Here is a 241,380-nt window from a genome sequence, read left to right as displayed (position 1 = left end):
TATCATTGGCTATATTTGAAGTCAGCTGATCTTATCAGCTTTTATCCTACATGTGATTTTTTTATTTTATTTACTGGACGGCGACAAAAAATAAGTGGAGAGTAAAAAATTATGTTCATTAGAGGAGAGGGTTTGACTATATAATGTCGCTAGTCGACAAAATCAACAAATTAATTGATTAGATTATATTAAATATTAAACAAAATGAAGAAAAATTGCTCATTTTCTCTTAGAAGACAGCAAACATGAGTTTCACTTAAAACGCTGACTATTGCATTAGAGAATCGCCATCGTCTCATACATGTCTTGATATTCAAACAACTTACAACTTTCGCAATATTCCTCTAAAGGCAATCTGTGCCCTTCGTCAATGAAACTTTCAATCATTCTCTTTCAAATTAAGAATAAAAATCAGGGATAACCATGCAAAGTGTGAGAAAAAATTACCTAACGTTTACCGATATTTGAAATTCAAAACGGCAGCGAAAATCGATAGTCAGACGGTCGTCAAGACACCATCTACATAACGATACCCAACTATACAACCATGTCCAAAGGTGCCGCATATATACGTTTTGTTATTATCAATCCACCTATCCGCCGTGAATTTACCGTTATAAAAACGCCACTCTGTACCGAGAATTTGGCAAACGATTCTACTGTGTGATTTGCCTTGCCTGATATCGTTTGTAATAACTATTATATGACACCAGGACATTGATGGCGCAAATAGTGCAATCTAATTGACCGAAACGTGAAAATAACCGTGCTATATTCGCAATATAGCACGGTTGGAACAGTCAAAGCTCTCAGCTAGAGAAAAATTCCCTTTTGACATTTCACGCCAGAATTTCAATTTGATATTATGATATAATAGCAATAAACCACCTCAGTAACTGGTATACCACTCGATTTTGACCAGTTTACATATATAGCGATATATAAGCACTCGCTATCGCTCGTGTGCACGTATGTCGTTAACTGGTCAAAATCTCGTGGTATACCGCTTGGTGTAGTTTATATATATATATATATATATATATATATATATATATATATATATATATATATATATATATATATATATATATATATATATATTATATATATATATGCAATCGTTCCGTAACGAGAAATATCGTAACAATACAGAGCTATCAAAGTTAGTTTGCGTGGTCAATTATTGACAAGGCATCGAGTTACTCTAACACAAGTCATCGTTGATGACACAGTCCCGCTTGTCTGCTTGGTTATGATCTTTGGTGTCTTGGTTGCTGTGGAATGACCTTGATGCAAATTGCATGAGGCCTATGATTTGCAAACTCCGAATCCGAATCCGGCGGTACAATAATTAAGCTAAAACAATAACAAAGTGGTGGCGCTATCACGCGACGAAAGTCGACAATGTCCTTCGACATTAAAAACTCGCGACAGAAAATCTGTGTGAGCAAGAACTGAATTCATTCTTATTCTGTTTTGCTCTCTATGTATAAAAATGGTATTTTCTGTTCTGGTCTGTCTCTGTGACAAGTTTTTTTTCCAAATTTGAACAAAATCAGTTCACAGATGTTTGATTTATGGTTCAAAGACATAAAAAATTTGCAAAAAAAATGACCGCCTTGCGGCCATATTCAAACTTTTCGCAAAATAACTTTACATGCATATGTAGGTCATAGTGCTTTGCCTTTGTGCCAAGTTTGAACATAATCAGTTCATGCCGGGGTGTTTGAGTTAGGTTCAATGACATAAAAAATCGAAAAAAATGTGGCTGCCTCGCAGCCATATTCGATCGTTTCGCGAAATAACTTGACGTGCATATCAAGGTCATAGTGCTTTGCCTCGCGGCCATATTCGATCGTATCACTAAATAAATTGACATGCACATGTAGATCATAGTGCTTTCCTTTTGTCTCAAGTTTGAACAAAATCAATTCACAGATGTTTGAGTTAATATTCAAAGACATGAAAAATCGCAAAAATATGGCCACCTTGCAGCCATATTGAATCGTATCGCAAAATAAATCGATGTGCATCTGTAGGTCATAGTGCTATGCCTTTGTGCCAAGTTTGAACAAAATTGGTTCCGCAGTGTCTGAGAAAATGTTGATGATGGACGGACGGACGGGACCCAATTTATATAAGTCCCCGCCGGACTTCGTCCGCGGGACTAATAAGCAAGCTATGTAGTCTTTGTGAATCATAAATCTACACATATATCAACGCTGACCAATCTACGCTCCCAGCTGGTTTCAAAATTCCGCAACAAAAACAAATGTTATTTATCATATTTTAACACCACCTGGAAAAAGAATAGTTCGTCCCGACAATATAAATCAGAGAACAAGCTTAGAGCTAAGAATCTTTTCACGTCTGTCTGAAGAATGCAGGATGCATGAAACTTAAGAAACATACATTATTGCTTTGTACTTGAAGTAATTTGTGTGTGTATGTTTGCGTGTGTGTGTATATATATATATATATATATATATATATATATATATATATATATATATATATATATATATATATATATATATATATATATATATATATATATATGCTGACGCAGGAAAGTTGCCTGTCTACCGCCAGTGAAATCATTTACGAATAGCTTCGTCGGATGGCCCATCAAAGCTTGGACGAGGTGAAACAACTGTCGCTTGCAATAAATCGACAAATTTGCAAGTGTTCGCAAAGTAGCCAATCACACAAGTGCAGAGCCCTCGACGGCTTACACAGTTTTTGTCATATTTTGTTTCTTCCTGTAATATCGGTACTCGATATTTCTACACTCGTACAAATGCTATTTCAGTTCTTTGTTAAGGGGTTATTTGACTTTGAAATGAAGTCAATTTCTGATTAGCAAGATATCGATAAAGTTTAAAATGTGTAAAATCAGAAGTATTTGGGCTGCTGTAAACTCATTTGTCTGTTTGCGATGGCTTTCATGCTTATATTGATTTTACCCGAATGAACACGTTTCATCTTTTGCATAGTGTAGTATGCTTCCGATCTTACACTTGTTATATTGTTGTACATTATGAATACATACTATATAAATATACTCTTCATAACCATGGTAACAGGAAACTGAAAGTCAACATTATTCTATTTGTGAAAACTCTACGGCATTCGTCCATGCTGCCATTGCATCTTTTGCCAGTCAATGAACCATCACAGATTTCTACGCGTGGAATCTTTTTACCCAATATAAGAGCCATTTGCCAACCGAAACATTACCGTCAGTCGGAAATCATGGCATCGTATCTCTGGTATAAGGTGTTAATTATCGGCACAATTTTCAGTACATTTGGTAAGTTCTTTTATAGCTTTACTGATCAAAAAAAGAAACTTCGATATATTGTCGAACTTCTATTTCCTGATAGTGAAAATATTGTTTATGCTAATCCAGTGAGATTTCTTCTTCAAAAAAGATCAGATGCTTTTCGTTAATCTACCATATCTGGGATGATAAGAAAAAAAAAAACTATTCCACTATACCAAAAATAATTTGTTCACGTTCTGATTCATAAACGAACTTTCAGGTGTGTTTCTTGGCTACTGCATCGTAAAGAGTCTGTTGTTTAAATTTCCGACATTCAACTGCAAAATTGCCGTCACATAAGTAAAGTGTAGACGTTTTCTTAAAATTGAATTTGTGATATTGTTGTAAGGCCTATCGTCAGTGGTGTCAAAACCACCAGTGGGATCATGTACAAAATGATTCGGATGAGAAGCCAGCAAATTTAAAGGGACGAAAGTGTTAAGTTTTGATGATTTTTCCGTCACTTTGTGTTCTAAAAGACATGTACATCTTCGTCGCTTACGTGTACTTCTCAATGTGTAATCTTTGCAAACATCACACATCGTGTACAATGTTTAAACATTATCGCTGAAAAAGGAATTTCAGTCCGCACTCGACAAAAGTGACAGACATTACACCACAGACAAATAGAAAGACAGACTAGCAACGGGTGTTGTTTAAGATGTGAAGCGCTTAAGTAAGCCCTCCATTTTCGCCTCGCCTCAGGTTGCTCTCGCCTCTCTTTTCCGAAGAGTGCCGACCATGCATCCTTCGGTAATTTTCGGATTTTCGCCAATTTTTAAGCGAAAGTATGTTCGGCAAAGTTTGTGTTGTTGTTGTCGTGTGGTGCCGAGCGGAATTGGTGTGCGGCCGAAAACGGGAAAGTTTTGAGCTTCGGGAAAGTGAGTTTTACCATTTTAAAAATTCCTCTCACATTTTATGAATATATAATAAGTGTGTTTGAACCAAATTTGAAAGTCTTTTATCGATACTGTCTGGTTTTACTCAATGGTTTACGGTCAGTCATACCGTCTTTTAAAAGTTGGTCATGGAAGGACGTGTTTATGAAACTTCTGGCGTGTTATGTTTTGATTTGCGTGAAGCAGTGTTTCTGCCCTGAGAGCTCAAAAAGTAAGGGACGATTCAGAATTTACTTCCAGGGGGGGTGGAGGATTTTCAGGGGGGCCACCCATTTTTCCCAAGAAAATTTAGGGGGGCCAGACAAAAATACCACAATCTTTTAGGGGGGGCCAAGGAAAAAAAACATCAATTCAATATTTGCCCGGAATTTCTGATCTCTACAAAGAGAACCATAGACGCTACCTGGGTGACAGATAAACTCAACATGTTTAGTTAAACTCCTTTAGCTGCCAAATTCGGTAATATTCACAGTGGTTTGTTTTATGCATCTACTACAGTATCTTGTTCTCCTCCCTGAAGCGTCATGAAATGTCCAGTATTTGGCATGTCAATACAAACCATACAGTGAACAGTCAGGGTTGTTTTTGTTGAAAAAAGATCTCAGATCAAGTCCAGACTAGAATTCATTTATCAACAATAACAATGGTCATTTATGTTCACACTGGTATGTTGCTAAATACAGCATTGGGTGTTCTATGTAGTGATAGAATAACAAACAAATGCTGATACACAGAGATGAACATTGAACAAATGCTAAAAATTACAGCAAATGTCTTTTTAAGGTTGGGTTTACCTTGTAGCTTGTAAAGCAGTTGAAAGTTGCATGATAAAGAAGTGTTAATTTATGCAAATGTATGCAAATCACCCCGATTTCTTGGCTTCTTTTGCCTCCCAATTTCAAAATTTCCACTCCGGCTGGGTCAAATTTTCTGAAATTTCAAATTATGTTTTTAAATGCTATATAACACAACAACTATCAATTGGTTTGTTTGGCAATAAAGCTCTTACATTTTAATAAGAGGCATTTTGAATACTGTCTAGTTTTCGACTTAAATTAATTTTTATCATTAATACAAAAATTGAGGTTTTTTACCCCAAATATACACCCACTTCATCCTTTGAGTAAACTACTGCTACTGCTACTCTTCTTTTCTGCTCCTTTTTTCTCTTTTCATTCTCATCAATTTTACCCTTTCTAAATTTTTAATGTTCTACATAACTTTTTACAGTGCTTACATCTACTATAAACTTTTTGAAAATAAATTTATGGCTGTCTCATCTTCAAGGTGCTTTCAGCGAATAGTTTTTTAATGTTGAAAATAAAAATATTATGTATTACTGTCAAAAATATACGGTTGAAAAATTTACAAAAGGGTTGATTTTCCAATAATCCTGTATGTGCATCCAGAAGATCATGTGGCACTGCACCAATGCTATGGTGTCGGATTGTTGAAATATTGTGTACACAAGAAATTTGCTGTAGTCCAAGAAGTGATCTCAGTGTGTATGAGGCTAGGAGAAATGTGGATAGGCTTACACATTGTGTATTGATGCTAATACTTGTGTCCCATTCATTCTGATATGTATAATCAAAGATTTCACAGTGGCGGCTGGCAGAAAAGGCAAAAAAACAAATTAACATGTATTGTTTCGTGTCATCTGAAAACATGCGCATCATGACTATTTTAAAATTAAAGTTTGTTAAAAAATTTGAAATATGAATGCTCTGTCAATTTCGAAAAATACTGCTGACAAAATGTGAATTTTGACTTACACAGGGTTATCTGCATTTTATATGAACATTGGATTGTGAATGGAATGAGCAGAAAACATGTGAATTCATGTTTTGGATAAGGTGTTTTGTTCAAGAAATGTTCTAAAATATTCCTCAGCATTGTTGCTTCAGTGGCAGCTACTTGGTTTTATGACAACCAAATTAGAAAAAAAGAGAAAATTAAAAACAAGTTGGCTTTCACCAATTTAATTCCTAATGTTTAAAACTTTCACCGCGAGTCTGCAAATATTCAGCATCATCAAATAAAAATGTATGCTGAACGTGTGCATGTACATCTCACTTTCCAGAAATATCTGGATATCTGCAAATGATGTACCATAAAACTTCAAGATATATATCACTTTGCCAATTATCTGCTCCTCTGATTTTCTGTTCACCATTTCTAACTGACATCTTTGCTTGTCTTTGTGTGCATCATATGTATCAGTGAGACATAACGAAAAAAGTATTCATATTTAGTAATTAACTTTTCTTCAGAAATTTACAACCAGATATGTTTATTGCTACCCTTTCCAAAAGTGTGCCACTTGCAGTCCCTGCAAATCATTCTTTTTATAGTCATATAACCCTGAAATGATTTGTTATATTATCGATTAAATGTCCACTACAGTTCCTGCAACTTGTTAGACTGGATATGTCTATAGGCCTAATGTATAAGCATGCATGTATATATTAGGGGGGGGGGGCATGGAAAAAAAACAGGAAAGATGAGGGGGGGGCCATAGATTTTTTCTATAATTTACTAGGGGGGGCCATGGAAAAAAATCACCGAGAAAATAGAAAATCCTCCACCCTCCCCTGGAAGTAAATTCTGAATCGTCCCTAAGTATGGTTGCTACGCGACTGGCAGCACGATGCTATTTCGATATCTCGTCGTACTTTTCGCATATCTCGTGCAATTATCAACCACGAACAAAGTCTCCAAAAATCTAACACCTGTGAAGCTCATTTTAATATGAAATGGCCACAGTCTACCGAGACGACCATGGAACAAAAGGCATGCCGCGTTGCTAGTCTGTCTTTCTATTTGTCTGTGATTACACACAGATATACGGACTGTATTGACAAGTAGGGTACTATGTATTTCGATATGATTATGCGAGTATACCAAGGAAACTTATTTTACGAACAGAACAAAGTAAGTTACGGCTACTAGGCTTTAACCGATCTATCCAGATATACGGAAGAGAGAAAGAAGACGGAGAACGATTCACAAAATAAAATTGTTCGACGATGAAATGATAGTATTAGAACGTAAGAAAGCATTATGACAATGATGAGCTTTTAGAAATCAATTTCGATAGAAAACATTTACTTTGGATCTGGAAATTGACTACATCTCATATCTGTTGGAAACATACACAAATGGAGGTTAATCGAATTACAATACAGTATTAACCGTGTAAAATATGCGACATGTATCTCTGTGGGGACGGGGTGTTGCCTTAGAAACGATTCTACATACGTAACATCAACAGAAAATATAGAGTATTTGCATTGGCATTCCTACTTAACTCAGGTACATTGTGAATGGAGCATTTGCTGTGCAAGGAAAACGGAGAATCAGAATTCGTCAACGTGGCTGGCATAATATCGACACCGTACGCATCTCATTTGTACCTTAGTTCATAGACAGTAGTTACTTTTCATGCTTAGTCATATACGTATCATGGCAGTTATGAATTTTGTTGAGAATGTGGTCAACAGTTGTGAACAATCGGCGTGTACATGGTTATACACAAATAACAATAAATGATGTGAAACTAGGGCGTAGAAGAAAAATAGAAATACACTGTATATCGCTGGTACATTTTAAAGGATTGTTGAACGTAAATGAGTATGGTGTCATTTGTGCGTGTCATAACTGTCCGAAATTTTTTATTATCGGTATTTTACTGTCCTCAACGGATTTGAAATTTCTGATAAATTTTGCCAAGTTGTGTTGTTGCAGCTTTACGAGTAACATGAAATATTCCCTGTGAAATATACACTTTTCCCGACGTCACCAAAATGCAGATATGCAAATTTACTTTCCCGGTTGAAAGCGCACTTGTAGCATTCCTTAGTGAGCGCTGGCTCATCGGACAGACCATGCAGCATTTACATTAAAATTGATTGCTTTACATGAAGGAATTGTACCGCAAAAAATTGCAGGCTACCAAAGTTTATGTAAAAAGAATAAAAAATATAAACTTAGATATGACTTTTGACTTTTGACGAAGCGCGTATTTGCGGTATTCTCCAGTCGCAGCGGTGTTATTGAGTACATCATCATATTGATAACAAAAGCAACAACAAAGACTGCACTAGCTTAATTTGTGTCGTCACTTCAAAGGGTCAATTTTTCGTCTTTGGCGAGGGTCTCTAGATGACATCCATGGTTTTGATGACCATGGCAACCAAGAAGTTATGATGATAAAGTAATAGCTATTTACAATGACGATGATGATGGTGGTGGTGATTATGATAATCGATACTGATGATTAAAAATTATGTAACAGTCGTTAATTACTTTCAATTTATCATCATCATAGTAAACCTAAAGTAATTTCTACCCTAGCTCCTCGTCCGTCCAGCTGTGCATGCCTCTACAATGACTGGTTAGACTACGGTACAGATGGTTGCTGGAAGTTATTTGATCAACCAATGGGTTTCAACGAGTCACAGCTTGTCTGTAGAACACATGCTGCTTATCTGGCTTCGAATTTCAAAAATTACCAATCATCGGTCACTTTAATCTCCGACATCATGGCATACTATGGTAAGTCGAACTGGTCTATCTAAATGCTAAGTCAATTTTAAGGGCCACAGATAAAAATATGTGTATTTCCCAATGCATTCGTTATACAACATTATTTCTTTTATCATCCATGGATTACTGAATCTCACACTTGGTAAACATTTTCTGCATAGCAACACATGTGAAACGGGAGATCTATCAAATACTGCCTTTCGTTACAGTCGTTTGGCATGCTCTTTGTAGTTGAAAGGTCACACAGATAAGGTTGTTCATCCTTTATTTTATTTCTTTACTCCGAGCTGCAGAGTACCGTTCGGGAACCACCTAAACCCAGTTTAACTTACTGTCCCTTTGTACTGTGTAGCCAACAAGTGATCATATTATGGAGTCATAGGTCTTATTCGACGTCTTACGGGGTCGTGATGTTTTTTCTTCATTTAGCTCAAACCTTAGATGAGATTTGTATTAGTTGCTCGAGCCCAAATTGACTTACTAAATTGATTTGGTATACTTCAAAGTGATGTATTTGATTTCATTTTTAAACAACGCAAAACCTATCGATCGTGACACTTTCACTGACTGAGTTATCGTGGATGTATTTCTCAATACCTCTGAAATTGAGAGCGGGATTAAATGTTAGTAATACTATTGCGTTCATCATATATTTTCCTTTGACCGGCAATCCAAATGTAAATGGATTTAGGCCACAAAAATAGTATGTTTCCAATTCATGCTTTTCAAATTATATCATAGGTAGGTTGGGATTCTTTTCTTTTCTTAATTATTTTCTTTATTGTTGTTCGAAAGTCCTCTTGTGATAAACTGAGTATCGCTGTGCAACAATAAATAACGTTACAGATCCACGAAGTTTTGACGGATTTGTATTTCGCCTTATTTTCGAATGTTTTTTTTGTATATTTTTCCTTTCACGTTTACGAACGGATTTAAAAAGTTCAGGGTCGGCGGGTAAAATTTAAAGTTAGTCGGGTAACCGGAACCACTCGGCTTTTTTGCCTTGGCTTTGCATTTCTCACTTTTACTCTCTGGCAATATTGACTTGACAACAATATTCATTGTTAACTTGTGTTATGTAGAATGGTCTGGCAACGCATGGATTGGGATAAGACGACCATGGCCATATACAGCGGAAGTTGATTTCATGTATGTGGACACATCTCCGTTGCCCTTTACAGCTTGGCAAGATTCAAATGACGCGTCAGACACGAGCCTTGGCAACTGCGTCCTTGTGAATTTCACGGGTCATTGGCAACCTGCTCCCTGTGGACAAGCTAATAAGTTTCTGTGTAAATCCCCTGCAGGTAATCTTAAATCTATACGATTCGGAAAGTAACATGTCACATGTCATATTAAATCTGGGCATGTAATATTCAATCTTTTCAATTTGGAAGGCAATAAATACATAATTGTAGTATTGCTGCTAAATACACGCTCTGTATGTCTCTGCTGTACGTATGCATTCCTCTTTTTACCACACTCGTCCTCCCCCTCTCACTCTCTCTCTCTCTCTCTCTCTCTCTCTCTCTCTCACACACACACACACACACATATTCGATTGTCAGTAATACGATGACGATGCTGTTGATCACGACAGGCTTGACCTGCCCTCAGCCGGATACGCCAGAGAACGGGATTATAATTAGACGTGAACCCCCGCCAGATGAAATGGTGGAATATGCATGTAAAGTTGGCTTTCGGTTGGAAGGAGAAAGCGTTATCACCTGTTCTGCATCCGGATGGTCAGCTCAGATACCTTCGTGTATAGGTAAAGCTCCATTATTTAAATTGCCTCATGAAGACAAGTTTGGGGCCAATCATTTTAACATTTGCCGGGAATTTTTAAAAAACATTGCAGCTGGCAATGCGTAACAAGATTACCACTGCTGTACAATAGGGCGTAACAAGATTACCACTGCTGTACAATAGGGAAAAGGTATACTTCCGCTATACTTGCTATACAAGCTATACTTGGCTGCCAGATATATCATGAAGCTCAAATCTTCTATTGAACTGCCGTCTACTGTTGTGAGCAGGTAGCCTTAACAAATACTGCATTTCTCAATCCCTGACTCTTAGCCTAGTTCGTACACTGCACGTCCTTTGTTTCTATGGAACCATTTGACAACCTAACTGCTTTGCTGAGTTCATACACTGCACGTCCTTTGTTTCTATGGAACCATTTGACAACCTAATTGCTTTGTTTCTATGGAACCATTTGACAACCTAATTGCTTTGCTGAGGGGGAAATGATGATCAACCCTGTCTTCAGGAATTGTTTTATTTAACCAACATAACGCTGAAAGATAACTATAAGCATAACAAGCCGGAAACTAATCTCTGCATTTATTCACAATGAGTTACATATGCAATATCTGTAGCTCTAAACTGATGGGCCGTCAATATTTCCTTTGTCTGTCAAATAAGTATACGAAAGAGCGTTAAGGATTCATAAAATAAATCTATAAATATAAAAGTAGCACATGTTTGTATCATTTTCTGGATTGGCTCACATCGCAAAACTTTAACATGTGATAGCTTGACCCTTTGTAATAAACTAACGGAACTGCCTCTGAAAGTAATTTGACTTACAGTTGTGCACGGACGAATAGTTTGCGATTGGATATTTTGCAACTCATGAACACGAATTAACATAATTTACTTGAAACAATTATATTGACCACTGGGATTTCAGAATTAATAACTAAAAGTTGCAACTTGTGAGTACAAGCTACATGGGTAAGTGCATTGTTACGGATAAATAATACGTACCTCTCTCGTACAATATTGTGTTAGATTGGATTATTTACATGTATTTTAGCTTGAAGAATTTTTCTTATAGCCTTAATCAGACAAAAATTTTGCTTCAATGTCGCATTTGAATAAAATGCCGTCATAATTAAAGGCAATGGCTTTTGGACCTAAATAATCGAGCTCCCGACTACATCAAATGCTTTTTCTCTTTTATGAAAAGTTTTTCACGACAGATAATACCGACTTAATTTAATTTAAAAATCACGTAGACTCAATAGTTTTATTAAATTCATTCGTTAGCTTTGAACTAGATTTCAGCTGCTTTTCTATTTTGTATCGAAGAAGCATTTTCACAAAATCGATTTTGTAGGCATTTATCAACCGATTACCAAATATGCATGAATTGACAACTTTCTTAAAAGATTTACCTAAATTCTGCTTTTGCAGTAAGTGTTTTACACAATTTCATTTTTTTCCGAAACCACAAAATGTCGGCTTCTTTCAGAGACAGTAACGAAGTTATTCTCGCAAAACGTGTTCCTCAGCTGTTTCTTGACGGTCGGTTTGGGTAGAAATTTTTAAATTTTTCTGTTCGATTGGCATTTTGAATAGGCAGGCGGGAAGAAGGATCCCACTAGTTTTTTGGCGACGAAGTTACGTAACTGAGGAAGCTTATAGAGTTTGGAGAGGCAAAATTGACGTCATTTCCGTCAATAACTTCCGTAAAACTATTTTGTCACACCACGTGATCAGTGTTATCTAACGACTATAGCATACCATTCACGCTGCACACTCACAATCAGCGAAAATACCAGATCGTGTTGAATTGACATTATAATTGAACTTGTGAGCGTACGTGTGAGTGTATTGGCTTACATGAAAATGCGATAGACAATGATGTATTTACGTTAGAACGTCCATGCTCGATCAAATTGTTTTTGTTCTGTCAGTGTAAATTACGAGATTGGTGGATGTTGACGGACATCTTGCGTGCGTTTGGTTCTGAGAAAGTGACATGCATGTCGTTTCGATCTCCTTTTTACAGTGCAGGGGAGAATGAATTACGTTCCTCATGGGTTTCAAACGTGTCAAAAAAATACGAAGTTTTGAGTGGATTTACGATTTCGTTTGTAAAATTACGAGCGAAAATTTCAGCTTCCCATTTCATCGGCGCGACCACAGTTGCGAGTGGAGTGATACGTACCGGCCGCCGCGTACTATGCATTATTATATGCATAGTACGCGGCGGCCGGTACGTATCACTCCACTCGCAACTGTGGGCGCGACCGTGCAAGAAACCTCAGTCTCCTACTACCTCCATGATCACATGTTGTACCACACGAACTTGCTGCGAAAACGAGCCCTGCCACTCCTTGACGTGTTCTGCTTGGAGTGGGGACCAAGCTACCCGAGTGGCAGAGGCTACGGATTCGCAGCAACACACGAACATGAAAGGCCGGCCTCTGAAACACTCAGTGTGTAAGCGTGTGGAAATTTGCGTAGTGTTTTTTCTCATTTAATTTGGCAAATTATCAGCAAAAACCTCAATAATTCAAGGTAACCCTTTCTTCTCAATCGCTTCCTGGAGTTTCAAAGTCATACCAACGAAAATGAGTGAAAAATTTTTATGCAAAAATCATGCAACGGCGAGAGCATTAAGGTAGCGACTCAGGTTCATTGTCACTTATTTTCAATCCTTATTTTCACACAGAAGACGTGTCACACACCCGACATGTGGTACTTTTCTTATCTGCTCGGTCACCGAAGAGTTCAGAAAATTTGTTAGTTTTCAAAAACAGTGCGCATACGGCTGTTTTACTCAAAAACACGTGTTTTTTAGTTTTTTACTCAAAAAAGTGTAAGTACAAATCTCCAATCGCCCTTGGTGATCTGTTTGCGGCAATCGACGGCTGGGTATACTGGGCAAAAAATCGTGTCCGGATTTTTGAAATTCGCTTTTTGTTTTCGCACAATGCGCCTTCAAAGTGTCAACTTGACGTTTTTTGCATAAATTATCGGCCTTTGTTCACGTTTGTCAGGATATCTTCACTTCCAGGCCCTTTATCGGAAATCTGAGACACGTTCTTTCAGATATATTTATTCACTGTCCACAGGTGAAAAATCAGGCTAATCTGTCCAGGCGCCGCCGACTTATACTTATTTGAATAATGTACGCACTGCCAAAAACGGAACTGAGAAATCAACGATTTGTGAAAACGACCTATGCGTCACACATTGTGGCCAAGAAGTCCGAGTCGCGCACCATTTTCTGCGAATTTTCTTACACCAGGACTAAGTTGAAATATTTAGAGTCAGTTTTGGGAATTTTGAATATGTTTAGGATTGCAGATCGAGTGAAAACTGGCAAATGCTTAGTGCCAGCAGTGGGTGGTATTTACACAACAAACACAGAGGGGTACTTAGCGATTTAATCCATTTTTGGAACGTTTAACTAGCATATTAACTGTATACTGTTGTCTCAACGGTTACAATCTGGTTACCAGAGTTCACAGTCAGACGAAGACGTCGAAACTTGTGTAAAAAAGTCTATCTGATCGAGACCTGTGTGCTGTCGTCGCGCGATCGCGTCGGGCATTCACTTGTTCTTGACTCAAGTTGTCTACTTCCTGTCTTGCGATCGGCAATTTATGCATGTTCTTTGTGAAAAATGATTGTCAAGTTCATGTTAGCGTCGACACTGTGCGAACGGGACGTCACTTGGTAGTTTTCCTACCTCAAGATGAGACGAACACATGTAACTCTTGACAACATAAAATGTTTGTTGTATTTTCTTAGCTTTTGCACCGCACTGCAAACTTGTTGCCCTTGAGAGATTGACTCGTGTAATTTTTTAAAACTTTATTTATATGTGTTCTTGTACCGATTTTATCAAACTAATAATAATCACGCCGTAGCGTAGAACAGTGCAGGCTGTCATCGACAGCGTGTTCCGAGAGACAGAGTATCGGACTAGTCTACAGTGGAGTCACTCGACTTGCGCAATACCAGCGCACACATAATTATTTCGGAGATTTTTACTTTTAGTCAAACTTTTGATGACTGACCTCATATAGCAAAATTGCTAGTTTCAGCACTTCTAGAAGTTGAGCCGGGTTTGTTTTACCTTCAGTGTTGAGGTCCAGCTAGCAGCTGTGGAGTCTGCGGGTAATTGATAAGTTTAGACAACACGCACACAAGAATCATGTGAACCCTCGCAATTTACGTTGGACGTAATTTAATTTTTGGGTTATATTTAAAGAAAGAAAAGGCATGATTTGCATTTCGTTTCGAAAAATTAGCAGATCGGTGAACTTGCTCTTGTGAATCTGCATTATGTGTGTATGAACTCCTGCACTCGCTTTGGAAACTCCTTGACATAAATGTCGCGTGATGTCGGGTACGGCGTTGCTCAAGGTTTCTCAGCAGACACGAAAAGACGATAGAAATTGCACGATAGAAAGATGAAACTTTGAGTTTAAAAATATAAAAGAACACGATACAAACACCAAGCATGTACAGCGAGAATGATAAAATTATCGCAACTAACAGAAGTTTCATCTCGCTCAGGCTAATTTTTGGACTCGGGTATGTAATCAGCATAGCCTAATATGTTCGAAAAGCAGCGTGTCAAATACTTTCATAGTTGTTGAACTGAGCACGTCTCCGTTATCGTCTGCGTCCTCGGCCAAATCTGACTCTTCACTGCATTCTTGATCGTTATTGCAGGGAGTATGAGCCAAAGTCGGACTGTTTTACATTTAAATCGACCTTTGCGCACGTTGCCGTCTTTTTCAGGTCCGCTTTTGTGGACCTCGCTTGCTTTTTCGACGGTACGGAGCGCGAGCGCCGGCTTTGGTCTGCTCGACGTGTTTGCCGTACCGATACATGCGGAGTTCAAAACGCTGAGCATAACGTTGAAGCTAGCGCATGCGCACTATACCGCCAAGCCTATACATAATCTCTGCGTGTTTATCAAAGATATCGTGGTCGGTAATCCGCGACCGTTAAGACAAAAGGGAAATAATGGCACGCGGTGTAGCTGATAGTTTGCCATTTTAGTAATATTTCAGGAATTTCCCAGTATGATGTGACCAACACCTTTCCCCAAAAGAAAGACCACGTGTCAGTGGTTCGAAATTTGAAATAAAAAAAAAAATTGCTAAAATTGACCTTTGAACCTGAGTCGCATCGTTAAGCGTAAGCGTATAGAGACTGAGAGTATTCATACAAAAATAGCCCATGATATGAGCTTGGTTTTCCTGTTTTTCGTTTGAATTTTGGCCAAATAGTCGCTTTTTAGCGGGTTTTGAAATTTTTAGAGCATCTAAAAATATTAAAATGACTTTTCATCAACAAACGAAATAAAATAGTAAGAAATTCAATTATTTATCTGCAAAATAAAAATATTTTTGGCATGCTGAATCATGCAGCTAAAAAGTGAACAATCAATGTTTTGGACGAGTACATACGTGTGAGTGATTTTTCGCGGGGATTCCCCGACCGTTCATTGCTGTGACGCTCGAATACGCAGTCAGTTTCTGCACAGTCCCTCTATAGAGGGACTGTGGTTTCTGTGAAACGGGATGAAATTTTCTTTCAGGCGAGGCGCGCGTTTCAAGTTACTCTTGAGAAAAGTTACTTATTTATCAGTTGTTGTTTTACTGTTTCATGAGACATGTTTCTGATTCAATCACTTGTTGACATGAAAAACAACGATATTTAGTACTCTTTTTCAACAGACTTTTAGTAGTAGCCGCAGTACAGCAGTCAAAATACTATCGTTTTCAAACTACATTTTGAGTAAACATTGTAAATGAACATTCTGAACCATCGTGTAATGTTATGCTTGGAATTTTGTTGCTTTTGAGGTTTATTCGTGGTTTTTTGTTTCTTTCCATCATCAAACATTTACAAGTAAGCTTGTAAAACTAGCCTTAAATCACTTAAATTAGAATTATGTGTTACTTTCTGGTTTTGTAATATGTAAAGAAATAAATAATTTGATTTATTTTGATCCTTTCCACTTATTGGTATTTTTTTCCTGGTTTAAAGTTACTAATATCTACAATCTTAGAAAAAATGAAACGATCTACAATCTTACTAGTAGTAGTAGTAGTAGTAGTAGTAGAAAAAATGAAACGATTGATTTAATAAAAGAAACTTATTGTGACACAGTTCAGTCATTGTCATAACTCTGGTTCAAAATTCAGTGTGCTATATATCTTGGCAGTGCTGAACTCCTCTGTCATAGTATCTGCAATTGAAGAATTACTTCACATAGAATAATTTGTAAATGTAAATCAGTGCTGTTGAAGATTATTTAATTGTCAGGGTGTTGCCAAATCTTGTGTGTATATAAGTATGTCCGGTTCTGAGATGAGCTGTATTGGCATACAAAAGGAATTTGTTAATAACTGACAATTTAATTAATACAATCAATTTTGAAATTTACTCCAAACTTTTGAGACTGAATTTGTAACTTTACTACTTTGCCAAATCTTGTGTGTATATAAGTATGTCCGGTTCTGAGATAAGCTGTATTGGCATACAAAAGGAATTTGTTGATAACTGACAATTTAATTAATACGATCAATTTTGAAATTTACTCAAAATTTCTGAGACTGAATTTGTAACTTTACTAAGAATTTTCGGAAGCTAGAGGGGAAACAGACATGCCAGTGTGATGGGCGGACCAGAAAGTCCATGGAAATCAAGCAGGTTGTTCTTACATGAACATTGTTGTTTGGTGTGTTGATTTGTAACACACTATGCTAACATGTTTCAACACCCAAGGAAACATTTGCAACTTTATAGTCAATGCGACATATTAATAAAATTATTTTAATTTTGTATTGGAATATCACAAAACAATGTTGTGATCATCGCATTCCAGCTAGCTGTTATGAGTAAGCATGTGTACTTGGCTGAACCGATCAAGTTTCTGCAAAAACTCATTTCACCATCAATGACAAGCTAAAGTGACGTCTTTAATAAATGTGTCCATTCAATATCCAAAGAAAATCAAGGCTATCAATGACACGAAGAAAGTTTGTTTAGAATTATATTTTCGTTTTAAACTACAGTTCTTTGATGCAGTGTGGTCGTCTGGCAATCCATCATCACGGCAGATGTAGTGCATGCAATACACAGTACACACTGTCCAATCATGCGTGCTTGTTTTCCTGTTATAATTCAATTGGGTCAGAATTTTGTAGCAAGGAACATACAAAATCTTGCAGAGAAATCAATTTGGATGATCTATGTTGATCTATGCAAATTCCAAGTTTGGTGGACATGTGAAAATTATGTTTTTTGCCTTCATGTACAAGATGGCATGTTTACCAAGCTGGACGCTCACTGCTAAAAAAACAATAGGTTTTATTACAGTTTCACATTTTAACCTTTTCTTTGCATCTTTCTCAGCAACATTCCCCAAACCTCTCTCCTTGCATCCCTACCGCTAAATGTACTGAGGAGAACAGTGTCATATCATTGACGCTATTTTTTATTCCTTGTTTATCGATGGGAATTCCTGAATTATGAAGTGTCGAGGGACATAATCAAATAAAGGCAATAAAGCAATAGGGACAATGGTGGTTTGTTGTCTGCTGTCATGCCTCATTGTACAGTTGCGTCTCATATTCGGTGGGATTTGTGCCGGAATTTCTTGCGTTAAGGTGAATTTTGTCTACTTTTTAAACAAAATAACATTTTCATTGCTATCATGATATTTAAAATTTCTCCTGTACATTATCAGAAAATCCGAATTTACTTTCTGACCGATGTGACCTGAGTGAGACCTATACAGGTAGAGCAATGTATACTCCAGTTATGTTCATACCTGGTACGTATTCCCCTATCTGTGGGCTACCGCTGTGGAAATTGCAAGAAGAAGGTTTCATGTTTGCACGCTTAAGTGACAGCTGGCTGACCAATGGACTGTCAGAGGTTGGTGCAAAACTATCTATCAATTCTGTCATTGAATAATTCTAATTGGTGTCATCTTTGCTGAGTCCGTCAATAGGTGGTTTAATGCTGTGATCTGGGTTATTGTATTTCTGTGTCTCATCTGTGCCATGATATTGAGTCAATTGATTTCAGTGATATGATTTACTGATCCCAGTTTTCATTATTGGTTAACACGATTGGAATTAATTTGGGATAATCAGATCTTCATATTTTCCAAATTTCTCAAAAGTGTTAGGTGCCCTATAGCTGAATGTTGCAATATTACAAATTACTTATGAAAACAAGGGTATAACTTAAAAAGAAAAGATGGTGAGCTTACATTCGCAGATTAAACCGACATGACTTTACCATCTAATGATATCAAATTAATTCCGATCCTATTGATTTTTGATAAGCAGCGAAGTAGTTTCCTTTGGGAAACAGTGTAGCTATGTAAATAAGCCCAAGTCTTTAGGATGACGGTGCAATTTCATCTTGTTGTAATATAAAGTATTGGCCTGGCAAACGCGATGCATTGTAAAGGCTGTATTGACAAGTTGAACAGTTGACTTTTAGACATGATTTCTTGAGAGTAGAACATGAAACTGTATGTACTTACAAACAGAACAAAATTAAATAAATGGGAAATGAAAACAAAAGCTCCAGGTAATCGAGACTTTAAAAGCACAGTAGCCATGATCTTGAAAATTTTTCCCGATTTTTGTTTCAAGTGAAATACCTTGGTATGTTGTTGACATTAGTGCTAATGAGTATTCCAGTTGCGTTATCGGTACCATAACGCAAATAAGATGAAATTCTGTGACTCACGAACACAGTGACGGCATACGGAAGTACTTCCTAAGGAACGTATTAAAATTACCGGAAAAGTAAACCTCGGGCGTTTTGGAAGGATCATTGTTACAAATTTATTATTCTCTTGTCAGATCAGTAGACTTTGGTGGTAAATTGTCACTTACATTATTAACACTATTATCATGCCAACCGTCACTACCACCAGATGTTTAGGCAATAAACCACACACACCAACGGTATACCACGAAATTTTGACGAGTTCACGACATATGTGTACGAGCGATAACGATTGCATATTTGGGATGAACTGGTCAAAATCGAGTGGTATTCCCGTTATGTTGTTTATTGCCGTTACATCATAATATTAAATTGAAATTTTGGCGTGAAATGTCAAAAAGGGAATTTTTCTCCATCTGAGAGCTCGTGCCTGTTCCAACAGTGCTATATTGCAAATATAGCACGGTTATTTTCATGTCTCGACCAATCAGATCGCGTATCTGCGCCATAAATATAACAGTATGATATAATATTCGACATTGATTCCGCCATATTGCTTTCTGTTGACAGATGTGTGGTATTTGTATGGAGGTCACAGGACCTACTCAGATACCGAATCTTGTGAAAGTGGTCAGTGACTGCCTATCCTGTGGTGATGATGAAATTGGATTGGATTTGACACCCTTTGAGAAACTTAGGGGTCAGAGTTTACTTCTTCCTGTAGCACTTATTTCGAAATATGATGCAACTTGGAAGTTGATAGACTGTCCTGTCCTTGGAAATACAATAAGATTACGGGTATGCATATTTACATACACAACTGTTTATAAATGCCGCTTGGATTTTTACTTGACTGAAAGTAGCCTGGTTTACCAAAGCGAATGAACATCTTCAAAATTTACTCAGAAACGCATTTGTGTTTTTATCTAATAGTCAAGAGTCCTTGCTGCGTTAAAACTTCTAAAATGTTACATGTTACATGCATATAGTAATTCTTAATCATGATACCAAGTTCCCCATGTGTCTGAATACATATGAATTTCTCAGTCGAGTTCGTAGTTCCAGATTTATCCCATGCTATTTGGAAAATTGTTCTCGTTTGAAGAGCGTTGCAGCTGCGATTTCGGGAGATAGTTTCTAGTTATTCTTTACTATAGTATTTTTGAATGCACTGTGCAGAATATGTTGGCTCCCAAAGAAAATCAAAGGCGTTCACAAATAACGGGGGGGGGGGGGGGGGTGGCTGGAGGAATCGGGATTGAAATCTTACTTTTTCAGATCCCCCATTCAAAACCCAAAAAATATGTTCAAGTCCCCGGTCTATATGATCACAATTTTTCAAGTTCCTCTCCCCAATTATTAGCCGCACATCTATTAGGGATGCACGCAAAGAAAAAATAAACATGTATTTGGCAGTTCTGCTCGCAGAAGTTGCACACTACCTGTGATTAGCAGTTTGTAGAGCCATATTCCCAAGGCAAGTTTTTAAATTGATTCATCGTAAACGCATCAGTGGACTTTTTTAATTTACCAGTAAAAGGCGACATGAGTTAATGCAACTCATGTCAAATCCCTACAAAAATATTTTTTTTCAAAAGTACAAACTTACATGAAATAGATGCCACTTATAAAAGTTTTACAAATTTGACAGTGGCGGAAGGTTAAAATATTCCATCAAGTAAACGTTTTCATCTCTGAAATTTTTGTGTACATATGCCAAATTAGTCACTCATTTTTTCATTCAAATGAGTTTTCAAATGATTCTGTTCAAAGTTTTACTTTGGTGTTATTGCATGATGAGAAGGTGAAAATTTACAAAATAAAGCACGGTGACCTCATCTTTTCTTTTTTAATATTTGATTATTCTCATCTGCAAGAATTCAAAAATCCCTGATAACTGTCAATTCTTCTGGTCTTTCATGTCTTGCTCTCTAGTCAGATCTTGCGCACAAGTATGTTTCACTGTCATGAGCGTCATACAACCCAAACTCTTCTTCAACTACTTAAGAGTCAGAGTTATCTCTGTCACTGCCGGTATGTAGTGACAGTGACACTGCCCGTAGACAGTAGCAGGGAAGTGGCAGTTTTAACTTCGTATTTTGACAATATTTTTGGTCAGTTTATACAACTGCGTTCCTGTTCTACTTCCTACAGCATGTTGAACTGCCTTTTATGCGTACCGTACATCTGTATCATTGACAAATGACTTTCAGTCTTGACCCTAATTCAATTATCACCCGATGTTTATATATACAGGCTTTGCCGACAAACTGAATATTTTGTTTCAGCTTGCTGTAAGGGAGACAGCAAGAAACTGTATTTGATATATAGAAATGTTGAAAACGTACCAATAGTGATAGCTTCTGTTCCGATTCTAGTCCTACTTGTTCGTTTTTTTTACGAAAATCATACATTTTTAGATTTCTTCGACAAAAAAGTTATGAAATGCGACAAAATGGTTCTAGATTTTGTTTAATTATTACTAACATTATAAAAATTAGATGACATTAAAATGTTATTCATTTATCATTGACTTACCAACAGAACTTTGGAATCAGAATATGTAAACAAGTAAAAGGGAACCAAACAATTTTAGCCCCCCCCCCCCCATATGCAGAGCAAAAGTTTCAAGTCCCCCGCTACAACCCTGAAAATGTTCGAATCCCCCATAATTCCTGCAGCCCCCCTTTCTTTGTGAACGCAGCCTAAGTTCGTGTTGCTCTCTATGGTTTACGTATACTCTTTTAATTCCAGCCGCTTAGGGAGTGTTCAGAATTTACTTCCAGGGGCCGGAGGATTTTCAGGGGGGCACCCATTTTCCCCAAGAAAAATAAGGTGGGCAGACAAAAAAAGCACAATCTTTTTGGGGCGGCTAAGAAAAAAAAACCACATCAAATATTTGCTTAGACGTCCTGATCTATGAAATTATGCTTGACTGTCAAAAATGTCTGGTGAAAAATTTACAAATTTACCAGCTCCTCCGTGGAAAAGGGTTGATTTTCCAATAATTCTGTATGTGCATCCAGAAGATCAAGTGCATCAATACTATGGTGCCAGATTGTTCAAATATTGACCTTAGCATCCTGTGTAAACAAGAAATTTTCTGTAGTTCAAGAAGTGATCTCAGTGTGTATGAATCAAGGAGATTGCGGGTAGACAATTGTGTAATGATACTAATAATTTAGTATCCCATTCGTTCTGATTTGTGTGATCAAGGAATTCTCAGTGACGGCTGGCAGAAAAGGCCTAAAAAAATTAACGTTTTTTGTTTCCTGTTAACTGAAAACATGTGCATCATGTCTTTTTAAAAGTTTGTAAAAATGTGAAATATGCATGCTCTGTCAATTTTGAAAAAAATGTACTGTTGACTAGATGTGAACTTTGGCGTATCCAGGGTTACCTGCATTTACGAACATTGAATCGTGAATGGAACTAGCAGAAATATAACGTATACATTATGTGAATTAATGTTATGGATAAGGTGTTCTGTTCAACTAATGTTCTGAAATATTTCTAAGGATGGTTGCTTTCAGTGGCAGCCACTTCGTTTTATGGCAACCAAATTTGAAAAAAAAAGAGAAAAAAAACATTAGTTGGCTTTCCCCAATTTTCACCGTGAGTCTGCAAGTTATTCAGCATCATCAGATGACAATGTATGCTGGACTCGTGCATGTAACATCTCACTTTCCATAAATATCTAGAGAGTCCTACCTGCAAATTGTGTACCATGTAACTTAAGATAGAGTTAAGATAGATATCACTTTGCCAATTATGTGCTCCGACAATTTCTAACTGAATTCTGTGTCTGTCTTTGTGTGTATCGTATGTATCAGTGAGGAAAATTACGCTGTAGTCATGTTTATTTACACCAATTGCAAGGTTAAGTATTAGTGAGAATTTGCATGGTACCCCAGAATGAAAGTATAAAATGACTGGTTTTGTCTTGCAATGAGATAAATTATTCTAGGTTTGATGCAAGTAGCGATTTTTCTTGGCATAAGGTAGAAGACTATACAGGGGCTGAACAAAATTAGCCATTGCATAGAATTAGACAATGTAGAAAGGTCAGAAAACATACTAGGAATATTGTCATTTAAATGAAACTTGTCAGACTTTATATGTCACGGTGTGTAAGCATGCATGTATATATAATTTATAATTTACCAGGGGGGCATGGAAAAAATCACTAGGAAAATAGAAAATCCCTAGGACCCCACCTGGAAGTAAATTCTGAACACTCCCTTATGATAGACATATTCTGGTAAAACATCTTCAAAGAGTTAAATATGTAGTGAGAATGAGATATATGTTTCATAATTTTCTAAGTTTACAGACCGGTTCGACTTTGGCCTGTATGTTTATAATAATCGCTACCCAGTGACAAGCGTTGAGGTAATAAACGGAACTAATTCAGAGACACTGCAGTTGACAAGGATGCCAGGAGGTCATTTCAGCTCAGAGTATCCGATTACACCCTCTATAGACGCTCTCCTACCATTTACAATCGTCATTACACCGTCTGAAGGACCTGACTTCGCCGTGGACATTTCATTTCCTCAAAACAACGTAGTACCCAACGAAGTCGTTTATACAGATGTCCAGTTCCCGGAGTGTGTCGATGGTAAGTTGTTGATGGAGTTACACACACACCTTCGGGCTGTACCTCCAGATTGATACCGTAACTTTACAATTGTGTCTTTACAGAGAGCACATGACAACACCAACGTAACTGCTACAACATACACATTTATATTCTGAGACTCTTACTTTCCAACTTGTATAGAAGTTTGTTCTTTCAATGATGCTGGTTCTTTCCAAATGAATAGCAATTTAAAGCTTTATAAGTTGTATCTTTTGGCTATTTTTTCAAAACTTTTATTTTGTGGTTTCCCTACACTTTCTGCATTAAACCATTAAACTGTAATTTAATGCGAAGTATTTAGCATACCAAGACAACTTATATGAGTATAATCTAAATTGTTATTGTTGAAAATTGTATTCAAGTCCGGACTAGAATTCATTTGTAAACAATAAACAATGATCACTACACACATACAAGCTGTGTTGACAAAAACAATACTCGAAATTTCAGCATGGCAAACGGATTAGGGCCACACACAGTAGTTGATATACAGAAGCAGAATACTGAAAAACTTGCCACAAGTTACAGCTTATGTCCCTAATTAGTTTGTTTCACTTGTGTCATTTTCCGACACAGGTACACAGCAGTATATCTTCGACTCGGATAGTTTCTCAAGTTACAAAATGTCTGTTTTTGGCTACTCTGATTTGCTTTTTTCTGGCTTTAGACATTTCAAATCTGATGACATATTCAAATTGCCGTCTTCCTTCACAGAGATGTCAACAACAAGCCAACTTGTAACCGTTCCAATGCAGGCAGACACAACTTCTGGACCACGATCTCAGAATTTCAGTCCAGAATTGACAGATTCTACACTAAGTGTTTCTGCGGGGCAAACAATGGAGGAGCAGGCTGTATTTTTTAACTCTACCGTAGGTTTGGAAGAGTCAACACCACCCATGGCGACGCAAAGAAGCACTACAGAATCAGAAACAGAAGTTGCATACTCAACAGGTAACCTGGAAAAGAAACTGTAACTATAATGCTAAATATCATCTGAATATCGAAACTTCTACCACTATCATGGTAACAATCAGTAGCTGAGATGATAGTGCTTTTGGAAACTCATATGAGTAGAAAAAAGGGAAATCACACCAATGACGGTGACGAGGACAGCAATGTAACCGTAATGTTGGTTATTTCTTGAGTGGTGAGATGTTTCTATTTGCAGAGTATTTAGTCAAATCGATGGTGGGAACCGCTGACTGTAGAATATTCAGTGAAATCGATTTTAGAAACCGCTGACTGTAGAACACCATAGTAATATGTTTGACAAAGCAGACTGCGTGACATTCGTCTATTTGATACGGCGCGCAACTAAACTACTTAACAATGGATACAACCATTATACAGTTGCGGTCATTTTGTCGACAGGTATTAAACATAAAGACTCTTCCCGACGTGAAGTGACAGAAGAAGAATCTTTGACTATCTTCATCGGTGCAATCATTGCTTTTGGAGTTGTTCTAACTGTTATCGACCTATCAAGCCAAGGGTAAGTTAACTTTATGTATTGCTAATGATATGGGAACTGAGGAATGACTTGTTATTTTCCAAGATGAAGTAAGTTTTGCGGTCATATGAGGTGCTGTTGTGACATTTGTGGACAAACCCTCTGAGTAATAGTCTTGGAGTTATTTACGTATTATTCACTTTAATCGTAGTTATTGTTGTTGTTGTTGTTGTTGTTGTTGTTGTGTTTGCTCTCAGTGCTTTGGTGTCTATGGCCTTTCCAGTCAGAGACAAATTGGTTTGATTTTTGTCAATTAATATGTTATCGGTCAACGTAAGGGAAATCAAGCCAAGTCTCTGTGCACAGAGTCGAGAAAACGGGATTTTGTCGAGGGCCTATGGTTGCACAGTCATCTCACAAAGAGAGGATGACTCAAGTTAACTAAAATTATATGAAATGTATTTTTCAAACACTTTCTGCTCATGGTCAAAGATGAAGAATAAAAGTCCAGACTTCTGAGGTAATACAAAATAAAATTGAAGACCGGAACAGAGACCTCTTTAGCAATAGCCTGTACTCGTCACGATGTGACGGCGACTATGCAGTTGTATGAGTTATTGATTATTACATACAAGGACATTCAACAGCGTGCACCCTATTGCTTACAGAATTATGTCGGTCGAAACATATATGTTCGTCCTTTGGTGATGAAAGCTCATAGTGACGAATCATTGTAATATTTGGCTGAATTCTGACACATAAGTATGGCTTCTTTCCCGTAGGAAACTGCGATGTGATCGACGAACAAGGTCGTCACATGAAACAGTGGCATAGATATCGTATACATGGTCGTTTGCGAAAGAGTGCTCGAGAAAGAAGATATCGCATTGTACAGTTTACACAGTCTACTGGTTACATTGCTTGTCAGAGGTTTCATCGATGTGTTTTGAAATAATGTTGCTGACTTGATGGATATCACGATCAATTACCGCACAACGTTTCATTCTTCCGTCAGCTTGCGATGTCGTTTTGTGAGAATTAGAACTTTGTTTTCTTAGAAATGTGTGGCTTTGTGCTGCTTTGTCTCATGCACAATCCACTGACGAAATAGTAATTAATAATTTCGATGGCAAGACAATGCGGCGTATTTCTTCTCCGTGTCGATTGCTGGAGAATGTGTAATGGGAATATTTAGGGCAGTCGGAATAAATGATGATTTGATCTGCCAATACTTAGTCTTGACAAACAATGTGAATGTATAGAAAGCAAAAAATAAAGCATATGGCCTTGCCAGACGGATATTTGTTAACCTAATGTTACATTTATTGCCCTATTTTTCAAGCAATGGGCATGCATATATTTGCAATATCAATGCAAAGTATGGCCGTAGTCTGAAGAAATTGCGAGGGGGGGGGGGGGTTGGTGTTAGAGCCTAGCTTAAGTAGTTTTACATATTGGCAGTGCGGACAATTCAAGGGGGCAGGGCTCTCCTACCCACCCAACCCCCTCGCACAGCCTGCAAAGCACGTGTTTATTGTATTTATTGTATAATGTATAATTATATAATGCAGTGTTTTTACAAATGTACAAAAGAAATTTGAATATAAGCTTACATATTAAAAGTAAACAAACATACTCCTTCAAATATTTTCAAGTAAAATATGTATTTGGGGTAAAAAGCGAAAGTAAGGAGTTTCAGTGAAAGGCACCCGTTTATTGTCATGGTCTTCAGCTAAGTACACCAGTTCTTTTCTAACGAGTTACTATGGTAGCTGAAATTGTTTTTTCATGTATACCTTTTTTGCACCGATTTTTGGAAAATCTTAACGCAAGAGTTGAGAGGATACCAACAATCACATCCACTGATCTATGGACTGAAAATTACGAACATTTCCTAAAAACTAGTCTGTAAGAGATATTCTAACGATATAATATTACCTGATAACCAGTTTTACGATTCAAAAGAAAGTTGAGAAAGGATGGAGTTGTTGTTTCTTAAAGATCCATTAGCTGTAACTGTGGTCATTTTTTTATTTTGTTTGTTCTGTGTATCATCTGCAGTTTCTGGTTTGAATCCCTGAACCATTTAGAAATTCCTAATATTTAGCTCATAAATATACCCTATATGAGTATAATCTGCATTGTTATTGCTTAAATTTTGTATTCAGGTCCGGACTAGAATACATTTATCAACAATAACAATGGTCATTTCACATATACAGGCTGTGTTGGCAAGCAAGACACCAGGAATTGGTCATGAAGATCGGATTATATTAAAATTCTGTAGTTGATACATTGAAACAGAGTATTGAAAAATTAGTCAACAGTTACAGCTAATGTTCCTTTAAGTTATGTGCGAATTTTATCATTTATCCGTCACCGGGTAGCATCATTTTCAGTGTCAGCTAGAAAGGTCACCTGAGGCTGAGGCTGAGGATGAGGATGATGCCAACTTTACGCTCGTACCTCAATGACGAAACTTCTAGTTATGCAACATGTTAACAGCAAATCGAAATTAGAAATTAGAAATTTGCTCTACTTGATTTCTACTGACCCATTTTCAATATCACTTCGTAGCCATCGTTGGGATGGGGTTGTTTGTGCACCAATGCTGCACAGGTGGGATACTAGTATAGGCACACTGTTCAAGGTTTTCGGTACCCATGGTGACATGAATTTTAATATTGCTTCTATTTCTAAGTGCCGCCAACTGGTAAATTTCATGAATTTCGCAAAATCATCACAAAACATGTTTTGAAGGCTGATATACCGATTTTTCGTATTTTTGACCTTGACCAAAAATTTGGAGGGGAAAGTAGAGCTGTTCGTAACTGCCCTCCCACTGGCATACACAGAAAATATGCCCTCCCACTGAATTTTGATGCCCGCTGCCCTCCAGTATCTATAGTCTGCCCGCTCCCCACTCCCCACAACTTTTCACGCTCCCCTCTGCCTCTCCCCACTACTGAAATTTCCCATTGCCAACTAGATACCTACTAGGTAACCCTGATCAACGCAAACCTTCGGAGCAGCTGGCAGTATAGCTTGGAACATTGCTCCCTCTTAGTAAGGCGCTAAATCTCCCTCAATTCTATCAACCACGCCGCTTTCCCCTCCCTCTACGTATCTTCCGGTGCCCACTGTCAAAAATTTTTCTCCCCGCCCACTGAAAATAGTGAAATTTCTTCCCCGCCCACAGTAAATATAGATTTTTTCTCCCGCCCGCTGATTAGTTTTGAAATTTGCCCGCCCGCTGAAAACTTCGCACGAACACCTTTTTGCACGAACAGCTAAGTTGGCGGCACCTGTATTTCTAAGATTACACATCTTGCTAGCTTCCCCTGAAAATGGACCCGATTTATATCCGAGGTATGTTTTAATATTAACTAACGTTCGAGTTTCCTTTACTATATAGATCAACCGACATAATTGCTGATGGCAATTCTGTTTAATTTCTAGGAATTAAGGTGCTTGATATATAGTCACCTAGAAACTGACTGCAGCATCGCATACCATAGATTCCAGGCCTAATAGAGTCAGTTTGCTGAATAAAAATTCGTGCAACGAGTTTCGATGTAGTTCATGAAATCAAGGTGGAACATTAATTTCAATACATTTGATGAATACTGTTTGTTTCGAAATGACCTCGCTTCAGTTTCCCAGACAGTCTCCTTTAAGAAGGATACTATATGTACAACACAAAAATCATCATGAAAACTTAACACAAAGCCTCTACAAGGTTGATCTAAAGAGTTTCTTCCAAGGAAAGTCCAAAAATTAAAATGACTTCAGGTACGGGTGCCTGCAGGTAGCGTTACATTTTTGTTTCTGTAGACATACCTGGTTTGCGATGTTCTGGTCTTCACCCAGAACCACGTAATACATGGAGTAAGTATCTTATACATGTATCATACTGCTACGGCACTGTGTTAATCTCTGGTCTGTCTGGCCTGTAGTGCGCCGTATGTAATTTCATCACACTCTAGAGGGAATTATTAGAACCACTGACGTCAAGGATCCTTTGCAAGTTTTAGATTTTTCAGAAATGTTATTAGCAAAAGTAAGACCAAAGTGAAAAAGTATGCGTGTCTCACAGCATAGTTTTGAACAAGATAGAGTGGGTCGGTTGTCGAAAAATATTAATAATTTTGAAAAGACATGACATTTAAAAATTAATAATGGATTAAAGTACATGAAGTATAATTGGCTATTCAAAATTAAAGGGCCAATAGCTGTCATGCTTACATTCATTTATAGTTTTGCTTGTAGTTGTACAGAGTAGTTGTAGACTTGACAACATATCACTTTATATACATATAAATGCACAGGTATAGCTTGTTGGGCAAACATCGTCAACAGTTCATCCCATAGACTTAAGTGTATAGTGAATCAAACTTATTGGGTAGAATTCCAATAAATGTGGTTCACATATATTTCGTATTGAGAAAAATGTTAATAGTTTGCCCCTCAGGTCCTGATGAATTGTTAATTGAAATTTTCGGAGAAATTCAATAAATCAAATTTCTTTTAGACACATGTACTTCCAACCAACCTCTCTTAGTAAAGTTCATTTATATCAATTGTCAAACATATATAAACTCATTGATATAGCTAGTTTTGTAGGGGAAATTTATTAATTGTTATTGCTAATAGTTTGCCCAATAGACTTCTGTAAACAGGGATTTGATATTTTTGGTGAAATTCCAAAATGCCTATTCCCATCAAAAACATTAATATTCAGAATTAGAGAAACTAATTTCATAAATGTGCGTATAGCCTTTATGAGCTTCCACTTTGCATGTATGTGCATGTTAAGACACACACAACAAATACACTCACATATAGCTAGATAGATAGATGGATGGATGGATGGATGGATGGATGGATGGATGGATGGCCGACTGGCTAGCTTGCAGGCTGGCTGGCTGGCTAGCTGGCTGGCTGGCAGGCTGGATGAATGGATGGATGGATGGATGGCTTTCTGGGTGGCTGGCTGGCTGGCTGGCTGGACGGACGGACGGACGGACGGACGGATAGATAGATAGATAGATAGATAGATAGATAGATAGATAGATAGATAGATAGATAGATAGATAGATAGATAGATGAGGATCTTCTAAGCTTCTTCGTGCATAAGACTTATATGTTATATGTTACTCCGAATACAGCAAAACCTTTTGAAATATTTAATCTGGGACCGTCATCATTATTGGTCTGCAAAAAATTGGGACCTTCATCGCCCTTCAAAATACGGTGACCCTTCCCGTGTGGAAGAGCATACTTTCGTTACTCTTCAAATATGCTTGGGCGAAAAATGGCAATCCACCCATAGAAAATACTGGCCCTCTCCCCCTGTAATTTCTTCCCGGTCCTTAACAGGTCGCGAACCTTTTATTAGTTAAGTCAGGTACGGGTTATCCGGCGGAGGGTATGAAAAGGTTTTCATTGGCCGTAACGACAAATTCTACGGGTAGCACAGGCCTCTTTTTTCAGCTCGGCATAGGAATTCGCTCGAAAATGGCTACATACATGAAGATTGAACCCGACGCGAAATTTCCCTGGAAACTGACTTATTTTTGGAGCCAGGCCTCGTCATGCCATGCATAATGGATGAGAAACAGTTAAGAACTATCTTGAGAGATTTCGAAGTTAGAGATAATGATGTGTTTTTAGTGACGTATCCAAAAGCCGGTAAGTTGTTAGAAATTTGAAAAGCAGGATCTTTATGGCAGGTTTAGGTATCTATGACACGAACGAGCTAGTTCTACAAAAGTGACATTGATCCCCTGTTTTATATCGATACACCGACCTGCGATATTCTTAAATTCGGAGGGTAGAGCTCAACGTAACGACCACGATTTCACCTCCCTTCAACATAGCAATCCAATGCATTAAATGCATTCGACCTCCGTGTCACAGTACAGCATACAGTCTTTTTTTTTACTGAAAAGCAAAACTCTCGAAAATCTGCCAGCCCACAAGAAGTGAAAAGTTCTTTGCTATAATCGACTGAATCAGTAAAATTACTACCACTAAGTTCAAACCGCTTGTATTGTTTCCGCCCCTCAGAACCGTTCTTAAACTACATCTTCACCCTGGGCACGCTGCTTATCTGAATAGTCTTTGCTTTCGGTATGAAAGGGTTAGGGTTCACACGGAGACAAATAATCATCCCACTCCAGATTCAAATTCTTCCCCCAGTTAGGTAGGCTTCAGTAATTACAGGCAGTGGACTGGGGGAATTTCGCGCACACCTGTATCGTAAAATGTGACCCTCCCCTATCCTTCTGTCTAAAATGTAACAGCCCCTTGTCTGACATTTTAAAACTTGACCCTCCCCCCAAAAAAAACCCACTGCAGTATTCTCCCCAGGAATAACTGAAACAGTATCAGCTAATTTACATAACAATGGTTCAATTGTTATGTTACAGACAAATTACAGAGGAGAGGGCTGGTGTTTTTGGAGGGACAGTCGCAATTTAACACGCGAGAATTTTTGAAGAGATATGGTATTTCATACATTTGAGGGAGGGTCACCATGTGCAAATATAAGAAGGCAAGATGTGGCTGATTTAGTGCTTCATCCAAAAATATCAAGTCATAATACATGGAGTCTATCAGGCAAATTATTGACAATTTTCCACCACAAAACATGCTATATCTGTATTTTATATATGTTTGATAATGTATTTAAATGTACTTTGCTTGAATTGGGAAGTAAAATGTGCATTTGTGTACATGAAATTGATTTCTAAATTTCGTCTAAAAAGTTGGTTCACTATCCATGGTGTCCATGATGAAACTATGAATAGTTTTTTCAAATATAAAAATAGGTAAATCTTTGCATTTGTGTACTCTTGATTATTGATATTATTGTTCTTCATTAGACTAGAGTGGTTACAAGTCTATGGTTGTGTAAGAAATTTCATTTTGAAATTTCACTGAAATGTTGATTCGCTATGCATGGCGGTCTATGATGAAACTATGAATAATTGTTTTCCAATACAAAACTAGGTAAATCTGTGCATGTATGTGTGCTTGATTATTTATATTAATGTTTTTGATTAAACTATAGAGTGGTTATAAGTCCATGGTTGTGCAAGAAATTTGATTTTGGAATTTCACTGAAAAGTTAATTAACTGTACATGGTAGTCTATGAGAGAACTATGCACAATTTTTTCCAACATAATACTGACAATATCTTTGCATTTATGTACATTTGATTATTGATATACATTATTCCACCTTATGCATGTGTTTTTGTCTCTTGTCTTTTATCAGTTTTAACTTTTCAAGGTGTTTAATGTAGGATACCACTGCATCTTCTTTGCTTGTGAAACTTGTGGATAATGTGTACGTATTTTGTTGGTGATTTCCCATTCAGGAAATATCACACGGACAATCAAAGTTTTGGCCATAAAATAAGCTTCTGTCAAAAGTGACCCCCCCCCCCAAAAAAAAAAAATAGGTTTATAAAAAGTGACCCTCCCCTTTAAACTGTTTTCTAAAAGGTGACCCTCCCCCAATTCCCTCGGCCCACCCCCTGTAATTTCTGAAGGCTCCCTTAATGAAAACCAAACCAATATTACATCCATTTCGATATTCAATTCGAGCTAGTGAGGTAGACATTAAACAAAGTTATTGACGCGCGAACACTGACTGACCCATGAGCGTATTTGTATATAGGTTTCGTAATTCTTGATTTTGCATAGCATGACCCACCAATGTCTTTCGCATCGGCTAGCCCAAGACTTAGGTCATCCAAAGTCAATGGTCGCGAATGAATATAATTTCTCAAGTTACATCGTATATATAGGGAGAAATTGTTGTTTTGGTGTATTGTGAGGGCGCTGTGATGGTATATCACGTGTGTTGGATTGATAGGAAAAGTGTGGTTATGTTCAGTCTACGCTCTGCCAGGGTCAGACACGCACCTGAAGTTTTTTACACTTTATATTTATTTAATGTATCATTCTGCCATGTAGATATTTTTGAGCCACTTTGTATACTGTTAGTAAGTTTACTGCAACATAATTTTAGTATAACAGACTTTTGTGGAAGCAGGTAATCTAACGCTTTTCCAGAGCACTTTTTCCTTTCTATGAGTGAAAGGTTTTTAACCTCTGGTTTTTAGTGCGAGGTTCCTGCATGAGAGGTTCAAGTACTCAAATTTTCCTAAACTAGTTTCTATTGTACTGTAAGTCTATGACTGTGAATAAAGTTGACCTGGCTGGCAGCGTAGCCACACACTGTAATAATGTTGTGTGTGTGTTGGTATAGAAAGCCCGGAGATGAAACAAAACCACTAATTTGCGTTTGTATTTTACTCATACGACATTGATCATTACATCAATTTGGGCTGAGTTGTGATGATTCTTGCTCGGACTAGTTTCGATGTCAAACTGATGTTGGGCCTCGTCGGGTTTTGCCGGGTAGATTTTGGCCAAAGCTTATTTGCTTGACTTGGAGATAAATTAAGTGTCGTATCACTGAAAGTCGTGACTCTCATATGGCTTCACCACAGGGTACTGTAGGTATTACTCGTCTAGAAGTTATGAATGTCAGGTGTGTGCCTATTAGTTTACCCTCGCTATCTCAGTATAGTATTTCAAAGTAAACAGTTTATATCTCTTAATTATGCTCCCTAATTCCCCTCAATAATTTTTCTGCCAATCATAAACGTGGTGGTTTATCGCCCTGACCAATAACTCGTCAGCAGCTCATAAGGTAAAGACGAATTATACCTTATGACTCTGCTAACAAGTTATTTAGTCAGGGTGATAAGCCCCCGCGTTAGTGATCGGCAGAACAAATTAATGAGGGGGATTAGGGAGTGCAAAATTAACAGATATGGACTGTTTTCTTTGAAATCTATACTGACATAGCGAGGGTAAAGAAATAGGCACGCACCCGACACACGTAAGGGGTGTATAATGAAAAAAATTCAATACTTGACATCATATTCTTAACTTCTAGACGAATAATGCCAGCAGTACCTTGTGGCTACACATGCGACCGCACATTGTCAGCAGTTGGGTGGTGTACGACCTGGCTGTTGAAAACGAGAACCAGAAAATAAGGCTGTGAATAGGGTAAAGTTACTATTGTAAGGCTGCATTCACAAACACCTCTGGAGGGGGTGGGGAGATCTCGGGGGTTGCAAACTTTTACATGCCAGGGGATCTGAAAAAAATGATATTGCAAAGAGGGGACTTGAAAATTTATTGAATATCAAATTCCTTTCCAAATACCTTCTAGCACTTTCATTTCCTGCCATTTCCATTTTCGGGACGCCCTTTTGGCGCAAGTTTGGGGGTATAATTTATTGATGATCCAAGCAGCCTGTTTTATGTTGTCATGATTTCTACTTACCCAACCCTTCTGTTGTGCACTGTAATTTTTTCAAAAACTGTCCTCTATAATGACTAAAGGTTTCAATAACAATTTGCGAGATAATTTATTTGATATCATTCTCCCATTGACAATACATTTGGTATAGGTCAGTGTCAAACATTCATGTCGCCGTATGTACATTTTTATTTTTTGAGGACTTTGACTGAATACAAACTATTTAGAATAGTGCATAGTGTCATCAATAACAACTGGAAACTTCATAAGTCAGACAACATTTTATAACAGTTTGGGAGATGATAACCTATGTGTCCAAATACTCGTGAGATTGACTCCAGCTAAATAATGAATGACCACCATGACTCCAGCTGGAATAATGAATGACCACCATCCCTCCATACCTACAGAACCATGACCTATACAGAACACCCTTACAGAACCATTACCCTTCAAAAGTGTTTGCAAGGAAAAGAGTGACCCTTCCTAATTTTCATGTGCAAAAAAACACTGACCCCTCCCCCTGTGTGTTGTTGTCCGTATCAATAATAATATCTTAATTGACTTATAATTCAACATTTGGCCTTTGAACTTTCATAGAATACTTTTAACCTCTACAAATAACCACTTGGTGAAATTTCAATATCAGCAAGTTTTGCATTGCAAAAAATAACCTTAGTTTCCTCATAGACTACAATGTATAGTGAATCAACATTTTCTATGAAATTCCAAAATCAAATTTCTTGTACACATATGCACTTGTAACAACTCTCTTCTAATCGAGTACAATTATGTCAATTTTTCAGGGTCCAAACATGCACAGATATTGCTAGTTAATATTGCGAAAAAATTGTTCACATTTTTGTCATAGACTCCCATGTAAAGTGGATGAACATCTTCGATGGAATACCAAAATCAAATTTCTTGTGCACGCATGCACTTGTAAACACTCCATGCTAATCAAGTACATTTACATATCAATTATCAAACGCCTATAGATGAACAGACATTGCTAGTTTTACGTTGGAAAATAAATGTTCATACTTTTCTCATGGACTTCTATGTGCAGTGAATCAACATTATCAATGAAATCCAAAAATCAACTTTTTTGTACAAACGTACTTTTTACCTGCCACTTCAAGCAAAGTACATTTACATGAACTATCAAACACATAGAAATGTAGAGATATAGCTTGTTTTTATGGGAAAATGTTAATAATTTGCCCAATAGACTCCCATGTATTATGATTTGATATCTTTGGACGAAGCTCTATATCGGCCACATTTTGCCTTCCGTTGAGGGGGACTTCAAAATTAAAGCATGTCGGAAAGTGGGGACTTGAACCCATTGTGAGTTTGTTAGGGGGTTATTTGAAAAAATGTGAAATTGTTTTTGGAATTTCCTGCCCTTCAAGAGGTGTTTGTGAATGCAGTCTAACTAGGTATTGCTGCGCTTCACCCCCCCCCCCCCCCACCATCACATACACTCCTCTGGTTTGATAATGACAGGGGCACTCAACCGGCCTAGTTTAAGAAATTGTAACCTATAGCATTTCAAGGAATTTTGGACAAAATAAAATGTTGGAGGGGAAGGTAAAAGTTGTTCGCAACTGCCCCCTCGCATCGCAGTTTGCAGATCTTCCACTCCAACCCTCTCCCCACCACGAAACTCGTCAGTGCCCTCCCTGTAGTGAAAGTTCCCATCTGCTCTCTCAGCAACACATTATTGTATGATTTTTTTCCTTCCACTAAACTGTGTTTAAAATAAAATAAGACAAAAAAATATTCCCTGCCACTGTCATACAAGGGATGCAATCTTGCCCCACCCATTAATAGAATAAAATAAGTGCCCCCCCCCCCGCCATCGACCCACTTGCGAACACAGGTTACTTACACAGTCCATTGACTACATGCCTCTGTACCGATTCCTTTAACTTTTCCTTGCAAGCGCCCTCAACGGAACTGTGGAATAGCATAGAAGCATGCATCGTTTGCTAGAGGTATCTCGACCTTAACTTCAATCATATTTAAACCCCAAAAAATTCAGTGAGCTATTCTGCGGTTGTTCACCAGTGTCGTGATTTTCAGATGTCGAGACTGTACTTGTCAGCAGTAAAGGCTTTTTAGCATTAGTTTCGCATTTATCAGTACGAAAACAATCGTTCATGAAGACGAAAAGTTCCTTTCATTCAAAAAACCTTGAATTGTACAGCAGAACGGCCTTTTGTTACAAGGAGTCGAATGTAAAACAACAAATTTACACATTTTCGCTTATCTTAGAGAAAAAACAGATGTCATGTATGTATGAAGAGTTAGATTATATATATATATATATATATATATATATATATATATATATATATATATATATATATATATATATATATATAAATATAATTGCCATTTTGCAGGTGACAATTTGCCCGACCCCAGGAGGGCAAACTGTCTCCTGCTGCGAGGGCGCATAAACCCATGTATTCAGGCAACTATATTTTTATTCCATGCCTCTTCACAGTTAATGCTATATGACATTTAGTTACGTCCAGGGCATTTTCAAACAATTTTACCATTATCGACCAGCATCAAACAGATTTTAACGAAAGTCAAATAGAGGTGCGCGCATGAATATTTTACATCCACAGCAGAAATCTATATACAACACCTGAAATAGTGAATCACCAGATATACGACAGTCCCTCAGTCTTTACAGTCTTGAGAAGTACATCAAGATTCATCTGTTTCTCCAGAGCACACTATAAATCTGCTGTGACTCTGAAAAGCGCCATTGAACATTACTATGCATTGGAGTTTGGCACTATATAAATCCTTTTAATTGACAGATTGATTGATCGATCGATCTTTACACTTTCGGGTCATAGCCTACCCTGATTTCTGGAGGGCAGGAAATTTTATAAACTTACAATAAGAGCACTTAATTATTTGCAGCAACTATTTTATTTTCCATTTCAATTGCAATATTTATATGTAGTTTTTTTAATTCTTCTTATTTTTTTTTCAATCGAGAATTGCAGATGCATCTTCCCCAACACTGGCCTTTATCGCAATACTCGCGAATAAAATTCACTCATGGCAACCTGTCGGCAGGATCATTGAATGCTCGAAATGTTAACATCCCAGACCGAGAACCCTCAAGTGACCTGAGTCCTCTGTAAGTGTGATTTCTGTATTTTCAGGAACAAACTGGGTATGTGAAATTCTAGATGCTATACTCAACATCGACAACCTAGAAGTACTCAAGACAAGATCACTGCCAGAGAAAATTCCATTACTGGAGGTAGGGCCATCCAGCCATCCAGACCTCGCCGATGTGGGAGTCAAAGACGTGCCGTCAATACTTAAAACCGTCCTGTTAAAGGCAGTTTCTCCCCGCCGAGTTCCGACGCACTTGCTCCCGCAGTACAGTCCAAAGCAGTTGTTTACGAAGAAACCTAAAGTAAGTTTATATGACCTGTCTGTTGGAGTACGTACGTAATTAAACGAAAACCCTCGCCACATGCAGGCGGGCAGACTTGATATTTCGTACAATGTATGGCAAAAGTATACATAGAACAAATTGCTGTTGCAATTATGTATTTCACCTGGCATAGCAGTTTTCTCTCATATTTCAGTCTGTTTGGGCCACCGAAATGGAGAAAACCGAAATAAGAATTTGGTTAGCGTTGTTGAACGACAATTAGGACCCCGAGACAGCGCATTGTATACATATAGACAGAAGGAATAGGGCGCACGCATACTCACTCATTCATGATAGCGTAAGTGAAGAAGACGACTACAGGTAACAACTCATGATCAGCGTGCGTGATTTCTCATCAAATAAGAAAGACGTATCCCTTCTGTGCGTTCATTGCAGGAAGCTGGAGTAAAAGTAAATGATATATTCTTTCGCAATGGTATGAATGTAAACTAACATTTCATTATTTTCTTTAGCTTGTTTAGAATTCTGCTTTTATTCGTGATTTCGTTTATTTCCAGACTGTCTTCATAGACAAAAACCCCAAGGATTTGGCATTTCTCTTTTCGGTTGGCACTATTCATCTCGTTTCCTCCTGCAGTTGATTGGGACCAGTTTTTTGATGCATATCTTAAAGGAATGAGTAAGTTTAAGTCTCAAGCCTTTAGAAATTTATTTACGAAAGACAATGTTGCCCCTACTTTTATTTAAATCCTGGCCACAACAAGCTATCAAACTGCAACGCTATTATATCCTATGTCGATCTTCCTGTCAATTGCAAGCGTAATATCGAGGAACGAACGCATCTTGTAATGTCTATTTCTTTTTCATTTAAGAACAATGTACATAATAATCATTGTCTACTATAACCGTGTGTTCAACCCACTCTATGAAATACCTTCGCATTCTCGCGAGCCAGAGCATAATTTCCGTTCCGCGGACCTACGCAAAACTCAAGGCCTACCTCAGGCCTACCTTTTTGTGGGTAGCGCCAAGCTGTTGCCGCAAAGGGGTGCGTGGTTTACGACGATGCACCTTCGTCGAATACGAAAAGTAAATTTTACAAATTTGATCTTTCAGCGATCTATGGACCCTACTCAGAATTCCTCAAAGCCTGGTACCAATACATAGACGAGCCTTGGTTCTTTTTCACGCGATACGAAGATTTGAAAAAGGTGCGTAGAGTGTAAAAGTCTTTAAAGTTGTTCATGTTTTACTGATAAACCCGATGTATTGACAAGCTTTTGCAATGTATTATCCATGTCTATAAGTTAACCGTCAGAAGACCCGACTTAGTGTTATTACGTTTATTCATGTTTCCGAGTAGGACAGTCTCACCCATTTACTGTAACATATAAACAAAACTTGGAAACGTGAAAAATGAGAGATTTACTGTTGTCATGGACTCGCTATGAGGACATATGATTTGGGAAAAGAAAAAAACGAAAAACAAGTAGAACGGTAACATGCTACTGTCAATGCAGTACCCTTGTCCCTTTCAGTCACCAAGAATACAAGAGTCATAAATTACTGTACACAACAAAAACATCACGGCTTGTTTCCGGAAAAAATTAAGGTAGAACGCACCTCGGGGACGGACATTCGGACTCTCAAACTTTTACAATTCTCTTCTGATATACCACTTGTGGGGGTTCATTTTAAAGCTCTTGGTGAAAGAAAACTTTTCACTGGATTAGTTTTTCGAATTTCGAAAATTTTTATTTTTCTCCATAGAGTTAACACAGGGATGGCGGCCATTTTGAATTTCGAATATCGGTAAATCTTGGGTAATTTGTTTCTCTAGTACCAAAATTTGCACGGTGACCCCCTATTTTTATTCTTGATTTTGAAAGAGAATGATTGAAAGATTCCTTGAGGAAAGTTTGAGCAAAAGTTTAAGTCTTTCAGTTTCGAGGTGCATATTACCTTAAGGTAATAGTTAAGTCGCCCATGCGTAACAAGTAGCTAATAATGATGATGATGATGATGATGATGATGATGATGATGATGATGATGATGATGATACGAGTGAGCATGCGTGACTACAATAATAGACTAGTTATGTAAATTTCAAATGGTTTAATATTGGGTGAGTCAATGGTATCAAAGTTGTAGCATAACAAAACAAACTTCACCGTGCAACTGCATGTCTGAGGTTAGAGGAAGTGAAGGAGGAAACGAGTTTATCGTGTAAATTACGCAACATCGTTGGACAGAATAGTTTAGTTGTTAGAAAGTCATTTATCGTTCCAACACTGTCTGTACAACGAATAATGAGGTAAGACCCATCGTATTTTGTGCACTCAATTTTGACATGTGATGTAATTTCAGTAAGTGGTATATGCAAGTCAGCCTACTACAAACAGTATGAGACACGCATCAATCTTCAGTCCTGCCCTGTTCAGTAGCCATGGTCCAATCACAATACATCGTTGAATATGAAAATCAGTTTTACTCAATATGCTATACGCCGATCAAATTTCAGCATATGTGAACCCGACTATGAACAATGTGCAACGAAGTCCAATTTATGTATGGCCTACTTGCAGACATTTTAGAGTCTTCACATTGGTCTTTTGTTCGTTTCTTTCCAGAATCCAAAGGAATCAATTAGGAAGATTGCCAAATTCCTGGGGGAAAATCTGACAGATGCACAGCTAGATGAAGTTGTTCGAGTCACCAGCTTTGATTATATGAAGCAAGTAAGCGAGACCATCAAGGGTCGCGAATTATTGTTGCGTCCAACAGGAGTTATACAGCGGAAAGGTTACTAAACTGACCCTTCCATAATTTACTCATCGATCGAAGAGAAATTTTTCTAATGCAAAGTCCTATATGATCAGAATAACTATGCAAATTTGATATCTCATATATACCATGTAATTCATGCATCGTAAATTTGCCATCACCAACATGAACGATCCTAAGTACCATTTTCACCTCTCTACAAAATGTTACTGCAATATGAACACCCACCCATGTATTTTGGGTTTGGTTCATTTAGTTTTTGCTGGGTCATTTAACGTTAAAGTTTGATTAAAATAGAAAAAATAATGAAAAATGTTTTACGGTATATTTGCTTGACTTATCGGTAGATGTACAAGTGCTGCAATATATTTTTATTCTTTTCCACTAGCATAGTCGAATTTTGACTGTGATGACTCGGCAAAAAAAATAAATGACCGAAATCCAAAATACATGTTAATGGTCGTTTTGTCGGACATATGCGCTTGAAGCATCGGCACACATCGTTTTCCATGTTCTCACGACAGGCACTCTTTGTAGATTGGAAAAACCGCTTCAGCGTGGCTCAAAACGAGGCCTTCGAGAAATACTACTACCAGCGTATGAAGGAACTTGGTATCGAGCATATGTCTTACAAATTTTAAATGTCTACCAAGCAGTGAAGAATGACGGAGGCGTTCTTTTTTTCGCTTCGTATAGGATGGACAACAACCTTTACTACCCTAGTTTGTGATGTACCAAACATTTTTGAATGAAACAAACTTATATATCCCTAGTAAAAGTCTGAACAAGATATTCAATGGGGGAAAATATAGTGTCAATTTTATTGTCCTTCGGTAACGTGGAATGTCTGTAATAATATGAACTAACTAACTCATTGTATGGAATGTTCCTTTTTTATCCAAATGTCGTTTACTATAAGTGAACTGTAAGCATTACCATAATTATCATTTCATTTTTTACGTGGAATAAATATTTTTCCAAATACATTCTAACTAAAGAAAGATGAGACTTTTATTACCTTTGAAAGTACTATGGAAGACTAGAATAGATAAACTCCAATATTATTTTCTGGAAATATGTCATGTGACAAATGAACTATATATATATTTATTCCCAGAATCAAAAGCAAAACAAATACAAACAAACACTTTGTGACAAAACATTGAGAAAAGGGGAAAAGGAGAAAGGAAAATAGTTGTCTAGCAACTAAGTACGATCGTCACTTCAGCGTAAGCGCTACTCCTGGTATATGAGCAGTGCATTTAATTAAATTACTCAATCAAGTAAAAGGAACGATGAAATGTAAATTTAACACTGAATATCACAGTTTTTTCAGTCAGTCCTTTCCTATGTACCATACCATGGCGTAAAGGTCCATAATGACCTCCAGCCCAAATGAAGATGCTAGTGACACCTAAAGCTGCGTGATTGTTTGTACAGGGGAGAGAAACTCTATCTTGTCAACTCTGTACGACTGCAAACGATTTTGTCCAAATTAGAACAAGCCTATTTCAGAGACAATCCTCAGTATTGTACAAGGTCGAGGCAGAAAGCGGATGAACTAATTATGTCTCCATAATTGGTGTAGGTCAAAGCGTTGTATTTAGGGTAATGTAACGATTTCAAGTACAAAATAGAGGTACTTGTACTTCAAACTTTCCTTAAAGCTGTAAACCAAGGATTTGAGGAAATAAAAAATCAAAGTGAGCTAGTATACGAGTTGTCTTTTCTGAATTTATGTCCTTCATACCGTTTTTTACGATTGTCACCTTATCATGTCATGGCTAGACCATAGACAGTTTCTCTACTGTCTATGGCTAGACCTTCGTCATTTAACAAATTAATTCTCTTTCTCTCAAGTTGTATTTATTTCTATGGTTTGTCTATGGAGCCTGGTAGAAAGAGGATTAAGCTACCTTCTCGATGCTCTCTCGAGGAATTATCGCGTCTGGTTTCCAGTGGAAACATCGTATAATTTATGAATGACGCCTGCCTGGCGCCTGTCTACATAAATATTTCTATAGTTATATACGCGGCGAAATAAAGTAAAGCCTGGAAATTAGGATTTTGCCAATGATTTGTACAAGTTATGGGCATGGTTATTATAAGCGTCATTTGTGCTGCATCAGAAACAAGACGAACCTCTAAAACTTAAAAGTATGTTATACAATTGCTGAATAGGTCTGCCTGTATATAAGACAGCTTACGAACGTGGAACTCTGTCAAAACACTGAAACGGAGTTGAGAAAATGAAGTATCCTTAGTTTCTCAAGGGCTTAACACAAAAAAAAACGATACAATATATTATAGCCACTCAAAGGAATTTTTTAAACGGACAAAATTGCTCTTTTTTACCTATTTTTGATATAAAGAAAACATGGAATATTTGCATTAAGTCAGTCACTGTATAAAATGACGACCTTTTCGCAGAATGCAGACCGATGATTTCGTTTGTGAACTAAAGACAAAATTTATTTTCCAATTCCGACTTAATTTCCTAGACAGGTCGGGTAATCCGAACCACACGATTTTTTACATTTGCCTTGGCATGCATAACTGATACTGTTCTGAGTATGACATTGAGACGGCAAGACAAAATTAAGATCTTGTATATTGTCACATTCCAATAACTTTATGCGGTGGGTGAATTTTACAATTACATAATACTAGGGCTGTAGGGCTGTAGCTCCTGAGCTCATGAATAATGAGGTAGGGATTCCAGCACTTGTCAGTGAAATAGGATTTCACTGACAAGTGCTGACACACATTTTATTGTTAAAATAACGGTAATGTTACAGTACTCTAGTTCAGTGAGTTCGTCACATCTATATAGCTCATACATCCATAATTTGCAATGACGATAAACAGAATCTATAGGCATGTTTTTACTTAACATTGCGCAAGTACAGCAACCCTTGATATAAGTCAAGACGATTTCTCTGAACAATGTTGCCTTTTGTATTCTGTTGACAACTTTATCACAACAATTCTTGATCAAATGATGGAAAAATATGAGCTAAAAATTGAAGCTGAGCCTTAATGGTGCAAAGTTAAGTATTACTGTGACAGCGATAGCATCAACAGTATTGATCACAAAAATGATATAGTATGTAGGCTTGGTGCATGTATGCTAGCTGATTGCAGGCACCATTGCCAAACTAGTACTTGTACAAGCTGTTGCTCTGGCAATGGGCTCATGTTTTCACATGTTTTCTTTTCTTTCACGTGATACAATACGACCAGATTGTACGACAGAAAAATCATTTATGTTTTCCTCCTCGCTACAATAACATTTTATCCTCAAATTAAGGATGTGTCTTTTTGCAAGTTTGTTCATACTGCAAACCTTCATATTTACTACAATTGTCGAGGTAAAGAAATATTCACTGTTTAGCTGGTAGAATTTAGCTTGGCGACTTTTACGAAACACGACCTCTGCTAAGTTGTAACTTAAGCGATCTGATTGCCTCTCTCCCTCGGAATGGATTGTTTTCCCTTTCATCACAACTCTTCGTTACTTTTTTACGTTATTTACATTTACTCCAAAGTTGATTAGCATTGAATTCTAAATCTAGGAATACAAAGAAATTCTGACTCCTAACGATTTGATGATTCTGCAAATTTCTACTGGTTACTTTAATTACTGAAGGAGGTTAGAATGGATATGGACTGTTTTATGTTCAATATAGGGGAATAGTGACCCGAAGGTCGAAGCCTCGGCCCATGCCAAACGAGCGAGCTCGTCTGACACGCGTGACCTCTGTTGAACTTCCTCAACGATAATGCGAGGTTTGCTGTGAACTAAGTTGACCCCGACAGGTGGAGGAAATAAAAATAGAACGAACAAATGATGTGAACTAAACATGGCGACAGTAGATATTAACAGCACTTCAAAGTTCTGCAACAAATTTCACTCGAGTGTCCTTCTGTCAAGGCTTCAAGATCAAAGGAAAACAGGGAAGTTCTGTGACGTGACACTTAAAATGCACGATAAGCTGTTGTTGGCACATCGCTCCGTTTTGTGCGCTTGCAGCCCGTATTTCGACGCAGCCTTCAGTAGCGGTATGACAGAGTCACGGGACGGTGTCATTGACCTGGAGTGCGTTGACACTAACGCAATGGAGCGACTTCTGAACTACATGTACACAGGCACCATTTCAATATCAGAGGACGAGCTTGAAAGTACATTGCAAGCTGTCGATTATCTTGGTATCGGAGAATTGCGGGATTTCTGTGCGACATTCGCTGAGAGTATAGACATCAATGTAAACAACTGTTTCATCTTAAAACAGATATCGTGTAGATATAATTTAATGAAACTCTTGCGGAAAATCACATTGTATATACAACAACACTTCCATGATGTATTGGAAAGCGGGGAATATTTAACTTTGACCTGCCAAAGCTTGATCGAATTTCTTGAAGATGACAACAACTTGGTGGAAACGATTCACAATGGTGAAATTGTCACAGGGGAGGAATCGCTTCTTGAAGCTATTGTCAAGTGGGTGAGATTTGCTGATGGGCGACAAGAGCATTTTCTGACGTTACTTTCCAAGTGTGTACGTTTCTACGCAATCAGAAAGAATGACCTTGGAGAGTTCATCCAAAAGTGTTCTCATCTCCGAGAAGACATGGCTATGCACAAAGGTTTAAATTTTCTGTCCGAACAACTTGCCTACGGAGCTAATAGCCAAGCTATAGCTGCCAAGAATACTCGAAGGCGTGGGAATTTTGCCCGTGTCATCGCTGTTTGCAGCAGTACAAACACCTTGCGTGAGTCTAACCTCTTCTATGCAAACTTGCTAGAGGAAAGAAGGTGGGTGGCCTTGGCCAACCTACCGGCTCTGACATTCGAAGCAGCAGCAACCATGTATTGTGGGAGCTTATACGTATGTGGAGGCCTTGCTAAGACTGGGAAGAGAAGTATTGTGCGCAATACTATGTACTGGTATGATCCGATGCTGAACGCATGGAAGGAACTCTCCCCAATGTTAAAAGCGGTTCAAAGACATAGCGTTACAGCTTGCAATAATTGCATCTATGTCATTGGTGGACTTGAAACACACGTGGTCTCGACTGTCATGCAGTGTTATAATGTTGATGCAGACCAGTGGACTACTAGAACTTCACTACCGGCAGCGCGGTGTGATGCCCTTGCATTCTCCAGCGAACCGTTTGTCTATGTAATTGGAGGATGGGAGTCCTCACATTTTACAGATTCCCAGTGCAGTGCACCACCTTGCCGATATAATACTATAACCGATACTTGGGAGACGCTGCCGTCTGTACCTATCTTCCGTGTGATCACGGGTCGTAGTTGGGTTTTAGAGATAAAGAAAAACAATTCTTACCTGCTTACTGATTTCAAAGGTAAGGGCATTCGGTTTAGCTCAGCTACTGGTGAATGGACTGAGATGTCCGATACATGTTTTAAACTCAAGCTAGGAGCATCAGTGAAGATGTGCTGTGTTGTGGATGACCCACCTCCATCACGTGTGCTGGCGTTGTCTTCATGCCGTTCGTTTTATGTATGGGACGGTGAAACGGGTCAGCTTCTTGAAAGGCGACCACCATCTCCTCAAAAAGAAAGTGACGTGGCCATTACACTCCCATGTCAGTTTGGATGCGCCATAGATATACCTGTTCAGTTTCTCACATAATAGCAGCTGATGGACAAAGCTAGTGATGATTTATTAATTCTCTAGCCAGGTTGTCGGTCAAATACTTTGAACTTATGATCCTGTTTTGTCATCCTTGCTTTTATTTTTGGAGGGAAATAAGTTTATGTAAACAATCACATAAGGAAAGAGATGATTTGGTGATTTTAATGTTAGCTTTCTTGATTAAGCTTTTCCTCCAGCCGCATTGACAATGTATGTACATTAAAGGGATATAGTCGTCGGAACTCCACCTGTGCGAGTTTCTTGTTTACAAACAATGTATTTTGTGCACGATATCAAGATGCACCTCATCATCATAGCAGCAACATTTAAATTATACGATGATAGATTATGACAGACATGTTTTAACTGTCATCAATCACCATTGTGCCTTGGCTACATTGTTGCCATGGGTCGTATGGGTCCCAATACGACCTTTGAGCGCAGTTTCGACGACTATATCCCTTTAACGTACATTACTTATTGGAAGACACAAGTATACCTGTAACAAACAGTAGCTGTAACCATAGACACCCCCTCTACTGTCTATGCTATAACTTTTGATTTTTCACTAGTTTTGCTTTTGTTTGTCAATTGTAAGTTCTTATCCTACTCGTCAAATCATTATTTAGCTTGCTAATAATGTCTATACATGTAGACTACACTGTTCTTGTTTACATTTGAATTGTAGTCGGGACCAGAATTCAATTATCAATGATAACAATGCCGTTAATACATGTACAGGTTGAGCTGACAAGCTGTATGCTTTGTATCTCAGCATACTGTAGGGAGTAGGACAAGAAAGTTTGGTTGCCATTGCAAGCACTAATAGTGAAAAAGTCATCAAAAATTACAGTTACTTGCCCTTTAATTCTTTCTGATTATTTCAATAAAATCAATAGCAGCAGTTATCTTTCTCAGGTCCTTTTCAGTGGGCCTACAGGGTATTCCTACATTCCAGATATTGTGATATAAATCATGGAGGACAACAATTTACAAATAACACCAGAAATCCTGTAGAATAAGAGTACTAGATCCTGTGATGTGATGGACAAAAAATCTCCAAAGAGCACACTTATCACCAATTCAGCTTCTTTTCACTAGGTTAGACAGACACCTCAGTTATGTGACAGGATTCATGTAATGACGATACAGCAGACCACCCTACAATCTCAGTTATGTGACAGGATTCATGTAATGACGATACAGCAGACAACCATACAATCTCACCAGTTTACTAGAAGAATTGGAATCTGTATCTGAAATGATCACCATTCTTGTCTTATTCAGAAGCAATCTCGATTTTGTGGCATTGACATGCCACTGCAATATTTACTGAGGTCACTCATAAGCCATCAGAATAATTAATTCAACTTCATGTGATTTGCCCACATACAGGATGACAATAAGCTTTAGACAACATGCAGATTTGCACTGCCAAATGTTAATACCACAAATAATTATGTGAAATGCCAAATAAAAAAAGTTAAATATTGAATACACATCATAGTCATTGGATGTCTGTCTATTATATAATATACAATCAAAGTATGACTTACATGGCCCTCTTTGTCATATAACTGTGATGATGAAAAAACAGGGCCAAAGTCCCTGAAGCTACTATAGACATGGATACAAAATTAAGTATTTCCTTACTGTATGAAATTATCTCACTAAGGTCATCCTACGGACAAGTAAACTAAATATTAAAGCTGTCTGACCAGCGGTTTTGAAAGAACAAGCAACTCAACAGTTGACAGAGCTCTGTTGAGTTATGTAGAGAATAACCTTTTGTGACACATGTATTGATGAAGAAGGTGGATATCTTTGATTAACATTGTGAGTTCTGTTTAATAAGTTGAGACTACATACTCAGAGAAAGCACACTGAAGAGACAAAGGTTTGAAACTTAAGAAGTTCAAGGTCATCAAAAGCATTATAAGGAATCATGTTACACTTTCATTGCACTGTTTACACAGATTGCATAATTGCTATAAACAGCACATGAGGAATCTTTATACAGCCCAGCTTTAGGGGAGAACCATTTGATTTTTTTTTTGGGGGGGGGGGTATGGAGGAAATGGGTATGGGAGCAAATTTTTTTTTCCTGTCACAGTGACAGCAATTTTTTTTTTCTACTGTCAGAGCTGCATCAATTTTTTTTTTCAAATGGAGTAGCAATGCAAATTTTTTTTCTTTGTCATCAAGTTTGTGATGCGCTGTATAAGGAGCCGTCATTATTTACGGCCTGAAACTCAGAAATTTTAAGTGACCCCCCCCCCCCCCCCCCGTCAACCATGATGAATTTGAGCAACTCCCCTCTCTAACTCTGAAATTTTGACTGATCCCCCCACTTAGAAAAGTTAAATACAAATACATGTATTTGTAACATTTACAAAATACAGCAACAGTAAAGACCTTTGAAATCCTGATGTACTGTGCTAGACTATCATCAGTTATCTCATGATGGTTCAAAAAAGGTGAACCATCAAAATGAAATTGTAAGTCACAATAAAATATAGATATAAAAGCTCACGCAGTATCTAACCATATAGTATATTGTTTAATTTGGATGGGTATTATGACAAGGTTTTCACTAGGATATCTGACCGGGCAGAATTTGAAAGTACAGGGGAAGAACACGCGAGAGGCTTAGGGGGAAAGTGTCACAGGGGCTTTCCCCTATCTTGCATGGAATTTTTAAGATATTGATGTGTGCAACGGTGCAGTCTGGTGCAATCTGAGAGGTGTTTTTTAATTTTTTTACTAAGTGAAACTGTTAGAACACCCCAAGGGGGAGAGCACGAGAGGGGGTTTCCCCCTCTCGTATTGGAAATTTTGGGAAATTGATGTGTTTAATGGTGCAATCTGAGAGGAGTTTCAGGTTATTTTGCACTCGGTAAAACTGTTTGAAAATGACATTGAACACTGCAATATTTTTTTACATTTTATGCATGATCAGTGTTTGTGTCACAATATTCAACAACCAAAAAAATGACAATACAATTTGTGAAAAACAGTTGTTTGCCAGAGACTGGAGATAAATAAATATACAGGAACGGAAAATCTGTGACCTTCTTGTGTCATTTCTCCAGCTGCCAGCTTCTAATGAAAAGCATGAATATGGTATGTTTAACTGTCAAAATGGTCATTGAACTGAGGTAAATGAAAACATGTTTCTGTGATAATAAAGGATGAATTCACAACAGTTCAGTTTTGTCCTAGATCCTGTGAAAATTTTGAGAAATTGATGTGCGCCACGGTGCAGTGTAGTGCAATCCAATAGGTACTTTAAATTTGTCTTTTACCAGTAAAACTGTTAGAAGACCCAAGGGGGGAGAGCACGAGAGGGGGTGCCCCCCTCTCGCATTTAAAATTTTGAGAAATGGATGTGTGCAATGGCGCAATCTGAGATGTGTTTCAATTTACTTCGCAAAAAAAAATTGAGTAACCCCACCCCCCCTCCCTTCTTCCTCTCCACATTTTGAGTAACGCCCCCCTGAAGTTTTCAATTTTTTTAGTGACCCCCTCCCTTGTATTTCATTATATTTGTTGTTCCTCAATTTTCATTGTCAACTTGTACATCTTCCTAATTATTCTCTGAATATATATATATATATATATATATTGAGAGAATAATATATTGATTTTAACACTAGTTTATGACTCCTGTCATGTGTTTTAAAATTTTCACAATTTACAGAAGTCAAAAAGTCCCCTTTAGATAGTGCCTATGCCATTGAGATATTGCAACAGAAATCCTGAAATATGATTTCTTGGGTCAGTAAAGGGAAGGAAAACATTGAGTTCACTGAGGTGTAAAGTAGACCTATGTAGTGCATGCTTATATCATAAGTGCTGGGAAAAAAACATAAGAATTGCTTGTGTTAAAAACATTTGCGCCGCCTATGGCGGCGCGCCGGCAAAGAATTACATGAGAATAGGGTTTCCAAATTTTGCTAATTTCTGGTGCATTGTGACAACTTTTTTTTTCACTTCTGTCTGTTATGACAATTTTTTTCTCAGGCCATGACAGGATCAATTTTTTTTTTCTACTATCTCACCTGGCGACAAATTTTTTTTTTCTCAAAATCCTCCATACCCCCCCCCCAGAAATCAAATGGTGTACCCCTTACCATAAAAAACCCTATCACTTTGACCACTCTTTTAATTGACCACTCTATTTTTTTCCTCAAAAAGTAATTTATTTTATCCTTACCAAGTCAACCATAAATGGAAATTAGAACTTTCTCTATCTCTATCTCTATCTCTATTGACTATTTTGAGCAATTCCTTTTAGATAACATACAGGGCACAATAAATGACGGTTCAGAATATGTCAAAGTTGGGATTCAGGAAAGTTGCCTTTACATGTTTTAATCCTCCAAGATGGTAAGCATTTCACTATGAACTGTCAAAAAAAGTTGAATTTCTGATAATTCTACACTAAAATTATTTGGCTTTGATGATTTCCTAATTAATTCAATTATTTAAAATCATATTAATTATTTTTTTCTGGGTGAATTGATAGGGTTTATACAGTACAAGAATTACATACAATGTAAGTCAAATTTTGACCAAAAATGAAAAAAAAATTCCTTAAAAATACAGATTTGCATATTTCATCACAATTTAAACAAGTCTAAGTTGGTTACCCCTAGGGACCTGTATACCAAATAACAAAGCTGTCTGACCAGCGGTTATGAAGAAGAAGATTTTTACCAAAAACGCCTTTTTTGGCATTAATTTGCCTATTTCAACAATATCAAAAAATTAAAAAAAATAGTTTCTCAAAATTGTATTTTTCATCTACACAACAAATATCAAATCAGTAAGTACTGCGGTTCTCAAGATATTTGAGTGGACGGACGCCTCACAAACGGACATACATACATACATACATACATACATACATACATACATACAAACTGACGCCGGACGGATACCCATCCCAATAGCTTCTATAGACTATAGTCTATAGTAGCTAAAAACAATACCATGTCACTGAAAATTTTTTTCTGGAACTTAACCAGCCTATGGCACCTCAACCATGCAGCCTCAAAAAGGTAACAGGAAATAACTGAAATACGTATATCTTGACTACTTTCAGAAAATATGAGACAGTATTGTACAAAATACATCATCATTTGCACAACACACAAAGCAGACATGTGGGCATAAAAACAGTCATCAATAATACTGAGGTCACTAATGATAAAGTGGTTTTACATTTTATTGACACTTCTTCATTAACACACTATCTTTGTTACATTGATCATGTCTTGATTTGAAAAAAAAAAACATACTACATCACCTCAGTGGATGCAAAATCTAAGTTTTGAATAAGCAGCAGGCTCAAAATACTTTTTTTCAACCACCTGTCCACTGGACAAGTCAAAATAAAAGTACCTGTCCCAGTGAGAAAAGTACCTGTCCAAAATGGCATAATTTATTCTAAGAAACTATACTAGTTTCAATTCAATTCAACAAACTTATGCCTGTATCATAATGCAAACTAGCGTAACAGCGCCATCAGTGTCGAGATAGCTCTGAGAATCTCCCAATCTAAGAGATTTGAGACGTGACCTTTAATAAATCAATATGGCTGCCTCCTGTAAATAGTGATTAGATATTATCGAACTTTCTTTTACTTTTTTTCTGACAGGTAAATATCCAAATAATGATTTTCAAAATTGTAAAAGGTATATAAAAGGTATATAAATTTAAACTTATGAATATTTGCTGTAGTCAATAGGTTGAAATACTGGTTGCAGGCTGAAAAAACCTCCCTGTCCACTTGGACAAGTACTTTTCAAAACTACTTGTCCCAGGCCAAATTTCACTTGTCCGGGACAGGCAGACAGGTATTATTTCAAGCCCTGATAAGAACAACACCATTTAATTTAATTGCAAAAGTTTGATTTTTTTCCCTGATGAAATTCCTACATATACAAATATCACACCTCAATATGTGCTTCTATTCCCATTACAAAAAGTAGGAACAATTGCCCAATATGATAGTTAAAACTGCACATATTTCCCCTGGAAAAATCTTCGTTCTGGAAATTGCTACAAAAGTACATGTGCGCAATGATACTGATAAATGACTTTTTTAAAATGTGAATTTCACTGTTAAAAAAGATAAAAAAATTGTCCTGAAAAAGACCAAAAACGATACTATGACTATGAGACAGTCTACCTATTTTCAAAGTTACAAGATAGTATTTTAAAATGAAGTACTACTTAAAAGGATAATGTTGGTGTCTGCCGAGACAAATCATGTATGAAAGTGGTTTACCTGAATTAAACTGGGCCCAATTTGCATCGTGAAAACAACTGAGTTTTCTTAGGGGGCCTTCCATAGCTTAGTAAAATAATTACACCCTGTAGAATCATGATGTTTAATTGTTACGGGTTTCTTCAATCTTGCCTTTAATGTTTACCCTCCTTGAAACTAAAATCAGACTCCCAGTTAAAAAAAAACATAGGGCCAAAGTCCCTGAAGCTACTATAGACATGGATACAAATTAAGTATTTCCTGACTGTATGAAATTATCTCACTAAGGTCATCCTAGGGACCTGTAAACCAAATATTAAAGCTGTCTGACCAGCGGTTTTGAAAAACCAAGCGACTCAACAGTTGACAGAGCTCTGCTGTGTTATGTAGAGAATAACCTTTTGTGACACATGTATTGATGAAGAGGTGGATATCTTTGATAGCTCATTTCAGGATGGCCTGACCAAAAATGGAAAAAATTCCGTAAAAATACAGATTTGCATATTTCATCAGACTATATTAGTCAATAATAGCAAATAAACGAGTATTAATTACATTCTAATAAAGTAAACAAGACTTGCTTAAATCAAGATTTACATCATAAAAAACAGCATATCTGTCAGGTTATAAAGAATCTTGAGCAGGGTATCTTTTAATATCAGTATTTTTATCCTATTAACCAAGCACATTTTAACTTTCAAATTAACATTGTAAGTAAGTTCTGTTGAATAAGTTGAGACTGTACGTAGTCAGAGAAAGCACACTGAAGAGACAAATGTTTGAAACTTAAGAAGTTCAAGGTCATCAAAAGCATTATAAGGAATCATGTTACACTTTCATTGCACTGTTTACACAGATTGCATAATTGCTATAAATAGCACATGAGAAATCTTACAGCCCAGCTTTACCATAAAAACCCTATCACTTTGACCACTCTTTTAATTGACCACTCTATTTTTCCTCAAAAAGTAATCTTATTTTATCCTTACCAAGTCAACCATAAATGGAAATTAGAACTTTCTCTATCTCTATTTATTTGACCACCCTATCATGACAAACTATTATGAGCAATTTCTTTTAGATAACATAAATGGTGGTTCAGAATAATCAAAGTTGGGATTCAGGAAAGTTGCCTTTACATGTTTTAATCCTCCAAGATGGTAAGCATTTCACTATGAACTGTCAAAAAAGTTGAACTTTCTGATAATTCCACACTAAAATTATTTTGGCTTTGATGATTTCTTAATTAATTCAATTATTTAAAATCATATTAATTATTTTTTTCAGGGTGAATTGATAGGGTTTATACAGTCAAGAATTACATACAATGTAAGTCAATTTTGACCAAAAATGACAAAAAAATTCCTTAAAAATACACCTTTGCATATTTCATCACAATTTGAACAAATCTAAGTTCGGTTATCCCTAGGGACCTGTATACCAAATAACAAAGCTGTCTGACCAGCGGTTATGAAGAAGAAGATTTTTTACCAAAAACGCCTTTTTGGCATTAATTTGCCTATTTTCAACAATATCAAAAAATTAAAAAAACTTGTTTCTCAAAATCATATTTTTCATCTACACAACAAATATCAAATCAGTAAGTACTGCGGTTCTCAAGATATTTGAGTGGTCGGACGCCTCACAAACGGACATACATACATACATACATACATACATACATACAGACTGACGACGGACGCCGGACGGATACCCATCCCAATAGCTTCTATAGACTATAGTCTATAGTAGCTAAAAAAAAACAATTACTTCTTTAGCCACAGTTTTAACAAGTTTACATGTTAAAGTAATTAAAAAATTTTGCATGTTTAAAAATCAAAAATCCTTACTTTTATAGCATTTGTGTAAATAGCACCATGAATCCTCACCACTTCACTATGTGGTTGAAATCAAGGAACTAAAAGAATTTTTACTAAAACTTTGCATTCTGAAAATGATGAAATAGTAGATGATTTGATGATGCATTAGACAAGATTGATGTGATTCAGTGTGTGGTAATGGTATCTAGCGATGTGAAGAAGCACATCCCATCTCAACCAAATATCCATGGCAACAAGAGATTGCTCGCAAACTACAGCACTTTTAAAATTCACTGCTCAGAAAGGTGATAAATCTTGCATTTCTTTGGCATTTTAAGAAAAAAAACTAAATGGATCTCATGTTTGATGCAGGTTTAACATACAACAGAACTTCTTATTTTAACGAAGTAACCATGGCAACAAAGGGGTTAATCTGCCAATCATAGAGGTGAAGATATACAGGCCTGGACAACCCTACCAATGCACAAACCTCCCTGCTCATAGGCCTTGATTAAGCGGAATGAATTGGAGGCAGCGTGAATGTCACCAAATATCTCATAGATGTCCTCATACAAGATAATCAGCAACTCTTCCAAAATATCAATGGTGAAATCCAGGCAATCTGATTTGGTACATTTGATGAGATCACCAATGAATTTCTCTATGGCTTTTGCAATGTCAGTTTCCAGGCATGTCTCCAAGGTTTTCTGTACATCCATTAAAGCCTGGCCTAGCAGCTGTAATCCATGGTACACCTACATGAGAAATGAGAAATAATGCATGGAATTCAAGTCAGAGGGAATTGTTAGGAAGAACATGCCATCCTTTCAATCTTAGATACAAATTTACCACCTAAGCTGTTCATTAGAATGTAAAAGTCACCTCCTAGAAACCAGTCTTTCAAAACTGCAGCATGTCAGAAATAAACTATGAAAATTGACATCCCAGTTGAGAATATCGTTGTGTAAAGATTGATGATATGCAGGAAAGATGTACGAATTAAAGTCAAGTATTTCAAACATATGTACACAAGTCATGGATATTGGAATTACATTTTTTGAATTTTAATTTCTAGTACAGCAAAGAATTTGAAGTTGGTTACAAATAAACTCTTTGCAAGATCCTGTGATACAAATTTGTAGCCAAGATGAGAATTAAATTTTTGTTTGCTGTCAGCTGATGCCCAATTGAATAGCAAGTTATCAGCAAAGTCCTTTGAGTGTATTGTAACATGTGCAAATGTGGAAGTATTAATAAAATTATCTGATATGCAACTTTAAAATCTGATTTGTTCAAATATAAATTCGATACAATACATCCATGATCCACCACAGTGAATGTCATACACATGTATGCCTATTATGTAAAATAGCCAAAAACTATAAAAGAGAGAGGGTTGATAATTTTGATCAACTTGTCTCTCTGTTGGAATTGCACCAATCATGGAGTAAATTAGTGGAATTGCACCCATCATGGAGTAAATTAGTGGAATTGCACCCATCATGGAGTAAATTAGTGGAATTGCACCCATCATGGAGTAAATTAGTGGAATTGCACCAATCATGGAGTAAATTAGTAGAATATACATATACATCACAATGATGTGACTTGCAACATACAGTAGTTTCTCTACTGTCTATGTGCTTGTAACTGGTGTGGTTTTCAAAAAACTTGGCCTCATGAGGGCACACATGACATGGCAATGACAAGAATACCTTTCAGCACAGCAAGAAATTACAAGTTGCAGTGCAAATCCATCTGCATGACAATCAGCAATTATGTCAAATCCTTATCAACTAGTGTCACAAACAAATGACTTGTAGATGTAGTGATGAAATTTGCTAAATTACTTGAAATATGTCTTTTTAGCTAGCATCCCCTTGGTCAGGAATTTTGCTAATTCAAGATGTTGCTAATTTAAACTCTCCCTATATTTACAATGGTTGACATTATCACAATGTTTTGCAGTCAATTTTGCCAGTCTAATTATGATGGTGTCAAATAGTATGCCCCAAGGTAGCATTGTGTCTCTTTTTTCACTGAATATGTTGATGACTGAAATTAGGCTTTGTCTGAAGCTGCCATTTGGATTGGTTGTAAAATAACATCATGAACATGGTATACTATGTTGAATGTCTTACATGTATTGTTTAAGCAATAAAGCACACCCAGCAAAGGTATATCACGAGATTTTGACCAGTTCACGACAAATATGCACAAGCTATAGCGAGTGCATATATGAAATGAACTGGTCAAAATCAAGTGGTATATCATCTGTTGGGTAATTTATTGCTATTTTATCATAACAGTATATTGAAGGAGCTAATATTCGTTCGTAATTTAGGGCGTACTCTTCGGTCGACTGCTGAGGGTGCAGCGATCAGTTTACACCAGCTGATCGCTGACACCGTCTTTTACGGAGATCGGTCATTTTCTGTATGTGCTCCACGGCTGTGGAACAGGCTGCCACCGAAACTCCGATGTGTTGATAATTTTAATGTTTTTAAGTCTCATTTAAAAACTTACCTTTTTAAAGAGAGTTACTTGTGTGATTTTTAACCATTTTCATTGCTCTATTTTTATAACTGAAATGTAATGCGCCTTGAGATGTCTTTTACATGGAAGGCGTTTTTAAAGAAATAAATATTATTATTATTATTAAATTCGGGCATGGAATGTCAAAAAAGGATTTTTGCTCTTGCTGAGAGCTCGCGTGTGTGCCAGCCGTGGTATATTGCTAATATACCACGGTTCTTTTCACGTCTCAGATCAGATCACTGTATTTGCGCCATCAATATACTGGTATGATATAATACAGATATCCTTAGCTGTGCCTCCCACTATGAGTTTTAAAAAACTAATAAAAAGTACCAACATTGTGCTGATAAGCATACATGTATTGTGTTTAATGTTATGAAAAGAAAATGCCCATGTGTTTTATATGTTTTGAAACTAATGTAGGATAATTTTAACACTTATTTTGGTTACCAGCTGTTTTGCAATTCATTTTGCCATACAACTGCTGTACAGTTCTTAACTTAGTTATAATATAACTCTTTCATCCCACTTTAAGTGGGAAACTTGTACTGAAGTCAAACTATGCCAACAGTATTTTGGTAGAAAAGAGGGGTTAAAAACAATCTGTTGAGACCGTGTTGATGAAATTCGGGAATTTGTCTCTAAGCTCTTACCTCTCTATTTTCAAAAGCATCAAATGAATGATGGAAAGCCTGTACAGTTTCATTTCCATCTTGCACACATTTGACCAGGTTAGTGTTCTTGGTACCAAGTCCCACTGCTAGACCTTTGTAAAGCTGTACCCACTCTGCTTCCTTAGATCCATTGGAGTATTCCACAACTATGTGAATGGATGCAAGTTAATATTGGGAATGAAACACAAATCTATGATTGTGATGACAGAAGCTGCAGCGGGGAAACCATTTTGAAAATCATGGTCAATGCAGATACTTTACCTACAGATTGGAATGGTCAATGCAGATACTTTACCTACAGATTGGAATGACAGTCTCAAAGTGAAAGCTTATTTAACTTCATAGGCAAAATTGTAAGACATTTGAAGGTAAGAAAACACAAACTTCAAGAAATATTTCTGAAAGTGGCTGTACTTCAGACAAGTTAAGCATGACCTTGACATAACAATTACCAAGTTCGTAGAGATTAAGGAATCTACTTTCAAGGCAAAAGGCAATAGATATTATCGTTACTACTTTCTTTCATTTTATAATTGGCTGCTACTCTATCAATTTATAACAAACTCTATCTTACTCCTTTTGACAAATTCTAGATCCATCTGCCAGGTAGATCATTTTCCAAACTAATCCCATAATCCTGTACATCAGTCTATTTTCACTAAATGGAGCCAGTTAAACCATTCTATTACAGGTGTAACTACACTGTATGGCATCAGACTCCATAGGTTTTGACCACAACAATAAGATGACCATCGACTTACCTGCCTCCATAACACTGACATATTGTCTGTTCACCAAATATCTGACATCATATTTTCCATCCGGCAAGAAAGACTGCATGGTTGCCTTTCCGACAGGAATGGGATCTTTCTTGGGATTCAGAGTGCCTTGTACATACCTGTGGATGTGGTATCATGTAGAACATTATCATGGTAAAGTACACCATGTCAATCCTTTCATCATGGGACTATGGTTCTCTCCCCCAGTTTTTCATTAAGGGGTCGGATCCAATTCATGTGATAAGAGGATGGAATGGCATGGGTTCAAAGGTTACTTGATCACTGCTGGCTTTGTAAGTACATTCTCTGAATGAATTAACTGCAGCAAAGACTTCTTGAAGGAATATAGATAATCAAATTGATGAAACAATTTTTGTGAAATTTTTAAATAAGCAATAACCCCTGCCGCAGAAGGGTATACACGATATTTTGGTACAATGCGCGACATACAGCACGAGCCGATCGTCGAGTGCTATATGGAGCGAATTGTACCAAAATCGAGTGTATATGCGACTGCGAAGGGGGTTATTGCTATTATATTTTATCAACTTGCGTGTCTTTGTTGTCTTACTTTGGTATTTTCATCACTCTAAGCCCCAAATGCAGAAAACGGACGTCTGAGAGATCAAACATCGGAAATTCTGCGCCCGAGACTGAGCATTTTTATAAGTGGGATTACGTATAGGCACACAGTATCCTACGACAAATACGCATTACGTTCATATCAACATTGCATTTTATTCGCATGCAACGCGAACACTATACTTGACAAAAAATACCTGCTGCAGTCACACAGAAAATGGGTCAAAAGTTCAAATCAAAAGAAAAAAATAACAATTTTTTTTTCGTAAATTTACATAAGAACAATAGTCCTTTGGCATACTAAAAATAGATTTGTCTCATTCTGTACCGCATATGCGTATACGGTGTACATCGACCGTCGCGACATTCAGAGGTGGCACAGTGAAGATACAGGATCTATTTTTGATGGATAATTTGGACGTTAATTGTACCAGAAAACAAGCAGTTTTGAAATAATCCACACTTGCGATGACTGCAACTGTGATGAACAGTTATGCAGTGTGTGTTGCCCAATGCAGGGAGATCTGGACGCTGACACTGCTCGTTGCATTTGATCTCAAATTTCGTCGCAGTTGCCAGGAGTCATCCCATTGTTATTTGGACTTCTTGGTGTACATCGTCAGGACACCCCGGTCTGTTACAGCCCAAACTTTGGTAAAGAATATCTGACATACCGTTAATGTGAGGAAGTGTCAATTTATTTGTGTATGAATAAATACTATCTTCATTTTAAAGGGCGGTAGGATATATCGCGTCTCGACTCCCGCAATATCAAGCAAAGTGCATGGTGTGCTGTTGCCTTAATATCTGTGTGCATCAGAGATGTCTTTCATTATCGATCCCAATTTATTTACACCAACAGGTGAGTTACAGACCAACACTTTATCTGTGTATCAAAATTCGGTCTTCGGTCTTTGAAACAAAGTGGACCGTTTCGTTTTTTTATCTCAAGGGTCTATGGTTTAGATAGGTACATTCAAATGCACCAACCAGGCAATTTTTGAAAATGCTGGTTTAGGGGCCAGTTTTGCCACCGCCATCAGTGCTAAAACAGTATTTTAGCATCAGTGGAATGAGCTCTCGTCCAATCAGAATGGCACATGGTGGCATGATATAATATGATGCAATTTTTACATTATCATTTGTCATAAATGTGAATTGCGCATCATCTAGTTTAATCAAACTTTGTGGTTTGCTTAATGTTTGTCCTTGAGGATTTTCATAGAGGGTATGTGGAAGCAATTTTACCATTTCACCCCAGTTTGTAAAAGTCCAACTCAGCAAAATTTGAATAAAATGTCACAGGATGATTACTAAAGCTTGATGGTCAACAATTTGAAATTCATGTTATAATCTACAAGTATTTGTCAGAATTCTGAAGAGCAGTCAGCTACAGCAGCTGGTGGACAAAATCTAGAAATGTATAGAACAGACAAACTGACCTGTAATCAACATATCTATTGTTGTTAGCAGAGTGTGGATAGATTCCAATCCAGTCTTTGTTTGTAGCTTCATCTCTTGGAACAGACCATGACACTGTCAGGTTGGAGCCAAACTTGACTGAAGAACTTGATAATCTCAGAGATCTTGGCTGCTCAACAACAGCAACCTGAAAAGGAGACAAATCTGAATCACAAAGGAGTTGAAAGTCTACAAAGCTATCATTTTTATTTTTTAGACATTTGATATTCCCTCAAAGATAATTCTTTGAACAATATCTCAAAGGCGGCTTACACAATATTTATGTAATTTAAAAGCTGTGCATGAAATAATTCAGTGTAGATGTTAAATATACAAAATAGATCAAAGTTTTGAAGGTAAAGTGGAAACTTTTTCCTTTAATTCATGACGAGATCATGAGGAAGAATTGAAAACATTACAGGTTCTCACATTATAAGCCGAGTCTAGAACATAAACTTTCCACCATTGGTCTTCATCATTGACAACACACGGCAGTGTTGCTATGGCTCCAGTTGATGGCTTTCCAACTTTCTGCCAATTGTTCCATTTGCTGCCCTTTTCAAGTTGCCATGTGTGCCATAAACTGTGAAATTGTTAGAACTGAATTAAAGATTATGAAATTTACCAGAAGAGAATATTTCACAGCAAGTGAAAATCACCATGTGAAGTAAGTTCCCTTAACAAAACATAGTAGCGGTAACTTTATTCCACAGAGTAACAAGTATTTGTAAGTAAACGCTAGTAATCTACACACACAGAAATGAACATGGAAATCACTGAACAGATATAAATCTACAAGAATACAAGAGACAGATAGCATCAGCTTATATTTTATTTTAATTATTCAATGTCTTTGACTGCAGATCAGCATCATTCATATAGGAGGCGGCCAAACATAAGTTTATGCCATCATGTACATCTGATTTGAGTCAGATTGTCTGATTTGAGTCAGATTGTCTGATTTGAGTCAGATTGTCTGATTTGAGTCAGATTGTCTGATTTGAGTCAGATTGTCTGATTTGAGTTGTTGTTGTTGTTGTTGTTGTTTCTTTATTCCTCCTCAACACATGAGAAGAGTTACATCAACACATTAAATTACAGAGGTAGTAAGGGAAAAAAGTTACTCAAAAAAAACCCACTAAATTATATAAGTAAGCTTCTTACAGAAGGCAATACACGATACTAAGTTCAGTTCTCAAGGCACATTTGCACAAAGTCCAGCACAATTTCTTGAAGAGTTGCTTGTTCACCAGACTCCTGGTAGTGAATCATGTAAATACTATCTCCTAAAATATTTCCAATGAAGTCCAGGTCATTTAAGTTGAAAAGTGTTGCAGAAACAGTAATGCTCATTTTGTCGAAAAGACAGTTCCAAAAAGAGTCTCTTGCTATTGTTGTATGACAACAGGAAGTTAACAGATGAGTCAAAACATCATCAACTGTATTTTGACACTTAAAACAGACTTCATTTCTAGGAAAAGTGAGAAGTTTCATAATACTGTAAACAATTTCTCGGCGTTCAGGAAAATTGCGTAAATATGTGTACAAGTGAAATGGAGCTAACTTAGTGTGCAATCGAGAGTAAACCAGCATATCATCTCTACTTTCCAATCTTTGTCTCCAGCAATTATTTTCATTCTCATGGATGGCATCATTCACAATTGTCTTCCAGATAGGTTTTGTCGGGAAATAGCCAGTAGCGCAAAATTCATCAAGAAAGCATGTCAGATTGTATTTTGAAATGATCTTAACAGTATCAGCAATAAATCCTAAAGATTTCTCTGTAGAAGACAGTTTGAATTCAAAAAGACGATGTAAAAAAATACATTTTCTTGTTGAAAAAAAATTACAGTTGCAAAGATTTCCAAAAATAACAGTTTACATTTGTCAATATAGGCTTCAATTGAAATAAGACCTAAAGCACTTAAAGCGAAGTCAGTGGCAGTTCTGATGGGGAAACCCTGTATGATTTTAGCAGCATAACGCTGACTTTTCTCAAGCATAACTAGTTCATTTTTTGTGAGAGACCAAAGCTCACATCCATGAAAAGCAGCTGGAAGGCACACACGTTTCCAGACTTCACAGCTAAGAATTGGATTTAGACCATGCGGTCCAATACCCACACTGCGAAGCGAATTTATCAATCTCCTGGCTTTTTGCAGGCAGATAATGTGCGATCTATCGAAGACAGTGTATTGGTAATTTGCATGCCAACAATGGTGATAGAGTCAACTTCTGTGACAGGAGAATTGTGTAACAACAGATTGCGTTGGTGGTGGCGTTCTCGCTTTGTTTCCCCGAAAAGAGTCACATTGTCTGATTTGAGTCAGATTGTCTGATTTGAGTCAGATAATCTGATTTGAGTTAGATTGTCTGATTTGAGTCAGATTATCTGATTTGAGTCAGATTGTCTGATTTGAGTCAGATTGTCTGATTTGAGTCACATTGTCTGATTCGAGTCAGATTGTCTGATTTGAGTCACATTGTCTGATTCGAGTCACATTGTCTGATTCGAGTCACATTGTCTGATTTGAGTCAGATTGTCTGATTTGAGTCAGATTGTCTGATTTGAGTCAGATTGTCTGATTTGAGTCAGATTGTCTGATTTGAGTCAGATTGTCTGATTTGAGTCAGATTATCTGATTTGAGTCAGATTGTCTGATTTGAGTCAGATTGTCTGATTTGAGTCACATTGTCTGATTCGAGTCAGATTGTCTGATTTGAGTCACATTGTCTGATTCGAGTCAGATTGTCTGATTTGAGTCAGATTGTCTGATTTGAGTCAGATTATCTGATTTGAGTCAGATTGTCTGATTTGAGTCAGATTGGAGAAAAGAGAAATGCAGGACATTCAAATAATGATGTATGATTCAGTAACTGGGAGATACAAGAATTAGCTTTGTACATGACCTCTGTATGACCTAACATCTTGGCATTTTGATTTGGATATGTCTATTGGCATTGATATAAAATCTTGCAAGACTCAACTGAATCAGAAAAAAATCGTTTTATGTGTTTCTAAGCCACAGATGTCAGTCAGTAATGTGGAATACTAAAGAACTACACGCCAACAACATATAAAGAATGTGGTGAAATAAGGGTTCATGACCCTAGCCTACTGGCCTTACCTTCCATTGATGTCAATCGTAAACAGCTCAATGCCGTGATGTATGTTGTTCCCAGCAGTCAATGCGTTTACCTCGTTCCCAACTGGTGGAGAATTACCCAACTTTGACCATACACCCCAGGTGCAATAACCCCAAGGGTTGTCCACTTTGTCGCATGTAGTTTGGTAAATGTGATGGACATGTCCGTCTGTTCCGAGGATAAACACTTCTAGAGCATCATTGAAAAAGGAATGGCCCATGGAATGAGCTGCCGGCAGACTTGTCTTCACTGCAGACGGATCAAACATACCTGTAATGGAATGAAGTGGAAAGAAAGTGAAAAAGAAAGCAAAGCAAAGAAAGCAAAAGTGATTTAATCTGACCCACTAATAAAAAGAGACAGAAATTTGATGTGGTCAACTTGAAGATCCATTTCGAGCCCAGAATTGTGAATTTTCTGCATTATTTTCATGATTTTATTTTCAAACCAAAGTTGCTTTCTGCAAATATGCTAACTAAGGGTGTGTATAGAAGTATCAATGCTCACTGATTTGGACCATGGCTATGCGTTTTCACGGTGTTAAATAATAAACAGGTGCGACACTCATAAAATGGTCCCTCCATTGAAAATTGCAAAAACTGCTGCAGTATTTCCTGCAAAAATACATCGTGATCATAAAAGAAACAAGCGTTTATTTGAATGCACAACATACAATAGCCAACATTTTGTTGTTGTAATCTTTATTTTCTCTGTCACATAATTAGTTTTTGAAATGGCGGGAAATCTACAATGATGTTAAAAAGTTTGAATTTAAATGTCACTTTTGGCACTTATAACGGTGATTTTTTCAGTCTTTAATGGACTTACATGTATTCACAGAAAATTCTTGGAAAACTGACCATATTTTGAGATCAGTTTATCACATATTTGCAGCTATTGGGGCTTAAGGCAAAATATGTCACGTTTTGGACTCCTAAGATCCAACTACTGACATGAAAACAACAAAACAGGAATGTTTGAATCAACGTTAATTCTGATCTACGGCAAGATGATGATGTTCAGTTTACTTTTCAAAATTGTACAGAGCATACATGTGATTCTTAGGAGCAATGACCCATTCTACTATGAGTGTAGTGCTCTGGTACTTATGGGGCTTTTTATGCAAAGGTGAAAAAAGATGACACAACTGGTTTTGTTTGCTATATGCAAGGTTGAGGAACAAACCCTGTTTTCTTTGGCCTGATCATTGATGAAACTAAATTTCATGGGTAAAATCTTGTGTGTGCTTTCTTAAAGGCAGGATATTGGTAGCGATTGCTTGGTATATGCTGTTTTCGTTAGTTGGAATACCTTTATAACAACATGTATTCAAGGACCAAATCTTGAAAGTTAGTGCATATGTTTTAATAATCCAATTTTCAGCAGCAAGACTACACAGGCGGTATGATATTTTGGCTTAATATCTTTGATACAAAGAACATGGCTCTAAAGTGGGTTTGTATCTGTTGATAAATAGAAATATTGATGCTTGTTTCTGACAAAAAAAGATTTGTTAGCAGTATCGGTCTACATTGTTGCAAATTCTCTAATTCACTAGAAACACTTACAACCATCCAGAACATATGATATTTGGTATATCTCTTGCACTGTACATTGCTAATCAAGAATAATAGAATTTTAAAATTGTGATTTACTAGAATTAGTCCTTGAATGCTTTCAATGACATGGCCATGACTTGGGGCTTTGCACATGGCCATGACTTAGGGCTTTGCACATGGCCATGACTTAGGGCTTTGCACATGTTGCTTCTGATCATGTGCACATGTTGTGTTTTCACACTTCAGTTTGTCCCTTGCAGTGCCATTCAACTTGACACTGAACCTTGACAGCCATTGCCATAAAGATGGCCACTTAATACCTTAAGCCTCCTGAAATTTATGTGAAGGTCTCATATAAATAAAATATTCATCATTGTCAATGACTTGCCATGAAAGTGTTGTCATTAATGCGATAATATTGTGTGCATAGAACAGTAAACAGCAAAAACCTGATAGATTTCTGAAACTTCTCTCAACAGCTGTTTATCAGAGCAGACACCTAATATCACTGGTTTTGGCATGTACAAAATTTCATCTGATTTCTGATTTAATTTACAGCTACTTCTACAGCGATATAGAATAACTTGAGATCTGAATTTCATTCAAGTCCTGTCATTTAGTATTTAAATATTTATTTGAAGATATGCAGAAAAAAGGAATGAGAATTATAGATAATCTAATAAAATTAAGTTAAGAAAGTTTTCTGTTTTGTTGATTTTCTCTCTTCGCTAGTCACCAGTAATAAGTAAACATGGATAAATTCTGAACCCTATGGTATGTGATGGACAATAGCCAAATGGCTATTACAAACTTACAAGTAGTTTTGTCTAAGTAGTTTTGTTTCTGCTATAAAGGCTTAATTATTACAGTATTGTCGAGATAACAATTGTAGTACGACTGCATTTCATGGACATATTGTATATTAAAAATACTTAGATCTCTTGAGAATTGAACTGCTCGACAGTTGTGTATTTCTGCTGTAGCAGTTCTATACACATCACACACTCTGCTTCTCAGTTTCATACAAACCCCATGATGCAGGGGCATCCATCACTTTATGGCAGACACACACGAGCACTGGTACCGGTATATTGTGAAATTCACACAGTAACACCAAATCCTGCGAAATTCAGGTAACAGTGTCACTGCTACAGCCTACAGGGCTGTGAGAAAGTCAGATGACCGGTAGTTGCCATGTGAAAACCAAGTAACATTGTTCTGACAGGTGACCCTACATGACCCTAAAAGGAAGGGCCTAGGGGGAAAGGGAAGGCAAAAGGTGAAGGGTAAGGGGACATAAAGGAGCCGGCATTATTTACTGCTGGGGGGATCAGAGGAATGTGAGGGGGGGTTCACTCAAAAAATTGAAAACTTCAACGGGGTTGCTCAAAATGTGGAAAGGAAGAAGGGGGTACTCAAGTTTTGGGAGAAATAAATTGAAACACCTCTCAAACTGCACCATTGCACACATCAATTTCTCAAAATTTTCAATGCAAAAGGGGGAACACCCCCTCTCATGCTCTCCCCCTTGGGGTGTTCTAACAGTTTTACTGGTAAAAGAACAAATTGAAAACACCTCTCAGATTGCACCAGACAGTACCATTGCAAACATCAAATTTTCAAATTTTTCACAGGATCTCAGACAGAGCTGAACTGCCATTATTATCACAGAAACACATAACCATTTTGATATTTAAACACACCATATTTAGGCTTTTCATATAGAAGCTGGCAGCGTGGGAATATGACACAAGAAGGTCACAGATTTTCCATTCCTGCATATTCTTTGGTCTTCAATCTCTGGCAAACTGAGAATTGTTTTTTACAAAATGTATTGTTTTGTTGTTGAATATTGTGACTCAAACAGTGATCATACACAAAATGTGACAAGAATATCAGTGTTAAATGTTATTTTCAAACAATTTTACTGAGTGCAAAACTAAACTGACACATCTCTCAGATTGCACCACTAGTTACACACATCAATTTCTCAAAATTTTCGATACCAGAGGGGGAGCCCCCTCGCATGCGCTCCTTCCTTGGAATGTTTTAACAGTTTTACTTCATAAAAAAAACAAATTAAAAACACCTCTCAGATTGCACCAGACTGCATCATTGCACACATCCATCAAAATTTTCCAAGTAAGACAGGGGATATCCTCTCTGACAATTTTACCCTCAGCCTCTTAGTGTTCTCCCAATGTACTTTCTAATTTTGCCCAGTCAGATATCTAAGTGTAAACCCTGTCATGATACCAATCCAAAATAAACAATACTATATGGTTGGACAGTGTGAACTTTTACATCTGTATTTTGTTGTCTCTTTGAATTTCATTTTGTTGGTTTCAACTTTTTCAACCATTATGAGATAACTGATGATAATCTAGCAGGGTACATGAGGATTTGAAAGGTCTGCAGTATAATTGCTGTATTTTTGTAAATTTTACTTTTCTAACCTTGGGGAGGGAGAGGGTCAGTCAAAATTTCTGAGTTAGAGAGGGGGTTACTCAAATTCATCGTGGTTGGAGGGGGTTACTCGAAATTTCAGAGTTTCCAATGAAATTCCTCCAACCCTACTCCCCCGGCTGTAAATGATGACGGCTCCCTATTGAAGGACAAGGTCATAATGATATTTAAAATATGATTACATATCACAGTTTTCTAAACAAAGTACATAGAAGATTTAAACTCTAACCAAACCTAGCAATTTTTTTATTTCTGTCTCTACCACATAATGTAAAAGACCAAAGGAAAGCTGTTATCTTTTACTGATGCTGTGAATGATGAAGCAGGACATGATATTGACAGATGGGCAATTTCATACAAATAAAGACAAATGAAGTAGGGTTGTCCAACTCCAGGAAATTGTAATTTTTGAGTTGTAGTGGCACCTCTGTGTAAAATGCAGTTAGCAGGTATCAGACCAAAGAGGCTGATAACTTTCACTGATGCCCTGAAGGGGGACACTTTTGCACTTTAACTCACAGCATTTCTGAACCTGAACCAATTTTGTCATATTTTAGGAAAATTTTTTTTGAGTCAGATCTATACAGGTATATACTAGATGTAAGACTTTCTTGTGTCAAGGAGAATCTTCTTGAGAAAGATACAATTTTCCATATCATACTATCAGTATCACAATGTACAAACAAAATATGAATAGAATGTTATATTCAACTATCCAAGTGCACAGAACATTGTTGACAGATACACTGATCTCATTCAGCTATGCTCAGCTTAATTGGAATTGTATTTGCTATAAACCCATTTACTACAAGCTTGGTACAGCCTCTACTATTTTCAAAAACAGTTTGGGATTTCTACTACTTAGGGATTGACCATTCCATATGAGGGACAATTTTTTCTAGCTGCTACTTTAGAGCAATTTTTTGTCTGGTAGAAAGAGGCAAAGCACTTTTTTTTCTTCAGCAAAAACAAAATCAGTTCAAACACTCATACAAACATGGTTGAATTTCAATATTTTTCACCCCAGACTATCACACCTCATCTGACTTGGATGCCATTTTACACTGTTACTTATATTGTTTGAATGCTATAATGAACCACTTTAAGTTGTTTCCTTAAATTTAGTCTGTTTTGATATTTATAAGCCCACAGATTTGGGGTAAGTCTACCATCAAGGATGAAAGATGTACTTGCTCACAAACGCCTCATAGATGGCAACTGCAGAGCCCTCTCTCTTATTGAAGTGACTGGCAGGCAACTCACATACACTTACACCATAAAGGTGTGTAAGCTCACAGCAGTCATACTCTACTACCAGGACATTTTGATCATCAAACATTTTGTGGAAGTTTGAACAGCAAAGTGAAAGTGAGTAGACTGAAAAATTAACATTGTTGCTGCAAATTAAGTCGCTGCAAGAAATGTTTTGCTGCAAACATTTGGAAAGTTGGTCAGTCTAGCATAGGGTGTGTCTGTTTGAAGATTGTCAAGTTCATGAGTAACAGATAATATTTATTTATACAACTGAAAAGTTAAACATGATTAGAAATTTAAATAAATTATCAGTAAGTAAATTTTCCTTTGTTGAGGTCGAGGACGAGGTCAGTTCATAACTTCAAGTTACAATCTGCTGTCATGCTTTTTTATTTGAATTGGTTCCCAGTAGAAGAAAAGCTGAATATAAATCACAACTCGCACTTCTACTACGCAATTCTATTATGGTTCTTTCCTTCACGTAACGCCATTGTCTCAGCTTTGAAGGACAGCCATTGTTTGTCGACCACGTCCCAACAACATGTTTTGACGTCCTGATTTTTCTAGGGTTCAATAAACTTTCTAAAGTTCAACAAACTTTGTTCATCAACCATATGAACACAGTTCAGTCAATCTCAGGTGTGAAGTGAAGGTTTTTGTTTGCTTCACCAAAATTTAGATAACGTTTTTACTTGACCTTCAACGTTTATGACTTGGATGATTGGAAATGAAGTGTAGTTCTCTGCTATTGTAACTACTTTAAAGGTACAAAAAGACGTGAAAGTATTCATGTTATCCACCTGACAGACACCTTGATGATGTCAACTTTTGATCCCCCTGGACCCCCCAGCCCGTCATAGTTCATAAACACTTGTGCCAAATAAAAATACCTCCCGCTACGCACTGTCCATCCCATGTGGTATAGTTGAGATTTTGGCATTATATCTTACCGTGTTTTCTCCAGCCAGCCCAGCGATGGTCATCCTTCTGCCATGTGCGGTACGGTTTACCATCCTCCATCACGGCAAACGCCTCGAAGTAACCGGAGAAACGGTTGAAAACAACTGAGGCATCACTGGCAAGATTGGCATTGCCTCCGATCTCAGCCCAGTCGGTGAACTCACCCGATGTGCGGTTTCCTCGACTCCAGAAGAGATTACTTGAGTTCTGACTTACTGAGCGTGCAAAAACGACTATTTGATCTCTGAAGTGACCAACAGTGACCGTGTCCTTGCTCCTGATGGACACTCCACTTTCAAAAGGTAACGCGGAACGCTTGCTGAGCTGTCTCCATTCTTTAAACGTTGGTTTGGCAACGGTACTCACCAGACGCTGTTCGATGTACCAAATTTGACCGTCGGAAGCCTGTACAAAAACTTGAATTTGATTTTTGTGGCCATGAGTTGTGGCTGGATTAGAAATCAGGCGAAGTCCAGGGGGTGAGGCCAAACTTATCCACTTAGACCACGTCCCATCCTGCAATCTGTACTGCAATTTCAGAGTGTCCGCTCCTAGAAATACTAGGGTTGGATAAGAAGACTCTTGGATACGATTATCGATCACGGCTAGGCGACTTTCGGATAGGTTAACAACCCCTTGATCTGAAGAAGTTAAAGAAAAGAGTACTGCAAAAAGTAATGCGATCATGATTACTTTCCAACACGTGTTTGGCTACAGTGTCACCTCTTCAAATCCTTCTTGTCTACCGCCGCGCTGGTCGGACCCGTCCCTTTATCTGGTCACTCCTGCCAACGGCCATGAACCCAAAGCGACCATGCACGCTCTATTGCAAGCCTTAGATTCTGATTCAGCTACATTCACGCTGATTCACGCTCGAATCTAAATAGCGCTTCCGCGCTCTTTGTTTTCTCCGAGAATGGTTAGTTCTCCTGCTCTTCAATATGCCGCAAAACATGTGATTTTCAACGATAGGAATAATTGGCTAGGTAGATATAATGCACATTCATGATTGAACTTCGAAAACACAAGCAGGCAGGAATCAACGTACAGTGATGCCAATAAGAGTGGGTGACATCGAAGTAATCCACATATGATCATTGGTCAACGGTCCTTCGTCAACCTTGTCTCTCGGCGCCATCACAGGCGTAAAGTTTTCATACTGTTGTTCTTTTACCCTGCATTCCAAAAAGACGAGTAAAGCCGCATGGAACACAATTAATATGAAAAGACAGTCCAATTTAAATGTTTCGATATTTGAAACATTAACGTATTATCGATCGATTATATTGTCATCATATACAAGTCATCTGGTTTCTTATCCCATTGTAAGATAAATTTCAGTTAGCATGAACAGCTAGCTTGACCTGTAGGATAGTTTTCTGAAGTGCGAAGTACTTGGATTACGTTGTACTGATGCACTACAATGTCAGTATATGCCCGTGTACAAAATTACTTTACAACTGCTGATTTAACTTAATTAAAATTTGCTACACAGCTTACTTTAGGAGTTGCAATAACTCAGTTTTGATTTGTATGGCTCACGTCATGTTGAAGTTATCCCGGTCTTTTTTCTCTCACAATAATTGCATAAGGAAGGTTGGTTTGCCACATACTTTATAGCTTCATCAGGTGTGAATGTCTTTGTGGTTGGTTTCTAAGAACGACATATGTGCTGTGTGCAACGATAGTAAGTATGAACATGGTCAACTTGAGTTTAGCACGCCTAGGCCCTAAATGCAAACAAGATTCAGCAATATGTACATGTGTTGAATTCAGTCTGTTGAATTATTCTGTAATATTGCGACTACAATATCGCTTGCATCGAAACAGAACTAGATCATCAACCCCACTGTAGTAAGACATGTCGCCGTACACAACGGAAACTTGTCTGCCATTATTTATGGAGAACGTCCCATTGCCATGGTAATCGATCTTTTGTCCATACTGTGTGTTTTCGATTGGTCGAGCTGAACCACGCGACCGACCACAAATACACAGTAACGGTTTGTTTACATGCCTGCGAATATGAATAATAACATTAACAACTCAAATTATCGTACCTCTGCATGGCAGGGCTGTGTGTTACCGGCGTTATACGGCCTCCCACCACAGAGAGGCCGTATAACGCCGGTAACACACAACCCTGCCATGCAGAGCTAAAATTATCGTAACTTTACAGCTGAAACGTAAATCATAATCAATTACAAAATGGAATGGAGCACTTGTAGGCCGAGTTGAGATACATTTTTCTGAAAACATCTCCGGATTTGCCAAAATTTTAAAACCGCGTGACAGTGCGTCGCGTATTGCTCAGTGTCTGGAGCCCAGTTGTCGTTCGCTTGGGAAATTTTCGCAAATTTTGACGGTTTTCTTGGGTTCGTTGATAATATAATGGTAATAACAGACTCTGCCCTTACCATTAACGTTTATTTATGGGCGCGGGTTCGAGGAAAGCCAAAATTAACGGGCTCGGCAAGCCTCGCCCGTTAATTTTGGCTTTCCTCTCGCCCCTGCCCATAAATAAACGTTAATGGTCAGCGCGTCACCCGTTATGTCTATATTATTGCTTTTCTACGTGTAAACAAATTGAATATGCTGACACTGCGCTATCCGTGGGTAGTCCCCTACCCTGTCTAAACAGGACGAACTGAAGACATTTATTGTGTTGAAATATGTCAAGTGTGAAGTAGGATGGAACGAAGAATGGACTTTATTTACGAAGATATATGAAGCCAACAAACAGTAATTACCACAAGACATTTAGGCCTACTCTGCGCATAACTCACAAAGTGAAATTTCAAAACACTTTCAGACATTGTTGTTGACCATACACCAACACATTTGAAACGACACCATCAAATTTGTCAAATTGTATTGTACTGAACTCTATGACAAAGATGAATATCTGAAACACAGTCCCACCACCCACTGGGTGGACGGACTGTGTCTGAAACGTGAAATTTAACAACACAATTCTACTTCACGCGTTCCTCGCACATCGACACGTTTAGACAATTGGTGGCCAAGCGACAATCTGTTCTTCGTTCATTGATGTTCAGTTGTTCCAGCAATGTTCAATAGTACATGTACAACATTTAGTCAACTATTTGCTTTTCAAATCTCTGCACTTCCGCGAACAGGGAAACCCTGTTCCTGGCATTTTAATAACTTGCGATGAAACAGTATTATAAAAAGCAAGGTATACAAATTAATCGAAAATGATGGGCACTTAGAAAACGAGCATTACATTTCAGAAATATACGCAACTACAAGTACAAAGACCACATCGATGCCATTTTTACAAAAGTGGTAAGTTAAAGGGGTTGGACGTCAACAATATAGAGTGTCAAGAGGGAGACAGAGATTAAAATCGGAAAGACATATTCATTTCAAAATGAACTACTAAAATTAAAAGCTAAGTTCTAAGTTAACTGGAAGTTACAAAAAACATTCTAAAGCGTATACACAACTGAGCAAGGCATAGCACCCGCTGTCAAGTTATATTTTTTCGATGATACAAGTTAGAGCGTACAGAAACAAGAAGTCGTACGTTTGTGAAGACCTCTAAGTGGTCCCTGACTTCAAAGTGGTCCCCGTAGTTGTAATTGAACTGAAATTTTACGCAGTCCAGGGATTTTCCATTCCTATATTTGCATAAAGTTGTTAAACTTTGTAACATTGCCAATACTAATCTGTTATTTTGGTCCTTTTTGATATATGCGCTCACTTTTATTACTTTTTCAAAATTCCGATGCATTTTACATGCCAAACCAGCACAAACTGCGTGTCCAATTTTTTCACCTGGTTAGGGTGTCTCATATTAGCATCATGGGAGATTCGATTGCGCTGCACACGACACGAGACCAGCGACCGCGACCCACCCGATCACTGTACGGATATGCGGTCCATATGGCCTAGCAGTTTACTGAGTGAGTACCAGCTCAAACAGTCATTAATTTCAATCTTGTTGCTCGGCGTTATATTTCATACTCGCATACAGGCGTTCTGTTTACTGGGTAGCTCTGCATGGCAGGGCTGTGTATTACCGGCGTTATACGGCCTCCCACCACATGTGTTGGGAGGTCGTATAACGCCGCGCCGCTAACACACAGCCCTGCCATGGCCATGCAGCAGAGCTATTTACTGGGTAGTTTGTTTTTATGCTACGTTCCGACCATGGTTCCGACGTTCTGTTCCGTAGACTTTTACGGAACAGAACATCGGAACGTAACATAAACTACACTTATACAAACTATCCAGTAAACAGAACGCCTGTGTGCGAGTGCTGATTGTCTTCGTCCAAAATCAAATTACACTGTGAACTTACAGTACAGTCACAGAAACATCCCACAATGAATGATGGCCCTGCGTACGATGCTGTGTGTTTCCGGCGTTATATAACGCAGAGCTAAACTGCTGTACCTCTCTCGGGGGGAGGGGGGAGTACTTGTTCAGAGAAGTGGTAGGGGTGTGCGGCCGCAGGTATAAACCCAGGGCCCATTTTAGACCTAAAATCTCGTTGTTTAGGACCCCATTTTAGACCTTTTTGACCTTGACCCAGGTCAACAGTCATAGCGTCAACATTTTTAAAACGGAAAAAGCAAGTATTTGCCCCGGCAAAGCCTACCACTGTAAGCTTATACTGCGTTTAGAGCTATTTTGTTGCTGGCCAAGCCATGATTCCGAAAAATCATGAGGAAATACTAACAAATTTTGTGAAAGAAAATGCCTTTCACTCTCACCAAATTTTGGTCCAGCTTCTGCAAATTATCAGTCATCTGCAGTTACAGTCTGAGTGGTGTTTTTTTTTTAAATTACAATTCACAACAAACCTCGCTGTTTGTCTGTAAAGCAATACTACTTCATATGGCCATGGTCGACCTGAATAATACTAGGAGCAGTAGAGCCACTTTGTTTGGGTGTGGGCAAAAATCTGCCATATGTAGAGTTCTGACAAATCAGTGACAATTTATGTTTTAAAACAAAGTCCATATTTACTTTCAGCCAGGGGGTCTCTGTAATGGTTCCCCTGCCACAGAAAAGATATCCATGCTTATTGAGTGCAGCTCAGAACCCTGCTAGCGAGATAGGAACAGACTGTTGAAATTTGTTCGTGTGGCACTCAAACTTCAACCCATTTTAGACCATGGTTTACAGTGGAATTGACCCCCCCCCCCCCATTTTGGACCAAATTGCTGAAATACCCACCCCATTGGGCGGCGCATATACATATTGGCAAGTAATAGAAGTGACCCCCCCCCCCCCTGACTGCTCTTTGCCAACTTAGATTTTTTTACCTGTCCGTGGTATTTTGGGAAAGGGTTTTAAACAGAGTTTGTCAGGAATTTATGATGATACTTGAAAGAATAGAAATATACTCCAACACCCGACCCTGGCCCACTAAGCCCCAAGGCTGTATCATGCACGCACAGGAAAGCAAATTTAGCACTTTGAGGCAGCCTTATTGTCTAGTTTCTATGTGTTGAGTTCGTACTCTACATGCCTTGACATTGTTTCATTGTAACTTAGGTCATTTCACATCATTGGTACAATGTACATTTCAGTGACTTTGAATGACAAAGTTCTTTTACGTCAAGGACTGTGTCATCAGTCTTAACTGATGTCTAGCTGTAAATTCAAGCTGTCAATCTAAACTGAATACAATATGATTGTGCTCATGGAATTTGTGTCCATACACTTTTGTAATATATTGTTGTTTCAGTCGGATTTGAACTCACAACGTATAGCACCAGTCACCTAGCGCAGAAGCCATAGATAAAACAGCTGAGCCAAATCCCCAATCTCAGCCTCATGTGTGTTCAGCACACAATTTGAGTCTTTACGGTTACACCTATAGTGTACTCATTTATGTATTTTGTTATGTCTCCATTTCAATACTTACCGTAGTCATAATTTTACATATGTGCTTATAATGAACAGACCTGCTTTGAGTCAGTTTTTAGCTCATATTTGGTGTGTATATAAATACCAAAAAGAGATTATATTTAATTTGCATACATTTTATCTTCTGATAATGATGACTGGATTGATTTGCTTACTGGTAATAAATTTTTCAATTTTAATCTCTCCAGATAACAGAGTTCTTGGAAATGATGTGGAAAGATCAGAGTTATCACTGCTTGCTGATTTGGACCATGCCTACACGTTTTAACAGGCTGAATAATAAACTGGTGACGTACTCAAAAATTGGCGACCAACAGAAAAGTAAAAAAAAACAGTATTTCCCCGCACATACACACCATGATCATACCAGAAACAAGCATGATGCCATTTACTTAATGCACAACACACGAATGCCAACTATTTGTTGTAATTTTTATTTTCCTGTCATATGATTATAAGTCCCCAAGGACACCGTCCGGGGGGACTTATAGGTTTGGTCATGTCCGTGCGTCCGTCCGTCCGTGCGTGTGTCCGTCCGTCCATTCACACAGATATCTCACGAGACGCCTGGAGCAATTTTGTTCAAACTTGGTACAAGGATAGTACCCTACCTCACGTCAATTTGTTTCACAATGTGATCAAATTTGGCCGTGTTAGAGGACTTTTAGTTTACACCTCCATAGACTCCCACGTATAAGGCAGCTCTCCATAGACTCCCATGTATAAGGCCAAGAAAAATAAAAATTTAGTTTCTCATCGTATTCATATTGCAAAAAGGATGCAGTGACACAGTTTTTAGTCCCCACAGATAAAGTCCAGGGGGCTTATAGATTGGGACATATCCGTCCGTGAGTCCATCCGTTAACCCATCCAATCACGCAGATATCTCAGACACTTTGACAAAATGTCACCTGACCTTGGTGACCTTTGACGTCAAATATACATATTTGTCCATAACTCAGTAACCACAAGTGCTAAACCTTTCATATATGGTATGATAGGACACCTTATGACGCCACATATTGTACCCCATTAATTATGTGCATATCTAATTTTGAGCGAGCCAATAGATTTTTAGTCCCCATGGATGAAGTCCAGTGGGCTTAGAGATTGGGTCATGTCCGTCTGTTCGTCCATCCGTGAGTCCATCCCTTCACACAGATATCTCGGATATTTTGACAAAATGTCATGTGACCTCGATGACCTTTGACCTCAATACATATTTGTCCATAACTCAGTAACCACAAGTGCTACACCCTTCATATATGGTATGATGGGACACCTTATGTCGCTACATATTGTACCTCATTAATTATGCGCATATCTAATTTTGAGCGAGCCAATAGAGCTAGAGGTCTGATTTTTGGTATATAGGGATAACTTAGCAATACAATTTTTTTGACAAAATGTCACATGACCTCGGTGACCTTTGACCTCAAATATACATATTTGTCCATAACTCAGTAACCACAAGTGCTACACCCTTCATATTTGGTATGATTGGACACCTTATGACACCACATACTGTACCTCATTAATTATGCACATATCTCATTCTGAGCAAGCTAATAGAGATGGATGTCTGATTTTTGGTATATCGGGATAACTATAGGAGAGAAATTTTTGACCAAATGTCATGTGACCTCGATGACCTTTTACCTAAAATATATGTTTATGTCAATAAATAAGTAACCACAAGTGCTATGTCCTTTGTATTTAGTAGGATGGGAGACTTATGACAACACACGCTTTACGTCATTAATTATGCACACATCTAATTCTGGGCAAGCGAATGGAGCTAGGGGTCTGATTTTTTGGCATATAGGGATTAATTAGCAATGTAATTTTTTTTTCAAAATGTCATGTGACCTCGATGACCTTTGACCTTGATTATACATATATATGCATATCTCAGTAACCACAAGTTCTATACCCTCCAATTTTGATAGGATATTAGACCTTAAGATGTCACATCTTGTACCTCATTTATTATGCGCATATGTATTTCTTGGCTGGCCAATACTGCTAGAGGTCTGATCTTTTTCCCGATTTAGAACTATAACTTAGACATGCCTCATGTGTTTCAAATTGGGAACAACGACATAGACCTATGTGCCCATAGATCTCAACATATACGCTTCAGTGATACTTCTTAATGACCACATTTCCCTGCCCAATCAAGACTAATACTCCTATTACAAGTGGGGACTATGTCATTGTCAATGACTTGTTGAGTTAATGGTTGTATCACAGTATTCGATATTTCTAATTCTGTATTTTTTCCATTTTATATTCTGAATAAATACATTAAACATATTTCACTGTCTCCAGTACATTACATTTAAGTATTTTCACTTCATGCACTTTATCCCTTTCACACATGTTCAAATATCTGACCAGAGAACAAACACTAAATAGTCCAGGATGGGAGCTACAGTGTCATTGACGCTATTTTTTTGTTGACATCGCTTCTGTATGTAGGATCTGCTTGTCCCGTTGCTATAGAAGATGATATTCCCAAAGACGACCTCCAGTACCTAAGTTGCAGACCTTATTTGCTTTTGTCATTCTTGTTTTTCTGGTTTAAATATTTCTTGAATTTACCAATTCAAACCGAATGTGAGCACACTGTCCTTGACGGTATTTTTTGATATTGTTGAAAATATGCAAATTAGCGCCAAAAAGGCGTTTTTGGTAAAAACTCTTCTTCATAATCGCTGGTCAGACAGCTTTGTTATTTTGTATATAGGTCCCTTGGGATAACCCAACTTAGATTTGTTCAAATTGTAATGAAATGTGCAAATCTGTACTTTTAAGGAATTTTTTTGTCATTTTTGGTCAAAACTTTATTTCATCAAAACCGCCCATCTGACAGCTTTGATATTTGGTATTGGTATACAGGTTCCTACAGATGAACTAAATATGATTTCTTGAATATATGATGAAATCTGCAATTTTGTATTTTTGGGGCAATTTTTCCAATTTTTGGTCAAAAAATGTTTTTCTCTCAAATTTCTTGTTAGATTGCTTTGAAACTTAATACTCTTGACTCTAGAGTTGTTTTCTATATGATTTCTTAAATTGTGGTGAAATTTTCATCTTTGTGTTTTTGGGTTTTTTTTGCATTTTGTGGCAATATTTTGGTCAAAAAATAATTTTCTTTGAAGTAAATGTTTTGATTGGTTTGAAATTTGTTTTTAATGTATCTAGAGGCAACCTCGGTTGAGTGTCTTCAAATTTTTGGTGAATATTTTCATATAGGCATTTTTGTGCAACTTTTCCCATATTTGGTCAAAAATCATTTTCTCTGAAATCCCTCTTCCAATGGCTATGAAAGTTTGTATGCATGTTGCCAAGGGTAAACATAGTTAAGTATACACACTGTGGCCTGCCTCATCAAATCAAATGAGAGCCAAGTGTCATTGATGCTATGTTTTCCATTATTGATCGAAAAATCTCTTTCTCTAAACACTACTCATCTCATACCACTGGCTGATTTGTTCTCAGGGATAATCTTACTGTGATGTTCAAATAATAATAATATTTTCAATTTTGTATTAGTGGTAATGCAGTGTTTTTGACATTTTTTGAAATGTGCTATCAAAGTATCTATCTTCATAAACATATGTGTCACAAAAAGCTATTCTCTACATAGCACAACAGGACTGTATTGGCCTTTAGGTAATTTTGCTTTTATTTTTGAAATTGATGCCCTATATCTCATTTTTCCGGTTATTGAAAGTAGTTATTTTACTTTATAGAGAAAAACTGCTCTTGTGCTTTACTGTTAAAATTTATGTACAGTTAAATAAAGATTTTTTTGGCTAAATAATGCTCAACGTCCATTTGTATGTGTGTATGAGATTGAGTTTATAAGACAGAGTTACTTGTAGGATTATTCTACATTTCTACTGATTTATCACACATTTGGTATTGTATTGAAAAAATACATATGACACCAAAATGTCCGTAAAGGTGTCCACGGAAATTCCACTTGATTATATGCTCCATCTGCTATGTTCAGCTTCTTTTAAGGAAAAATAAAAAGAATTGTTGACTTGAAAAATGTAACATGCCAGCTGTGAAGTATCAGGTATAATAGGCCTATAGTACACTTCCTTGGATTTTTGTCAACTTTTAGTATTGCTTAAAGAAAATCAGTTTGACTCCAAAAGTGTCCTTTTGACTTCAAAGTGGTCCCCGAAAGCTTTTGATGATTTTACGGTCTCTCTGCTGTATTCAACATCGTTATGTTAAAGAAAGAATGTGTTGACTTGAAAAATGTAACATGCGACCTGTGAAGTATCAGGTATTAATAAAACTATAGTACACTTCTTTTTTTTGTCCAACTTTTAATATTGCATAAGCAAAATCAGTTTGGCTCCAAAAGTGTCCTTTTGACTTCAAAGTGGTCCCCGGGAAAATCGAATGATTGTACACTCTGTCTGCTTTATTCAACTTCTTTTGCGTAATTGAAGCAATGTTCTAACTTGAAAAATGGAACATGCGACCTGTGAAGTATCAGGTATTAGTAGGACTATAGCACACTTCCTTGGATATTTGTCAACTTTTAGTATTGCATAAAAAAAATCAGTTTGACTCCAAAAGTGTCCTTTTGACTTCAAAGTGGTCCCCGGGAAAATCGAATGATTGTACACTCTGTCTGCTTTATTCAACTTCTTTTGCGTAATTGAAGCAATGTTCTAACTTAACGATGCGACTCAGGTTCAAAGGTCAATTTTAGCAATTTTTTTTTTATTTCAAATTTCGAACCACTGACACGTGGTCTTTCTTTTGGGGAAAGGTGTTGGGTCACATCGTACCGGGAAATTCCTGAAATATTACTAAAATGGCAAACTATCAGCTACACCGCGTGCCATTATTTCCCTTTTGTCTTAACGGTCGCGGATTACCGACAACGATATCTTTGATAAACACGCGGAGATTATGTACAGGCTTTGCGGTATAGTGCGCATGCGCTAGCTTCAACGTTAGGCTCAGCGTTTTGAACTCCGCATGTATCGGTACGGCAAACACGTCGAGCAGACCAAAGCCGGCGCTCGCGCTCCGTACCGTCGAAAAAGCAAGCGAGGTCCACAAAAGCGGACCTGAAAAAGATGGCAACGTGCGCAAAGGTCGATTTAAATGTAAAACAGTCCGACTTTGGCTCATACTCCCTGCAATAACGATCAAGAATGCAGTGAAGAGTCAGATTTGGCCGAGGACGCAGACGATAACGGAGACATGCTCAGTTCAACAACTATGAAAGTATTTGACACGCTGCTTTTCGAACATATTAGGCTATGCTGATTACATACCCGAGTCCAAAAATTAGCCTGAGCGAGATGAAACTTCTGTTAGTTGCGATAATTTTATTACTCTTGCTGTACATGCTTGGTGTTAGTATCGTGTTCTTTTATATTTTTAAACTCGAGTTTTCTATCGTGCAGTCTTTTCGTGTCTGCTGATAAACCTTGAACAACACCGTACCCGACAACAAGTGACATTTATGTCAAGGAGTTTCCCAAGCCAGTGCAGGAGTTCATACACACATAATGTAGATTCACAAGAGCAAGTTCACCGATCTGCTAATTTTTCGAAACGAAATGCAAATATTTTTTATTTCATGCCTTTTCTTTCTTTAAATATAACCCAAAAATTAAATTTCGTCAAACGTGAATTGCGAGGGTTCACAAATGATTCTTTCGTGCGTGTTGTCTAAACTTATCAATTACCCGCAGACTCCACAGCTGCTAGCTGGGACCTCAACACTGAACGTAAAACAAACCCGGCTCAACTTCTAGAAGTGCTGAAACTAGCAATTTTTGCTATATGAGGTCAGTCATCGAGAGTTTGACTAAAAGTAAAAATCTCCGAAATAATTATGTGTGCGCTGGTATTGACTCCACTGTAGACTAGTCGATACTCTGTCTCTCGGAACACGCTGTCGATGACAGCCTGCGCTGTTCTACGCTACGGCGTGATTATTATTAGTTTGATATTAAAAATCGGTACAAGAACACATATAAAGTTTGAAAAAATAACACGAGTCAATCTCTCCCGTCGTAACGAAGGGCGAAAAGTTTGCAGTGCGGTGCAAAAGCTAAGAAAATACGACAGACATTTTATGTTGTCAAGAGTTACGTGTGTTCGTCTCATCATGGTCTCATCTTGAGGTAGGAAAACTAGTAAGTGACGTCCCGTTCGCACAGTGTCGGCGCTACCATGAACTTGACAATCACTTTTCACACAGAACATGCATAAATTGCCGATCGCGAGACAGGAAGTAGACAACTTGAGTCAAGAACAAGTGAATGTCCGACGCGATCGCGCGACGACAGCACATAAGTCTCGATCGGATAGACTTTTTTACGCAAGTTTCGACGTCTTCGTCTTGACTGTGAACTCTGGTAACTAGATTGTAACCGTTGAGACAACAGTATACAGTTAATCTACTAGTTAAACGTTCCAAAAATGGATTAAATCGCTAAGTACCCCTCTGTGTTTGTTGTGTAAATACCACCACTGCTGGCACTAAGCATTTGCCAGTTCAGTGTATAATTTCTTTCTATTTTCACACGATCTGCAATCGTAAACATATTCAAATTTCCCAAAACTGACTCTAAATATTTCAACTTAGTCCTGGTGTAAGAAAATTCGCAGAAAATAGTGCGCGAGTCGGACTTTTTGGTCACAATGTGTGACGCATAGGAAATTTACACAAATCGTCGATTTTCTCAGTTCCGTTTTTTGCAGTGCGTACATTATTCAAATAAGTATAAGTCGGCGGCGCCTGGACAGACTAGCCTGATTTTTCACCTGTGGACAGTGAATGAATATATCTGAAAGACCGTGTCTCAGATTCCGATAAAGGGCCTGGAAGTGAAGATATCCTGACAAACGTGAACAAAGGCCGATAATTTATGCAAAAAACGTCAAGTTGACACTTTGAAGGTGCATTGTGCGAAAACAAAAGCGAATTTCAAAAATCCAGGACACAGTTTTTTGCCCAGTATACCCAGCCGTCGATTGCCGTAAACAGATCACCAAGGCCGATTGGAGATTTGTACTTACACTTTTTTGAGTAAAAAAACTAAAAAACACGTGTTTTTGAGTAAAACAGCCGTATGCGCACTGTTTTTAAAAAACTAACAAATTTTCTGAACTCTTCGGTGACCGAGCAGATAAAAAAAGTACCACATGTCGGGTGTGTGACCACGTCTTCTTTGTGAAAATGAGGATTGAAAATAAGTGACAATGAACCCGAGTCGCTACCTTAAAAAACGGAACATGCGACCTGTGAAGTATCAGGTATTAGTAGGACTACAGCACACTTCCTTGGATATTTGTCAACTTTTAGTATTGCATAAAGAAAATCAGTTTGACTCCAAAAGTGTCCTTTTGACTTCAAAGTGGTCCCCGGGAAAATCGAATGATTGTACACTCTGTCTGCTTTATTCAACTTCTTTTGCGTAATTGAAGCAATGTTCTAACTTGAAAAACGGAACATGCGACCTATGAAGTATCAGTTATTAATAGGACTATAGTACACTTCCTTGGATTTTTGTCAACTTTTAGTATTGAATAAAGAAAATCAATTTGACTCCAAAAGTGTCCTTTTGACTTCAAAGTGGTCCCCGGGAAAATAGAATGATTGTACACTCTGTCTGCTTTATTCAACTTCTTTTGCGTAATTGAAGCAATGTTCTAACTTGAAAATTGTAACATGTGACCTATGAAGTATCAGTTATTAATAGGACTATAGTACACTTCCTTGGATTTTGTCAACTTTTAGTATTGCTTAAAGAAAATCAGTTTGACTCCAAAAGTGTCCTTTTGACTTTAAAGTGGTCCCCGAAAGCTTTTGATGATTTTACGGTCTCTCTGCTGTATTCAACATCGTTTATGTTAAAGAAAGAATGTGTTGACTTGAAAAATGTAACATGCGACCTGTGAAGTATCAGGTATTAATAAAACTATAGTAAGCCTTACACTTCTTTGATTTTGTCCAACTTTTGGTATTGAATAAAGAAAATCAGTTTGACCCCAAAAGTGTCTTTTTGACCTCAAGGTGGTCCCCAAGACTTGTGATGATTTTACGCTCTCTGTCCTGTATTCAATCGTTTATGTTAAAGAAATAATGTTTTGATTTTACAATTGAATATGCGACCTGTTAAGTATCAGGTATAAATAAGACAAGAGTACACTTCCTGTTTTTTCAAGCTTTTAGTAAAGAATAAAGAAATCAGTTTGACTTCAAAAGCGTCCTCTTGACTTCAAAGGTGTCCCATGAAAATTCGGATAATTTTACGCTCCGCCTGCTGTATTCAACTTCTTTTAGGTAATGTATTACTTCAATCGCGTCACTTTCTATGGTAGGTATTGGATATCTTTGTAAAAAAAAAATTAAGAAAAATATCCCCCTAAAATATTGGCCTCGAGCCCTATTCTGGTGTATTTTTCATCTGTGCATTCGTAGCATAATGCTGAGGCCTATAGATTGCATTCGTGTCAAGGATATCGCTTCAGAACCGCTGTTAATCTGTCCATAGACCTTTTCTGTAGTTTACTACGACACCAATCGTTTTTTTATTTACCTCGCAAAATAATGAAATAGCTTAGTCTTTGAATAAATGAACATGTACCTACTTTATCTCTGACTATCTATGACTCATCTCCTACTTCCGTTAATTATGTTGAATGTGGCAACATCTATAATTTCAGCTTTTTTTTGAGCCGTCGACTGTTTCTGCTCGGTTCTGAACTTTTGACAGACCCAAAGTATTCAATTACGCGAGAGGGCAAACGTTGCAGAATTCGTGGACGTCGGCTCACGGAAAACGGTTGAAAATACATGTTTATATTATTGAGGTAGCTAGCAGAAGTAGACAATGGGTCGTGAACTGACCAGTGTTATAGTACCGGTCGAAGTAAACTACCAAAAATGTCTATGGACTGGCTTGTGGCGATGAATTTTTGACCCGCAAATGCGATTGATACGCCACAGCAATGCTGCAAATTGTATTTCATATCCGTTTATGTATTTACGAACAGCGATTAGAATGACTTCCAAATATCGATATGACTTCAAATGAGTCATTTTATAGATAAGTCATGATTGATGTAGATACTAGCCCTCCCCATTGTTAATTCTGTGCTCAGCCCTTATTTTGTACATTTTTCCCAACTCTAAGTATTAAATACTAAAATAGCAGCTGATATTACATCGGAAACGTCCGTGTGACAACAAAAGCGCCATTATGCGGTAGGTGTCGTCAGACTTGAGTTTAACCCCCTATCTTACCGGACATTTAGGATGGGGACCACTTTGAAGTCGGGGACCACTTTGAGGTCTTCACATACGTTCAAAGTAAAAGTCGATGTCCCACTGGTTAGCAATGGACGTCAACAATTCAGCGAGCAAATCCAATTTCACGAGACTCACGTTGCCACGCCGCATTTATGGCGTAACACCGTTTCAGAAAATACTACCATTAATAGTACATAATCCTGGAAAGTTCTCAACTAGCATGTAAGCATGTAATAACACAACAGATCTGGAAAGTTTTCAACTAGTATGTAATAACACAACAGATCTGGAAAGTTTTCAACTAGTATGTAATAACACAACAGATCTGGAAAGTTTTCAACTAGTATGTAATAACACAACAGATCTGGAAAGTTCTCAGTTACCATGTGAACTGCAGTTCTAAAAATAAACTACTAGTGATAAACACAACATTCTATTTGAACGGTCATCGATGGACGGTGACTTCATCATCACAGGAGCCAAGCATTTTCTGCAAAAACTGCATCCAAATACTTCCCCTAGAAGCAGGCTAATGTATGCATGTTAGTTGCATCAATATATACAATTATAAAGGATCGATCGAATCGTGAGAGGGACAAAATCTGTGGTATGTCATAAAATATTTTCTGAAAATATCCCTTGTTGAACACTTGCCTAGTGCACCGTGTATATTGCTGCATAATTTGCTCATCACAGTTCGCCTTCAGTATGAACATGTTACAGTTACAAGTTTTGATAATTTTTTAAAAGTACAGATAAATGTGAATAAAGGTCCGACCTATACTGTGATAGGCCTACACAAATAATCTCTAGCAAATCATTTCAGACGTTAGAATCACAATGTCAAGATTCAACAGATTTGTCTTGACAAGGAAAGTCATGTAACTGTAAGACGAAGCAAAGAAAATCTTTCCGGTCACATTCATGTGAATATTTCATAACGTGAACTGTTGTCTGCATAATATGAAGTTATTCACGTCATGTATCAGGACACAAATTCCTGTATTCTGTGAATAACCATATTGCTATACACCTTTTTCAGTCCACCATTAGACGAAAAAGTGGAAATTAAAGCGTTTTATGATATCCGTCGCACACTGCGACGTCGTGCGATCACGAACAGACTGGAAGCGCGTTTAGCGCATCCGCAAGGCGCACAGAACGAAACTTTAATGCGCACAGCGTAGTTAACATGGTAAAAATTGCAGTTACGCAGCATAAGTTCACTCAAATTTACAGGTTTTGGACAGACCATTATTCACTTTGTTAAGCACTGAATGTTTAGATGTAGATTTTTTGTAAAAAATGTAAAATCTTATCTTGTTTTTCCCCGTGTCTGACGTATTGACGTAAAGGTTTTGTGGTCAGAAGTCAAATTGCATCCAATGCACACCATGAATTATATTGTACAACCGTAACGCTTCAAAGTTACTCGACTCTACGTCCTCTGATACCGAAACTTTTTGTACGACCAAACTCCATAGATTACAGACACAGGTGTATATGCATACTGTCATGTTCACATGATTGTTTTGCACGCATATATGATGTGTGTGAGAATAATCTATTTTAGAAGCTAGATCTACTTCATAATATAACTAGTCCACAAATTGCCATAGCAATACGTATACTTACGATGGTTAAAACCACACTTGTACTACAAGTTGATAAATCTCTTTCGATAAACTACAAATGCAAGAAGACATCAAATAAATCTTCTGCGTGTTAAGATTAAACTTTTCTCATGTAAAGCAGAATTTGTCTCGGAGACAGACTTCAGTGGCAATAAGTCATCTCAACTTCTGATATTTTGCTTACGAAACTTGGTGTAGATAAACGCACTGTAAATCGAAAACAAAACATCGGTATAAAGCGATTTTGTTTATTTGAAACAACTTAGTTTTGAAATGTTGAGAAAGGCGTGATATCATAGTATTGATTTATTTACTTTGTCCAATATTTGACAGTTGTACATTTACAGACGAAACAGATACTCCCTTCCGTTTTGGTAGCCTTCTTGTATACTTGATATGCTGATAAGGCAAGCATTTCTTCACCTTAGCATCATTCTTTGGTTTAATTCGTTTATTTTTTACTTGTTCGGTCTTCATATCACACTTTGCACCTGTATTCGCTGTGTTGTCGTTGTCCGTACAACCTGCAGTTTCCGTATAACATTGTGGTGTCGTTGTGGTGTCACCTGAATGGAACCCGAATAAGAATGAGGGAAAAATAAACTCGACATTGTATAGATAAGGACAAATAAACAAACATGTCATTCAAAATCATGTATCCGACAAATCTCGAAGAAATTCCATATACATTCACACTCACACTGTCTGATGTCAACACAAAGAGACATAGGAATAGAAGAGAACAAATATCATATCATATAGAAGTATGAGTAAATATAAGGGCACATTATATATCTAAAGGGACCAAGTCGGCCATATTTTCATGAATTTTGTTTTGATATGAAATACTACTTTTATTGTTTGACATGTTGAAAATACTGAATGAATGGGTGACCATGCATATATTCGACCCCAATTTTAGACAAATTAAATGAAACCATCGCGAGAATGAATTAATGGTCATGACCATTAATTCATTCTCGCGTTGGTTTTATGTATCATGTCGAAAACCGGGGTCGAATATATGCATGGTCACCTATTCATTATCTTTAAACATGTCAAACAATGTAAGTAGTATTTCATATCAAAACAAAATTCATGAAAAATGGCCGACTTTGTCCCTTTATATATATATATATATATATATATATATATATATATATATATATATATATATATATATACGCCTAAGTCCTGTGTTCTACTTGTTATCATTTTTTACCGTATATATATATATATATATATATATATATATATATATATATATATATATATATATATATATATATATATATATATATCTGCGGTATATGCCGATTAGACAAAGATTGTAATTCCCATCAAATTGTATACCTGTTCTGCAGGCATAACTTCTAGAATGGTTTCTATGTTCCTGTGATTTATTATCGGTTATTGTACAGTTATCGAGACATTTGAATACTGACCTAATAATGATTCTAGACTATCAGCCAGATTTCTCAGTTTCTCTTCCTTCAGTGCGTCGATCAACGCTTGAACAGTAGCTGCCTTTCCTATCTGTCTTCTCCACATCACAAACATTTTGTATATCTGTGCCCTTAAGTCCGACGGATGTGCGACCAATATTGCTCCCAAGTCGGCATCAGTTAGCCCTAAACGCCTTGCAAGTGGTTGCCAGTCGTCTTTCAGGAGCATTGGTACAAGACTATTAATTGCAATATCCAAATCTAGATAAAAGGTATGAGAAAATGATGTATTCACAGTCAGCCTACTTGTGAGCGGTGCGTACATACTGAGAAAGAGCGTAACGTGGAAGAACGGTTGTAGAAGATTATATGGACATGCGCTTTCACCACGTTTACATGTGTGGTAAACATGATGGATTTACATATGTCTGCATAATGAAAGTGACTGTTTGCCATGTAGCCAAGCATAATTTTACCATGTGGTTTTGTGAACAAATATGAGGGCTACCATGATTTCAAAATATCTGTTGTTTTTTACTGGTTTTTCTCAACGATTTCCCGTGATCCTGTTTGTATGTGTCAACTTTACCTGGCGCACCTATATATATTTGTCTTTCAACATGTCAACACATAGTTTCTCCGTCAGCCTGCACATTGTTATCCAGTCAGGCTGTTACAACAATACCATACGATACGATTATTTTATTGTCATTATGTACTTCGAACATTCGGAATTTGTCTTGCTATCGTCACACAAAACAACACAGCATCAAATAATAACTCAAAAACACTTTAAAAACCGACAATAAAACCAAAAGAGTGAAAATTAAGAATATTAAATCGTATGGATACAGGTGGTCCAAAATAAGTGCAAATTAAAATTATGATCTGATGGTATTTGTACAGCACGAGGATAAAAACTATTGCTAAAACGTGCGGTATTTACTTTAAAAGATAGCGCCGTCCAGAGGGGAGTAGGGGGCCTAATTGAAATCAGATGGCTAAGTGCTGCCTTCGATAATGTGTGGGGCCCTGTTAGCCACACGCTGGCGATAGATATTATGAAGTAAGGGTATATCTGTGCCAATTTCATTTAATTGTGCTTTCTCATGCTTAGGTAATGAGCCAAACCAAAAAATGGTTAGAAGAGTTGAGGGACTTTCAATCACAGCTCTGTAAAATTGAATCATAAAATTCTTACTGGTGCCAAACTTCTTTAACCACCTTAGAAAATAAAGGTGTTGTCAACTAAAAGTCAAATGATACAAAATTAGCTACAGCAAAAGGCGCTCGCAAACTACATACAATATTTTAACTTGCGTGCTCAGTATTAATTACAAAATGACATCACTTACTTCCTTCTTCTCTTTTTGCAGTGTTCCTGTATGATACCGTTCTAACATTTGCGGTGTATTCTGATCTTGCTCGGTCCTCTGACAATGTGTGTCTACCGAACTCCATTTTCTATAATGAAAATTAGAGACAAATGTCATTCAGATGGAACGTACGACGTACGTATGTATGTATGTATGTATGTATGTATGTATGTATGTATGTATGTATGTATGTATGTATGTATGTATGTATGTATGTATGTATCTATGTATGTATCTATGTATGTATCTATGTATGTATCTATGTATGTCCGTCTGTCTGTCTGTCTGTCTGTCTGTCTGTCTGTCTGTCTGTCTGTCTGTCTGTATGTATGTATGTATGTATGTATGTATGTATGTATGTATGTATGTATGTATGTATGTATGTATGTATGTATGTATGTATGTATGTATGTATGTATGTATGTATGTATGTATGTATGTATGTATGTATGTATGTACGTTGTATGTATGTATGTATGTATGTATGTATGTATGTATGTATGTATGTATGTATGTATGTATGTATGTATGTATGTATGTATGTATGTATGTATGTATGTATGTATGTACGCTTCTATTCATCAGTGATCTATCTATACTTCTTGTTATCCATCAAAAGTCAGCCATATATCCATCTGCCAGTCAAAGCATCTTGTCTGAATACTTGTCCAACAATATCTAAATTGAATAACCAAATTAATATTGACATCTCCACATTTAGTTTGTTCACACACCTTTAGAATTTTAAATCCTAGAGTGCAGCATTTTCTTTCCATACCATTTTGATCGATGAGCATGAAGTCAACTCGACCCACAGAACTCCTGGTTGTTGTCTGATCCAAGTCACCTGTGCAGTCACCGTCAAAGTCAAGGAATAACTGTATGTTGTTCTCAAGTCGAGAGTTGAACTGGAGAGAATGCTCGCAAGACGTTTGTATTCCATCGCCACTTATTCTGAGAAAGATCTCTTCACCTTCGTTGAGATCAATGTCTTTGGAGTAAGCCAACCCTGCCTTGGGAGAAAATCCATCATTCTTTCTTGTTTGTATCACGTCAGATTCTTCGCCTTTAGGCAAACAGTCCACGTATAAGATGCTAAGATTTTCCTCGTATTGTAGAAGGATAAATTTCGCCAATTTAGAACCTTTTCTAGTCATTCTCGTTGCTTCGTTCGATATCCGCTCTACATCCATCCATTGCTCCGCGATTATGACGGCGTAACGGCAACTTTGCCTGCGAAAAATAAGAGTAAATACAAAGTTTGAAAACAGATTTTTAAATATTGCCCAAGATAATACGATTCAGCTCAAAACTTTACTTTCATCCCGAATTTTAATGCTGTATTTTAGTAAACATGAGACAATAAAATTTCATAAATTTCAAGTTTATAAATAGATTTTAGCCAAATATTTTAAGTTTTCTTTACAAATTATATTGTGTTGGTGTAAGTGTGAATTTCTGTAGGATTACTTTATGTTTTAGGTATAAGGCCAGGTCAAAGTATTCGTATAAAACACTGCTTTCTGTTTGGCTTTAAGATTTTTCGCTATAAATTTCTGCGTTAGTAGTGGGAACAACTATCAACACGTCACATTTGATCACAAAATATGCAAACTGTATATTTAGCCTTGGAATTTAGCTGTATATTTGACCATGAAATCTGCAAACGATTTGCGGTGGGAAAGTAAGTCCTTACGTACATGATTACTGAGGTAGAGACGGTGTACATGATTTTGTGTGAGACCACAGACCCCAGAGAAAACGACGTTTTTCTCTTTGGTCTATGGTCAAACGCTGGATATTTAGTATGGACCTTGATAGTGATGCGACGATTTCCTGGAAATGTTGGATTAAATCTCTCTCTCTCTCTCTCTCTCTCTCTCTCTCTCTCTCTCTCTCTCTCTCTCTCTCTCAACTGACATTGGAAACACTTTCTCAAGATACGATCGTTTCAGCAAACATTACTCGGATAATCCATGTTGCTTGAAACTGATGCATCCATCGGTGGTTGACTCTACACGGGCTTGCTTGGTAATATCGACCCATATGTCATCGTCCGCGTCTCGTAATACTTTCAGTCGACTAAGTTGTATTTGCAGCTCAACCATCACTGCTTCTTGACTAAGATTTTTCCCTTCAGGCAAAGACATAGTCAATTCCACCATATTGTCGAGCTTTTTCGTTGTCTTAACCTCTAGAATGGTACTCATAGAAATCGTATCTGTGTCTCGGAGGCAGCCTGTAACCTCACATGCCCTTAAGAGAACGTCATCATCTATGGTGTGTAGCTGAAAAATTGACATAACGCAATTATTATAACACCGTTATTAAAATGTTGCGTTTCACTAATCGTTTGACGAGTTGCACTAAGGGTGTATGAATTGTGTTTATTGACAAATTTGGAACAAGACATTACGACCGAGAGTTGGTGCATGTGTTGACATTGATTTATGAAATTTCGTTCACATTTACTGGCAGGTGTGCTTGTCGTTATTGTTATATCTAGGTTGGTAGTTTTATGAAGAAAAAACAAGTTCTACAACAATCGAGAGAATGGTAATTTGATAATTGGAACAAGAGTTACCTGCAGTGTGAGGGTGTTTGTTTTATCAGAGGGGCGAGCCGAAGCAAAATTTATGCTTATATGGTTGTCACAGCACGCAATCTTGAGAGTGTCCGTATCGGCTAGGTGAACGGAGAATGATTGCCGTACGGGTCTGCATAGAGGTGCAAAATGACTGAAGTGTTGAACTTCCGCTTTTATGGTGTTTCCCTCCTGAATAATAGAAAAGGGAATAAATACACGACAATCTGAGAATTTCGTCTGGCTTAGTGCTATTTTAATGTTAGAGAACTGATTCATCTCAATCACATTATGTGCAATAATGCACGCGCACGAAATGATGACATTTGTAAGAGAGAGTCGGTCTCCTTAATGTGACAGGATTTCGGCAACAAAATCAGTTAGAAATGCTTCTGCTCTAAAGCTGAACAACGGAAGCATATCTGCTGTGTAAAAACCGGCCACAAATAACATGAAACTCAGCTATGGATTTATAACAAAAGGTTACTGAAGACTAATAGTGTTTATATGTTATACTACGCCTGTACAATAAACGACACACGTATAGGCCAACGTAATGCCACCAAGACATATATTACATTAATATTCCGGAAAGAATGTATTTAATAGTTCTTATTTGTTATTTAATACAGTAATTGGAAGTTTGGAGGACTTTTTCTCAAAAGGAAACTGACAAATCAGAGATTGCAATACGACTGTACGTCTTGTTAAAAGAGATTGTCTCTAGCCATACCTTCCATGTTTTCAGATTCTCCCACTTAACTCTGTCCTGCGTTGTCCTTATGACAACTTCACGTGTAGTGTAATCTATCAGGTCTAAGTCCTCATCGCTTTCGATGCTCAAGATAATTGGTTTCTGGAACGTGAAGCCTTTTGGCCCGAAGTCCAAGACATCTCCGATGAGATACTCGTAATCTTCCAGTCTGTAAGTTGGTGCGTCGACGATTTCCGCTGTGATGTTAGCTTGTCGTGTTACAGCACCATATGGGATATTCAGAGACACTTCTGGGGACAAGTCTACGACCTGGTGTGAACAAGATTAAGGAAACTGGAGATTTGTGTCCGGGCATCACGCGCATCACTTCAAAGCATTCATGCCGTGTCGTTTTGTAAGTTCTTTATTGTGTGGTCAACAAAATCAATACCATAACATTCCAAATAAAAAACTAACATCTAAATCTTAATAATTCACGATATCATACTGTCAAAACCGAAAGACTCTAGAGGGCTGCCTTGCCTTCATATCTCTACAATGTTGTATTGGAATTAAGACAAAGTATTCTGCCGTCATTGAAAATACGACTTTTTCAAAGATGGTCGCATATCAACGCCTTCAGAAAAAAGAACATCAAAAACGGTTGCAGAAAACTGCATCATCATCACTTTCGCCAAATTTCAAGGTCAAGATTGTGACCTCTTAGATCTTGGCCTGATCAGATCCTTATATACTGATGATGTCAGGCAAAAACTTCACAAGGCAGTCAACCTAACAATATTACTTTTGTTAGCAATATGCAACACTAACCTAATCGACCTGAAAGGGTCCTACCTTTAACCAGCAATGTTTTAATTTATGGTTTACTGAGCAGTCTGATATTGATTTGCGAACAATATTTTGACTTGTTGCTATAGTAACGTGTAAGTGCTGACTTTATTGCTTATAATAAGAGTGAACAGGGGGCATTTGCACATTCTTCGCAGATTTGATATCATTGCTGATAAAAATGACGACGAACAGGAAATATACAGCCAACATTTTCACGTGATTGTTTCTTGTGTTAGTGATAGTAAAGCATTACATTCTTCAGCTGCAGTGTTTTGCAATCTATATTTGTCAATCTTTAAGGCACAAGATTCGTCGTCCAGACGGATTATAAGGCCTGTCAGCCTTATTCAAAATTTCATAGATTCATCGAACTGCAATAACTGAAGACCTGGTGATAGACAAGCCATCCTGGTGGGAAAGCCTGTGGTTAGAAAATTGCTGCATAAAAATAATGTTATTTGTCACTTCCAACTGAAACTAACTTTAGAAAATGAAATGTTTAAGTTGGTAAGAACAGAGTTTAACACCTCTTTTTGTGGATGTGAGATTTGCAGATAACATATTCGACTTTCATTTGAATTATAATTTATCAAACTACGTCGACAAACTCAGATACCTCCGATATACGTTCGTTTACCACACATTCATCATATATTTGTGTGTGTGTGTGTGTGTGTGTGTGTGTGTGTGTGGATGGGTGGGTTTTTGTCTGTCTGTCTGTCTGTATGTATGTATGTATGTATGTATGTATGTATGTATGTATGTATGTATGTATGTATGTATGTATGTTCTATCTGTCTATCTATCTATCTATCTATCTATCTATCTATCTATCTATCTATCTATCTGTCTATCTATCTATTCTGTACCATGTAGGAAATTCCAAGTAATATTAGTTAAGGAGATAATGAAGGATCTCAACTGTGTTTTAAAACGCTTTTACATATATTGATATAATAAAAATGTTGCCAGATAAACAATAAAAGAGAGTTGTATCTATCATCAATTGCAGCCTTACCTCAGAATCCGGCTTGATAGTCACAGCGATATGACCATCACCCCTTCTGACATGTTTGCCTATGAGACGAAATGACGATTAACTTTAAATATGTTCAATGAGCAGAATGCTTGACGGGAAGTTTCACAATAACATCTTAGACATCAGTTCGGTCATTGTCAAGGTCGTGGTTTACATTCGTGACGTTACCAAGAACCTTTGACCGTCATCACAGAGGACGAACACTTTCTCACTCAACAAAGTTTCCAGTTAATTATAGAAAATATGTATTTGCATTGACTTCAGGGGGTGGGTGATATGTGCCTATGGACACACGTTGTGACGTCATTGTCTCGCACCCTCCGGAAGAATTTGAGAATGGATATTTTAATCTGCAAGCTTGCTGTACCCTGTAAATGCATTATGTAACAGTACCGGTATATTTTTCGAATGAAAAACCCGATCATTTGTTAATGTATCTCTGATCCATCTATATAATAACAGAAGTCCGTGTCAGTGTCTGTGATGTAGCACAGTATGTGATCCATCTATATAGAAGTAACAGAAATCCGTGTCAGTGTCTGTGGTGTAGCACAGTATGTGATCCATCTATATAGAAGTCCGTGTCAGTGTCTGTGATGTAGCACAGTATGTGATCCATCTATATAGAAGTCCGTGTTAGTGTCTGTGATGTAGCACAGTATGTGATCATCTATATAGTAACAGAAGTCCGTGTCAGTGTCTGTGGTGTAGCACAGTATGTGATCCATCTATATAGTAACAGAAGTCCGTGTCAGTGTCTGTGGTGTAGCACAGTATGTGATCCATCTATATAGTAACAGAAGTCCGTGCCAGTGTCTGTGGTGTAGCACAGTATGTGATCCATCGTATATAGTAACAGAAGTCCGTGTTAGTGTCTGTGATGTAGCACAGTATGTGATCCATCACCGGTATATAGTAACAGAAGTCCGTGTTAGTGTCTGTGATGTAGCACAGTATGTGATCCATCTATATAGTAACAGAAGTCCGTGCCAGTGTCTGTGGTGTAGCACAGTATGTGATCTATCTATATAGTAACAGAAGTCCGTGTCAGTGTCTGTGGTGTAGCACAGTATGTGATCTATCTATATAGTAACAGAAGTCCGTGTCAGTGTCTGTGGTGTAGCACAGTATGTGATCCATCTATATGGTAACAGAAGTCCGTGTCAGTGTATGTGAGTGTAGAACAGTATGTGATCCATCTATATAGTAACAGAAGTCCGTGTCAGTGTCTGTGATGTAGCACAGTATGTGATCCATCTATATAGTAACAGAAGTCCGTGTCAGTGTCTGTGATGTAGCACAGTATGTGATCCATCTATATAGTAACAGAAGTCCGTGTCAGTGTCTGTGATGTAGAACAGTATGTGATCCACCTATATAGTAACAGAAGTCCGTGTCAGTGTCTGTGATGTAGCACAGTATGTGATCCATCTATATAGTAACAGAAGTCCGTGTCAGTGTCTGTGATGTAGCACAGTATGTGATCCATCTATATAGTAACAGAAGTCCGTGTCAGTGTCTGTGGTGTAGCACAGTATGTGATCCATCTATATAGTAACAGAAGTCCGTGTCAGTGTCTGTGGTGTAGCACAGTATGTGATCCATCTATATAGTAACAGAAGTCCGTGTCAGTGTCTGTGGTGTAGCACAGTATGTGATCCATCTATATAGTAACAGAAGTCCGTGTCAGTGTCTGTGATGTAGCACAGTATGTGATCCATCTATATAGTAACAGAAGTCCGTGTCAGTGTCTGTGGTGTAGCACAGTATGTGATCCATCTATATAGTAACAGAAGTCCGTGTCAGTGTCTGTGATGTAGCACAGTATGGTTAAGGTAGTGTGCACCTTGCAAGATTTAAACTTTTGCTCAAACTTTTCGTTTAAAAACTTTAAGCTATTCCTTTTCAAAATCAAGGATAATTATCAGGGCCATCGTGTAATGTTCGGTTCTCCAGAAATACGTTACCAAATGTTTACCGACACGTGAAATTAAAATGACCGCCATTCCTGTTTTAGCGCCGTGAGGAAAACTGAGTTTCTATTTTCACAAATAAAACTGTATATACTCCAACAGTTTCAAAATGAGGCCCCTCTACCTGCAGTGACGTCAACGAGAAATATTTTTTGTCAGCAAAAGGATTATCATTATCGGCATTTATTGATTTTTCTTTTGTGAGTAGGCTTTGAGTAACTACTAATTAACTACTGACGGTTAACTTAATAGTAATATACGAGTTACAGGTTAAACCAGCGTAAAAATTGTCATGGGACCGGCTTAACATTTCTCTACGGTGTTTAAAATTCCAGCGATATTTCAACGTTGTTTACAAGTGCGTATGTAGTGACCCGATCGAAAATTTGTCAAAGTTCTCGTGTGGGCGGCTAGGAACAAGTTTTAGCGTGACTAATGCTGGCATTTATTTACCACTTGTTTCAAAAATACATGATCGTTGTAGAAAATGATGCAGAAGGGGGTTTGCCTTGATCATTTCACTTACCGACCCAATCTTCTTCTGCTTGATGACACAAGGGTCGATGAAGTTCGTTCTCATGGTTTGATGGAGACACACGTTTCAACTGATATTGCCGAATATCTTCTAGACCGCCATCACACACAGCTGCAGGGGGGTCCTCCAATGGGTTGTTTCGCAAGTCCAGTACCCTCAAGTCTGTAAGACACGGTGTCAGCTGGTCGGGAAGGCGCACCAGTTCGTTGTGCGATACTATCAGGGCTTTCAACTTCTGTAGGTTACAAATGCCGTCAGGTAGATGTACAATATAGTTGTAACTGACATCCAGCATTTCCAATTGGGTCAAAACCGAAATCTGCTGTGTTAACACCTGTATCTTGTTGTGCGATATATGAATTTCTGTAATTTGCCATAACTCAGACTGGCAGAGCTGCAACGGAAACTCAGTAAAAGCGTTCCAGCCAAGACATAGTTTCCTTAGTTTTCTTAACTGCCCAAAAGATTCAGGTAGCTTGTTGATAGTATTGCCCTCTATGTCCAAATGTTGTAGTTTCTGTAAATCGCAGACAACTTCAGGAAAGCATGAAAACTGATTGTTGCTTAACTTCAGTTCTTCGAGATTTGTCAAGCTCTTTATTTGGCGTATGTCCGACAGTTTATTTAGCGACAAGTTGAGTTTGCGCAATTCTGTTTGTCTCCGAAGGCTAGGTAGGAAGGCGGACAATTTCATGTTGCTCAGATCAGCTTCGGTAACTTCGTCAGTCATACTGACAATCGTTGTAAAGTTCGCTAACGAGGATGACCAAAGGGAATCAGAAACCTCTGAAGATTTAACAAGATAAAAGTTAAACATTCCAAGAAAACATCGCGTATTTAGGATTGGACATCAAGAAAGCGAAGGTTTCAATACTGAGGTTACTAGTAACTAACAGAGTCCATCATCAGGTTGGGGATAGTAACAGGTAGTGTGTAGAAAGTAGGCCTAAGTTCTAAATCCACTGTACGTCTTCTACAATTCAAATCAAAACGTATGAGCCATTGAAAATTCGTTTGATCATAGTTGAAATGTTTTGACACCGTAGTTGCCCCTTCTAGGTCAATGACTGCTCATCAACAACGAGCACAACACTTACAAATGAACAATTCTGTACGTTTTCTCTAAATTTTACCCTTTGAAAGAGAACACATTGCATTATATGTCGATACTTACATCTAACGTCTTTCCAGCTCGTAGTTGGCTTTCCACGGGGCCAAACTATTGACGTCTACAGAAAAAATTGTGTGGTTGTAACAGACAGTCAAATAGAGTGTGCAGCCTGGACTGAAGTATGAGTAGTGGAACTTTGCAACCCTCAATATATTGAGTAATGTCACAAGTTTCAGACTATCAAACATTATTTATGGTGTTTCAAAGATAATTACCATGCCAACGATTTAAAATGCCATGGCATAATTAACAGTCAGATTATATCAGCTGGCAATATCGATCTAGGGAAAATCCCTTCGGACTTTAAATAGGCGAGACATTATCTTGTGAGATCTATGACGTCATTCATCGTTGCACGTTACAAACAAGAATATGACGGCGAGTGATGTCCATGATGCGAAACTTATTTCATTCAGCAAAAGCGATCATGGAGACAAAAACAAATCTTTGTGGGCGGCTATGAATAACATGCTGGCTTTCCAACAAATTTTAGAGGAGCGTCCGTCGGGTTTGTCTTATTTTGCAACCCACTCTTGTGTGTGTTGAATACTTTACTTTACTTTACTTTATTGCTCAACAACACACTCAAGGAGTGTGGTAAGGCAGAAATTACAAAACTCAGCAAACACTGGTGTTGAATGTACTAGCAATGTTATTGGACCGTGGCTGAAGAGTACCGGTATATGATGAGTGTTGCATATCGGTGAGCTTATGGGGAACTTGCACATAAAATACAATAGTTTGCTACATTATGGCTGACAAGTATGGACAAGAACCGACATAGATTACTAGCATTTATCAATCTGGATTCGGATTTATATAGTCCTTTAGGTACAAACATTGTAAACATGGAAAGCTGCCGCTAGCGCCAGTAAATTTTGGTCAGATTCACTTTTTCAATGATCTAATGATAGATAACACCAGTCCTGTATCGTATGTCTAGTGTCTGACGTGGCATGACATACTCTTCGTCGATACATTGTATAACAGCAATGCTCAGGAATCAGGAAACAGCAAGCAATCGAAACCACACATACTTGTATATTACCTTGTGGTATTTGCACAAAGTTACGATGCCAGGAGAAAAATCAATAATAATGCTATGATATCTATCTGTCATTTGATAGGCTTTACCTCGGATCAAAAATTCAGACTTCCGTCAAAAATATTATTTGGGTTTGAAATTGTGACTCACTTCACTATACGAATTTTATTTATTTGTAGTAAATAAAATGAAAAGTGACCCATTTACTACATTTGGCATGTGTTCGGGTCTTGACATAGCAACGCTAAAACATTTACCGCAAGCCACGCAACCAGTGTGTGTGTTTGAGAGAGAGAGAGAGAGAGAGAGAGAGAGAGAGAGAGAGAGAGAGAGGAGAGAGAGAGAGAGAGAGAGAGAGAGAGAGAGAGAGAGAGAGAGAGCAGACAGACAGACAGACAGCAGACAGACAGACAGACAGACAGACGGGAAGGGAGTTTTTTTCGTTATCTTGTAAAATAGTTTCCTATAATAGTGACAATGTTTCTCAAAATTATCCTATGAATACTGCACATAACAATTTCATTTCTATCATACATGTTGAGAACGCAGACTGTCCCGTTTGAATGCATCGAACAGCAGTTGATACGTGGATTTCATATTAATACATGGATTTCATATTAATATGTGGATTTCATATTAATAAGTGGATTTCATATTAATATGTGGCCAAATAGCAACTGTAACTCTCAGCACGTTTTAAAACGAAAAATATCATATGATTTTTTAAATTTCAACATAGGAAAAATCAAAATGCAAGCTTGCATAATAACTGCACTTTTGTTCATTTGGGTCGGGAAAAAAGAATGATTTTACGCGATGAAAACAATGTTCTGTACTCATTTGACAGTCATGGTTTCGGTTTATCTGAACGAGTGAACGACCATGTACGCGAGACAAGGTGGCTTTGTGTGATTTGTTATGAAAGAAAAAATGATACTTTAACAAACAAGTAAAAAAACTGTAATAGTAATAAAGAAGGTTTATAATGCGCATATTCTCGCTGAGTTCTAGGCGCAGAGTAAGAGAAAAGATACATTTTGAGTCCATGTAGTCAGAGCTCGTCCATAAAAAAACTAAGACTTGAATAAGTGTGTTTTAAGAGCAGGACGAAAAGAGACCAATAATTGGATGTGACCAAGATTGGCGAGTAGACTGTGACGAAGATTGGCGAGTAGACTGTGACGAAGATTGGCGAGTAGACTGTGACGAAGATTGGTGAGTAGACTGTGACGAAGATTGGCGAGTAGACTGTGACGAAGATTGGCGTGTAGACTATGACGAAGATTGGCGTGTAGACTGTGACGAAGATTGGCGTGTAGACTGTGACGAAGATTGGCGAGTAGACTGTGACGAAGATTGGCGAGTAGACTATTCCAAACTGTGCAGGACCCGTATAGGAAAACTATCTTTCACCGAAGCTTTTCGTGACAGTACGTGGCACTTTTAGCATTCGTTTATCAGAAGAGTAACGAAGTTGTCTAGAGGGGCAGTACTATTGAAGAAGATATGTTAGATATAGTGGTCCCGAGCCAGTAATTGAACTGAAACAGGTTATTGAAAGCTTATATTGTTTACGAGATGTGATTGGTAACCAGTGAAGTGAACACAGAAGAGGTTCGACAGAGTCTGATTTTTGACTCTGTATACAAGTCGTGCAGCAGCATTTTGCACTCTCTGTAACTTATGAAGTAAATGCTTGGGACAACCAGATAAAAGTGAATTACAGCAGTCTAACCGAGAGAGTACAAGTCCGCCAATTAAAGTTTTTGTGGCTTCAATGGTGAGTAAATGAAGTATGAAACTAATCTATCTGAGCTGGGTGTAGGCTACTCTGCAAACATTTTAGACATAAAGTGACATATTTAAGTGACAATGAAGTGTGACACCAAGGTTTTTGACATTGCTAACCAACTGTACACGGGAATTCCCAACATGCATAGCAGTCGGGAGCTATTGTGAAGATAATCTTGGTGATATGACCATCATTGCTTCAGTTTTGTGGAAGTTTGTTATGGGTCATCCAAGTTGTGACATCAGTAATATCAGTTTGTTATGGGTCATCCAAGTTGTGACATCAGTAATATCAGTTTGTTATGGGTCATCCAAGTTGTGACATCAGTAATATCAGTTTACACAGCATCAATTGAAGCCTGAATGAGATCAATTGTGTTAACTTTAAATAATTGGTTATCATCTGCAAAAGCATGGTGTTGAATTCCATGATTTCTGACAATTTCAAAGAGAGGTTCTGTATACATAACGAACAAGACAGGTCCAAGTACTGAACCTTGAGGAACTCCAAATGAGAGAGTGGACGAATCAGATCTCAAAAAGAAAGATAAGACTCGAACCAAGACAGAGCTGATCTGGTTATTCCAAAAGTGTGTTAAAGTCGCTGTAGGAGAATGCTATGATCTATAGTATCAAATGTAGCTGAAAGATCTAAAAGAGTTATCCTTGACAATCCATGACAAAGGCAAGTTAGTTCTATAATCCTTTCAAGAGACGACGTGACGGGTAGTTTTTTGCCAAAATTTTTTGATGCAGTTCAAGTATCCAGTAAAAAAAGAAATATTTCATTTTTTCAAATGTTTCAGCAAAATAGAATCCTCAGTAAACGATACAAAATACAGGTTCTGACAGCAATGGCAATGCTTAATTGGCTACACGCCAGTTAGAAGCTTTATGTACAGGGATAACAATTTTCATTTTCTAATTGTTTTTAAGTATTTTCATCAGCGTTTTCTTATTCTTCTTGTCAGAGTTTGCTGAAATACCAAGTATTGGTCCGGCCTTGTCAGAGTTTGCTGAAATACCATCAAGTTAACCTTGCCAGTTTGCTGAAATATCAAGTATTGGCCCAGCTTTGTCAGAGTTTGCTGAAATAATTGACCTGGCCTTGTCAGAGTCGCTTAAATACCAAAGCGTGGCCAACGCAAATCACTGTGTAAAGTATACACTTTAACAATGACGTCAAATGAATTTGGTGATATTTCGATATGTTTTACAAGAAACTGAATTGAGAAAAGAGAACAAATAATGAAAAACAGATCCAAAGTTTCTTTATTACATGAAGTTTTATAAGGCAGACTGCGCCGCAGTGGACAGATATTAGAACTATAAAATTCAAATTCTTTTCTGATGTACCTCATGTGCGGGCTTACTTTAAAGCTTTTGGAGTAAGGAAATTTTCACCGTCTTAGTTTTTCGAAAATCAAAAATGCAATTTTTCCCCACGAGAGACCATTTTGAATTGTAAATATCGAGAAATGTTAGGTAAAATGTTAGGTAATTTGTTTCTCTATTTCTAAGCGTTGCACGGTGACCCAGGAGTTTTATTCTTAAAATTGTAAGAGAATCGTCCTTCAACTTCGGGGTGCAAACTACCTTAACAGATATTGGTGATTGGCAATTTAAAATATTACATTATTATATGAAGCTTTAACAGATAACACCTGGTGATTAGTTATTTAATAAGTTAATATGGAGCTATAACCCTAGTTGATTGGCAATTGAATAAGTTACAAACACGATTGGAACTAATTTGGGATAATTGAATAGTGAAGTAATGCCGATTTAATCTACAAATATAATCTCATCTGCTTTTCTTTTTACATTACACACTTGTTTTTATGAGTAATTTGCAATATTGAAACATTCAGCTATATGGCACCAAACACTTTTAAGAAATTTGAAAAATATAAAAATCCAATCATCCCAAATTAGTTCCAATCGTGTTTATACTATAAAATGGTGCTTACAAGATAACCCGTGGTGATTGACAACTTCAGAAGTAATTTTCTTGCGGATGAATATCAAAGGCCCGAGTTATCGTATTTTGTACCAATGAATGGATAGTATACATATAAACACAATCCCTCCGTGAGTGGAGGGACTGCGATTTATTTATTGCATCACCATGCTAGCGTTTCATATTTTATACGCGCAATGAAAACGTCCTATGTCGTCTAAAATATATGTTGTGCAGGGAATTTCAATAAATGTATCAAACATCAATGAGTACCTGTCCCCTTTGATCGTACTAACCTAATTTAAATCAGGTCTACGGCACTTTATAGGACATCGCCCGTCTTTGTGTTAAAAGGCAGAGAGTTCAAAAGGTACGCCGTGTAAAACCGGTAACTGATTCTAGATAAGCCACTGATACTAGCTGACAAATATTTATAGTTATGGCTTACATGTACATGTACTATCACAACAAATATATTACATCTTCACAAAGTAGAGTAATGGTTTCGTATTTGTATTCATATATTCACAACATCGAGTCAATAACCGAATTTGCATTGTTTTATCACAATTCTTACCAATGACCATGCATACAAAAAAGAGACGAAGTTTAAGTACCTCAATCATTAATTATTGTACGGATATTCTAAACACAATATTGCGCAGCAGTGACACGAAGAGACGATTCAATTAGCATATCTTTCCTTTCATCTTTTCGTTCTACTCTGTTGGTTCGTTGTAAGCTTCGCATAGAATCTTGCCCTATCTCTTTTTCATTCGATCGTTGCGCGCCCAATTCCCTGGAGCAGGAAATTTCATTTTGTACACACCCAAAAGCCAAAACTCGACATCTGAACTGTAAGAAACACATTTGTAGGTTTCAGGTCTGAATAGTTAGACCGCCACTCAGACTTACAGCAATGAGTAAAAGCTATACATTTTGCCTTGATTAGTTCGCTTCTCAGAGATTCTGGATCTCGTGATTGTGTTCAAGAAAGACCCATCTCATTAAAATTAGATGTAGAGATGGAAATGTCGTTTTCATTCTTTCTTCTCGTAGCAGGGGAATGTCGCCATCCTTAAAACTGATTTTTTTTCGAGAGGTAACTTCAATGTCACGTTTTAGAAGCCTTCAACTGGAACTCCGCATAAGCTTGGACTTGAACCCAATAGGGGACCATCGTTGGAAAGGTTTACGTAATTTGACGATAACTGCGCTGTATCTCTTTCCCACACTGTGAATCTTCAGGGAACAGAATGTTCATCGGATTTCTCGAAATTTAATACAAAGGCGCATTTCAGTCTCTTGTTGTGGCTTAATTGTAATTACAAAAAATTAAAAATGTTAAGATATATAGCGCCTCTCATATTGATATCAACACTGCTGTAACGTATGAATTTTCAAATTTAGGTCTATGTTGTGACGCCGGATGCTTTTCTTCGAATGGAGTTAAATACTTCAAATTGTGATTGATCACTGTACTGGCAATCTTTGAGAAATCATTTTTAAACTTTGTGCATTTCGCCTTTGGAATTGGAATTCGAAAAATGTAGCCGTCGTCACTGAAATTTTGAAACTTTCCTTTCCTTGCTGACGGTCTACTTTCGCTGACGGTCTACTTTCGCTGACGGTCTAACATGTCTCACTCATTTGCAATTCAAATTAGAATAGGCGAAATGTTGTTCTCACTTCAAAGTATAATTGGACATGATTTCATGGAAAATAATTTAACTTCTGTGTTCATCACATGCATATTTTAACTTACGAATTGCTTCATGTGTCGATCGTGACCAGACATTCACGCAAAAATGGGAAGGCACCAACACTTGGAGGCGCTGTATAGGGTAATAAATAATGACTGATTTCTAAGTTCGACAAGCATATAGTTTATCATTGACCAGCTTAGGCAATCGTGAAGTTCTGTAATGAATCACGGCCGACGACTATTTCAGCCGATTCAATGAAGGAAATTTCTATGGAAACTAACTGTGCACTGCCTCGTCTTGGTCAATTGTGGCTTCCGCCTCTCTGTCTCTCGACAGAGCGGGAAATTTAAGTTGGACTCGAGCTCGGCTGGTTGAAGACATCAGTTCCACAGCGTTACAGAGTCCGTCGTCCACATTCGCGCATGTCTGACGTCTGTTAAACATTTTCTAACACTTGGGCCAACCATCTTTGCGGAAGTGAACCAATCCAAGCCGTAGTTTAGGGATTCTTTGGCAAGCAACGTTGAGACGGACACAGCCAACTTTCAGTGTTTTTGCTCTGTGGATGAACAGTTCTTTCGTCAGGACAAGTGGGAGTTGAACAAGTTAGGGATATTCCCCAATTCACTGACTCTGTCGCCGGTTGTGACACGATACGAGCGAATATGCAGATTAAGTACCCTTACAATATATCGCGTTCCCTGTTTTTGGATCTACCATCATCTTAATAATCACTAATGGTAACACAAACGTAGCTTACACTTCGCCGAACACGCGAAAACAGATTGAGTCACGATTACGAGAGGGATAGAAAATAACTGGACCTCTGGCCCGGTGGCTGTTTTCAGCCGAGAAGTGAGTGGAAAGTCCGAAAGATAACCCGTACTGATAAGGAAAAAGAGGCGCAGCCAAATTCACCATGGAAAATTTAGAGAACGACGAGCAAGGTGAGACCAGTGTTTACGCAGTGCTTTATCATCATACATGCACACGCGCTGTACTGGCGTTGATTATATAGTTATGGTTGAGAATGATGATGTCCACGTGTTGTGGATAGGGTCATCGTAGTCGGTGAACAAAAACAAAGTCATTATGTTTATGTGGCGTATATCGTATCTGTCTCTACGTCTGTGTAGAATTGCACTTTTAGAAGTACGGTATCGCGTTTATTATCCCCGGGGTCATACATACAACTACGTAGCAGGAGGTTTGTAAGCACACCCAGTCATCGGTCTTGTGTGCACTTTGTTCTACAGAAAATGACATCGTTGGCCCCTTCTGTAACCAAGACGTCGAGATCGTTGCTCCTGAAATAAATCATGTTAAATGAAAGTGTGCCACGACATTGTTAAAATAGGGCACCCGAGTCGTAGAACTGAGCTATTACTCAGTATATGAGCTCAGTGCAATATGTGATATTGGAAATGCTATTTGATACGTATGTATGTATGTATGTATGTATGTATGTATGTATGTATGTATGTATGTATGTATGTATGTATGTATGTATGTATGTATGTATGTATAGTATTATCTATGTATGTGTATGTATGTGTATATGTATATATTGTATGTATGTGTGAATGTGTGTACGTATGTATGCATCTATATATATCTCTCTACGTACCTACCTACCTACACACCTATCTATCTATCTATCTATCTATCTATCTATCTATCTATCTATCTATCTATCTGTCTACCAATGAATGTACACACACACATTAAAGTAAATTATTCGTAATTTAGGTTTCATACATTGCATTGATCAGGAGATGAAGAATATAATTATTGTATACACTACACTACACTACACTACACTACACTACACTACACTACACTACACTACACTACACTACACTACACTACACTACACTACACACACTACACAACACTACCAACACTACTACACTACACTACACTACACTACACTACACTACACTACACTACACTACACTACACTACACTACACTACACTACACTACACTACACTACACTACACTACACTACACTACACAACACTACACAACACTACACTACACTACACTACACTACACTACACTACACTACACTACACTACACTACACTACACTACACTACACTACACTACACTACACTACACTACACTACACAACACTACACTACACTACACTACACTACACTACACTACACTACACTACACTACACTACACTACACTACACTACACTACACTACACTACACTACACTACACTACACTATACAATACAATACAATACAATACAATACAATACGATACAACACAATACAATACAATACAATACAATACAATACATATTAAATAACCTTATAAAATCACAGATTTATCCAATGTGTACAGTGTAACGTGAGATTACCCCTGACGTTAGCTATGCGTTCTCGCTCAACTATCCGAGCACACAAAGCCCTTTCAAAACATGCAAATATGGCAGAGAATATAAACTTACAAAATTATTTCTGATTTTGAATAGGCCTGGAATTTATGGTTTGTAGTCCTGTTGTAAATGTAAATGTAATGTAACTTTACACTATGATGACGCCCCGTGAGTTTTCGCCCTAATTTGACGCTTTGAAACCCTCTTATTGGTTTATTCGTAAAGTTACCGCTGGATTGACCATGCGCTGATTCGAAAGACAGGTGTGAGTGTACAACCAACATCATAAAACAGGGGTTGTCCAACTATCTCCTAACGCTGCGCTTGAGTCTATCAATATATTTAAATATTTATTCCTTTTGTATCATGCAATACCGAAATATATGATCGAAGAGGACAATTTTTTCTCTCACAACTGGCCGCCCTGAAGCTCCACTTCAAACATCACGGGTTGTTGTCTTTGTTTTTATTTACACGCGCGCTGAGTGTTTTAAATAGTAACCTTTATCGGTGCATGTTAAATTACCCGCAGCTATCTACGTATGGTTACGTCTCCATCAACCATCCCACTACGATGATACTAAATTAGTCACACTGGGGATATTTACATGGATACCCGCATGTGACCGAATCTTTTCCGTTTATAGCTTGACACAGGTTCACTTTGGGGGGGGGGTAGAATAAAGCTGGCCGCGTGCTACTCAAAGTTACAGTTTTGAAATAGGAAGAAATCGCCTTGGCTCAGAAAATACTGAAGTAGAGATACTCCTGACCTTTGAGATGCATGCTTTTATATGTAAAGCCTGGGGGAAGAGTTTATTTATATATTTATTCATTTATTTATTTATTTATTCAGTACACCACAGGCACTATCAGAGAGAAAAGTAAGGTACAATTAACGATTAAATAGATATTACAGTACAATATTGGACTTGTAGACTAACGTAAATGTGCATGTACTCCATGCGTACTTCGGCTTTTGGCGATACCATGCACGTCTGGTGAAGTGAGATTCTTGTCAGATAGACAACCGTCATAGAATGTCATTTTGTGTAAACACCACCACCACCACCATTATCATTACAATGCTTTCGTGATCATCATTGTAATATAAACATCATCATAGTCTCTATCCATTATCATTTAACTGTCTTCCCCTCGGAAAGGTTTTGTGACGGGTACTATTATCGACTGTCATTGAGCTTATTTCGAGTCAGGGTCCTCAAAGCGGCTTCAAATACAGTTATTTTTCTGCATACCATTTTTTTTCCTGGATACCGAAGGGGTCTGTTTAGTCTGTATTTCTTTTGTTTAAAGCGTTGTCATCGAGATACATCTGTGTTCATAAAGAAATGTTATTCTCGGTGATTGTCTGGCTGATTCTCAGTGATTGTCTGGCTGATTCTCAGTGTACAAGTATAGAACAGTCGATGCGGCGGAAGTCTTGTGTATAAATTAAAATTTCGACCTAGAAATGACCAAATTGAAAAGGCATAACCTGTCTTTGCAAAATATATTTTGCTGTAGAAGTTAGTGTTTCGTTCAACGTCAATGAATGATCATGAACTTGACTTTACTTAACAAATATCTCTTAAAATATGTTGTAATCAAATAAGTTTCATGGATTGTACGTCAGTTGTGTCAATATAGGTCAGAACGCCCGGGCCGTGCATTTTAATATATTCTATTTTTCCTAATTGACATGAACTTGACACACAATTGACGTCATGATTCACATTGCGGTATAAAGATTCATTAGTTCTTATTCACGTGTACAAGTGTGAAAGGACGAAGTAAAGTATTGACAAAGGAAAGCCAATCATAGTATATTTCGTGAAAAATCTCATGTCTATCATTGTGACATAATTTCACGAATTGCTCGTTTTAATTGTCATGCACAGAAGCTTGTATCTTGTTATCATATTATGCTTGTACAAGATCAACATAGTTAATTTGACTGAGTGTACAAATACTATGTCAAGTGTATCCTGAAATATGGCCGTCATTGTACATTTCATTCGACACTGTATTACGCTTGCCTAGACTTGGAGAACACAAATGAAGTATGACTTACTGATCCTTAACCGATCAAATCAGACACTTCAATGATTTTAATTTACAAAGTATACAAAAGGACAGAGTATAGCGATACTAAACATCGTCTTCTGGAAATGGCGCTGGATAACCAATGTCATACCAACAGTTAAGAGAACCTAGAATGTATAGACGAAATGATTTAAGGAAGTGAGAATAAATTGAAACAAATTTACAGAAAGTGATCTCTTGAGCTATAAGGATGTGCAGAGTTATGTAAATAAATCAGCTGAAGTGTTCAATCTCTTTTTACGAGACTACTGTACAATCCATTAAATTCATTAAACAGTGTCGATAAATTGCTATTGTAAATCATCATACATTTAGAGCCCGTCAAGTAAATGATACGTGCTGCTTATTTTGCTCGTTTTTCTTCTATGTTTGTGATAATTAAACACGAGTTTTCAGGATGACAAAGTTTAGCGAAAATCAAGCTGACATGAAGTTTGTTGCAAAATAGCTATGTTGTCTTCAAATAAACACACGGAAGAATTCCAAGGCCTTGATATTCTCGAGCGGATGAAATGAAAAACGATGGGATGACAGAAAACAAACATTTCAGCTACCTTTCGCCAAAGTATATGTCAAGGATAATAAAGGCTTGATGTCTATTTTTTTGCGTTACGGATTACCGAGGCCTTTGTACAGAGATGAGATTTATGAATGGCCCAAATTTGATCAGAGTTCGGAGTTACAGTGTTTTCCAATCAAAAGCTTGAGTATTGAATCCAAATAATAGTTCGTTTTTTCAATTTCTTACTTCAAAGTGGAACAAGAAAGTCATACTTAAGTACAGAAAAAAGCAACGATTTTATCGACAATGTAGACGATGGTGAAAAAGTTATAAAAGTACGATGGTACTTAGGAAAATTTTTATCATGTTTTAGCAAAGCAGGGTTTTCGTATGTTAAACTGTTTTCTACATTTTTTGATGAAATACGAAGAGCAGAAAGTTATGAGACGTCTACTGAAGCCATTGTCAAGGTCGAAGTATGTTGACTGAGTTCCTGTGACATCGTGTGGGCGAACAAGTCAGAGAATAAGTTGTACTACATATACCTCGTTACTCGTATATGAAAGAACTTGATTTTATGGTTGATGAAAGTAAGCATTTTGACCATTACTGTGTCTAGGCAGGTCATGTAGGGTAATACAACTTGAAATGTCGCTTACACAATCGTGACATCAACAACTGAAAAACCCAGCGAAAATCACCATCGACATTATCTTAGGTGTTAGGATTACCCTTCTTTGAGTGACCGCACAGCCAAACAAGAAGTCAGTTTTGGATTGGAGTTTAAGATTTGCAGAAAAGTCAAAAAAGCATTCTGTTGTTAGTATAGAGTCTGGTCGAGGTTGGACAGAATGCCCAGATTCTATTATTTGAGATTCAAATATATGGTGCAATGCATTACAATCTCAAGGGTTGTAACTTGAGTTTGACTTTGGGTTCCATGTCGGAGACAGAGATGCAACCAGACAGATACACAAGCAGACAAAGGACGACAGATCCAGAGAAACAAATCAGCTGAAAGAGAATACGGTGAAATGGTCGGCTATTGCCTAACATGACACAGAATCTATATATACATCTAATTACAGGTATACACCACTCATTTTGTACGACAATAAAATAACGTAAACATCATAAATCTAAAGGAAATATTTAAGCTCTATCAACAGTATTACGCTGTAAAACAGGCGGGCTCACAAGAGTATTTTGCCATAATCAGGAGAAGGGAGACAAATTGAAAATACGTTCATATTTACTTATTTAGGTCCAACGATGGTGTGCTCGTCAACTTGTAGAAGTTGGTGTTGGGTGACATTTTGACATTTATCGGTGTCTGCGGTATCCTGATAACAAACTGATCCCCATATTTATTTTACATAGTCTTGTGTAATTCGTCTATGTATGCTTGGTTTGTTTATTTATTATCGTTTATTTCCTGACATCAGTGCGTCTTATTAGTTCGTTCACAGTCACATAGAGAGCTGTAATCTTAGTCACAGTCATCGTGTGCTTCGCGTAAACAATTATCAAAAATAATTGCTGGTAGATATACATTCACATCAGTATTCAACAATTTGTTTACTTGAATCCATCACCACTGTGTAAACACGGTTACAATGCTGCAGTTTGTTTGATAACTGTTATCTCAGCATGCCCAGTCTGTCACACCAGACAGATTTCTGAGATGTGACTGCCTACGATTTTCTTTACTTTCAGTATGATGGCTGCGAAATCTAGGGCATCGACCACATAATAAATGGAAGTAACGCACGTTTCTAAAAATAACATAATTGGCATGTAAACAATTTTTATAAAAGATATCACCTGAAGACAGGAATATGAGTTTTCATCAAGCTTGAATAAACAAATAGACAGCGATATTTTGATATATTGGTTGCCCAAGGCTAACAGCTACATCGAGCAAGACGGTTCCGTTCAGGATCATTCCAAAAACGACAATGATTGGTAAAAGCTCAATATCTGTATGAAACAAACTGGACATTTCATATTTAATAGTAGTTTTATCACTGTTTACTCACTAAATTTGGCCAATGACACGCTCCCTTTTGAATAGTCAAAACGTTTATTTCAGTTTTTCATACTTTTGTCCTTCGTGAAATGAGTGTACATTTTTATCAATACGTTTTGTGATTAGGGACAAATCTTTGAATAAATATTCCTTTAAAACTACTACTCCTACAACAACTACTACTACGTTAGCATACCAAATCATAACTTCATAAGTTAAGGGAATCTTCAAATTGCATCACTCGTAACTTTGTCAATCTTCAAGTTCGAACAATCCTGACGGATGTGTCATGCCACCAGGTTACGTTTACCCATTCCACATACCTGTTACCACCACTTACTATTAGTAGTTCAAGATGGTCAAACTTGATTTTGTAAACAATGACTGTCACACGGACCTTGTAATGTTTTACATTGAATGGATCCGGGGAATGGATGTAATTATTGGACCAGTTTTGATGTCATAATACAATAAACACTGGGCCATGAATAAGCAGCAAAACGCTCTATCTGTGACGAGCCTTTTTAATCACTTTTTGAGTCCCTGGTATTTGTCGACATAAGGCTGCTTCATCTCAAGACTTATTTTTGCGTGTTTGTTATTTCAGTCAATGGCTCCAGGGAAAACGGAGAGTTTGTTGACACGGAGCGGCATGAATACGTGGATTTGCCGATGAAATGCCGTGTCTGCGGTGACAAAGCATCCGGGTTTCACTATGGTGTACATGCTTGTGAAGGTTGTAAGGTGAGGAATCAAGTAGCATTGTGCTCAGACAGCAAAATATCTGAACAATCACTAACCAGAATGTTGAAAGTTTCCAAATAAAGTCTGAATTATTGTGATTTACATCACATGATTTCTCTCTTCTATCAACTGAAAAATTGTTCTTTGGTATTAATATGTCTAGAATCCATGGATAAAGTAGTAGCTTGGTAATAAACGGGGAAACTCTGAACTTACCCATTTTGTGTATTTATGGGTAGCGCCCTCGTATATCACCGCTTCCATTGGTCATTATAAATTGAAACTCTTCAATTTGTTATCTGATGTAGACAGTCTGCGTCTGTTTACATAATTATGTCTATTTATGCATAGCATTTATGTGACAAGTAGAATGGAGAATAAAAGTGGCGGCACTGTTCAGTTGTTGATGGGCGTCGGGCAGGTGGGTGGATGGATTGAGAGAGAGATTGACAGTGAGCAGCTCATATTGCGAAAGACAGACAGACAGACAGACAGACAGACAGACAGACAGACACATACACAAACTAGAGAGGACTCAATGCACGTATCAAAACTTCACGTAAATTATTTCAGTAATGGAAGAATGATCTAATTTTTGAAAATATTGGAACCACGAATAGGAAAGTAGAAAGTTATGAGGCTTGCTATTGATTTCATTTTCGCATGAATTAACAGTATTCTTATTGGATGTTAATCAAACGTTTGTAAGTGTTTCCAACCAGGAAATATTATAGCAGCCCTCTCAGTATACCTGATTTTTACGAGTACCCGCGTATCGCCCGACAACGCAATATAAATATGCGCAGTTTGCCTACGGATCGATTCTAATAAAGCTGTTGGTATACTTGAAAAGAAAATCATTGAATTTTGCGGGCTCTTTGTTTGTCATGATCATAATCTGCTTGCAACTTAGTTTTATAAATGTTATGTACATTTCTTACAACAATAAACAAATTGATATTGTTTCATCGAACGAATGTGCCAGATTTGTGTAGTTCTTGATTGTAGTATTATTGTGTGATTTTATTAAAACGATTAAAATTTGTATACCCACAATAAAGTCCTTTGTAACACTGTTCATATATTACACGAGCTTCGCCAACTAAATAAATTGACGATGCCAGCTTTTATAATTACAGAAAACACACCCATGGTATTCCTCTCAGTTTTGTGTAGGACTTGGATATGAAATCACAAAGACTGAGCTGCTTTCTCTTAGACTAGCATGTGGAAGTTATTAAATCACTTACGACTCACATTCGACATTCAGTAACCACAAAACATACAGATTACTAAACGACATTTTTCATGATAACGTTTTATGATTTGCTTAGGTCAGCTAATGGTGAAAAGGGTAGCAATTTAATGAAAATTTGCAAATGGTTGAATGTTCAAAAACTTTGATAGGTACAGTTGACCAAGTGGCATTTCTTTTTACGCAAGCTATTGCAATCCCAATTAGAGATTTGCTCAGTAATCGATAAATGTACTCGTTTATAATTCTGTTTTTTTCAAGTCTTTGCATCACAATAATTCTCAGTTAAAATGCATTTGACCTTGCTGGAAATATTTCGAATAAATAATCATGAAGTGCCGTAATTTGAAGACTCCACAAACTATCATCTTACTGTCCTCCAGTTGTATCCAAGGACGTTTGCGATGTATACCATCACCTTTCATCAAGGTGTGAATTTAACGGGATAAATTAAGTGATGTGATTTGCGTGTTATGTAATATTAATTTCGCTTGTATACAAACAAGGTTCAATGACCTACATGTAGTGGAAGCAGTCACCGCTATGCTTGTCTTTAAAAAAATAAGCCCCATGCAAAGAAATATAGTAATGTGATTTCGAATATTGGTGACATGGATTCTATTCATCAAGGATGATATCATTGCACTGTTACTTGCGCATTATATTTCGACTTTGCTGGTTTTTTATTAGAACGACTGTGTAATATCATCACCACACTCGGTTACTGGGTTTATTCAAACCTTGGCAAATCAATCAAATTTGCATAAAAAATTCATCATATCTCTAATGTTCTTACAGGGGTTCTTCAGGAGGACCCACCGAATGAAATTGCAGTACAGGACGTGTCCTTTCCTAAACACAGTACCCTGTGATATAAACATGGCCACCAGGAATAAATGCCAATTCTGTCGATTTCAGAAATGCCTCAGCGTTGGAATGTCACTTGGAGGTGAGTAGATAATCAACAACAAAGAAACACGATGTGTGTAAAAATGAGCACAAAATTGAGGTACATGAAGCCGAATTATAATATGGGGCAAAAAGTTGCAATTTGAAGAGTTTTCTGTGTATCAAAACTGTAATGTCGATTTTCAAACACAAAATCGAATAACTTGAATGCGCCCCGGGAAGAATGCACAGTTAGTTTTTCATGGGAAGGCACATTCCTGATGCCTATTTCGTTAAGAGCTTGACAAAAAGGTATGCAGTCATGATTGGTTTTTCCATGAGATTTTATTATCTCTGCACATACCAGCGTCCAGATTTGGAAGAATGCCTCGTGAAGAACGATTGAAAATCCTCCGGGAGATTCAGCATGAAGCAAATAGTGCCACCTACGAGGAAAAGCGGAGATCTGAACTCCGAGAGTTCACTGATAGCATCCATCATTGCTTCAGGGATATTTTCAAGCAATACAGAAGCAGCAGACAAATACGAGAAAATGTGAGTGGGGACTTTTAATCGTACCTTGGAAAATTATTGGAACAACCGTATAGTATATTCACTCTTTCCTGCAAATTAAAAGACCGATATTATTTTTGAATATGGTTGAGATTCTTTTCAAAATTCCGCAACTTCTTTTGGTGTCGGCAAAATATGCTTTCGATCAGCATCAGGATTTATTGTCGTATTTATGAAATTAGGGTATATTGCTCCTCGAATGTGAAAGCATTAAATTTTTGCTCAAACTTTCCTCAATGAAACTTTCGACCATTCCCTTATCGAATCGAGAATAAAAACCAGGGGTCACCGTGCAAAGTTTGGTGATAAAGAAACAATTACCTAGCATTTACCGATATTTGAAAATAAAAATGGCCGCCATTTCTGTGTATCTTGGGAAAAATATAATTTTCGAATTGCAAAAAAACTATAGACGATGAAAATATTTCTTACTCCAAGAGCTTTAAAATGTGACCCGACACTTAGCGCTAGATCAGTACAGAATTGTAAAAATTTGAGAGTTAATATTTGTCTCCGATGTGCATTCCTCCTTCACTTCAATTTTTCGCAAAAGAGTCAGTCATTGAAGTTTGATCTTTGACCTTTGACTAACCTCCTTGTGACATGCTGAAGAGGAAACTTTTTGAAATAATACTAATTGATTTGATTTGATAAACAAGAGTAAGATATGGACAACGAATCGAATTGCGGGTAGATGTTTGTACTCAAGTTTATCAGCCATTCAGAATTGATCTGATCAGTCTGGCTTACACTCCTTAAATTGTAAAAGGTTTCTTGTCATTGACGATAGGTAACTTTTCCAAAATCTGCTGCAAGTTTAATTTGACCTATCTGGTAACTTTTTTATTTAAACTGAATCTCGGATCCAATAGTGGGTATAGGAGCCATGATGTATAAACATCAATTTAAACGACTAATTCATATTTGAATTTTGGTTTGGTCTTGCTTGTTATATCTCAAAAAGGGGGTAAAACAACTTTTTCTTGAATTTTTAGCATTTCTACAAACAACTTTACATATCAGCCTTTATGAGTGCTTAGACTACAGTTATTGTTTAAATATTATGTTCAGAATTCGAGTATCATGCTCTTGCAATGCTAACAGACTGCAATGTACTGTAACCTAATCGAAGGACAATTTCCCCTGTTGTTCTCAGTACATCGTGGATCGAATAAGTCCAATGAGAGAAATGTTTGACAATAAAGAAATCTGCACAGTACTTCGTAATTGGGCGACGGACATCGTTGAGAAGTTTGCACGCTTTGCCAAGACAGCACTTCCAGAATTCCGTGCTCTGAACCTGGGAGACCAAGTCACACTTCTGAAATATGCAGCCTTCGAGGTTTACCTTATTATGGCGGCCACCAGGTATACTGCCGACGGGCTCTGGTTTCCGGAACACGGTGTTTGCGTTAAGGAAGCGACGTTGGTGGCTTTGAAAATACAACCGCTGTTCGAATCTAAATTTAAATTCTACGACAAAATCAACAAGATGTACATGACTGAACGTGAGGTGGCGCTGTTGTGTGCACTCGTTCTTGCGTCGCCAGGTGAGATCGATAATTAAGGTGGAGTTGCATATTGTCAACACAGTTTTTTTTTCAAAGCAATTTTTCTCATCAAAGATGACAAGGAAACCCCCTCATACTATATATTTTCAAAAAGCAGAGACTCCAAAATTTAATATGGTAGCAGTAGTTTACTCAAAGGATGAAATGGGTGTATATTTGCGGTAAAAACATCAATTTTGGTATTAATGATAAAAATTAATTTAAGTCAAATACTTGACGCTATTTTCCGAAATGTAATATTTCACTTGCAAGAAGAGGATATGTAGAAAAAAATGACTATTTTGTATAGCATTATCGATCCTCATTCTAAAATGGCATGGGTTTAAAGTCTGACACTCAAAAATCAAAAATAGTGATTAAAATAATGGTAAGCAAAATTAAAATGCCATTTATTCAAAATGTAAGAACTTTACTGTCAAACAAAATATCTTTTTGTAATATAGCATTTAAAGAACATAATGTGAAAATTTCAGAAAATTTGACCCAGCCAGAGTGGAGTTAAATTCTTTGGAAATTTTGAAATTGGGAGGAAAGAGAAGCCAGGATATCGGGTGATATGCATTCATTTGCATAAATCAATACTTTTGTATCATGCAACTTATGACTGCTTGACACGCAAAAAGGTGAATCAACCAATATTTTAATCTTCGGTTCATAAATCAATAAAAATTGAATGAATATTTGCCAAAAAGTGATTTTTACGCTATGTTTGGTGCAGCGCCCCTTAAGTGCAAATTGAAGTTTGGTTCGTTGCCGGGAAATCTTTGATGAAAGTGGAGGGTGATAATAGGACTACTTTAATTTGTTTTGCTATGTGTAATTATGTTTTGTCAAGCTTCCTTTGAGAAACTCTATGCCCGAGCAATGTCGCTAGTTGTCTCTCTTTGAGACATTCGTTATATTCTGTGGAATCTACTTAACTTACTACCGAAAACCCGCTTTCTAATGTTTAAATAACCTTTCTTCCCTCGACTGTGTAACAGACAGAGAAGATCTCGCGGAACGAGATCGGGTTGAGAAGTTTCAGGAGTACCTGGTAGACTGCTTGAGGTCAGAGTTGATCCAAAATCACCCTGGTGACCACATGATGTTTCCCAGAGTGATCTCCAGATTAGTGGAGCTACGACAGATGATGCCTGAACACGTACAGACACTACAGGACCACATTGTGGATACCATTGGACCAACACCTCTTTTGAGGGAAATATTCGGCCTTTCCAATTCTTTCTAAAGACACTGTGCAAGATAAAAGAAATGCTTCCTAGAATTAAGCTTGAGAGATAATTGTGATTTGAAGAAGGCAATTGGGATAAGGTCCAGGGCAGAGGAAATCGTGACCAAGTCAAAAGTTTGTTCCGAGATTTGAGTTTCAGTGTGAAATCTACATGGGAAATTAAGGCTGTCCAAATACAGCAAACAAACTGACCAACAGCGTGTTCCTAATATTGGCACGCGCTGTCTGCCACATCCATGTCAATTTTCCCCTTACTAAATTGCACTATGCACCAAATGCTTCTTTGAAAGAATGCTAAGCGTAAAGAGACTATTTGCACAGAAGAGTCCATAATCTTAGGAAAATTCTTAAGCGGCGCTCCCAGAAACTTACTCCCTGCAAAATATTTATATCTACAAAATTAAGTTTATTTTTCAATTCATGAATTTTTGCAAAAAGAAAAGCTATTTTTTAAAAGACGATATGAAATTATCAAATATAACTGTTTCTCCACAATTTAAGAGGTACTGTCACTATATTAAGTGTGTTGATACAGCAAATTTCGATGGACGACTTTTCATAATATAGTTTTTTTATAAGCCGAAACGCAGATGAATCCTGCCGAATCGCCTAAAAAAATCTTCTAAGATTAATGGAAAATGGCCTAATATTTTATTTTATTTGACGTGAAATTTCATCACTTTATAGATCATATATGCCTCTTAATTCGTTGACTTATATTTGTTTTTGCAATGTCACTCTATGCGTTACGAAATGTTGCATTGATATTGAATGAGTTCATCTATTTTTACCTTTTACTAGTGCTAACATCAATTATATTTAAGTTAAGAATTCTTAATTCGTGGAAACCTTGTAGGTATACTGTAAGATTCAAATATTTGTGGTACCGCAGTTTTAACTTTGAAACCGTACATATTGCAATTTATAGATTTTGACATATTTCCAGATACTTATTAACAGTCCGGGTTACTGTCGTTGAATAAAGAAAACTCTATAAAACTTATTCAGAGGAACCCTTACCATGTCTTCAAATGAAAATGATAGCTTTCTTTTCACTGTAAGTATATCTGTACATAATTGAAAGCTGCGAGATTTGCACAATCCCGTGCAAATCTCTGAGAAAAAGTCGATCTTACATTTGAAGTATTCCTTCCTGCCTTTATGGGACATCATGCCAACGGCTCAGCCGTTTAATTCATGCAGAGTAGCATCTTCAGTGTATCTATCCCTTGATGAATGATTGTAGTAGAAAATCAAAACAGAGATCTAGAGACAAAGAGTCAAGCTAGCGCTCATAGCGTGCTGATTCGAGAACTTTCAGTTTGATAATAACAAACAAACAAACCAAGTACGTTTGTTGGAATCGCATACATGGACGCTCTGATAATAGCAGTAGATTATCGCACTTTCTTCATTTCTGCCTTTTAAAGACGTACAAGGTTTCATAAAGTTTCATAAATCTCCATTTCGATATCTTTTTAATGAATTTATGGTTCAAAAAGAGAGAGTTTTAGACTTGAATGTTCAAGGAATACTGGGCTCAGTAAATAACCATGCTTTGGTACTTTCATTTGTGGACAAAGATAATGGCTACATACAGTCACTTAAGCACTTGTGAATCGGTTCACGACGGCCGCTGTTGAGGGCCTAATTTTCTAATGTACGCCACAGCGGCCGTCGTGCATTTGTCGTGTATCAGTTCACATGCGACTGTGCTTACGGTCACACCGTGCGAACCATAACAGAGCAACTCCAGATATAATCGGGTGTTCGCCGTATACTTTATTCTCAGTCAGTACCGTGGCCGTGCTGTACAGTGTTCAATAATATATCAATGTGTTACGAGATGCCTTTGTGTTGTTTTCGGACTGACACTTTTGTTGTGCGAATCTCGCTGACATGCTAGTGTGAAGAAGTCGTCTTGATAAACAGGACGTATGTTTTCACTATCTGTGTAATTTTTGTGACGTACATCGCTTGCATATTGTAGTTCAACTTTTTATACTGTCTGTTCAACATCCAAGTTCATGAATACTGTGGGCATTTTAGTTACTAAGTTTGTATCAGTAAGTTGCCCCAGTAAATCTCAATCCGAATTAAATTCATGAGCATCATGCAATACAGGAGTGATCCCATTGGAAGTTGGACTCACGCACATTTGTATCAAATGGATTTGTCGTTAACCAACGAACAAGTAAAATGTAATCTTTTTCTGAGAATTTGTGATTTTCAGATTTCTTTACGCATAGTGTGGATAATTTATGTTGTAAACAACACCCTCAACCGCTCTCAGTTGGAAATTAGTTGTCCTAGGTTATATTTATTAATCAAATCTCGCTGTTTATATTGTCTTCGTCAACTTCCATGAGTACATGTTTTGTATTTCATTTCAGCAAAAACAATTTCAAGTTTGGCAGCAATGATTTGCTTATGCGTGACGTCTTGCTTACGTCAATTCAATTAAATGCACAATTTTAATTAACTTCATCTTTTCTGAGATTATATTTAAAACCCCCAAAATTAAAAAGTCTGTACCGTGTAAATCTTGTACTGTTTTATTTACAGTGTGATTGATTGAAATATAAGCTTATTCGCATTTGCGTTCTTCTATACACCAGTTGATTTTTTATGCTGAGTAATCGAAATTAATTATCGTAAACAGAGAGACATGAGAGACTGATAAATGTGAAAATCTTCGAAAAACTAGAAAGGGTGTACCAATTGCCCTCTTCCTGCTTTCAAAAAGCACACGTAAATGGCATCATTGTCGTAGACAATAGACATCGATTCCCTTGCTTGCCCTGTTCGCTTTTAGTTCATTTTGCGAATAGGAGATAAACAGAATCGAAATTCGCGACAGAAAAATGTTTCCGCCGTACTACAGAAGCAGGATAGAAATGTTGGTTGGCGCTGCTGTATTGTGGGCAGTAGTAGATGGGTGTTATCTCCCCAAACGTCTTTAATGAAATAAACGGTATAGGCGCACGTGTGGGGACGTGTGAGAGAGGCTGAGACAAAGAAAGATGCGGTGTGTATATGTAAGTGTGTACGTGTGTGTTTGTGTGTGCTCAACAGGCAAAATTCGTCTTCCAATAACTATTGAGATAAAATCTGCTTGTTTACGTAATCTAAAACAATTTGAAGGCAAACCGTTGCTTATCAAACGAATTAATGGATGTTTATGAAATACATGTGCGATAAACACACATAATTATGTTCAAGGGTTAAGCTTTGTTTCATGTCCATGAAAAATGTGCCATTACTGAGAACACTTCAGTTGTCTACATCATCAGTGATCAGAGGTTTGTTTTACATATAAACTCCTGTTGTCACCACTGCAAAGGGGACGGGTAGGGAAACCTAAAACAGTTTGCAATCTTAGAGAAGGATTCAAATCGATCAGTTTTTCCATGAGAGTTTGATGGCTGTTTACTTCCGTTTCTAGGTGGCGCGACAAAGCTCAAATGATTATCAAATTTGAATTGTACATAAAGTTAAAACATACATAACCACTGTTATTCAAGGGACAATAAAATATGTTAAGTAAAACAACAGGTGATAAAACGACTATAACATATCCAAAACATAAAAACAAGTGCCATAAACGTACTTTGTAACATGTTATATTTTACAGTCACTGTATAGCATCATTGTATGGGAAATTATTGAAATGCAATGAATCACGGGAACGGGTGACGATATTTAGCTGTACTGTATAGGTGTGCAAGGATTTCAAATGCACATAATACAGCTTTAGTCAATACACGTCTGGAAAGAAAGTGTTGCAATGCCGATCAGGGATGCTAGACACCGATGTCAAAATATTGACTGAAAATGGGATCTACATTACACACTATGAAGTATGCAATTTGGTTTTACTAGTGACAGTGTGTTCGCCAAGTTCACAAAAGGATCGTTCTTAATCTATGAAATCGTTGCCAAGTTTCCCTGTCAAGATTTTCTATATGAGCGAACTAATGACAGTCGCATCTGTCGGTCCTTTCTGTTCATCGCAAAGTCGGGAGGAAACAGAGATTATACTAAATGTCTGCCTGTAATATATAGCATGAAAGGGTCTCTCATCGATTGACAAAACGCTTTATCAGGCATAAAAGACTATTATTTATAGCAACATGAAACTGAAATTCGATTATAAGCTTATGTATGTAAAGATACTTCCTACGAAAGCTGATTTATACTTGTGAATGTTCAGTATTTCTTTTAATTACCGGTGTTTTAAATTAAATTCATTTCAAGGAGTTTCATATATATATATATATATATATATATATATATATATATATATATATATATATATATATATAACCTAGAAAAATTGGGGCGAAATGGCTGACCATCTCTGTGATACTCCCGATTTACAATGCGGTACACGGCTCATATTGGTTGTCAATCCGCACTCCTCGTGTGTTTACGAAATGTGACGGAATTATAGGCTTGCTTAGAAAATGCCATTTTAGAATGAGGATAGATAATGACAAATAAAAGTATTTTTTTTTACATATATTCTTCTTTCAAGTGAAATATTACATTTCAGAAAATAATGTCAAGTTTCTGACTTAAATTAATTTTATCATTAATACCAAATTGAGGTTTTTTACCCCAAATATACACCCATTTCATCCCTTTGAATAAACTAATGTTACCATACTAAACGTTAGAGTCTCTGCTTTTTGAAAATATATAGTATGAGGGGGTTCCTGTCATCTTTGATGAAAAATATTGCTTTGAAAAAACTATGTTGGCAACATGCAGCTCGCATGCAAACATGCTTCATGTGGTGACGGTGACCATCGCCACCTGTGCTCTGAACACAGAAAAAAGTAATTCGACGCTGTAAGAAAAGTGACGATAGAGAATATAATCGATCGTAACTCTGTGATTGCTAATCACTTTGGTCATTACATCGTGTACCACAAAATGTCATGAAAATATAATTTATACATGACGTAGAAAGTTATTTTGACCGAAGTGCATTTTATACAACGGGGGTTTCTAATGGTGATGCTCGTTTGAACCTTTAGAATTTTTACTTGATATTTGCGGTAAGATGACTGAATATTTCTTGAAAGGCCACGTAACTGCACCAGTTTTATGTAATAATAGTTTCTCGGTCTGCTAAGTTTGGGTAAGAAGCCAGTATTCGGCTTGTCAACATGGCATATGTATTCGCCCTCTGGGTACTATTTTAATTACCGACAATTTAATTTTTATCTGGACTTGCTCGGTGACAGAACAATTGCGTGCACAGCACACTGCCTTTACAGTCCAAATTCAAGGTGTTCAGAGAGCGTATTCAATCGGACATGATTGACCCACAGATCAAAATACAAAAATTGTCAAAAATTTGTGATTGTCACAGAGATGTCAAAATAACATTCAGCTGTAGTAACTGTACACCTTTTCATTTCCAATGTGTGGACCACCAAAACATGTTGCTTGCCAGAATCTGATGTCAAGGTCGAATAGACATTCCGATACACGCGCCTTTCTACATTTGTTTTTGACAACGCACTATGACTGCGCACTATGACTGCCTTACTGCCTTGCATGCTAGACGAGTGGCAGAACTGTCCGAGGAAAAACATTTTCATCTGGTTGGTAAGTTGCTTACTACAATATCAAAGGTATTAGGCGAACAATATGCTTATGTTTTTCTTGACAAAGAGCGTCGAACATTTGAAGAGTGGATTGTTAAATCAGTCGTCCGAAATCTGCATGGCTTGGCACATTTATCTGAGTTCTATTCCGCTCTGCGCCTATGCGCCCAATAGACGTGTGTAAGTATGCCTTCCTCTCAGGCATATGTACACACGTCTATGGGGCATAGGCGCAGAGCGGAATAGAACACAGGTGACTGTGGGCTTGGTTAGGTCATAGAGGTTGTAGAAATGTCCGTCCCCAGGGGTAGGGGCAGGGGTAGGGGTGTCTTGGTCTCAGCACAGGTTTCTTCTTGATATAGTTTATTTTATTTTAATACGTTTGACTATGATATGTATTGCCAGTAAACATTTAAACTGCAACCTTTGGTGTCTTGGTCTTATGTTAGCACGGTTTTGTAACGTTTTTTTTCTCGTCCGCGTTTGCTGTGTCACGTATTTGTCCTTTGACAATCTTACGCGAAGTTTTGTCACTGTGCTGCGTCTATTATCTAATGCGTTTGATTGCCTAATGCGCCAAAGCAAGCAAAGGTAAATTACTAATCTGTGGACGCTGTCACCAGATTATCACCGGATTAACTTTGACAAAGTCAACAACGAACGCACGTGGAGAGAGGGACTGTGGTTATACCTTGCTGGTGCGTTCGTTGTTGACTTTGTCAAAGTTAATCCTGAGATAATCTGGTGACAGCGTCCACAGATTAGTAATTTACCCTTGCTTGCTTTGGCGCATTAGGCAATCAAACGCATCAGGTAATAGGCGCAGCGCTAGCACAGTGACAAAACTTCGCGTAAGTGACACAGCGAACGCGGACGGAGAAAAAAAGTTACAAAACCAGTGCTAACGTACATAACAGACACCAAAGGTTGGCAGTATAAATGTTTATTGGCAATACATATCATAGTCAAACGTATTAAAATAAAATAAACTATATCAAGAAGAAACCTGTGCTGAGACCAAGACACCCCTACCCCTGCCCCTAACTCTGGGGACAGACATTTCTACAACCCCCTATGGTTAGGTCGGCGTACTATAGCTGTTTTAGGGACTCCGAGGTTCCCTACCCCGTAGACAGTGAGTTCCGCTCCATGGTCTGTCCCTGTCCGGATAACCACTATTGGCTGGTGAAGTTGCATTACTCCGAAATGTGCTATACTGCATCACTTAGAGCATGTGTATGGTGCTCACAAAGAGTATTCATCAGTTGAAAAATTTGTAAACTTTGATCATTTTTTCAGAATTATGTTCTATGAAACTAAAACTTAGTCTTATTCTTTTCCCTTTTTTAAGAGTGGGGATTTGGCCAAGCGGTTTTGACTGTGATGTCTTCGCTAGGTGGCTGGGTGCTGTATGTTGTTGGTTCGAATCCGATCGAAAATTTACTCAGTTTCCCTGGAATACGTTGAAATTCAGCGTGTGACAACACAATGCACTGTGCACAATACACCCTATCTGATATTGCTGTTGGTGAATTCCAGACTAACTACGGTAAATTTTCAATCTGGTTCGAACTCAAAACGTACGACACCGTCCGTAAAGTTATCAACAGCGACATTAGACATCACATATAAGTCGTATTGACAAACCAAACACCAAGACTTTCAATATGACTTTATGAATTGAACAAGAAATAGTACTTGCCACACAAACAAAATACTGGATATAAAAGAAACAGTTACAGCCATTGGAGCTTTATCTACGCCATTGCTCATGTTCCATATAGATTAAAGGTTCCTACTTACTATGCCATGCAAATCAAAATGAATTACGAAGTAGTCTGTCATTCAAGCAGTTTTCGAGGTCAAATAATTTTTATACTCTCTGTTTTGCTGCTATGTTGGAGTATAATTAAACTCTTTGAAACGTTGCTTCATCTCGTACTCACACTTTTTTGTTCTTTTAATGCCTAAACCTTTCATACATACACATCTCATCATTCGAACTCGTTATCATGAAACTGCAAGAGATCTACAACAAGTTTCTCCACCTTGAAATGTATAACACTCAATAGAGTAAAGACAGAACGCACTGATCCATAGCTGATAGGCGATAACTCATACACCAGACCTTACATACAGTAAATTATCATGTGGCTGAGAGGCAACGTGAACGACCTTGCAATTTGAATTCGGACGCTGCTCCAATTAGAGCAGAAGCGACGATAACTACTTGGAATGACAACTACTGTATCATCAAAGTCCATCTGTAAGTCTTAGAGTACTGTAGGCTGTCGGCGGCATTGAAATTGCCAAAGATAATGAGCAGTGGAGTTCAAGGGTTGTAGAAGAATCTTTCTACCGTTAACACTGAGGTGAAATTATAGATTATTCATTTTACCATCACCCATACACGTACAGAGATTCTTACAGTGGAGGATATTTTTAGTCTCGGAGTGAAAGAGTAAAAAGTGAAAACCAAGAGTGTTTATTGGACAGGCATAGACAATGGAGCGGAACCCACTGATTACGTTTGTCGTTTCAATATTCCATGCAGCCATTGCTACGTATGCATAAGTTAGGTGACGATCGAAAAATGGAATGAAGAGAAGCGGGAGTGTAGGCGTAAGAATTAGTGGACGTGGACTCAAACACCTCTAAAGGCGTACAATCGGGGGGGGGGGGGGGCTTGCAAAAATTAAAAGTATGTCTTTACTGTGCACATATTTAAAACAGGTGCTGACTCACACTTAATCCGGTCAGCACAAATCACATGAACTGCTCAAACTATGTTGTTGTGAAACTCTTGTTGAGAGCAGTATAAATATAGTTATCAGGATTACAGTGACTCTCTCGTCCAGTGCAGAATGTTTGAGGAATAAATTGATTGACAGCTGTCGGTTATCAGGGTACATTTTGGACCCTCTCTACTTTTACTTTGAACGATGACTTCAAGTGGAAGAGTAAACACACAGTGACTGGTGTGGGGATGCACTTCCCCTTGGGTCTGAGTCAATCAAGCAATCAATCAATTAGTTATTCAATCAATCAATCAATCGACATAATCCTGTTGATTGGCTGATTGGGTCTGACTCACCAAAACGATTCTCTGACACGTTCTCCAGTAGAGGAGTCACAGTGACAGGCCAAAAATATAAGGCGTTATACTGTTGTACCAAAAACATAACTAGTCAATACATGTTATGTGACAATCACATACCATGCTAAACATCAGTAGTTTGTGCATTCATTTCTCACGTATCATTTAATATGCAGATGATGGCAAGTCACGTCGTTTCCTATTTTTCTCTGATCAGTTTTTTTACAAGAACAGTGACGCTTTTTGCCGTGTTCAAAAATCGAAATGTGCAGCATGCCAACACCTTTATCTACTGAAGTTTTTGTTTCTTGAGGGGAATTTAAATTAATACGAGTTGGAAGGGATCATTAAATTTTAGAGCTTGTTGTTGGGGTACTTAAAAATATCAAAGAAACTTTTCTCCCACTCATCCGCTGCCTTACCTAGAGTAAAATCATAGTGTAGTCGAAGCGACAACGATGTTGGTATATGAATTAAAAAAAGCAACACAACTTTGGCATCCTGCAGTTTTACTTTCCACAAAAAGACTAGAGTTCCCTACACTTCCCAATAACTTCCCATACTTCAATTATCGCACTGATAATCACTGTTCTTCAATCGTCAGCGTTGGTTAAATGGCGTGATTCAACACAAATGAGATCCTATGTTATGGGTCTCCATGCTTGCCGAAAGCCTTAATAAAGTCATCATTATTAACTTCAAGAAATTACTCTTTATCCGTCTTTTTCAATACGATGCACATTTCTTCACACCTTCATTACGTATATTTTATTCTTTGTCACGATCTGCCAACACCTGGATGTGTGTCCTGATTTACCCATTCACGTTCACAGAATCAGGACAGCAACTAGAGCGCTGTGCTATTTATGTCCTTTAACATGTAAAAATGTAAATGTAAAATTACAAGTTACAGTTTGGGAAGAGGAGCAGAAAACAGCCATTGAGTTAAAGCAAGACCAAAGTGAACAAAATGTTGTTTATTTTATCAAACTGTAGTGAATTCAAATAACAACTTTTGCAAAGTTTTGCAAACCTACTTGTAATCGTCTCCATTGGAGCACAGTTCGTCATACCACCTCACCAATTATGATATTAATTGTTGCCTCTTTTAGTGATGCCTATAGACTCCTAAGTATAAAGCCTTCATCTGCCGTTTCTGACAACATGCAACAGATGCAACGACACCGACTTTGAAACAGGAAAATGAACTTCACCTCAAGTCAAGAGTTAAAAACAATGCTTCCGATGACCTATACCTACCAGACTTCACGATCTACCGCGACCCTGAAACATTTCTTGGCTTTTCCAAACACGAGTTTATTTTCAAACTGTTCTCTTTTCTTTGTTCCATAAGCCTTGTGAGCAACATCTTAAGGTTCAAGGACTACAAACCCAATTTTTCGGAGCCATGATTACAGCTACAGGAAACAGGCTCTAGGGTGGTCCTCTACAGTGGAATACGCATATTGATAGTTTTCAGGAAATTAGAAATCCTATATACAAGAGATACAAACAGTTTGTACGGAGAATTGGACCTTTTGAGTTAAAAATAATGTTTCACCTCTAGTGATCATTAAAATCACCATACTTCTCTCCGAGTAAATGATAAAAAACAAAGTTATACGAAGAGCGTTACTCTGCTTCTTACAGGCGCTGTGTTGTAAGGTCAGGTCTTCTCTATTTTGAGAACGGTCTTTGGACAGAAGACTATTAAAAGTTATAAACTTTTAATTTTAACAGCATGTACCTTTTTAAATATCTGTCACTTCTCGAACTATCGTGACAATTGCTTACGTTTCTATTGATAGATAGCCAGTTTCTCTTTACTATCGGCCAGACCGGACAGCCACTCTAAATCTACCAATAGCCTCTAAAGAGATGTTTTCTCCAGGGTCTATCCTTTAAGAATAAGTTGTCAAATCAGTAGGATAGGGGCTAGAATGAGAATGCGTCACCCTGTCTGTCTGTAACTTTGACCATAGACTCTAAAAAAGACAGACGGAAAGCACAAAGGAAGATGATCACACAGACATGTTTGAATGTTGGTAGGGTTTATTACATCTACAGGTAATACTACAAGGATGAGCAGCATACACCACTTTCACAAAACTTGTCAAAACACAGCTTCACAAAAAGAAGAATCATAGTTTTTCTAATACTTCAATTCACCAAGTTGTGAATAATTCCTCTCAACCATTCACACAGTGATTTCAAAAATAAACATGGTAAAACATCACCTTTCCTTACATTATGTACAACTGGAGAGATTATACATGGTACAGTCTATTTCACATAACACACGTGACTTGATATTTTTCAATAAACAAAAGACTCTACCAAAGCTTGACCGGTGACGACTTTGCAGCTTTGCAAAATATTCAATTCTCCTTACAATCTACATTACAGTAAATTATTCTCATCTTTTTCTCTGAATGTTGTCAATTTTATGAAAGACCATCTTCATCTACTTTTACAACATTGAAATAAAATAAATTTAGAGATGTTTGTAAAATTTATCACCTGCACAGAAGGGTCAAAAGTCGGAGTTCAAAGGTCATTTAATTTTTTTGTCAAGTCACATGTCTTCTTGATAAGACTGGACAAGCAGTTCACAAGGCAGTTCATTGGCCTTCCATTTGATTTTTTTTTCTTTAATTTTTTTTGGTTTTTATTCTTTTAAGAGTGACATTTTATATAAAATACAGAGACGAAAATGTACGGACAACGTAAGTGTGCAAAGGATCATGTCTAAAGTCTGTTAAAAAGTTGTATGACCAAAGTTGTCTAATACTGAATTCTTATTGGTGGTTGAGGCAGGTGCAACAACTAAGAAACATGCAAATTGTGAAGCCACTTGAAAAATATAGAGTGAAAAACTAAGACAACATGGCGCAATCTTTCTAACAATGAAAGTTGGTACATCTTTACTGATACCGATATTTTTTTATTGATAAAGTTATTGGATTTGCAAACTGCTAAATTTCTGTATATACTGTGTCATTTACTGATCAAAGGTAATTTGAAAATCCACTAAAACAAAAAATTAGATGCAGCTAATTTCACACACATGATAGAAATGGAACGAGACAGAAAAGACTGATGGTAAACCAAAGAACTCTTTGATAGAGAGATGGGTCTCAGATTTGATACTTCAAGTGTGTTTTAACAACTACCCATTGTACATAGTTTGGTGAAACATCAAATACAGACAGTCAATCAGAAGTAAAACTAGAATAAATTATATGTTCTATACATGTACATGGATATGCTCAGAATATTCTGCTGTGATAACAGTGGTAATGTATTACAGGCAGTTTGTGCTTGTGTAAAAGAAAGAGATTGTACACCTGTACAAGAAACATAAGCAGATCATAGGTAGTTGAAACTGTACAAATAACGATGATTACATACAAATGTCTTTATGTATATTTATACGAGAGAGAGAGAGAGAAAGAAAGACAGAACTTTGCCCAACTAAAGTTAAAAGTTATCTACATCAGACACATGGGCTAACAGATAATACATAGAACCTGATTCAACCATGGCACAATTGCCCATAAGACTCTACTGTTTTTTACAATGCTATTACAGCGTCAAATAATTTGAAAAGCTAAGAACAGTATTCTGAATATCTCCAATGAAAGCCATACAACATCCACTGTGAGAATACAGTGCAAATTCAATAGACAAATGATAAATGATCTATGGGTCATTTCCAAGCAATTCATCAAAGTCAATGCTGTAAGCTGGACCTTCTCTTCTGTAATGGCACAGTAGTATGGTTACATGAAAATATTGGTGACCAGTGATACAACATCAAGTTGTCCTATTATTCTGTACTGACAGAATTCATCATTGATGTCAGTGCTTTGAAGATTTCCTAGGGCAAATTTATTGTTAGACGGCTTCTGAACACACACTTTTACCAAAATCAGTCTTTGAAATGAACTGTTTAAAAATGAAAACAATTTAAGCAAGCAAAGATGTAGTATAATTCAGCTTTTCTAAAAGGGAATGTATACATATTTCATCTATTTCAATGACCTGTCTGAACTAAACACCAATGAAACAAAAAGTTCAGTTGGTAAGATTTTGGAGTATTCATGTCAATGCCAGCCTTCAAATATAAATGTTTAAAACAATGGATATGGCAAAACAAATTTGTGTATTAAACATGTTGTAGACAGAATCTAAAGTACATATTAAAAAAATTAAAAAGGGTATGTATGGCGTAGTCAAATACATATAAATTTTTACAAAAATCAGAAATCAAGGCAATCTTGTGGAAAAATAGAGCAACAAAAACGTAGAGAATTAGCATGCAGGGATGAAGTATCATGATACACTACAAAGCCTTCTCCTTACATATTCATTTTCTCTTTTTGGTTTGTCCATTTCTGTGAACACTGACATCACAGAGGAACATTTTTGCTCATTCATCGGTTACACTTAAAGAACAGATAAACATTTTTGTTTGTTTAACAAGTTAGAAACAGAAAAATATTGCAAAGTCAATAAATTTGTGTTACATAAATATATTTTACACCATTGACAAGATTTTGAGGCTAACAAGAATTGTACTAATTTCATTGAACACAAACAAGACAAGCACATGGAACAGACAACATTAATCTCTATTTTAACATTTCAAAATATTTGTCTCCATTTCAAAACACAATGCTTGCCTTTACCATTTTGTCTGTCTTTTCCTCAAAATTCATCAGTGCCTGGCAACATGCATTTCTGCTTGCTCCAGGGAAAATATCATAAATACTAAATACACTATGTCCACAACTCTTAAGACTAGAATCTCTGTTTCACTGTGGATTCTATCGTGAAGTCATGTCTACTTCTATGTGTTTATTCATGACATGAAGCATGAATGACAAATATACACACTGGAAAATGTAGACATCAAATGATATAAATGACTTGATTTCTGAATGTTGTAGAGTTGGTTAAAGAGCTCTCAAGAGATGCAACAAACAGGCCACATTAGTTTCCAAGGAGACAAAAGTTCAAAAGCTACACATACATGGCTTTTGTCCATGAAGTAATATAAGTTATGATCAGTCATTCTGAACAGTGACTGTAAAAAAAATTGAGATATTTCTCAGATGTGACTACTTAAATCATCATATTTGTGTTGAAATTATCTGTTTAATTGTCTTGTACTCTCCTTTTACAATGTGCTGTTGTCCTGTCAAATTGTTCAAATCAAAGGCTCCTGAGAGTTGGATTTGCCCTCACGTTGTTAGTCCAAACACTTCTCTCATGAGAGGGCTTGGCTCAGCCATGGTACCGGTTGGTGTTATTGACATCTGCAGGTATTTCTTGACGTACTGGATATGTTCTGGGACCAGCTGTCTAAGGTCTACCAGCCGTCCAATGATGTGTGGTAATAGAAGGTGAGTGTTGGGGTGATTCTGTGACAGTTCTTGTTGCATGGCATCAATTACCTGCTCTTGGTATTTTTCAACATCATCTCTAGCATCCAGATCTTCACGGTCTGAGGATTGAAGAAGAATAAAACAAACATGAAATCATATAAATGTAAATAATTCATACAAACACAGTTATCAAAGTAATGATTTAATCTACATACAGTTTTGTGCCTTTTAACATTAACACAATGGAGAAAAGCACATGCGCACTAACATATGACATAGTTGCATTGTTTGGCATTGGAGAGAGTTGGAAGATTCATCTAGACATTTCAAATCAACTTGAAATGCCACCCAAAGTACTGTTGCAATAATAGTGTAATATGTCATATACCAATGCCACTGAAACATGATTGTCATATCATAAACAGGAGCTCCTTCTCATTGGAGAATGAAAGACTATGGCCACATAGTAGTATTACAAAATGAAGACTACGGCCGCTCAGTGGTATTACAAAATGAAAGACTACGGCTGCTCAGTGGTATTACAAAATGAAGACTGCGGCCACTCAGTAGTATTACATACCTGGAGAAACAATGATAAGAGCACAGAAGAGAGCCAATTCTCGCTCCGTTAAATTCATTCTGGACATCTTCTCAAAGAAGTTGATTTTTGACACGTAAAACTCTTGCATGGTTGTTTGCATTATAACATCTTTCTTGATATAGACACCATCCTCTGGAAACCACAGCCCATCTGCTGTATATCGCGTTGATGCTATCACCAGAACTATTTCAAAGGCAGAGAATTTTAAAAGTGTCACTTGGTCACCTAGTTCCAAGGCACGGAAAAGAGGTAGGGCAGCTTTAGCAAATCTTGCCACTTGTTCCACGCTGTGATTGGTTATTTTTGCCAGTGTGGCGCCGATTTCACCTGGGTCAATCATTTCCCGCATTGGCTGACTAACCTCTGGTCTGGGCTGTAGAAAGATACAAATATTATGTCAATTACTGGTCTGGGCTGTAGAAAGATACAAATATTATGTCAATTAATTGCTGGATGATTTTTGGAGACTGCAAGTTTAATGGCATTGGCAATTTGCATTTTATAATTATTGCATTTTATAATAATATTAATTTAGAATTACTGTATTTGGACTTTGGACTTTGGACGTTAGGACTACTCTCCTACAAATGCTGTGCCAATTAATACAGATGATGTTGAACATGGCAAGCAATTCTTTGATCACTTCTAGTTTTACTAAAACAAAACAATATCCCAATAGTATACATGGAAACAGATTAACTTGAATCAACTGCAATGATTTTTATGCCATTTCATCCTTGATTATAGTCTACATTGATCCATCTCTAACTTCCGAAACTTTTGTATTATGACTCATTGCACTTGCTGTTTTCAAAAACAGAATTCTAGAATTAACAATATAGTGTATTTGACTGTTTTTCCTATATTATTTGCTATACTCTCTTATGATAAAACCTTACTTGTGTGTTTTCTTTGACATCTTGTCTAACTTTGTAGCCATTCCTGAATACAAGTTTGAAAGCCTGGTGTACATTGTCTGTAAACTCCCTGAGAAGGGTCCTCCTCTTTTCCTCCTCTGAAGCTGAATCTGCCTCTTGGTTGATTTCTTCAAGGATTTTAAGTCTCTCTTCCTTGGGCATACGGCCAAACCTGGATGCTGGAGACGAACAAATTGATGGAGAGATTGGTATTTTGTATTGCATTGCTCTTCAACATGTACACACATACATGTATAAAGTTCAGAATTGACAATATCATATGTCTGATGTTTTATTTTCAATAAGAACGATCAAAATCTAACCAAATAGATTGTTGCCTGTGATTTAGAAATTCTTTTGATAAATTTCCTTGACCTTTACAACTTTTTGAAGTATTAATAGTCAACACGCCTTGATACCGATTTTTGTGTTGTTTTTGGATTTGTATATAGTACAAGCCAATACAAAGAAGACAATGCTGTTCTGTCCCTTGTCTGATGTAAAAGTCACATGCAATATTGAAGGCTTGCTAGATTGGCAGCAAAGGGAGAGCTATAGCAATAACTTGTTAAACTTTCACAATCCAAGAACTGGAGGTTTGAATAGAGTGAGAGTCCACTCAACAAAAACAGAATTTTATAATTTCATCTGCTTCCTTAACATAATGTAGGGACCATGTTTTTGTAACTTCACTGGTCAAACAATTGTACGTGAGGTACAGGAACAAACTGAAGGACAAAATGTCACTGAACCTCAATAAGATACGAACTGTAAATGCTCCCGTGTTTCATTATATATTGAAGTTATGTGTAAATTTGAACCTTTGCCACATGTTTGCAACTTCATTGAAATTATTATGATCAACATAATGAACAATAATCACCGCCGATTAATTCTAAAAGGTCATGAAGTATACAAATATGTAATTAGCTGAAATAAAAATATTAAAGTAATTTTACTGCTCTTATTGTATCACCACTTTATCTAGCAAGTGTAATTACCGTTGGCCAAGTCCTTCAAGCCATATATGCCGAGCTGTGAAAGCTCATTAGATATGCAAATTATAAATAAGCTGACATGAAAATGTGAAATGACTTTTGATATTGTTTTGATCTAGTACCTGGTATAATCATCAATGTACATAGCATGTTTTGCCAACTTTGATCAAGTAAATCCCGGTATATATCCCTAATAAGCAAAGTTAATTAAATATGTAAATTAGGAAGTGGCTTTAGTAAAAATGCTTAGTGATTGTCAGTAATGTTGTATCATGGTATCTGCAATATGTGTAGCAAATTTTGTCAACTTTGGTCAAGTCAATTCAGACATATATCTCTAATTAGGAAAGTTCATTAAATATGCAAATTAGGAATTGGCTGAAGAGAAAATGCTTGATGACTTTCAATAATATTGAATTATAGAGTCTTTAATATACATAGTAAGTTTCATCAATTTTGATCAAGTCCATTAAGATAAATATACCTAATTATGAAAATTCATTTAATATTAACATTAGGGTTTGGCTGAAGTAAAAATGTCTTTTGACTTTCAATAATGTTATATCACAGTATCTTTGATGTATATAGTAAGTTTCAACAACTACAATCAAGTTAATTCAGATATATATCCCTAATTGGGAAAGTTCATTAAATATGCAAATTCGGAATTGGCTGAAGTAAAAATGCTTAATGACTTTCAAAAATGTTGTATCATAGTGGCTTCAATACATGTAGCAAATTTCATCAACTTTGGTCCAGTCATTTCAAATATATATTCCTAATTAACAAAGTTCATGAAATATGCAAATTAGGAATTGGCTGAAGTTAAAACGCTTAATGACTTTCAATAATGTTAAATCATAGTATCTTTAATATACATACCAAGTTTGGTTAATTTTGATCAAGTCAAATCAGACATATATCCCTAGTTAGGAAAGTTCATAATATATGCAAATTAGCATTTATCTTTCATGTCACCCTTAATGGTTCCCACTGCTGATATATCTTGGTGTGATCAACATTTGTAGCAAATCTCATCAAATTTTGTGTAGTTGTTTTTAATATATATCCATTTTTTCTAAAATCATTAATTATGCAAATGAGCAAAAAGTATGCAAGCCAGACCCACCAAAAACTAATCAGTTCTTGCCATTTGCTAACTGAATATATGTACCAGATTTGATTCTGATCTGATAAGCCGTTTTTGAGAAAATGGACCAACAGACAGACAGACAGACAGACAGACAGACAGACAGACGGACAGACAGACAGACAGACAGACAGACAGACATCGCTGCGACATATGCCCACGTGTGTAAACACGTGAGCATCAATAAAAGATGAAGTTATCAACTGGCAAACTTATGCTTGAAAAAAATCGCTATCACTTATTTTCCAGAAACACACGCTTAAAAATACATCGATATCATTTAATCTGCAGCTATCTCTATTTACATCAGTATATCATATAATTTATCTGCAGTCATACAGAAATCACTGTACTTTTTATCGTATATTTGATAACTAATGCTTTATCAGGAAAAATTGTTTGAAATCCGTGTACCGACATGAACTCTGCTGATTGTACAGCACATGTATATTTGTTTTAAATAATCAATCTATCAAATGCTAGCTGACAAACAAAGTAGATAAAAATGTTTTTCAATATGATAGAATTTTTTATTATCAGATGTACAAGATGGATACAGATACACACAACATCAAAATAACACAGTCACCTATCTGAAGGAAATGCTATAATCAATTAATCAATCAATCAGGACGTCATATTTTACACTGATTAGAACTGAGCACATTTATATTTGTGTTCTTAAAGTTCACTGACATTGTTAGGTGTGTATTTTGAAGGTAAGCTGAAAGCCATCAGAACATTACACTGCAGAATACCAACAAGTATGCTCTCAGTTTTTGTTACCATTACATTGCAAAAACAAGCGGCCACTCTCTGACTTGTCCTTTGCTTTGTAGTGGAGGATGATGGAATGTTGTGAAAATATTGATGTTGATTTTGTTTGAAGTCACTTTTGTTGTTTTACATTCACCATAGAATCCTGTAGTACCCTTGGACATTAAGAAGAAATGTGCATTGAAAAGTGGAAATGCAAATTGGCTCTTGTCTAACTCCATATACAGTCTTACCTCCATGTGACATTCCAACAGAAATACATTTCTGAAATCTGCAGTACTGGCACTTGTTTCTTGTAGCAACATTAATTTTACAGGGTTCTGTCTTGACATATGGGCAGGGTTTGTAGACTAACTTCATCCGATGAGTTCTTCGGAAGAAACCCTGCATGAAATACACAAAGGGATAAAAAATACATTATGTTTCTCCTTGATCAACAATAAAAATAATTCAGGCTATTAGTGTACGAGCAAACTTGTGTTGTGCATGACAAGAAAGAAAATTTTTACCAGATAAACTAATGTTTAAATGGTGGGTAAATAAACTGTATGGTGTGGCACAGTATATCAGCACTTCAGCCTTAACTGGTGAGTAACTTGACTGCCATGGTAGTATGTATTCTGGTGATATGGTAGCACACAGAAACTTTGCAAACTTAAACATCTCAAAAACACTGAATGCGCAAAATGCGATGATGGCATGGATTGGAAAAAGAAGAGAACAGCGGCAGGGATTGCATCAGAGAGAACAGCGGCAGGGATTGCATCAGAGATTCCATGTTACACAAGTAACCTGGCCGCTGATAGAGCTCCACTGTGGTATGTAGAGAATAACTATTTGTGACCGATATGTTGATGAAGAATGTAATAATTGTTGGTTTCAGTCAATGTTTTTCGAAGGATTTGAAAAGGTGGGACAAAGTGACCCATGATGGTAACACAACTTCAAATCCAGATTTTGTCTGTTGATATAGGCAGGTTGGTACCTATGGCAAATCTCTCTCTTGGGAGCTGGACAAGTTGTATTGATAAAATGATAAAATATACAAGTTTGTAAACACTGCATGATAGAGTAGACAGATTAGTCTTACATGCTATAATACGACAAGTGGCAAAATTTAAAAGGTAAACATACACGTATATGCTGGTACAAAAAATAATTACATCTAATGAGGAAAGTTTCAAATGAAATAGAGTTGTACATGTAGCTGACAACTTGGAAGGTAGCAGGATGCTTAAAGGAGTGTCTCTTGAATAGGAAGGTGCAGCCACCATTGGTCATGCTACCACCCCTCCCTGTCACGTGTACTCTCCTGAATCATATGTGCTGCTGTCCTGTAGTCACTTGTCACCTTTGTCACACAAGAAAAGAACAGCAATAACACTGCACTCCAATAAAAAAGTCAAAAACGTATACTACGTTATCAACGTGTCCTAATTTATCTCACCAATTATTATCAATAATTTGCATAATTTGAGGCGTCCTATCATCAAGTTGCACTTTTTGAAATGCTACCTCTTAATACGTTACTAAGCGTTCCAACTGGATGAGAGAAAAGATGCCGGTCACTTGCTATTTTTAGAAAAATACAATCAGATACAGCACCTAATTTTACGATTAAAGATCAGATATCTTAATTTGAAGACATACAATAATGATTTTAATGCCAGCTCTAAGTACAAGATCTGTAAAAGTCCAATTTAATTTTGTCAGGCACTGAACTTTGTCTGGGATGTGTATAAAACCATGTGAAACTTTACACAAATTTTGAGTAAGTGCTGTTGGTTTCTGGCCAGCATTTCTCTTTAACCCTTTCACTACTGTACTTTGGTCTGTCCCAATTGTTTTGACATGTGTGGTTGGACCTATGTACGCCAATATAGGGGTGAGAGGGTAAATGCTTGGCTACACCTTGGTACATCAAAACATTCAAATTAAATGTGCTTTGGTAGACTGGTAAACTTCCATATAGAAACTTTGACAAAGAATGACTGCACTCATAGTCAAGTATGTTGACCAATGCAAACATTGCATAGAGACATACTTCAGGCACTTCATCAGTGGATTTAAGGAGAAACCTACAATTTTGTATGACAGATTATACTTTTACAGCAGCTATAGGGTTATAAGGTGAAATGGTGAACACAGATTCTGAGATTGCATCAACCGAATAAACAATATTGGAAATGAAGTGAATGGACAGCTTCCATGGAATACCAAAGTCACTCACAATGATAGGAACAGTCAGAGTGTTAGCAGCTTATTACATTTATACATTTCACCAGCATACTTGAAGAAACATTTTTTCTTTTGGCAATCTTTGCACAAACTCACCACTCTAGAGTCTAAATGGTGTGAAAATTTCAGCAATTTCACAGAGATGATGAAGTTTTATGCATTGATTTACTTGAAGATACAGTTCTTTCTGCCAACACTAACTGAACAGTGCAAGAGATACTGTATGTTTTCCCTCTGTGCAAACACAAAAGATGGTCCAGACTAGATAACTCCACCTTGCGCTTTGGCCATATCTTGAAATGTTTAATTTACAACTACATTAAGTGATAAATATTTTCTTTATAGATATAGCAGATTCTGCAAATTATCTGCAAAGTGACCTTAATGACCTTGGTTTGTTTAAAGCAGCTAAATGTGCCGCCACAAGAGAGTCTGTTATCTGTTTGTTATCACAGCAGAGGCGACACCCCTGGATTTTAACCTGCTCACCCCGTCCTCACTGTAAACAGGTCCACACTCACCATTGATAATAATAGGTTTGGACCAAACCATGGCGGTGAAAGGGGTAATACATACACTGTCGACTTAAATGTGTCTGTGATTGAATGAAACTTAAGAAAGAGCAATGTTAGGTGAGGATGGTTTGTTCAGAGATACAGGAGCAAACGTCAACATCCTGAATGTATTTGTGTTACATTATGGATGAATATTGCTTACTTTCTCTGTAAAGGGGACCTGCAATATGTTAACATTTTTATTCTAAGTCATGTTAAAGAAGTTTTTGATTTAGACATGATATGCTTTTAATGATGTTGATGTATCTCACTGCAGCAGGAGAGTTACCGGTCAAAGCAAAATCTTGACTTTGTTGAATGACATTACTACCTAGGTAATGTAAATTCAATACTCTGTACATCTGACCCATTTAATCCATATCAAAAATCACTCTATCCCAATGTATGAAGTGATCTGTGATATCTCTTGATTCATCATCTGATTTTAGTCAGCATATCAAAGACAGATACTTTTAGGCCAGGTGAAAGATGCAGGTCAATTATTATGAGAATATTAACAGAAAAAAGAAGATATCATATCTGTTTCATATCACCTTAGTATCATCATCTGTGTTTTTGAGGTGTGTGCCGCAGGGCAAGAGTTTATCAGATAGAGTGAAATCAAGCTACCTACAGGTTTTTCCTTGAGTCTCTTCAACCTCCCTACTTGGGATGAAATGATGCTGGGTAAGATTTTTCAAGCTCATACATGTACACCTTGTACCGGTACATAATCGATACAATGATAATTTTTTTTCATCATCAAAATCACACGACTGTGCACATGTGTATTTGAATATTGCTCTGTGACTGTCAATATCATATTTAAGATATTTCTTTGTTTTGTAAATTATCTGTACCTTCATTTCCCTGACAAAGTAAAACACTTTACATCTACAATCATTTTGAATGAAGATATTCATAAAGTACAGTACATTTTGTACCATTGTCTGTCTGATATAAAATAAATGTTATCAGTTTATTTCAAGACTTCACATTATGACACTACTTTGTATCACTATAACAGATTCATAGTTAGCAGACTGTGATGAGAGACTGAAAGCCTGGTCAGGGAAAAATACAACATGTATTTTAATAATAGGAATAAACTATACTAGTAGTCTTTTATCACATACATTTGCCATCATCAAATTTACCTCAAGTTAGTATGAGCCTGAACATTGAAAGTCTTACACTTTTGCTCAAACTTGACCCCTGGAAATGTTTGCAAATTTTGGTATAACGGAAACAAGCTACAATGTACCTTGAATTTACTGATATTTAAATTCAAAACGGCCACCACAATGTGTTAATACTATTACTAATTGGAAAAATTAAATTTTTGATTTTCATGAATATAAGCTGGTCAAAGCTTTCGTACTCTAAAAGATTTTAAACGAGCCAAAACAAGTGTTATACTAAAAAACCATTGTCCAAGTTAGAGTCTGCTGACGACACATACTACCTTAAAAGGTTTCACATTCCACTACAAATGCCAGAAGATGCAATTTCTAAAGTAAAGAGGATAGCTGTACCAGTTACAGTGACAATTATGAAGCAATCTTCTCTACAAAGATGTGTGAAGACTACAGTATAAGACACATACAAGATTTGTTCTAGAATATTCCAAGTACTAGTGTGTGAAAGGTAATGCCAGAAGCAAACCCAGATAGAAAAAACCTCACAGTTACTCTCTGTTAAAATTATCGTGGCAAATTAAACAACACCAGCCACTGAAATGTAGCTTTTCATGTCTGATGGATGAGCTTCATGTGGCTATCAATGAAACCAAATGTCTGACAGAGTCAACCACTCACTTCCTTTGCAGTACTTTACCCGTTCACAATGAGAGATGTAATCACCATGTACTGACTTCTTGGGCAGATGAAGTGTATCAAAAATGAACTGGCTTTCTTTTTACAAGGAATAGAACACACAATTGAAAAAGTTCATCCTGTTACCATAACAGTCTGGTGGGACCTTACTGTCTTCTACAAAATACCTGGCTTTTAAAATGGAATTGGTTTGCTTAGATTGACTGAAAATGGTCAGGAAAGGGTGATATTTATATACACCTATATATACAGGTACAATGCCTGGATATATTTCTTCTCATTCTTGGATATATTTGAGTAATTGCAAAGTTTTCATGCATTACTTTTGGGCAACATCGTTGGATTAAAGACTTTGTGTAATATTTGAAAACTGCTAAACTCTTCTGACAAAGAAAAGAGTTTTGATTGCTTGTTGCTCTGGAAATGAGTTACAGGAAATCATCACTTCAAAATAGCCTTGTTATATGAACTGTTGAAGGTTACTATATTGTCTTATCCAATGAATGATCTTCCAACAAAAAATGAAGAATTTATGCTATCAATATGATCATCGATGAATGCAAGAAAGTTTGAGAAAAGAGTCAAACTGCATTGAAAATTGTATTTTTAGAAGTGAGAATTTGCTTGAGTTTTTTGATCTTCAAATTCTACGATAAAAGACTGTGTTCGCTTCTTAAAGGCAGGGCTTTATACATGTATAGAAGTTTGGTTGGAAATGGGTTAACAATGCTGAGAACCATATAACAGAATACTACGTCCTTTATGGTCCAACAACAGTTAAGGGAGTGTGTAAAAACACATACAGCAAAAGAATAGACCAATTTACTGGTATGTGTTACTACATTTACTGTAATTTTTTCATAATTACTTTATCTATAACCTCCAATCTGCCAACAATTTAACTGCAATATGATACACTACTATGATACACTATTACTGCCACAATATGATACACTATTACTGCCATAACGCCCAAGATTTATTTCTAGTACACACAGTGCATCTTATCAGTTCCATACTCACAACAGCTTTGCACACAACAAGTTATCATCTTCTGTGGAGGCCTGTTATCTTTGCATTCAATCTGGCGGTGGTCTTTGATGTGCCGTGAATTGATACACTGTGCAACAATTACACTTCACAGTTGTTTGATAGTCACATGTAGAATATATAGATCTACCAATTTGTTTTTCAGGTAATTTCAACGTTTATAATTAGTCTAGGGGAGCGGTGTTCACCAATATTGAAGCTTTAAATATAAATAATAATATTCAAACTTTAATTCTTTTACACATTCTGTTATTTAAATTTATACTTATTATTTTCTTGAACTTTTTGTTCTGAAGCAAGATCGTGTAAAAAAAATCAGTTTCAACTTACGTCCAAATCTTCTTTTTTAATGTAAGAAATTTAACACATTTGGTGTGAGCACCCCCTGTTTGTGATACCGTCTATGTGTAAATAGTAGGTCGTCAGGTCATACTTGTGTTGGTAAGGTGACACGTGCGTCTGGCCTGATCAGTGAACGCAAACCAGTGTTTTCGTCGCTGAAGTTCCCAAATTAGAATAGAAAAAAAAACACAAGGGAGGGCCGAGCAAACAGTGCAACCCAGGTGATAGATAACGGAATGCGGGGTGTCTTTCTATTCAAAATATGTACAGATGAAGGCGCAAGGAATGTGACTAGACTACTACGACTTCAAGCCCGCAGAGAGAGAGAGAGAGAGAGAGAGAGAGAGAGAGAGAGAGAGAGAGTGTTTGCTATTGTACAATTTTGCTTTCCTCTTTGCACGGTCCGCAATGACGGGTCTTGTTGACACCGAGAAATTTACGTTCACTATGTTTTTAACCATTTTACACAGCAGAGTGTGCATTGCCGATTGCAATCCTTGAAAATTTCATAAGTTTTCGGACTGAAAAAAATATTCATGACATCGCATCGTATAAAATCTTTTGCCGGCAATCTAAAGATCAATTTCTGAGTGTGGGTTATGCATGTCCTTTCATACGACTAGTGAGTGACTAGGGACTCTGCAAGATATGCCGAAAAACATCATTGCAATTTACAATGAACAGTTTAGATTCGAAGTTTAGCTTTGCCGCGTTATGTATTTATCGTTTCAAAGATTTAGAACTCGCGTGCGTACCTCCATGTCCTATCTCAAACAGTTCTGCGTTTCTATAGTGGGGTACTCGACGCCAGATAAACATCGAGTGGTTCGGTGGCCCTTGTCTTGCGACAAAGCTCGGCTTCACCTCTGGCTACGCATTCTTATCACGGCGGGAGCTCAACACGCTCGTTGATTGCTTCTCAATGGTTTACAATTGGAAAAGCAAATGGGCGTTACTCATTCGGCGTCGCAAAATATCGCTTCAGTAAATCAGAAGACAACGTCGCGCGGTTTTTTGAACATGATCACTTTATTCAAACAAAACAATGGTAGCACGCACGTCTCACACAAGCCCGCTATGCGAACTGTCCTGTGATATCAGTGTTGCTCGAAAACTCCCTAGGGTCGACGAAACTTGCGATTCCCTCCGATATTTTGACATCGCTACGTTGCACATCGACCATAAACGTCGATACATATTTTCGAAAACGAAGTGAAGGGAAGGGTTACTAGATTAGCGACCAGGCGCACTATTCTGTCTGACGTTGCCGATACGGTTATAATTTATATACGCTGTGAGCCGAAACATGGTATTAGGAGACTGCCCCCCCCCCCACAGGTCCGTGGAGTTGCCGTGTAATATATTGCCGTGTAATATATATTACACGGCAACTCCACGGACCTGCCCCCCCCCCCCCCCCCCCACGATACAGCAACGTGCGCAAGCCCTTGGTCCTTCCTTTTGGTCAGTTACGACGTGGAAGTACCAACAGGCATTTCAACATAAATTTGAGAGAAAGGTTTCCCATCGGTTTGACCTTCTGCAGGCGATCTCTACGAAGTTTTATTGAAAAGATCGCCAATATCCGCAAGTAAAGCAACCTAATCCTACCGTATTCGCGGAGGAAAAATTTTGAATGCGGAAGCGTGAACAGTGCAACTTGCGTTCATCGCGTAAATTTTGACTCTCCATTTTCGTAATAATATCGTCGCCGGTTGTAAGCTTATAATTTTGCCTTTACGCTGCACGATCTCCCGCGATCACCACTACAAGTCATCCTAAGAGAGGAAAAGGCCTTCGCGCGGCGAGAGAGAGAGAGAGAGAGAGAGAGAGAGAGAGAGAGAGAGAGAGAGAGAGAGAGAGAGAGAGAGAGAGAGAGAGAGAGAGAGAGAGATGCGCTCTGAGCGTGTTTGACCGAAAAAACCCTGTATTTGTAAATACTACGGTCATAATCGTAAGTTAAGGTATTGTAAAGTAAGTTACGAGTTACGCGCCGGAGCGGAGACAGTAAACCGTGATAATTAAAGATACAGTGAATAGCAGAAGATAAGAGTTCATTCGCTTTGCTCTTGCGGAGCGGACGAAAAATTCTCTTGACAATAGCAACAGTACATGCTAAACTAAGACCAGAGAGAAACACCCAAACGAAAAAGTATAAACAGATATATAGGAAAAATCATGACGAGAAGATGAAGTTTTCAGAAATTTCTAAAACCTACCTTGCACCCCTCGCAGGCGTGTACTCCGTAATGGAACCCCGAAGCCTTGTCGCCACACACTCGACATTTCATGGGCAGGTCGACACTGTCGGGCAGAGTGTTACCTGCCGTCCCTGCAAGGAAAGACAGGTGAGAATACATGTAAGACGGCGTGTACATCATGTTGAACATTTTGACTAACTCTGAGATTCTTCGCTCCCCTTTTTATTCAGTACCAGCCATCGGCTAATCTCGGTAGTTATAAATTAGCCGGAATGCAAATGAGCAAAATCACTTCGGCGGGTTGTCATTCGCTCGTCCGTACTCGAACACGCTTACCATGACAACTTACAATAAATGTGTTTTCAAATCACGCAGGGTCATTTGCAGATATGCTCTTTTTGTCTAGATTTGAAGCGTGCTCCAATGGGGATGATGGGGCGATCGGAAAATTTCATTATTGGCACAAATCCCACATTCTCTCAGGAATTTTACCCAGGATACACCATTAGCAAAACGTCGCCAAAGACGAATGTTTCCGTTGATTACTGTTAGGGTTTTGTCCCCCAGGGCAGGTGATATTTCCTTCTGTCCTACTCGTATTGCAGTGCATATTTATTGCACAACGTACGCACTTACATCTTTGTACTCATTTTTTGCTTCCAAGTCGGAATGATTTAGAGGACTTTCAGACCACTACACTTGACAGAGAGTCTTGGCGAGAAACATTCCAAAATACCAATTAAAACATCAAATCTTTTCGGCCACGCCATGTCCATCGGCGATAATGATCAGTAAAACAATACCTGTTTCTGCACTTGCACGTCTTTTTTAAAGTATGTCATACCTCACACGACTGATTTTCGCTAGCTATGAATTGTTTCAGCTTTGGAAACTATTAATGATATATTTTTTTGTTTTGAGTTTACGTGCACTTTCATAAAATCTGGTAATTTATACATCAATTAACACTCGAAGCAATACTGTGAACACTTTATTATACAACGTGTAAATCTTTCTATCATGCCACTGTACTTTAGTAAAATGTTAACGAGAATTCCATAACAATTTACTCCGCCAGTATTTTATTTTCCGGTAAACTTCTTAATGTATCCAGTACAAATATAACTAGTCCATGATAGAAAAGAGCAGGTTGTGTTTTCCAATGCTTTAAAAGAACGTCTGATGCAATATCCAGCCACACACAAAAAATATGCAAATATGTGTGGTAGCTTCAAAGACTTATCTTCAGTGGAGTATGTCCTAAATATTGTCCCTGTGTTATCTGATACTATAGCCAGATTATGAATCATAAAATCTCTGCTAAGCAGTACAGGTATGCACACATCCTGCTGCACACAGTTTTAAATTTTACACTCATTTTTGGTGACATACAATGACAGTATGTTCACTTAGTTTCAAAGAAACCTTGCCCTGTGTAGTGAGCTTTAATTAAATAAAAATTCCAAATGCTCAAGACATTGCGTGAGTCTACCTTTATTAGAAAGTATGAGAGTTCTAAATACAGACCTCTTCAAAGTACTTTGTTACATGGGTTTAATACAGGTATAGCCAAACACGTTTGCTGGTATGTAGTACAATATGAATTGCTTCCCAAGATAATTTTGGTTTTCTGGTCCATTTCTTTTCATTAAGGGAGCTTTAAGTTATTGCAGGGGTGTGGGCCATGGGAAATCAGAGGTACGACAATACAAAAGAGAGAAGACACATTATGCAGATTCTTGCATGAGACTCAGAGACTCAGGCAAATATCCCTAGCAGGGTATGATCTACTGAGGATGATGTGTGTGCTGTGTGTGTGCAAAAACAAATTCAATGTTCCTTATTCATTTACTTTCGCCTTATTTGGATTTCACCTGTTACTTTTCGCATTCCCAAAACCTATTTCCACATTATCCATGACTAAACTGGCCAACCAGTTTTTACAATACCCAAACATTTAATGGCTTCTGCTGGTTTATAATGACATTATACTTTCACATCTCCATTGTTGGTAATGTTGGTCAGGTTTCATCTTGACAGTTGTACAGCTCTACGCTTCTGTTCCCTTCATTAACTAAAACTTACTTTGAACAGATCCTGGAAACCATGAGTGCACCTTAAGAACTGTCTACTCTCACATTGTCTAACATTCCCTCTTTTTATCAGCTTTCCAGGTAATATAATGCACAAAAATATCTACAACAAATTCATGAATATATTTCTTTTACAACTTATTGTGTTCCATATGTAGTGTACCAGTCCCTTTGATCTTGTTCCGATCAATGTTTGTTCACATACTTTATGGTGTTATAAAGTTTATACCAAATGTTTGATAAAATACACTCTTGCTCAAATATTTAGTTAATGAATATATAGCTACATTTTTGATTAGCTTTTCCACAAATGACAAAAATGCTAGTGGATTGACCTACAAATATCCACTCTTTCTTTAAAATCAGCTTAGAGTTTGGATGATCTCACAGCAAAACAACTCATAGCTTCTTTCTTTGACTAGCTTTCACCTTGATGATCAGCATCAATTCATAATTATGAGGGGAAGTGCAATGGTCAACATATTTGCAGGAAAGTAGAGATATGAAAAATAAAGTAAGGCAGTGTGCGCCTCAAAAGTGAAAGATTTAGACTTTTGCTCAAACTCTCCTCAATGAAACTTTCAACCATTCTCTTACCAAATCAACAATAAAATATCGGGGGTCAAAGCATAAAGTTTGGATCTAGCAAAACAAATTGCGAAACATTAATTTGAAATTCAAAATGTCTGCCATCCTTGTGTTACCCCTATGGGGAAAAATTGAATTTTGAATTTTTCTAAAATCTAGGACAATGAAAGTTTTTCCTTTTTGAAGAGCTTTAAAATGAGCCCCCATAAGTGGTAGAGCAGAAAGGAATTATAGAAATTGGAAAGTCTGAATATCTGTCCCTGAGGTAGGCTCTACCATAACGGTGATGAGAAACGTTTGAAACTGATTGGAATATAGAGGAAGAGAAAACTGTTTGAGTCAAGTTCTTGCTTATTCCATGGAAAAACAGTGTGTCTGTATTAACTCCCATCTTGACTCTTTCTTTACATGTAAATGTGATAATGTATGCCACAGGAAAAGTACACTAGCTGAGACTCTTGAAGGTACCGTACTGCTGTGAGCAGTAGCATGTTCATGTTGACTTGTAATTCACTGTATGTTACATAGAGCTCTATGTAACATACAGTATTATGACCTTGTCTATCAGAGAGAAAGGTAAAGCATCCAAAATGAAAACAGTAGACATAATTCTGGTTGTCTTTTGAATGCAGATGATGTTCATGTAGATGTCTTGTTGCAAAAAAGTACAATAATTGAAGTAGCTACAATGCAGGGGTGTTCCAGCTTAACTATGGATAATAAATAAGTCAGAACATGAAGCAAAACCTCTACTTTATGGGGTCATAATTTTTGAAAGGGTAATATATATTCCTCTTTTCACCTTCACCTCAATTAATTCATGTCCCGACACCTCTGTACGGATAATTCATACTACATGTTTACTTTACAATATTTTCTCCGTGCTATTCTCTTAGTGGCTACTTTACTCTGTTTGGTACTGAACAGGGATTGACGGATGATAATCAAACACTCTGATGAACATGTTTCTCTTTTATTTTATTGCTGAGTATGAGAATAATTGAGAGCAATACTTTTCAGGTCTTGAAATGTTTATCTACAGATGCATTGCCTTTCTGTATAGTTTACAAGTTCATTACTGACTGTTAGAATAATTGAGAGCAATACTTTTCAGGTCTTGAAATGTTTATCTACAAAAGCATTACTTTCTGTATAGTTTAAAAGTTCATAATAAATGCACACATTATGACAAATATTATCTTGAAAATGCAGGAGGATTATCAGAATTGCTAAATTTTGACTAGTGTTCAAAATTAGTGAAAAATTACAATATGGAAAATGATAGAGAGTTGACAAATCCCAAAGCCACTGCCGCTGTGCATCAGTGTAAGAAACAAAACTTTGCTATGTACCGGTATGTATTTAACCATGACGGCAAAAATGACCAGTAACCGGTATAATGCAAAAAAAATTTCCATATGTGACACTTTGTAATGCAAACTACATGTAAATGTACTATACTGAATATTGTGGCTTTGGTGGGATGGTGGAGACAAGTGTAGGTGTGGCTACAGAAAAACTCTTGCTAACCGTTACTTATCTCTGTCATGGCAGGAAGAGACAGACACCCAACAGACAGACATGATCATACATGCTTGTTTTTTACATTATCAAGATAAGCAGTCAGATGTTTTTCTTTTGTGTAAGTGAACAAACTAGCAACCACTTCACATCATTTATCGGAACCAAAGATCTAGTTCTGTTTGTACATCTTGTCAACTCACCTATATAAAATATGTATTTTGAAAATGAAAAATAATTTTGCAATGGATAACAACAAGCAACTTTATTCTGAGGCTAATAAGACAAAATAACAGAACAAGTTAACAATATTACAATTTTTGTAATGATTGAAATTCATTTATTACTAAATTAATTATATCTCAAGTAATATCATCAAACATTATTATTAATCCTATGATGTACTGCACATCACTGGAAAAAACTGATGAGAATGGTACCTGTGTCTTTCTACCTAGATGAGCAGATAAACTATGAAACAATCAGTAGTAGAACAATGTTGGGAAAGGATTGTCTGATATGTGGAACAAAACACATCTTACAAAAGAAAGTTAAATACATATAGAACCATGTTGTATTCTGTCTGAAGCACTCACTCACAAAGAATGTCTGAATATCACTGTAGCTGTCATGATGATAACTCAGCTATATTTACTAATGCATGCCACAGTCTCTTAGAGTTTTTCATAATCTTGCATTTTTATCAACAAAATCATGTATAGTAGGCGTGGTGTCAATCTTAAAGCCATGTAATCCCAGTGACGGTGCCTTTCCTATGAAGTTTGAAATATTACCACTCTCAAAAGTCATCCAGTCCATCTAATTTGAGTTTTCAATTCACATGGTATGAAGACAACTGAAAAACCTATGTTAAAAATATCTGATCAAAAGGAGCAGACATGCATGTTGTGGGACATTTCTAAATGACATTGATACATGACAGTTTAGTGAATTGCAGGTTTCCATGGAAATTTTGTGCATGATTATGGAGTAGAATTGCAAATATTTCTAAATGCAGTTATACTTTCTTTAAGGAGAAAAAGTAATGGTGAAAATGCTGAGTTTTGTTCTGTCACATTTGAATATATGATTGGCTTTCCTTGACTTACCATGCTTCTAACTGACTCTGTTTTCACTTTACTGTCTTTTAAGGCTTACCAGCTGTATGGTAAACAAAATGCAGACTTTGTAGTCTGAATATTAAGTATGCCTTGCATGTGATGAAATAAAATATCAGCATTTAAACTTGATGATATTGCTTAGAAACTAGCAATAATTATAAATGCATCAATAGTTCATTTTTATTTAATTAAGAAATGGTGATTTGCCACATTTCACTTGCCACATTATTTAGAATTTGTGAGCAACGACAACATAGTTCATCAAAAGTCAAGATGTCAGGGACATGAAGATTAAGCAAACTGTCATTTCTTTTCTGAATACAGTTACAGGTAGCTAATATCACTTTTGAGTTTTAAAGAAATAAAACAAGTTGGTAGCAAGTTCCGATATTAATTTAATCATTTCACTGTGACACCATGATCAAATATTATTGCAACAAATCAGAAAGCATATCAATGGTGACACTCCATATCAATGGTGACACTCCATATCAGAAAACACAGTAGAATATACTGCTAATAAAATATCTTCATAATTCTGACATTTTCTCAACTTTATTTAATGAAATACAACTTTGAACGCATTTAAAAAATTCTCAATTCTTCTTGAAATAACTCTGCAAAATGGATTGCAACATGAAATTTTAGCAAATTATACCAGTATACATTTTGTGTAATTTCAAAATTAGGCTCAGTTATTGAAACAATGATTTCAGAGGCTAGGTAGCAGCTGAGTGTGTTGATTGATGATTTCTCTGCTCCTTGTATGTATTATAAATGAATGGTTTTGTTTCTTTACAAGGTGAGTGAGTACATACCCTAAGTTGCCTGTTCAAATCCAATAGCACAATATTAAAATTGTATTCTCATGAAGTGAAAGCATGCAGCCTATTTCTGAAGTCAACGGAAGATTCTCCAAGGTAGATAAGAAAACAAAAATGACAATTTTGATAACATAATGGGCAAAGAAAGTAACCAGTGAAATGAAAGCAAATGGAGAAAGTCAGTAAATGTATCACTGCATGGAGGTTGTTTTTTCCTTGGTAATGACCTACTTAGTACCTGATGGTGGACTCATTTTACTAGCACCAAGAAATTTATGAGGGTATCTTTACATCACTGTGATTAATTGCTGATCACCAGTCCAATTAAAATAGGTCCCCAGTGTTTATCAATTGATGAGGCTATGCTGATCTACTTAGTTGGGTGTAACTTTTTGATCAGCCGACAGGACATTTGTGTGATGATAAACAGGACAAAAATAGAGTACTCGGTCATGATATTGTGACAAACTGTCAAATGTCAGTGCTGATAAATTAATTTATGAACCAAAACAATGGTGGTGTGGACTCAATGTAATCTCATTGGTGACAGTGTCTGTCTGGTTCAAAGGATAACAGAATACAATTTATAGGAGAATGGTTGCCATATATGGATATGTGAGCAGAAATGATAATGCCACTTCAAGGCTTTTGCAGGACAACATTCCAATCATGCAAACAATGTTGGGCCAAGAAAATGAATTTGTGTTGGTTGGGAACATCAATGCAATACCTTTATTATCAAAAATGTTTCTTGAACTTGACATCTTCATGCTACAATTCTGGCCACGAAAAATCATGTATGTCAGCCATAAATTGATTCTTTAAAAGTTTAAATGAAGCTCATTTCATTCATCTGGGCCATCAAATAGAAAACTCTATCAAATCAAGCAGAGGGGTTGCTACAGTTTTAAATTATCAAACATGAGTCATGATGAAAATATTTCAATTTTCAATTAACCTACAAGTCGCATCCATTGAAAATCAATTTGATTTGATTAGTCATGCGCTAAGCCACATCAACAGGCATCAACAATCCCAGATCAGAATTGTGATTACTATAGGCAGTTGATTTGAACTTCAAAATCTTATATTTTAAGAAATGTCATGACCATAAAGGAGAGACATGACAAACTTGAACTTGATAAACAAAAGATTAACGTCAAATGTGCACAGTAGGCTCAATGAAATATTAGCGATATTTGACTGTTCAGATTTGGTTCCATTGTGACTTTATGATTATAATCATACCGCGGTACCGTACAATACCATCTCACAACCTCAGATATGAACTCTACAATCAATACTCCAAACCAATCAGAAAACTAATGTGGCCAACATTAGCATAAAATAGTTGTGAAATGACGCATACTCTGCCAATACCATTGGTAACTTGAAACATATAAAAGTGACAATTGTTATTGCTTTGTGGGTGGCGAAATTTAGAAATGAATCAGATGCATGTGTCTGTCACTGATAGTAAAATAGACTACATACAGGGTAGAGACATTTAAAGGAAATTCAAAGGCAGTTGATATTTCATGTCATAGGTGTTCAAACCTGAGAGAATAAGTATTGAATTGTGTCTACAGATGTGAGTGAAGAGAGGTCAGCTGGTGGATAGCACTGTTCTGTAAGATATCAAAGCCCAGTTGTACAGTTGTACAATGCTTATTACATGTGGTCCATTACTTTGAAACTGAATGTATTTTTCAGATATAAATAACAATTTCTGTATCGAGTGGAATTTGCAATGTGAGACAAGATTTACTCAATACCACACATCACAATTCAGCTCATTTCTGAACCATCTTTTTGTATAAATGGGGACATGACATAACTGGATAGTCTTAGCATGTAGATTTTCAGTTTTCCAACACAAGTATCATTGATTCATTTGTCTCTTCTGACTGCTATAAAATACTACATCACTTGATGACGAGGTCCAATAGAACCATGGTCAAAGGTACACCAGATGATGATTATTGAATGCTGTACATACTTAGTTAAACTGCCAAGACTGTCTTGATGAGAATTGTCAGTATTGGGATCATCATATTCCATTTAACTAAAAGTGATAAGTGCTATATTTTTTTTCTTGGAAAAAAGTTTTTCTTTGCTTTTGTGATTTCCTCCAACAATGCCATACAATGCTTTGTAGATGAGACTTCGTGGTGAAGTGTAACTTGAAAGAGAAGTCAAGAAAGGTTCTCAAGAACCACACTGTCAAATCTGGTATATCACTGATTGAAAATTTATTTCATAATGATTATAGTAATCTAGGGATATTCTATGCAAATGGAGCATGTCTTCACAGTTACCTTGACCTTAATGGGACAATAACTTTTAACAATATATCAATAATTTTTGTTGCAGAAAATAAAGCATTTACTTTCTCTTCTCCATGAAGTGTATTAACAAACAAAACAATAACCTTCAAAAGATGCAATGTACCAAATATGTTAACAAATGAATACTTGTCCAATACTACTCGATACAGAAATTGTTATTTACATCTGAAAAATGAATACTTGTCCAAACTAGTATTCAATTTTCAACAAAAACATCACACACAAAACATTATGTACACCCTGTATTGATATTATGCACACCCTGTATTGACATTATGTACACCCTATATTGATATTATGAACATCCTGTATTGACATTATGCACACCCTATATTGATATTATGTACATCCTGTATTGACATTATGCACACCCTATATTGATATTATGTACATCCTGTAATTGACATTATGAACACCCTATATTGATATTATGTACACCCTGTATTGACATTATGCACACCCTATATTGATATTATGTACATCCTGTAATTGACATTATGAACACCCTATATTGATATTATGTACACCCTGTATTGATATTATGCACACCCTGTATTGACATTATGAACACCCTATATTGATATTATGAACATCCTGTATTGAAATTATGAACACCCTATATTGATATTATGTACAGCCTGTATTGACATTATGTACACCCTATATTGATATTATGAACATCCTGTATTGACATTATGTACACCCTGTATTGATATTATGTACACCCTGATGATATTATATACACCCTGTATTGACATTATGTACATCCTATATTGATATTATGAACATCCTGTATTGACATTATGAACACCCTATATTGATATTATGTACACCCTGTATTGATATTATGCACACCCTGTATTGACATTATGAACACCCTATATTGATATTATGAACATCCTGTATTGAAATTATGAACACCCTATATTGATATTATGTACACCCTGTATTGATATTATGTACAGCCTGTATTGATATTATGCACACCCTGTATTGACATTATGTACACCCTGTATTGATATTATGTACACCCTGTATTGATATTATGTACACCCTGTATTGACATTATGTACACCCTGTATTGATATTATGAACATCCTGTATTGACATTATGTACACCCTATATTGACAGTTGTACTCTAGCTACTCTGACAGGATTTTGGACATTTAACAAGAATTTGTGTATAACAGCTGAGAAAAAATGATGGAAAACAGATCAAAACTTCTAGCTAATGCAGCTTTTAATTTCACCTCATATCAGACTGTATTCAGAGATTAAAATGTTGATGACATTATTTGAAAAGTTGTACGCAAGCTTCTGTATTTTACGTTATATTCAGAATCTTTCGTTCTTTGCACCATATATGACTAATTAGATGATTATGAAAATTATCATGACCACAAAAGATGATAATGTCTTTCTGTTGATAAGTTCATAACCACTAAACTATTCCCATAGCTATAAACAGATATACCGGTAGATAAGCTGTCGTAGTTATGCGGTTGAGACTTGTTAATCAGATAATGTGAAAAATATTCAAGACAAAAAAAAAACCACAGACCACCTCAGTGATGGGTATACTATGAGATTTTTACCAGTTCATGACGCGATAGTGAGTGCATATACCGGTATGAAGGGAACTGGTACCCATTGCTGAGATGGTTTATTGCTATTATATCATAATAGTATATTGACATTCTGGTATGAAACATCAAACAAGGGATTTTCTTCAGCTGACAGCTCACAAGTATTTTAGTTGTGCCATATTTTAAATATGGCACAGTATATTCATGTCTGAACCATCTCTATATTTGTGCCATCAATGTACTTATATGATATAATTAAGCAATAAAGCACACCCAGCGATGGTATACCATGAGATTTTGACCAGTTCACAACATATATGCATGAGTGATAGCGAGTGCATATATGAAGTGAACTGGTCAAAATTGAGTGGTATACAATCACTGTATTGCTATTATATCATATCAGTATATTGAAATTCCAGCATGGAATGTCAAAAAAGGGTTTTTGCTCTTGTCGAGAGCAAGCACTTGTGCCAAATGTGGTATATGGCGAATATACTATGGTTCTTTTCACGTCTTGACCAATCAGATTGCTGTATTTGCGCCATCAATATACTGGTATGACATAAATAACAAGTCATTGACAATGACATAGTCCCCACTTGTAATAGGAGTATTAGTCTTGATGGGGCAGGGAAATGTGGTCATTAAGAAGCATCACTGGAGTGTATATGTTGAAATCTATGGGCACATAGGTCTATGTTGATGTTCCCAATTTGAAACACACGAGACATGTCTAAGTTATGGTTCTAAATTGGGAAAAAGATCAGACCTCTAGCTGTATTGGCTAGCCAAGAAATACATATGTGCATAACAATGAGGTACAAGATGTGACATCTTAAGGTCTAATATCCTATCAGAATTGGAGGGTATAGAACTTGTGGTAACCGAGTTATGCATATATATGTATAATCAATGTCAAAGGTCATAAGGTCACGTAACATTTTGAAAAAAAATTGCATTGCTAATTAATCCCTATATGCCAAAAATCAGACCTCTAGCTCTATACCCTTGCCCAGAATTAGATGTGTGCATAATTAATGAGGTAAAGCGTGTGTTGTCATAAGGTCTCCCACCCTACTAAATATAAAGGACATAGCACTTGTAGTTACGTATTTATCGACATGAACATATATTTCAGGTCAAAGGTCATCGAGGTCACATGACATTAGGTCAAAAAATTTCTATCCTATAGTTATCCCTATATACCAAAAATCAGACATCCAGCTCTATGGGTTTGCTCAGAATTAGATATACACATAATTAATGAGGTACAGTATGAAGCATCATAAGGTCTCCCATCATACCATACATAAAGGGTGTACCACTTGTGGTTACTGAGTTATGGACAAATATGTATATTTGAGGTCAAAGGTCACCAAGGTCACATGACATTTTGTCAAAAAAATTGTATTTCTAAGTTATCCCTATATACCAAAAATCAGACCTCTAGCTCTATTGGTTCGCTCAAAATTAGATATGCACATAATTAATGAGGTACAATATGTGGCGTCATAAGCTGTCCCATCATACCATATATGAAGGGTGCAGCACTTGTGGTTACTGAGTTATGGACAAATATGTATATTTGAGGTCAAAGGTCACCAAGGTCAGGTGACATTTTGTCAAAAACATTGTAGTGCTAAGTTATCCCTATATACCAAAACTCAGACCTCTAGCTCTGTTAGCTCGCTCAAAATTAGATATGCACATAATTAATGAGGTACAATATGTGGCGTCATAAAGTGTCCTATCATACTGTACATGAAGGGTGTAGCACTTGTGGTTACTGAGTTATGGACAAATATATATATTTGAGGTCAACAGTCACTGAGGTCATGTGACATTTTGTCAAAATATCTGAGATATCTGCGTGAACGGATGGACTCACGGACGGACATGACCCAATCTATAAGCCCCCTGGACTTCATCCGTAGGGACTAAAAACTGTGTCACTGCATCCTTTTTGCAATATTAATACGATGAGAAACTAAATTTTTATTTTTCTTGGCCTTATACATGGGAGTCTATGGACTGCCTTATACATGGGAGTCTATGGACTGCCTTATACATGGGAGTCTATGGAGACTGCCTTATACATGGGAGTCTATGGAGATGAAAACTAAAAAGTCCTCTAACACGGCCAAATTTGATCGCATTGTGAAACAAATCGACGTGCATCTGTATGGGGTAGGGTACTATCCTTGTGCAAAGTTTGAAAGAAATTGACCAGGGCATGTCTGAGATATCTACGTGAACGGACGGACGCACGGACGGACGACATGACCAAACCTATAAGTCCCCCGGACGGTGTCCGTGGGACTAATAATGCATGTCTGGATCAAATGGGAAGTTATTTTTGTTCTTGACTCACAGATATGCCATCATTTCAGTAAACACTGTCTGACACAGAGTTAATGCTGCAAATGAGATGAGAAATGGTGGGCATATTACGTACAATACAGGCGGATTTCCTGTGGAAATACTGACTTAAAATCTCTACTAAACCCATAACAGATTTCTTGCCACCCACTCCTGGCACTGCCTCTAGTATAGAAGTATTGATACAGATCTGTGTGTCATGATAATTATATAACAGGCTGTACTTCTCATCAGCATGTCTTGTTACTTAAAAGCTGTCATATCAGCCAAATCAAAAAAAATTCAGGATATACAACATATTCCACAGAAAATAAATTCCTGTTCAAGACATAGTCGGATGTGGGGAGACTTTACGAAATGCCCTTAGATTTTGCTATATATGCACTTAGTAAAATATACTGTACAGTTTACAAACTTTAATATCAATTGATAATAAAAAAATGGACTTATTCTTGTGGTATGTCTTTAATGCTTATCAACTTTAAGGTTTAATCTGATGTACCTTGTAGAGTGTAACTTTTAGACTAGCTGATCATGGCATTGACATTTATAAAATGATAATCTAGAAATAACTAGTTGACACACTGATGCTGCAAATACTATCTTGTCTCTTGTAAGACTGTGAAAGACAATGACATTGAGGATAAAGGATAATCTCTTTGATGATAGCGCCTGTCAGCTACAAAGGACTGCATGTATCCATGTTCAAATATGATACAGATCTCGGTAATGATATGAGTCACAGTTTGTGAACTTGTCATAGGGTGCGAAATAAAAATTAAGCCACCTTGTCGCAGTGATTTAATTCAGAACAATATGCATACTATTATTTTTCATCAAGCTTCGCTGCCATTTACACAAAAGAGGGATCTCACAAAATGATTGTTAATACATTGACCATGGATGTAAAAAAATGCACAGATCTTGTCACATGATGGCTGCATTTTAGGGATATCAGGTGTGTCACAATCCTGCGTTCACTTTTGTCAAAGACATTACAAATTCATTATGGATCCCAAGTTGTGACTCTGAATCGCACATTTAGCACAAGACAGTGATGATCTGTTGGTTTGATGAAGAGTCAGTTTTGTAAAGCCTCATCTACATATTACTGCAAAGGGTGTACTTCATGTGTAGATGGATTGAAGATCAGGAAATCTACCATCGGTCACACATAATGCATTTGCACTTTGCTGGAATTCTAAAAGTGATTAGGATAGGTAGTAGGAAAGTGACAGAATTCTCAAAGTGACAGGAAAAGGGGGTAGAGTGGTGCTGCAAGAATTCTTTTTGATGTGAGCTCTGTTTGCCTTCATAGCATAGCAAGCTGCAATCACTGCCAATGAAAGATTTGAAAGCCAGTATGTTAAAGCTGTTTTGTGATTTATGGAGTGTGTGTTCATGTTGTCCACCAAGTAGGGGAAAGGGTGCTCCATTCAAGCCTTGAAACCACTTCATAGTGTTTGCACTCTACAAGACAAATAATCCAATAATGTCAAAAAGCCTGTATCAAAATGCCCTTACATGTTGACAATGTAATTCAAAATGTTTGACAATTGTTGCAACATTGGCTGTACCAGCAAAATCCAATACCTGGCATGTAAGATTTGAAGTTGTGCAAATGATTTCACCACGCTAGATCCCACAAAACTCCATGTCATGCTATGATCTCCTCAGGTTATATACACTTGTATATACAACATTTTTCCTGCCACACAGTATCACTACCGTATCTGCTAAGTCAGTAAAAAGTGGTATTGAGCCAAATGTATACATATTTTCACCCACTTGGCATGCTATGGTGTAGCAGAATTAGTCATGAAAAATCATGTTTACAATATCTCTGTTTCCAGGGGTCTTCATAAGTTCAAGTCCACGTATGCCTCACTGGCTTTAGCCAACTTGACCGGGTGGTGTCATATGAACTTGGCAGGACAAAAGATAAACCAACTTTTGTAAATCACATTTTTCCCCCACACAAAAAGTTACGGATTTGTGACATAAATGTTTGAAACTATTCACTCTTATATTGTTGCAGTCTTGATGAAGGGTTGCTGTGCTCCTTAAAAGTCATTATATATAGAGTAAAGTTGATTATACACATCATCGAGTTTCTCATCTCATACTCACAGTAAGTGCTGTTGGCAGATTCTTACTGAACACAGCCTAGTATTTTACTAGGTCATGAACTTCAGTGCCAGGGTACAGTAATGTTAGTGAATAAATGAACACCATTGAAGTAGATTTCACTTCTGTCCTGCTAGAGGGCGCACTATATTTCTTTTCAAACTGGGAGCACTGCACGTGAATAAGTTTGTGAATTCACCCTTTTTCATTCACTGTTGGCATACCCATATTCTGTGACAAAGTTTGAATTGACAGCACTGTCAAGCAGTCCATGGAGTCACTGATATGCTACTAAACTTTTTTGAGGTAGATATTGCTCATTGGATATTTTGTACTAATCTCAGCTGCATACTACCAGTACAAGAACAAGTATGTTAATAGAGGGTTGACAAAATCTTGAAAGTGAAGTTGGGAATACAACTCCTGAAAATTAGTGAAGAGTTCCTTTTTATCACTGTAAGACTGTTAACCTTAGCTGATCAAATCTGTGCACCAAGCAGCAACAGACAGAGTGGTTTAATCCATGAACCAGTTACTGTCAACAAAAACACACATGATGAGTGGGCATGTTACCTTGCAAGTTACGATCTAGAATCTCATTGTCAAAACAAAAGATGCAAATGAACCAATAGACCAAAGACCAGCTGATGAACTTGGTATTGCAATCTCTCTCCCTTCATTCATGACTTTATCACCACTTGTATTTGTTGATCATTTTTTCATCAACTGTGAACTTCTGATAAACTTGCTGTGAACAATACTGATTTTATTTCTATCCCAGATTTACTCATCTCAAATGAATTTCACATAATCATGTTTTGTTTTATATACAAGTTCAGTTAATGCACATTTGCTATGGTTGATGCACTGAACATAAATTGTAAACTTTGGTGTTAGACAACGCTGTATTAATCTTTTCTGTACATCAATGTAAATGTTTACAATAGACTTATCAAGAAGGTTGCGTCTCTATACATGGAGTTCACAGGGGAGGGGTGTATCACTGAATGGGTGAAATGGTATGATGTGTGGGGGGAATCTATCAACAGAGGTTGGAAGTGCAGCTGAGGTCATAAAGATGAAGCTAGATTAGTGATCAAGTGGGGATCAAACATAATGATACTCAGAAAGGAGGTGAAATGTACAACTTGAAGAAGATAGGAGTAAAGATGGCATGTACATTTAGAACAACATAACATTGACATATAATTTCATTGACTTGATATCAGCAATTATAGGGTACACTCAGATACGACGGAAAAAACTCAATAACAGCAACCAGCAAACTACTGATCATATCAAATCTGTGTAAATTAAAAGATATACCAATGAACAGAAAAACCAACTCACATAATACACATACAGAATCACATTAATGTAAACCACAGGCCTCTGTAAAGCAATGGCTACATGTGTTGCCATCATGTTCATTGAGCAGAAATAAAGCTCTGGATGCAATATCACTGCACAACTGAATCTTCAACATATTCATTGGTGAGTGAAATCATCTATGCAACCGCTGCTACACATTCTATGTTTCCTCTGCTCTATGAAAATTAAAACTTCAAAGATTTCTTTGGTATATTTGTTATCTTTTCTTCCTCTCCTCAAAGCCTTTTTCAACAAAAACATCTTTACTATACATCAATTTTCTCAATGGAAGCTAAAAATCTGAAATCCACAAAAATTCCAACATTGCTTGATTTTTGTGAAATGTTTTAACCTGTTAACCCCAATTCCCGGTAAACTGGTCCACACTCGCCATTGCTTACAATTCATTTGGGCCAAACCATTGTGATGAAAGGGTCGGTGAGTAAATATATAGTTGCACGTTACACATCCTGTGTAACAAAAAGAAGTCAGACATGCTTGCCAGGTACAGCACAAAATGGACTTGTAAAGCAAGACAGAAAGATATATAGACCTGAGTCAATGTAGGTGTTGTCAAGGGTGGTTCATGTGCTATTACAGAGACCATCAACTAGCCTGACAACTTGCCAAGCAGCTGAACACTTCTAAACAATCAACATCTACTTCAACTGTTAAAGCTGTATCCCATAGGGATATACCCATGGTACAAGTAACCATGGTCAGATGCAGTAAAACCAAGAACTTCATAAACGGAAGAAATCTTTAAAGTTTAATCCTTAGCTACCATGCTCCACAGACAAACCACACTAATAAATAAAACTTGGGAGAAAGAGGATTAGACTCTTCCTACATCTGGTCTACAATGAATGAAAATAATTTTCTTTCATTCCATGTCAAACAAGTTTGGCTTCTTTTTAACACATTTGAATAAACCATCTTTTTCAAGATCTCTGACAAATTATTTTGTATTTTAAGCACCTCCTTTTTTCACTAAAAGAATAAAACTCAATTTTTGACAAAATGTTTCATGGGAGAATGGTACTTTACAGCTCTTTTCTTGTAACAAAGTGTTGTTTTATATGATTTTCATTTTTGTCATGCAGAGCAAAGGGTAATCTTCGCCAGTCACACATGCATGTTCTGACCGTATGTGAAGCTTATGACTTTGCATACAAAATACAAATCTAAATCAAAATTTACGAGGATACAAACACAAAAACATCATCATATTTTATAAGGGTTCAAGACAAGTGATAAGGAGAGTGTGGAAGGTTAGAGTTGAATTATCAAAAAATACTGACTAAGCACAAGTTGTTATACAAACTTTTAGAATGTTCATCCATGAAGTTAGACCATGACCATACGGATGCATGTTTTGCTAAAACAGTGACATTCAACCTTTTGGAGAGTCTTGTATTAGTATTTTGGCATAAGGTCAGTCGGAACGTTTTCTCTGTAGTGGTTTATCATGTAGTAAGCACTGTAGAGGTGTGTTAACTGTGATGATAATCACTTTAAATACACAGAGTCAGGTGTGTTAATGACTGGCGGCAAGCGCTGCACTTCTAAGATGGTTCACAACACTTTGAACACGCCAGACATTGACTGATACAGTGTACGTCTCTATTAATGAAAACTACTCAACAGAATGAAGGTTTATTGTTGTTCAGAAGTACGTTCAATATTCATATTGTACTTCTATGTTACTGCAGCAGCCATTCACCAATAGCCCGTTCAATATTTAAAAAAAGTCTTCAAAGCTAGGAAAAGTTTCCCCCAACCAAAGAAACACTCATGTAGATAAGATTCTAGATAATGATACATGAACCGTGCATGTATGTGCTGATATCAGCAACAAAGAAACATAAGTAGATGTTGTATAAATGCATCTCCTCATTTCAAAAGATATCTAGTGGCGACAGACGATGTGGCTTGCACGTGTAAGCCACCATTGAATAAAATTTCACAGCGCGTTGAAATCTGTGGCAGATACATGTAAAGAGTATTTCTGAAAAATCCACAGTCCATACACAAGTACTCTGGTACATGTAACAAACCCAGCTGACGAAATGCTTGCAAAAGCCTGAACTTGTTTGATGGTCAGTCACTCCACAAAATCAGAGTAGCTCTTCAAAATAGCATCACTTTTGTTATACCTTCTGGTCAGTCACATGGATTATTTTCAAATGGATTTGTTGAAATCTAATCTATGAATTGTAACATTTAGCACTTTTGAGTAGCTTTTTGGACAACGTTAGAAGGCCAGTAAAATCTCCAAGTTCTTCTGGAAAGCTGTGATTACCCTTTCACATACTATTCAATTCATCATCATCAATGCAAAAATGAATATATAACAAGTTAAATGAGTTTCACCAGACCTATCCTGGCTGCTACTTGGGCAACTGAACTGGTAAGCAAAATTCTGACAGTGTCAAAGGGTTCCGACAGATAAGCTTGTTTGCATTGTTGACTTAATATGCCTGGTCAAAATTTAAACACTGACAACGTGGTCTAAGGTAACACAACATGTGGTGGTGTGATCTACTTCCATCAGTCTGAAAAAATAACTCGAAAAATACAGCATACACAAGCCTGAATGGATGGTAAGTTTTAACAGCAGTGTTTTAAAAGCATATGAAAATTGTTGATGTGCTTTAGGCAGTCATATTATGATTGGTTAAGCAAAGAAGACAAATTGGAGGTATGATGTGTATTGAGAGCAACGCTGAATTGAGGACGTTTATAATGTAAACAAGAGACTGAATGACTTCAGAGTACTTATTTTATTCCTGTGAAGTCAACAGGACTCAGGCACTTCAAATCATTTCAAACTTGGACTTATTAAGTTAACAAACTTGGACTTATTAATTTAAAAGTTTTAAATAGATGAACAGAGTTCTGCAATGCAATAAATGTTTTGTCTGGACAATGATTAGAAAACACTAGGTGGACTGGCATTGAACATTTCAGAAAACAGTTGAAATGTCCCCTGCATGTCTTTGGAGTCTGCACTCTACTCATTCAAGCAAAGGAAACAATATTCAATGGCTAAGGCATGAGATACATATAAGCATAACTCATTCATTGGCTTTAAAATTAGATCTACGTGTATGCTGACACTATGTTGCACGGGAGATGGACTGGTTAATATGGCCACATCAAGCACTCAACACACTAAATGAAATCTCATTCTTTGTATTAAACAGATCCACTTAATGACCCATTTACATGTAATTCTATTGGATTGAAGACACCACTTACAAGATTAATTTAAAACCATATGTGGAAGTTAACAATTACTTTATAATTAATTAATCAACGTTGGCAAGAAAAAAATCAGTGTACAGATAAACATCTGCAAAAAAAATGATAATGCTTTCATGTGAAACAATGCAACATTCTTCTGCATGGACGAAATAAATATGAAAATAACTACTTACATAATCCTAGAGACCTAAAGACAATAGTGTTCATCATAATTGCTTGTGTCTTGCTTTCACATGAACAGATCATAAATGGACTGCTCTGTGATCAATTCTGATGTTGGATTCCAATATTAATGAAACGCTGATCAAGGGAACTATCAGCTGAGAAAGCGGTATTATTAGAAGCCTACATGTATCAGATATAATTATCTACTCACATTATGTTATCACAATATTTTACCAGTACCTACAAAGTTATATTAATAGTTCACATGACGCTACATTAAAAGTGCATCAAATTATCAAGCTTTGTATTGAAATGATATAATCTTGTGAGAGTAAATAGTAGATGTTGGTATCACAATGTGGACCAGAAGTCTTTGCTTAATCTGTCTTGGAATATCTTTACATCTCAAGAGACAATACTTTGACCTCTTTTATATCTTGTCCCAACCTGTAAGATGGTGGTGCTGTCCCTTGTTTCCAATTTCACCCTTGACAGAGTAAATTATATACACAGTTTATGAGCTCTAAACTGTCTGCAAATCATCTGACTTCAATTCAATTCTATGATGGGTGTATAGCAAAAAGATTTGGTAGAAGCACTATGGAAAGACAGCAACATGATTGTGAAGTATAAAATTCATCATCTCCTTCTGTGAGGTAGAAATTAAGGAAAATAAAGTTTTTGATATTAAAAAAGATTAAAAACTGGTATTATATTGAACTGAAAGAACACTAGTGCTAGGCAAACAAAATCAAATTATTGTGCACAGTGCTCATAGAGGGACATTATTGCATGCCATTGCAATATCTGAAAGAAAGATACATGTTTTCTCCGCAGAAAGATATTTTTAAAGTTCAAGATTTGAAATGTGTTCCAGCACTTTTGCAAGTCAGTATCTGTTTGGCCACCACATGGACCTGTGACCATGGCCTTGAACAATATACAGGGCTTCAGTTGGCACAAGGGCCAACAACTCCAGCCCTTTCACCAATTTAGTCAAGGAGGTCTGATAACCTCATTGATTTTTTTAACATACGGCTGGTACATGTACATAGGAATGTGTGACACACAGATTGATCTTTAAGAAACAGCTGTCTGAATTCAATAGTTTACCCGTAATTCATGTGGGACAGCAGCAACTATTTTACGGATAACTATTTGAATATTTTGTTCTTTTACGTCGACTTATGACTTGTGTAGGAGTCAAACTCTTCCAGAATGATAACCATATGCACTTAACTGAATAGAAACTACTTTAAAAAACATTGGAAAGTTCTGTCAATGATGCTATGAAGCAAATGCCAAAAGGTTGTTTTCTCCATGAAAATGACAACCAGATTAGGGGAGAACCATTTGATTTCTGGGGGGGGGGGGTATGGAGGATTTTGAGAAAAAAAAATTTGTCACCAGGTGAGAGAGAAGAAAAAAAAATTGATCCTGTCATGGCCTGAGAAAAAAAAATTGTCATAACAGACAGAAGAGAAAAAAAAATTGTCACAATGCACCAGAAATAAGCAAAATTTGGAAACCTTATTCTCATGTATTCTTTGCCGGCGCGCCGCCATAGGCGGCGCAAATGTTTTACCACAAGCAATTCTTATGTTTCTTTTCCCAGCACTTATGATATAAGCATGCACTACATAGGTCTACTTTACACCTCAGTACACTCAATGTTTTCCTTCCTTTTCTGACCCAAGAAATCATATTTCATGATTTCTGTTGCCATATCTCAATGGCATAGGCACTATCTAAAGGGGACTATTTGACTTCTGTAAATTGTGAAAATTTAAAACACAAGACAGGAGTCATAAACTAGTGTTAAAACCAATATTATTTTCTCAATATGAATTTGTTAGAAAGATGTACCTTGACAATGAAAATTGAGGAACAACAAATATGATGAAATACATGTGTGAGCTTTGTTTTTCTGACCACAAACACCGGATCGCAAACATACCATATTCAGGCTTTTCATTAGAAGCTGGCAGCTGGAGAAATGACACAAGAAGGTCACAGATTTTCCGTTCCTGTATATTCATTTGTCTTCAGTCTCTGGCAAACAGAACTGTTTTTCACAAATTGTATTGTCATTGTTTGGTTGTTGAATATTGTGACTCAAAAACTGATCATGCAAAAAATGTAAAAAATATCAGTGTTCAATGTCATTTTCAAACAGTTTTACCGAGTGCAAAATAAACTGAAACTCCTCTCAGATTGCACCTGTCCATTAAACACATCAATTCTCAACTTTCCAATACGAGAGGGGGAACCCCCCTCTCGTGCTCTCCCCCCTTGGGGTATTCTAATAGTTTCACTTAGTAAACAAATTAAAAAAACTCTCAGATTGCACCAGACTGCACCATTGCACACATCAATATCTTAAAAAATTCCATGTAAGATAGGGGAAAGCCCCTGTGACACTTCTCCTAAACCTCTCTCATGTTCTCCCCCTGTACTTTCAAATTCTGCCCCGTCAGATATCCTAGTGAAAACACTGTCATAATATCCATCCAAATTAAACAATATACTATATGGTTAGATACTGCGTGATCTTTTATATTTTTATTTTATTGTGACTTTGAATTTCATTTTGATGTGTTCACCTTTTTTGAACCATCATGAGATAACTGATGATAGTCTAGCAGGGTACATCAAGATTTGAAAGGTCTTTACTGTTGCTGTAATTACATGTATTGGTATTTAACTTTTCTAAGTGGGGAATGGTCAAAATTTCAGAGTTAGAGAGGGAGGTTACTCAAATTCATCATGGTTGGTGAAAGGGGGAGGGTCACTCGAAATTTCGGAGTTTCAGGCCGTCAATAATGACGGCTCCCTTATATACAACACATTACAAACTTGATGACCAATAAAAAAAAATTTGCACTGCTACTCCATTTGGAAAAAAAAAATTGATGCAGGTCTGACAGTAGAAAAAAAATTGCTGTCACTCTGACTGGAAAAAAAATTTCCTCCCATACCCTCTTCCTCCATACCCCTCCCCCCCCCCAGAAATCAAATGGTTCTCCCCTTAGGGCTCTCCATGAAAATGACAACCAGATTAGGGCTTTCCATGAAAATGACACCAGATTAGGGCTGTCCATGAAAATAACAACCAGATTAGGGCTGTCCATGAAAATGACAACCAGATTAGGGCTCTCCATGAAAATAACAACCAGATTAGGGCTCTCCATGAAAATGACAACCAGATTAGGGCTCTCCATGAAAATGACAACCAGATTAGGGCTCTCCATGAAAATGACAACCAGATTAGGGCTCTCCGTGAAATGCACCCAGATTAGGCTCTCCATGAAATGACAACCAGATTAGGCTCTCCATGAAATGACACCCAGATTAGGGCTCTCCATGAAAATGACAACCAGATTAGGGCTGTCCATGAAATGACAACCAGATTAGTGCTCTTCATGAAAATGACAACCAGATTAGGGCTGTCCATGAAAATGACACCCAGATTAGGGCTCTCCATGAAAATGACAACCAGATTAGGGCTCTCCATGAAAATGACAATCAGATTAGGGCTTTCCGTGAAAATGACACCAGATTAGGGCTCTCCATGAAAATAACAAGTCATGACAATGACATAGTCCCCACTTGTAATAGGAGTATTAGTCTTGAGGGGGCAGGAAATGAGGTCATTAAGAAGTATCACTAAAGTGTATATGTTCAGATCTATGGACACATAGGTCTATGTCATTGTTCCAAATTTGAAACAAGAGGCATGTCTAAGTTATGGTTCTAAATCGGGAAAAAAGATCAAACCTCTAGCTGTATTGGCCAGCCAAGAAATACATATGTGCATAATAATGAGGTACAAGATGTGACATCTTAAGGTCTAATATCCTATCAAAATGAAGCGTAAAGAACTTGTGATTACTGAGTTATGCATATATATGCATATTCAAGGTCTAAGGTCATCAAGGTCACGTGACATTTTGAAAACATAGGGCCAAAGTCCCTGAAGCTACTATAGACATGGATACAAAATTAAGTATTTCCTGACTGTATGAAATTATCTCACTAAGGTCATCCTAGGGACATGTAAACCAAATATTAAAGCTGTCTGACCAGCAGTTTTGAAAAAACAGTGACTCAACAGTTGACAGAGCTCTGCTGTGTTATGTAGAGAATAACCTTTTGTGACACATGTATTGATGAAGAAGGTGGATATCTTTGATAGCTCATTTCAGAATGGCCTGACCAAAAGTGGAAAAATTCCGTAAAAATACAGATTTGCATATTTCATCAGACTATATTAGTCTATAATAGCAAATAAACGAGAGTTAATTACATTCTAATTAAAGTAAACAAGACTTGCTTAAATCAAGATTTACGTCATAAAAAACAGCATATCTGTCAGGTTATAAAGAATCTTGAGCTGGTTATCTTTTCATATCAATATTTTCATCCTATTAACCAAGCACATTTTAACTTTCAAATTAACATTGTAAGTAAGTTCTGTTGAATAAGTCGAGACTGTACATACTCAGAGAAAGCACACTGAAGAGACAAATGTTTGAAACTAAGAAGTTCAAGGTCATCAAAAGCATTATAAGGAATCATGTTCCACTTTCATTGCACTGTTTACACAGATTGCATAATTGCTATAAATAGCACATGGGGAATCTTACAGCCCAGCTTTACCATAAAAACCCTATCACTTTGATCACTCTTTTAATTGACCACTCTTTTTTTTCCTCAAAAAGTAATCTTATTTTATCCTTACCAGTCAACCATAAATGGAAATTAGAACTTTCTCTATCTGTATTTATTTGACCACCCTATCATGACAAACTACTATGAGCAATTTCTTTTAGATAACATAAATGGTGGTTCAGAATATATCAAGTTGGGATTCAGGAAAGTTGCCTTTACATGTTTTAATCCTCCAAGATGGTAAGCTTTCACTATGAACTGTCAAAAAAAGTTGAACGTTCTGATAATTCCACACTAAAATTATTTTGGCTTTGATGATTTCCTAATTAATTCATTTATTTAAAATCATATTAATTATTTTTTTCTGGGTGAATTGATAGGGTTTATACAGTACAAGAATTACATACAATGTAAGTCAAATTTTGACCAAAAGTGACAAAAAAATTCCTTAAAAATACACATTTGCATATTTCATCACAATTTGAACAAATCTAAGTTGGGTTATCCCTAGGGACCTGTATACAAATAACAAAGCTGTCTGACCAGCGGTTATGAAGAAGAAGATTTTTTACCAAAAACACCTTTTTTGGCATTAATTTGCCTATTTTCAACAATATCAAAAATTAAAAAAATTGTTTCTCAAAATCATATTTTTCATCTACACAACAAATATCAAATCAGTAAGTACTGCGGTTCTCAAGATATTTGAGTGGACGGACGCCTCACAAACGGACATACATACATACATACATACATACATACATACATACATACATACAGACTGACGACGGACGCCGGACGGATACCCATCCCAATAGCTTCTATAGACTATAGTCTATAGTAGCTAAAAAACATTGTATTGCTAATTAATCCATATATGCCAAAATTCAGACCTCTAGCTCTATTGGCTTGCCCACAATTATATATGGGCATAATTAACGAGGTAAAGCATGTGTTGTCATAAGGTCTCCCATCCTACTAAATATAAAGGACATAGCACTTGTGGTTACTTATTTATTGACATAATCGTGTATTTTAGGGACTGGTCAGTTTCTTCGGCCTGGGGGGGGGCGGTGGATTATTTTTTGCCGACGTCAAAAAGTGGCTGACCCCCCCTATTCCAAATTTTGAAAACAGGGTGACCCCCCTATTCCAAATTTCTAAAACAGGGTGACCCCCCCCCCCCCCCCCCGGGCGCGACAAAGGTAAAACAAAAGATGGACATAAATTATATTATATATATATATATATATATATAATATATATATATATATATATATATATATATATATATTATATTTACATTTTACATATATTTATATTTTAAATAGTCATTCTATGTTTTATGAAATTGTTGACATGTCAGTTGTAAGATAGGAATTTCAAAGTGTCAATCTTAAAGTTTAAATACAGTACATTTTGAATGAGCTGTATTTTGAATGAGCTGTGAATGTATTTCACACTTTCTATGCTTAACCAGATGTCCTGAACTGTTGTACAGAAATGGATGTCAATCATTAATATCAAAGAGGAAAAAGCAGTGAATCAAAAACTTTGATGGGTGTTAAGACTTGCCAACCATCCAATTAAATCTCCTGAGGAGCCATAGAGAGCTTTTTTTAGCCAAATCTGATGTGTACAGTGTCTGAGAGGACCTTTTCTTGTGTAACATTGAAACCATAAAAGCACAGCTAATAATGACAAAAACTGCCTTTTTAACTGTTATTTTGTTCATAAAAAAGCATCTTTCTACAGAAAACCTGTGACACAAAGGAAAATAATTGCATCAATGAGAAGGAAAGATATCTTGTCATTTTTCTATCTCTAAAATAAGTCACTGTATCAAATATATATTGTGAAATATTTGTGCATGTTGCTTTCTCATACTGAATTCTCACAGGGAGAACAGAAAAGTATCAGGAATTTGTCATCCTTTTCATATGAAATGCAGATTTCATAATGGTACACTTTCACTTAGCAAACATCAAGATATCTCTGAAAGTATGGCGCCCGAAGGGCGCGCCAAAAAATATGAAACATCCTGATATCTCTGATATATATGCCTGTATATTAAAGTCATGCACCTGAAGGGCATGCTGAAAGATGTATGATATATTAAAGTAATGAGCTTGAAGAGCACGCTGAAAATATTGAACATACAGATATCTCTGATGTATGTATGCTTGATATGTTAAAGTTGGGCGTGCTGAAAAATATGACTGATTATTAAAGTTACGCGCCCGAAGGGCGCGCCGAAAAATACAACTGAATGATGAAATTTGTGGCTGACACTAGCATTTTAGGCAATGATGAGCCTGTGTCAAAATTCAAAACACACTGACCCCCCCTATTGGGCATTTCAAAAACATGGTGACCCCCCCTATCACCAAAGTCAAAAACAGGGTGACCCCCCCATGAATCCACCGGCCCCCCCCAGGCTGAAGAAACTGACCAGTCCCTTAGGTAAAAGGTTATCGAGGTCACATGACATTTTGTCAAAAAATTTCTATCCTATAGTCTATCCCTATATACTAAAAATCATACATTTACCTCTATTGGCTTGTTCAAAATTAGATATGCACATAATGAATCAGGTACAATATGTGGCGTCATAAGGTGTCCCATCATACCAAATATGAAGGGTGTAGCACTTGTGGTTCCTGAGTTATGGACAAATATGTATATTTGGGGTCAAAGGTCACCGAGGTCACGTGACATTTTGTCAAAAAAATTGTATTGCTAAGTTATCCCTACATACCAAAAATCAGACCTCTAGCTCTATTGGCTCGCTCAAAATTAGATATGCACATAATTAATGAGGAACAATATGTGGCGTCATAAGGTGTCCCATCATACCATATATGAAGGGTGTAGCACTTGTGGTTACTGAGTTATGGACAAATATGTATATTTGAGGTAAAGGTCACCAAGGTCACGTGACATTTTGTCAAAAAAATTTTAAGTTATGCCTATAACCCAAAAATCAGACCTCTAGCTCTATTCGCTCACTCAAAATTAGATATGTGCATAATTAATGGGGTACAATATGTGGCGTCATAAGTTGTCCCATCATACCAAATATGAAGGGTGTAGCATTTGTGGTTACTGAGTTTTGGACAAATATGTATATTTGAGGTCAAAGGTCATTGAGGTCACATTACATTTTTTCAAAATAATTGTATTGCTAAGTTATCCCTATATACCAAAAATCAGACCTCTAGCTCTTTTGGCTCGCTCAAAATTACATATGCGCATAATTAACAAGGTACAATATGTGGCGTCATAAGGTGTCCCATCATACCAAATATGAAGAGTGTAGCACTTGTGGTTACTGAGTTATGCACAAATATGTATATTTGAGGTCAAAGGTCATTGAGATCACTTGACATTTTGTCAAAAAAATTGTATTGCTAAGTTATCCCTACATACCAAAAATCAGACCTCTGGCTCTATTGGCTCGCTCAAAATTAGATATGCACATAATTAATGAGGTACAATATGTGGTGTCATAAGGTGTCCCATCATACCAAATATGAAGGGTGTAGCATTAGTGATTACTGAGTTATGGACAAATATGTATATTTGAGGTTAAAGGTCACCAAGGTCACGTGACATTTTGTCAAAAAAATTGTATTGCTAAGTTATCCATATATATACCAAAAATCAGACCTCTAGCTCTATTGGCTCGCTCAAAATTAGATATGCACATAATTAATGAGGTACAATATGTGGCGTCATAGGGTGTCCCATCATACCATATATGAAAGGTTTAGCACTTGTGGTTACTGAGTTATGGACAAATATGTATATTCGAGGTCAAAGGTCACCAAGGTCACATGACATTTTGTCAAAGTGTCTGAGATATCTGCGTGAACGGATGGACTCACGGACTGACATGACCCAATCTATGAGCCCCCTGGACTTTATCTGTGGGGACTAAAAACTGTCACTGCATCCTTTTTGCAATATGAATACGATGAGAAACTAAATTTTTATTTATCTTGGCCTTATACATGGGAGCCTATGTACTGCCTTATACATGGGAGTCTATGGACTGCCTTATACATGGGAGTCTATGGAGGTGAAAACTAGTGTGAAAATCTCAGTAATACTTTATGGGTCGCCTGTGCTTATACATGGGAATCTATGGACTGCCTTATACATGGGGGTCTATGGAGGTGAAAACTAGTGTGAAAATCTTAGTAATACTTTATGGGTCGCCTGTGCTTATACATGGGCGTCTATGGACTGCCTTATACATGGGGGTCTATGGAGGTGAAAACTAAAAAGTCCTCTAACATGGCCAAATTTGATCGCATTGTGAAACAAATCGACGTGCATCTGTATGAGGTAGGGTACTATCCTTGAACCAAGTTTGAACAAAATCGCTCCAGGCGTCTATGAGATATCTGCGTGAACGGACGGACGCACAGACGCACGCACACACGGACGCACGGACGGACGCACGGACATGACCAAAACCTATAAGTTTCCCCGGACGGTGTCCGTGGGGACTAACAACCAGATTAGGGCTGTCCATGAAAATGACAACAGATTAGGGCTGTCCATGAAAATGACAACCAGATTAGGGCTCTCCATGAAAATGACAACCAGATTAGGGCTCTCCATGAAAATGACAACCAGATTAGGGCTCTCCATGAAAATGACAACCAGATTAGGGCTCTCCATGAAAATGACAACCAGATTAGGGCTCTCCATGAAAATGACAACCAGATTAGGGCTCTCCGTGAAAATGACAACCAGATTAGGGCTGTCCATGAAAATGACAACCAGATTAGGGCTGTCCATGAAAATGACAACCAGATTAGGGCTCTCCATGAAAATGACAACCAGATTAGGGCTCTCCATGAAAATAACAACCAGATTAGGGCTCTCCATGAAAATAACAACCAGATTAGGGCTCTCCATGAAAATGACAACCAGATTAGGGCTCTCCGTGAAAATGACAACCAGATTAGGGCTGTCCATGAAAATAACAACCAGATTAGGGCTGTCCATGAAAATGACAACCAGATTAGGGCTCTCCATGAAAATGACAACCAGATTAGGGCTGTCCATGAAAATGACAACCAGATTAGGGCTGTCCATGAAAATGACAACCAGATTAGGGCTGTCCATGAAAATGACAACCAGATTAGGGCTCTCCATGAAAATAACAACCAGATTAGGGCTCTCCATGAAAATGACACCAAGATTAGGGCTGTCCATGAAAATGACAATCAGAATAGGGAAACGAAAAAAACAAACAAAAATCAGGCCAATTGCACAAGATTTGTTTGAAACAAATGCAAGCAAGTAGTTTTACATTGAGTAGGTCTTTGAAATAGGCACAAAAGATTCTAGCCAATTTAATAACATATCATAATGTACCATTTTTAAGACCTGATAAGTTGTGCAGTAAAATTATAATTATTTACGTCCACACGTGAGTCTATATGCATGTCATTTGGAAAGATATCAAGAATCTTGTGTTTCAGGGAAACATTATCATGAGGGACCATTTTGAAACAAATCTGGGTTATGGTGCCTAGAAAATTGTGACTCATTGACTATTTTGTCTACAGTTCTGAATATTTTACACTTAATATGATGGAAAGGCTAGAGTGTCAGTTATAAATTTCAATAAAACTATTAAAATATAAAAGTAGTCAACATTCTCTGTGGAATAAAAAAAACTAGACATTTGGGCACAAAGGCATTGCAGAGTTATAGCCTGTTAAAACTTCTGAAAAACTGACCAAATAAGAAGAAGTTGGGGAGTCCTTAGTGTATTAACTATGGTAGAGGTCCCCTAGCTTTTAATAAAATGTTTGAAAAGGGAAAGTCATTATTTGCTGTTTTTCAGGAAAGTTTGACAAGGCGGTGCTGGCATTCAGAGTGAGTGACTGCTATTGTAAATGCATTTTTAGATTCTTTGAGTGTCAAAGAGGTGTCAAAAGTGAGATTAACAAAAAAAACTGCTCTATGACTTCAAACGAGGGGTGCAAATATGGCTTGTTTTCAACATTTTTGACAGAATAACAGTTTTCCTACATAATTGTATACCAATTTAATCCAACTTTGAAATGAGATATGGACATGGAATTTTTACAGCCTATTAACAAGGTTACAGATAAGATTTGTACGGCACAATTTTCCTGTATTTGAAGTACTTTTTGAAAAATCACATTTTGAAATTTGAAAGAATTTTGATAATTTTTTGATATATAAACCCATGTAAAATCATAAAAACAAATTTTATTTACAAATCCTCCCGTACAAATCTTACAATAAATAGTGTCAACATATTTATAACTTATTTGGTAATATTAATACTATCCAATTATTATTAAATTCAAATATGAAAAAAAATTAAAAAATTTAATTTTAATATTTACTGGTGTTATATTTTAAAATCATGGCTGCAAATATACAATTTTTATATTCTCTGGAGAAAATATTAACTAAGGGAGTTATCCTGAAAATTTTAACTAAATATCTTGATTCTAACACTTGAAACTTGACATTAACTCTGAGAAAAAAATTGGTGCAAAATAGCCTTTCCAACCACCTTAATATGAAATGAAAATGATATATGACAACATCACAGAGGGATGGCTTTTCAACAAGTATGATTGATCATTAAAATTAATATGAATTTTCATAAGTGAGACTTTTGGCAGTGCTTCCTCCAGATCAGAACACAAGATGTGGCATGTGAATGAATTTTAATTTCTGTTTAGGAGTGTCTTTTGAATGCAATATGATAGCAATCTGAAAAATGCCAGGAAACATGTTGCTCAGGTAAGCACCTGAGCTCAATGACTCCAATACACAAATTTTGTGTTTGCTGTGCACTGAAATTAAAATAACCTTTCAACATTTATATGAATACATGAATCAGAAAACAAAGATATTAAACATATAAAACAATTCACAAAAAAGTGAAAAATCATCACAATTAAAATTTACAGAGTAAACAATGTCATTTTCAGAGATAGAGAGTTGTCTTGCCACAGAAAAGCATAGAGAAGTTTTAAAAGGACATGGATAAAGCGGTGAAATATTCATAGAGTACATGTGCGTTAGCTTCTTCTGATAAAGAAACATTAAATCTATCATTATGGGTATGACAAGGTCATGGGTTGATACCAAATCAATTTGCAGTTTGACCCCAGGTCAAGACAGGTCAACAACCAGGCCTTTCGGTGACTTTGAATGGGGAAGTCAGTTACCATGTCATTTGTGTTCATTAATGTTACTGTGTGAAATCTACAAGATGCGGAGTGCGTTGTTATCTCACAGATGATGATAGGTGTGTTTGCATGGACAACAAGGTGCAGTGGTGACAAAGATCAACACGGACACCTACCCTACCCTATGCTTATGGCTCCAACCTTGAAATTTCAGTGTGATATTGTGAGTGTGAAGACCATGTTAAGTGAAGAAACAGATTTGTGATGTATGGATAAAACTGTCGAAGACAAAACCCTGCACAATGACAGGAGCAGTTTTTTTTTCACTACTACTGTGAACGCTGGTAAATAGAAAGAGGATTGACTCAGCTGATTGACTGCCCTTGTTTAAAACTGTTGAAATCAAAAAGAGTGCAGTACCGGTACTTCAATGGGTGTCCAAATATTTACATCAGTGTTTTTATTTTCTGCCCATTATTATTACCATGGTGAATGCAACTTGTGTAATGCTTAAACATTGGTATGTTAACCAAGGATTGTTTGAAGATTTGAAAATGACAGAAGTGCCCACTTTTCCTAAACACTGACATTTTTAAGTGATGGTGTAACTTCGGTAACATTTTAGCTGATCCTTAAGATGGTTGCTTTGCCATGTGATGGGGAATAAGTAAAATTGACTGGCTTATCACTATCACTGTAACACATTAATTCATGACATGAAGATGTGAAGGAATATATACGTACTCTTCATTATTTAATTAAAATGAAAATGTTTATTAAACACTGGCTGACATGTGTGCTACCAATAGTTCATGCCTATTTTTTAAGACTTATTCAGTTTTCATTTTTTCTAACAACATACTATTATCTGCATTTTCGCCAATTTTCAATACCTGCAATCATTGAGATCTGCAGGGCTTTCTTGTTTGACAACAGAGTTCCCAAACACACGGAAGAGTCAAAGGCTTGACAATAACCTTGAAAAGATATCTATTATGACTTCCTAACAATTTCAAGGACTCCAGCGGCAAATATTTTTTCCTTTTAAAATTGAGAGAATCTACAAAAAACCAAATAGAAAACTGGAAACATAACATGCAGTAGGAAGGGGAAAATGATTTAGAGACAGGTACGAACCTTCACATGTAATTTCATTTCCCATAGTCGCTCTAGTTGTACAGGATCTAAGTGGACATATAGGGTTAGTCAATATTATCCATCAATCAAATTTTGTCTTTTTTTTTTAATCTACTAGATCAGATAAAAAAAATTTCCACTTGTTGTACATAACCCTTATACCAGGTTAGCTTCAAAGCAGACCGACTAGCACAAACAAAGCTAACTTAATTTACTACAATAGTTATCATATCATACAAGCTTATCAAGTTGTATCCAAATCAATGCTTTAGCAAACCTGTTCTCACTATCAATCCATCCATACAATATCAGTCGTTTGATGACACTCTTGTGGCGCATTGGGTTTACTCTCTGTACACGGTGGCTGGCTGACTGGAAGACTTCAATATAGAATTGTAAGTGTTCCAAACATTTCCCAGAGACATGCTGAGTTGATGTCCACAAAATACACCAGTTCTGACTGATTTATTATATCCTCCTACCGTATAAACAGCCATCGGCAGACACATGCCTTCACAAGTTTAAGCAATGTAACTCACCAAATCTGTGTGGAGCACCATTATCCACAGTCACAGACCTTAGCTCAATTCATGTATGACCATCACCAAAAGAAGACTTGTGAGAAAGGATATAAAAAGTTGCAGGTTTTACATTTTGTCCAGAAGTCGTGTAGTTCAATTAAACCACATCCAATCCATGAGAAGTATCAAATCACTTTCACTGTAGCAATCCAACCTGCAATCTGTCTGATAGCAAACACTTGAAGCCAATATCCACATACCCAATAGTTTTCTCTTTGGTATTTAGCTGACAATAATTTGTGCTGCCCCATTTTTAAGGACAGTGTTGGGTTGAAAACTGCATGTATGCTGGTCCAACAAAAAGATCACCGATCACACCAGTCACGTCCACCACGCTATATAAATCACTGCAATCTGATGCAATACTGTCAGAGATTCCCATGAAAGTGAAATATATCAAAATTATTGGCAAGTTTGACCTATATACAGCCATTCCTCTAACCCATACACTTAGCATCTCTGTGACCTGTACCCATTTTATCCTACAGTGCAAAGAAATCCAGCAACTCTCTCCTATCCCTTGATTTTTCTCTTCTCTAAGTATTCAAGTGAAAAGATTTCTTGGTGGCATGGTTCTCACAAAAATACAAATTTGACTGCTTCATCTCAAATAGCAGCACTATGTCAGATACTGGATGTTGGTATTTCCCGATACAGTATGCACTTTGCTGTTCAGCCAACATTTTCCAAGATTATATCATTGAGATCTTTATTTCATTATGAGAGTCATATATGTATAGCTTACAAAAACTGCTGTTTGTTATCAAAGACTTGTCTTTTCTGTGTTGATTTCTAAAAAAGCAGTGAAACAATCTGAAAGCAAGTCACATGAATTCTTTGCAATAACCATATTAGACTCGTAGACTTCTTAAAGACGGGCAATTCTAAACTCCTGGTTGATTCAGTTTGTCATGTATGTGTAAATTGGAATGGAATTTGCTGATGCAAGCAACTGGAAGATAAAAATGTATGTTTCCGGTAATCTGACTCAACATTCCTAACTAAACTCTTTTCCACATTTTCAAGAAATGACATGTTATTTAGCACAAAAATCTGCCATTTTCTTGAGGTCACAGTGGCAAAAAATAAAAAATACATGAAATTGCCAACTGATGTACTGTAAAGCCTGGAGGCATGGTACAGGAAACATAATTTTTAGTTTGGCCTTAAGACAACATTACTCTTAAAATGCATTAGCTGCTGTTTAATTCTTGACTTATCTGATCCAATAACTTTGTCTGTCTTAAAGTGACTCTCTAAACTTTCAAAGTACGGCAATGAAATCAAGTTGCCTTAGAAATGAAAGCACTTGGAATATCATATTGAGAGGAGTATTCTTTACATTTTGTTCTTCATTTGTAAAAAGAAGAGGGCCATTGTGTGTTTTATGAACAACATTGGTCAGCATCTGCCCAGCATACAAATCCCTGACTAAAGAGGGCAGTATTCAATAATCACATGACACCCTCAAAACTTTCAACCACACTGACAGTTGACCGGGACATTACTGCTAAACTTGCCACAAGAGGGCAGTACTTCACCTGGAATCATGAGGTATGGAATTCAATAGGAATATCCATAGTTATCAGTTGAACATTTATGTATTTCAGGTTATGTCATTCGAAAGACAAACGGACTTTCAGTCAGCTAGATCATGCTGTCATGAGCTAGCTAGTCTTGCCTTAATGTAAGCAACCTTTCATGGTTCTTCAAATACAAATCTTTCAGGCAACAGCTATACTGATGACAACACAGAATGTCAGAGGAATAAATGCTTATAGACATGGAAACCTTGACATTCACATAAAATGATGACAGTACAATATGGACAATAGAGGATTATAAAGCTACCGTATATGATTAGTGGCTGTTGTTTCATTTTAGAGAAAACATAGTGCCAATGTCCCTGAAGCTACTATAGACATGGATACAAAATTAAGTATTTCCTGAATGTATGAAATTATCTCACTTAGGTCATCCTAGGGACTTGTAAATCAAATATTTAAGCTGTCTGACCAGCGGTTTTGAAAAATCAAGCGACCTAACAGTCGGCAGAGCTCCGCTGTGTTATGTAGAGAATAACTTTTTGTGACACACGTTGATGATGAAAGTGGATGGGATATATCTTTGATAGCTAATTTCAGGAAAGCCTGACCAAAAATGGCAAAATTTGCAGCAAAAATAAAAAACCGAAGATTTCATCAATTTCAATATACTACATGAAGATAGACCCTAGGAACCTGTATACCAAATATCAAAGGTATCAGATCAGTAGTTTTTGAGAAACAAATTTTTTGACAAAAAATAACAAAAATTGCCTCAAAAATACAAAATTGTAGATTTCATCATAATTTGAATATATTATATTTTAATGTTCCTCTGAACCTGTATACCAAATATCAAAGCTGTCAGACATGCGGTTTTGATGAAATAAATTTTTGACCAAATATGACAAAAAAATTCCTTAAAAATACAAATTTCTATTATTTTATCACAATTTGAACAAATCTAAGTTGGGTCATCCCTAGGGACCTGTATACCAATATCAAAGCTGTCAGACCAGCGTTTATGAAGAAGATTTTTTACCAAAAATGCATTTGTATGCTAATTTGCATATATTCAACAATATCAAAAGATGAAAAACAACAGTTTCTCATAATCATATTTTGCATCCTCACAACAAATTTCAAATCTATAAGTACTGTGGTTTTGAAGATACTTGAGTGGACGGACATCCTCACAAACGGACATATATACATTTTGTACCATACAGACTGACGCCAGACAGATACCCATCCCAATAGCTTCTATAGACTATAGTCTATAGTAGCTAAAAACATAACTATTTCTTATACCAGCATTCTGTAACACTGACTAGGTGCATGGGTACCTCAACTCAGAGACCATAAAGTAAGAGACATCACACTACTGTATGGTACATATATGGTATGTGGAATTGTGTAACAGTTGAGAGGAAGCAAAAAAAAGTTTCCTCAAATATTTTTGAATAAAACAATTATAGTGGTTTCCTTCACATTGGCGTCACTAGGGACCATTGATAAAAATACCGCAATTATACGGTGTCGCTCACATTTGATCAGAATTGGTACATACCAGTATGGGTACCAAAGATCAACAAATAAATGTTGTTTCTATCTGTTCAGTGCAGGAAAATTCTACGTTCAATGTTATGACAATGGATTCTGCACAGTACAACCAGAAAAACAACAAGAAATATTTAAACCAGAAAACAAGTTGACAAAAGTTGGACACACTGCTGCAGAGAAATAGATGTTTTGATCAAAAAAGGGCAAAATTGTCCTAAAAACACAAATAATATTGAAATTTCACCACAATTTTTGAAAACAGCTTCTCAGCTTGTCAAAAGATGATCTGCAACATTTCGCGAAATCTATCAGCAATATAAATCACTGGGCCATATGTATGTTGTAGTTACAGCACGCAATCTTATTTGCGCTAGTAATATGGATGTACATTGTATCCTCAGACAGCATCGAACTAAAATAAATTATAAATCTGAAAATCTACTCAGAAAAAAAAATTAGCACAGCTTTTCTCATTTTGAAAAAAATTTTATTTAGAAATTTACAATTGTAAAAAAATGTTCACAATTTCATTGTGACCACCCCCTCCCAAGATCTAATGGTCCCTCCCTTAGTTTGAGCAGGTCTGTTAATATGTAACAGTTCATAAACAATGACAGGAAATGACTCAAGCTCAGTGGAGTAGCATGCTGGCATGTCACCACTCCTACATTTGCAGAATTTTACCTTTTTCTTACCTCATTTGCACATTTTTGACACTGATGTGTTCATTTGAACAAATTCACATCTCAACCCCTATATCTACCTGTACACCAAATACTGAGACGGTAGCTTTGGCGGTATGGGAGCCTTTGTGTGTGACGGACATACATCCGCACATACCCACAAATATACAGACACAGACGCCACTCAGACTCATCATATAAGCTCTTTTTGGTATTTATATATAAAACCAAATATGAGCTAATAAAAGCTGACGCACAACAAACGTAATTCTTTCGTTTAGGGGGGGAGGGGGTAAAAGCTCATTTCATTTTGTGTGCGTCAAAATCGCATAAGGATTTTCGTCTATTGTTTTCGAAGTGCGACTTTGCAAAGAGAGCGCAATACTATCTTGCAATACTATATTCGAGAACAGAATGACAACAAAATACGAAGACAAAAAAGACAATGAAAAGACATAAATGTGAAATAAAATTTGTAAGTTTTTTCAACGTGAAACATATACATGAAACATTTTCCTACATGAGAAATACATTAAAATGTTATGTGTCTTAAAAACTGAAACGCGTAAAGTGGAGGTTTAGTAATTAATGTGAACTTCCAGCGTTTTTTGATGGACGTGCGGATTGCAGAGGTGTGTGTGGGTTTGTCAGAAACAGCATCATAATATAAAGTTGATTTCGCATAAGAACTTTCGTTTTGAGGGGGAGGGAGGGGGTTTCAAGTAAAATGAAGGAATTACGTTTCTTGTGCGTCAGCTTTTATTATCGACGGCCCCTTATAGTATTGAGATTGTGGAAGAGAAGTCCTCTCCTACTCGTGATAATTTTGTCCTTGCCAGCAATTGACGATAGAAAGAGATATTATGATGTAAACTTCCACTCTCACTGCCTGGTAAATGGTAGAATAATAACAGGGGTAGAAGTACGTATGTAAAGCAAAATTTGTTTGCAGAGTTATGATTACAATATATCACATTAAAATATCTTGAAAATCCAGCTTTGTCATCTAAGAATTTAAACTGCAGTTTTCTGAGGTATTTTCATTGAACATTTTTCCAATACCCCATATGTATGAAATAAACTTGCCAGTAAAGGTGTTTTGGCTTGGCGTCTTTCACTAGTCACTTCAAATGTACTGCTGTTACCAGTAAACTTTACTCCAAGAAGTATAAAACCACCTTGTAAGTACAAAATGTCTCTTTAATAATGACATTGGGGCTTTGCCAGACATTGATGTGTTCTCTAACTAAGCAGACAGATCAACTCAAATATAAGCTACGGGGAAACTTTGGGGAAGTTCAACGGTCACTTTTCAATTCATGTCAAAATTGCAATATGAATTTTATTTCAAGTATTGCTGGACATCTCCCTATAACTGATCCTCACTACAGAATTTGATTTAATTACCTTTTGGCCACCTGCAGTTCTGTCATCTGCTAAAAAAGACAAATCATCAGTACTTAATTCTAATGGTTGTTTTGTCCAAATGTACACAAATTATGCTTCTGTTTATGTCTACACAAGTTTTTAAAACCTAAAAAAGTATTCACCTATAGCAGAAGCCTGCTTGTGTTGATGATTTTACACACAGAGATGTTGAACAATGATTTTTAAAACTTTGCTATGTCTTGTCAAGTTTTGCTAATCATTTTCCAATATAAGTAGAATCAAATCGCATGATTGGAAGATGTTGAGAATTGTTGTCTTATCTGTAGCTACTTCTGCCGGTGATTCTAATGTGATTCTACGGTGGGAAACTATTTAAACTGAAGTGCTTTGTAATCAGTGACATGTAAACCACTACATTGCTATTTACTTTTCTGATGTCAGTTTCTCAATGAAAAAATTCAAATAAAGACTTTTAATTTTGCGTTTTTCTATTGGTTATAATTGTGCTATCTCACAAGTACAGTTGATTTCTAAGATGACTAGTTGTGCATTCAATGTCTATACACTATACAAACAGTGACATTTCTGCAGGAAGTCTTGTTCATTCAGACATTTTAATGGAACAACAGCACCTATCTGAGCAAACCAGACATTTAATGAGACAGTTATTGATGTGGTCAAAGCAGACTGTGTGTCCACAAGTTATGTGGACTTGCATCATGAATTTGCTTTCAGGATTTTCATCCATATCAGTTAATCCTAGCTGCACGATTGCTATTCAAACTTTGGTTGATGTGAAAACATACCGTGTACACCATGTGCCATTTTTACAGATAAGTGTCTAACAATTTCTTGTAGACATTTCAATCATTTGTAAAGGTTCTGCCTAGCAGTACAACATCAGAAGAACACATGAATTAGCATATGGTGTGTATGATTTTCAACAATTTTAAGTTTACTAAATATACTTTCATATACTTTTGCAGTTTTGTTGTTTAAGTAACATCATTGCACTCAGGCACTTTGGGTTTGGCATTGTTTCTGAATGCAAGTTCTGTAAAAATTGCCTTTAGTTGGAAGTTGTGGAAATAGGTGGTGTCACCACCTTGCAGATGCCGCCAACTAAGCTGTTGGTGCAAAAAGGTGTTTGTGCAAAGTTTTTCAGCCGGCGGGCAAATTTCAAAACTAATCAGCGGGCGGGGAGAAAATATTGATATTTACTGTGGGTGGGGAAGAAATTTCACTATTGTCAGTGGGCGAGGAGAACATTTTTGACAGTGGGCACTGGAAAATACATGGAGGTAGGGAAATACATGGAGGTAGGGGAAAGCGGCATTGTTGATAGAACTGAAGGGAAGACTAAGCACCTAACTTAGAGGGGAGCAATGTTCCAAGGTATACTGCTCACTGCTTGCACGGTTTTGCGTTGATCTGGGTTTCCTAGTGGGCATCTAGTTGGCAATGGGAAATTTCATTAGTGGTGAGAGGGCAGTGGGGAGCTTACATTGTTGTGGGGAGTGGGGAGCGGGCAGACTGTAGATACTGGAGGGTAGTGGGCATCAAAATTCAGTGGGAGGGCACATTTTCAGTGTATGCCAGTGGGAGGGCAGTTACGAACAGCTCTACTTTCCCCTCAAAATTTTAGGTCAAGGTCAAAAATAAGAAAAATCGGCATATCAGCCTTCAAAATTCATTAAATTTACCAGCTGGCAGCACCTAACCTTGTCAACACTGACACCCTTTGTGATGTAAGCTATTGCTCACAGGCCATGTCTATTAACATGCACTCTTATCCTGTACAATCAGCATTCAGTAACTGTCCTTTGATTCTTGGCTGGCAGTGATCGATTTATCAAGTTTGTTTGGAATGTTATCCAACAGTGTATCAATGACACTTTCTTGTTCCTAAACAACAGACTGATAACCCTAATCCGTTTTTGATTCTCTTTTTCATTTCTTCAGTGAATAGAGAACTAATTATATAAAACCAGCAGCTTGATGCAATACCAAAATATTTTGATACCCAACAGATTTCAATGTTGTTGGAGAGTTTATGTTGATTTCATACATTATTTACTTTTGAGGGTTAGAAATTGTACCTGGCATTACAATGGGTAGTTCCTAGACTTCATTGTTTTAAACAGTTTGGGATCATCCCCTATTAGTGGTTATACATTCATGGAGATTATAGGAATTAACAACAAGTCATACAAAACAAAACTGTCAGACACTGCTAACATCAAAGATATCATGATATTTCATTGATTAGATATTCAGAGGGACAGTGCCCTCTTTCAAAACTTCATACAGAAAATCTCCTTTGTTTTTATTCAAAAATGTCTTTTGTGTTAAAGGACTTTTTCCTTCAATAATTCGAAAGGACTTGACTGACTCAAGACATTGAAGACCAGCTCTGAAATCTGGTTTGGTTCTGAGAGTTGATTCAGAAACTAGAAAGTCAGGATCAGTTTACAGACTGGTAGTCACACAGATCATGTCAGAATCAGTTTACAGACTGGTAGTCACACAGATCATATCAGAATCAGTTTACAGACTGGTAGTCACACAGATCATATCAGAATCAGTTTACAGACTGGTAGTGATACAGATCATATCAGAATCAGTTTACAGACTGGTAGTCACACAGATCATATCAGAATCAGTTTACAGACTGGTTGTCACACAGATCATATCAGAATCAGTTTACAGACTGGTAGTCACACAGATCATATCAGAATCAGTTTACAGACTGGTAGTGATACAGATCATGTCAGAATCAGTTTACAGACTGGTAGTCACACAGATCATGTCAGAATCAGTTTACAGACTGGTTGTTACACAGATCATATCAGAAGCAGTTTGGAGACTGGTAGTCACAAAGATCATGTCAGAATCAGTTAAAGACTGGTAGTGATACAGATCATATAAGAATCAGTTTACAGACTGGTAGTCTTACAGATCATATAAGAATCAGTTTACAGACTGTAGTGATACAGATCATGTCAGAATCAGTTTACAGACTGGTAGTCACACAGATCATATAAGAATCAGACTGGTAGTCACACAGATCATATCAGAATCAGTTTACAGACTGGTAGTCACACAGATCATATCAGAATCAGTTTACAGACTGGTAGTCACACAGATCATGTCAGAATCAGTTTACAGACTGGTAGTGATACAGATCATATCAGAATCAGTTTACAGACTGGTAGTCACACAGATCATATAAGAATCAGTTTACAGACTGGTAGTCACACAGATTATGTCAGAATCAGTTTACAGACTGGTAGTGATACAGATCATGTCAGAATCAGTTTACAGACTGGTAGTCACACAGATCATATCAGAATCAGTTTACAGACTGGTAGTCACAAAGATCATATCAGAATCAGTTTACAGACTGATAGTGATACAGATCATGTCAGAATCAGTTTACAGACTGGTAGTGATACAGATCATATCAGAATCAGTTTACAGACTGGTAGTCACACAGATCATATAAGAATCAGTTTGCAGACTGGTAGTCACACAGATTATATCAGAATCAGTTTACAGACTGGTAGTGATACAGATCATGTCAGAATCAGTTTACAGACTGGTAGTCACACAGATCATATCAGAATCAGTTTACAGACTGGTAGTCACACAGATCATATCAGAATCAGTTTACAGACTGGTAGTCACACAGATCATATCAGAATCAGTTTACAGACTGGTAGTCACACAGATCATATCAGAATCAGTTTACAGACTGGTAGTGATACAGATCATGTCAGAATCAGTTTACAGACTGGTAGTCACACAGATCATATCAGAATCAGTTTACAGACTGGTAGTCACACAGATCATATAAGAACCAGTTTACAGACTGGTAGTCACACAGATCACATAAGAATCAGTTTACAGACTGGTAGTCACACAGATCATATCAGAATCAGTTTACAGACTGGTAGTGATACAGATCATATCAGAATCAGTTTACAGACTGGTAGTCACACAGATCATATCAGAATCAGTTTACAGACTGGTAGTCACACAGATCATATCAGAATCAGTTTACAGACTGGTTGTCACACAGATCATATCAGAATCAGTTTACAGACTGGTAGTGATACAGATCATGTCAGAATCAGTTTACAGACTGGTAGTGATACAGATCATATCAGAATCAGTTTACAGACTGGTTGTCACACAGATCATATCAGAATCAGTTTACAGACTGGTAGTCACACAGATCATAATAGAATCAGTTTACAGACTGGTAGTGATACTGATCATGTCAGAATTAGTTTACAGACTGGTAGTCACACAGATCATGTCAGAATCAGTTTACAGACTGCCGTTCAAACAGATCAAGTGGAACTCCATGAATGCTCTGAGTGAATTGGAGATGTTAACCAAGTTTAGAGTGCATGGGCTTGGGTTTTTTGTCAAAGATGTAAACCAGGAAGAAAAGTGCAAATGAAACTGGAAAGAGACATAGGGAATGTCATACAGGTTATAAAACAAAGCTGCAGTTCTCATTGGTACTATTTGCATTGCATACTTTGTTAATCCTTGTTTAATTTGCCTGGAAGAGCGGGCTCCTACTACTTGTGGTACAACTTGGCATTTTTGTTTTAGACAATCCAAAGAAAATACCGGTAAGTTTATCTAAAAGTTGAGGGCGCTGTTCACACAGACCTGTGAACAATTGACAACTGCGCATCAGCAGGTTGATATCAATCTGTCTCAAAATCAATTATACCTCCAGATGACCTGTTTAGTGAAGGGCCCCTTGGATACCTGTGAATCTGAACAGTGACAGAGGCTTTCTTGTCTCAACAAGTACACTGCTGTGTATATTGCTCACATCTACATGTACCCATTAGGGCTGTTATCTTTCAACTGATGACCCATAATGTGTCTGAGGTCAAACCAAGGAGGTTAACTTGTAAATCAACATCCTTTCAGGGTTCCTTGCAGGAACTCTGTGCCGTAACATCATTTAATAGCTATACATCTGTAACATCAGTTGGGCAGCTCTGCTTATATGAGAGCTTCAAGCTTATCATGCTGCTGTATCTCATAACAATTAAATACCATCCTTTTCATTCTACAAACAATAACAATAGGCACCTGCAGTGAGTGTATCAGCCATTGAAAATGCTTTCTGTTTTGTTAATAGCGTCAAGGCAACATTGTACAAAAACTATTGGCAGTTTAGGCCATGAAATGACAAAAATCACACAAATTTCAAGGAGGAAACTCACTGCCACATGGTCAATAGGTACCAATTACCGGTACATGTAGTTGGATACCTTTGCTTATACTGTAAAAGCATGTGATATCACCTCAGCAAATTTCAGAATATATGAACTGAATAATTTGTAATCGAAACAGACACAATTTTATCACAACTTTTGTTACTTTCTCAGCCCAAAGCTCCACAGTTATGAAATGAATATTTCATCATCACAATCGCAAAGATAAACACCATGTTAAATTTAATCTGAACTTGCTCATTGCAATCATTGCTATAAACAACTGTCTGTCTTTGGCTTCCATGTACATGTGATTATGGCTTCCATGTACATGTGATTATGGCTTAAGAATATCCAATGTGACAGTACTTAGAAATATGATCACATTGCCATATCAGATTGTAATGTAGGGCAAGTACTCAAATTTTCTGGTTCTACAGTCTTGTCAAAAAGCATCCACCTTGTTGGAATGTCTTACATGTGAGGATGTGTGCTACTGAGATAAGAATCCTGTTTCCTGTTTCTACATAGTAGCTATATAACCAAGACATTGATTGGACAGTAAGAATAACATGCAGAGATTTCACCAATATCAAAGTAGATACTATAGATCTAAAGCCCAATTAGAGAAAATTTCAAAAGTGATAAAATAAGCTGGGTAAGTGGACATGTGCATTCAGCAACTGAATTGAGTTTCTTTAAGACATGTTTGGTGATTTGCAACAAAGCAAATGTTTAATTAATGGTGTAGTACCAGAACCTGAGCACGTAGGCCAAATTTTTGCACCAAAACCATTAGAGTAGAGTATGTCATAAGAGTTCCTTATAGCTACTTGGGACAAATCACAGATGTCAATATAAATAGGGCCCAGTAGCTCTCCTTGAGCAGTACGGTACATACAACAATAAATGCCAGTAAATTAATGGAAATGTACTTCAGTAATGGAAAGTCAGTTAAATCTGGAATACTAATATTTTTCACATTTTGCAACCTAAGAGTGTATGTGTATCATGGTTACTCTAGAGTGACCATGATTTAATCATTGTATACAGCATAAGGTATTGATTTCATTACTATGTACCTCTATTATTACTTTTACCAACTGAAATATGACAACACAGAGATTGTTAGAATGTGATTTCATAATCAGTAGTTTCAGTGTCTAGGAAACCATTTTACCAGTGTCTGCTGTTTACCAAGATCTCTTATATGCACAAACAGATCAGAAACAACAGCCTCATAATATGAGTTTACGAAAAGTATTGCTCATTGATTTTATAATGAGTTCTGAGTGTGACCTGAGACTGTTGGACAAGTAAGTTATCAGGCTGGATTTGAAATCTCGACTAGGTACTCAGGAAATACCAGAAGCTAAGGGCTGGTACAAGTCAGCTATATAAAAAGAAGACTAAACTGAGACATTGTTTGTAGAACTTTTACAGTCAGAGGTACATGTCAAGATGTCTTACTTGACTGAAGGGGATCTGGTTGGTTTATGTGCATAAGGTTAAAAGGTATGAAGGCTGTGAAATCAGGATTGTATGAGGAAATTTACAAGTGCAGAAATGGAAGGAATAGAGTTTATGGAATTTGTTTGCAAAAAGGAAGCAAGAGTTATCTTAGAATTTGTGAAGCATTAGCATGGCCATTTTTTGTCATTTGTGAGAGGAGATGAGTTGTCACGTGGATTGTCTGCTCTATGAAGTAATCAGTGTATGCATATATGTGAAGGGACTGTGATATACATGTCAAAAATACAATGTAACAAGCTTATTTGGTTGCCATAGGATACATCATATTATCAGCGCCCCCTAGAGAACAAACCATGAAATGTTTGTGACAATTTACTCATGTATTATGCATCACAGTCATTGAAAATGTATATGATCAGTATCACTCAGAAAAATTGTGAACTTTCTTCAAAATCTGATGAAAAGCTAGTTTATTGTTAACAAACATGAACGATATCACTGAGGATAAAATTAGTGGATGCATACAATAAGAATGGTATCATGAGGAACACTGGCGGTAAAATTTTACTCTTCTGTGCTGGAGGTCACAGAAACAACATCACTATACCAGGTATTTGTTGTACAGGGATAATCTCAGGAAGCAAGACAGCTGATTGGAAAATACCCTGATCAAGGTGTCAATAGGTCTGCAGTAATGATATGCTAATGAACTTTCACTTGGCTGGTCAGAATCTACCTGCCACATTTTACACGTTTGATATGCCCAGCTACTCATCTTTAATAATCTGACATCAAATCATAGGATGTTCTCTACAATGACATATGAATTGATGGCTCTCTAATTGTACTGAATTATCTAGAAATAAAATGGAAAAGAGTGTGACTGAAATGTTATGCAGTACGTTTCAATGGATGTGCATCAACAGACATGGATATACCGATATCAATGACTCATGCAGTTTTGGAAGAAGTAATTAATGAGATTAACATAACAATCAATTGGTCAATGGCAGAATTACATGTGCCACATCATGTCTGCTTATGATATAGCATTCTACCTTTCTATTCTTTGAAATTTATAACTTGTGTGCCCATCAATTGATTAGATCATACACATCAATTGATTACATCATACACATGCATATTCTGGTACATGCATTGTATAAACTAAGGTACCAGTACAAATGATAGCAAATGCCTTCAGAATCAACTGGTAGTGAAATGGTATGATTGATTGTAGTTCATAGGTACATTATCATAAATCAAATTATACCTTCATAAAGTAAGGGCAGGTAACCCTGTGGCTGATACAACTGTGCTGTAATATTTCATGACAATCATAATAAAAAAGTTCATTATTAATTCTACAAAGTAATAATTGGCAGAGGATGTCAAATTCATTGAGATTAAGGTACATGTATTGGTGTTGTTGTTCGTCATCAGAATTTCAATGACAGTGAATTTGTCATCTCAGTAAACCTGACAGTCTGTTTTTTACGTCCATGCAAATATAATGCTATGTGGTACAGCTGTACTAAATACATTTGACCAAAACACAATTTGTTAAAGAAGAATGCTGGAACAGAAAGGAACATTTGAGACTAAACCACCTCAGGGTGATATAACTACATTTTATAACATGTAAGGCTATTTCCATATATGAACAATAAAATTTACTAAACCACAGTCATGTTGTATTTCTAGGCTTATACATATTCATCATACCTTTGATCTGTAATTGAAGTAATATGATTTACTAATAATGGAATACATTTACTAGTGTCTTGCTTTCTACAGAGGATCAAAGGACAACATTGATATGACTGAAGTCACTGTATCTTCAAGTTTATGATACCTGCATTCATAGAGTATTTTCATTGATTCAGGCTATACACTAGTAGAAGCAACCACCAGCTCCTTGAGGAAGACTTTCCATAACATAATTTGAATATTAATAAGGTATAACAATTAATCAAATATAAAATCATAATTATATGACACTCCTACTGGTACATATAGGCATAAACAGTACAGGGGTTCCCCCTCTACTGTCTATGATGTAGGTTAGGTCAGCTTCGGGGAAAAATGAACTAAAACCTTGATCATATTAATCAAAGTAGAGTAGTGGATTAGCCATTACTGATATTCTTCCTGCCTGGTAAACACAGCACCATTAATAAACAATTTAAAGAACATTAATTTAAGCATGCAATTTATAGAGCCAACTTCCTAGAGTGGGTATGCTCATTTAAATATGAATAGGCAGATTATGGTGAAGAATGCACAGATATTTACAGCAATTCAATGATTTCTTTGTGTAAAAGTAACGACAGTGTTACCAACACTAGTTTGAGAAAAATTTTCTGTTCTGAACCCAACAAAGATTTTCATGGATGTGATTGTAATACAGGTCTAACCTTTCCCTAAGCATATAAATTGTAGGGTATACATGATTTTGTGTACACCGATCATTACCACTGTCAAAGTCTGCAGATACCGTATCACTACTGGGATCAAACTGATTTGATCCTTACTCTTGCCTTTTGTTTGATCAAGTACAATTCCAACAATTTCCATTTTACAGGAAAGATTTCTATCCTTGCAGTCAATGAGAAATGAAGGATTGCCATTCACACCGATGGAAGCACATATATTTAGAAGTTGCCTGTACATGTACATTAAGATAAAATGATGAACATATCTAACTGTAGAACGGCTGCTTCAGAAATGAAAATTTTTAACCAATCAGAAAAGTGAAGAAATGATGCAAAGCTTTCTTTCAGGCTGATGAATAGACAGATTTAAAACACACTAAATGGTGTGTTGGTAACAGTATGAAATTGGTTTTGTTTTTGTACAGTTTTGATACAGACCATAAATAAATTTTAGTACCCTGGTTCTCAATATTACTATGTCAGTAGAGTATTGTGAACTATTTAAATAGGTGACAGCATGTTTTCTGTTCCAATTGTGAAGCAAATAGATTGTAGAGTTTATACAACAGCAAAAAGAAGTGGAGACTTTAATTGGCGTTTTTTTATGAAATCCCCAGTAGCTGTAACATTTGGATATTTTATAACATTTCTGTTCCAGGATCATCCACTTTACTCTTTGTAGTGTGTTGACAATGTAGTATGATACATGAATGTTGCTAGTCTATGGGTAACTAGTGCTGTCATTCTTGACTAATTCTTATTTTGACATAAATTCAATCATCAACAGTAACTGCACACACCAACCACATAAAGGATTAGTTGCAAAGCTGAACATTTAGTATTCTAATGTTCATGATTTAGAAGAAGATTGACACACAGACCAAACACACAGAAAAAGACTGTCATAACGTCTAATGCACAAGGGCTGGTCATAAATGGTGTGCTCCTGATCAAGATTTTAAATAGCTATTTTCTTGTCTACTAATGGAGATTTCACAATGATGTGATATGTCCAGAATTTTATGTAAGAATCTAATTAAAATATTAATGCAAACACAAAGTCCATGACACAAGTCAAGCCTTAATAAAATGGCTGACTTTATGAGCATCTGCTGCAGCTGATAAAGCTGATGGAAAATCAAATCAAATCAAAAAATGCAGTTGATGATAACTTTTTTCAAAAGATATTTCTTGATGTGTTACCAAAACCAAACACTGTATCATAATATGTATGAAAGACTAACTCACGACCACAAGAGAATTATTATGCCATATGGACTATAGTTTAAACAGTTGCAAAAATCTTAATTTCAATAAATGAATGTAATTATTATTATTATTACTGATCAGGTATTACGATTTACAGTTCATTTTAATTTATCACAAGTACATGTGACAGGTACATTGTAGTGTTCATCATACACTAAAACTACTATTTGTGATTGTACATGTATCTTCTGACTGCTTGTACCTATTTATAGAAGACATAACACAGTTACCGCAATTAGCTTCAGCAACGGGGCCTTGAATTTTGGACTGATCTCAAATCTCAATTTCTAAATTAAACCACTATCGCATGGTCTCCTGACAACCAGTTTGCAAGCCTAAGCATTCAACCTTGTTACTACTGCACTGTTGTTTCAATCGGTCATCTCAGAGGGCTTGGACAAAAGGGCAAGGAATGGACCATTTTCCATCACGTGCAAGATCTCCCCTCATCTTTCATGACTGTGGTGTTAAACCGGATATTGCCTTGTGATATAAAAAAAACGCGGTTCCATCAACAGCATTCATAATTACAAAAAAGTGAAAATTTTAGTTTACTTATAGTGTGATGATTACACATTCTCTGACAAATTTTGTATCACACGTTAGTTATAGTTACCAACTAACTGGTTCTTTTGCTGGTTCCATGATGCTGTGCGCCGAAGGGTATACAAACTGTACGTTGCTCATAGAACTTTTTAGCCATAGGGTATACGCAGGATATGTTACTCATAGAACACTAAGGTAGGTTACACCCTGACCTGTGCGCAAGGCATTTTTTGGCATTGCAAGTTTGTGTCATTCTTGTATGTACAATACAAAATCAGCATGAGGGTGTATATGGTGTTTGACACAGCCACAGCAATGAATTGTGGGATAACCGAGAAAAAGTCTATTGCAACTTGAATGGAATATACTAGAGTGAATAGCTTCACAAGTCGACATCAAAATATGTATTGTGTCCTGAAGTGAACTGGGTGATATGACAGAGGCAGATTAATTGGCTGTTACCGGTATATGTTTTGTTACATACATTCTCCAACCACTTAATTGCTAAAACAGATGTGTATTCTGGAACTGACACAGTTTTGTACATATGACACTGAGGTCGGTTTTTATTGACTTCTGTTTTCCTGTCATTAGCTGATGATGTCAAACTGACATGCATATGTACTCATTTGAATATATTTACCACATCGACAGCCACGTTCTTGCCAGTTATATGGGGGAGGAAATTTATGATTGGGCCAGTAAATGATATTTTATAACACTTTTGAGTGATACTTAGTACTTTCAACAATGCAGTTTGGTGGAGTTCAGTATTCTTTCAATGGATAGGACAGCCATACATTTACATGTGTGTTTCTGTTTCTTATCGAAATGAATAAAAATTCACATGCTAACAGTAACAAAAATATGTTCTCTACACATTCAGGTTGCAGATGTTAGTGGAAAACAGAATAGTTTCACACTCTTTGAGGAATATAACTGGAAAATATACTTGATAAAGTGAAGGGAGACTGAAAAAACAAACTGAAGATTACAGTTATCAACACATCTGTCCCCTTGTACTGTAACACTGAACTTCAAACAAATGCACATGTACAGAGTACTGGGTATTTTCTGAATGATAAGCAAGATGACAGGACACAGTTAGACTTTAAATCCATTAGACAAGTATATCCCTGACATTATTGTCTGTTCTATTGACACAGACCATTGACCTTGTCCCCGCTTCAAATTAGCAGCATCACTGCAAACAAGGTAGAAAATGCTGCTAGCTATTAAATTAAGCAAACAGACTGAATATTACCACATAAGAACCACTCCAGAATTATCTCTTTCCATGTAAATAATATTTATATACATGTGTAGTACTGGACACAGGTATTGGTGATCAAAGCACCCAAGGCCAGGTCTAAATCATGGTGTGTTCAGTTGATTGCTTCAAAGATAAAAGTGTTACAGTACATGTGAAAACCACCACCTACCACCTCTCCATGCAAAGTGAATATAGTGCAAATACGTCCTAAAAAGTAACTCCACATTTTGAACTCATTAAATAACCAACAAGTCATCGCTGATGACACAGTCCCTGCTGGATTATGGTGTTTGAATTATGGTGATTGAATTACATGCTTGGTAGTTTCAGTACCAGGGAAAGGGGTGAATTTGTTAAATGTTGGGAAATCACATGATAGTAGTCTGTGGGGGGGTGTCATGTTTGTGTACTTGGGACAGTAAAGTTATGGCTGTTGGTGTTTTCCATGGCAAGATCGATAATTACATTTATAAACTGTAATAGCCATATTGGATCGCATCGCACCATTAATTGACATGCACATGTACACTACAACACAATGTCTGTGTGCCAAGTTCGAACGACATCTGTTCAGGGATGGTTGAGGTAGGATTCAAAAACATGAAAAAATTGCAACAAAATGGCCGCCTGGCGGCCATATTGGACAAAATGGCCGCCTGGCGGCCATATTGGATCGTATCAGAAAACAAATTGACGTGCATACATATGCAAGGGTACTTTAAAAACATTGAACGAAATTGGTTGAAAGATAGTTGAGTTATGGTTCAAAAGCCTGAAAAATTTGCGACAAAATGGCTGCCTGGTGGCCATATTGGTTCGTATCGCGAAATAAATTGACATGCATATGTATGACACACTACTTTATCCTTGCACACAGTTTGAAAAAATCAGCTCAGGGATAACAGAGAAATGGCTGCTGATGGACGGACGGGACCCAATCTATAAGTCCCTGCTGGACTGTGTCCGGGGCGGGGACTAACAAATAGCTGAAATATAATGAATTATATGAAACATATTTGACATGAAACTGTATTGTTCCCAGCTATTATTATACTGAGTTAATTGCCCAACAAATGTGTTAGGTGTAATGTCAATTAAAAGCTGAATTATAGAGATAAGGAGCATATTTTAGTATGGCAGTTACTTAGTCCTGAGCTAGTTTTATTGCTCTACAGGTTTTGTCTCTCTTGTAATGTGAAAATGTTGAATTGTATAAAATGCACTTCACTTACTACTGATTATCTACACATTTTGCTAACTGCTTCAAAATATCATTACATCACCATGGCTGTATCAGTGACATGTAATTAGGTGATGACAGCAATGTACCAGTTTAAGTCAAATAGAAGCCTCATCATCACAAATAAAGTGAAAGTCTAGCAAAACTACTAAAATACAGAACATATACGTAAACAGATAGCTCCAATTTCTCCAAAAAGAACACTTACACAATGTAGCTGCTATTCTTCAATAAAGATACAATTATCTGGACTAATTCAATCTAGGGCCACAAGACAGAGCTCTTCTGGTCACACTCAGATCACTTAAAAGCCTTCACCTAAAACTTATTTTTCTGTTTCTATGGTGCCAAGATTGATAATGAAGAAAATCAAATGTTAAGTTGCAATAGGGTGTGCTTCATACAAACTACCTCTTCTAACCACACTAAGATGAATATTAACAAATGCAATGTGATGTCCTGTGTTTGAAAGGAAGCCATCACCTGAAACAATTCTTTTTTTTATTTTAGCATCATACCGGTATACTCAGAGTAAATCAAAACTTCTTTAATCATTTTTAAGGGCTAAATTCAAAGCTACTTCATTCTCAGAGTGTTTTAGACTTTTTTCTGATGCACTAGGTCCTTTTAACTTCAGTAATTATGTAACCCATCTTCCATTGACATAACACAAATGTACATGTACTAATCTTTGATATCTGGGCTAGTGTTGCATGGAATTCACATAACATAAATGTATATGTACTAATCTTTGATATCTGGGCTAGTGTTGCATGGAATTCACATAACATAAATGTATATGTACTAATCTTTGATATCTGGCTAGTGTTGCATGGAATTCACATAACATAAATGTATATGTACTAATCTTTGATATCTGGGCTAGTGTTGCATGGAATTCACATAACATAAATGTATATGTACTAATCTTTGATATCTGGGCTAGTGTTGCATGGAATTCACAAGGTTCCAGCCCATTTCACAACTTTAAGATTACACATAATAAAACAATATTTGAAGTTAAGAGATCAATATTTTAACTGAAATAGAACACAATATTTTACCTCATGTTCACAGATATGCATGTTAATGTTGCCATCTGCAGCCATCTTTCACATACTGAACCAATATTCAACCTTCCAAATCATCCCATTGTCTATAAAGCTCATTTCAGCACCAAACAATTTCATAATGTGAAAATGATGTGAAGAAAGCTGTAGACTAGAGTAAAAGTGACCATGATATCAACAGAGGAAGCCTCACCTGATTTAAAGTATTGCATGTACAGGTATCGGTAAACAAGTATAATTCTGATGTAAAAGTGCACTCATTGTACCTGGCCCATTTCAACATCTGACAAGTGGATTTCAAGATGGCTAAGGCAAGGGGTCTTAGCTTGACCATCGACTATAATGAATTAGGCTGATATTGACTGCTGTTGATAATAATTGTCAATTGTATCTAGAGCGACCTTTGATGACATATTATCAATTATTGTGGCACTATCAGGGTGTGAATGTTATTTAAAATGGATATTACCAAAATGTCATTTGGCTTTATTTTACATTCATGTGTGTGACTGAGCCTGGATGTACAAGATGCAGCTGTAGTAAATTGTACAATGACGTACAAGGGAAGGAAGTGACGGCGATGGAGTTTCCACTTTCACTGCAATACATGGGTTCATTTTAGGTTGTACCTGCACTAGATGAGGGCAATGCCTTGAATAGAAGGAAGGGAACGTGTCAATTCCTGCCATCCCTCTCAGAATACATCATAGCCTACAAAAGTACAGGTCAATCATGAAGGAAAGTGGCACAGAATATCATCCGTTGCATGAACAGGAAAGTAATTCACCCAGTTTTTGATACTTAGGTCAGAGATTTATACCAAACTACATGAATGGTTCAGTGAACTAGTTCATTCACTTCACTCATTCCTGACGAGGCTGGTTAATCTTTTGAACATGTGATCTGAAACATTTAATTGGGCATATCTATAGGTCAGTCAGAGCTTTCCTGGCGTAGACTGTGTCCTAATAACTTGCATGGACTTCGACATGTGGAAAATTATGAGCTCACTCACTTCTGAATACCTGGTATCACTTTTAAGATAAGTGTATATGTACATACATACACTGTACAATGTATACAATGTTGTATCATGTATGGTACATACAATGAAAGATCCAAGGCACCCTACATGAATGTTCTCCATCGTAAATGAGACAATATCATTTGAACTTGCATACAGATACTTCATCAATACTCAAAATGGACATTTACAAAGTATATACACTTTACATAAATGATATTAAATGACATGTGATGCTTCAAACATGGTATGTCTTGTGACCATGATTGGTTAGAGTACATTTTGTTGGTGACAAGTGCATTTACAAATACCAGTAAACATTTTCCAATGACAGGACACATTCGATTTGCCGTATAAAATTGGGGAGCAAAGTTAAACTGCATTGGCAAAACAAGGTGGTATAGTTACCTGGGCTTCCACTAGAACCTGGCACAGAGACAAGATATCAACAATTCATACTGTATTACCATTTAATTTGCACATATTTTCCAAAAATTCAGTGAAGTACATATAGCCCTTCACTGTCTCCTCATTTCTAACAGAGTGCAGGAAAAAATATCCAAAACAAATTACTTTCAGCATTCACAATCATACCATAAACTTTAATGTCTTTACGCTTTGTTTTGGGGCAAAATGTCCTGAAAATTATGATGGGAACAGGGAGAACAATGGATGTAGGATGAGTTTGGTGGTTTAATAATATCAATATCACAGAAGTTTAAATAAAAATTGACACAATCATCACTCCAAATTTGGCAAGTGGTGTTTGATGTTCTTGATGCTAAAATGCAATAATCAAATGCAATGGAAAGGTAGCATGTAAAAATAGGCAACTACAGTATGCTCAGTTAATGGCGTTAGTACTGGTATCATGGCCATGGTATAAAAGGTCAATGTTTTGAGACAAGCAGAAATCTAATGGCAGATGTGGAAAGATGAAGAAACTGAAAGGGGAGGAACCTTTGACCTTTGACAGGACAATACATTCAGAGAAGTGCTCTGGGGATGTTGTAAATCAGTTGTGGAAGAGATTGCATACATGGAAGCAGATTGAAGGGTGACCTCACATCCATGTGGGAAATGAACTGACAACAATTATGAAAGAAACTATCCCCAACTGTACAATAGGGTCTGTTAATAATCTGACGATTTACTGCTAAAGAGTGCCCACATCCCATATATCTTGTCTTTACTGCTTACCCTGTAGGAAAAAGTGAAAAACTGCACATGGATAGCAAGATATTTATGTCTATATGAAGCAAAGTATTGAATGAGATGGATGTAGCTGCAGCAAGAAACAGATGAATGAACCATACATGTACATGTGAATGGAGAAAATATATTATTATTATTATTATCTTTATTTCAGGCCATAAGCCCATACAGTAAAATGTACAAAAATTACAACATTACATCTAAGAAATAAAGCTAGAAAAAACTTAATAAAGAATACTCTTACAATGTTTCCAGAAACTGGACTGAAAATAAGAGTCGGAATTAACACAGCTGCGAATAACAGGGTTTTCGCTTTTCCACAACCGTTCACAAAATGCAAACAACAATTTACGATGAAGCGAGGTAAAATTCAGAATATTTCTGCTAACAAAGTTTAAACTTATACTTGTATCACGCTTCAGATTAAATATCAATCTCAATGCATTATTGTAGGCTACTTTCAGTGAAGACATTTGTTTGACACTGTAATTACACCAAACATTAAGACAATAAACGCTATATAAAAAACTCTTGTAAAGAGTACACTTCACTTTATGTGAGCAATTGCCAAAATTACGTAAAATAAAATTAGCTCTAGCATAAAAACACCGCAGCTGCCGTTGCACATCAGCATCATCTGTACCTGAAGAAGACATAATATAGCCAAGATACTTTTTTGTACACACAAACTTAAGAGGTTTACCATACAGTAGTACACAGGGTATTCTCATACTGTGAGCTTTCCAGGACTTTGGGAAAATTGCCATACATTCTGTCTTTGCAGTATGAAAGATAATGTCGTGCTGATTCCCATAATGTTCACAAACGTTACTTAGTGAAGCTGTGTGATGAAAATTGACAAGATTCCAAGTTCAGTATAGGAAGGTACTTTTTCCATTTGTGTATTTATAATTGTTCCAAAGTGAACATGTGGGATTCTACCTGGGTACTTGTACAACATGGTATAAGCCATGTTTATGTTATGGAAAGATTTGTAGAGCCGAATGGTCGATAATTACGTCCCTGTATTTTCAAAGCATTTCACGATTTTCCTCTGTTTATTCCAAGAAAGGACATAATAACAGTATTAGAGGATAAGAGGTATGGATGGTGACGAAAAGATGCCAATAACAGAAGAGTTATACAGGTAGCTGAATCAATAATAAGCACTATGTGTCAAGTACATGTATGAGTGAATACTATTGAGTTCCAGCATGTCCTACAGATGTTCTGTACAGGACTTAGGGCACTGATTTAGCAGGGAAAAAGGATTGGCAGAGCCAAGGACAAGTCTAGGCATCCCTACTTTCCCTATGGTCACAAGCAGATTTGCTAGTTTCAGGTATGCATGTGGTTTTTACATAGGTACCATTCACGTGTTAGTTTGATCAGTGACTCATTTGATATTGCAGATCATAAACAGGGATCAAATTCAAACAAGATTGTTAGAGTTGCTGACACCATGAAGTAGCGTACAAACTAATAAATTAAAACTGTTGATCCATGTCAGCTGGAACGGCAGGACAACACAGGTAGCACCAATGATTGTAAATTTGAACAAACTAACTGACCACTGAATTTGATGATACATGTACAAGGGCAACACACTCAGGACACAATTATTTGAATTACAGAAAGACAACACTTCTATCAATTATCAAATAACAGCTCCAATGATTGTAGTTGATTCATTTTAGTATGAATATTGTTAACCCTGGATTCAACAGTATAGACTTACCGGTATATATTGTCTAACATTTGAATGAAATAGATCGTTCATGGGCTTTATGCAGCTTAGTTTACACATGGGCAGTTTTATTTTAATTCAATCGTGAAAATTATAAGTAAAATTTGTCTCCACAGTTGTACTAGTCTCTGCTCGACATTTGAATGATACATTTAGCCACCATACAAATGAACGCAAGTTTTCCAAGGGCAGCATTACAGTACTAGTATGCAGGTACTTTAAATGACATCTCTGAATGTTTGGCTAGCATAGTGATGATTTACACTGGACATCTTTTGATTTTGTGATGAAAATTTAATAGGTACATGTACATGTTGGTGCTATTAATATGTTATTACTCAAAATGAGAATGCAACAACTTCAACTTATTACATTGGCAAAATATACCGCTATGTAATCTAAATCATTATTATGTGAAATTCAAATATCACTGTAAGACAGAAATCCTGGGTAATTTTATCATCCCCTATGCACAAAAAACATATCAGTAATTTATCTTAATTCGTATCTGAGAGTTTAAGTGATACCAAAAGAAATACTTAAATGATACACCGAGAAGAAATGCCATCAAAATTGGGAGCTCAAATCTTCACATTCAATCTCAGTATGGTAAGATGATGGTCAAGGAATCTTTGTTGCCATTTCTGGCTTGTTGTTGAAAATTGAAGCTGAAACATAGCAGACAAAGTGATCACTTTCAGCTCTACATGTATGTAGGGCAAGTTACAAAGACATTTCTTAAAGCTTGTACCGTGAACAATTTATGTCTTGAAGAAACTCTGTTAGTAGTATCAAGACTAATCCATCAAAGGTGAGTGATGAAATGCTACAACAGTGACCTGAACTCTATCCAAACTTGACCAAAGCATAACTCCCACAACTTAATTGGCAAAATAAATTATCCTTGCTGGGAAATAACTGTCAGGGAGTAACGTAAGCAAGAATTTGTTTTATGAAAATAGCCAGTCTATGTGGAGTTCTCTAGAGTCATTTACCATATCCCCAAGCCATGGGAAATCACTTCTGCTAGTGATATGGGATAATGTTCTCTTGACTTCAAAAAGAGTTAAGACGGTATATTTATACATGTTCAAAGTTCTATTCTGCAACTACTCAGCAACTGATCATTAAGAAGATGCATTAGAGTCTCACTAAAGAAATAAAATGTTCTGATAATTTTACAGGGTACTGAGTGAAGCTGCTATTGTCCGGAAACAAGGGTGTGTTAAGAAACCTCATCATTGCAAACAAGCAAAGATAACTAAACTTTGAAGAAATTACTATGAATCTTAGCTAGTTTGACAATTTTGAAGTTTTTAATGTATTAGATATACAATGTATGTATGGAACTTCAAGCAAGGATATCATTAGTGTATGTCTTGCATTTATTTCTGCCACAACCATGACCCAGTTTAACTGTTGATATACAGGACAGACACAAGGACAGAAGAGTGATAAATTTAGACATGAATGGTAAGAACACCAGTTGTGTATAATTATGGCAAGCAGTGTGCAGATTGGGCCTGAAAAGAGAGGTGACTGCGTTTGTTTAAAACGTTGTCAGGTACAAGGTGGAGAGACCCACTACAAACACTCAAGCTGATTGAGTCAGTGCCAGTGCCAGAGTGTACTAGTCACAACATCAATTTGTACATATCAATACTAAATTATGGATTTATGAATGGTGTTATTCTGAAATGCCTTCCACATGACATCTTTCATCGTGTCAAACCATAAAAACCCTTTGTACCATGCACAGGCTGTGTCTCCACTGTGTGACTCCATGTGTACTTGAAAACTGGCCCAAAAAGGAACAAATAGTATTGTCAGTTCTGTGTTCGTTATGGTTCTAACCTTATATACATTGTAGTTAGCATTATCTTACAATATCTTTTCTGATAAAAATTGAGAGCTGTGTACATACGTTAGAACAAGTTAATGTCATTGAGCTGTGCTTGTAGAATACAGAAATTTTCCATGATTGAGATTAATACATGTAGTACCATAGAGGATAATTAGACCACTCAGACTGCATTAAAGAAACCATGTAAGTTGACTTTTCACTTACAAAACTTGTACCCCCGGTATGGCAGAGCAGTTCAAATCATCTGCAAGATGACTTGTATACAGTGAAATGTTATGTACAACTCTCTTAACTTTGTATGATATAAATATCATTATTATACACCTGCGTGTGTAACCTATGGAATTTTTTCATACAGTAAGTTTCATTATTATACACCTGGGTCTGTAACCTACGGAGTTTTGTCATAGTTTCAGTCTCAGAGGGCACCAAGTCCAATAACTTTGACGTGGAGTACAATAACTTTAGGTCTTATTGCATGCTGTTTGACCTTTGACCTTATAAAACCTTTACGTCAACATGGGGAAAACATGAGAAGATTTTACATTCTTTGCAAAAAATTCACTTCAAAATATTCAGTACTTCAGATAGTGAATCATAGTCTGAAACCTGTAAATTTTTGTGAAATTATGATGCTGACCTACAATTTCTACCATGAGCACTGCGCCGCACAGGTTGAAATTTTGTTCAGTGTGCTTTAGTGGACAAGCTGAATGCATTCCCAGTCTGCCTGTGATCACTCAGTGCAGTGTGCAATGGGCATCCTAAAAACGCCTTAATTTCATCTTTTTTGTAATAAAATTAGGCTAAAAAGGTGTGTAATAATAAGGCTACCAGGTATTAACTAAATACCAGGATTTAAGTCTGAGTACAACGTACGCTTTGGTATTGTCCTTGGCACTATGCTTGTCAGACAATATTGCTGCATGATGTATTTGGACATAAATCCCAGTATTTTGTGCACTGTGGAAATGGCAAAAACAGTTGTATGGGCTGAGATCCTATAAACTATGATTAACTTTTTTATGTTAGCCCCTTGACTATTTGTACCTTGAATGCTTGAAATCTCCAACAATGTCGTGAAAGGCGTTGATCGCGATTTCGGGTTTGTTACTAAATATAGCTGCACGCGCGCGACTTTCGGACAAATATGCTGAAATTCCGACAAATTTTGTTGTTGTATACGCGGCTGTTGTTAAAGCTTGTAGTCTCAGTCATCAATTCATACGAATAAGTGTGACGCTAAATAGCCATTCTAACACTCGCAGGTTTTATTTTCGTCGTTTATGCGGAAAATGCAGACAAATGTTTATTTATGCATATTAATGAGAGAACAGTGATGTCATTTACGATCAGCGCTATTACATGTAGGTACTGTACATACCTTGCCTGCCAAAAATCCCACTGAGATCCTATAAATATTGCCAGTGTGTTTTGGTTTACAAAATGTACCAATTTTAGTACCTTGAGGTAGTCAGGGGTCAGTGTTGCTGCAGTTCCGACCCTCCCAACTTTCTCTGGCGATTTTGGATGCCACCATCAAAAATCACTGGGTAAAGTTGTGGGCTACAGAACTGCAGCAAGGGTTAGTGATCTAGAATGTATACCAATAGATGAATGCATAAAAAGTAGAATTTTTGAATCATGGAATCGGAAGAGGATGGACATCATGTTAATTTCAACTTTTTCATACAAGGACAACTTGACATACTCATATTATTATTTATTTGTATATACATAACCTAATAGAACTACATCAGTCTTTGTTTTCAAGTGTCATTGCTACAATGTCCTGTCAGATAACAAAAACTTAAATGTTGTGACCCTTTGAAGTTTTGCGAGGACTACTAGCAACTTGTTAATTGTCAATCTGTCAAGCTTGGATAGCACCCAGACAGGCACTAGTTTGTGCATTTACTTTCAGCAATGGGCTTCAGTTTCTAAAAGAACCTTTACATGTAAAAGTGTAGCCTTATTGGAAAATAAAGGGAAAAGTATTCTGGCTTTCACAGAATGCATGATGTCATGAAGACACATGTTTCCTGTTCATGTCATCTATATCTTACATTACAACTCTAAGGTGTAACTTGATTGTGGTAATTTTGAAGATAATGGTTTAATCCTAAACTGCTAAATTGTTATTGAGCTTAATATTCTACCAGTTACTTCAATCAGACTCGTGATCTTCCTGACTCCGGGTCAGAGCAGATAAAAAAAGTTCTGATGACTGTTTCAGGCACACTTGGTAACAAAAAACTTTAGTTACTGGAAAAGCAACCAAAATAGTGTATCACTGTGGAATACAGAGATAATATGATAATATGACATTATAGCACACATTATCCTATGATGGATGACATTAAAAGATGTATCAGAAATGTTCACCAATGCATTACAGAGTCAGTCAGAAATGTTCTTATCACAATCACTAATCTGATCAATTACTGTCAAATGAATTGCGATGAACTCAAACACAAAGTGCATCGACTTGTCGCAGAAGCAGAGATAGTCACTTGTGCAGTTTGCTGTGTGAACTTTGCCATGAATTCACGTACTCACAATGTAAGACCAATGGTATTTGCAGCATAAGTATAAATCTTTTTGTCTGTCAACATCGTAGAGCTCTGTACCTCATCACATCAAATCACAGTGATCAAGTGTACTGTAAGGTACGAACAGTCTATGTGCTAGACATGAAATTCTACAAACACTGCAGTTTACTTTTTCCTTTCTATACAATCTGTTTGGAAAAAATAGTTTAAAGAAGGTGAAGCAGCTCTTGAAGGTCAACGAGAGGTCGTATCTGAAGAAGAATTGAGGAGGGCTGACCCAATTATCATAAGCACACACTGACAGTAGACAGAAGAATGAGAAAGATGACCTGGGTCAAGTAAGTACTTTACAAGTTGTGAGCAATCTGTCCATCAGCTGGGACATCAGCTGGGACAGTGCCAATCAAACCTGCCTTCACCATATATACACACTAGATCTATGCAAAGCTACTTCATATCCATAAAACCCTGGTCAATTTATATATATATATATATATATATATATATATATATATATATATATATATATATTACAACTTAATATTACGGCTGAAAATTTTGATTTTAGCATTATTTTTCAACAAGGTTTGTGAACTTGAAAAGTTAAACTGTTAATTTGAAATACATGTATCTAGAAAACTCTCCTTTGACCATTGGTCTAACATATGTACAGTACTTCAAATAATTTGTGAATCTTTTCATTGTCCTGAACTGCTCACACCATTGTGGAATGTGACTACAACTAACTACAACTGACTACAAATCTACCTGTAGTAACCAAACACATGATTAGAAACTTTGAATACCGGTACTTGGTGGTGCTAAAGTTCATGAGAAAATGTATGTTGAAGTTTTCAGGTCATTCCTGCAGCAATAAAATAATCAATGCTAAAAGAATATGTCACTCACACACACACAGACACAGAGACACACACAATTATATTTGCAATTATTTGAATGTGATCAAAAATTAGATGTGAATATTAAGTAAAACAAAGTGGAAAAATGCATTGGCATGTTGAGAAAAATTTGCTTTATCAGTTTCTGTTACTTCAATTAAGTTCAGAATATATCAGAGTCTGGCAGATAATTTACTTGTGTGATATATATCCTTGATTATATTATTTCAATGTGTTGAAAAGCTTCTATTTTGATTATACTGTGATTTAACAATATGTAACACTTTAATTGTCTTGTACATGCACCACAAAGGCTTTGTTAGTACCAGTCAATAGTCAAAACAATAAATGAATTCATATCATATATCACTGACTGTATATAAACAACGACTACTTGTACTTTGTAATTTCATTAATGGAAAATTCCAGTGTGCTCTGTTTGAGTTCATATTTACACAAGTCATCGTTGATGACACAGTCCCCACTTGTTAATAGGTACTTTGATTACAGGTCCTCAGAGAGGATAGAGTCCTCTTCATTAGGTCTGTGATAAAAATACTTTTGAATAAATTCGCTTGATACATGTCTGAGTTGTAGTTCAGGACATGAAAAAATGGTATAAAATGGCCACATGGTGGCCATATTGGATCGTATCACAAAACAAATCAATGTGCATATGTATGACTTAGGTCAATGTCCTTGTACCAACTTTGATTAAAATCGGTTGAGATATGCCTGAGTTATGGCTTTGTACATGAAAAACTCATAACAAAATGGCCGCACAGCAGCCATATTGAATCGTATCACAAAACAAATTAACGTGCATATGTATGACATTGGTCAATCTCCTTTTACCAACTTTGAATAAAATCGCTTGTTACATGTCTGAGTTATGGTCCTGGACATGAAAAAACGTAATAAAATGGCCACACGGCGGCCATATTGGATCGTATTACAAAACAAATCAATTTGCATGTGTATGACATAGGTCAATGTCCTTGTACAAATTTGAATAAAATCGGTTGAGATATGCCTGAGTTATGGCTCTGTATATTAAAAAATCATAACAAAATGGCCGCACAGCGGCCATATTGGATTGTATCACAAAACAAATTGATGTGCATGGCTATGACATTGATCAATGTCCTTGTACCAACTTTGAAAAAAATCTGTTGAAACATGCCTGAGTAATGGCTCTGTACATGAAAAAATCATAATAAAATGGCCGCCTGGCGGCCATATTGGATCGTATCACAAAACAAATTTACGTGTATATGTATGACATAGGTCAATGTCCTTGTACCAACTTTGAATAAAATCAGTTGAGATATGCCTGAGTTATGGCTCTGTACATGAAAAAATCGTAACAAAATGGCCGCACGGCAGCCATATTGGATCGTATCACAAAAAAATTAAAGTGCATATCTATGACATTGGTCAATGTCCTTGTATCAACTTTGAATAAAATCAGTTGAAACATGCCTGAGTTATTGCTCTGTACATGAAAAAATCGTAATAAAATGGCCGCCTGGCAGCCATATTGGATCGTATCAGGAAACAAATCAATGTGCATCTGTATGACATATGATGTAATCCTTGTACCAAGTTTGAATGAAATCGCTGCAGGCGTCTCTGAGATATCTGCGTGAACGGACGGACGCACGGACGCACGGACGGACGCACGCACGCACGGACATGACCAAACCTATAAGTCCCCTCGGACGATGTCCGTGGGGACTATTTATATAAACTACAGTGTATTGTAATAGGATAAAAATATACGACCACCTGAATGAGAGTTAGAATTCCAGACATTAAAGAAAAACAAACTCACTGGCTGTAAATCTGATACTGCAATTACATGGTGACAGAAACATACATGGAGCATGTAGCATGGTTCCTGGCCAAGACAGGTACCATGCATTTTATTGTTATTGCTCTCACCTACATGTAATCACTATGCACTGACACATTGTCTGACTCACAAATAGCACTCAAATTACAGCAAAAGATGGATTATTTGATAATTTTGTCACAGACTATTTCAGTGTAGATTTGATGAGCAGATGCATACATTTTACTAAATAACTAACTACCTGCTACAATGTTTTTATTTCCAATTAACACTGCACTGCTAAATAAAGGCATATTTATTATGACAAGTATAAGAAATACAACTGTTATATTGTATAGTTAATACCAGGAGAGAAAATGAAAATGTTACATTTTGTAGATGTAGATTCATCTGCATGATGCCCACCATGATAACAATAGCTCCCTATAGCATTTCAGAGATCAGATGGCGTAGTTTATCTGACAACATCAAGTTCAGAGTGTTGCCTTTCACAAGAGCAACAGGGCATGTTAATTTACAAATACATGTATATGTTTTGTTACCGTATATGTTACGTACAGATATTAATACATATCAAGGAAATACAGCCTCTAAAGTGGTCTTCACTTTTTTAAATTCTGTATGTTTAGAAACAAAGAAAATACCTATATGATGTTAAGGTATTGAAATTTATGCTGACATTGGATGTTGTATATAGCCTAGGTCTGCTTTGAGATTTACCTGGCAATACCTGCCTTTCATAAAATGTGCTGCTTGAGTAGCTTCCTGTGTTGCTAATACGTTTTTTTCTACATGTAATTTTCCAGGCCTAGACCCAACCTACAAGTCGAGATCAATGGAATTTGTCTACAAAACATGTCAGTGAATGGAGTATAAACTAATAAGATGTTTAAACAAAGTTAGCATAAGTGTACAGTTACCAGAAGAGACATTGAAAATGTCATACTTTGCAGATGTAGAATTCAAGCTTACATCACTTCCTTACAATACCACGCTGGAAACTATCATTTTCTTGTGTAAAAATATTAAGAATATTGACCACGAACACATGCTCTCTGACAAAACACAATTTCCTTTACAATCAGTTACTTGGCAGAGAATGTACTGTATTTAAATTCTCAGTGATACACATGTACATTGGGTAGATATCCTGAATTGGAAGTTGTTCAAATATGTTCTACATGTATCTTTCTCACTGCTGTCGGGCACAGAGTGGATAACCTATGAATTGTCTCTCCTTGTCATCACATGGTATACCTGTAAATACTACAGAGAGACCACTGCACATGTTGGTATGCAGCAGAGATAAACAGATTCTCATATGAAGTGGATATTGGCATAAAACAATTATGACTTTGGCCCCCATGGTGATCACATCACAATTAGTATCAAAGCTTTTAACAGAGAAGCTGTTCCATAAATAGATTTCAGAACATCCTCATGTTTAAACATGCTAAGGTGCACAGCATGCTGTATTCACACAAACACCAAATAATTCATTTGTAATGATGTTGTATCAACAGTAGCAGGTTATTTATTCATCCGGCACACACAGCTACGTAGATACAAGAGGTATATTTCATTTTGAAAACTGTCTAATGACCACTATTCAAACAACACACCAACATCCCCTGGCATATCTCTCACATTTGTCACTATCAGCAAATTGCTGGTTCCAGGTCACAATGCTTGTACTGGTTTCATGCCTATATTTTTAACTTGCATGTAATTTTTCAAAACTTGGACAACAAACAAGCCCTCATTTCTTTTAGATTCAATGGATCAGCAGTGTCTACTACACAAGCATCTAAAGACTTTCTCTCATTTTGTTCAGCACCAGTCTACAGCACTTCTACAAATATACAAATTGTTTTTGCGTTCTAAAGTTCAAAGTATTGACACAAATTTTAGTTCACATCCTGATTATCACCATTGCACAGCGTATCTCTAAGATAGCAATCAAATTTACTGGTTTTTTGACAGCAAACTTCTTTGAGATGAGTCAGAGATTAAAATCCCACAATACAGCACATATTTCACTGACCTTAAACCTCTTTCCCAAACTTGGAAATTTGCAATCATCTCATTCCAGACAAAAATGCACAATGGTAGTCCATCAGCGGTCATATTGTAAAGGAACACACACATGATAGGGAGTGGAGGTTTACCTATGTCAGACACACTGTAACAGTGCAATGCATATTCTCTAGGGTATCTGTTTGTTAATCAGTCCAATAGTATGTGTTGCATAAGTTTGATAATAGTCACAAAACACAGCAAAGATTACTACACTAAACCTCTAAATGTACTGTGTGTAATAAACCCCCACACAATAATCTCAACAAGAGCTTTATAATGCTGTTCTATGCAAGTGATAATGTATCAGTCATCATGGAGTTTATATGCATGTTCCTTAAACCATTCCTCCCCTCTCCCCTTCCCTCCCCCAAAGGTAGTGGGAAACTCTCTTTCATCCAAATTTCTGAATAGAGGTCCGATCATGTTGTAGAAGACACCAGAGTGCATTAAACCTTAGCAGTGAATTGGTTGAACCATGGAAATTCAGGATTTTCAACATTTTGTCGGACAGAAGCATTTGAATTTATTTCTAACCTGTAATGAATGAAGATTGATGTTGATTGGATTGACATGATCCGTGAAGTTGTAGATGAAGCATGAAAGATGACGGCATGTATATCTATGACCAAAAGTATTAAAAAACATCATATATTTTTGCAGCATTTATTGAGGTACCACACTACAGTGTGAATACAAAATACTTTTCCAAAGGCTCTAACACATTTGCTGCTATCTCCCAATCTTCAGTAAACATTAAATAAAATAAATTTGTGAAAATAATCAAATCTTTTGCACTCAGTCCAGACAGAGTAATTTGAAATACCTGCCTTATCATTTACTATCTACATAATACAGGTAGGTTAGCATCTACCCATTTATATTCTTATTACATAGCAGGGTAGCTAGGCAAAATTAAAGTTATCTGGGGTTACTAACCCATACAAAGTCAAAGCTCAAACCTAGTAATCTGAATTCACTTATTAAGCATTGCAAAATCTTTGTATTGGTGACTGGAGTAACCTTAAGAGCATTAGACCTACGACCCACTACTCTGTGTCGACAACCCACTACTCTGTGTCGACAACCCACTACTCTGTGTCGACAACCCACTACTCTGTGTCTACAACCCACTACTCTGTCTACAACCCACTACTCTGTGTCTGCAACCCACTACTCTGTATCTAAAACCCACTACTGTGTGTCTACAACCCACTACTCTGTGTCTACAACCCACTACTCTGTATCAGAGTATTGGTTTCACACTTCAGATCTTGCAATGCTACCTTAGTCTGCTACTTTGCCATTACAAGATGATAAGCAACTTAAACTGAGTTGGTTGTTTGTTTTCCTACTTGTATTTTAAGACATACTTTCAGGTAAAATAAGCGCTCACTCCCTTGTTCAATAAATCAACAGGTTAAAGTATCCTTATGGAGAGTATGCCAAGATACAGATCTGTAGCAATGTCGTTTGCTGATTTTTGTACTACCGTGGGTCCGTCTTCATCCATGAACATACTTTAGTTTACATGTCATAAGTACACGTTCATGCCCTATACACATGGCTAGATTGGTACCTATGATAAGTTTAAAGCCTCCAAGCCATTTACAGCCAAGCTTGTTCATTGGTCGAAGCTGTACAATCACATACAGACAGGATGTGAGAGTAGGTAGCAGTGAGTTTTAACTATTATTGCTTGGAAAATCATATCAAGAACAATCTTCCCATTGTGTTTGTATGCAGGACTCTGCCTCTGTACTGAAAAGTGTATACAAATGCAGTTATGACCCATCTCTACTGTCTATGGTTAAAACATACCAAGAAGAGACAGAAAGTTGAGGCCCTTCTCAAAGACAAAATTTGATTCCTTTCCCTAGGTATTTCAACAGCATATGGTCCCACCCATGTATACACAGCAAATGAGGTGAAAGAGTTAATTACCATAAAAAACTTGATATTAACCTACTGACCTACATTTGTATAATTATGACACAATCAAGAGTGACTCCTCCTTTTCTGTGCATGCCAATGTTGTCAACAACACATTGAACTTGTAATAGTGTTCATCACTATCCCACGATTCATCATTTCTACTACTACCGTACATTGACACTAGTCCTGAATGACATCATCAGTTGATCATCAGAGCACCATTCATGCTGAAACAGTGTAACTTTTGTCAGTTTTCTAGTTTGGTGTAGCAGAATGCGTCAAGAATGCGTCAAGAGTCTCACACCTACCTGACGGGCCATTCATTTTAATTTTCCATTCTATGAATGCTGGTGGTCTCAGTAAGGTTGCTTCATTGTTGCGTCTTTGGCTTCAAAATCAGAAAGCAACAGCGTAGTTAACGTTTTGCATCTCAAAAGTCACATTGATGTGTATCTTTTGTTGCATATTCTTTCAGTAGGTCAATGCCAATTTCATCCACCTGCCATACTGTTCTCAGACTAGTAAAATGTCAGTGAGTTTTTTCTGAAGGTTCTACAGTCAACAGCAATGGATGAAGTGTTGATCAGATTCTCTTCCTTGACAGCATCTTCTGACAGCAAAGTGGCTTTACTCTTGACAACTCAGTGACAGCAACAGAGACAATTCTATACAATGTTTCTTTGCAACACACCACATTAGGCTATATGTATGGTTACCAGAAGCTATAAAGGCCATAGGTTGCCGGAGTTATAGTGTAAGAAAATGGGAGCATTCAAAGTACAGCTATGGCACTGTTTAAATGCAATTCTGAGCTAGCCATACAGAAGCCTTTTAACCTGTCAAAGAGAAGGACACTGCACTTAAGGCATCTTACTTTAAAACCCTTCCATATTATGTTTGAGCACTGTAAGACAATTCTGACCTTGTTTGTGTCTGAGCCCGGGTCTGAGCTGAAGATGAAAAACCAGCTACAGGTTTTAGTTATTTGCTTACTAACGTACACACAGTCTGACATTATTGTACTAGATTGTTGCTCAAATGTTCTGAAAATGTACTTATACATATTTACAACACATTTTCATTTTCTTGACATTGTTTTTTGCTCACATATGTATCTAGGTATGCATAGCATTAGGTCCAAGGTTGAACACGACAACAAAAAATTAGCTTTTCCTTGAAGATGCACATGTACATCAGGGCTCAAAATATTTTTTTTCAACCAGCTGTCCATTGGAAAAGTTAATGAAATAAAAAGAACCTGTCCCTGTCAAAAGAGTGCATGTCCACAAAAATGGTTCTGTTAATTCCTAGAAAATGTACCAATTTAAACTTACCTAAAACAAACAGTTTGGTTTTATCATTATAATCAAGTTATATTAGTGTGCAGGCGTCCAAGCTAAATTGACAAACAAATGAAAGTCCTCTCTGATGTAAGAAAATTTAGTGGTGAAGGCTAACAAAACAGTTGGTGAGTTTACATTGCTGTCAGGTAAGAGTAGACTTAGCCGCAGTCTTTCCCACAATTCAACAGAATACACAGACAATGATGTCATGCTGCAAGATGAATTCATTTATTACTTAGTATCTGTTATGAAATGGAGTGACATCTGTAAGTCAACTCTGCAAAGAGATATTTTTGTTGATATGAAAACCATGGCTGTGGAATCCTAACAAATTTCAAGTACAGTCCAACTACTTTTTATCTTCCTTCCCGAGCGTGTTCAATATAAACATTACAATGCAAACTTTATCACATGACTAGTCTATCAAAACAGAACATGGTGATCACGAAAAAATAATGATTTACAATATTTCTGTATCACTGATCATAGAATGAAATTATTAGGAAAGCTTGAGAAGAAACAATAAATGAAAGATTGTTTGGTAAAAGTACAATGTCCATACATGAAAGAATATGTTGCTTTACTGTAAATGTGTATGAAGTGAAACTACTGAAGACTATTAATGAATGAATGAATGTAGGATGAATGTTATTAAAACCATGACAGGAATACCATATACATGTACATGTAGGTCCATTGCATTATGCAATGTAAACAATGTACACCCAATATTGAAAAGTCAAAGATTGACACTGTGAAAGTGATAAACATGACTTGAATGTGGCATGGCTTCTTTGTAATTCTCCCTACAAACAATCCTTATCAGTTTTCCTATCTGACAGGAAGTCAGCTGGTCACTGTGTGTGTGTATCTACATCTCCAATACTTCTGTACACACTTCAACACAGTAACATGTAAAGGGAGGACAAACACTATTACTCCAACTCACAGTATCGTTACATAACATGATTGATCCAGAGTCCTGCTGTTCTAACCAAGGTTGCACAAAGTGTAAACAGCAAAAGTAAAAGCAAGACTGCTAAAATACATAGAGAATCAAGATGAAGAATGCCAGCACCTGGTTCCTAAACATGCATGGAACATCTATAACTTTACTTCATTCAAAACAAATAGAAAAATTACTTGATATATCCTCATTTACATTTGCTACATTCAATATATTCTCTTTTCAATATTAAAATAAACAAGAACTACATGTTGTTTGTCATTGGTATGCAATTCACTATTTCAAATGTCAGCAATCCTCAGTTGACAATCACACTAAATATTGTTCCACATAATCTTGTCTTGTTGAAAAAGAATAATTGTCAAATGAAAATACCCACAAGGCAGAAGGAAAGATGGCCAAAACGTCATACATGGATCATATGTACACTTTCAGCTACATGTAACTTGCCACCACATTGACAGCAATACATACATACATACAGTACATGAACTTTGGCTTGTCTTAAACAGTCTAAATAATAGGAGCTTGGGACAAACTGGGCCAAGTAAGCAAATGACATCACTAATATCATAAACCAAGATGATAGAGATAACTCCAATGTTTTCTCTCTAACCTAAACTCACAACTACTCAATTTAAAAACTATTAAAGCGCTGCAGGAACGCAAATGAGTGATTGTACATGAAAACTTATGGAATGAATAGGTGATAATATCATCATACACAACCACAGCTTGTAAATCAAACATTTTTTACTCTGTATCAAATTCTTTTCTACAGATTTGACTTTATTCCTCACCAATAATGTTCTGTAATCTGACAATGTCACCACTACACAATACTGTACAGCAGAATGTTTTGAACGTCAAACTATGACCGTACGCTTTTGAGACACAAATTTGGCCACTATAGTCAAGCTATTAGCATGTGTAATTTCATAGCACACAGTCCATGTAGCCGACAAGGAGATGCAAATGATATGCGGTCAAGGTCTCCTCAACTAACTTTCAGCTGGTTCTTCACTTTCTACTATTTTTTTAGTATTTTTTACAAAGGCACAGACTTATTCTACCTGCAACTTAAAACTGATAGTGATTTTGTAGCTCATTCTTTACTACTTTTCATAGTTTTGATAGCCGGTAACACACACTTCGTGTTCGTGTCGGCTACATGGACGATCTGCCAATTTCATACTTCAATGCTGTTTGAAGACATACAATGCTGCTGTGAATGACAATGCTTTAAAAATTTCAAATTTTCAAGTGACAGCATACATTTACCCTGCATCTTTAGAATAGTGAGACAATAAGATGGCCATGCCTTTGATTTGCTTACAGTCAAAATGCCATGTATGTATCATCATTTATATAATATTCACAAAAATGGTATAAATATCTGTTATATATTATGTAACTCATACTGTATAATTATTAACAATCAATGAGAGTGCAGGACTCTCTTAATGCTTCCCTGGTGATAAATTTATATGAGATTACACAACTGGCCATTATTTTTTTAGAAAACTGAACAACTGTACACTTAAATCTACTAGTACTACTGGTAGAACAAGCAGTAAAAAGAAGTTTTACGTTAACATAAAACCCCAAAATTATATTACATGTATTAATATCTAACTATTTTTTGATCAACACTATGTCCAGTGACAGGCATGTACAATTAGACTAATTCATACAACCATCTGGAATATGTCTATTTAGTGTTTCTGTGACTTATGGGAGTTTGTGCCTCGAAAATTAAAGATTTAAACTTTTGCTCAAACTTTCTCAAGGAATCATTAAACCATTCTCTTTCAAAATCAAGAATAAAAATAAGAGGTCACCATGCAAATTGTGATACTAGAGAAACAAATTACCCAAAATTTACTAATATTTCAAATTAAAATAGCTGCTGTTTCTGTGTTAACTCTATGGGGAAGAAAAAATTTTTGATTTTCGAAAAAAACTATGACAGTAAAACTTTTCTTATGCCGAGCTTTAAAATGAGCACCCACAAGTGGTAGATCAGAAAAGAATTGTAAAAGTTTGAGAGTCAAACTATCTGTCCCCAAGGCGCATTCTATCTTAATTAAACTGTAAAGATTCTAGACTATTATGCCTCACAGAGTATGTATACGATACACAGTTCATACATTTTGGTGGGAAACATGAAAATTACCTCACTGAGTGTTCCATACTAGCTTAGGATCCTATCAATTTATTCAGAATCATGTTTGGCTGTTTATGCCACTGGCTGAAACCTGGTCATCAACTTTGTCAAGCTTCAAGATGAAAAGTCTTCAAAGCAAAGACTGATCAGTATCAAATAGCTGCAGAAACACTTAAAGCTTTGCATTCTTTATTTACCTTGGTTTTCACTTGTTTTGATGATGTGAAGAGCAACATGAGATTTGTCACATAGGTTGTAAAAGTCACTTGGCATTCACTTTCCTCTAATGGTATGACACTTCACTGTGAAAGTTCTTGCCAGAGCCAATATCGTTATCATAAACCTTCCCTAAAATGTTTTGTCCAAATCTGTGAAAGGTTCTAGCACCGATCAGCTGAATATCTAAATATGAATACCATTGAAATGAGAAGTTCTGAACAAAGTATCATGTGCTGGCTTTGTCATTGGACAGGTATATATAGCTTTGAGCCTGGTACCTTGTTGTCCAAGTATCAAACACTCATTTGCAATTAGAGACTACAAAGCTTTGATTTTGAAGGGAGGGCCAGATACTAGACCAGATATTTTGTACTACCTTTCATTTCCACAAAGTATCACACTGTTTCAAAACCTCAAAACTAAGACATGCTGAGAGCAATTCAAGTTAGGAATAATATTTCCAATTTGATAAAATTGTATGAAGACCATCTCACTCACAAAATTGGTATCTATGGCCTTCTCAATGAACTGACATATATCAAAAAGTGGTCCATACACACCGATGATTCAAAAGAGCGATGCACTCACTCTAGAGTTACAAGTTTGGAGTTTGATCAATACACACAGGTCAACCACTTGTAGATGACAACAATTTGCTCAGTGTTATCACACCTACAAGGGAAATAGCTCCTTATTTGACTAATGGAAACTCATTTAATGATGATAACATTATACTCTTTGATCACAAGGTCCAGAAATATCAGTCATTTGAAGCTCTGTCAGGCGACATGAGGGCAAAATAAAGTCACGGCTGTAATTGGCACACCACAATGCGATAACATTTTACAATCTGACGAAATAAATGCGACTCTCATCCGATATGTACAGGAATCCTTCATTTTGTCAATATACACATATATATCTGGAATATTGAATTTTCCAAAATCTACTGAATATTTCAGGCAAACAAAACCACTGATATACAATGTAGGTTGCATTTGCAGATAGTTAATGTTTGATGGTTCATTTTAGAATTACAGACAATGTGCGATTAACCTCATGCTGTAATGGTCACTGATAGTACTATGTGTTCTCTCTAACTTCATACTACAACTGCAATTCCTATTACTAGTAGAGCTAGTCAACAAAAAAGTTTCAGTAAGTCATAACATCAAGGTTTCTATTTCTAGGTATGAACAATAAGTTGAAAAGGGCAAAAAATAATTCAACTGTTGAACTCCACTCAATGGAGTGAGCTAATGGCCCCAAATCATTGAAGATTGTATTGGGCATACTGTTAAAATTGTAGGACATGTCAACTCTCTAAAATTTACTTTCATGTTCACAGCATTTGTACTTTGTTTTGGAAGTGATGCTGACAAGCTAGTATGAAAAATAAATTTCTTTCTTCTTAAAGGGCCAGTAGCTGTGTAACATTTGATGAATTTTTTACAGTCTTGTTTTTGAAAGTCAACCACAGTTTCTTACTTGCTCTTCACCAAAAAGTATGTTCAAACACCTAATAATTAGTTGGTCAACACAGTGAGTGTGATGTAAAATGCATACTGTTTACATTTGAATAGCGTTGATCGCGATTTCGGGTTTGTTACTAAATATAGCTACACACGCGCGACTTTTGGACAAATATGCTGAAATTCGGACAAATTTTGTCGTTGTATGCGCAGCTGTTGTTGCAGCTTGTAGTCTCACTCATCAATTCATACAAATAAGTGTGACGCTAAATAGCCTTTCTAACACTCGCAGGTTTTATTTTCGTCGTTTATGCGAAAAATGCGGACAAATGTTTATTTATGCATATTAATGAGAGAGAACAGTGACGTACTTTGCGATCAGCGCTATTCTTGTCCAGACTAGAATCACTTGTCAACAGTAACCATTCAGTTTACACAGTCATGTACAAGCTGAGTTGACAAGCTGAATACTATGTATCACAATATGCTTTCAAGAGAACAAGAAACTGTAGTTGATATTAACATAAAAATAGTGAAAAATCATAAAAGGCTATAGCTACTGGCACTGATCTATATACCAGTAGTAAATGGGGCAAATTTATTATCAGTAGATGTTGTCATGGATACATCCATTTATGTGATATCATGAATATTTTGATTCATATAAAATGTAGTTCTACTTGCAGAAAAATGCTGAATCATCTCTTAGATTTAACTTATCAGCATACACATGTTACATGTACAGACCCGGATGAAATAATTCATAGGTGACCACTCTCTGTGATGACATATATGAATTGTCACGTGTACATCACAAATTATCATCAAAGTTGTCACACATTATGCACATCTGAATGTACAAGGCTGTGGAGTGATCTGACAGGTCACAATAAAGCACATCAGTCTGCAAAACAAACTTCAAAAATAAAATAAAACAATAATTAATGTTAAAACACACAATGAAGACAAATTTGTAAGCTTGCTGAAGTATTTTGTCATTAAATTACATGTACGTTTTGTGCTTTGCTATGTTGACAAGTGAGTTCCGCTAACCACGGCAATTTAATTTGATCTTTGTGAAATGTATCCATAAATCATTCAAACTCCATAAATTCACACTCTTGGGAATGTATACATATTGGGTATTTGGGTAAAGCAGGTTGCAGTGTATATAGATTGTAATAAATGCAGGGCATTGCTGACAAAAATGACCAGAAATGAAATTATGGCTCGTCTTCAACAGATCTATATGATGGAGGATGTTAGGTGTAGTGTCCTTATCTGTGCGATACCAATGATATGCTGCAGCAATGCATCAGTTTGAAACAATTTTAATGGTTTGATAACAGATGTCACAGAGTCCTATCTCTGTATCAGTTTTTGTCTGTTAGGATAAGCAAAGTAACCACTGAGTCCCTACACTTTATCATGGACAGGACATGTACACTAACCACTGAGTCCCTACACTTTATCATGGACAGGACATGAACATGTATATTCTGCTGTTGCTTATCTGCACTTCAAAAAGACAATGTGTACAGGATGGCTTCAATTGACTAAATGACAGACAAACCTGACATTGTTTGTCGTGGTTCTTCATCAAATGGGTTGTAACATCACATGCAATAGTTTTACAGGCGCATATGCAGAGTTGTTCAATACACTACATGTATGTGCAAAATAACCACAATAGCAAATATCATATCAAACAAACTGAGTATTGCATTTACATGAGCTGCGTTGTGATGGTAAAACTAATTCTACGTGACTGATAAAACGTTTTCTATCACCAGTCACCTCTAGAAAGTCTCCACTACTTGAAACAAGTTTAAAGTTGTGAGAACACACAAAATTTCTCTGTACACCGCGATGAAGTCTTTGGTTTGCAGAAATATTAATTATCACGTCCAGACTGTAGATATTTTCATTTTAATACCACAAATTATTATTTTCTCTACTCTTCTTTCTATAAGGTTGTTATTTGTTGACCATTCTTTCTACATGCATGAGTAAAATGACTGATCTAATTGACTTTCCAAATGATACAAAATTGTTGAAAATAATTCCTTGCAGATTTTTGCTTTGTTCCTTTCATACAATGATGTTCGACCAGCCAGCACAGGTGTGCCTCCTGTAACACAAAAATTTCACTGATTTCCGTTACTCAAGGACATGTCATATTGATCAGACATGAGTAAACAGACTTTAGAGTACATCTAGTTTAAACAAATGTAACTTCACAAGGACATTGGTGAATTTAATCTCTTTTATACACAACTCTTTTCCATAAATTTTGGGAATTTCAAGTCAGAAATTAATAAGGATGTGCATCATTATTGTATTTTGCTAAGTTTTGGACATGAAGGTTACAATGATAATTCAGTAATAGTTTGGTCTTTGTTGAGACGGTAACCCCGGGGACAGTAAGCTTGAAGGTGATTGTCTGATAACATGCTGAACTTTGCGTCTGTCCAAACAGGACATGATGAAATCATCCTTTTGTCTTTTGAGGACAGGAAATGACTCTCTCTTTGTCTTTGCTTGGTTGGTAGCAATGGTAGGTTTATCTGCTCTGAAGACTAGCTACATTGTACATGAACATCTGATGTGGCTTCCAGCTTGTTCACCTACTGATCAAATTCTCAGTTCCTGATGTTCCTAAAATTTATAAGTGCAAATTTCGTCACCATTTTCATAAAGAGAAATACAGTCATCCCTAGGAACCTGTACACCACATTTGATATATATCAGATGATTGGTTTTATAGAATATGATGTTCTGACCAAAAAACGACAAAACTATTCCCCACCCCATCCCTTTGCAAAATTGTATTTGCAAACTTCAGCATCATTTGAACGATCTTCATAGATTGCCCCTTAGAAGATCAATAATAAATTTGAAAATCTATCGAGTCAGTGATTTCAGGAAAGAGTTTTAAATAATACGACAAAAAAATTGTGCAAAATCCAAATATGCAGATGTTATGCTAATGTGAACTAATATGAATTAAAGTGCAATGTAATTGTGCTGACCAATGTATTTAATATCAAAACTACAACTCAAACTCTACAGTAAAGTTTTAAAAAATAATTTTCAAATTTATTATCAATTATACTATAAAAGTAACATACACAAAATTCCACTCACTCCAAGACACTTATCTAAATAATGTAGCAGACTTAAACTTGTCAAATTTGTTTCACTAGTTTGTGAGCGATGAGCTCTACAATTTTGGCCAACAGACAAAGGGACTCACAAACTGACAATCACAAGCTGACTGAAACAAGGAAGATATTGGCACCCAAGCATGCCTTCAACACATAGGGTCCAAAGAGAACTTAGCATTCTGACATGGTTACTGTAAGTGGGCCGGTAGAAAACATAGCCATCCTTAAATATTTGTACTTTAATTCACTAATATGGTCGGTGTCCATAGATCAGTTTGGATATCAGAAAATAAAATACACTCTGTCAATCGTTTCCTGTAATGACCATACATGCATTATGGGATTTCCAAAGTTAAAATACCTGTACGGTAGATTCCACACTGACAGAATGTCCTATTGTCCTGACAGTCTTTGTGTGGAATGTAACCCTTGCTGGCCGTCAAAAAGGTTTTGTGCAACCCTGGGTGAACATATAGAGATTTTGGGTTCTAAGATGAGTTATGAGCTCAAGAATAAGATTAATTACAATGAGTACTCACATACTTAGTCTTCAATCATGAATTGTTGAGCTTTGTAAGGCCATAGAAATGATAAAAACAGTTCAAAGTATTCTTAAAGATGAAAAGTGAGGTATCAGGGTACCTTGCCTACCTCCTCTGGGTAAATCTAAGTAAACAACCAAATATGGGTACAAGTCTTTGGGTACATTGGTAAGTTACAATATCTAATATGGGACATGTACAGAGGACTGGAATGTGGGTTCAGGTTTGAACTTTCTATTGTTTGTGTGCAACGACAAAGACTGCAGTAAATCTGGGTGTGCAGTGTGCTTATGGGTAAAATGTAAAACAGTAGGTACTGTACTGTATGTGTGAAAGCCGGGTATTAGATGTCAGTTAGTTATGAGTTCTCAAATGAGGTGAAGGTACGTGGGATCAAAATGGGTTCCAGGTGTTAAGTTTCAACCCGGGAGGGTTGCAGCCATGGGTGGCCATATACAAATACTGGCGATAGGTGTGTTCAACTGTGAGATGTCAGCTTTGAGGAAGGATAGGTGTAACACACATTCACCAGCACTCACCTGATGATAAGATCAAAGTAGATTATACTAAACTTTTAAGTATCTCTAAATTGTTCCAGTTTAACACATTTTACTCATTAAACACCACTATGTAATGTTGCTGCATCACTCTGACTGACTACACTGATAAGAATTTTTACCAATGAAATGCTAGTACTGATAACATGGATGTTACACGAAGTTCTTTCCAAAACAATATTGACAACAAGGAACCATAATGACAACAACTTGGCACTCTCACTAAATTCTAATGATGTCATGACATAAAATAAATATATCAAAGCATTGTGGCATCAGATTAAGAATTACCTGGCACTATTTACTCCAAAGACGTTTAATTTTTTATGTGATAAAATACAGATAAGATAAGGATGATTAATAGAACTGTTTACATAACAACAACCTACACTTTTTTTACCTGTGTACACATCAAATGACTTAAATGTACGTTTGTGGTAATGTGTTTATTACACTGACACACACAACTTCAAAGGTACTGTACATGTACACATGGTTGTCAAATGATTGTGTCACAATCAGTATGGCCAAAATAAAAAAATAGCGTCAATGACACTGTAGCTCCCATCCTGGACTATTTAGTGTTTGTTCTCTGGTCAGATATTTGAACATGTGTGAAAGGGATAAAGTGCATGAAGTGAAAATACTTAAATGAAATGTACTGGAGACAGTGAAATATGTTTAATGTAATTATTCAGAATATGAAATGGAAAAAATACAGAATTAGATATATCCAATACTGTGATACAACCATTAACTCAACAAGTCATTTACAATGACATAGTCCCCACTTGTAGTAGGAGTATTAGTCTTGATGGGGCAGGAAAATGTGGTCATTAAGAAGTATCACTGGGGTGTATATGTTGAGATCTATGGGCACATAGGTCTATGTTGTTGTCCCAATTTGAAACACATGAGGCATGTCTAAGTTATGGTTCTAAATCGGGAAAAAAGATCAGACCTCTAGCAGTATTGGCCAGCCAAGAAATACATATGCGCATTATAAATGAGGTACAAGATGTGACATCTTAAGGTCTAATATCCTATCAAAATTGGAGGGTATAGAACTTGTGGTTACTGAAATATGCATATATATGTATAATCAAAGTCAAAGGTCATCGAGGTCACATGACATTTGAAAAAAAAAATTATATTGCTAATTAATCCCTATATGCCAAAAATCAGATCTCTAGCTCTATTGCCCAGAATTAGATGTGTACATCAGTGTTCTCCCCAGGATCAAGCAAAAGCGTAGCGGCTAATTTGCATAATCATTTGCATATCATTAATTTATATTTGCATATGGATATAAGCTTGCACATGCACCCATGCATTCATATACACTCACAACAAAATGCAATGGTAACACACAAGTATGCAATTTGAACATCATGGAAACTCTTTATTACACTTAAATAAATCATCACAGTATCGTACCATTGTAATTAAAATAGAAGATTCAAACAGTAACAGCAAGTTCAGATTGAAAGCAAGAAAGGTTCGTCTGATTGGAGTTCGATTAATACATATATTGCTAATACAATTGTCAAAAATTGCCAACAAAGAGGAAAATTCACAAGTTTAAAGCTTTACACAATTCAAATGTAACTGAGTTTTATATCATTTTTGAGCGACAAACACCGCGAATAATGTTTCATCACGGGGATCAATTTCAACCAGCGCCCCCGCATAACTAACCACTGCCACTGAACATCGTCGTTCGATTCTTGATTTTAAAAATACCACTAAGATGATCACAAGACATGAACTAAGTACGACTAGAATCACTTGAAAATCAGGTGTAAAATCTTTCAGAGAACGTGTCAGAGTGGAACCACACACGCGACGCCAGGATCAATGTCAACACGTTATAAACACGTCGGCCAACATGGCCGCCGCCATATTGGAATTTATGCAATGTGAACGCGATCGCGATCGTGATCGTACTCGGACAAAAAAAAAAGATCATCGTTGTAAAATCATAATCAACCTCACTAGTCAACTGCTTCTTTTGTTTCTTTTGCGGTCCATTTTGTTGATCTAAGCATGGGAATGTGATCAAAGGCCCCGCTAGTGCTACACCGCCTAACTCTGTGAATACTTGTCCTCGATGTATACCGACTAAAGGTCTTTGTTGGTCGTAATAGTCGTTGTAGAATGAAAACTTGTGAACAACCCAGCCGATTCTTCTATTGTTTTAACGTTCCTCTCAACACTTACGGACAACTTATCGGACGCATACCATACTTCACACCTTCCACTCTTTCACCAGGTTGAAAGTTGCAGTGAGCGCTAATGAGTAGACAATGCATGCAACAGCTGGTAGCTACGCAGAGCGTGTGAACTAAAGGATGGCGGGAATATTTTAAAGCGTAGCGGGGAGAATCAAAGCGTAGCGGGGAGAGGCGAAAGCGTAGCGGGACCGCTACGCTAAAATGGCCTGGGAGAACACTGGTACATAATTAATGAGGTAAAGCGTGTGTTGTCATAAGGTCTCCCATCCTACTAAATACAAAGGACATAGCACTTGTGGTTACTTATTTATTGACATAAACATATATTTTAGGGAAAAGGTCATCGAGGTCACATGACATTTGGTCAAAAAATTTCTCTCCTATAGTTATCCCTATATACCAAAAATCAGACATCCAGCTCTATTGGCTCGCTTTTAATGAGATATAGGCATAATTATTGAGGTACAGTATGTGGCGTCATAAGGTGTCCAATCATACCAAACATGAAGGGTGTAGCACTAGACTTGGTTCAAGTCGGTGAATTTTAAAAAAATTAAATCATTTATAATAGTTTCTCTTGTGTCTCTCCTAGGTTTTCCTAGCGATTGAATGCGTCACGTTTGAGTCTGCGCAGTAGTGAGTTAGTTTCTGCCGGATTCACCGACTTGGACTTCTTGCAAAGTACAGGCGGTGAGACGGACTGTGTACACAGTGACGTAAGCAATACAAAATGATTGACAGCCCCGCCTTTATTCTGGCCAATGAGAAGAACGCATGCTAATAAACCTCTGCATGCATTAAAAAGTTTGTTGTCATCTCTGTGCAAAGCTGGACATCGAGTACGTTTTATATCTGGGCGAATAATGGCATCCAGTTCGTACATCAACCGCGTTTTACAACTGATCGGTCGACCATCGCTAATCATGCGAGATTACCAAAGAAAGCTTGTTGAGAGTTACATTGAGGGAAAAGATGTGTTCGTCTCCGCACCAACCGGCAGCGGAAAATCACTGACATACGAAGTCTCCCCACATTGTTTTGATTTCCATCGCTTTGGGCACGTAATAGAACAGGCTACAACTGTAAGGGCGGTATCTTTTTCCCATCCTTGAATAACCGGCGACGATTTTCGCATTTTGCAACATGGGCCTCACAAACAACACAGATATTTTCACGCGTTTTCGGAGATACAACAGAGGTCGTGCTGACTTCTGTGGGAGTGATCGCACTCGACATTTTGTCAACAACGCCATGTGAGTTTTATCATGGAGGTAGTAGTGGTTTTATGCACGTCTCGTTTGGGTCATTTGGTAGGCCTAACTCCTCCCAATGTGTAAAATTCAGTGATGTCATCTTATGAATAATATATGAGTAAAGAAAACGTCATTTCATGAATAATTTATAGCAACGCAGATCGTGCAAGAAAGCCAAGTCTGTGATTCCGGGTGAAACTCCGCTGTATAGCGTTCACTCTCCTCATCGCGTTCACCCTACTCATCGCGTCCACTCACGCGCGCGTTTCACATGAAAGCAGAATACAAATCATTGCGTTCACTCCACTCAAACATTCACAAATCACAGACTTGAACCAAGTCTAGGTGTAGCACTTGTGGTTACCGAGTTATGGAAAAATATGTATATTTGAGGTCAAAGGTCACCGAGGTCACGTGACATTTTGTCAAAAAAATTGTTTTGCTAAGTTATCCCTATATACCAAAAATCAGACCTCTAGCTCTATTGGCTCGCTCAAAATTAGATATGTGCATAATTAATGAGGTACAATATGTGGCGTCATAAGGTGTCCCATCATACCATACACGAAGGCTGTAGCACTTGTGGTTACTGAGTTATGGACAAATATGTATATTTGAGGTCAAAGGTGACCGAGGTCACGTGACATTTTGTCAAAAAAATTGTATTGCTAAGTTATCCCTATATACCAAAATCAGACCTCTAGCTCTATTGGCTCGCTCAAAATTAGATATGCACATAATTAATGAGGTACAATATGTGGCGTCATAAGGTGTCCCATCATACCATACATGAAGGCTGTAGCACTTGTGGTTACTGAGTTACTGAGTTATGGACAAATATGTATATTTGAGATCAAAGGTCATCAAGGTCACATGACATTTTGTCAAAATATCGAGATATCTGCGTGAACGGATGGACTCACGGATGGACGAACAGACGGACATGACCCAATCTATAAGCTCACTGGACTTCATCCGTTGGGACTAAAAATTGTGTCACTGCATCCTTTTTGCAATATGAATACGATGAGAAACTAAATTTTTATTTTTCGTGGCCTTATACATGGAAGTCTATGGAGATCTGCCTTATACATGGGAGTCTATGGACGTGTAAACTAAAAATATGCAAATTTCACCACGATTTGCCCAAATTTGGGAAAGGTCACTCCTATGCACTTCCATACCAAGTTTCAAATCAATTGGACTTGTGGTTTCAGAGCAGGAGATTTTTTGACCAAAAATGGGAGAAAATTACAAAAAAATTCATGAAAAATAGCAAGTCCAAGATACTGACCCAAGATGTGCACAATCATTTCATGTCAGCCCAAAGTACTTACATGCTAATTTTTCATGTAATCTGCTCAGTGGTTATTGAGTTTTTTCAATTTGGATGTTTTTACATTTTTTCACTTAATTTGCATATTTTTGGCAATGACAACTTCATTTGAACAAATCTCATCTACAGCCCATCATCCATGTACACACCAAATATCAAGATGAAATGTACAGCGGTTTTGGAGTTTTTGATGTTGACGGACAGACATACAGACATACAGACATACAGACATACAGACATACATACATACAGACATTTCCCTAGCCTATAAGAATAGCTTCCATTGCCATATATACATATGGCTATGGGAGCTAAAACCAGTTACCTTTGCATTGAAAGCACTACAGTATTTCCTAGCTCAGTAGTTCAAACTGATAGAGGAACACCTTAGTGATATTACATTTGGTGTATATATACCGCAAGCTTTATGTAAATAGCATCATGTTTGACAACCAATCAATTCTTGTATTTTAGGCGGCAGGATAACAATATACATTTTATTAAAAAAAACCCAAATATAACCTAGTCAAGTAAACAAATTGCAAGTCTGCCCTTACTTGAGAGTGTAGGCTGTACTACGTGAACAAAGCTGTAATTAAAGCTGATAGGATACATTTAATCATTGTAAGGAGTGACATATTACCCTTTCCAAGCCAAATTGCTTTTGATAGGGTGCTTGCACCTTGACACACTTCAAAAAGTTATGTGGCTGTGTACATATATATGGCAAAAATCCCCAAAGAAGTAAAATGAATGGTATTAACTTTTGCAGGCTGCAACATACAACTGACATTGACTGACTGCAAGTCAGTTGGTAGGTTCCATGCTACACCAAATGTAGTACTGGCTTTCACTTCATATCACTGAATGGTCATATAGGTCACTTTGCCCTTCTGCAAGATGACCCCATCAAGCTTAGATCTTCTGGGGGGTATGGCACAGGTCAAGGTCTATGTCAATTAGTGGTAAACTTTATAGTTTCAAACCTGGTTCCTGCTTGTCATGCACCGTAAATCATCTCCCTGACCTGAACAGTCCCTCTTACCACTTCAGAGTAAACATGGGTTTTTACGAGCCACTGGAGAATGCTCCAGTCAACTTTTATTGCCCAGCCCCATGCAATTATCCACTATAATTGGCTGCTTTACTATTCTAATGTATCTTACCTACACACTTTATACCCCATTTTCATTTTCTTTGAATCCTGTTTTCAGATTAGATGAATGAAATCAAACAGTATGTAATTAGCTACTCCCAAATTCTTCCCACTGAAATCACTCAAAATGGATGGACGTAGTGACCCAGAACTTGAATGCTTTCATTTTTTTTGTGTCATTGGTATTTCTTGGATTCAAGCTTTTTCTCTGAACTGATCATCAAAACAATAGAATTAAAGATCTCTTCAGAAGGAAAGGCTGTACATCATTGATGCTACTTTAAGTAAAAAGTTTGCCCATTTCTGTGAATACCTCAGAACAGATTTCATATTTTTAAAGCTTTACAAGCGGTCCTTTCCCTTACAATATTCCCTTCACAAGCTACTTCACTCTCTTTGGACATGGTCGACCCTGACAATTCATTAACTGTAACCAGAAGCTGATGATCAGTAGTTTGTGACAAACTTTGCGGTTGAAAAGCAAGTCTGAATGGCTAAATAATAGACAAGTGCTTTTTTAAAGTGAGGCACAGAAAGCTTAAAAATTGGTAAACAAAATAGTTTGTTAGTATGTTACTCTGTTTGCTTGAGTTACTTTGTATGTTAAAACAAGCATGGTTTATCATTGACAGTCCTTACACATCATTCTATCATGTTGGATAATATTTTGTTGTTATAATCAGAGTCCCTGGCAACAATGTGCTATTCAATTTCCTACTGAGAATCAACGTATGGTAGTGGCACATCAGAAATATAAAGAAATGTTATTGTAATCTTGAGCAATCTTTTCTCATTCTAGTCTGTTCCTGATTGATTTCAACATCTATGTATGGAAATGAAGATCACCATTCTAGATGTATTCTGTTTGAGTTCAGAGGAGAGTGGGCTATGAGAGAGATACAACCATATGGTTGTGATTCTTTCTGGCAAATACATCATCTTCTTACTATCAGCAATCAATCATCTGGTCAATCACACTGTCATATACATTTCATGTTGATTCTGAGACAGTTCCTATTCATATGCAAATACGGGTTAGTACAACTCCCTAGCAGTTTCCTGCAGAAAATGTCAAAATCAAATGAAGTGAGGTTCATGAGGATGGCATGTTTTTTCCCTGAGGTCAGTGGCAAAGATGAGCTGTGATTAATTGTCATGTGGAAAGTATGTAACAGAATGGTTATTTGTCCTTCTAAAAATGATTCGGTGTCAGTCATCCCAGGTGAGATGTTGCTGAGTAGTGAAGTCTCACCCTGGTACCCACAACAAAACCCTGGAAATAGTGCTTTCCTATCGTATTGCTGCATCGTTACTTGCTTTTACTTGCAGCTGTGATAGACAGTACTTGCAACGTTGAATTGAAACCATCTTATGAGATGCAGTTGCATTGAAACCATCTTATGAGATGTACAGTAGTTGAATTGAAACCATCTGATGAGATGTAGTTGCAGTACAAATGTCCATATACCTGATACTTTTCTAAGATCCGGACAACCAATAAAAGGCTGCAATCAAACTAACTGAAAGCTTATCAAACACTTTACGCAACTTTCAGGGACAGCATTGCTGCACTGTTCACACTGTGACAAACAAACAGTGTAACTTGGAATTGGTTGAGGAGGGGGTCCAAGTGTCAAGGATACTGTGATGATGTAGCTTTGCTGGAATAAAGGTATTATTGTGAACATGAACTGAAGTGGTTTAAGGCGCCATGAGTATTATCAGATGTACTGACAGAGGCAGTGATGGCCCATGCAGATGGTCATGAATGAAAAGCTGCAGAGTCTGTTTGTTGTGATGGTTAAATCACCAGGACACCTACCCTAGGATAGCATAATTAGTTAATCACCAGCATTTGTAAGAAATATCTAAAAGTAAAAGAATGCAGGTCTGACTTCTGTTCATCTGCATACTGATCAAACAGTTAACAACAATTCTCATTAAAGGAAAAGAACAAATTTAATCAGAGAGATTTAAAGTCTTGACTTCAAATATCCCTGCCAAATACTGTATTTTCCCATAGACCATTCATACATTTTAACAGAATTGGATGAATTTCCGTGAAATCGAAAAAAATGAACTTCCTTACTAAAACTATTTTGATGACTAGAAAGTAATGTGACTATTTACAATGCCTTAATTTTAACAAATGCTGGGAAGTTTCCTTGGATACCTATGTACAGCCATTTGCTGTAAATTACATGTATATCAGTGTACAATGTGATACAAAATGTACTTGCCAAAAGTGATGTTTTGTTTCAAGTGTGTGTACAGAGTTTTAAACTGTCACAGCAGTGCATTGTGGGATAACAAGAAAAAGGTCTACACCCCAAAATGGGGGACAGTACTGCAAATCACTGACCTATGTCAACTTCTCAGCAAACTCTCTGACCCATTCTGCAACAAATTTTTATTTACAATCCTACAAACACTTACATATATGATGGTACTTGTACTGGCTGTGGCAGTCAATGCAACCAGTCTGGCTGTGGCAGTCAATGCAACCAGTACTGGCTGTGGCAGTCAATGCAACCAGTACTGGCTGTGGCAGTCGATGCAGTACTGGCTGTGGCAGTCAATGCAACCAGTACTGGCTGTGGCAGTCGATGCAGTACTGGCTGTGGCACTCAATGCAACCAGTACTGGCTGTGGCAGTCGATGCAACCAGTACTGGCTGTGGCAGTCAATGCAACCAGTACTGGCTGTGGCAGTCAATGCAACCAGTACTGGCTGTGGCAGTCAATGCAACCAGTACTGGCTGTGGCAGTCAATGCAACCAGTACTGGCTGTGGCAGTCAATGCAACCAGTAGTGGTGTGGCACTCAATGCAACCAGTACTGGCTGTGGCAGTCGATGCAGTACTGGCTGTGGCAGTCAATGCAACTAGTACTGGCTGTGGCAGTTAATGCAACCAGTACTGGCTGTGGCAGTCAATGCAACCAGTACTGGCTGTGGCAGTCAATGCAACCAGTACTGGCTGTGGCAGTCATTGCAACCAGTACTTGCTGTGGCAGTCAATGCAACCAGTACTGGCTGTGGCAGTCAATGCAACCAGTACTGGCTGTGGCAGTCAATGCCACCAGTACTGGCTGTGGCAGTCAATGCAACCAGTACTGGCTGTGGCAGTCAATGCAACCAGTACTGGCTGTGGCAGTCGATGCAACCGGTACTGGCTGTGGCAGTCAATGCAACCGGTACTGGCTGTGGCAGTCAATGCAACCAGTACTGGCTGTGGCAGTCGATGCAACCAGTACTGGCTGTGGCAGTCATTGCAACCAGTACTGGCTGTGGCAGTCGATGCAGTACTGGCTGTGGCAGTCAATGCAACCAGTAGTGGCTGTGGCAGTCAATGCAACCAGTACTGGCTGTGGCAGTCAATGCAACCAGTACTGGTTGTGGCACTCAATGCAACCAGTACTGGCTGTGGCAGTCGATGCAGTACTGGCTGTGGCACTCAATGCAACCAGTACTGGCTGTGGCAGTCAATGCAACCAGTACTGGCTGTGGCAGTCAATGCAACCAGTACTGGCTGTGGCAGTCGATGCAACCGGTACTGGCTGTGGCAGTCAATGCAACCGGTACTGGCTGTGGCAGTCAATGCAACCAGTACTGGCTGTGGCAGTCGATGCAACCAGTACTGGCTGTGGCAGTCATTGCAACCAGTACTGGCTGTGGCAGTCGATGCAGTACTGGCTGTGGCAGTCAATGCAACCAGTAGTGGCTGTGGCAGTCAATGCAACCAGTACTGGCTGTGGCAGTCAATGCAACCAGTACTGGTTGTGGCACTCAATGCAACCAGTACTGGCTGTGGCAGTCGATGCAGTACTGGCTGTGGCACTCAATGCAACCAGTACTGGCTGTGGCAGTCAATGCAACCAGTACTGGCTGTGGCAGTCGATGCAACCAGTACTGGTGTGGCAGTCATTGCAACCAGTACTGGCTGTGGCAGTCAATGCAACTAGTACTGGCTGTGGCAGTCAATGCAACCAGTACTGGCTGTGGCAGTCAATGCAACCAGTACTGGCTGTGGCAGTCAATGCAACCAGTACTGGCTGTGGCAGTCGATGCAGTACTGACTGTGGCAGTCAATGCAACCAGTACTGGCTGTGGCAGTCAATGCAACCAGTACTGGCTGTGGCAGTCGATGCAGTACTGGCTGTGGCAGTCAATGCAACCAGTACTGGCTGTGGCAGTTAATGCAACCAGTACTGGCTGTGGCAGTCAATGCAACCAGTAGTGGCTGTGGCAGTCAATGCAACTAGTACTGGCTGTGGCAGTCATTGCAACCAGTACTTGCTGTGGCAGTCAATGCAACCAGTACTTGCTGTGGCAGTCAATGCAACCAGTACTGGCTGTGGCAGTCAATGCAACCAGTACTGGCTGTGGCAGTCATTGCAACCAGTACTGGCTGTGGCAGTCAATGCAACCAGTACTGGCTGTGGCAGTCAATGCAACCAGTACTGGCTGTGGCAGTCAATGCAACCAGTACTGGCTGTGGCAGTCAATGCAACCAGTACTGGCTGTGGCAGTCAATGCAACCAGTACTGGCTGTGGCAGTCAATGCAACCAGTACTGGCTGTGGCAGTCAATGCAACCAGTACTGGCTGTGGCAGTCAATGCAACCAGTACTGGCTGTGGCAGTCAATGAAACCAGTACTGGCTGTGGCAGTCAATGGAATGTACTATTCTCCTCTGTTCGTCTTCCACATACTGTACATATACATGCAAACTCAGAAACATACACATATACTGTATAGTGCAGGAGAAGTTTCATCAATAGGAAATTGAAGTAACTACACTGTACCTGTGATTCCGCAACTACTGACTTCTGACAAACGTCAGCTTCAAAAATGTTCACTAATACACATGTACGTACCATATTGTAGTCAGGGAGTTGAAACATTAGAATGGCATATGCAAGTTGGTCTCTGTAAGAGATGCTAATCGGGAACCTACATTTGTAAAACTGCATTCATGTAATATGCACAGCTGAGATAGGATCAGTTACTGTATATGCAGGAATAATTACTTCACTTGGATGTACTTGTCTAATAATCAAACATGCATGTACACCATTCAGTGACATACCAGAATTGAGTGGACTGATTTCAATATATATATATATAGATGCATTGAGCTGCTTGTGAAAAAATTGTAGAGAAAAGCCTAATAATATCAAACACTTCATTTTATGAAAATCTGTTAATGTTGGCATTGCAGCATTTCTCAATGTGCGCTTCACACATAAAATTCATACAGGTGACAATTTTCCAATTTTGTGGCATTTCCCTCCGAAGAATTTTTAGAAACTTAGATCTGCGAAATTTAATATTTCAAACTTAATAAAGTCATTTGCATTGCAAATGAAATCCAGTGATTAATGACAGGCTACTGTCTCTTTGTAGTCACCCTGGTCTAGTAGTAGTAGCAATGTCTTGTATTCATTTACAAATTAATTCACACATGTTCAGATTTTCACAGATATTACAAAGTAACCTTAGCAACCGCAGGTCAATAATTTGAATCCACTAGTATTGCTCTAATCACTGAAATTCTAGGGTTTGCTCAACTAGTCACTGGGTTCGTGCATTACTGTTATAGTAACTCATTCAAATAAAAGTCTCAATGTAAGGCTCACATATCAACTGTCCAGTACGGCTAATTGATTAAAATAAAAATTTGAGCAATGACAGGACAGGAGGATATTTTTAAATGAGTGACTATACATTACAAAAGATCGTCAGGTTTAATCTGCTAAACATGATAGTACCTGAGTGCTTGATTTTCATACATTGCCATCATACCAGTATGTAAAGCTGATACAAGCCATTTGACAGTGTATAAACATGGAAATGACAAAAGGTTTCCTGTCAACATACTACTTTTTCAAACAAATACACTCAATATAATATTAAGTGATTAGTCATGTAGTTATCGAGATTCACATCCCTACATAGAGACTAACCATGCTGGAAGTATGATTTCAACCAAGAGCAAAAGCACATGTTAATCTGCTGGTGCCTGATCTTTACTAGAAGTCAAAGATAGGGAAGACTTGAGTGTGTGAGGTTATCACCAAGTAGTGAGGCAAAAGTATCCAATCCAAGTAATAGCCAGCCATTCTAACTATTCCACAAGTTGAATACTTTCCCTTTAGTAGAGAATGAAATTACAGCCATGGCCAACACTAAGTACCGGTAGATTTACAAATCTCATGATTAACAACCTATTTTTTTGGCAACAATGATCTTTTGACCTGAGGTCAGTAAGTATGTGATGTCACTAAGTATGTGATGTCACTAAGTATGTGATGTCAGTATGTGATGTCAGTATGTGATGTCACTAAGTATGTGATGTCACTAAGTATGTGATGTCAGTATGTGATGTCAGTATGTGATGTCACTAAGTATGTGATGTCAGTATGTGATGTCAATGAGTATGTGATGTCACTAAGTATGTGATGTCACTAAGTATGTGATGTCAGTATGTGATGTCAGTATGTGATGTCACTAAGTATGTGATGTCAGTATGTGATGTCACTAAGTATGTGATGTCAGTATGTGATGTCAATAAGTATGTGATGTCAATAAGTATGTGATGTCACTAAGTATGTGATGTCACTAAGTATGTGATGTCAGTATGTGATGTCACTAAGTATGTGATATCACTAAGTATGTGATGTCACTAAGTATGTGATGTCACTAAGTATGTGATGTCACTAAGTATGTGATGTCAATAAGTATGTGATGTCACTAAGTATGTGATGTCACTAAGTATGTGATGTCACTAAGTATGTGATGTCACTAAGTATGTGATGTCACTAAGTATGTGATGTCAATAAGTATGTGATGTCACTAAGTATGTGATGTCACTAAGTATGTGATATCACTAAGTATGTGATGTCACTAAGTATGTGATGTCACTAAGTATGTGATGGTGGGTAAGAACTATACAATGAAGTACAAGTACAAAACATGTTCTCACTTTCACTAATCTAGTCAAAACTATAAATTCTATTTTTTTCACCAGCTATTTAAGGTAAAACCATGTGGTGAAAGGAACTATAAACCTTTAATCCTGTACTGTACAAAACTGTTCTTTGTCAGCAAATGGCTTTCGTTCCAGGCAAGAGATATTTTGGTACTGTTTGGTAATATGTTTTCAGAACTATCATTTCATCACACCCATGCTGTATTAGCTTGTGAAATATTCAAGGTTTCCTGGCTTCACTTAACCTTTTACAGAAATTCATTCTACTGTTAAACAGAATTGAAAGACATTGCTCTCTCTTTTATGATTTTCAATAGTTTTCTCAAATTTAACATTTATATCTGTACAAAGTTACCTGGAAGTCCATATGTGTATGAGTATGCCAGGTATTCAGAGAGCACAAATTCTTATTATATCATACCACTACATTGATGGCACAAATACTGCAATCTGATTGGTCAAGATCCAAAAACAACCATGCTATATTCACGATATAGCACGGTTGGAACAGTCATGAGCTCCCAGCTACATACAAATTCCTTTTTTTGATGTTTCATGGCAGAATTCAATTTAATATTATGATATAACAGCAGTAAACCACCTCAGGAATGGGTATACTACTCAATTTTGACCAGTTCACTCCATATACGCATTCGCTAACACTCGTGCACACATGTCGTGCGTGAACTGGTCAGCATCTCGTAGTACATGTATACCATCACTGAGTGTGCTTTATTGCATAAATATTTAAACTCAATATATCTAACATATTAGATCCAATACTAATGAAATGCAAAAACAACAATTAGTTTTGCATAGAATAATTGGAGTCCAGTTGTTTCTAAGTGATGATGCTTGCGATGAACCCCTCCAACCCCTATCCCAGGTCACTGCTATACCAAATAGTTTCAGTTTCTGGCTTTGGTCATATTGTTCAAATGATGCCAACAGTACAGTATTACCAACACAGCTCTCTAACTCCACAGTTCCCACAGAAACAACACACAGCAAAATTTATGGCACTTGGACTAAATACGACCTTACTGTTCCTAAAACTTTAAACTTTTGTCAAAACAGGCAATAGAAAGTAAACAGTCCACAAGAACCACATAAGATATAGACCATAAATATGTCACTTTGTCAAGTTGAACTCCCTCTGACCTTTATCACAAGGCCAGTAAACTGATGAATTTAGTTTTTCAAGTGAAAGAGTGAGAAAGGCCTAATGCATTTTTCATAAAGGCCTAATGCATTTTTCATCACGAAAGACATTGCAGATGCCAAGATCTTCCTTTTTGTTAGTTTTTAATTGTTGTTTTCAATAGTTTATCTTCTCACAAACTCATCCATAAGGAAATATATCTTGTGCATAAACTTTCCCACTATCATTATCTGGTAAATATTTATTAATGGTTGCAACCATACATACAGGCAATGACGGGTAGAAGTGTACAAATCCATTAGTTCTTAAAAATATCAGCTTGCAAAAAAAAAATGACTTAAGATGAAACAGAAGGAGTAAGATGAAACAGAAGGAGTATGTTGAATGGCCAAGCTAAATCAAAATGAAGATTTGTTGAAACCATGAAACAAGGCTGGTTTCCCAGCTGGCCAAAGCATCCAATGTGTGACGACACTTTGATTAGATTATGTGAAGACAGAACGTTTTCTACTGACATTTCAAAGTTAATCTCCTGGTTTCAACTTTGAACAGAAAGACCTACAAACGTCCTTTCCAGATGCTTGTATCTCATCTAAATATTCCTTTCTCTTCAGCTTCAAAATGAATGAAAGTTACAACAGCAACACATTTTCTGCTGCTGGTCCTCAATTCCCTCATTCTTCAATAGCATCTTGTTAGTCATTTTTTTTAATGATGGCCTTATCCCATGATTAGATTCAAGAAAATTATCCAGCAGTTACAGTTGACAGTCAAGGAATGTGTATCACCTTCTTTTTAAAAATGAGGAATTTTTAAGCTTGAAAGTGGCAAGGCATTAGAAGACTTAGTGAACTGTTAAAAAAACCCACTTGTTAAACTTATCTAGTGGACATCAGTGTTGTTGCTTTCCAAACTACATTTTGGGTTTTCTAGCAGAAAAAGTGAACAGGTGATTTCTTTGAAGATTTCAATCACTGGAAATATACTTTTACATGTTATTGTTCTATTATGTTTCAGTTTCAATAGCATGTGGTACGCTTTCAGTAAAACCTGTCTAAACTGAATCGTTCAGGGACTAAGAAAATTGTTCAGTTTGGAGAGGTGTTTGGTGTGTAGAGGTCCTTTTAACATAGAGTTCTATTGGAATGGGACTGGGAAAAAGGGTTCATTTTAGACAGGTTTCCAGTTTAGACAGAGTTCAGTTTAGACAGGTTTCACTGTAAAAAGCTTTTTGCATTATTCTTTTCATTTCACTTTCCTCAAGCATGTATTTGTTGGTTTTGTTAGGGATGCCGGGCCTTAATAAAATCATTTTACATGTAACAGTAAATGGTGTTGTTGTTATGCTATGCAAAGAACTTAAACAAATAGTTGGTTCATTTACTTAATAAAGGAAAACAAACACATGCTGCATAGAAGCAAGGATTTCTTTTGCTGATAAACTCCACTTATGTGGGGATGCCGGATTCGTGACAATTGCATATTACATAATAGCCTTTTTTTAGAACTGACACTGTCCATTTCACAATTTAACGACAAATGTAAATATTTGTGGAGAATTTAAACTGTTCTTTCTTTATTACAATAATAGTGTAATGAGTTAGTCGTTATATCTCGATGAGATGCATACAGTCGGTTTCGGTTACGTTATGGCTAGACTAGCATTATGGTCACTCGAAACCGTTCTTGCACGTATGATGTGGCGACGCGTCCGCACACGCGTTATGATGGGCTGATTTGTATACAGACGTAGGTTTCTAAATAGCGGAAATCCGGTGGTAAGCAACGTTTGTTACGAACGGGAAGTTACTCAAGCGTCTGGCGCATCGAGTCACACGTTCTGAAAGACAGACTTGTGAGTCGCCCAGCTCGCCGGCACTCAGATGTCGCGGCAAGTTCAGTAGGCGATGATCTGCAGCTGCAACCAAGAGATAGTATGACTAAAACAAACAGGCTCTTCAACGGCATAACCTAAATGAAACCATGGTCCCTTCACGAAACCTAACCAAGTCGATTCGCAACCTGGAGCAACACAAACACTGTGTAATGCCAACCAAAACATCAACCGATTTCAATTCAGTCAATCTGTAACAGCCACTCAATATTTCTTCATCAGCTGCAAATACACTTTAATTTTATTTGGAGTGAGTCGAGGAGGCAATGCTGTACAATGTTCTATCTTCGCTCTTAGCAGTTCAAAGTACACGCTCGGGCAGGGATTTCGATTTTAATGACGTACACTATGCCGATGATATATGTGTGTCGTACGCTCGCAATGAACTGCAGGGCTATCGTAAAACAGACTCGACTTCCACGTAACCTTCGGACGTCAGAGCGGTTTATTGGCTCCACAGAGCAAATCTACACTTGTCTGTTTCACATCAGTAAAAAGCAAACGAAAATCACAGGGACTAGGTGAGATTCGACGGCTGCCATCGTAGCAGTCTTGAGAGCTTACCTTCGTCAGACTGGTTACTCCCGTTAGCGACGACATCTTGGTCGGAGGGTTTATCGTAGAAACTCTCTTCGTCGCTACTCCAGCTCATCCCTTCCAGCTCCTGCCGAGCTGCGGCCTCCACCTCTTCCATCATTTTGAAAGCCTAAAAGTCCATGGGACAATTTAAGTGAGAGGAAGATATCTTTGAATGGTAGTGAACACGAAAGCGTGGGTAGACAATGCGGAGCGAAGACGGTACTGTGTCACGCTGTAATGCAAACAAGCGAACTCGATCTTGCACCGCCTTCTGCCAGGTACGCGGCCATATTGGAATGCCTATCATACTATCGGCGGGGGCGCACTCCAAATGCAGATAAGGGATCCGGTATCGAAACAAAAATCACTCAGGCATCGCCGTCTTCACGTGAGGCAATCGCTGACGCAACATCAAAGTTTAATTTTACAGGTTTTGTTTCAATTTCGTTTTATGATAATTGGTTGAGAATTCCATGTCATCTCTGTTCCTGTCACTTTATTTATTTCGCAAAAATATCCGAAAACTTCCGTATTCAGAAATTCTCTCTCTCTCTCTCTCTCTCTCTCTCTCTCTCTCTCTCTCTCTCTCTCTCTCTCTCTCTCATATTACTAAAACAGCGACGGTTTGTAAAATGCTAAAAAGTACAATACAGATGCCCTTTCGGTAGTTAACAAATGAATTGTAATTTTCCCTCAAAACGTTGAATTTTGAGCGTGATTATTCTTCAGAACCATGATTAATCTTACTATAAGAACAGTCCCCTAAGGAAGTGTTCACAATTCACTTCCAGGGGGCGGGGAATTTTCAGGGGCGGAGAGCTTTAATTTACCTCGGGAGGAATTAGGGGGTTAAACACAGCAGTCCTCGGGGCATTGAAAAAACCAACATTATTAATTCAACACAAAACAATTTGCCATTCTGCCACTTCTGAACGTAATCCGCCCTCGTGAATATGCAGAAATGGTTTCAGTGTCACGTTCATTGTCATCGAAAATGCTTTCTGAGTTGTCAGTTTCACTGCTGCTGATTCACTACACTAGTACTAATTCTAAAAAGTCCTGTAATAGTCTCATCGGAGTTACTACGGTCCGTTTCTGACCCATGTGTGATTTCAGTGGCCAAAGTGAGACTTCGCCCACAAAAACGACGAAAAAAGGAATGCAAACATCGTGCTCACAAATGCAAACAGGCAAAACTTGAATTTGAAAACTAAGAGTAGCTCAACTCCTAGGGACTAAAGTTGTCTGCGGAG

The 241,380-nt window shown here is 37.0% G+C and overlaps 7 protein-coding genes and 2 long non-coding RNA genes across 11 annotated transcripts; 6 read left to right on the top strand and 3 right to left on the bottom strand.

The window, feature by feature from the left end:
* Positions 1-23,619: 23,619 nt before the first annotated feature.
* On the top strand, positions 23,620-26,680 carry LOC139119666 (uncharacterized). The gene is made up of 4 exons (XM_070683492.1): positions 23,620-23,908; positions 24,644-24,883; positions 25,304-25,424; positions 26,165-26,680. Exons 1-4 carry the CDS (start codon positions 23,722-23,724, stop codon positions 26,214-26,216), a joined length of 600 nt encoding a protein of 199 aa, XP_070539593.1. The 5' UTR covers positions 23,620-23,721; the 3' UTR covers positions 26,217-26,680.
* Positions 26,681-30,988: 4,308 nt separating this feature from the next.
* LOC139119592 (sulfotransferase 1B1-like) lies at positions 30,989-38,659 on the top strand. Its single transcript, XM_070683436.1, has 3 exons — positions 30,989-31,073; positions 37,926-38,185; positions 38,603-38,659. Exons 1-3 carry the CDS (start codon positions 30,989-30,991, stop codon positions 38,657-38,659), a joined length of 402 nt encoding a protein of 133 aa, XP_070539537.1.
* Positions 38,660-44,814: 6,155 nt separating this feature from the next.
* On the top strand, positions 44,815-46,614 carry LOC139119591 (ring canal kelch protein-like). Its single transcript, XM_070683435.1, has one exon. It carries the CDS (start codon positions 44,815-44,817, stop codon positions 46,612-46,614), a length of 1,800 nt encoding a protein of 599 aa, XP_070539536.1.
* Positions 46,615-51,823: 5,209 nt separating this feature from the next.
* On the bottom strand, positions 51,824-71,216 carry LOC139120842 (uncharacterized). The gene is made up of 7 exons (XM_070685433.1): positions 70,122-71,216; positions 63,874-64,162; positions 61,175-61,328; positions 60,727-60,893; positions 58,685-58,821; positions 57,903-58,069; positions 51,824-55,466 (listed from the first exon to the last, which is right to left on the bottom strand). The coding sequence occupies exons 1-7, from the start codon at positions 70,816-70,818 to the stop codon at positions 55,152-55,154; spliced, it is 1,926 nt and encodes a 641-aa protein (XP_070541534.1). The 5' UTR covers positions 70,819-71,216; the 3' UTR covers positions 51,824-55,151.
* Positions 71,217-73,935: 2,719 nt separating this feature from the next.
* Positions 73,936-78,351, top strand: LOC139120839 (uncharacterized). Its single transcript, XR_011549153.1, has 2 exons — positions 73,936-74,060; positions 76,224-78,351. It is a non-coding gene; the product is annotated as an uncharacterized lncRNA (long non-coding RNA).
* Positions 78,352-86,976: 8,625 nt separating this feature from the next.
* LOC139120838 (p53-induced death domain-containing protein 1-like) lies at positions 86,977-98,742 on the bottom strand. Its single transcript, XM_070685430.1, has 10 exons — positions 98,652-98,742; positions 97,469-98,263; positions 94,949-95,007; positions 93,118-93,408; positions 92,385-92,576; positions 91,766-92,088; positions 90,535-91,033; positions 89,780-89,888; positions 88,425-88,685; positions 86,977-87,545 (listed from the first exon to the last, which is right to left on the bottom strand). Exons 2-10 carry the CDS (start codon positions 98,205-98,207, stop codon positions 87,286-87,288), a joined length of 2,733 nt encoding a protein of 910 aa, XP_070541531.1. The 5' UTR covers positions 98,208-98,263; positions 98,652-98,742; the 3' UTR covers positions 86,977-87,285.
* Positions 98,743-105,316: 6,574 nt separating this feature from the next.
* On the top strand, positions 105,317-120,987 carry LOC139120837 (peroxisome proliferator-activated receptor alpha-like). Its single transcript, XM_070685429.1, has 6 exons — positions 105,317-106,097; positions 112,787-112,923; positions 114,977-115,127; positions 115,434-115,621; positions 116,796-117,189; positions 118,194-120,987. Exons 1-6 carry the CDS (start codon positions 106,070-106,072, stop codon positions 118,439-118,441), a joined length of 1,146 nt encoding a protein of 381 aa, XP_070541530.1. The 5' UTR covers positions 105,317-106,069; the 3' UTR covers positions 118,442-120,987.
* An 8,204-nt stretch (positions 120,988-129,191) lies between these two features.
* LOC139120844 (peroxisome proliferator-activated receptor gamma-like) lies at positions 129,192-240,438 on the bottom strand. 2 transcript variants are annotated; one of them, XM_070685435.1, is made up of 6 exons: positions 240,113-240,438; positions 145,231-145,343; positions 137,226-137,376; positions 134,050-134,246; positions 133,130-133,523; positions 129,192-132,668 (listed from the first exon to the last, which is right to left on the bottom strand). In XM_070685435.1, the coding sequence occupies exons 1-6, from the start codon at positions 240,243-240,245 to the stop codon at positions 132,406-132,408; spliced, it is 1,251 nt and encodes a 416-aa protein (XP_070541536.1). In that variant the 5' UTR covers positions 240,246-240,438; the 3' UTR covers positions 129,192-132,405. The 2 variants fall into 2 exon arrangements, with proteins under 2 accessions (XP_070541536.1, XP_070541537.1); XM_070685436.1 differs by lacking the exon at positions 240,113-240,438 and adding an exon at positions 211,123-211,141.
* Positions 163,686-210,138, top strand: LOC139120847 (uncharacterized). 2 transcript variants are annotated; one of them, XR_011549155.1, is made up of 3 exons: positions 163,686-163,777; positions 206,530-206,662; positions 209,885-210,138. It is a non-coding gene; the product is annotated as an uncharacterized lncRNA (long non-coding RNA). The 2 variants fall into 2 exon arrangements; XR_011549154.1 differs by lacking the exon at positions 209,885-210,138 and adding an exon at positions 209,508-209,584.
* Positions 240,439-241,380: the final 942 nt, after the last annotated feature.

The sequence above is a fragment of the Ptychodera flava genome, chromosome 20, assembly GCF_041260155.1.
Source record: "Ptychodera flava strain L36383 chromosome 20, AS_Pfla_20210202, whole genome shotgun sequence".
Taxonomy (NCBI): domain Eukaryota; kingdom Metazoa; phylum Hemichordata; class Enteropneusta; family Ptychoderidae; genus Ptychodera; species Ptychodera flava.
Note: the sequence above shows the minus strand (reverse complement) of the source record. Positions and strands in the feature narration are given on the sequence as shown.

Coding starts and splice junctions, on each gene's coding strand:
- LOC139120837 (XM_070685429.1), top strand. CDS start 106,070: ATGGAAAATTTAGAGAACGACGAGCAAG. Junction 115,128..115,433: donor CGTTGGAATGTCACTTGGAG/GTGAGTAGATAA, acceptor TGCACATACCAG/CGTCCAGATTTGGAAGAATG. Junction 115,622..116,795: donor GCAGACAAATACGAGAAAAT/GTGAGTGGGGAC, acceptor TGTTGTTCTCAG/TACATCGTGGATCGAATAAG.
- LOC139120838 (XM_070685430.1), bottom strand. CDS start 98,207: ATGACTGACGAAGTTACCGAAGCTGATCTGAGCAACATGAAATTGTCC. Junction 92,577..93,117: donor AGAATCTGAAAACATGGAAG/GTATGGCTAGAG, acceptor TCTATTATTCAG/GAGGGAAACACCATAAAAGC. Junction 88,686..89,779: donor TGCAAAAAGAGAAGAAGGAA/GTAAGTGATGTC, acceptor CCTTTTATCTAG/ATTTGGATATTGCAATTAAT.
- LOC139120844 (XM_070685435.1), bottom strand. CDS start 240,245: ATGATGGAAGAGGTGGAGGCCGCAGCTCGGCAGGAGCTGGAAGGGATG. Junction 145,344..240,112: donor GAGTAACCAGTCTGACGAAG/GTAAGCTCTCAA, acceptor CTTTCCTTGCAG/GGACGGCAGGTAACACTCTG. Junction 137,377..145,230: donor ACGCCTGCGAGGGGTGCAAG/GTAGGTTTTAGA, acceptor TATTTCATGCAG/GGTTTCTTCCGAAGAACTCA.
- LOC139120842 (XM_070685433.1), bottom strand. CDS start 70,818: ATGATCGCATTACTTTTTGCAGTACTCTTTTCTTTAACTTCTTCAGAT. Junction 61,329..63,873: donor ACGATTGACATCAATGGAAG/GTAAGGCCAGTA, acceptor ACAATTTCACAG/TTTATGGCACACATGGCAAC. Junction 55,467..57,902: donor ATGCTTTTGAAAATAGAGAG/GTAAGAGCTTAG, acceptor TTTCTCATGTAG/GTGTACCATGGATTACAGCT.
- LOC139119591 (XM_070683435.1), top strand. CDS start 44,815: ATGGCGACAGTAGATATTAACAGCACTTCAAAGTTCTGCAACAAATTT.
- LOC139119592 (XM_070683436.1), top strand. CDS start 30,989: ATGGATGAGAAACAGTTAAGAACTATCTTGAGAGATTTCGAAGTTAGA. Junction 31,074..37,925: donor AGTGACGTATCCAAAAGCCG/GTAAGTTGTTAG, acceptor CTGTATTTTCAG/GAACAAACTGGGTATGTGAA. Junction 38,186..38,602: donor TGTTTACGAAGAAACCTAAA/GTAAGTTTATAT, acceptor CGTTCATTGCAG/GAAGCTGGAGTAAAAGTAAA.
- LOC139119666 (XM_070683492.1), top strand. CDS start 23,722: ATGCCAGGAGGTCATTTCAGCTCAGAGTATCCGATTACACCCTCTATA. Junction 23,909..24,643: donor GTTCCCGGAGTGTGTCGATG/GTAAGTTGTTGA, acceptor CTTCCTTCACAG/AGATGTCAACAACAAGCCAA. Junction 24,884..25,303: donor AGAAGTTGCATACTCAACAG/GTAACCTGGAAA, acceptor TTTTGTCGACAG/GTATTAAACATAAAGACTCT.